The 236,334-nt window shown below is 41.6% G+C and overlaps 2 protein-coding genes across 10 annotated transcripts; both read left to right on the forward strand.

Annotated features, from left to right (window-relative positions):
- Positions 1-264: 264 nt before the first annotated feature.
- Positions 265-107,076, forward strand: MBNL2 (muscleblind like splicing regulator 2). Of its 9 annotated transcripts, none has more exons than XM_054272222.1 (10): positions 265-275; positions 37,145-37,974; positions 72,769-72,933; positions 75,933-76,133; positions 77,284-77,547; positions 83,174-83,227; positions 83,921-84,074; positions 87,277-87,312; positions 88,727-88,821; positions 104,127-104,228. In XM_054272222.1, the coding sequence occupies exons 2-10, from the start codon at positions 37,801-37,803 to the stop codon at positions 104,139-104,141; spliced, it is 1,158 nt and encodes a 385-aa protein (XP_054128197.1). In that variant the 5' UTR covers positions 265-275; positions 37,145-37,800; the 3' UTR covers positions 104,142-104,228. The 9 variants fall into 9 exon arrangements, with proteins under 9 accessions (XP_054128197.1, XP_054128196.1, XP_054128195.1 ...); XM_054272221.1 differs by lacking the exon at positions 265-275 and adding an exon at positions 12,198-12,520; XM_054272220.1 differs by lacking the exon at positions 265-275 and adding an exon at positions 16,544-16,764.
- A 17,992-nt stretch (positions 107,077-125,068) lies between these two features.
- Positions 125,069-154,548, forward strand: RAP2A (RAP2A, member of RAS oncogene family). Its single transcript, XM_054271453.1, has 2 exons — positions 125,069-125,400; positions 151,983-154,548. The coding sequence occupies exons 1-2, from the start codon at positions 125,087-125,089 to the stop codon at positions 152,218-152,220; spliced, it is 552 nt and encodes a 183-aa protein (XP_054127428.1). The 5' UTR covers positions 125,069-125,086; the 3' UTR covers positions 152,221-154,548.
- The last annotated feature ends 81,786 nt before the right edge of the window (positions 154,549-236,334 follow it).

Consider the following 236,334-nt stretch of genomic DNA (forward strand, 5'->3'; position numbering starts at 1 on the left):
CCCCGCGGGCCGGCCCGCAGCCCCGGGCCCCGCGCTGCCGCTGCCGCTGCCCCTTCCCCGGCCCCGGCGGCGGCCGGACGGCGCGTGCTGCGGCGGGCGGGCCCGGCCCCGGGGCGGTGCGAGCGGCGCTCGGCCCCGGCAGGGAGGGGCCGGACCGCCCCTACGCGAGGAGCCGCCGCCGTCGCGGTCGCGGCGGGAGAGGTGACAAGCCGCCGCTGCGCGGAGCCGCCTCCGCCCGGCTGGGAGAAGCGGCTGTACCCGCGTTCCGCTCCGAGGTAAGGCAGCCGCCCGCACCGCCGCCAGCCCACCCCCGCTGCGGGGCGGCTGCGGGGCCACGGCGCGGGGACAGCCCGTGTCCTCTGGCCGCGGGCCGGGCCGCGCGGGGACGCGGCGGGTGCGCGGCGGCGGCGGGACTTCGGCTCGCCCGCGCCCCGGGCGGGAGTCGTGGCAGCGGTGCCGCCGGCCCCGGGGGAGCCTGGCGGCCGCGGCGGCCCGCGGCGCCTCCCTGCGCGGGGAGCTGCCGCCGCTGCCCGTCCCGCCGCACCTGGAGCCGCCGTTCCCCCGCTGCCGCCGCCGCCAAGGGCGCGGGAAGGCGCCCCGAGCCCCGCTCCCGTTCGGGTGCCCGCTGCCCCCGCCGCCCGCCTCCCCTTTGCTTCCCTGGGGCAGCCGCCGCGGCGTGGGACGGGGCGAGAGGCGGCGGGCGCTGCTGCCGGGCCGTCGCGTCTGGTTCAGCGGTGATTTATGGTTTTGTTAACTCAGCATTTGGCACGGCGTGCGGGCGGGGAGAGCGGCGAGCGGGAGTCATAACTTTGTGTTACTTCTGGAAGGGAAAGGGAAAGGGCCCCGTGGGGCCGTGGCCGCCCCAGCGGCTTCCTCCAAATCCTTCCTCCCCGCTCCATGCCCGCCCGCTCCATCCCTGCACCGGGGGCTCGCTGCAGGCAGCGGGGAATAGGGCTGGGCAGGTTCGTGGGGGGAACACGACGCGGGACTGCCACCCGTGAAGGTGAATCTGACAGAGGGGGAAAAAACTCAGGAATTAAATGTTTTTCTTACTCCTGGTTTTGTGTGGATACCCTATATATTTATTCCTTGTACGCACATATTTGTCTGCATATGCACAGAATATGCACATGTATTTTTTGAACTGTGAGAACGTTGCCTATAGGCTTCTGTTTCCAGATGTTTTGTTTTCTGTTTCTTTTGGGCATATTTACATTTCTGCTGGGAGGGAAACAGACAACAGTAATGTGGCTGAATATGTATTTGAGCAGTAGCAAGGAATAACTTGTGTGCCTTTAATTCAGCTGCAGAGGATATCCATGTGGGATTAATATACTTAAGTGATCGTGTCACACTGACGTATCTTGTTCAGACTTGTAGATTTTTAAAGCAGTGTGGACTTGTAGGTAGTAGCGGAAGTGTAATTAATTTTAAACATGTGACTTGGCCTAGTGCTTATGATTTTAACGTGGTATTCGTACCTCGGTAAATATGCATAGATTTAGCCATCTGTCCTCTATTTTCCCTTCGTGTGTGCACGTACCATGCTGCACAAATGAAAAAGGTACCTGCGGTAAGCTTTAGGGCCAAATACATATTTCATCTCTTCTGGGAAATGCTCTAAAGTTACTCTCAAGGACTAGTGGAAAACGTCTTTCATACAGTTTCTGAGTATATTTAAAGTTAAAAAAATAGTTGCTCCGGCATCAATTATGTCAATTTGTAGCTTGTATTTGGCACGGATACTATTTGCATTCATCGAGTACAGTTGATACTGCTGCTGGAAGGGATGTAGTTTTTCCCACTGTGGACAAGGCCCTTTTGTGCAGTGTAAACCTCATGCTTTTAGAGGATGCATGAACCTCTGGGTAGAGCCAGCCCTGTGGTTTCTCTCTCCAGTGGTAAGGTGATGGTGGGGTGCCAGCTTCAGTGGGGCTCGTTGCAGATCATAGCAACAGAACTTCTGCCACGGGCTGGAGCTCCCAGTCAGGGCATGCCAGTCCGGCACTTGCTATAGTTGCAGGCATGTGCTATGGCTTATCTGCATGGCAGTGAAATTTGGAATAGCAGTGGGCCACCCTGTGATTTGTACAGGGTGGGGGTCTGTCTGTCTGTCCATGCAAGGTAACCTGTGGGATGGTGCCTGTTTTCCTGCAGCTGAAGAGATGGCCTGTTCTGTTGTGGAATCCCTGCTGTCACCACAGGAGTGGTACCTATCTGCATTGTGCATGTAGGTGGGTGGATGATATAACACGGGTCACTTCAACATACCTTCTCCTCTGGAACTTATCTCCTCTATTATTTATGGCCCTCTCTCTGAAGAAATGGCCTGGGTTTAGTCAACAACAACTCTGCCAAGATCTCTAATCTTTGGAATTGGCATGTTTGGGATTGTGATGCTGAAATCTTCATCTGAGCATCATTTTCTTAAATTTGGCTTTTATAGAATAACAGTTGTCATAAGAAGATTAAAAATAAAGTCTACTTGCTGCTAACACTTGGTGGGTGAAATTTTCATCTCTTATACTCCAGATGCTCTGCAGTTTCTCTGCTGGTACAGTCTGTAGAATTGTACTGTGCAGTACTGAATGCTTTTTCTCCTAACCTAGGGGTTCTTAAACTGTGGTGATAACTACCATAGAAAAGTGGTACATGAATGCTGCCACCAATGCTGTGTGACTGTTTGGGGAACCTTCTCAGTCTTGCTTTTCCTTGGGTTATAAGCTTGGCTACAAGGCACTGGAAAAAGTTCTGTTAACTTTTTGTCCTGATTTATGGCAGGAAGAAAGAAAAAATGTATTAAATTGGTATTCCCATTGCTGCCTTATGGTGTTAGATTTTTTGCATCCTCTGGGTAGCTCTTGGAATCTCAGCAACACTACATGATTATTTTACTCCTTATGCTGCCAAGTAGAATTATATAGCCTAATTTATTTAGATTTGGCATGTTCTCACTGAAAGTCATTCCATGCTACGTGAATGAACGGTTTTCTTGTTTATATTGCCTTCACTCCTCACTCCCCTTTTAATAGGCCCTCACAGGTCTTACTATAGCTCTACTTGAGGGTTTCTGAATTTTGTTGAATCTGGCAATAAAAATAGAAATAAAGAACTATGAATCACATTAAACTTGTTATCAAAGAAGGTATTTTCATGCTGTCAGTTACCAGGGTAGAAATCTCACTCCTCATGGCTCCAGCCAGTCCTACAATCACATTTACTGCTCTTCTATAAATTTTTTTCTGACAGTTTATTGTTAGCTCTCTGTGGCTGAAGTACTCAGGACAGATGTGAACACACTGCCTTCATCTTTGAAGAATTACAAAGTCTCCTAATTGGCTTCCAGATCACACTGTATCTTTCTTCATAGCCCTCTATCATAATTCAGACTCTTCCATTCTACTTATTATTCCTTTCCAGATGTCTTTTAACAGTCGAATCTTTGCTGGATCACTTTTCCCCTGATGAATTTTATTTATTTTCTCAGAGGCACCTAAGAAATAAAATGACTGATGGATTATTCTTTTCCCCTCCCATTACCTTTCTTCAATATTCTCCCACGTTCATTTGCAAGTAGAGCTACTTAGAAAGTGTTCATTAAAATGTCATTGAAATGAAAGTCAAGGCAGAATGTTAATCAAAAATGCTTTTCAGTTTCAAGTCACTCATTTCTCGTGAATAAACCTTCAAAAACAAAAACAATCTCTTTCTTTTCTACTGCTGATACTTTCTTTCCCTGTGCATTTTGCTGTCTTGATCATTGTGGTTGGATTATTTGTGGTAACTGAGTTTGACACAATCGATTGGCTTAGGGCTTTAGAGAAACACAGTATCAAAACACTCAGCTGGCTTTGGAATAAAAATATATTGCTAAATCAACTACAGGTATGAGGAAAGAGTAGATCTCAAAAATCTTGAAGTGCTGAAGAACTCAGCAGTTTATCTTGCCGTGCAGCTGCATGGCACCGTGTTGGGCTCGCGCTGGGTGACTGTCAGGGCTGTTCCTCTGCAGAGCCAAGGCAGCCCTGCTGCTGCTGCCCAGGGCTGGGGCCTCAGGGAGCTGTAGGATACTGGGTAGATGTGTGAGCTCTGGGAGGATGCAGCCTGGAACATGGGGGGATGATGGTATCACGCCGTGTTCCTAGGGAAGGACACAACACACTCCGGAGTAATCGGATTTCCTAGATTGGAAGGCTTCATGGGCTGCCCATGGGGACACAGATGACTCTTTGCCCAGATAGAGCTGAGACAGCAGTGCTGTTATTGAGTAGTGTTTCAGTATGAAAGTATAATGTCAGTGTAAAGTCCAGAAATACTTCTGACCTATGACCAGCTGGGATCATGTATCTTAAAGCAACAAACCTAGGGTCTGTCTGTGGCTGCAAACTCTTGACAGGGCTTTCCTCTGTTCTCTGCTGAATTCCAGGTTTCAGTTTAACTTCAGCTATTCCTCCTTGCTTGGATGGTGCTGCAGTTGTTTGTGCTGAATGTTAAATAGGTCTGTTGTGTTTTCACACTGGCAGAATTTGAGACTGTTGCTGGCTAATTCACCTGGTGGTTTGACACTGATGTTAAAAAGTAGTGTATAGGGAATTGAGCTTAGTTGGTCTCTACAGGGGAAGGAAGAGGTGATGTGGAAGCACCTTTCTACTCCTGCCTGTTCTCCATTGCCCCTAGTTTATCTAGGAAGGACCTAAACTATATTTTTGTGGGCCCTTTTGAGGTATCCCCCCCCGGAGAGGGACAAATATTTCATGCCTGATGGTATCAAAAAGGAGGTCTGTGAGGCTGAGTTTATATCGTCCCATACCTCCTCTGAAAAGAGATAATTTGAAGTATGGGAAGGTCCATGTCCTTTCTCTAGTTTGATGTCCTTGGTCTGTTCCATTGAGCTTACTGAAGTGAGCCAATAGTTGGTTTTGTTGCTTATCTTTTTCAGGAATGGGAGATTTGGCACTAACCAGTGGTTGCTCAGGACAGTGTCTCCACCATGAGTTTCCTCAGCAGTGGTAGGACTGTTATGTTTTCAAGGAGGAAGAAGACTTCCAAGTATTTTGTAAATGATTTCAGACTGGAAGGAGCATGGTTGAATTCTCAGGTCTCAGAGAAAAAAAGACACCCTGTTTTAAGATTGGGTGATGTCTAAATGTGGTTGCCTTGAGCTGTGTAAGCTGGCTGTTGGTGGATATGGGTGAGGCACGATTTTGTTTCCTGAGAGGGCTTTCCAAGTGTGCACAAGGTTTCACAAAGGGGAGTATTTCCTTGCTGTGCAGTATGACTGTATGGATGTCGCAAGCCTTGAGCATGGAAACCCTTAGCATAGGCTTTGATTATTGAGCATTTATTGGCCATTTCTTCATTTGAGAGTTTCTGTCCTATGCCTGTGGTGAGATACTGACAGATAACATCAAGGTGATTGTTGGGTATGTCACTGGAGCAGTGTTCATGAGGAGTTGACTGTGGTTTTGATCATTGCTGATGTGTGGGCCTGAGCCCTCAGGCCCTTTCCCTGCTGCTGTTGATGAGATCTGCAAGATTTTGGAGTTTCTCAGTCCTTACTCTGCTTAGGCTTTCTCTGGTTCCTGGGAAGCTGGCCATGCTTTCACTTCCCTGAATGAGGCAATGCTCTTTGCATAACTGCAGTGGTGTTGTGATATCCATAATGTTCAACTTCTCTGTCAAGTGTCAACAATATGATCAGCTTTGCAGGTTGTTCCAGGTGTGGTCTGTGAAGGTGCCAAGAGGACTGTGAGGAATTGGCTTTTCTGAAAAAACACCAGGTGATAAGGTTTGGGAATTTCATCATGTTCAACCTTGTATCAAAGTATCTGCTGAAATTCTCAAGCTTTGTAATTCTGGGACATTCTGCTACCTTCCATTGCAAGATATTAATGCTAGCCTTCCTAAAGCTGTTTCTTTATTGTAATCTTTGAGTGAATAAATTTTAGCTTTGGATTTTCAGGTTAATGAAATCTAATAAAGATGCTTTAATATAAGCACCTTAGATTTCACATCTGCAGAACAGGTGAACAAAGCGCTTCTTGGTGTCTGCTTGTCTTGGACACTGTATTGTGAGGAGCAGGAAAAAAAGACATGGGATTTATATCTCATCTGGAGAGAGCTTTGGGTGATGCAATGTATATCATGTATTTCACTCTCAGGATTGTGTGTTGCCTGTTGGCAGTTGGAGGTAGGTCTTGCATTACTCAATTCATTCACTTAATTTCATAATGCTTTGTGCTCTTTGCTTCCTGTTCGTAGTGGAGTGCATTTCTTCTGCTACTTGCAGCTACCAGAAAGTATCTGATTTCTCTGGTTCTATCCCTCTAATTCCTTGGAAAACCCAATCCAGTTTATACCATGGCAGATGAAGTGTGCCATATCATTTGGATTGCTGGGTCTCACAAGAGAGGCATGTGATTTGTCTTGGAGGCACAAGCTGTTGAATCCTAGCAATGGTTAGACCTGGATATTATGCCTCCTATGGGAGCTGTGTTGAGTGTGGACTCAACACAGGGAAGGATGAGGGCAGGGTAATTTTCAGATTAAGGCACATTCCATCAGACGATGGTGTTGGTGGTTTCAGGCAGTAATTTTTTATTTTAAAATAACCTGTCCTCGCTGTTGTGAGTTAGAGGAAGGGAGGGAGAAGAAAAATCTGTCTGCTTCCTGAGCTGTAAAGGAGGACTTTACATTGACTAATGGTGTGGCAATAACTAAGGCCAGAGCTGGGTGGATCTCAATACTCCTCCCTCACAAAGCAGCAGAAGAGTTTGGTCATCTGAATTGTGGTGATGGCCCTGGGGCTGACAGGAGGATTACTACAGCACTGTACTTGCTTTCTGGAAAGCTTACACCATACTTCTTTACAAATTTCAAAGATGACTGAAGTGTTTTTCCTTACGTGGTACGAGCAGTTCCTAATCTGCTAGAGCTGGTCCCCACTGCTACTGAGTCCCTGTCTGCTGCTGGAAATGTACTGGGGTGGGGGAAAATGTCATTAGTGCAGAACTGTGCAGAAGGCTTTTAGGATTGAGATAATGAATTTTCTAAACAGGAAGAATAATTGAAACTGCTGTAGTTCCATTTTGCTTACTCCAGCAAGATTTTGTCAGCACATTCTTAGTTATTTGTTGATTTCTGCATAATAGACTGAAAAAGGAGCAGAATGAATGGATATCCATAAAGGTTAGATTTTTTGATTTGACTCTCCCCGCCCCCCCTTTTTTTTTTTAGCTGCCAGTATTCTTGAAGTTACATTGTCTCAAAAAGAAGTCTTCAGAGATGGCCATAATTGGAAACATCTGGATAAAATTTGGGGGTTTTTAAAGGACCCATAAAGAACTCCTATAGAAAATAAGCACTAGTAATTTCATTTTTATTGTTAGGTGGCTTGATTTTAGATACCTTTGTAAAATAGAAGTGCATTCAATATGCAGAATATCTGAGAGTACTGAAATAGAAAGGTCTGAAATTTTGTGGACATTTCTGAACAAAATGCATGGCTTTTAACATATCCCTTCTGTCAGCAATACAAAGAGGAATCAAAAGAAACAAATGCAAAACATCTGAGTAGTAGTCCCTTGTATGTGCAGCCAGTAGTAAAGGGAAAAGCAGAAGTGTTTCTAGTTCATCCAGTGTTAATTGAGCACATGGTCACAGCTTTTGTCAAGGCAGTGCTTCTAGCTCAGATGAAGTTCCATTGCCATGTCTAGGTCCAGTGAAAAGTTACTTTTATGAGTAGTTGTCTAGGTTGAGGGAGCTGGGCTCATTTGTTTGGATGAAAAAGGACACAATAGTAGCTATTACAGCTATTGGAGGATGATTATGAAAATAGTAGGACCAAACTGTGCCTTGTAGTGCCAGGTGACACCAAGGGAGAATGGCAATCAGTTGTTTCTTTGGAGATTCAGGTTGGATGTTGGAAAAATCTTGTTACTAGTACAGCAGTGCAGCACACCAGCAGAGTGTCCAGAGGAGCAAGTTCCTGCCCTCTGAGCTTCTCAGGACTCATCAAGGCAAAGCCATGCTGACCCAGTCTGCTCTTGATGATAGTTTTCTTTTGAGGCAGAAGCTGGACTAGGTAAGAAAGCCCCTTAGGTTTCTTACAATCCAGATTTCTAGGAGAATTCCCCCCACACCTTCCTTCTCAAATAAAGAATGTTTTAGACAACTTTGGACTGAGCCGACCAGCTACTGTGGGATGCTTGGTGGTAAACTTACTTTCATGTGGTACATCCAGTAATGTTTCAGTCTACTATACTTAGATCAGTATTGTTCATCTAAGCATTTATGACCTGAGAATCAGTAGAATATTTTTGTCAACAGGTTTCTTTTGTTCTTACCTGTACCTGAAGGAAGGGACAGCACTATTTGATGGTTAATGCAATCCTGCCCTAACAGGCAAACCTCTCCTTGTGGGTCTGCTGAAGATAGCTTTGGGGCGTGAGGTGGCATTACAGTTGCCAAAAGGGCAGGTGATCTGCAGTGAAATTTAGTTTCAAATCTTAAGTTTATAAGACTATACACCCCACAGCAAGATACCTGTACTTTCCCCCTGCTTTCCCCTTTCCTTAGTAGTACTACCTTTAGGTAATCCAAAGGTAGCGGACTGGATATGTTCTAGTTGTATAGTGGCTCTACTAATATGTGTTAGTGGTTTTATTTATCCTTATTAGAGCCGATATGAGGGGGAACAGCCAAATGAATGGTTTTGTCAATTTATAACACTTTTTTCTTTTGAGAGAGAGAGGGGGGAAGGGGAGAGTTGGAGAAAAACACAGAATGGATGAAGTAGCTATGTTAGAAAGCTGGATGCTATCCCTTTATAGGCATTTCCCTACAAATAAACTCTCCTTTCCATCTCTGGGTCTCTGGTGAATGAAGTCCTGTATGCATTTTGAAATTTGAAGAATTTTTTTCTGTAATTTGTTTCATTTTTCTGGTGGTGGGATTAAATATTGACATGTGCTACTTGAAACATGCTGTTTTCAGAGGTCATGCTGTTGGATGCCATTTTATCCCACACAGTACTTCTGCTAGAGGACCTTGTTTCTTGCCCTGCATTACTCATACTTGTTTGCTTATTTTTTTCTATGTGAAAACAATTCTTGTTTCTCTTTGTGTTTACAGCTACTTATTTCTTCGTTTCTGTTACATGACATTTGGGAAAACTGAAGGTTCATGTTCATGTATATAGTATTTTGTGGCAGAGTAATTAGGCAAAGATCCACATGTAATGTTTAAAAGCATTATGCAACAAAGTGTTCCTGACACTTCACAGTCATCAGAAAACAAGCTGAAACAAAGCAACCTCTTTTGAGGTGCAAATGGAAATTTGGTGCAAAACTCATGACTGAATGCATCTAAGTCTAATGTTTAAAGAAAAGCTTGTCTAAGTGAGCACAAACTCATAGACTTCACAAAACAGAGCTGCCTGTTAACCAAAAGACTAGTTGCTTGCCAACAGTTCACTTGGCATAGCTTTCTCCTACCTGTCATCCATACTTCACAGAAAGAAATAAAACCCTGCACTTACGGATTCCAGGCCCTCTCTTCTTGCCAAGGTAATGCTTTTTTAGTTATATAGAGTCCTCTGCGCTTACATGTGTGGGTTATTAATTGCTGCAAAGGGATGAAGGATTGAAAGCTGCTCTTACTGATTTTGAAAAACAAAAATTATCCAATTGGCTTTCATTTTCTGTGTAGTTTCCTGCAGCCTATTTTCTCTGCTTACAGTGGAGATTGCTTGCTGATTTTGCTGCATGCCCCTGAGCATCTACCCTACAGACTCAGGCAGTTAGGAGGCAGCTTGTAGAAAATGGGAGGCAGCATCACCTCCTAAATTAGGTTGTTTTACACCTGTATTGCAGTAGTGTGCAAAAACAATAGCGTAATTTTAATGAATTAGAAAGAGCAAGTTGAATTATTTTTGTGCTAATTGAAGATGGGAAAATTCAAAATGTAGCTTAGTTTCAGCAGCATTTTTTCCCTTTGGGTTCAAAATGGATTAATAAAATAGAACTTTTGATTTAAAGGATAATTAGAGAGTTCTCATTGCATCACTCATTTAAAGATGCATTATTTGGAGCCATTGCTTGAGTTATATGTATGATTTCAAATATATTTGAGGCTGATAACTGAATCTTCATAGATTTAAAAAATACTCTGTTTGCATGTAGAAAACTTATTTGGAATACATCTCTCATATAGTTACATGAAGTGCTAATTTTAGTAATTTACGAGCTTCTTGGAAGAAAACTCTTGCTCCAATATGTTGGAAATCCCCAAGATAAGGAGCAGAAGTTTAGGATATGCATTCTCCACTACATTCCTTGAAACACGAGGGTTTTCCTGTGCCCACGTGACTTTGTGGCTGAGGTTAGTAGGTTTTATGAAAAGGTGATTTATCAAATGGTTTCCTCCTGTTGTGGCTTTGAATAGGAACTACTCCAAATCTGAGGCCAGAACAATGGGTATGGAGGAAATTAGTCATGGAGGGGTCTGAGGAGGAAGGAGCACGTTTTTATCAGCGATGGAAGAACTTCCCAGTACATGGGGGTCTCACTAAAGATGATTTATGCATCAGTGGGTAGGGCTGGATTACACTTTTGCATTGTTTCCAGCTGAGTATTAAAAACCTAAAGGTACAACACTTGCTTTCTTCTTCATTTGACACATTTGGGAAGTATTCTTTCTAACCACGTGGGTTTGCAATACATTTTTATGAAGGCTTAAGCATTTGGTGTTTATTTCAGCTGAAGTCAAGGAGGCTTCCATCAGGTAAGTCCCTGGCCCTGGCATGTGTTGTACAAATGAGGGGGACATGAAGTCAGTTAGCAGAGAGGGATTTATCTTGAATTTATGATACATGTTTCTGGCTTAAATGGTGCTTGTACTTTTACACTGTGATTCCTTGTGATTCATAAAACATATTCTGGACAGGGTTCAGCAGCTGATGATAAAGGGTTTCTGTTTTGTATATAACCTTTTTACATTCTGCTGGAAGATTTGGGAAGATCTGTTCTGATAGGAATATTTCTGAGGAAATGGTTGCATTTTTGGATGGGTACAGGTATCTAAATATATGGCATCTAAAATGGCACTAGACAATTTTATATCTGGGACATCTGTGTGAGGATGGCAAATATAAGACATACCAGTAACCCAGTCCTTCCAGTGATGGCCACTGAAGGCCAACAGAAATTCCCTAGGCCGTCTAGGAGAAACTAGATGTCTGGGTTTGGATTATTAAAATTTCAGTTTTAATACTTCTATGATTTGGTGTTTCAGATGAGCAAACTGAAAACTGCTTTATATTCAGCTGTCATGAAGAAAAACAGAATCACTTTCCTGAAAAAACTTTTGCATAAGTCAGTGTTCTAAGAGTAAGGCAGTGTAGGTGGTTTGCCAATTTATTTTTCTGAGCTTATTATTTTGCCAGTTTATAGTATCTGCCTTATAGAGTCAGCAAGATAATGGTTATTTTACCAACCTTCCCTCTCCCCAAAAATGTCCTCTCCAAAACAAAAAAGGAAATCAAGAGGAGAATCCCGGTTCGACTCCTCTTAGGTTGATTTGGTGTCCATCAGTTGTTCAGAGGAGGAAAGCGTGAGTGAGTGCAAAGATTGCTGTTCAGTCAGGGGAAAAAAAAACCCTGGAACATGTTCAGCATAGCTTAGAGAACCAGCTTATGTAGCTTATATAGCAACATAGCTGGAACATGCTTATGGCAAGCTGAGGATTTACACCAAAGCTGTAACTGTGCATTGTCAAAATACAGGCGTCCTTTAGCTCTATGCTAATGTCTTTAGTTATTTGAACTGATCTTGAAAATCTAGAGTGCTGTCCAGTGTATGTAACTGAAATATCTAAACATTTATGTTCCTAATAAGGCTTCTTCTGTAGTAAGATTTCATCTCCTACATGTTTAATGAAGGACATGCTAGAAGAAGCCTAAGGGTGACCATCTCAGGTAACCAATACAGAAACACAGATGCTTTTAGGGTATGATGGAATCTCTTAGAATAGCTACTTTGGGATAGGATGAATCACAGCCCACAAATGCCTATTTCTCTTCAGTGACTATAAAGAGAGAGGGGGAGTAGAGTGACTCAGTGAAATGTGGTTGTTTATATTTGGTCAAATGTATTTCTAGCTAAGTGCATAAGGCTACAATCCTGAGGCAGCTCAGCTCTCCATGGCACCTGGTGTATGTGTCTCAAACACACAGCTACAAAAGCCTGAGTGGACTGGATGTGAACTGCAGTTCCTCTCTGGCTGGTGGCTTCATCACCCTTCCCAGCTGGAACCACCCTCTAAAGGAATTGTGCACATGTACTTAGTTTTCATCCTGATGGGGAATTGGTGTCATCCTAAAATAAAGTCAGGATGCAGACTGGATGTGTGCCTGAACCCATGTGTTTGGATCTCACAATTTAGACATGGCTTAAACTCCTTGTGCAAGCAGCGGAAGGAGAAGGGAGCATTTGGAAAGCCTCCAGGAGCCACCTTAATTTTGGTAAGATTGATTCCTAACATGTAACTTGAATATGTGCTTGCTTCTGTGGAGTGTTTCCATTTTATATTTCTCTCAGCATATATATGATAAAAATTGTTTTCCTTTCTGTGCACAATCTCCAGTTTTCCTAGGTTAGGGAGATGTTGGGATGTCTGGGAGGTAGGAAATTAAAACAGTTGAAAAGCCAGACTTAAAGTTCTTGTGATTAAGCCTATTTTTAAAACAAAAATTAGACCCATTCTTTCAGAACCTGTTCCCAGTTAGTAACTTGAAATTTTGATATTACTGTCTAAATTTTTATCTTATAATGATTTCCACCATCCCTTCAGCCCCAATATAGATATTGAGGTGTTTTGCGAAAGCTGGCAACAGTGGTATTATGCATGAGTGCCTAGTTTTAAAATCTTGGCAGCTGCTTTGACTTTTCTTTATGCTGTCATTCAGACCATAGCTACCAAAGCTGAATTTTGCTTGTAGTAACAGTTGTGGGAAGTTACTAAGGGAAGAGTCTATTACTGACACAGGAAATGGCTTTACAGTTCTTTTTGTCTTTACCAAACTTACCAAAACGTCACTGTTGCCATAGGTCATCTAGACACAGCTCAAAATCATCAACCTGCTGCAACTGAGTATCACATAAATTGCTTGGTGACTTCGGTGCTAGTGTTACATATGTTCCATCCTTCTTGCAAAACTCCCTTTAAATTGACAAGTTTTGTTGCTTCTGGAATTAGACCTAATTGCTGTGATTCAAGAGTAAGGAAGGAAAAATAACTGTGTGGGTTCTGCATTTTTCAGTTCTCCTCCTCTTTATTACTTCCAAAATAGTTCACTTTTCTCCAAAAGTTGTATCAAGACCATTCAGAAAATTGTGTGTAATAGTCACTGATAGAAGCATTTTTCTCTTGATTCATTAATTACAGGAGCATATCAGGCAGAGCAGATGGCATTTTTTGAGTTGGGAATTTACCTTTGTTATTCTTTGTTGAGTTTGACATGTGAATTTCTCAGCTTCTCTAAGATGATATTGTTTTGCAATTAAATACGTAATATGGTTGTATAAATCAGACTGAAAATTGAATTTCTGGCCTTTTTCTTTGTAACTGATGTGAAAAATGAATGGGTACATGGGCACATCTCCATTTGAGAACTACTCACTCCTCAACGTACAGAGCAATTATTTTTAATTTATATTTTTTTTGCATGAATGAAGTCATGCCTTACTCTGGTACTACTCAAGTGCCAGTTCTGAGAAAGAACAGAAATTTTCTCTTGAGTTTTTTGATGGGTCTTAGCTAAAGGGTTCACAAATGGGATATGATGTATTTTCAGCATGCCCCATTGGATTGAGGGTCTTCTGATCCTCTGTCATGGGAGAATCTATAATACAATAACCAACATGAGGATCTGGGTGGGTGTGTGGCTTTAGCTTTGTGTTTGTGATGCAGGAGTCCTAGGAATGCTGTCTGGAAGCCCCCCAGCCCCATCTGACTGCAGTTAGAGCTCTGCAGTGGCTGAAGGCAGCGTGTGCACTGTGAAGCACAGAAATTGGGTTGTGCAGGCAGTGCTGAGCCCGTGCCTTTTTAGGAGTTGTGTTAGTAGTGACTTGCCTTGGGTTTGTGGCAGGGAAGGGTTGAGGGAGCTTGCAAGTTGGAGCGAACCAATGGGCCACAGAAGCTCTCAGTGGGGGCTGTGGTATGGATGTGCCTGGGTCTGTGGAGAGGGCAGCCAGCTCCTGCTGACGGGGGCTGCTTGTGCTGCTCACTCGGCCTCGTCTGGCAGGGGCACCACCTTCCTCTGTGCTCGACTAGACCAGCCAGACTCTGGCTCCTGCAGCTATTGCTCCCTTTCCCTCTCATCACTCTCTCCCTCTTCTGCCCAGCCTCGCGGTGTGTTTTGGCCCACCTGCCCTTTCTGACGGTCTTCTCGCACACGTCCGTGGGGCACCAGCCGAAGGGTCACGGGAGCAACAGGCGAGGTTGTCTTCCTGCTGTCAGCTCCAATGTCTGGTCTCTGGCAGATGGGAGCAGCAGTTACAGGGGAAATCCTGCTAATCTCCTGTAACTTGAGCCCATTACATGCTCAGTCGCACTGTGGGGCTGGTGCCTTTCCAGCCACATATGGACGGATGGCTGAAGGAATCAGACGCGCACTGCAGAACACTTTCCGAGATTTGCACTGTGGGGATCAGAAACAAAAATTAAAAAGATGCTGTGAGTCAGCTGAACATTAGCAGGTTTTAAAGCTTTGTTAAATAGGAAAATATTTTCATATGCATAGCAAAACATATAAAAACCCCTCCATAAAAAAAAAAAACCACCCTGAAAAACAACATCAAAAAAGCACTTTGTTAAATTTCAAGGCTGCCCCAACATGGGCAGAGGAGCCAGAGTTCCCCGGTGAGTTACAAGGATGGCAGAGCAACATGTTTTTGTCTAGGTTATCTCAGAAATAGGCAAACTGTGTTTTGGCAGAAAAGTCAATAAATCCTGCAGCAGATGTCCAGCATGGAAAATTTTTAACAAGGGCAGCTCAAGTTTGGCAGAGTCAAAAGAATGTGGAAAATCCTGATGAGATGCACCAAGGGCCATCTTAATAATGGGTGGAGTTACCACCCTTGTCCCCAGGGTCTCTTGAACCCACGAAAATCAACTATTTGATTTTTTCAGGAGGATTGCTTTGGGTTTTTTTTTAATATAGGGCAGAATAGAGAGGAATGGAGGGGGTGATTGAACAGAAATTAAGGGCTGGCTGGCAGGAACCTTCTTGGCAGGAACACGTTTCAGCCATGCCTGGAAGGGGAGGCTTTTCACAAATTGTGTGGGAGATGGTGGAACCCAAAGGAGAGTTGCTGCTTGCTGGATAGAGGAATAATGGATTTTTGGGAAGCTGTGTTTATAATATGCAAAATAGTCCACAGGAAACAATGGGGCCTTGGGACAGAGCTGCCAGTGAATGAGAGCTTTGTTTTCCTCTTGTCTATTCATATTTCTAAACTTTTAGTGGCATTTTAAACACATTTTACACATTTTTTGTGTAATGTCTTGAATTGCCTAAACTGCTGCCTAAAGTACGGTTACCCTGCAATCTTTATCCCTTTTTGGATAAAGATTGACTTTCAGCTTAAGCTCCTTTTTGTATTTTTCTTACTTGCAACTCTCATTTAATAATCCTTGGCTGCTTTGTTCTCATGTTTTAAAACTTTAGAAAAATTTATAGGAAAACTGGTTGACAGCAGACCTTGTGTACCAAGCGTGTCGAGCTGCCCACAGCTTGACTTGAAAATGGCAACTGGTATCGTAGTCCTTATGCCAGAACCTCGACACAAATGAGCACCAGTTGCAAGCTAATTGCAAGGACTTCAGTTTAGATGCTGCTGGTGGGATTTGCCTGCCATGGATATGAATTAAAACACCATCACACAGATTGTGTTTTCGTTGAGAAGCATCCCATACCTGCAGCCCCTAACAACCGGTCTGAAATAATCGAAAAGATGTTATGGTTGTATTGCTGTTAAATGCAGACACAGATTATGCAGTATTAAAATGAGAATATTGCTGCCTCAATCAGAGCGTGTTTTGGCTGCATGTTAAAATAAAAGACAGATGGTTTGATTTATTATGTTGCATGTCTCACCTTTGCAAACAAGACAGCACCACTGCAGTTTTGCAGTTTCAGAAATGTTGTTTGTGCACGCGTTTACGATTAGCAAAAGCTTTGAAAATCCTTGTGCAAGAAATGCTGAAGCTGCTGTTGCAGTGGAGGGAAAGGGAGTTGTTTGCTTTTGCTGTGTGTGTTATTTCACAGAGCTATCGTTTTGCCTCCCCAGTAAAACTCCTTCCCTGTGCGAGGGAAATTCCTGGTTCATTGGTATGGATGCATTGTTTTTACACATTAGAAGTGCTGTGTTGCTGTGTCAATCATCCCGTTAGGATCAGTTTAAGAGCAGTAGGGCTGACGAAGCTGGGTGTGATTGGCTGCCATATGCTGGGAGGGCTCTGTGAGAAGGAAGGGCTGCAGTCTTTCAGCAACAGAGTTTAGGCTGTGTCTGCTTCATCATCTGAGGAAAAATCCCCCGATAAGTCACAAGGCTTTCTGAGAAAAAAACCCAAAACATTACAGGCTGCTCATCATTTCGTGTGAGAATTAGTTACCATGATGCGATGGGGAAGATGTGGCTGTTTGTTTGTATCAGATGTTCCTGTTCACGTTGGAAATGTGTCGAATAGACAGGGCTAAACAAGGTAGGAGGATCGTTTTCTTTTATCCAATGTTTCAAGAGTTTGCTGCAGTGTACTGCATACTGTATGTGTTGCTTGGGGGAGTCAGGGAAACACTGTTTCTCCTGTGAATGGATTCTGTTTGGGTGAAATAGGTGGATTTTATGGTAACTTGTTTTCAAAGGGTATTAATTTCCAGTGTAAATAGCTCTCTTCAGAAATAGAGCATGAGTATATGCATATTAAAACAAGTAAAAAAAGAAATAGGTCAGTGTGTTTCAGAAGTGCTGCTACCCTAATTGGATTTTTAGCTGGGTTGTTGTCTGGAAGTGCAGCCTAGCTTTAAGAAGGAGAAGGAGTCAACCTGGAAATCTGTGAAGTTTATAGCAGCTATGTTTGAAGATTTAGGTGAATTAGACTGGCTGATCTAAATAATTCTCTATCGGAAGCTTTAACTGAAGCCAAGACTGCCTGGTTTAGATTTGTAGGAGTATACAACAAGATTACAGTATTTTACCCTGTTATAAAACTATAGGGGTTTTCTGACTGTGCTGTGATCCCTTGTGCTCTTCAATGAAAGCCAGGGGAATTTTTCATAACATAGTTTAGCTTATTGTAGTTTATTGTAGAAAACTGCCCTTTCCAGGTCTTTGTCTAGGCAGCAAAACAGAACCTGTACATGAAAACAAGGAAAACAAGGTTAATAATATGTGCTGCAATTATCTGATCTTTATACATTTTTAATGAGAGAACACACAGCTAGCAGAATAATTTAATGAGCAGGCTGGCTTTTAGAGCAATGATTTCACTGTGCTAAGGCACATCAACTTTCTTCCAGAGGAGGAGCCTCAGTAAGGAATGGAGAAGATTTATGTTAAATGCTCTAGAGAGAGCAGAAGTCTGTAAAATTCTGGAAGAATAGAGTAGTTTTCAATTGTTACTATTATTTTTCAGATAGAAGGCAAACTTTACCATCATGTTGCAGGAGGGCTCTGAGAACATTTCCTCATCCTTTTATATGCTGAAGCCTTTTCAACTTTCTCACACTGCCATATGCATTGATGGTACTCAGTACCTTTTCAGGATGTCACCCAGTTAGTGACCCAAATTAACATGCTGACTTCAGTTGTGTTATAGCAGCATCCTTTATATGTACTGTACATATTATAGTTGGGTTTTAATTTTTTTTCCTGCAAATATTACCTATTGGTGAGACAAAAAAATGTTGTATTCTTATTTATTTTGTAATAGCCATGTACATTGCATACTTGTATTCAGCTAAGATGTTGATAGAAAAAATAAGTATATGTACTCAAGAAGACTAAAGATCAATTTCTTAAAGAGAAAGCAGGTAGACCCTTTTGCTGCCTAAAAGAAACTTTCGGTGATGTAATTTTGGGGGGAAAGTTTCAAGATTTCCTTTATCCTGGGAATAAGTTACATAAGTTTTAACAGTGTTGTGGCAAGTAGGCCCTTCTAGCCCAACAGTCCATAGACCCCACTGTCCATTGCCCCTCCCATTCTTCAAGGAGAAGTACAGGACATGCACTCAGGACTCCTGATGTCCCTTCCCAACTCCTCACAGCTGACCCTGCTCAGGGAAGGTTGATGTGACTTCCCTGCTCCCCGGCCAAGGACTTGCTGGAGACCTGTGGTGGGTTGTTGACACATAGTTCATGAACCAGTGACTTTTGAAGGCTACAGTCTTCTGAGTCAAAACAGCCTTGTGTCTTTTGAGAATTTCAAGATCTGCTAACAAATGAAACAAATGTCAGGATGTAGAGCATTATTATTACAAATCCATAGGGTATGGATATATATGTTTAACTCTCTATCGCTATTGATGCTTAAATGTGTTGTTTGTGTGCAGACTGTGTTAAGCATGCAAGGCAAAGACTGATAATTAGAAGCAAGTAAAATAATCTTTTTCAAGAGATTTCTCTGTAAAATATGAGACAAATATGTAGCTATTGCAAATAAAACTGCTTTCATGCAGAGCTCTCAGAGAAAACTTTTCAGTTTCCTGTTTTGAGACAATCTCTTACTTTCAGAAAAATTCAGTGTCGGGTTTCTGTGCCTTGTAGATCTCAATATCTGGAGTTATCTTGTTATGGCTGACTACCAAAGTGAAAATTTGCATTCATCACTTAGTCAAGTAGTTTGTATCAAACTACTGACAGACATTCAAATGACAAAAGGATTTATAAAAATTATTTCCTGGTCAAAGTGCATAAATATTCTACTACTTTATATGATTAGGTAAATGAACCTTCAGCTTACAGAGTAGAGGTGGTAGTAAATATTCTGTATTTACATTTATTTGGTATTAAAAGTATTTCAGACCAGATTCTGGTGTCTATTTAATTTAGTAATATCTTTTCTCCTTAATTGCTCTGTGTATTTCATCAGAGCTATTAGTGTGGTAACCTTCCAATGTGCAGTCTGTCTGTTTTCAAGGAATAATGACTTTGTTTAGAATTACTCTATTTTCCTAAGATAGAATTTTCTATTGAGTTAGAGGTCCTGAAGTATAGTACTTGGCAATAGAGCAATTATAAAGGCAAATCAACTTCTTAGTGTGTAAATGTACATTTTACAGAAATGTGAGATAATTATGTGCTACCATTTTAAATTTTTTCTTTCTGAGCAAGAAAAATGGCTCTTAATGTTGCGTGGGATTTCCGGCACTCAGGTATCACCTCAGCTGTGAATGAATTATCTTCTCTGTTGCTCAGAAATGTATCAGAAATAGTCTGTACTGTGTTTATTTGTAAAAGCTCTGTAAAATGTTCCATTTTTATAATACTGAGAAATGAGAAATAGAGTGTTTAATTGAAATAGATTATTTTGCACACATTTTTAACACATTGCTAATATTTAAATTTCATGTGATAGCTTTTAGTGATACTGTGCTAGAAATTTCTGACTTTGAGGATTGTTTTTTCTCTTCCAGGGAAGAAACACTTTTTTAAAAGTCAAATTATTTTTTCCCTTTTTTATGAATATGGCTGTTGCAAAATTGTAGCAAAAGATAGCTAAATCACTTCTTAAAAAATTTGTTAGTATGTATTTTCTTTTTAAAACCTGTGATTGTGAAGCTAATTTGACGTGTTTAATACAATGTATTATGGTTAACTAATGTGCACCAGTGCTATGTAACTGGTTGTAAACAGGCTGAAATTACAGCCTGAGGAAAATAAAACTCATTTCAAGAGAGTGTCAGTGCTGAAAACTAGTTCAAATAATAGCAGTATTAACTGTTTGACTAATTAAACTAATCTCCTTATACATTATTAGCAAATGCAGCGACAGTTGTTGGTTATTGATATATAGCGTCTTCTTTTTTAAAAGTCTTTTAAAACCAAACTTTTTTGGCTCTATTTGGAGTAGAGAGTGCATGAGGAGAAACAAGTTATGCATCCCCTTTCTGGGATCTGCCAACTCCTTAATCGCCACAATTTTTTATTATTCCTTTGTAACCGGGCCGTTAAAACACCGAGCTCTCTCTCCGATAGTGCTGGCAACGTCAAGTTCTTCATTCCCTTTTTCAGGAGTGCTAAAAAAGGAAAAGTCTGGGGCTCTGAAGATTGAAGAGCATACCTAACAGGGGATTTTATGCACAGTCCTTATAACTAACACAAAGAAATACTAATTATGTAGGGGACTCTTTGTGCTACTGATGATTACTAAAGCTGTTGAGAATTGCCAGTTTGCTGCTGCTGCTGCAGAAGACTTGTAGGATTCCTGGAGTCGTCAGTCTGGCAAAAGACCTGGTGGGCTTGTGATGCCTGAAACTTTGCCAGCCAGAAGAGCTCAGCTGTAAACAAATTGATAAACACAGAGGTTCATGCTCTTTTTATTATTTATTTTCTTTTTTTTCCTTTTGTTTTTCCTTTTCTTTTCTCCCTTCTTTTTCATACCTAGATATATGCCCACGAATACTTACACACATACATAATATACATGCACTCATAAAAAATAATTTTTCACCTTCATGATTTTTGTTATACAAAAACAATAGCTAATAAAGACAGTGGGAGGGATTAAGTGATACAGTTATTGCATAAAGAAGTGGATCAAGAAATAGGAACAGATGGTTCATATCAGAGTCTATTAATTTTTTCTACTTTAGATCAATGATTTTTTTCATCAGTTTCTGAGTGGATGATAAACATTTTGGGAGGCGTTTTTGGGAAGATCTGGGTATCATACATTGCTGAACTCATAAATAGAGACAAGGTCAGTCTGGAGGTTCATGAGCTGTAAAATCTTCTCTCCTGCAGGGAATACAGCACCTCTGATAGTAGACAGAATTAGAGAGTACAAGTAAGGAAAAATGCAGGAAGGTGTACCTGTGGTAGTTCTATGGAAGGAGAAAGCTAAGATTTGGCTAGAAATGCCTTTTCCTTTTTTTTTTTTTGTGGGAATTCTGAAGGCAGCTTTTCAGTATGTTTTTTTTTTTTTGTGTATGATCGCTTTTAAGAGGCCCGGCAAATAAATTTTTGGTTTTTTAACCCTCTAGTGTTCACTCTTATCCAGACTGAATACTTTTAAATTTGAGTTTCTGAGGAATTTTATGTTGTTGTTTTGGTTTTTTCCCCCTACTGCTCTGTTATATATACTTCAGGTATGTTAAATGGCACAGTCCCCCAGTCCCTAGTTTTCTGAATCTGTCATGATTTATGTACTTTACAGGTGTCATAGGCAGTGGTTTGAACTTAGTCTAAAACTAACCTACAATTTCCAAGTGACAAGTTTTCCATTCTTTTCCGTTGTTCAGAAGGATGATGTTTCAATGCTGGGTTTCAGCAGATCAGGTTTGTGCCTTCCCAGTCTTCTTTGGCAGCTCTCTGTGGGACCCTGCTGTAATGTCTAGGTGGGTAAAGTGGCTGCCTCGTAGGACTGGCAAAGCCCTATTTTAGTCCATTTAAATATTTTTTTGGGTATTCCCTTCCACTTTTCACTATCTGCAGTGCTGTTACCAGCAGCTGTATGCCTATTTCAAGCCTAGAGCTGCCTTGGTTTGTCAGCAGACCCCTCTGGCTGTGCCCCTGGCAGGACAGGCAGGCTCACTGCTGGCAGGAGCATACCTCCACACCCAGTTAATGATTCAGGACTTCAGCACTGCCTCACTCTTATTTACTTAAAAGGCTGTGATAACACGTGTAGGATTTCTGTGATGGCTGTGTTCACCTGTGGCTGTGAGGAGACCAATGCCAGCTTTCTCACCTGCATCTCCTCACCCCGTAGCCAAAATGTGCTGTGGCCTGGGGCACCTCCTGCAGCTGGCATGAGGCTTGTGCGGAGGAGGACGCCGGTGCGTGGGCTGCTGGTGCTGGGGATTGCGGTGCTGCAGTCCTTATTGGCATGCTGAACATGCTCTGGCAGCACGGCGCGCCGCTGTCCTGGAGTCTAGTGCTTGTCTTTAAAAACTTTTTTGCTTTGTGTGTGGTTTTTTTTTGACAATTCCCTCGTGTATTTTAGTTCCCCGCTGCTAATGCTGGGAAACACTCTGGGGATGGATTACTTTATTGCCATAATTTTAAGGAAGTTGGGGTGGTGGCTAAAAACTCGAAGATTTTCTCTGTCACATTGTAGATGGCATGAAAGGCTTTGAAAGTAGCCCCACTGATGTGTTTATAAAGCCAGTGCACTTTCCACTTTCCCCTCCCTTCCTTTTTTTTAAAGACCTCATTTAATGCTCAGGACTGTGCAGTGAGGCCACTTTCAAAGGCTTTAGTATCCACAGTAGCAGCTCTTTGAAGTGTAAACACCAGCGGGGAACAAACCTTCAGCTTAATCCTTGGTGTAAAAGGTCCTAAGTGGTAAGAAGCCACAACATCCCTCTCAGTGGGAGGAGCTGGAGAGTGATACCTGCAACTGAATCTGTATCCAGGACCTCATCTGTGGGGCTAGAACTGGTTGGACATTTCTGCAGGGCAGGAGGGATGCAGTCCCTCTCATCTCTCTGGCTTTTCACTCTGGCTCTGTCCCAGCTTCTTTCCCCAGTTTCTTGAGGAGGAGGACACAACTGAAAGGCGAGAGAGTAAGGCCTGAGAGCAAATGTGTTTTGTGCTTGGGTTTATTTGCTCCCTCAGGTTGGTAAATCTTTCCTCTGGAGTGCAGAGCCAGTGCCACAATCCATCTGCTGGGCATTTGTCTGTCCCGTTAGGTCGGTGGCTTCCTGGTGCTTGTCTCCCAGGTGCTTGCCTCCCCTTTGGCACAAGGAGGGCGAAGGAGACGGTGCTTTTTGGTCACCAATGACTCGTTTAAGTGCTCTAAGCTAGGTGGGATGAGTCTGTCATCTCTGAAATACTTTTGTTTGTTAGGGGATGTAAATGTTGAGTTTCTTGCACTGGGGCTTGAGGATCAGTGTGTCCCTATGGATTTGTGGCCAGTCTTGGTTGCAGAGCTGGGCCACTTGTAAGGAGCTGCCTTCCAAAAATGAGGAAGGCAGAAGATGGCAGTGCCTTGACTGGCATGGGGCTTGAGCTACCAGGGGTGAGAAGCTTTTTGAGGAGGGTTTTTCTTCTCAAACATAGTAGCCATTGTTGATTCTGATGACTATTTAAATAATCTGATTTTTAATTGAATAGCTGTTTTTTAACTTGTTGGTATTTTTGACTTTCAACACATCATCTGCCATTTAACTTCACCCTTGTGCTGTTTACTGTGTGCAAAAACAGCTGTCTCTTCTGTGGCTTCCCCACAGGTAAATGACTGAACACTCCTTGCCTCCTAGTCAGAATCTGGTGATCCTCATCATCAGCCTGTATGAATTTCATATTCTTTCTGTTGTCAAAAACCTCACTGCTGCCTCTTTGTACATGTAAGCCTTTCTGCAGTGCTGATGGTGCTGTTACTGTTCTCTCACTCTTTTATCATTCCAGAGTTACATACTTCATGTCTATACACACCAGTGTAATTCTTTTTTGTTTTCCTTTGATAGTGCCAAATGTTCTGCTTGTTTTATACTCCCATCAGCTGCTGAATATTTTCCAGAAGTCTTCATTGAATTGCCTCTAATGTCCACATGATCTTTCCTCTGTAGCAGTGTCCTGTTGGAACCTAGTATTGTGTGTTTGCTATTCATTATTTGTCTTTTTTTCCCCTCATCTGCATTATTGTGCCTATCTTTATGTTAACACTGATGTCATTTTATCACCTAGCAAACTCATTATCATGAGATCCTTTTGTAACTCCTCACAGTTGGCTTCAGTTATGACTTCGCAAAAATTTTATGCTAACTGCAAACTGTCTTATTGGTTATGGCTGTTGTTGCAAAGCAGAGAAGGAAACTCTCTTGGCAAACCTAATTATGAAAATTACAGTATATTATTAGAAGTAAAACATGATATTTAATCTTGGGAGTTTGTTGTGAACTTCTGCTCTGACTTTAGTCTTCATACTGTCTGCAGTGCTTAGCGCTTTTTGCTGCTCTTTTAAATTAAATTTCTTTAACATCCATAAGGCCTAAGTCATCACAATAATGGGGTTCCACAAAAATGATCAAATTACAAAGATGAGATGATTAATTTGCTTTCATTTTACTTAATTTTGAGCATTTGGGATCTGTATTTCCTAGCTCTTCCCTACCATTGTCGCAATTGTACTTCTTAATAAAAACTGGCAGTTGCTTGTAAACATACTTGTAGGTGATAAGGTTGTATGAAATGCACTTGATGTTTTCAGATTTCCAGTGAAATGGGCAAGAGATAGCTGTGCTGCAGTGGCTTCTCTTCTTAAACTTGGAGATTCTTGTAATAGGAATTAAAACATACTTAGTAGTAATATTCTGCTTTAATGAGGATAACCAGCTGTATCTCATCCATCTGGGTCTCCAGTCACCAAAACATCAGCATACTTTTCACTTAGGGGAAAGGTATATGTGATGATTATAATCTTTGGAGTGCTTCACTGCAAGGTAAAAATTATTTTCTTGAAACAGGACATTAAAATTTGTGGTCAGGTTTCGAATCTTCTGATTTCAATTTTTTTTTTTTTTTTTTTTTTTAGTTTGTGTGGCTATTTTGACTCCTGTTTTGCAGTTAGGAAATTTCTGGTACGTCATGCAGGATTATTCTTTAATTGTTTTCCTGATGGATTTTGTTCATGTGGTGAACAAATATGGGACCTTAAATTGTGGATTCCCATTCAAATTTACAGAATCATAGTAATTAAATTGACCACTCTCCCAATATGTAAATTGAGTGAACTTTTGCTGTAAGAAAGCATAGAGCTAGAATACCACTGCATCTTTGTTGTTCCTCTCTTTTCTGTCTTTTCAGAGTATATTTTTTGGGGGGATTAAGGGATTTTTGGTGGTTTTTTTGGCAGGGGCTGGTGGATTTGGGGGGATTTGGTTTGGTTTGTTGTTTGTTCTTTTTTTTGTGGAGCCTTTTTGTTTGTGGATATTTTTGCTTTTGGATTTTTTGTTGTTTATTTTTTTGTTTGGTTGTTTTGTTGTTTGTTTTTTTTGTTGGGACTTTTTGTATTTTAGTGGGGGTTTTTTGTTTGTTTTTTTTATAGCAGACAGTCCTATTCAGTTGCTATAAAGTGGTACCATGGTTTCTGGTCTTTCAGGTCATGGGCAGAAGGATAAATGTGGAGAAGAGCCATTCAAGCAGGTTTTCAAGTAGGATTTCTAGAACCTATGCATTGTTATAAAGTGGTTATCTCTGTGAAAGCCAAATATTGATAGTGTAAACTTTGCATCCCATAAAGTTGTAGAGGATTACTAGAGGGCATAACTCTGACCGAGAGTGAGGTTGTTCTTTTTTTTTGCCTTTTCTTTTTTTTGTTTGGGTTTTTTTTTTCTGGTCTGGTTTGATTTTATGTCTCACCTGTTTTATCCTGGAAATGCTGTATGAAATGGAAGAAATTCTCACCAGGTATCTGGGATCAGAGCATGTACAGGCTGAAGGTTAGAAGTTATAAAGTCTCTTATTTACAAGCTAAGGAAATATTGCACTAAAATAAGGCACATTCAAAACACATTTAAGTAATTTTTAAAAACTTGTTTCTGGATTAGAAATGTGTGTAAGCATAGCAGAAACAGTTCACTTCTTATGTTTCTATAAGTTTTTTTTAATCCCTGAGTGGTGTTGATGATGTTATTTATTTGACCAATTCAAATTTTTTTTTTTTTTGCTATTTTTTCACTTTGTGACACAGAAATTTTGACATTGTCTTTCAAAAATGCCAGGCTGTGCTTACCTGTTCTGCCATTGCCAGCAGGACAGAGAAATCTCTGTAGTTACCAGAAAGCAGAGATAGTAGAAAAAGGTCTGGATGTGGGCTCTGTCAAACCATTTATAGGAAATGTGTTCATTTTTCACTGCAAAACATTGCAATTCATTGTGTCAAAGCATGAAAGCACTTGATTTTTCAACTTTTTTTTCCCTACTGCTCTCTTCACAATAAATAGCTGAGTTAAAATAGAAGTTGTAATTTGAATATTGAGAAAATGTTTGGTTTAAGGTGGGGACATGCCTGGCTCTGAGACATAGGCTAACACTGCCTAACCTGCATGGCTGCCTAAATCCATTCCCTTTCCAACTTTTAAGCACAGAGAAATTAAAACCAAGACTCTATATATTAAAGTTGCTTTTGAAAGATGCTGGCTGGAGTTTTTTGTTGTGGTTTGGGATTCTTTTCCCTGACATAAACCTAAATGTAGTTTATCTCCTCCACTGTTACAAACAAATTAATGATATCCATGGTAGAAAAATGAGTATGAACTCATCCAATGTCCTTACTGTAGGCCAACAAACTTCTGAGTTGATTTCTGTGTAGCCTTTCTATGTTTAAGTACTTTATCTCCTGTTAGTTGTAAATTAAAAAAAAAAAAAAAAAAAAAGAAAAGAAGTTACTCTCTAAAATGAAACTGAGTTGAAAAGTAACTTTCTTGAAGTGGCAACGGGTGGTGAGCTTTTTGGACTGAGGCAGACATGTTACACAAATCAAAACAACAGATCGATGTGACCCATTTGTATTGGGTCAGTGCTTCTTAATTGGTGCTCAAGCAAAAGGGAAGGTCAGTAGCAGTACTGCACACCAAACCCAAAATTCGTCATCCTGGGGCTCAGGGGAAAAAATGTTTACTTGGTAGGCAATGTCTGCAGATGGTTACTGTGCACTCCTTCCAGTTGTAACTCCGTTATTTGTCTCAGGACTAAATAGAAGTATTCAAGACTTCCAGGAAAACAGACATTCACCAGAAGTTGCAAGTCATATGAGAAAAGCACGTCTCTTCTGCTCTGCCACTAGTTGCAAAAACAGTTTTAGGGGGAAAGAATTCTCCTTCTGAACTTGTCATAGCTATTTGACAGCTGAATAGTGGTTCACTAAATGCAAATTTATTTTATTCCAGAAAGAAAAAGCTTGCAGAATTTAGCAGAATTATGTATTATCAAATACAACACAGGTAGCCTTTGAAGTTTTGCATGTTAGTTTTGTTTAGGGTTTTCTGTTATTTGTTTTTTCTTGTGGACAAATGCATGAATTTTGAAAATGAAGTTTCTTACTGTCATCTTCACATGGAACATGATTAAATATTTTCTTTATTCACCTTGGATGACCAAAGATAATCAGGCAGGAAGCCATCTCTGCTTACAACACAAAAAGGCAATCTACCTTCAGAAGAGACCAATAGAGACCAACCTGTTAAATACTACCTTTTATTTCTTCAAGGCCATGCTAAACTCCCCATTTCTGTTTTTTTCTTACCTGGGAAAGATCTTTGAAAAAATGGCTTTTAATGGGAGATTTCAGCTGCTGTCTGATTGTTAGTATAAAAACACTATTTAAAAATATTTTTTAAAAAATCATCTTTGAAGATTATTAATTTAACTATCTACTATTCTATAGGTGACTTTAAGGTTAGGTTGCTGTTCCATCTTTAACTGCTGTAAGATATGAAGTATTCTGGCATAGGCACCTAATCAGGCTTTGCAGTATGTCCTGTGAGATATTTAAGCAGTAAAGCACTTGAATATGTTCTGCTTCATGAGGATTTCTTTAGTTTTGGAAGTAAATAAAACTGGTGTTGTGTATTATGTGCACGCTACTAATGGAGCAAAAGGGGAATTGAATCCTTGTGATAAAATGGACTCTGGTGAAGGCTTGCTTGGCAAGCCTCTGAGTACTAAAGATGCTACTGAGGTTTTTCTTTTCCCTGCCAGAAGCACTTTGCCATTGTGATAAGTTTGTCCTTCCAAAATATGTTTGAGATGCTTGTGAAATGCTTTGGGTCTGGTAGGATGCAGGAGTGCCTTGCTTAGGCTCCTTTAGACAGGCTCTCAGGTTTCCTTCCTTCTCCTTTGGGTTGCTGAGAAAGATCCCTTCTTCTGGGAGTGTTCCTAGGTGATGCAGCTTGGGGTGCAGAGGTAGGGGTCTTGGTGTTTCTTCCTCTTGTGGTAGGTTTTCAATCTTTTTCTCCAAGCTCCACTTCTCCTGGAGCTTGTAGTTTAACACATTCAGGAGCACAGGTGAAACAACACAGATTCTCTTGAAGTCTTTTGTAATCTTACTCTCCAGCTCCAAATGTGGTTTTCAAATTTTTGTGAATCTCCAAAGTCCTGAAGTGTTTCCTTTCATATCCATGCTCCTCTCCTGAGAGTCTGTGCTTTTGTCAATAATTGTGAGAGCAGTCAGGCTTCTTCTTGGTATCCTGCTTTTCATGCACATTATAAAGGACATTTCTGACAGCAGCATTTGTAAAAGGGATTGAGGAAATCCGTGGAAGTAAAATTCAGTGAGACCTATTAAATGCAAAGACATCAGTTACAGGTTGTTGGGAGAAAATTCATGGAAATATCATGCCCTGCCTGCCCTGGTTCTGCACTCTTCTGAAGACATCTAGTATAAGTCATAGTCACAAGCTGCATTTTGGGCAAGATGGACTCTTTGGCTCATCTGCTAGGGTCATCCTTTTGTGTATTGTTATTCTGTACTCAGGTAAAAGGTGGAGGAAATGGCACAGGAATGCAGGTGTTTTTTCTCAGAATGGTGATGCTGCTTGAATATAGTGTGATATGTTCAGCAGGATGGGTTAAGCACTTAAGAGGCAGTTTGGAGTTAATAGCATTAGGTAGTGTTCTTGCTGCCCTCACCTTAGGAGCTTGGTTTGGATGTGCCATGCAACTTCCCAGAGCTGGGTAATTTGTGGAGTATATTATTAATAATGCTGTTGGCTATCTTAAAACATGTGCAGCTTGTGAATTCAACATGTCATTAATTTACATACAGTCTTTGGTTTATTCAGACTTATCCTTGTCTTTCAATGCAAAGGGGTGCTGTTTGTCACATAAATACCTCAGCAAGAGTTCTGCCTTCTTGGCTTAGAGCAAAACTGGACTAGAGAAAATAGAAAAAACAGCCTGAGCTCCTTTAGACTGTGCTCCTGTGTAACAGCATGTTATCAGTCCTTTGGCAGGTGACAACAGTCATTTGATCACACGTTCCTTCCATGCCAGTCTGTAAAAATTTCATAGTACATAAGCACACTTTTCTATAAATATTTTACAGTCCTAAAAAACATAAATACAATGCATGTCTGCTGCTGGGTGTGAGTGGAAGCTCCTAATGCACTGGGGTACCCTTTCCTGGGGAATTGGGTTTGATTAATAGCTATTACATGTTTCACTCTGCCAAAAGCAAAACATTTGTGTCCACAAGAGGCCAAGTGGTAACGTCATTGCTGCCGGGGATGATTAACTCTTCTTGCCGAGGCACAGAAACAGAAATTGCTTTTGCCCTCTTGTCAAGGTGGGAACAGAATTTTGTGTATGAAATTCATGCACATAGAGGAAAAAATCAGGTTAATTTGGACTTAGAAAGTGTTTAAGTTAAAAACTGTGAGAAGGTCCAAGCCAAGAGAGGACGACTAGAATAAGAACAAAATTAGTTTGCTAGAAGAAGAAACTGCAATCGCACTTTAACTGAAGCATAATAAGCATTAGTTTTTCCAGCATGACTTCGAAGCAGTTTGATTTTTGAAAATACTCTTGTGGTCTGTAGTCATCCACTGACCTAAAGTTCAGCAGAAATATTTCACGGTCCATTAGCAAAGTAGTACAGTGGGTTGCTGAAAAGGTCCCAGGCTGTGTGGGTTGTTTCACAGTCAGTGGTACACCTTCCTCCTCACCTACTTCCCCAGGGACAAAGGACATTAGTGTTAGTATATTGTAAAGCCAGCTTCAAAGGGAAGCGGCAGGTTTTAACAAGAAGCTCATTGCCATGCTGTAAATAGGGAGGGACATGTTAAAAAGCCTGAACCTGGCACATTAGTGATCGTGACAAGGAAAATATGGCTCATTTAGCAAAACTGATTTGAAGGTCATGCTCAGTTTAAATAAAGCAGACTGATGTTTTCTAGTCTGTCCCTGGCCTGAACTTCAGTCAGCTTAACTAAAATAGTTAGGATTGTCTCTATGCTCTGTAAAGTGTTCATCTGAATTACAGTTCACAAGTGTTCATTGCTGGTTGTGTAACAGGCAAAGGGATGTTGCAATAGTTGATCTCCAAGTCAAGCAAATAAAATAAATAATGTCTTTTTTGTAAGTCCTGGCACTTCTGACTTGAGCTGCTTCATGTTGAATTAATACAAGACCCAGGATTAGAATTTTAGTATTTTTGGCTACCAGCCACCTGATCAAACAAGTGGGCTGCTTCCTAGATATGGCAGTTCTGGCTTCTTCCCTTCTTCCTCATTTGAGCAATACTGGTTTCCTCAGTGTGACATGGGATCTGCTTAACATCTTAAAGTGGAATGTAGTTGAATGGCTCTTCTTAAAAATGTTATGGTGAGAGAAAGATTTCCCATTTGTATTTGCCATCAAAGAATGGATGATGTTTCATGGAAACCTGTCCTGTTTTCTCTTGTTTCTTGAATTTAGGGATTATAATTTTTTGTGACTCCACAATAGTTCGGAGGAGAGCCAAAAGCCTGATTCTGGTTTTAATGCTGTCTTTTTACGTAACGATGCCGACACTCCTAAACTCTACTGTGCATTGTCCAGTCTTAGTAGATATCTAGAATAAGTGTGCATATAAAAAATATTAATATGAGACATTGCTTTAAAGAGAAGAACACAAAGCTGGCACAGTACTCACTGATGAATGATACCTCTGTACTGAGGCATCACTTCTGGTCCTGTTTCCCTAGTTTGGAAAGCTGATGGGATGAGAAAAGCCTATCCACCACAGGAGAATCTCTTGCATGTTCTTTCTTTAAGATGTAGTTTATTCAAATGTGATTAACAAGCATGCTGACTGTCACATTATTTGCCTGTAAAATTATTTTATTTTTTATTTCATTCATGTTGGCATATTTTGGTGTAGGATCCTGTTTGTATTGGCTAGTGAGGAATAGGCTTAAATTAGCACGTGGTGCCTGAGAGCCAGCCTTGCTTTCCAGGGACAGGGAGGATATCCTGTGGGATACAGCACTGCAGCTAAAGGTGCTTGCAGAGAGGAGCCAGACCTGCTGCAGGTGGGGTGCCTGTCCTGTCTGCTCTGCTCCCTGCTCCCTTGGAGTGGGATGTGAGCCAGTGGCCATGTCTCTGTTGAGTTGGCACGTGCGAGGCAGGGGGCATTGTGCTGCTGTGCCGCTCTACACCTGATGAGGCAGATCAGAATGGATCCAGCCTGGGATTCAGCTGCAGTCTTGCTTTCCTCAGCAGGGAGTTTGGGGGAGCTCAAGAGAGAACTTCACAGGCGAGTCGAGGAAATGGCAAGTAGCTGGCATTTAAAGTGACAGTGGAGTGAGCCTGTGGGGTTGTGGCTGTCCTTTAGTGGGCAGCTTATCTTCTGTTTGGAGGCCTTGAATGCTATTTAAAGTGCAATCAATGGGGGGGAAAGGACATTTAAGAGCATAAGGATGAGGTTTAATTGAAAAACGGCAGCAAATTTCCACCATTTTTTGGACTAAAGCACCTGCCAGTGTCTTCTAAACATATGTCTGTGTCCTGAATGATTTGAAAGTGGAGTCCACTATGCAGCTGCAAACAAGAGGTATGACTTAGTGAGATTTGAATGCCTTTTCTTGGAATAAGGATAAGAGTTCAGTATCTGTCAGTCTTCGAATATCTGTATTTCCATTGTTTATGTTCAGGATACGTAACTTGATCTGGTTACAGAAGCGTTCCTATGAGTTACACTTATGCAGAGAATCCTTCCACTGGTTTTGTCTGTAAACATAGTGAAATGCAAAACTAGTTTCCTTTGCAAATATATCAACTGCTGAAGAAGCAGCAGCTTTTTGAAGGAACACAATTCTTGTCAGTAGTCTGAGGATGCATCTGTGTAGTGGGGCACATTGGTTAATCTGTGTTTTCAGATGTCCTGAGGCATCTGGAGATGGTTGTGTTTTGTTCCACATCATCTGACCCAGGTAAAATCATTGATTCAAAACTAGTAAGTCCAGGTTGAAAGAAATCGCTAAACTATTTTTTTTCTTATAGATCAGTTTATTTCCTGAACAAAAAGAAACATCATGAGAATCTGAGTCAAAGTAGTATGTGGTCAAGACACTGTTGAACTTGTGCTGTGGGATGTGAAGTTAGTGATGCTTATGGTTAACCCTGTCTAAGGGCAGAGCCTGTTTTTCTTTTTCTTCCAGCTTCCAGCCAGACCTTAAAATTTTGACATTTAACTCTTTGGGCCTGGTGTCTCCTGCAGGGTCATTGTTATTGTTTCTTTGTTAAAAAGTTTCTGGAATTTAAGACATGATTTTCTGTGAGAAAGCAACATGAGATTTTGTTTATGTGTAAATGGATAAAAGTTGTAGAAGCAACCTGCTTTGGGCCAACGGCTTAAAATTGTTTCCCTGGGGTTAGAGAGTTGACCTTGGTTTTCCTGAAAAAGAGCTCACATTTGGATGAGAAAGCAGCTTGTCCCTGAAGAGTGGCAGTATATGTGTGCTGGGTTTGAAAAGGGAGTTTTCAATGCATTGTGTTGGCATTGGAGTATCCAGCAGGTCATTTGTGGTGGCTGTAGATAGGTCCTGAAGGTTTTTCCCACCTGAGGTCATGTGTTTAACTGAATTTGGGCAGTAGTCTGTAAGTCAGCATGTTTCTCCTTGCTAGTGACCTAGAGAAGGTTCACCTTGCTTTCACAGCTTAGTGAGTCTCTGGGGTTTGAGGAGTGTTTTTGTTTTGTTTTTTTGGGTCCTTGTCTTTAAAACAGAGCATTGTTTACAAGTTATCAAACTTGTATAATAATAGGAATTATCAAACTTGTACTTGGCTAAGTATATTTAGTACATCTCTTCTGTCTGGGAAAGAAGAGCTTATATGCTTCAAACTGCACAGTCCCCTTTAAGTACAACTGGGGGTTTTCTAACTTTTTAATTCTTACGTTTCTGGTATATTTATAGAAGAAATATATGGATCATGTTGATAAATTTTGACAGTAGGAGCAACAAATTGAGCCCCAGTGTTGACATCTCTTACTGAAGATTTTAATGTGATGAATAATACAGAGTGTTTAAACCTCAAAAAGTGTAAAACTGTTTTAACACCTTCTGGGTGGACTTAGTGGTTCCTCTAGATATCTGTGGTGAGACTGTGTAAAAGACTGTGCTCCTTTACTGGATGTCATCACCTGCAGAGATGACTTTTGGAGATGGGGTTGCTCATTACTACGTGTTACCTACTGGAGCATGAGTATGTCATGTCCAGGAAGTCTCAGCTTCACCATTAGACAGATACTGCATAATCCATTGCCACATAATCTGGCTGATAAGTAAAACTGTACCAAAGCAACTCATATTTTGTAGATAGTAAGAGCTCCTATTTTCCAGCTGAAAGATCCAGCTGGTTCATAATAGGGCAGGGCTTTGTTTTTGCTTGCAGTTCTCAAATATGAGGCTGCCCTGTATTTCTCTGAGAACTTTTTCTCTGGGCTTCTAGTGTCTGTGTGCTTTGTCTTGTCTACTAATTAAAAGGATTTTTTTTTCCTTAACCATGACAAAGGCCTTCTAGTCCTATGCCTTGCTAGCTTTCTGTGAAAGGGAATTGATGCTTATCTTAAAAGGGATCCAAAGCTAAATAACTTTTACAAATACATGTCCATGAATTTCATTTCACTTAACCTACAAAAAACTGCATTTGTACGTGTGAATTTTTGATCAATTCCATTGATTCAACTGTGTGAGAGACTGAAAATAAACAATAATAGTTGTAAAAAGACAAAAATAATTTGCTCTTATGTTAAGTACTTCCTTCATCTTCAGTAAGAATATTTTGCAGCTCAGTTGTTTGTTTGTAAGTTTTGATAGTTTGTTTAGCTACAGTGGTGGGTGTTGTCTTGAGTTGGAATCATTAATGGTAATAACAACAAAGCAACTAAACAAAACCATAAGGCAAACAAAATCTTCTGCCAGGATAAGGGACACTCCGTGCTGAGGGCTTTATGCCAGTGAGGTACCATTGGTCTTGTCAGGACAGCTAACTTCAGCTGATATGTTGGGACACAATTAGAAATAGTGGGAAGAGGAGCAAAGTTTGCATTTGCAAAATCCACTGGTTTTCTCCAGATGGGTGGGTTTTGCAACACGCAAGGTCAGGGTTAACCATGATGTTAACAATGGCGTGTGACCTTGCAGGCATTTTATTGAGGATTATTGTTGTTATTGTTGTTTTAATTTCTTATATAAATTCCATTCATTTCCCTTATTTACTTCCCTGTTTACTCAAACTGCTGGAGTTTTTTCCCTGTAACCACAGTCTCTTCTGCTTTCCTTCTAAAATTTCCTCTTGTGCCTCTCTCTTCCAATGTTCACAGCCTTTCTCCACCTTTCTCCATTTGCTATGAAGTCTCTCCCTTCTTTTCAGTTTCACAACCAACCATTTCCTTTTCCTACCTTCCTCTCCCATTTTCTTCCTTCTCTTGAGCACTTTCCTCATGTGTTGAATTCTACTTTTCTTGACTTCTCCAAGAAGAATAATTTTATTCTCTGCTTTGTCTTTTCTCTCCCTCCTCCTCGTTTTGTGTCCCTCATGTTGAGGTTTTCAAGGTGGCATCTCTTCCTTCATCCTCCTGGTGCAGGTGATGGGCAGAGGAGGTATGACAGCTGCCTAGCATGTGGTTGTGAACGCATAGGTCATGTAAGTGGTAGAGATAAAGCACTCCAAATTGTTCTATCTTCACCATGTTTGAACTTGCCTCCTGCTGAAGGCATGGCCTCCTTCAGAAAGGAGACAGGACTCAGTTCTGTCTCCTGAGTTTTTACCAGTAGGAAGTCCTGAGGCATTTGATGACTCTTGAGAAATCACGTTGCATTGTTATGTTGGACAAGACATGGATTTTAGAGACAAACTTTTCATGCTTTCCTTTCTTTAGAAAATCTTCATGTAGTATGAGGGTAAGAAATAGGATGATACTGTGTTTCACTCTTCTACCCTGCACCCCCAAATGCTTTTTGGTGGGAATTCTTGCTGTAGTCTCACAAATCTTGTATGTGATTCTGCTGTGCACTTCTTTTTTAAAAACCATGGTTACTGCCATTTCTATACTGTGTGCTGTTTGCTTTGCTGCCACGTGCTGTGTCTGGTTTTTTTCAGTCTTAACACCTACTACTTGAGAAACAACTTTGTCAATTTTATGGTGTGCAGCCCTGCAGAGTATTACTGCTTGTGACTTTCAGCAGTGTGCAGTATAACATTTACCCTTTTCCCAAAATTTCCGTCTGTCTCCTACATCTATTACTGAAAACCGCTACTGACATTTCTGAATTGGAATGTGTGGCTCTAGGGAGAGTATTTCCTCTTTTACATTTAGCCAGCTAAATCATCAGCCCAACAAGCTATCAGCTCAACAAGCCCTTGTGGAGAGGCTCTTCTTGCATTTCCTCCTCTCTTTCCTTTTCATCACTTATGAGTATTTTCTCACCTCTTTGTATGCTTTTAGCTTAATCTCATTCTTCATTGATGCTGTCAGACAACATTGATGGAATATTTAATTTGAGGAGTTTGTAATTTATGTGCTCTACTATAATTGCATATAATTATTTCAAAATGTACTGATTCTCTTGCACCTTGTTGTTCTTCATGACCAAGTAAAGCTAAGTGTCGTCCAGACCCATCTTACTGCACTTTGGACTTGAAATTGAATTTTGAGCAATTAGCATTGCGTTGCCTTTATTCATGCTAGCAGTAGGAACTTTTGGTGGAAGTATTGGTCACATAGTAAAACACCTTTTGGTAGCATTGCTAAGTAGTAGAAAAGCTTTTTGATGCGAAGACCTAGAAGTCAGAACTGGGATCTGATCCTGAACTGGGTGTAAGTAATTTTTCCTTAACAAACAATACTGACTTCAGTTAAGGCCAGTGAATGCAAGCACAGAATGGTAATTGTTCTGACATGGAAAATCTGACAGTGATTTTAGAACTATTTTTATTGACGTATTTTAAAATCTCAGTTATTCCAGTCCTTCCCCTTTTCTTTTTTCATGCACAAAAATAATCCATCAACTGTTTCTGGCTGGTATTTGCAAAGTAAAAGTTGTGTTCCTTTGAAGCTAAATCGAAGAAAACATCGTATTCATGATTTCACTATCTATGTATAAAATTTAGTTAGTGGTTAAATATTTTTATAATATCTAACCCTTTGATTTTCAAATCTGTTTTTCTGTAAAATATCCTAGGTATTTTATAGTCCCCAAACAGTTTAAGTGCCATATTGGAATCTGATGTTTTGATTCTGAAGGATGTATTTGCAGAGGTACACAAAGGCTAATTAAATCAAAAGAATATTTAGATAAAGACTGCTTCATATTAGAAAGGACTCATTGGTGCACGGTGACTTGGTGGTTAAGCCCTTTCATGAAGCCCTTAGGGAACATCATCTGGGTTAATGGGAAAACTCACTATATTGTCTGCATTTGGAGGGGTTTTATTTCCTATAATTTTGGAATTATATTTTTTGGTTTCTTTTTTGTTGAGAAATAGAGGGAGACACAAAAAATCTGAGCAGAATACTACCATCCTGGTTTCTAAGGAAGAGCAAGTAATGAGTAACAATTTATAATGTAGTAACACAGTCTAAAGGGCCAAGTGATAAATTAATGGAAACGGGTTCTTGTATACAGTTTTGGAGACTAAGCACATTTGATTGAATTGTTTCACAACTAGTGTGCCTAATTATTGTGTCTGCCACATTCATCTATTTAAATCATTCCCAACTTTTGGATTGCTGCCTGGAATATTACTGCAGTACGTGTTTCCACTGGTTATTCCCCTATCACGTGTAACTTCACAAAGGAGGGTGATATTTTAAAATTTTTTTTTAAAGAGTGAACTTTGGCTGTATGTTTATAATATCTGATAAAAAGGGACTGTAGGTTTCATAATGTTGATTTGAATGAGTTGCACGTGAACTGATGCTGTATTTGTTTTGTCAGGTCAGTGACTTAAAAAGTGCCTTTGCCAAGTCACTTTTCCGAGCGAGGACTGCTACGCCCGTGTTCTCAAAATCCCGTCTTTGCCAGCCAGACATTGCCTTCACCTTACATCTGGCAGAAGATACCTCAGCTGTCTCCATTTGCCAATTAGTTGATGGGAAACTGAAAGCAGAAAAAGGATTATTATTATTATTATTATTCCTGGGACATGAACAAATGACTGCGTTGCTTTTCTCGTGTAATCAATACCGGCAAGCAACCATCAGAGGACTGCTGTTCTATCAAGGAGTGCCATTGCATTGATGGACCTTGGCTTTAAACCAGTGCATCCGTGATTACAATCAACAAACCCACGTGTTTTACAGACAGAAATGCGACTGAGCATGTGTTTTCCCAGCCTAAAGTCTACGAGCGGGACTTAATGATTGATGAGTGACTGCTTGCTGATAAACTTTCTCTGCTTGTTCTGCTTTGTGTGCGTTGGACGTCGTTAATCGTCCCCCACTGTTTGTTTTTTTTAACTTCATTTTCCATTAGAATTGAAGTTATTTTTTACTGACTTCCTTCCCCCCTCCTTCCTTTGTCATTAGTTTTGGAAATTTCTTCAGCATAATTCACCTGACAGCAACTTACAAGTTCAAAATCAGCTTCTCATCATGGCTTTGAATGTTGCTCCCGTAAGAGACACAAAATGGCTGACATTAGAAGTGTGCAGGCAGTTTCAGAGGGGAACTTGTTCACGCTCTGATGAAGAATGCAAATTTGCACACCCCCCTAAAAGTTGCCAGGTTGAAAATGGAAGAGTTATTGCCTGCTTTGATTCCTTAAAGGTAAGAAAAAGAAACCGCATGTGTAGTGAAAATGCTACTACATCGTAGTGAAAGTAAAATAGGAAAGGATGAGTGATTCGTTCCTGGTCAGATGTATATTGAAACAAATGTTGTTTATCATAATCTTTGTTTACTGAAGCTTTTAAGATTTCTTTCTAAGGTTTTCTTTTTTCAAATGTCACTATATTATTTACAAAAATTGCATGTGACTGTGGGATGCAGAATTGGTTGCAGCTGGTAGGACAATTGTATTCTCCCAAGTACATTTTATGAATTATAATTGTTTCCTGGTAAATGAAAATACACAGTGGCACAATACTCTGCCATTCCCAGAGTCCTAAAGAAACGAATCATATGGAAAGAGTGCAGATTTTTTCATTTAGATCAACATAAGTGAGAAAAGCCTATCCATTAGTTCAGATTTGACACAAGGGTTATTTACTCTTGGTATTGGGGACTCAGATAAATTAATATCATTGGTAGTTACATGTATGGATAGTGCAGATATGAGCATAAGTTTAGAAGGAGCAAAGGGATTTTCTTCTTTGGAGGATATTTAGCAATTATATTGTTAGGGCATCAGCTTCTTCGACTTCCCAATGACATCAGGCATGCTTTAGAAAACTATTTTTAAAAGTTCTGTGAAAACAGTTCATGTACTGCATAAAAGAAGATTAATGACCCCCTGGGAATTGAGGAGTACACAGTGTTTTCCATGATGATATATTTGTGTTCTCATGTCAACAGAAGGAGAAAGCTTATTTCATATAAATAATTAAAGGATAGAATTGAGAATTTCAAATTTTAATTTGAAGGTTTTACTTCTGGCTTTATCTTCTGGGCATGGGAGAATGTGTTGGTTTGCTGGTTTAGCTCTGAGGATCAAAAATTCAGTTAACAACAACTCTTTTACTGTGAAAACATCAGTCTGAAAGATAAGAAAACTCAGGGTGGTTTATTTCCATTATAACTTTTTTTTTTATGCAATGCAAGATATTGTGTTAGGCATCTGCCTTCTGTTTTTTCTCATTTTTTCTTTTCTTTTGAAGATTTAGACGACAGTATCTCAGGGGAGATATTTATGAGGGGGTTGTGTTCTGTAGATCTGTCCTGTAAGGCAGAAGAGCACCTTTGGAGTCATGGCAGTATGTCATAGAGGGCTATTAATGACCTTAATCCATGGATTACTGCACGATAAACTCTAACAGCTCCTTTGTAGATGTTCTTGTATATTGGTTGTCTGCCAATGGGATTTTTTTTTTTTAAATAAGCAGACTGCAGCAAGTGGGCAATACTCTGATTTTACAAAAAATAAGCAGTTCAGTGGAAGGGGGTTTTATGTACTATTTTTATGTGCTGCAAATCTCGGGTCTGTGGCTGGGAGGCTGGAGATAAGCAGCAGGACTCGGTCACCCCTGGGCTGGCAGGACAGTGGCTCTGCAGTGAGGGAGGTGCTGCTGCTGCATCATGCTGGCCAGAGCAGTGATGCACCTGTCCTTGATGCCTGAGGACAGCATCGCTCTCCCTGGCGCTACCAGCCACTCACAGTGGACTTGCCAGCTACTCAAGCTGGAGACTTTTGTTCGGGGATGGTTATTGTCTGCAAATAAAAACAGGAGTCACAGACTAAGCTAATAATACCATGAAGAGAAATCCTGAGGGATCACAGTGGATAATTTACTGACAAGCAGCATCATTGCTCAGTGGAGAGAAATCCAAAACCCTGTAAAAGAATGTAGTTAAAGCAAGTAGCTGTGTTTTCACCTAGTGTGGGAGGACATCTATCCTGAAGGGTCAGCCCGCTCCAGCCCAGCTCTGGTGGCTGAAGTGGTGCTGCTCTGTCCCACTGCCCATCATCACCCTCTCTCATGCACCTGTGCCTTCCATCTTGCATCTTCTAGTTGAGTCTGACGGGTTAAATTGCTAATTGGCAAAGATGGGATTATAGCAAGAATTGAGATTGTGGCCTGAAGCAGCACAGGTTTCTTCCTACCAACTCTGCTACAGATTGAGGGAAATCCAATAGTGGGATGACAATGCCTTCAACTGCAGCTCCTTGGGTCTGAGCATGAGTTGGAGTTGTGCATTCCCAAGTGTTACCTGATCCTGCTGTGCACAGGAAACTGTTTGGGACCTCTGTGGGTGCAGGGCCCTGGGCTGTGATGTCTGGTGTCCTCACAGTCATAATCTCAGTTATTCAGAAGACTGCCTGTAAATTGACATTTCCACAGCAAGAATGTGTGTGCCTGGTTAGGTCAGTTTGCTTATATTGCCAGCTGAGGGACTTGAGGTTAGTCACATAAACCCATTTGGTATGTAGCTTTTGGAAGTACTGGTGTTAATCATACAGTTTCAGAATAAGGCTTTGGCACTTAACAAGTGGGATGACTTTTCATGTAAATGAACAAGCAAAATAGTCTAGAATTATAGATAAAATCAGAATTTAATTTAAGAAAAACAAGAGCTATTTTCCTTGCTGAACATTGAACCACAGTTTAAATGCAGGCAATTATTTAGCATTTATTTACATAGCATCTAGAGCTCTGGAAACTTAGCCTTTTAACTGTCATGGTTTGGTATACCTGCTGTAAAAATAAATTATGCTGAGTCTCTGGATAAACATCTTTCTACTCAGAAAAGCCAATTTTATTTTTTTTTAGTCTGTTAGGTTACATTTAGGTGGTGCCTGGTAGTTACAGCTGCTCCCTTAGAAGTCAGTCAAACACAAGATACAGGACTCTGAGACAGACTTTCCTTTACCCACTGACTGATCAAAAGAGTCCCTGTTCTGGATAGGGACATATGCTCCCCTGCATGCCATCTTCTCTCCAGAGTTCCAGGGCAGACAAGGGAGCATGCTATCAGTGTCTGCCAGCTGGATCAGACTACCAGAGCACCAGCAGGAAGCTGCAGGAGAGAGTCCAGTGGAAGGTGACAAAGATGATGGAGAGACTGAAGCATCCCTGTCATAATAAAGTCTCAGAGAGCTGGCACTGTTCAGCCTGGAGAAGGCTCAGGGGATCCCCTCAAGGTATAAACACCTGCGGGGAGGGTGCAAAGAGGACAGAGCCAGGCTCAGCTCAGGGATGCCCAGTGACAGGGCTGGACACAGTCTGAAACACAAGAGCTGCCTCTCAACGTCAGGGAACACTTTTTCACTGTAAGCACTGGCCCAGGTTGCCCAGAGAGGTTGTGGTGTCTCCATCCTTGAAGATCCTCAAAAACTGTCTAAGATATAGTCCTTGGGCAGTTGTCTCTTGGTGACCCTGCTAGAGCAGGGGGTTAGACCAGGTGACAGCCCAAGAGGACCTCTTCAACTTCAACTATCCTGTGACTGTGGGACCAGAAGCACCTTCACACAGACTTTCCTGTAGTTTTAGGATTTTTCTCAGCTAGCAAAAGCTGCCTTTGGGACCAAAGGATGTAATCCCAGCCAGGGACACTTGCCTCTAAGCCCTACCATGCCTTCCTTTGTGCTCCCACTGCTGTCTTTGTGATTGTGCAGTGTACCAGACTGGAAACCGAAGTTGTTGCTGTAGTTGCTGCAGAAGAGAAAAGGGCTATGTGGCACCAGCAGAGCACTGGGTCCCTTCTGCCAGTGACAGTGCTGTGGCCTTAGGCTGCCCTTCTGGAGTAACATAATTGCATCATAATCCAAATTTTCCTGTATTAAAGAAGTATCTTTGTAGTTCCGGTGGTACCAAGTAAAAGGTCAACAAAATTTAATGGACCTTGTTTACTTTTAATTGAGAAGGCATTTTTGGCTCCCAATACCAATCCTTGCAATACTTGACTTTAATCCCAGCAAAAGTTGCAACAGCAACCCATTGGACTGATTACAGATTTGAGGAGCCAAAATGCTCACTGTGGAAGACTGTCTGGGCTCTGAATATCCTTCATCTGTGAGATGCTCCAGGCTAGACAGAAATAGCTAAAGACTAATGAGCCTGGGTCAGATTCAGGCCAGAAACCTGCTGGTTTCAAGCCAGCTTCTGCTGTATGGGCTTCTGAGAGGCAGCTCAGCATTTGTTTCTCCCTCTTTGGTGAAGGACAGAGTCTGCTGTGTTCTGAACAGGCCATTTGTGGGTTTTTAGGAGAATGCAGGTGTATCATCCCTCTGTGGTGGATGTAGCAGTTGGACAGATGTGTGCCCATTAGGTGGCCACAGCGTTGCTGTCAGCAATGAGGCTCCAGCCAGGAGAGGCCCCACATGACTGGGTCACCAGACAAACACACCCGAAACTGTATTGGGCAAGTGACCTTGGTGAGCTTAATGTGAGGATGAAAGTGTCTCTGGGCTAATCCGGGTCACTGTGCTTGAGGTGAACGAAGGGGACCTTTCCTGGCGGGGCCTGAGCCCTGGTGGTGGATGGGAGGATAAAGGGGCTGAGGAGGCACTGCCAGAGCCTTGTCTGCTGCCATAACCATCCTGAAACCTTTTTGGGGCCCGTACAGGCTCCCCTTTGGATGCCCTTGGAAGGCTCTGTGAAGTGACCTGTCTAACACAAAAGCTTGAATTTCAGAAACTGCTTCATTTATGATTTTGTACTTCTCCCTGGGTTGAAGTAGCTTAATTTAAAATTGAATAACATGCATGCATAACATTTAATATATCACATTTAGATCCCTCCAAGTTGGACACTATAAGCAAGTCTGTTTTCAAGGCTTTCTTGTCCTGGTAGTAGTAAAGAACAAAATCCTTTCAAAGGAATACTAGCATGTAATATAATGCATGAGGACAAGAACATACAACACTTTGCTGTATTTGATTTGGAATAATTAAAAAAAAACACATTAAAACAAATGGAGATGTTTAGGAGGGGGAAAAGGGGAAAGTTTGACAGATAAAAAAATAAAATCATGTGCATTTTGCTTAGAGTTAACTCTTCCGTTTGCAGGCATGTCTGAATTTTCAGTGCTGCTGTCATTTCTTGACCCAGATTTGTACCCTTTCTGCAGGTCAGCTGCCAGAAGGATATGTTGTCTAAGTTAACACAGGTAACAGAGATGGTATCTTGAAGATACTGTTGTTGCAAGTTTTATGGTGGTAACAAGGAAGCAAAGCTTCTTTAGGAGCTCCTGATAACTTTTTAGGTTTTTCATTAGTTCCTAAGCCCTTCAAACTCTTCTATTTATTGAGCCATCAGACTGTTGTGAACTGGTCATCTGCATTTTCATGAAAGCCTTTTAAGAATACATCTATCTGGTCTAATTTGGCACCACTGAATAAAAAGTAACTGAAAGCTGTGCACTTGCTTACCAAATTAAAAGGTTGCTGGAGGAAAAAAAAAAAAAAAGAAATTTTAGGAACATCCACTATGTTGAAAAATTTGGAACTGAAAACAATCTTCTTAAGATGGCCCCAGCTTTATTCAGAAAAGGGGGAAAAAAGGCTTTGTAAAGTGGGCAGTGTGTTTGTACGAGAATGAGCTCAGAGTTGGGAGGCAGTAGGTACGTCATTTGTCTTCCTGTAATTCTTTTGTGGGTCTCTGAATGTTTTACAAATGTCAGGGACTCAGGATCATTTCACAATTTGAAATAAGTGGTACCTGCTCACATTTGGCAGGTGGAGCACTCTGAACAGACTATAGATGAGTATGGAAAGGGGATTAGCTAGTTTTGTCTATACTAGAAAGCATTTAAATGAGTGTTTATAGTGTCCTAGCTGGCTGAATTTTTGTCCATCACTTGGTTATGTGGTGTGACAGAGTTCAAAGACAAGGTGAGTTCAAGGACTGTGCCCACAGCTGGTGGGAAAAAAATGACTGAAATGGGCAAAGTAATTTCTCTTGGGCAACAGAGTGGCTTATACCTCCTGGGCCCATGAATTCTGCCTGCTTTGCTTCACAGTGACCCAGTTTCAGCAGGATGTTAGGGAATAGGCTGCCCTTTTCAGTAGTTGTGGGCTCTGGGGATGTGGAACTTGCAGGGTGTAACTTTTCAGATGGAGGATACAGAATCCAGGTCTCATTTTTCCTGCAGAACAGCTTCCTTTTTCACCCACCTCTGTTTTTTCTTGTAAAACGTCCAATAATCTCTAGGTAGTCTGAGAACACTACCTGGCAGAAGCTTTCATGTGTCTGAGTTACTGCAAAGTGTGGGCTTGAAGAGAAAGTGCCAGTCAAGGCCAGTTTTAGATAACTATTAACTCTGTGGAATTAATTGTGACTGAATTAACGCTGTGGGCTCCCTCTGTGTTCAGAATATCAGTGGCCACCCTCGGCCCAACCAAGCCCCATTTAGCCCCGTGACCCAGTCATGGCCAGTAGTGGGTGTCTTGGAGGTGGTGTGTAAACATGCAGTGGCTTCCTGGAGTGCTCTGCTGGCTCCTAGAGATGTGATTCCCAGGGACGTTGAGAGCCAGACATGTATGCTTGTACCTAATAGCTCTCAGTCACCATCTTTCCATTGGATTTGTCCTGTTCTTTAACTATGTTCACATTCAGCATGCACAGCAACCTCCTCCACAACTTTGTTATGTACAGCGTGGAAGACAGCTTCTGTTCTTTTCAAACCTCCCCATCCCATGGATGCCCCCAGTTCTTGTACTGCAAAACAGAAGAGATTCTCCTCTGAATTGTCCTAAGGGTGAAACTGGGTGGGTTTTTTTCCACTGACTTCACTCTGGAAGGGGCATGTTTCTCCCTGGTGACTTCAAAGGAAGCCTTATGAGAGAAGGTTTTAAATCTGCTTTGTGAAAATGCTGTTCTCAGGACAGGTACAATTCCCAAAGGCCTTGCTTTTTCAGGCTATGGCAATTTTTGCACTCAGAATAAAGTGCTGCATGGAATTATGCCATTCTATTTCCTGAGACTGTATTTCATCTTCTACCAAATCCATGCAACTGTGAACAGCTGCTAAAAAGAGGTGGTTACATCCAGGCCTATCACAGCTAGCTCCCCATTTTTATCTCTGTTCAGGTGGTCCTGCAGCCATGCAACTGGAGTTGATCCAAAGGAAAGGGAAAAACTACATTAAATATAAGTTGAAACTACACATTTGGGCAGCACCATCTTGCATAAACTAAGGTAAAAGGGATTTAAAAATGGATAAGCTTTTTTTGAAGACCTCTCCTTTATCTCTGAGCTTAGGGACTCTTAGTATTCCTTGTTTGTTTAATCACCTGTTCTTGTTTGTTTTCTGATAAAAACTCTCCATGTTCCCCTGTAGTCCTCAGCAGGCACAAGTTCCTTTAATACTTCCTTTTTCCTGTTTGTCTCCCTCATATCTCTTCATGCAGCTGTTTCCATGCCAGCTCTTCTGGCTTCAAAGGGTTAAAAGGAAGGTAAAATTAAAAACCAAGTAGCTGAACTGCTGGGCTGACGTACTTAAAAATTCATGAGCTTGACTTAAATTGGTAAAGAGAGAAACTGCAATAAGCCTTTAGCTGTTGTATTACATGGTGTTTAGCTTTTTAATTTTTTTTTAATCTTATTTTTTTAAAGGCTGTTGATCTCTGCAGAGGGCACCATGTTCTTTGCTAGGGTTTGTCTCTTTGCTGAGAGGAACATTTTTGATTTATCTCAGAAGAAAGTCTGGAGGCACAGCTCATCCCAACCACCTGTGGTGCTTAACCTGCAGGAGCCCTGGTGAGCTGCTGGAGCTAAGCCAAGGGCTGGCCTCTGTGGTAGAGGGCCACTAGCCATCAAGGCAGCTCGGTGGAGCAAGTCTTAAGGCAGAGACAGGGTTAGCAGGTTCAGACCAAGGCTGTGAAGAGCAGAGAAGTTGAAACAGTTGAAGTTCATTACACAGCCTGCTACAAAAGCTGTGTCTCCTTCAAGGCCCTGTTTTGTTTCTTCTTTTGTCTTTCTCAGCAGCAGCACCAAGAGCACAAAGCCATCCTGGCTGTCACTGCTATCACCTGTCACCACCTGAGCTGCCAGATTTGAAAACTGCACACCTTGTTGTAACTTAAGTTCCATTTTCAAAGAAGAATGCACTTGGATACTGAGTTACCCAGGCCTTCCTTCTCTCTGAAGTCACAGACAAAGTGGCTTCCCAGTGGTGCGGTTCAGCAGCAAAGCTCTCTGTGGTCAGAGCAGGCGCTTTTCACCAGCAGATGTGTCACTACTGCCTGTCATCCTCTGGCCTGTCAGGGCCACCTGATGAGAGCACGGGGGTGTTACCAGTGCAGTTTCCAGATGTGGGCTAGGGAGTGTTACCAGTGCTGTTTCCACTGCTGGTTTCAGTGTGTTAGAGCTGCCTGAGCAGGTCACCTGGCCTGGGGATGAGGATGAGCACAAGAAGCAGAAATGGTTGAAAAAAAACCCAGTTAAAGAACAGTCACTGAGGGAGGTAGTACAAATCTGTCATCCTGTTCACTGAAGTGTGTTATCCTGAAGGACCAAAGGAGTATGTAGCAGTTCCTGGGCAGTGGTCTTGCTGGGTTGAGCTAACTCTTGCAGCTTCCTGCTTCCAGAAGAGACTTGCAAAGAACGTTTCCAGGTGCTGTGCCATACCCCTTCACATCAGATGCAGCTGCGACTCGGTTATCAGTCTAAATCTTATTAGGTGAAGAAGAGCAGCAAGGCAGATTAGTTATGGCCACAGGAAACCTTGGATGAAAGGGCATGGTGTTTGCCAGATATTCTTCAGATTTTCAGGCACTCCGGGGTGTTTCATATACCCATCAATTCACTCTGTAGATTTTGTTGCTGCACAGATCCATGCTCCCCTAAGCCTTATAATAACCAGTTTGTGGGTGTAGTGAAGGCAAAATTCAATCAGAGTCTCTGACTCATCCCATCACTAGGATTTTGAACACAAGAGCAATTGCTCACTGCCCACTCCTCCCCCACGCTCCCTATTAACTCAGGTCACTCACTGTTCCCACAGGCTTGCTCTCTCCAGGTCTCCCCACCTACTCCTTTATTTTTCTGGCAGGTGGCTCCTCTTTCATTCCAGGTGCTTTTTATTTTTTTTCCCTTGGCCTTGTGTACGTAGCTTTCGCTCAGCTCGGGCGTCAGCTGTTCTTCCCAAGCTGTTATACTTCGACTGCATCATAAAATACAAAAGACAGGGTTGTGCTTGTCTGATGGAAAAGCCTAGCAGAAACAAGACCTGTATTCCTATTAGTCCAATTCATCCCCAGCACTGGAAAGATATTTAAAAATCTAAAAAATCAATACAAGAGGAATTGGGGAGTTTATCTGCAAGTCTGTTTGACAACTGTGCCCTCTCCCAACTTACCTCCTCATATGAGGACTGGCACCTTTTTTAGAGGAGATCAACTTAATTGGAAACCTATTGCAATAAAAGGAAAACTGTTGTGGTTTTAGAGATTTTGGAACATCACTGAAAGCCCCTGGTGAAGTATGAGTCCCACAACTGAAATGCAAAAGGCAATTAGAAGTATCCCTTTTCTATGACCTTGATGTTTGTCTTGTGGCTGTGGGCATGGTGTGCCACCCACTATTAGATTCCTGCAAGGTCTTGACCACAATAAAGAAGAAATTAATAATGGTGAAAATAAACTGTCTTCTCCTCTGCTTTGTTAATGAATTGTGTTACAGGGGGATGTGAGCAGTGCCTCCAGAGTCAGAAGGCTCTAATGCTTGGAAAGATCAAATCATCAAGCAGTAAAGACAAAGAAGTGGGGAATCAGTGGAATACTGCATATGAGAAGCATATGAGGGCTGTAGCAGCTGTGGTGCAAACCCTGGTGGCTCAGTGGCCCCAGGGAGGTGTCCTGCTCCCTGTGTGCTGCTGTCACCCTGCAGGCTCACACACTGCTCCACAGCCCGGCACTGGTGCCATGCTCCTGACTGACCTGGTGCAGTCACTGCACTGTAGATCTTCCCTTTCTCTTGAGGTGTTACAAGTTCTCAGCCCTTGGTTCCTTGCAGGACTTCTTGGCTTGAACGAGAGGAGATCTGCAGTGTGCAGTGTCATGGCAGCCGCAGGGATGGCCTGGCCTAGCAGCCCACCAGGTGTGCTGCTGCCACCTCACCTGCATGTCCAGTAGGCCAGACAACTTTTAAACTTTGTAAAAACCCAGTTTATTTACTCTAGTTTGAAATTCAGTTTGGGCCCTGAACATTCCACAGTGAAGCTGTGCCTCTGACTGAATGGGTTTGTTTGCCATCTTAGATGTTGTCAGGAGAGGAGCTTACCCAGTGCACGCTGGTGGCGCCTGTACAGATACACTGTGGCCATAAGAAATGCCCAGCTGTGATTCAAAGCCAGCTGAGCTGCTGGGACCTTCTCTGTTGGTTCTCAGTGAGCCAAAAAAATAAAATTCAGCATGTCAGACATTGAACCAAGCCCCACTGGCTGTTATCAAACAGGCCCCTGGCCTTCAGCCCCAGCTGGGTAAAATGCACAATGTAAGCCAACTTTTTAAGCTAGATATAGCATGTGAAGATCAGGAGATGTATCATGATTGTTTGAGGGTTATTTCAAGGATCATTTTCTAGATTAGGCCATCACTTTAAAATTAATATATATTTATTTGCTGGGGATAGGATGTGAGTCTTTGGGCTTGATTGAGCTGCCCGATCAGAGGCATCTGATTCTGTTTGAGATGCCCTGGATACTCCTGATGGCTTTTCAGTTGTTTGTCAGAGAAGTGTCTCACCTGTCTTGGCACCATGCAACATTCCAGGATATCCCAGGATGCTCCAAGTGGTCCTGCTGACTTCTCTGTGGTAACAGACTGAAGCCCTTCTTGAGAGGCAGTGTTAGCTCTTTTACGAACTGGAAACTTGATGTGAACTCTTTGGGTAAAAAGGTGGACCGTGCATTTGCCATAGTGATGACCTGGCTAAGAAAAAAGCTGGGATATAGGCCAGACTCAGGAAAACCTGTCTTCTGTAGCAGAAGAATGCCCTTGTGGAGACCAGGAAGGGGATGAACTAATGAGTAATTTAGAATTCACCCTTAGTAACATGAACAGCAAATGTAATTTCATTGGTTTGAAATGGCTGTGACCCATGTAACTGGGCTCATTTTTGCTACCTATGAGAATGGTAAATCTATGAAAAAGAAAACCTCTCTAGGAATGTTATGGCAGTGAACTCAGCCTGTTAAAAATAAAAAGATGGACAACATTTTGCAAATTTAAATTAAATACCAACCATTACTACTGCTTTATGAAGATTTTAAAGCTAGAAATCAACCAGAATATGCATTTGAAAAAACATGAAATTTACAACGAGGAAGTCTTGTTCCTCTGAAGTATAATTCTCCCTTACTTCATTTGCGGATGTGAACATATGAACATCTGTCAAGTGCAATCAAATATGCATGTAGTTTGTTGATTTCAGATACAAAAGAGAGAAGAATATTTCCTTTTCCAACAGTATCTTAATGGTAATTTTCCTAAACTAGTGGATAATAATGGATGCCATGAAAATGCAGGCTATTCCCTGCATGCGTTTGGCCTCACATTGTTCTTCAAAGCACTGGTCATACCATATGTGTCAGCATCACTAAAAATGCAGGCATGGGATTTGCATGTGCAGAGTTGGAGGTGTGTGGATATTGCAGTGGAGATACTGTAAGCATCTTATCATGTGAGTAAATTAGTGTTGGTATGAAGGAATATGAGGGTGATTGTGTGCTTCATGCTGAACATGTTCATGCTGTTGAAATTCCAGCCTGCCACAGTTCTTGGTTTAAATCAATATAAATATTAATTTGCTGCAAAACTCTCATTCCTTCAGTGAGAGCTGTGTTAACTGATTAGTATGCATGAACCAGTTTGTGTTTGAAGTGCAGCAAATGTCTATGAGTCTCCTTCTTTAATTGAACCTTCTGGCTATAATTGTTTTTAGCCTGGATTCTTAGCCTGGAGGAAATGAGGCTTACACAGTCAGTCTGCTTCTCTTTCCCTCCTCCCCTGCTAACTTGTAAACCCACTGGCCAGTTTCAGTCAAATTTGACAGAAAGCATAGTCTCAAGGACAGTGAGGTTCATACAAGTTTTTGAAATACAGGTAGCCTAATTCTAGAGTGGAGAAGGAGAGAGATTCATAAGCCCTCCCACCTGGAAGAGGTTCTAAGAGCATGCAGACAAGGGGAAATCCTTGAAATTCAGTTAGCCACAAAGAAGCTGGGGTTTGGAATCTGCAATCAAACCTGTAAAGCCCTGCCTTCATTCAAGCTGATGTTTGCAGCACAACCCACTTAATGATAGTAATGATGTTGGGCAGACATGTGGCAAAGGACTGCCTACAGCCATTCCCCCTTACCTTTAGCCTCTGCTTGCTTCTTGAGCCTAGTTTTCATGATATTTTCCATATTCAGTCTTTTCAAATAGCAGATTTATCTTACTGAGTCATTGGTATTCTTACCATGACTTTTTTTTCTTCAGGGAAAAAGGAAATTTCCACTAGGAATGCAGATTTTGGTCTTGTAGGTGTGCAAGGCAGTGAAAGGCTGCTGGATGATAGGTGGGGAAGGTGACATCCCTCACTGACACTGGCTGTTGTGTAGACAGCACCACAGAAATTCTGCAGGCAGTAAGAGAGAGCAGGAGAAGATGTAACACTAGAGTCTGTGGGGAGTGCTCATCTGGAAGGAGGAGGTTTGCAGGTATCATCCCTGCTGCTAGGCTTCTGGAGGCATTTTTTCTTTAGACAGTCACTTGAAGGAAAAGAAATGGAATCCTGTCCTGGAAATAAAGGTGACTGTTTTATGTAAGAACCATATGCTGTTTTGTCCTAAGCTCATAGCGTCTCATTTTGGTTTTGGGGCAGCAGCCCTCTAGGGTTGCTCCTGTATCCTGCAGGAGTAAGCTGGTCTTCTGCATCACTCAGGGCTGGTGTAAGAGATGGTTACTCTTACTTTCTTCACCTAGCCTTGATATTGTTGCAGTATAGTTGAAATCCTCTACTGTTGGACCTGTAGACAGTGTTTTAAATGAGTACTGTTATTAAAAATCCCATTTATCCAGCTTTCCTAAAGTACCAACAGTACTATAAGCAGGTTTTCCCTTATCAGATACTTCAGTATGCCAGCTGTTACAATATATGTAATGTGTTTAACGAGCAAGGGAGTTTATTATTAGGTAATTAAATAAGGCTGTTCTTTCTAATTAGTTATTTGCCTTTCAGTCCTGGATGTTGCAAAAAGATCCACTGTGATTTGTGTCAGCTGTATCTTGGTGTGCTTTGATTTGCTATAAGGCAGCTGTGCATCTCAGCAATGCATGTGAGAATCAGGGGTGTGAAAGTAGCCAGCGAGTTTTTAATGTAAAATGAGAAATGTTATCACTGGCTAATTAAGTAGCAACTGAAGGTTAATTAATTCATAATATATCTGTATACGTGGCCAAATTCTATTTAGTGGATCAACTTACTAATACAGATGTGGAAATATCAAATGAAAAAGTAGTGCAATAAGTTAATAAATGTGTAGCGTCTTTAGAAGCCATAAAGAAATGGTAGCAAATTGATTTTTAGTTCAGTTCAACAGAAGTTAATTAACTGCTTATACCTAACAGGTTGTGTTGTTTCCAGCATCCTTGGGATCCCAAGCGGATTTATGGCTTGAAATGAGATGTGGTTAGAGCGGTTCAAAGGAAGAGAGGTTGACACTGGTGAGGTAGCAGGGCCTAGCAGTAGACTCTGGAGCTCTGTGCATACCAGCAGAAGGCCACAGAGAGGACAGCACAGTTTGGAAAACTGTGTTGGTTTTTCAGTGAAATTCCACAGAACACAGCAGGCACAGAGAAGGGGGAGAGCTGCAGACAGATGCGCTGCTGTTGCGTGTGACACAAGGCAACCTTCTCTCTAAACTCATTGTTTCCTGGCATGATGAAAAACCCACCAGGTACAGAGAGCATGGGAATACTGGGGTTGTTATGAGGATGTTTAGATGGTAGTGCATGTTCTCAGGTTTGGCTGTTTTGTTCAGTCTGGCTTGGAGAGCAGCATTACCATATGGAAAAAAATTACTGTGCAACTATAGGCAAAGAAAATGAAAAAAAAGCCCTCAAGTGATCCGAACGGAAGGCTGAAACTTTCTGATATGTTATCTGCAGGATCATTATTAAAATTCAGTTTGATTTTTTTTTTTAATTTTGCATTTCTTATGTGCACACTGTGTCTAATTAAAAACCTAGTTTAAATAGATAACCATAATTTATCAGTATAAATACAGCAACTTTAGCATGCTTTCCCTTCCTCAAAGAATGTGGAGAGGATGTGCTTCAATTTGATGTGATTACAATTTCCTAAAGGTGATACTTTTTTCTGTTCTATGTTTAAGGTTCCATTTGTCTGATGATGAAGCGCAAACCTCTTGAAAATCTGTGCAACCTTTACAGTATTTGTAAATCTTAGTTATAATTGGCAATGACTGGCTTTCTCTCATATTAATCTTAAAATTTATGAGTAGTAAATGAGAAGATATCCATCTTATATTTCAACACACCTCTCTTGCAAAACACCTGAATCTGCCTGTTTTGAGCTGAAATAGTCAGTCTTCAGTCTACAAGTCATAATAAGCACTTGCGTCATGGATAACCTTGGGTATTAGAAGATGTTTTTTAAGTGATGGTTTTTGACATTATGTTCTCTGTTATTTGAAGCAAATTGTTTAACAACACTGCCCTGTTGTTTTCTCCTTTGTGAAAAGGATGCAGCTTAGGGGGGGGTTGGTTTGTTTTTTATCTTTTGCTTACCCTCTCTTTTTCTTTCAGAAGTAGGCAAAATTACTAAGCTGTTCAAGGTTAGTAAGGAGAGTCAAACCTTTCTATTAAGCGTGCTAACATAACTGGGGAAAAAACAGACCAACTTTTGTATTTACATGTCTTTCTTTGGGTAATATTTATAGATCATCTTGGAAACAGAGAGCGTGCCTGTCAGTACTCACTTGTTAAAAAAATGAGAGTATTTTAAAATATCCGGAAAAAGCTGCATCTCTGACACAAATTATTATGCACCTAGGAGTCCATGAATGCATAGCTCAAATATATACATACAGATACACAGATGAAATGTTTAGTGCATGCCTCTCCTCAGCCTGTGTTTAACTCAGTCAAAAAACCCCTCCACACTCTGTTTCTGTGTTTGTAAGACAGGCTTTCCTTTCCCTGAGTCACCTGGCCCATGCCTGCTTCAGGTCTAACCCAGATGATTCCTGCTTTTCTAAGTATTAGGAAATGAAAGTGCTGGTATACCTGCATGTTCACTTTATCATAGTGACCCTTAGTGTTCAGGCACATTTCCAGTAAGCCTTAGGTAAGGAGGTAGGCCCGCATAGCAAATTGGTGCGCTGGTATGTCAGAGGCACAGGGCTAGTGTGAGTGCCAGGAAATTTTTTCTTAGTAGGTGCATTAATTGGTCGTATCGGAATCGTGGGTAGGAAGCATGGATTCATAGGACTCCTGCTGATAGGAGCAGGACTTTTGTGGCTAGGATGACCGGGCATAGCTCTTGAGGGGGGTTGAGAAAGCTTGGGTTAAAGAACAGAATCATGGTTAGCGTGTTCATGAGTATGATATTGGCATACTTGGCCAGAAAAAAGAGTGCAAAAGGGCCTGCTGCGTATTCTACGTTGAATCCGGATACTAGTTCAGATTCTCCTTCTGTTAGATCGAAAGAGGCGTGGTTAGTCTCAGTGAGTGCAGAGACATATCATATCATAGCAAGGGGTCAGCAAGAGAAGATGAGGTACAGGGGTTCTTGGGCGACTGCGAGAGTGTTAAGGGTGTAGTTACCACTGAGGAGGACGATGGAGAGGAGGATAATAGCCAGGGTGACCTCATGATTTGGACATTGGTGACCAGAGCCATGTGTGGCACTGCGAGTAGAGTTGCCACAGGACAGGAAGAAGCCTTGCTGCCCTTCCCCAGCAGTCATGGTTTGATGCATCCCTGGGGCTGTGATTGCCTTTTCCATGGTGTGTCACTCCTGTGTCTCTATTGTCAGGCAGCAGCTGATCAAAGCATCCATGATGTTCTCTTCTGCCATGGCCAGCTCCCTCTCCAGGTTATAGCTGCACGCCTTCCAGTCTGTGTCTGCACTTAAGGGTGGGGCTCATTTCACATCCTAGAAATGCTCTCCTCTTTCATGCTGATTCTTGCTCTCTGGATTTCAAGTTCATCATCTTCTGTCATACACTGATGCTTCTGTCTTCCCATTCCCAAATAAGCAAGAGTCATCACCACATTTCATTAGCTTAGCTGAAGCTTCTGAGAAACACAGATCTAAAAAACATGGATCTGGTGTCCTGGAGATATGAAGCTTGACAGTGTAATCAAAGTAGTTGGTTCCTGCATCTCTGATTTCATAGCTCCTCCAGCCTGTGTCCCCATGGATGACTTCTGCAACTGATCCCATATTCAACTAAGCCAACTGTAAACCTCCAGTTGATTTCATGGGGCACTTCACTGTCCCCACACTTTGTGTACTTTTTTAAGTGCAGCCTGGTTTGCATATTTCTTGTTTAGTGCCTCAATGGTTCTTGTCTGACCCAGGGAATTAAGTGGAGCAGGCTTTCCCTCTGACTGAGGTATATACTTTTTGAAGCTATATTTATAAATCCATTAATTTTAATTGTTTGGAAGCTCTTGTCTGGGATTTCATGATGTGAATCCCTACCAGTAGATTTCCATGAGGGCCCTTTCACAAGAGAAAAACCATTGACACTGATAGTCAAGGGTTCTTCAAAATTAGCTGGCCAGTGATGTGCATCAGTATGTACTTACACTGGTTTTTTTTGAATAGCAAGTAAGTTGCTGGTTTTTTTTCTTGCTCCTGAGGGCTTCTTTAAAAAAGAAAAAAGAAGGAAATCTGTAAGATTTATCTTCCTCTCGGTTCTCTTTTTATTTTAAAAGGAATGTTTCATACTTTTGCAAAGGGTGTGTGTGTTGGACTCCTTGTTTTCTTTTGCTTTTTTCCCCTCTTCTGTCAAAATTCCATCTCTGTTTTCCATCAAGAATATGTGAAAAATATTTTCAATATATATCATTAAATAGTTTCCTTGTTCTTATACTACTCCCTAGGCATCTGCTGCTGACTGCTTTTGGAAACAGGATACTGGGCTTGATGGACCTTGGTCTAACACAGTACAGCTGTTTTATTTTCTTAAACGCTGAAGCATTTGTCAAAAAAAAAAGATTTCTATTTATTTACTTGTACGCAGCTGCAGTGGCTCTTGAGAAGCAGAGTCTGCGGTTTGCTCTCGAGAGTATGAAGACAAATTCAGAGGTGTACAACAGCTCATCTAAGTAATTACAGAAGTGTTCCTAATTGTAACCTTCTGTTGAGTGCAGAGGCAACGAGCCTGTGTTGTAACAAAGTGAGTGACTCAGAAAAAATCTGGATGTCTGAGAAGAGCTGGAGACCGCAACAGCAGAGAAAGAGGGCAGCTACCCCAGTTTGCACTCTGAGGAAAATACAGGGAGCCAGAGGGGAACAAAATCTACCTCAGTCTTGGTAGCTGTTGTTGCCACTGCTCAGGAAAAGGAACAGGAGAAAACTGGGTGACAGGAGGTGTCCAAATTCCCTAATACCATATCAAAAGTGTCGGTGGTAAACATTTTATTAAATAGTCAGCTTAGCAAAACTATAAGGGCCCATAGCTAGAACCTTTCACACTTCTTTTTGGAACTTCTGTTTTAACATTAATTTTGGTACTTACATGTAATAAGAAGTTAGTGGTTATGTTGTTGCCGTTGTTGTTTGGTTGGGTTTTTTTAAGAAGCAGACAGAAACGTGAACTCAATCGCCTTATGATATTCATTTTTTTGCTATTCCAAATTTATGTACCACTGAACTCATCAATGCATTTGTTCTCATATCTCATCAATCATATGTTCATATGATGCAGTGAACCCACACGTGGTTGTTGTTAATGACACTGGACTAAGGAAAATGATCGTACAATGAGAGCTTGAGAGACAAATCTGAAAGGATTCCTGGGCATTAATTTTACCTGCTTATTTGGCCATATGTAAATATGAAAGTTTTATTAAGATTAGGATTTGTGTTTCCAGAATTTTCAAGCAATTTCTACATTTAGACACCAAAGTAAGACTTCTACTTTACTATCACTCTACTTTTACCCATTTTATCATCATTAATGGATTTTGTAATGAAGTACATCATCATCATCTGATTTAATTATTTTCAAGATAGTTAGTGTTTTTTCCTTAACTGAAATTTTATTGCATGATGCATTCACCTTCTACCTTTATGTTCTTTTTTGTATTTTTGAAAGGAGCTAGAGATTTTGCAAGCCTTGACCCTTTCTTTATGTTATTGTCAGAGCATTTACAGATACTGGGCTTTGTTGACTTGTTGCTCTGGAGTTAGTTAAAGTTGGCTGAATAGCTGTCCTAAATACTTCCTGGCTGTAGTACTTGGAATAGCAATTTTCACTTCTCTGGTGGTGGTGCAGTAGCCAACAGGCAATATATTTTTATCTGACTCCACTGTCCTTGAAGCACTTTCATTTTAAGGAACGCCTACATGTCTTTTTATTTTAGGTTTAAACAAAGAAAAAAATTAAACTTCTGAATTAGGAATTTATTTTTTTCCTCATTATACGGCAGCTAAAGAGATGTAGGGATATCAGTGTTAGTCCCTGATCTGTTAATGAACATGTTCAAAAGACAAGACTGGATGCAGTTTGTTTTGTATATAAATTACCTTCCCGAATGTAAGATGATGTTTATCTGAAGTCCATTAAATAGGTGCTTATGTAGCTAATTATTTGAATACACAAGTCCAGGCTGGCTCACCTCATGTTTTGTGGGAACTGCCACTTCTAAGGTAAGGGAGGTTGGGTTAGGTTGGGTTAGGTTGGGTTGGGTTGCTCGCTTTTCTGCTGGCTCCTCAGAGATAGGCATTGGTTTGTAGCCAGCACCAGTAATCCCACACCTCTCAGCGTGGCTACTCAGGGCCATCCTGGATAATCCTGCTGTCTTGTGGGAAGAGGCAGTGAGAGCTGGGGATGTTGAGCCTTTGTGTGGTGTCAGAGAGCTGAGGGACTTCACCAGCTTGCTACTTGTATCCACGAGCCATGGTGCCTGCTTGGGCCGTGCATGGGCATGGAGAAATGTTGCAAAGTGAGTCTCTCGCTTCCAGACTGACAAATCTCAATTATCTGTACTCTTCTACAGCCTTAGGGGGTTTGTGGGGGTTTTAAGGGTGTTGGAGAGCAGTGGCAACCACCACGTTTCCATCTTAGCAGGGTTGTCATCATCCTCTTAGCTGCAGTCAGAGATCAGAAAAATGTGTCATCATCTAGGGTCTAGTGTGTATGGGTGACTTTGTTTTTAACAACACACATAAAAGGTAGATTTAAAGTGTTGGAATCATGGTTTTGAGATGTTTACGGGTTATCATCTCTTGTGTCTGCAAAAAGTAGATGATAAATTGGCAGACAGCTATTTGATGATATATGAATTGTTGTCTGGTACTCAAGTAGCTTAACATTTTCCGACTGTGATCAGATGTGTCTGAAATTGTTCAGCTTTATGCCAGGAGAGCTGCAGTTCCTCATTAATTCTAGCACTCCATGAGTAGTTAACCAAGTCTGTGTAAGGCTTTGCATTTCCAAAGAGCCATGTTTAATTGCCTAGCAATTGGCCTTTATGTTGGTGTTTTTTTATTAAATGCTGAGAAAATTTCTTTGTATCAGACTCGCTGTGGTTTTGCATTGTTTCCCTGCAGTCTCCAAACTGGTAATTCCACTTGTTAAACTGGGTTGGCTTTTACAATCTCCTTTGTTGTGGGATTCTCCCTTGCTTCCCCCAGTACATTCCAGAAATTGTTTGCTTGCAGGCAACTCTATTTATAAGCTTGTTTCATTTCTGTTTGATGTTTGAAAAGGTTTTTCATAGCTCTTACCTTTTCTTTGGTTTCTATGATATGCTAATCATATGTTCTTTAACTAGTTAAAACTGAACACTTAATTTGTTAAATATAGCCAGCCAAGGGAGTCCTTCAGGCATGCATCTCCATTCTTTACTGTCTCTCTTTCATTGTTCTCAGGATTATAGCATGGGAAAACGAATAAGGCATGGTCTGCAGTATGATGGGTGGCTGTAGATATGATGAACCTTCTACTGAGGCCTTCACGCCTTTAAAATTCACTATGTTTCTTCTTCTTAAAGCACAGCTGACTTTTAAAACTGATTTGATATTTTCTATCCAGTAAAACTTTAAAACTGAAACTACCATTGGTGGGAAGAATTCAGATACATACTCTGACGAAACACTGGGTTTTCAGTGTGGGATGGTAAAGTAAAATAAATTTAAAATCCTGTTGATAAGTACTGAAGGAGACAATTTCCTTAAAAAAGTGTTAACAGCACTTCTGTAATCTTAGTGTTGATTTTAAATTAATTGAAATACTTTTCCCCCATTGGCAGTTTATTCCTTTGTTGTGAAATTGTCAAGGAAGACTGACATTATTTACTATATTCCACATTATGTTTTGTAGGAAGGCAAGATACGTGTAATCAGTCTGCTTTAAAGGTATCTAAAAATCTAAAACCAGAGGAAACTCTATAATTGTAAAGCTAATAACGACATGCTTGGGGTGCCTTCATGTTTAACTCATTTCCAAAGCAATCTCTGTGTCAGAAGCCATATTTTTAGAGAAGTAGAGGTACTCTTTATAAAGCTGTTTGTATGTGATTGTCTGCCTACATATATCATCCATGAATTCTGTAGCATTTGGCTTGCCTACCAATGAAGGGAAATGATTGCAGTCATCCCAAACTCCTCCATCTTTTACCTCTGTGCTCACAATCGATGCAGCAGTGCCTTGGGTCGGAGCTTTGACCTCATAGGAAGATGCTCCATCTGTCTCACAGGTTGTCTAGAGGATCCCTAATGAGTTCCCATATTTTGTTTTTTGATGCCCTCTTACCCTACAGAGCAGCCTATGTGCCCCCAAGACTGGCCTGAAGATGTGAAAACACATCTGACAACTTTCTTTGGCTTTTATTGTTTTATTTATTTGCTAAGTAGTGTAGAGTAAGGATTTAATAGCCTGAAGACTAGTATTTTATAAGCTACCCTGTGAATGAGTGGTGGGAGATAAATGATAGCTTGTATCAGGAACTGTATCTTTTGGCATGATTTTAGATTGCACTTGACAAAGAAGATCTAACTCTAGTCTTTGTCTTGCTAACATGCCAAAATAGCTTTTATTGCTACATACGCCAACTTTCATGCAGTCACTGTTGATTGAGAGAGTCCCTCTCTCTGCTCTGCTGGAAATAGGCTACTACAGCCTGGTTTAAATGGTTATAATGTTTAAAATTTGTTTAATATGTTACTATTAAATTGAAGAATCGTCTAAACTCCCTCCCAACCTCCCTCCATCCCAGACACTGAATCCCCAGTGATTAAACAAGGGAGTTGACTAAACCCTGTCTAGTCGCTGGTTAGTGATCTCATATTTTGACTATTTCTCCTGATGAATGGTACTCATCCATCACAATTTTTCTTTGCTGAAAAGCAGCAGGATGGGAAAAAACACTGAATTGGCCATTTAAATATTTCTTTTCCAGACTATCTGCAATTACAAAGGCTTTTTGAAAAATCTGAATCAAGATGGTTTCAATTATGAGTAACACTTCTAACCATACTGCATTCTAACCTGTATGTCCTTTAGGTTGAATCTGACATGCCACAATTATTGTAATCACTTTATGATGTGCACATCAGATGAATAGAATATAGAAACAAATACTGAAGGGTTTCTGGCTGTGAAAGAGCCACACTTGTGGAAAGCATACGGTCATTATACATTTTTTTTTCTTTCATAAAACTTTGTTTTCGTTTGTAGAGTTTTAGTTTAATGTATTCTTCAGCCTTGTGACATTTATAAAGAATATTTATTCTAAATATTCTCTAGAGTAGCTATGATGAATGAGTTTCCTGGGAGCAATGAAACATGGTTCAGCCACACTACCAGGCCAGTATGATGAGCCAAGTATGTTCTCAAAGTCTGCATGCAGTTTTGAGGTCTTGGTGGTTGTGGTCTTTTCCTTCCTGCTCCAGAGAGGAAAGTTCTCAGCACTTCTTGTCTCTCTATTCCTGCTTGGGAGCAGAGAGGGAGAGGGTGATAAAATCTTCACTTAGAGCTTCTCACTTGGTTGTTGTTGTCACTTTGGCATAAAAAGCAGTGACGGAAGCCTTGGCTGTGCTGTTGGCTCCTGACCGCATCCTGCCTCTTCCCTCCCAGCGCCCGAACAAAAGGAAACATTTGACAAAAAGAGGTTTGATGGGAATCTCTGTCTTGTGACTCCCGCTCAGATAAGATGCGGGCAGTGAAAACACTTTACCCACAAAGGAAAGTCATAAATTATGTCGTACTTCGGTTCCTGTTTGCAGAACAGTATTTCAGGCCCTGGGTTTCTCCTGAGAAACAGAGGAGCGTGGTGCCAGATCTGTGAAGCCTTCCAGGAGATAGAACACTGAAAGTTGTCAGTTGGCCACTGTTGCAGTGGAGTCTGCTTGTCTCCCGTAGAAACTTTAGGAGAAAGGAAGAGCAAGTAAACAAAAGTGGTTCCTTTCGCCAAGTGAGTTTGCACATGTCATACTAGATGTTGTGAGAGCCTGTTAATACTTTATGAACATCTTTTCCCTGCTAAGAGTTAAAGGTGGGAAGGTATCATCTTCAAAATGCTGAAAAAAACAAAGTAGACCTTGTTCAAGTCAAATGGGTCAATTCAAGTCATGACTCTTTTTCTTTCTGTATAGATCACTGTGACTTTGCTGTGACACTGGAAAGTCTTGGTACACTGGTACATGATTCCTTTCAATGCAATTTAAAGTAGAACAAAGTGCTTGCCTTGAAATTATGTTCATGTGCTTATAGCATTATATTCTCCAAAATGCTGTTTGGTAGCTCTTTATTCTGTCAGTGGAGTGCATCAGCTTTGAACATAGAACAACTGCTTGTATTCAAGTATTTCTGGATGAATGGTCCAACAGGTTTAATTTTTAACATGAATGTTTTGCTCACTGCCATTGTGCTTAAATATTTTTATTGCTCCATAAATGCTTGGGGTTGCTGTGATCATTAGCTATTGGTCAGGCATGTTGATGAGGCACACATGTGTTTTATTACCAACAAACAGTGTGCCGTCATCATCACCTGGATTTAATCTTCCCCACCACTTTCCAAATAATATCCTCCTTTTCTGTGGTATCTAAGTCTCTCAAAATGCAATTATCTGGGCTGAAACATTTCAATTACTGACTCAGAGTGTTTATTTAAAGTTTTGGTGAAACACTTCAACCATCTTTGAAAAACAGTTGAGATGTAAACACCTTGGTTTTCCTTCCACTTTTTTAAAACTGGCTCAATAATAAACTTGATTTCTCATTGTTTATAGCTGAATCTTGAGATCCAGCACCACAACTGTTGCTCTGATATCAATAATTCACCTTCTGCTATTTTTGAGACATTTCACCCAAACTTGGTCATTTTGCAAGTGTGAAACCTCACCATCCATGCACGCCTGGCAGAGGCTGTGCGCAGGCAGTCAGGTCCCACATACACTCAGCTGTTTTCAGACGAGTGACACAGCTCTGTGTGGTGTCAGGTGCTGGTGCCAGGAGCAGGGAAGAGGCTGAAGATGAGGAAATGGAGAGAGAGAGGGGCAAGGTCGGGGTTTGGCCAGGTGAACTGGGTAGGAGCCAAGAGTTGAGGAAAATGAGATGTGCTGTCCAGGCAACATTAGTGCATGCTCTCTTCCAGCCCTGTATTTCCCTGTGCCTCAGTGTGAGATGACACGTGGAGGGGTCAGGTCTCTGGCCAAATGATGCTGGTGCAACAAGAGAGGCAGGCAGTGGCAGGGTTGGCAGGAGATGGGCTCTTGGTCAGGTGTTTACCTCTTCCTCTGGGAACCAGTGAGTGGGTCCCTGAAACTGGCATCATAGCTGTTAGCCATGAGGTGGGTGGACTCCCAAATCCCAAGGGCAGTAGGTGTCTAGTGAGGCATTTGCATGTGCCACATGGATGCAACGGCAAAGTGAAAGGAGGACAGACACCTGCAGCCAAAATCTGCAGGCATTTCTCAATATGTTTAACCATATTTGGTCTCAGTTTATTCTGCACAGAGTGGGAGTAATGCTGTCTAGTATCACAAGACGACTGAGAAATCCATTAATAATTTTAACGGAGCCATTGCTAATGTGATCCTCTAGAGCCACCCCTATGCATGGGCCCAAAAGGGAGTGAGTAGCTTGCATTCAGGGCAGGAGGTAAGTGAACACGTGTTGGAGTATTGACCACTGACTGTCAGGGTTAAAAGAAATGCCATTTGACTGCCTATTTGCTGTGTGGAAAAGGCTGTGCAAAATAGTAGATGTAGTTATGTGTTTGAGGTTGGTATCACTGCTTTTACTGATGAAGACAGGTACCATGGAGATTATCACAGTATTCCAAAGTCATTGCTATATAATAAATCCTAGGGAGTCTAGCGTGTGTGTTCCTCCCAAAGTCATGGATATATGCATTGGAAAACCTAGAGGCATTATTTTAATTTGAAATTAACCTAGAATTTTATTTAGTCAGTGCTGAATCTGTCTTAAGGAAGAGAATAATTATCTGCTCCTTCAACACAGTATTGAGAAGGTATAAGCACTCTTGAGACCACAATCCCATATTCTAGTACTGGAATGAATATAGTATTCAGGAAAGTAATAAGACATCCTAATGTGTCTTATCTTTTCTCATAACCATGATTTAGCTGCCTAATTCCATAAGCTACCATTTCAGATAAATGTAACTGCATTATATTTCTTGCTATTTTTGCTAGATCTTCTGGAAGCTTCCTAATACCTGGTGGAAGAGGCTAGATAGCCTTTCAGCAAAAAGAAAAGGGGGTAGAGGGGAGGTTTAGCTTACTGGAATGCCAGGGCTTCATTCTTTCCTCTTGCTTGAGTTTATGGATCTTTTACCATTGTTCTTTCCCCCCCCCCCCCTTTTTTTTTTAAGCTGATTTAGTTTGTTGATTCTCTGGGTATTTCTCACTGCTAACTCTTATGTCCTGCTGCTTCAGAGCAGGGGTCTCACTGCCCCTCTTGCTAGTAGTGCTGTTTTCCCCATTCCCTGAGGAGGGAAATTCAAGGTGTGTCAGACTGCAAGAAAAGACGGAAACTATAATGTTTCACTGATGTTAAGAAACCAGTTCCCAGAAGAGGAGGAGCATGAAATGAGTATTGAAAAGGTGAGGAAAGATACCCTATTTCCCCTTGGCTTTTCAGGTCTGGTATACTTGATCCTCTCTGTAGGCAGCCCCCAGAGATACGGTGTCTTTTAATGTCAATAATTTGTTTGCTGCTTCTCAGAAGTTAGAAAAATTAAGGAGGATTTTATGTCTGATTCTTCCTTGAAAGTGCATATATATATATATTCATTTTTAGGTGTTTGTTTCTTTAATTTCTGTTTGTTCACAGGAACTTTCCAATTGGTTGAGAAAGTCAGACTCCAGTCCTTGCTGGCTGGTCCTAGGAGCAAGGCTGATGATTTATTAATAACGCAGCTGCGGTGCCAGCGCTGCCACTGGAGTGGGTAAACACTCCTTCTCTGCAGAGGGACAAGACTCTGTACTTTTCACCTCTGCAGTTATGTAAGGTGTCCTTGGCCATCTGTGTATTTAACTTGGCCCTTGCTTTTTCCATTTGTTTACAAAATGATTGGCTGTGAAACAGGGAAGAGTCCCAGGAAGCCCCAGCTGGACTGGTAGCCTGAGCAAATAGAGGGGTGCAGGGTGGCCTGGCTGGAGTGAAAGCATATTCCCAAGGAGCAGCACAAGGGCTCACCAGTGACATACCAGCTCACCTGGTGGCAGTTCCATGCTGCTGGAAATCCTGCTTGAGAGCTGGGGGCGGTGGCATGCTGGTGTCCAAGGCAGTCACTTGCTTCTGCTGTTCATTAAGTCTGCCCTTCTCTGTAGCACACCAGTGGATCCTTTAGTATGGGGACTTGGTACACCATACTGATGACCTTTTCCATTTGGTGACACTATTCCAAGTAATGGGCCTTTTGCAAGTCACATTTCACTCGCTGCAACTTGCAAATGAAGCACCTTCTCAAGACTTCCTTGGCCTGGTGAATTGCTGTAGGAAGCCAATGGAGTCACTTTTATAGCACTCTACTCCCATTTTCTTTCTGATCCAGTTAACCAGGCTCCTCAATGCCAAGGCATATCTTCTCTTCATTCTTGATGCCACATGGATTTTATGGCTTTTTCTGAGGTACATTAAGATTCCTGGTGTATTGCTGAGGGAACCATTGCCAGCATACCAGCCCATTGCCTGGTCCTGGCTGGGGTGTTCATCCTATGGGCTTATAGGCATCCCATCAGCAAAGACCTCTCCCCATTACTCACTATTTCTTTTCTAACCTGGATATGGTGGAGGGTATGTGCTATGGACATTGGAGGGTCTGTGTGCTGACCCACAGTGCCTTTCCTTTACAGGCCACTGAGAGAGAAATAAGGTGTCTCGGGGCTTGACTGTCAGTTCTGCAGTTACCCTTGCCTACCTTATCACTGCAAAGTGGTGTTTCCAAAGCAAGGGAGTTTAATCTCAGTCCTGTTCATATGAGCAAGCTTGCATTAAAGTCAGCACATGTCTACTTGAAGGTTTTTATGGAAACTGGAGAGGAGGTGGGGAAAGGGATATGTCAGGAAGTGGTGCTGTGCCATACCCATCTTCTTGTTCGGTGTTTTGCTGCTCTGCTACACCACTGTTACTTTTTCTCTTGCCATCTGCCCTGCAGCCAAGCAACTTGCCTCTCTTTGTGTTATTAATTCTGAAATGGCTACTTTTGAGATACTGAAATACTGAGATACTCTTGAGATACTGAGAAAATTTGAAGAAAAATTGCCTCTTATCAAGCTCTTATCTTCTTTAACTGTTCAGTCAAGTTAAATTTAATGATGTAGTATGTTGTTTACCAGCAAAATTCTGTGTCACCTTGACTTACTGTGTGGTCCAGCCTGCAATTTACACATCTCTCCTCTGTCTTCCACAAAAACACTCAATCCTTGAGATGAGCAGATGTGTGAGAGCTGCCCAGCTATCAGTTTACTATGTGTAATGCTCTATTCTGAGACTCTGTAAAGGTTTTAGACATTTTTTTCTATAATGCATTTTCTTCTATAATGCAGGAATCAGTGCATATGTTGACTTCTCTGGCTGGGCAGAGTTGGAGGGCTTAAATCACTGCTCTGCTTTTGAAACCCAAATTGAGTCCCATGGCAGGCTGCATCCAGTCCTCCCACAGGGGAGCTGCGTTGGAGACCTGCACAAGGGAGCTTCACACCGTGTGAAGACTCTCACCTCCCATATAATAGAATTCTGACATCTGAGGAATTTTATCTAAATAAGGTTATGCTTCCCTCCACTGTCGTTATGTTCATTCTGTTGGGTTTTTCCCTTTTACCTGTTTGCTGCCTCTCATTCCCTGGAAGTTGTCTATGTGAATTAGAGCGAAGATTTATTTCAAGGATTGTCCACAGTTGCTTGTGATGTACTGCTGATAGATGCTGGTAGCCAAACGATGCTGAGATAAAAATTACTGGTTGATTTTGAGTGCTAGTGAAGGGGGAGGAATGGGAAAAGAAAAACAAAATGAGCTAGATAATTTGTAAAGAAATAATCTCTATTGCCCTATTATTCTCAAATTATTTTCAAGGCAGTAAACACAGAAATAAAATAAATTGATATTAAACTGTTGTCTCTTTGTCTGAGTGTTCTTCTTATTTGTTAGAATAATCTTGAGGATGTTGTCAAACAACTTAGAATTTTGTAAGTGTTTTTTTTTTTGAGTCTGCCATATCTGCTTGACTTCTTTGTCTTCTGAGCAATTTAATATTGAGTACGCTTCCCTTGATATTGCAAGGGAAATTATTAACCATTCTCTATAGCTATGCTCAACATTTGCTTGAAAGAGCATCTTGAGAGACTCAGAGCTCTTTGTGCATTGCAAATGTGCTCTTCAGTAGAACATTTTGTCTTTTTCTATTTAAATAAATACCTCATATTAAGTCTTTAGTGGCAAGACTCTTACATCATTTAGACATTCCATCTTTTTGTAAGGCTTCCATTTTTGTTCAATATTTTTCTATTTTTTCTGTCAGTTACAGGCAGTTCTTGTTCTCTACTTTTATGAATAAATTGATCATTTTTATTTTACCAGCTTACAAAAAATTGAAGTCATTAAAAGAGTAGCTAATGGGTTTTCTTAGCTAGTTGGAAACTGAATAAAACTGAAGTCACCTGAGAATTTTTTTTCCTCCTTTCTTTTCTACCTTAAGGTAGGAAAGTGAATTTGCCTTCTACTTTTTCTTGGAACGGAAGTGTGTAGGTGCGTATAAATATGTATGCACACTCACTAACTTTGGTGGGTGGACTTGCAAGGTGGCTTTATAAATACAGAACTAAGTTCTCAGCAATGTTTCAAAGTTGGTTTTGACTTGTTTTTGTGGGTAGCTTTTGTCTATTTTTTTTTCCTAGGAAAACAGATCCAAGAACTGAACCATTTCAAGTGTAATGTAAGAGATGCTTGTGTTGTTTTGAAATATACTTTTTGCTTTAGGTTTTTGTGTTTATAAGATGTATGGCAAACTGTAAAGTCTGAGGTATTTGAACTCACCATCAAAAGCTTAATATTTCTATTAGTAGTGCAGTTTGGGTCCTTTTGAATTATTTTTCAATTTCACAAATAGTTCACGTGTGCCCCATTTTCAAGATATATTATTCTGATCTCCATTTATTTCTATGAAATTATGTAAAATTCTGCTTAGGCTAAAAAAAAGTGTTTTCATAAGCATACATGTTTGTAAGGCAATGTACTCTAGATGTGAAATTATGCAAAATGAATTTTTTTTTTTTTTATGCCTTAAGGAAGAAATAAAATGCTGCATTACATTTTTTAAAATCTCTGACTAGTCATTCTTAAGGCTTAACTAAATCCCCTAAGTCCTTGGACATATGCATAGCTCTATGAGCATGTGTAGTCCTACAGATTGTGTGAGGTGGTGCATATTCACAGCAAGTGCAAAGGGAATACTTTAGTGGAGCTGTGGTGTCTGGTTTTTTACTTCCTGAGTGAAGTTAGGAAGCAGATTGACCTGCATAGGAAAACTGAATTCATGGATCGTGATGTTAGATGGAAATGCTTTTTAATTCAGTCCAAACTGGAGTCTGAGGGTTTTCGATGACTGTTGAAAGTGCCATTGGTGGTTGAACTCTCACGTACTAAAATATGTAGGAAATGCATGCATTCAAATCCTGTAGAGCAAGAGCAATCATCCCTCTCTGTGTATGAACACAGTGTTCTCTTTATTGTTTTGGGTTTTTTTTTTTCCTTTTTGATATTTCTGCATTTGAAAAATAACTTCTGAACTGGAAGCTTTGGTCTGGTAGAGTTAATGTGACTGTCTATGCATAGGAGCAGAAGCTTAAGTATCTCAAAATACCTGCCCTCCTATTGACTGGGTCTATTTTTAGCCTCAGGGAGCACAGGATTATCACTATTGAAAAGTTCCTGGTTTATGTAATACGGAAATTTTTTAATTGATTGGGTGAGGCCAAACATGTTCCCAAACAGAATTTGCTGAGAGGCTGCTGAGGAGGAATCCCAAAGGAGAAAAAACAGTTTTTGCTGTTGACAGAAACTCTTCCAAAGAAGTGTTTATGCCTTAGGTACCACCCCAGCTGCTGACACTGCTGTCTTTGTGGCTATTCTTGCCATGTGCTGCCACCACCCTGGACAGTGGCCTGTGCTAGCTCCCACCCTGCTGGGGCTTTGACAGTGTGTAATACTTTCAGTAGGCAATGTTTAGCTAAGCAGCATGCCCACAGCTGCAAAGGCATTACTGTTTTAAAATGTGTTCTGATCTTTACAGGCATGTGCAAGGCGTGCAGAAAATTGCAGAAGTTTTTTTTGAGTGGGAGGGATAGTTGTGGCATTAGGTGTTTAGTACTTTTTAAAAATTTGTGTATGTCTTTTCTAACTCCAGCAAATGTTTAGGTCGCGTAGTGTCTATCTGGAAACCAGAAAATCTTCTTTTCCCTTGTAGAACGAGTTGCTCAGATGCCTTCTAAAACCATTTATGTCTTGGAAGTCATATACTTTTCTTATTTTCTCATTAGACTGCAATTCAATCTTGAGAGTTCATACAATTTCATCTGCATTTTAGGTTTAGCTTGTTTTCTTAAGGAAACAGGTTTTGCATAAATGCACTGTCCGTATTTTTGCCAGCGTCATCCTCTCACCTTAATAACTTCTGAACAATGTAGCCAATTTCAAGCAAAGCTGCTAGAAGCAGACATCTCAAAGACATATCTCAAAGTTCTTACTGGTTATGCAAAAATCAGTGTCTGGGTAGAAGCAGATGCAAAGTTTTACCCAATTAAGGAAAAGGCAGGAGCGGGCGCTAGGCCTCTCCCGAGCGCGGTGTGCCAGCAGCGTGCGCGCCTTGGCCACTCCTCGGGACACGCACGGCTCCAGCCTGTTGTAATTATCCTGAGTGGTTTCCTGGGTGTAGGTAGGGGAGGTGGGAGGAGAAGGGGGAGAAGGAAGGAGGGATCTGGGGTACAGTAGGAAGAGAGTTGAGTAGGGGGAGCTGGAAGCACCCTGAGGAGCGACGTTTGGAACAAGGGACAGACGCCTGCGAGGCAGCAGGCCTCCTACTTTCTGCTTCTCATTGGGAAACCTGGTTTTTAACAGTGTGCTGTGAGTAGGGGGAGTCATGCTCTGTTATTTCCCACTAATAGCATCAATAAATTAATTGCCTGAAATTCTGTACCTGAGCAAAATAGTTCTAGAAGCTTTAATTGATTCTTGCCTTAAGAGATAGAGGAAACATTGTTTTGCCTTTTTTTTTCTGTTTAATCATCTTACTTTTATGAAAGATAATTTTAATAAGTAAAACTAACTCATTATTACACATAAGCAATTCTCAAACCTGAATTACTTATTATTGTTACTATCAGAGCAACTGTAAAACACTGAGAGAAGTTGTGAATGTATGAAATATTAAAAGACAGGAAATGGATCCCTATGTGGATCCTTTGCATGTGTTAGCATGCAAAGTTATGGGGTGTTACTTCTACATTCACCTAATTTTGCTTATTTTAAATGTAAAATTCTAAGCACATATCTAGCTTTTTCATATACTCTAGTCTGTGGGCTGTCTTGTGGCATTGATCTTAGACAAACTACCTGTTGTTCTTAATGGGAAAATCTATTGATTTAAAAAAAAAAAAAAGCCAATGGTGTGACATGGCTTGTTAAGGGATGTGTTTATGAAATTAAGCTGGTCAGGCAGCAGCTCCCCAGACCATTGCCCCTGTAGAACTGGAATCTCTCTTTCCTGTGCTCTGGTGTTGGGCACTGAAATCCTTTGAGTTCCCAGCTCCTCGATGCACCCTTTCCCTCTCTCACTGCTTTGCTAGAATGAAACCTGTGGGACAGCCTGATACAAGCCACAGCATGTTCTAGTCCAGATAATTAGCAGTAGAAAAGTAGTTTTCTGTTCAAACTTTCTTCTGCCTGCCTGAAATGCGGTGTTGGGCAGTAGGCTGGACAGCTGGAGAGGACAAAGACAAAGAAATAAAAGGTCAGAGTTACTATCCTTCCACTATGAGGGGAGTAACAGACTGCTGGGAATGTGATCTGATGTCTGTTCATTGTTTCTAGCCATTGCAGATAAGGAGACAGCTCATTGACAGTGATTTTTTTGCATGAATTCCCATGGGAAGTGCACAACCACTTATGATGTGCTTGTTGATAACCTTCATTTCCTGGGTGACAGGAGTTTCTAGGGACCCAGTTTCAAACCAACCTGTCTATGCCCTTGGTTTCAGGACTCTGACTCATATCTGGGAACAGGTTAAAAGTTGTAAGAAGCAATTATTTTTCCCTGCCTGAGTTTGTACTGTCCTGTGCCAGAGGGACTGAATGTCTGTGGAACAGCTCCTAAACTGCTGTGGTTTTAAGATGTCGCAAGCCTTGCTCCAGAAGCTTGATATTGATGCACCTGAAAGTTAAAGTACCTCTTTTTGTCTCTGCATTTGTGATGATGTGGCCTTCTAGCATATTATTTTTTTACAAAGTGGACTCATTGGTGGTGACCCAGCCAAACATTGAATACCCCTGCATGTTGTATATAGTTGTCTGTTTGGTTTTTGGTTGATATGTGCTATCATGTGAATTGAACTTTGCATTTGACTTTTTAATAAACAAAAAAATTCAGGGTCAATATAATTTCATTTGACTGAAATGATATTACAGGTTTGAATTTTTGTTTGTGCAGTGATTAGTAGCTGGGAAATGGAGCATATGGGAAAAAAGGAATGAAAAATTCCTCTAGATGTTTTCCTACTGCCATTGTAGGTTCAAAAAGTAAAAAAGCCAGTCTCAGAATTTATTTAATTTTGGTAGTGAGGGCGGATTAATTTACTCACTATTTTCAGTGCTCATTCCACTGCAGTTTATTTTGGGTCATTTAATTTCAACAAGGCTTGATCTGTTCAGAGGGCTTTCTATAGCAGCGTGGTGGGACCACACAGCTCTTTTATAGAACGTACGTTCATTGCTAACCAGGAGCTCAAAGAACTGGTAAACGATGCACAGACATGAATAACTTCAGAGAGGACAGTACATTTCTGTATGGTTGGATTATTTTGAAAGTTTTCAGAAATAACCAATCTTTTGTGCACTGTGGGTTGCTTTGCTGTGCTGGAAGTGATGGTATACAGTATCTGTGTGCTTTTAGAGGTCAGACTGGGGGTCTGGCTAAAGGCACTCTTCAGGTTTAAGGTGCTTCAGAAGCCACTGTGCAAGAGAGTTGCTTTCAGTCTTTGTTTAAGAAAAAGTTTTTTCCATAGGTTGATATTTCCATCAGATTCAGTAGTTTGATATGATTTTGGTTTTTTAATTTTTAGATTTGCTGTAGGAGCCATTCATATGTCTATTTTACCTTAGCCCACAATATAGGCTAAGGTAAAATAGATATCAGTTAAAAATGTCTAAATCAGTTGGCCTCATCAGCCAACAAAAAAGCATATGCTCATTGTCTGTGCTGGATCTGCTCCAGTTTAGCATGATGGTGGTAAAGGCCACATTCCCCCCAAATGAAGGAGCCAGCTTTCTTTCTTGTCCATCAAATCACAGCTATTTCTGGTTCTGCTCATGCTAGCTGACAGAGTAATGTTCCTTTTGTGTAATTCATTAAATCAGGCAGCATTCGTGATTCTCTCAACAGAAGGAAGGCCTAATGTCCTGAAAGTGGTTGCAACTGTACCAGGAGATCAAAACAGCACTGAGACCATTGTTCCTGAGTGTTGAGACCGTTGTTTGTTCTTAAATTTTTAGCTTTCTTGCATTTTCTGGCTTCTGCTATTTAGCATACTCCCAGCAGCAGCCAGGGGCAGCTCAGGAAAGGGCTGTTCTCAATAGTTTCATAGTGTGGAAAGGGCTGTTTGCATTCCCATCAGCCTCGACACAGGAGAAGCTTCCTGACCATGTTTAACTCACCCCTAACAGTTAGTTATGATGTCCTTGTAGCAAATTAGAGGCAGAATCCACTCTGTTTTGGTGTCTAAGTCAAAAGTATGACAGTAACACTGGTTTTGGGACATTTGAAGCCCATTGAAAGTTTTGTAGCAGTGTATGTGTGTGCATACACAGAGTCAGTGTATGTCTGTACTGTGTGATATTCCTGCATAGGGATCTGGATGCTTTCTTGACTATAGAAGGATATTCCTGCTTGTCTGCAAATAGTAAAGCCCTAATACCAGTGAATGAGAAGTTTAAAAAACACTTCTTAAAAACATCTCAATTTGGAAACAACTTACACAGGTTGAGTGTATCCAATGCGCTTTGACTAATGCTTTAGGCCCTCTAGTCAAAGCTCTTAAAACTCTGTGGTTGTTTGTGAGCCGTGTCATCAAGGAGCCTCTGATCTCAGCAGGTCCTGCCCTGCAGCTGCACAACCTCCTGGGGCACCCTACAATTTCCCTTTCTGGGGGAAAATATATCAGTGCATCTTACGCTGCTCTACCTGTGTTTGTGGTCAGCTTGTACGTTCATCTCCTCTAACCCAAGCCACCTCAAGATGACAGCCCACCTATATTTTTAGTCTCTTATTGACTTGTAACTGTCTAAAATCACCTCCTTTCATGTTGATTGGAGCTGTCCTTTTGCTGTGTACCTTCAGATTTAGGACCATGCACTGCTTCTAAATTTAGGCTGTAAAAGTACCACCTTTACTTCTTTTATACTTGAATGGAAATAGTTCAAAGTTGTGCTGATGTAATAAAAACAGGAGGCTAGAAGGCAGTGAACTGGAATAAGGGTGAATGTATGAGAGAACACAAGCAGTGAGTGGCAATTTTAGATCCTCCCTGCCATGATCACACAATTATTTTTAATAAGGCTGCATTTCTCTTAAAGAAGGTTTCAATTTGTTATTCATCATGTGATGTCATTTAATAAAAAACTTTTATGTTACAGTAACACCAGATACTCTAGCCAGGATGTCATGAGAGCAGTTCAGGCAGTCTGGGCAGTTCTGAGATCATTAATTGTATGGCAGTGATCTGTGCTTAACAATGAAAATGCTGATTCACAGCCTTTCTCCTTTTTTTTTTTTCCATGGCTAATAGCCTTAATGATCAATCAGAGGTGGTGGGCTGAGGCAGAGCTCAAGGCCATCAGCTCCTTTCAGCCCTCTGCATAGTGCCCAGGAAACACCCTGTGTTTCATTAGTTCTTGCTTAGTTTATGATGTAATATTTTGCCCGAAGGCATTGAGCTATCATCAAAAGCAGCCGACTGATTACTGTGACTTCTTTTTCCAGGGTCGTTGTACAAGGGAGAACTGCAAGTACCTTCATCCACCAACACATTTAAAAACTCAACTGGAAATCAATGGCAGGAACAACTTAATCCAGCAAAAAACTGCAGCAGCAATGCTTGCCCAGCAAATGCAGTTCATGTTTCCAGGGACACCACTACAGCCAGTGGTAAGTATGTTTCTCTGGTGGTCTTAATGGTAAGTAAAGTTGAAGACTCTATTGACCTGCAAAAGTTCTCTAAATAGTATCAATAAAAATAGTCCCTGTCTGTTTATTTAAGGAATGATCAAGATGCTGGAGGTATGCTCATTTATATTTGCATTTCAAGATGCAATGGAGTGTTGCTGTAGACTTGTTTTATTTTTCTTTAATTCCATAATGATTTGCATTTTTTTCCTCTTTTTTTTGCCCTTCAATGCATTTCATGTCATGTTTGCAAGATTTTTACCTATTAATCCTTCTGGAGGTGAAAATTTGTATAATAACAATAATTTGCTAGTAAGTAATTTGAGTAGGAACACAGAGTTTCTCAGGAGTCTATGGGTCTGAATGGCTTTAAATATTATTTAATCCCAGTACCAGGAACAAAGGTTAATGATTAGCATTTTCTTACTCTGTTGAAGTCTGAAGTGTCTGAGGATAAGCCAGAGAATTGGTGGTGCATGCACTTCACAAACTCAGTGCTTTGTCTCAAGGTGATTCATACGGTGCCTGAGACACTTCATATCCAGGAGGTGATATAGAACTAGAGTCTGGCATACATGAGCAGCATCTTTGGGTATGCACTAAAGTGAGCAGTTACTCTGGGCAGTCCTTGCAGTTGGGCTTCTCAGTGTAGCAGACTTCTAAAGCATGGTTTGGCAAGTAATCTGAATTAAACTTTTCACACCTGGCTGCTAATGATTTTTCAATCTAAATTCCTAGTGTAAGGCATCCCACTAGAGTGGGATTTTTTCTCTAACTTGAGGCATCTGGAGTGTTGGCATCAACTTCTGCAGCGAGTTTCCAACGTCCATTTATAGTTTATCAAAAGACATTGGCACTCCTAATTACTATTTGCTTGGCTTGTTCCAGACATCAGCATTTGGATTAGATGATTAAGTTTTCAAAGTGCCTTTTTCTTTCCATGGGCTACCACAGAAGTCAAGTGTAGGTGTCTCAGAAGAAGACATCTGTATTTGGTCACAGGAAGCTCAGCCCAGATGCCTTTTTCAGTAATGCCTTTTTATACTCAAAACATCCACTGTCAGGTGGGATTGGGCATTGAGTGTCAGGATTCCCTGAATTTCTGGTACATGTCCATCAAATTGTATCTGGTGATGTTGGCCTCCTAATGTGTCTTGATATTTCCTGGGGATTTACTGCTTGAGTTTTCACCAGAAAAAGTTTTGATGAAGTAATAGATTCTACCACTTAATATTGTGAGAAAAATTGAAGTGGCAAAATTACACTTTTTTCTTCTCATCCATTTCATCATTTGAACTTTAAAATTTCATTGACATCATGTCTTCTGTACTGATTGCTGTGATAAAAATGCCAGATCTGTCTCACACAAATTGCCAGATTAAGATGACTCAGCCTTGACCAAATGGATAAAAAGTGAAAGAAAATTTCATAGAAGTCATTTAACAAGTGGATTTTTTCATAAAATTATATCTGACACAAAGCTCTTGTTTTTTATTTCACATAACACGTATTGCTTTCAACATAGTCAAACCATTTTTTCATATAAATGTTCATTATTATGCTCTTCAGAATTTAGCTCATATTTGACATATGAACTGAGTTGCTTGATATCAAGCAGATTTGATCACTGATTAGAACACAGCATAATATATTTTTAACTCTTAAGGGCATTTAGATGCCATTTCTGTATGGCATCTGTATGGCAGTTGGTTATCCTGGTTAATCTGTAAACTCAGAGGATCTTACTGCTACTAAGTCACATCCATTTATAATTTAGTAATTGGTTCCAAAGACAAAAAAAATCCCAAGAAAACTAAATACAAACAAAAAAGAAAACAACTTCTAGCTGCTGCATTTTCTCTCACATATTTTCTACATACTTTATGTCATGCAAGCCACTTTAACAAGAAAGACACTTCTCCTTTGTTAAAGTGTTTTGAAGCCTTAGTGTTGTGCTGTTGCGTTTCTAGCTGCTGGCTTATTTGTGAACCTAATTTCTGACAAAGCTGATCAGAGATGTGTCCTGTTTTTCCACAAAGTTTTTCCTCACTTATAATTATAGCTTCACTCTCTGGGGTACTCAGCTCTGCAGAACTAAAGCACTCTGCAGGTCTGAGCATGAGCTGACCGTGGTGATGTCCTGCATCCACCCCCTGGGGAGCTGGTGGTAACAAACCCACTATTCTGCCTCATCACGGCTGTCGTAGCATCACACAAATGCTCTTTCTTCTGGTCATGACTTCACTGACTCACTGTAGGAAGAAACAAAACAAGATTTTTTTAGACCCGTATCATTCCCTCCAATCAAAGTTTTTCGTATGATAAACTAATATAAGCTTGAATAATCCCTTTCTAAATATTGTGTCCAGCTGAGATTATAATATTTATTCTGCTTGCCACTGGTGACAGCTGAGCACACAAACGTTTGTGAAGTTGTGTTTTTTCAGTGTATAAGACACAGTAACATATAATTGCAGGAGGTGGCAAAATACAGTATGCAAACATACTGGAAGTTACATGCCAAAGAGCTCATTATATGTACTCTTATTAGAAATATGGCTTTAATATAGTTAATAATGCTTCAGCTATGAAATCTGAATACTTTGAAAAACAGCCTGTTTTTCCAAGGAAAACAGGTATTGAGAAAAAGCAATAAAGTCTATGTTATTTCTACATTTAGGTGTGTAAATAAGCCTGCAATGTAAGCTGGACCTCCACACTGATTCAGGTTCAAAGTAGGACTTCCTTTGCATCTGCAGACTCTTTTCCAATAATAGAGTTACAAAGGTGGTTCTTCATGTACTGCTGGAATGTGTTACGTGATTAAAAGAAGAGAGGATGCTGTGTATTTTGCCAGCTGTTTAAAGTTTTTTCAGCGAGAAAATGAACCAGTGCCAGAAAGAACAGCAAGCAAAGAACAACTAGTAAGCTATTGATTAAGAAGTTTTTATTTCACCTTGGTGTGTGTTTTCCTTTTCCAGCCCACATTTCCAGTGGGTCCCACAATAGGAACGAACACAGCTATTAGCTTTGCTCCTTACCTAACGCCAGTAACACCAGGAGTTGGCTTAGTCCCGACTGAGATCCTGCCCACGCCGCCTGTCATTGTTCCTGGAAGTCCACCGGTTTCAGTCCCCAGTTCAACTGCTACCCAGAAACTCCTCAGGACTGATAAACTGGAGGTACTGTAGACACCACTGTGACTAGAAGCACAATCTGTGTTAGACTGTGCAGGAGATCTTGGAGGGGATGACTGTTGTTTTAGAAGCCAAGCTTAAATTTAGTTGCTACAGATAAAAAACTTGTAACCAGGCAGGATTTCTCCACTTGCAGCCAGTGGTAATTAAACACTGTTATTTTTAAGATAGTTTTTGCTTGTATTTAATACACAGACATCAACATGAGTTTTCATTTTTTGTAAAGTTCATCATCTCAAAAAACCTGAGGTATGCGCATAAAGACATCCCTTGATGAACTATCTAACAAGCACATTTTTTATTTCAGTAATAATTGTCTCGGTTTTTCTGCACTGATAATAAGGGAGTTTTATAGCTTTATGGATTGGTATTAGGGGAATGGTGTAGCCCTTCAACCCTGAGCTGCCAATGGAGATGTGGAATATTACCAACCCTGCGGCAGTCTGAAGGGACAATCCCCCAGCTATGTGCAGAGCCTCCCAGCAGTTGCTGGATCACTGCATGGCTGGACTCAGTGGAATCTGTGATCCGAGTACACAAGGAGGCCAAATGGCTCTTGCAGAAATGAATGTCCTTTCCCAAAAGCCTAAGCACCAGTGTCTTGAGCACATTTCTTCTTAGGAAAATAAGTGTGTTCATTCTGCCCATTTTTGAAAATTATTTTTAAGTAGGCTCTCAGTTTTGTTTGTAGACTCCATAAAAAATGCGGTGCATCTGATGTGTATTTTCCCTGGGTTTCAGCAAGAGGAACTCCTTCCCTACCAGCCCACCTGCAAGAATACAAAGTGTAGTCAGAAAGAGACAAAATATTTTGTGATTCCCAGCTAGTTTTGCAGGAGCAGTTACGTAAGTATCCTTCCCAGCTGCTTTTCAAACAGGAAAAAAAAAAAGGCATTTGAGAATGCTTCTGTTATTTAACCACAGTACCAGAGAGCTACCTAAGGACGCAATAACATAAAGATAGGTGCATTCCCCTCACCCACCAAAATATGCAGGGTTTATTAAACTGAAGTTGCTGTAAAACTTGAACTAGCAGGGGAAGGGGGCAGGCCTGTCTTTTGGGGGCGTGGGAGCCTCCCTGCCCTTGCAGGCTGCAGCCAGCTGTGCCCTGCAACCTGTGTTGTTTTGCGCGTAGGTGTGCAGGGAGTTCCAGCGGGGGAACTGTGCGCGTGGAGAGACTGATTGCCGCTTTGCGCATCCGGCAGACAGCACAATGATTGACACAAATGACAACACCGTAACCGTGTGTATGGATTACATAAAAGGTCGTTGCATGAGGGAGAAATGCAAGTATTTTCACCCTCCTGCACATTTGCAGGCCAAAATCAAAGCGGCGCAACACCAAGCCAACCAGGCTGCAGTGGCAGCCCAGGCAGCTGCGGCAGCTGCGACTGTGATGGTAAGTGCTGGCATGTATGGCTGCCTTTTTTTGATGCCTATTTTGCTGCAATTTAATGCTGTTTGCTTATACTTTCTTTTCTCTTTTGCCTCTTTTTTTTTTTTTTTTTTGGTGAAAGATAAGAATTTATAAAATTATTACTATTGCTTGATGGGAGGAAGCACTTTCTTTTCTTTATGCCCTTGTTTTAATGCTGTATTTCTATTCAAGACAGTGAAGCAAATGACACTCTATACCACTTCTGTTCTCTGCCTTAATTATATGTAAATTTGCCCCTAGTATTTCCAAACAGAAACAAAACTGATAAGCTTCAGTGTTCCCAGGAAAACAGGGACACATATGCTGTTTTAGCTCTTTGATGGCAGATATACATGTGGAAATTTGGAAGAAAAGCAAAGAGGGAGTGTTTGCTTCAGAGATCAGTAGTAGAACAGAAACCTGTATTGAGATCAGCACAGTCTGCCTTAGAAACGAGACAACCAGCCAGCCACCTTGGTCTCACTGTGCTGGCAGTGTAGAAAAACCAGGACACTCATCTGATGTACCATTAGTGCCTGCCTGAGGATGAGAAAGAACTGCCCTCTGTGGATCTACAGCTATCCCCAATGACTAAAAAGTGTTGCCTGTATATTTTTGAACTTTGGTTAGACACATTTCATGCCTAGAGACCTCTTGCCTCTCCTGCTATTATGGGCCAGTTACTTGAATCATGAGGTTTTAAAGTAGTAAACTGTAATGGGAATCATTAGGAAAGAAACATTGTGGCGACAGTCAGAAGAAAAGAGAGTGATCATAAATCTGATTTATTTTCAGATATTTTAACCTCTTACTTAAAACTCTTCAGACAAGACAGCCCACCTCTTCACCAGGATTGGATTCCTCTTACAGTTGCTACCAGGAAAGTTGATGAGTTTGCAGCAGTATTAATAAAGTTAAATAAATGGAACATCCAGGATCTGACTTGAGAGACAAAGCTGCTGGCAGCAAATCAAAGAGTCATTGTCCTCATTGCTGTCAGTGGACGAATAATTAAGCAGATGTGGTTTGTGGACTTGTGGGCAGTGCATACAATAGTTATAGACAATACAGTTATTCTCTGGTTTAAAGGCCTACAAGAAACACAGTACAGTACAGTACATAACTACCCCAAGCTATTGTATTTAACACATTAGAAAAGACCAGACTTTTTTGAGGGACAAAGGGTAAGTTATGCAAGAAAGTAAACTGTCATACAGAAGAATATTTCTTAAGTTTCAATATTCTTTCTCTAATAGCATCACAGCCTTTGTTTCAAATTGGATGATTTTTAGTTAAAGTTTCCTGTGCTTGCAGAAATTGAATACCATCTGGAAATTAAAGCAGAGAAGATTGGGTTTTTATTCTGATTAGCTTCTGTTGTGCAATATTTATTGTTCATTTAGAGAATGTAATATTTCTAGGCACTATACTAAATAAGAAAGGAGAGAGATGAGTGGATTAATTTTTTTTGCGCTTTGGTAATGGTTGCAGATATATATCCTGGGGTTTTAAATAAGGCTTAATTAGAGTTGCATTAGCCTCAAAGCAAGATGAAACACAGAATTGAAATGTTATCAGTCTAATATCACAGGAGAAAGCAACAGGGACCTGTAATTCAGGATAACATTTTGCAGAGAAATATGTACAAAATATTCCAGCCTGTTTCCCTTGCTTAAGCAGGGGAGCTAGAGGAGATTGCCCAGGATGTGCCTGTTTGGTTTACTAATGTCTTTAAGGATGGAAACTCCATAACTTGAAAGCCTGTTCCATACTTCCAGTAAAAAGAAATGGTGTTGTTTTTTGGGGGGTTTTTTTGGTTTTGTTTTTTTTTTTGATCTTACATTTAAATGGAATTTCTTTTATTTAAATTAGTTTCCATTGCCTCTTCTCCTGTCCCTGGGCACCACTGGCTCCATCTTTACCCTGGAATCAGGTATTTGTGTACACTGATGAGATTCCCCTGTATCTTCTCCAGGCTGAATCCAGTCCCCTTCATCATGTTTCAGGTCCTTTATGGGAGTGTTTCCTAGCACACCTGTATCTTTCTTGTACTGGGGTGCCCAGACCTGGACAGAGGGCTCCATGTGTGGCCTCACCAGGGGAGGTAGAAGAATCACCTCCCTCCACCTGTTGGTGATACTCTTCCCAATGTAGCCCAGCATTCCATTGGCTGCCTTTGCTTTTGAGGACACATTGCTGGCTTGGTGTCCACCAGGACCTTGAGGGTCTTTTCTGCCAAGTCTTTGTGGCCTCCAGCAAGTACTGGTGCCTCGTGATGTTCCTCTCCAGGTACAGGTCTTGATATTTGTCTTTGTTGGACTTTGTGAAGTTCCTCTGTGCCCATTTCTCCAGACTTCCTAGGCCCTCTGAGCAGCAGCAAGTCTATCTTGTGTATCAACCACTCCTCCAAGTTTCAAACCACTGGTTACTGGCCTCCAGCTGGGCTCTGTGTTGCTGGTCACATCCCTTTGAACCTGGCATGTGAGACAATTGTCAGTCCCCCTCCCTGTTTACCATTTAGCCCATGATAAATAAATCTGTCTGTGAGGATGAAATGGTGTTGAAATCCTTTCTGAAATCAAGAGAAACAACATCCCTTGCTCTCCCTTCACCACCCTGCCAGTCTCATCATAGAAGGATGTCAGGCTGGTTAAGCACAATTTCCCTGTCATAAATCTATGGTGACTACTTCCCATCATTGTCTTGGTTTTCAAGTGTTTGCAAATGGTTTTCAGGAGGATTTGCTCAATTGCTTTCCCAGGGACTGAGGTGAGGCTGGCCAACCTGCCAGTCCTCAGACCTCCCTTCCTACCCTTTTTGAAGATAGGAGTGTCATTTACTTTCTTGCAGTCTTTTGGAATTTCCCTCAGTCACAGGAACTTTTCAAAGATAAGTGAGAGTAACCTTGCAGTGACATTGGCCACCTCCCTCAGCACCCAGGGTGCATTCTGTTAGTTCCTATGGCTCTGTGTGCATACAGCTTGTTTAAATGTTCCCTAACCTGATCCTCCTCCCCCAAGGGAAAATCTTTTTCACTTCAGACTTTCCCACTGGTCTCCCACAGGCCTGAAAGCCAGTCATGCCAGTAAAGACTGAGATGGTAAGGACTTTCCTAACCTCAGCCTTCTCCATGTCCTGTCACCAGGTTGCCTGCCCCACTGAGCAGTGGAAACACATTTTCTCTAGTCTTCCTTTTGTTGCTCAGAAGCCCTTCTGGTTGTCTGTCACATCTCTTGCCAGATTCAGCTCCAGGTGATCTTTGACTCTCCTAACATATCCCTGCATGTTCAGACTGTGTCCCTGTTCCTCCTGAGCCATCTGTCCCTGCTCCCACCTCTTGTGGGCTTTCCTTCTTTCATTTGAGTTCAATCAGGAGTTCCTGGCCTCATGGAGGCCACTGCTGTGTGGATCTTGTTTGTATTCCAGGAGACATTATAGCATACCAATGTGCTGTATGGCAGGCAAATACTATGCCTTGGATGTTTGATCATTTTTAATATTATCTTTATTTCCTTTTTGTATCCTCTTCCTTTCCATCCTGTAGCTATTGATTAGTTGGTTGTTAGTTATGTAGATCAAATGTTGAGAAGGAGATAATCTGATGGAACAAAAAGAGACAAAGGAGGTGTTACTATCAGGATGAAATAAAAGAAAATATTAATGTAGGAGAGCAAAATGAGCAGTTTGAAAGCTTGAAAAGAATGGCAGACTACATGGAAGCAAGGTTGATGAGTATGTTTAGAACAGACCAAGCCTTTGGGTTGGGAAGACTAAGACTGAACTTGCTGGGGAATATGAGGGAAAAGCCAGAAGAAGGCTTCAAAGTAGGGAGGTGATGTTAAGAAGAGCATGGAAAAAAATTCGAGAAAGGCAATAGTAAACAGAGAGATCATAAGTTAACAAGTGAGATTAGATAATGGATAAGAAAGGTAATTAACTGAAACACTTTACTCTTGGTGAAGCTGATTTGAACTGTGCACTTCATCATCACATAGAGCTGAGTTCAGTTGCACTGCGTCACCTCCGTGTGGATTTCCCTCTGTGGTGGAGGCAGAGCAGCTCTGAGGCTGTGCCCAGGCAGTGCAGTGATGTCCTCTGCAGTGGTACCTGCTCAGTGTCCGGTTTAGACAAAGTCTGTGCAGATCCCCACTTCAGACTAGGAGTTTCTTGGTGTTTCTTGTTGTGTCTGGGTCCTGGGCCCAGAGAGATGAGCAAATCCCGTAGATCAGGGTATGTAATCCAGAAGAGTGCTAAAGAAGAGATGAGGAGGGCATTGACAAGATTCATGCTACATAGACAGGTACAAGGAATAAGTAAAATTTTGAGGACTGCCCTGCAGAATACCCTGTTGGCAGCTGATAAACTTATGACCACAAGGTGTTTGCAGGCATTTTGTGCCTTGTCCTCTTCCTCCACCTCAACTTTTGTTCCCTGTTTCCACATACTGATTTCAAGGTAGACAAAATCTGCATATTCTGAAAAGAGCTAAATATCAGCCTGTGCTTAAGAATCAAAAGTAAAAATTTCAATTTCTAAGTAAATTTCTCTTTCCTTTCTAAAGGTTTGTAAGAAGTATTTACACTATAAAACTTGAAAGTAATTTTTATATGAGGAATTTTTTTACAGAATGCTGTCATATCAGCCATAATTTTGAATTTACTATAAAAGAATACTTTACTATACAATACTATACATAAATGTATATGCCTGTGTACTATGCCTAAATACTTTCTTTTGAAAAATTAATAATGCTGGACTAGTATCATAACTCATATGTTAATGTTAGCTTATGAACTGGGAGCCTAATTTTAATCCATGCTCCTGAAGCTAGTACTGAAGGTTGTAGCAAAATTTAGAAAGTATGTTTTCAATTCTGAAAGACTTTTTTCCCTCTGAATGTAATGTGGTAAGTTACAAGATTAAAAAAATCTACAAAAATGACCCAGCTGTAGGAGCAAAGAAAAGGAATTAATGATAAGTTAGTGTAACTGGACATCCTCTGCACTGTGTTTTGTATTGGTGAATAAGAACCACTCTCATTTTGACCATTGAATGTTTCTCTTCTCTAAATTAAAAGACAATCAATCACCTTGATATTAATAGTATTTGTAATGCACTATAACTTTCACTAGTGTTTTGTATTTGAAAATGTAACCTCCAAAATCAATTTTCCCACTTCAAAATGTGACCGAACTGACTTATCAGGAATTCCAATAGGTGTATCCTTAAAACTTTCTGCATCTCTGTGAAGTGTTTATATGATGCTTAATAGTGTCTGCAAGCTGCTGTTTTACTCAACTTTCCTGAATTTCAAACATCTATATTTTACTCTCTTATATGCTTTTAACTAAGGTATAGTAGATGCATTTTTGCTTCGGTACTAATTCAAAATGTAATATTCATTTCTTTAGAAGACATTTTTGTTGTTGTGCATGCCTAGTGTTTTGTATGTTGTATATTGCATTCAGAATATTTTTTTCCTTCTCACCTATCCACAAATGCAATGCCGTTCCCATGACGCACCTCTGCTTGCTGTTTACCTGTATGTTAATTCGCTTGACTCCCATTGGCCCACTGCCATCATGTGCTCGCTGCCTGTTATTAAAAGACTCAGTCGACTGCCAAAGCAATGAAGCGACCTCTCGAAGCAACTGTAGACCTGGTACTTTGACCTTTCACCTTTTGCTTTGCATGTAGCTTTTTTTAATTTTATTTCGGTTTATTATAATTTTTTTTTTGGTTTTTTTTTCCTTCAGAGAAGCAACTAATGAAATTTGTATCGCTTTACTTTTCAAACATCAACCGGAAATGATTTCACATACTCATTAATTTACCGGAAGCTCTATTTATCCATCTCATTCTCATACGTAATAGACCGCAGACGATTTAGTTTGGTTCCTAACACAGTTTCATCTTTTTTAAATCTCTCATGAAAAGTCAAATTGAGATAAAACTGCTTTTGTAATTGAAAATGCATTACGTAATCCATTAATCTGTATAATAATAGGAAACGATATTTAAATTTAAAAATAAAAGAAAATACTTGGCAATGAAACACAAGTGGTTTTTTCTCCCTGTACTATTTGAAAACCTACTTAAAGGCAATGCCATTTTCGTTGCTTTAAAGCAAACATTTCTTTTCAGTAGTTGTGCTGCTGCAGTTCTAGGTGAATAGTACCATGCTTTTGCTACCAATAACAAAATTTCACTCATTTTACATTGCTGTGCTTTGAGTTAATATGCATGGCGAGGCATCCTTAGCCGCTTTAAAAATTACTAAGTTTTTATATTTATGTATATGTTACGGACAAGGTCTTAAAAATGGAGCCATTTTAACTAACTTTCTTATTTACAGGCCTTTCCTCCTGGTGTTCTTCACCCTTTACCAAAGAGACAAGCACTTGAAAAAAGCAATGGTGCCAGTGCCGTTTTCAATCCCAGTGTCTTGCACTATCAACAGGCTCTTGCCAATGCTCAGTTGCAGCAACATGCAGCGTTTATCCCGACAGGTATGTTGTATCCACATTGAAGCAGTTTAGTGTCCCTGAGGTAGCCTCTGTGTCAGGCACTTGCACTTAACAGAAGGTTTTGTTATGCTCCCTTCTCCACTTGAGGTGAAGCCTGCACAGATGATTGCACATTATTTTAATTCCTCTTGCAAAGGACAAGAATTCAAGCAGAAATTTCAACATGCTGTTAAGATGCTTTTTTGCTCATTCATAGCCTTGCTCATCGTTCTCCGGAGTTTGCCCCTTTTTGCCTACTGTAAATTGGCTGGATTTTGACTCGTATCTGTTCCCACTAACAAAACTGCTGGGAAAAGCATCATGCTTCAGAGATGCCACAGCATCCTCCTGCTCCCTCAGCTGCTGTCTCGCAGCCATGGGGATTTCCCCAGCCCCACACGAGCCTGAGAATGGGAACACCAGCCATAAACTTCCAGTCAATACCTGCGTGGAAGCACTGGCAAACAACATCACTCCCCACAGCTGCACTTAAGGGTTTTCAGGCATCAGATGCATTTTCGTGGTTTTGGAGCGCCACCAGAACTTTTCCTAGCATTTGTGGCTCGTAGCTGGGGTTATAATTCTTGAAAGAGATGATCTGAAGATGAGTGAATGTAATTTGCATTTCAGTGCTCGGAGCTCTGTGAAAATCAGAGCATTCAGAGATGGCTTGACCTGCACCCTGTCTGGTAGCAGGGCAAGAGAAGGGGTGTGCTGGGTGCTCGTGTAAGCAGTTACAACACAACCCTCTAAATTGTGTCAGTCACCCCCACTCCAACTTCCCAAAGGAGATTTTGCCTCCTAAGGAATTCTGTGATTTCATTCGTAATTAACAAATTACATATTTTAGTGTCAGGGTGTTCTCGAGTGTGAACTTCAGAATAGTTTAAAACTATGTGTTTACAAATGTGCTTGACTTTTCAGCAATGTTATTTTAGTTTATAGAAATAATGTCGGTTAAACAAGGAATGAGAGGCAGCACATGATGATTTCCCAATCTATCAGCATTCCCATATGTTTTTAAAGATAAAAAACAAACACAGATGGCTTTGACTTCATGGAATTTTTCTATAAGGCCTCAGTAACAACCTTGGAGCCTGCCCCCATATTTGTAATAGTAAGTAAAAGCATAGCCTTATTTTTAGCACATTGGTGCACCAGAATATGTGTGGCAGAAAACACACTGACATTTATGGGAGTGTTTGAAAAAAAATAAATAAATGGTGAGACTGCCTATTTGGACATGAATGAAAGACTGCCCTGTGCTTGAAGAACATACAGAAATGTCCACAAATTTATTTTACATTGAAACTATGAGAATTTGTAGCACGATAGGTATTTTTTCTTCCTAATCACTCCCCTTCCAGGCTTATTGCTCTTATTTGCAATTGACAAGGACTTCAAATTAACTAGAATATATAGAAAATACAGTAGTTTAAACCATTTTCAGTGAGAAACCATATGGATATTTTCCAGACTTTTGGAATGTTCATGCTTCCTTAAGTAGCTCATTTTTTGTACTTTTTATTGTCCATCCCTCTTTCCAGCTAACTGTTGTAATTCTAGTTTTAGCTGACCAGTTTGTGGTGGTAGGAAGGGTAGATCTTGAAACCAACCATAAGGACCAGGTTGTTGTCAATTCCCAGCAAAGTGCATGAAAAGAAAGAAGAAACAGTGTATAAAATACCAGATGGAGACCAAGCCACAGAGTAGAAAACCTTTCTTAAAGTGATGACAATCCTGCTCTTTTCAAACACCATCAGCTCCAAGGAAGGATATTAAAGAGTGGAGTGGGGTATGGGAGGAGTTCAGGAAAGAGAACACCCTCTATAAGAATGGATGTCATGAGCTTTCCATTAAAGATGATACATCTGATATTCCCACATTTCCTGGGAAGGTTGGATTTGGTGGGTGTAAGGACTGTCATGCAACCCACATCTGAGGAGCAATGCATGACATTATCTGTTGGATTTTAAATGATTATGTGATATTTTCTAAACTGGTATAATTTTCAAATGTGTTCCTTGTGTGTGTGTGCGTGTGTGTTAAATTTTAAAGACAAGTTTTGCTGCTGGAATATATATAAAACTTAATTGTTTTATATAACTTCTCTGCTTTATTAACCACTGGCTCCCCTAATAAAAAGTGTGGGGCTTGACTTAGCATGGCTTACCTCCGAAGTTCTGCACTTTGTTTGTTTTACATCAGTTTGATTGCTTTGTCACCTTCTCCTTATTGTTCGGTGAATGATCTTAAAAACAGCAGATCTTTTCTCTCTTCCCATTGCTGTTTGTTAGTGTTTCTATAGCCTCTAGAGGAGGAACTTTGTGTATTCTCTGGGGACTGTTCTTGGGTAAGGTCATTCATAGTCACACGAGTCCATACGGGGCTGCAGTAGTAATTCAGCAGGAATACAGGAAGCATATTCGACTCTGTGTCAAATATGCACTGCCTTGCACCAGTCTCCTTACCTGCTTGCCTTCACCAGCTTGCTGTATGCACTGTGCTGGAAATAGGCTGATCTCTTTCTTTCATTTGGCCTTTCCAGAAAGGTTAAAGGTGGACTAGGTACCAAAAGTAAACTGCATGGCAGGTGAGCAGTCATCCCACAGCATCTCTGAGGTGCACCAGGAGCCTTCTGCTGGAATGTTCCACGCTTTGAGGTGTTTAGCTTGGGACTTGTCAAAGTACTGTTTTCTTTGTGTTAAGAATGGGTAGGGTAACATCAAACACAAATTTGGCAAAACCCCTGCAGTAGAATATTGTCTTAATTCCACTTTCTTTTCCTGCCACATGTCAAAAAATTGGTGAATGTTGATTGCACAACATTGAGCTGTCTGAATTATGCAATGAGCTCTAAAAGTCCCAAATACTGTGGTCTTGAACCACTGATGTGTTCATAAACAAAAACCTGTTGCTGCAAAAGCACTAAGTGAAAGGATAACATCAATAACTAAAAAAGTTTATGAAGTATCTTGAATATGTACAGAAACTTGCCAAAACCCACATAGTATATGCAGGAGTTTAGTAAGAACACAATCACCTCTTTGTGTTTAAGCAAAACTGTGAATGACCTTACAGTTTCATTTAACTAACTTACTTCTCTGTGGTTATGCTTGAATCTCACTTTGAATGTTAACTCTAAACAGCTAACCTGTTTCTTCCCTTTATCCACTTTTTTCACCTATCATTGCATGACACGCAGGGTCAGTTTTGTGCATGACACCCGCTACCAGTATTGGTAGGTTCCAAATTTCTTTATTGATCTCTTTTTTTTATACCGTATATGATGTATATTAACTTGTTTCAAAAATTCTAGGCGAGATTTAGCCACTGACTAGAATTAAAGGTTTGCTTGTCCTTCTGGTTGACTTTGCAGAGTGTTTAGATTTGTAGATGAAAGCTGCAGTTTAGACATGATATCACCTGCTATAACAACTACACTGCAAAAGCATAATACCATGAATTCCAGTCGGCTTTTCAGTTTTCAAAGTTTTATTTCTCTTTATATTTTATATTGTCTAGTACTATAAAATCATAAAATACTGGAAAAAGCCAGCAAATTTCATCAGTGTTTTAAAGTTTCATAGTGGTGTGCCTATTTCTCCTTTGCTGTGTGTTAGAAAGTTTTATCAGCGTTTCCCAGAAATGCCTACTTTGATGCACAGAGGTTCTGTTGAAACTTGTGATCTGAATCTCACTCCTTCTTTAAATATAATTGCAACCTGAAATTAACATTTTGGGCATGCAAAGTGGAAGTCCAATGCCACAGCCTCTGGGACAGAAAAGTAATCTTTCTTCTATTGCCCTATCCAGCAATTTTATTTCTGGGTTTTGGGCCTACTCACATAAACAGTTAAAATATCAAGTCTTTAAAGCATCAAATTAATAATTCTCCTGTGAAGATGCTGATTAAAATTCATTCTTAAAATGAGCAAAAGCAGTGTCTTTCACAAAATCGATCTTGCTTTTTTAGATCAAACAAAGTAGTATATGTATCAGGCTAATTATTATCATCCCTCTCCTGATTTTTGCCTCAAGCAGATGGTAATTTAACTCTGATAAAGTCAAACAGTTATGCAGTGCTAGTAGGAAAAAAACACATAAATTGGATTATAAAGAAAGACGGCGAGTATCTAGCTTACTTCAAAATGAAGATACATGAAAATAATTCATTTTTAATTGTGTTTAAAAATGAAAATGAACATTTAACAGTTTTCTTCCCAGTATAAACCACTGGGTATTTTTTAGTAGGATTTTATTTTGAGTGCATTATAGCTGTACTGAGGGAAAACAAATTACACATGTAACAATCCACAGGTAATGGGCTATTTTGGTAAAGGCCTCATTTGCACAAGTAATCTTCTTCTTAGAGACAGCACTTGCATTTTCAGTGGTCCTCACTCTTTTTTTTCTGGGAATCGCCGATTGTGTTGACAACCTTCCTTTAATTGTACTTGTAATAAGCTATTTTCCCTTTTTTTTTATTTCTCCGCCACGCTTTCTCGCTTTGCACTGTGATTGCATGCCATCTGCCGGTTTAACCCATGACGATGGCTTGCCGCTCTTGATATTCACCATGCCAAAAATACCACTTCTCTTACCATAATGCTGCACCCTCCTGTTCATTGCTTCCATGGTTCCCCTCCTGAAAGTACCCATGATGCACAACGCTACGGCCGCCACTGTCTCTGCAGCAACAACTCCTGCAACAAGTGTTCCCTTCGCCGCAACAGCCACAGCAAATCAGGTTTGCTCCTTTTAAAGCTTTCTTTCACAAGATCCTGAACTCTAAATGAGTGCTGAGATTTTTATTTTATTTTTTTTAAACAAAAAAAATTCTCACAGAGAATTTTTTTTTTTATTTCTGTGTTTACCCCATCAAATTTTACTTTTATTTTTAAATCGTTTATAGCAAGTGTTTGTGGGACAGGTTGCACTTATTTAGAGTTAACATTTGTTGCAAATAATGATGTAGCTGTGTTTTGTGTTGCGATGTTTGTACCTAATTATTGTGTAATTAACCCAGCTGGAGTTAGAATCACCGTAGCACTGGACTACTTACAAAAGTCTATTATTAACTCCTAAGTTCAAAGGGAAGATCATCACAGGTTTCAAACATTCAGGTGTGTTAATGTAGCTATCTCCATGATGTGTGGAAGTGACTAATTTGTAAGCATGGAAGCTGTCAAAAAATCACAAGCAGGACAAGGCAGCTGGAAAAAAATGTGAATGTTTTGTGTAAATACTAGTGATCAAAACAGCAATGAGCATATTTATGACTATGCCTGCTTTATATTTGAAAGTGTATCTTTAACCTGGGAATTACATTTCCCTAAGGAAGAACGCTGATAAAAAGAATCCCAAGGATTATTGTCTGAGGTAGGCTGGGAAAGACGATACTTTCTCCTCTTCTTCTGCAGTTTACTTTAATGGCAGTTTTCATTTTGGCTGGGTTCTGTAGGACCTAACTCCCAGGGAAGACATATCTATTGCAGCCCTGGGTGTGTAGCTTTGACTCCTCTGTTGGAGTGGTTCCCACCCTGATGTGCCAAGAGAGGAGTTTGCGCAGCTGTTGGATCACTCTGGCTTTTCTCTCACTCTGGAACCATGCTCAGGCACTTCCACCTGAGATGTGTTCCCCTCAGGTTCTGAGAGGTCAGATGGAAAAGCAAACAAGCAGATTTGCTCAGAAGAAACCAAAGGGCTATGTCCCCATCATCTTTCCTTGTGTTGCTCCTGGACATTGACAAGCTGTCGCAGACCCAGTAGAAATGCTGTCCTGTTGGTTCCTTCCCCTCCACTTACCAAGGACTCAGAAAGAAATATGTGAAAATGTTTTGCTTAATAATGATATACTAACAGGTTTATTTTTTTTTTACTGGCATTTCCAAAACTGTTGAGGTATCTCATGGAAAAATAGAACTTGCTGCAAGAGTTTATTTTTAATAATTTAGGAAAAATATACTACCTCTGAAATACATCCTACTTTCTTAAAGAAATACAAACCAGTCCATTTTCTTTGGGTTTTTTTAAGGTTCGTTTGCCAACATTGTGATATTTTTGCTTCTAGCATTTTCATCAAAAGAGGATTGTTGTTTTGTGCTTACTTTTCTGAGAGCTAGCTTGTGAAAAATGCTGGGGTTAGGGATGAAAGTGCAGCAGGCAAAATGTGCATTACACAGTTCTTCCCAGAAGGGTGTCTACAGTAGAAAATTGTTTGGTGGTATCCAGTGTAGTTTTATGATCTCAAAGTGGTGACAGAGGGACTTGAAGATGCAAAGGGGCTAAGAGAAAATGGGATGGTTTGGGGAGAGGTTGAGCCAGGGACCCTCTCCAGCCCAGGAGTGCAGCTGGGGCAGCTCCACCACCTGCACCCCTGAGTGCAGAGGGGCTGACTGGGGCTGAAGGCAGAATAAGAACATGGATGCCTACAAAAGGACCAGTAGGCAGGTGGGTTTTTTTAAGTTAATGGGAGCACTTTCATGCAAGTAACTAGTGCCCCTGAGAAGACAAAGGTGTGCCTTAATGCTCTTCCTCATCCATCAGGATGGCAGGCAGAGTCCCTTCTTTCCCACTGCAGATTTTGTTTGCATTGGAGGATTATAGCATTTTAAATTTAACAGTAATTGTAGAAAGTGTCTGTATTTATCTAGTTGCATATGTGTGTGTGTGTATACATACAATTCCATGCTGAAATTAATGCATGGTTTAACAGGAGGATGGGTTTTCACTTGTTTAAATTTCAGCCATTTGTAAGTTTGGCATCTAGATCATCTGCTTTTCTGGAAGTCTATGTTAGGACAGGGAAAGTTGTCCTGGAGAGTCTTGTCTCTGTCCCTTGCCTGTAGAATGAGTGTAGGTGTGCTACCAAAGCTCTGCACCACTCCACATGGAGGAGATTAGTCCCACCTCAGGAGCTTATTGGTTTCTGTAGCTTGTGCAATCACAGTCTTCTTTTTTCTCTCTCCTCTCTTTGTTTTAGTCATTTTAAGTCTTTAAAAGCTACTGTTAAAAAACCATGTATTTCAAAGTAGAGAAAGCAGTAGGATTTAATTCTTCTTTATAAGAGACAAAACTCCAAGTTTTCTGTTTATTTATAACATCCTAAGATTGGAGACAAAGCTACAATGCTGGGAAAGCCCCACGGTAACTCTGTGGCTCAAATTCTCAGTATTTCTTTAGCCCAAGAAACATAGAAGGAGCAGGTTATTAACTTGGTAATTAGCATGACTTTGTTCATGGTCATAGCATTCTTTGTGTCCTGTTGTATGGGTTTAAACTCTCCTGAGTATTTCAGAAAAGGACTTTTTTATTCCCAACCAGATAAAATTTCCTTTTCTAGTCTGTACCACGCTGCTTTACATATCTGTGAGGTACAGTTTCCTCTTTCCAGTGTCTCTACCATAGGTTTTTTTACAACCTGCAGCCTTCAGCTTGTTCCATTTCATCTCCCACAGCTTCTTCTCAATTCTGGGCATGAAAAGAAAGTTTCAGCAGGGCTTAATAATTTATCTTAATATCATTTGGTTTAGTATTCTGACCTGGGGAAAGATTGCGGGTCTTCCTGGGACTGAGTGTGATCATCCTAGTGTCTTTGAAGCACAAGTGGAAGGGAAAAGTCAACATCCCAAAAGTTATGGAGTCTCAACTGATGGCTAATAAAACACGGTAACTCTGTTGGGTCCAGTAAATTATTTAGTATGTGCTGTCAGTGTCTGTTTAGAAAAAATAAGTCACTGTGTCTCATGTCTTCTGTATATCCTTTCTTTCAGAAAATGACATGAGTAAGAGCTCAAAATACACCTGCACTGGCACACACTGTCAGTGATGCCTGGCCAGCAGCTCTGGGCATTGTGTGTTCAATGTGTAGCACGATGCACGTGAGAAGATTGTGTAGACTTAAAGGCTGGATGTACTGTGTACATCTGTGCAGGGTGACACCAGTTAAGAACATATGGAAAATTTGGCATCCCTTGCTTTTTCTGACTTACAAAAGCTAGGTTTTAAAAATAATTTTCTTGCAGTGTAGTTCAGAGGGGAAGAGAATTGCTTTGGTGCAATGCAATGCAAACAGGATGCTGCAAAATGCCCCACTTACTGCAGCTGCCAGGCTGTGGTGAGAGGGGATGGATGGGAGGGGACTTCAGCTTTCCAGTGAAAGCTAGCTGGAAAGGTACATGTCCAAGAGCATGACTGGTCAGAGGTAAAAGGCCCTTCCCCTTTTCTTTTTTCTGCTCTTCACAATTGCTCCAGCCATTCCTGCCAGGATGTGGCTTGAAGCCTCAGCTGCTTAACCCCAGTTCAGCAGCAGATGCTTGATGAACTTTCAGTTCAGTTGTTTGGAGATGCTGACAGCGTTTTCTTGGAGCAAAGTTTGAAACTGAGTGAAATGATGGCGAGAAGCAGCGTTAGGATGTGAATACAGAGGTTTGGTCCTGGCTCCCTCTAGTGCATGCATGTGGACAGAGATACAGAGTATGTCCTGCTTAAAATATTAATACAGTCTTTGTGTGTAAATATGTACTTCAGAGATCTTTAACAAAGCTTTTGTTACTCCTTCAGCTAGTGGGCTAGCAATACTCAAGCAAGCAAGGAAACTGTTACCTGCTGAGCTTCACTCACAGGTAGAGTCACAGAATCATTTAGCTTGGAAAAAACCTCTAAGATCATTGAGTTCAGCTGTTAACCCAGGATTGCCAAGTTCACCACTAAACCATGCCCCTAAGTGCAGCAGTCTTTTAAAAACCTCCAGGGATGGTGACTGCTTTGGGCACAGTTTCAGTGCTTGACAACCCCTTCCATGAAGAAATGTTGCCTAATATCCAATCTAAACATCCCCTGGTACAGCTTGAGGTGGTTTTCTCTCATCCTATCATTTGTTACTTGGGAGAAAAGACCAATCCTCACCTTGGTACCACCTCCTTTCAGGAGGTTGTAGAGGTGAAGAGCAATATTTACTGACTGTTTTTTAGGCTTAGAATGTACAGTGCTGCAATTTCAGGATGATATAAAAGTCATAGATCTTAAAGAAAATTATTTTGGAAGTTTTTTTTCTCTTCTTGTTTGCTGTTTACTTTAGGAGAAAATACAGGATTAGAAACTTGGGGAAAGATTAGATAGAGCCTATTTGGAGATAAGGATGTTTCTATTAAGGGAAATGTAGTCAAATGTGACTTCCTCCACCCTGCACACCAAAGGTAATTTAACAGAGGATGGTTTATCCTGACATTATTTGAGAGAGATGTTATTCTGACTTTTGGGGCTGAAGTTCAGTTTTAAGTAATGGCAAACAACTCCTTGTGGGGGCTTTAAATTTCTAAATTAGAAAGCCTCACTGCTGTTCCATTTATATCTATTTATCTTGGTGAGTCCTACAAGGATTAGAAGGTTAGAACTCAGCCCAAAATTAAGACACTTAAGTGTTGGTGTCTAAGTATGGGTGTCTACATGCAAGATACAAGTTTAAGGACCCATTTTAGACTGTGAAGTTTATCAGCCCAGTCAGATGAAATCTGGAGAGTAGCCTGGTTTGTCCTTCAAAAGTCTCACAAGGCTTGGTTCAGTTGCCTAAACACGTCTCTGGTGATGTTTGAGATTGTCCCAAGATAACCTTGGAAGTCTGCGTTGCCCAAGACATTTTCACAAGCTTGGCAGATGCAACACAGGACCTACAGACAAATTTGCACACCTACTTCTGAACTGAACTGCAGTGGGATGACAGGTAGGAGACATTAGCCCTTAGCCCAAGTGGTATCAATCCCTGGTGAGCACATGAAGGGATCTCCAGGCTGTGCTGGTTTACTGACTGGGTTGTGTCACCTCAGTGAGGGTGGCAGGGGGGTTAAGACACCAGCATTTATGTGTCCTAATCTGTGTCCTCAGGTTCAGTGAGTGTTTCCATAGCTCCTGGTTATTAGAGGACAAATACCAAATTCCAAGCAATGTGAGTCTTGCTCACATCACATCAGTTCAGAACAATTCATGGCTTTATTTTTTGTACCAATGAAAATGGGCAGAGACTGATAGTATAAAAATAGCATAATAGAGAATGCTGCTCAAAGATGTTATTTCGTGACATTATTCTACTGGTTATATGACCTTTTATCAAGAAGGAAATAGTAAAAAGCATATCCAAAAGAAAAATGAAATACTTAGAGCCTGTGTCTAAAAGGAAATAAAAGATCAACAGGCTGTCTCATGCTAAGGCTTGTGATTATCTGGCACAGCTGCTTTAAATTATGCATCAGCATTTGCACTGAATTAGGTGGCAATTATGCAGATATTAATTATGAAATCATTCAGTAGCCCTCAGTTCTGTCAAAATCTGTTAGAATACAATGAAGCAAAAATAAAAATAGTTATGTTTTGAGTGTCGCAAACAAAAGGACAATGAAAATATTTGCCCCAGTATTCAAAACCTAGTTAACATAGTGTAAAATATAAACATGCCAAGTTTTTGGGATTTGGGATACTATGTGTGGTGGCTTTGTCAGGAGGTAGCAGAGCTGGGACATGCAGCAACAGAGCACCTGTCCTTGCCAAGGTGCCTGCAAAGGCAGCAGCACTCCAAGGGAGGCAGGTTCTTCTCAGACCAGAATGTCTGAGGGGGCACTGACTCGAGGTGATCTCCCCTTCTGCACAAAGCAGACATGCCAGATGCTCCCTTGTGCAAATATTCCTTGGTGTCCCCCAGCAGGGCTTCCTCTCCATTGCTCTGTAACCCAGGAGGCTGTCTGGCAGGGCAGAGAGCTGCCCATAGCACTGCTGACAAGGCTTTTACTGCCTCACGTTCCCTTTCTTCCTCATGGAAACCTGAAAAGTAGCAATATGCTGAGAAAATGAATTGAAAAATCTGGTAAATAGTAGGAAATGGACTATTTTTGTTGTTTAAAAGCAAGCTTTTGAGAAAGAAGGTGGGAAGCTGAAACAAATGTTATTTACATCCTTAGTGCCAGCATACAAGTACATTATAAATAAGACCCTATGCAAAATTCATAGAAAACCTTTAATTGCAGTTTCTGAGGGAATGAGGGAACAGGTAGGAAAGCACTTCTTCTGGGAATAATGAGTATCTAAATCATTTTAGTTTTGTTTTAGTTTTTTTTCTGACTGAAAGTTTTGGTTTAAAAATTCCACAAAGTTCCAAGTTAAATGCTCCAATAGAAAATTCCATTCCAACAACAGAAAGAGTGATTTGAATCTGACTTGGAAAAGTCCAGAAAAGGAGACAGAGGAACAAGTTCCATCCTCAGACACATTATCAGAGGGAATACTTTCAGGGAGCCAGCTCAGAGGAGAACAGTGCTGGGCATCTAGCGAGCCCACCTAAGGATTGACCATCTTGCTTTGTACCTGCACCAGGCTGGAAAAACAAACCTAAGTGACCCTTGAATCATTTCCCTCGAGAAGATATTTAAATAGCAATAGCTTATCACAGTAGGAAGGGCAAACTTAAACTGCTTGCTGCTTCTTCCGTGCTAGACACACAAGAATCACAAACCTCATCTCACTCAAGTTCTTTCGTCTGACACAGGTAAGTAGCTGGGTCTCACAGACTCAAGAAGTGAGAGTTTCCAATATTAAAGCCCACAGCAAAACTTGAACAGTGTCAAGAAAGCATCTTTTGAACTGCCTTGAAGCAACTGATGGTACAAAATAAGTGGCAAAACTATTTTCTAAGGCAGGAGAGAAGCAAAACTAAAATATTACCCTGGAAAACGTAATGGAACTCTATTTTAGTTTCATGCAAACTTTACTGAGTCTTTGTTTTAATAATTTATTTTGGCCTCTTAACATAGCATGTTGTTTCTTTGTAGATTATAAAAAGTTCCAGCAGGCTTGTATATGGAACTTTAGATTGCATGTCCATATACAAGAAGCCAGTGGGGAAGGAATGGAAAAATCTCAGCTCTGTTTTGGGTTTTTTTTAGAAATTCTCCCATCATACCCCTCTCCCCTGTATAGGACTAAAACCTGACTTCCTCTGGTATCCTGCTAGATGGCAGTGTCACACAACATCAGCAGTAAGCAAAGGCTTCATTCTTTTATATAACAAAAACCAAAACAGATTTCCCTTCCCTGTTACAGAAATGTAAAGAAAAAATGTTGATGTTTGATATGATAATCTCTTTTTATGTTCTTGCATTCAATTATTCAACAACTGGTATTTTGACAAGTGGAGTAAAAGCCTTTTGGGGCATATATTTATTATTTAAACATAGAAAATTATTTCTGAGGTCCACCGATTTTGTAGGCATTTGGGGGGAAATTAGTTTGTTTCGTGGTTTATACACACAGCTCCATGTGAGTCTGGGTTTTTCCATCATAAAATTTTAACAACACAAAGCAGTGTGGAGCTCCAGATGTACTTGTCTGGGATCCTGCCCTTTAAAATAATTGCATCTGGACATCTCTAGGTGCTCCAAGTACTTTCCCTTGAATTAAGCAAAGATCATATTTTTATCTTGGGGTATGATTTATTGCCTACTAGAAATGCCAGTCTTTGGCTTTGAGTGTGCAGGAGGCTGCACTGGAAACATCTATATATCTGGTTTTGTTGATTGTATCTGTTGTGACTTTCAGCTGGATACAAAACTTTGCTGAGTTGCCTGACTTCATTTTTGGTGCAATATTACCTGCCATGGCACACACTGGTATGCATGGCTGTTTATGTGAGAGTAATCAGATAAGAAGAAAATTAAGGAAGTGGTAAGTAGTCAAAAGTCAGGAAGTTAAGGCTTCCTCAGAGAAGTTATGAGTATAGTGAGTTTTGTAAAACCGATTCAAGGTCTTATGAGTAACCTTGATCAACATAAATTTGGCCCTTTTCTGTGTTCAAGTTTAGTTCTGGATGTTGTCTCTTGCTCTCAGAAGGGAGTCTGAACTGGAGTGCCAGGTTTTGGGAGAGGAGGGGTTTCAGAGTGGTGATAACTGCAGACATGCCAGCTGTGCTCTGTTTGCAGTGGTGCCTTTGCCTGAAAAGGATGCTGTATGTGTATTGGCAGCCTCATGTTGCATAGTGTGGGCATGCTTGGTGTCTAAAAGGAAAGTGCAAAGCGGGTTTTGTTAAAAAAAAGGCTAAGTGAGGATGTTGGGGTGGAGAAGTAACACCCCTGCAAGAGAAATATGGGCACTTCCACAGATAATGCACAACTTGTGCTTGGCTTTCACTCATTTGTGCTCTCAGTTTCTCTGGGCAAGCCTATTCTGGTAGTTTCTAAAATTCAAGAAGAGGAGGAAAATTACCTAAAAGTAGGAAATGAAAAATACAGATTATTGCAGTAGCTTGGACCTGCTGGGAGGTAAAATTGAGTGGCTATCCAAAACAGTCACTGCATGGGTGCTCCTAAAATACTACAGCAGTGGTTTTCTCACTTCTATATAGTCTGTCTGCTGCCTCTGCAATGAGTTAAAAATAGATTTTGGTAGAATATATTAGCGAATGTTATGATCAATTTTTAGCACTGCATTATTTATTACTTTAAAGAAGAATAAATAAAGCCAGATTGCTTTCATTTCTAAACCAAGTAATCCTCTGTTTCTCCAGAGTGAGTAAATACTTATTAAGTTGAACTTAAATATTGTACATTATTACTTGAGTAAATACCTATTGAAGCTCATAAGCAAGCTAAGGAGTTGGCAGCACAAGTGGCTTTGGTCTCTTCTCTCAGGACCTTGTGACAATTAAAAGAGAAAAATGGTGCTGGCTGAGACCTTGAACCCTTTGGGATTCCATAATTGCCTTGAAATTTTTTTTTTAGTTCATCATGAAGAGCCGGATTCAGACAAGGTCTTTGTCAGCTTTATGACACTCTGATGGCCAACAGCTTGTGCCTGATGGAATGAAAATGTGCAAGCAGATGTGTCCACTTCAGCATGGACATCTGACCCTCAGCCATTTCCAGAGGCATGTCATTAACATATGGGACAGGCAAAACTGGGCACACTCAAATTTAGGAAAGAGAAGTGAGGATGGCACAGGGCACCAGAATTACCATGTGAGGGAATGGGCTATGAGAAAGCCAAGGAAATAGGACCTCCATCCCTCAGGAAACACCTGATGCCCCCATATTAGACCCTGTATGGGCACGCAGCCATCTGTGGCCCAGACATCTCACTGGCTGTGTACAAATCAGAGGTCATCTTATTGATGAGCAAAGTAGACAAATATATTGGGGCTGAACTGGATTAATGGAAAAGCAGTAAGAGAAAATCCTCCTTCAGCCCTGGATTGAAGAGAGGACCATGGTTAGCGAATAAAACAAAGCACATATCCATTAAATGATAATATGCTGGAAATGAGAACAAGGCTTCAGGGGAGAAGGAGTAGCAAAGGAAAAGTCCAGGCTGCATTTAATGCAAGCAAGAGTTGGAGCTGGCTCAGCTGTCAGTGGTTGAGACAGGGACAAAACCTATTCCATGGGACAGTGTTGGTGTGACCCCTGGTGTGGGCAAATAAAATGTTTGGGATGGTGCTCCATGGAGGTGCTGCTGCAGAATTTCTGGGGAAAAGGAGGGGGAAAAGTCCATCTGTAAGGCTATGTAAAAATTAAATAAGACCAGGCATAACTGATACAATAGGGATCACTTTCAGTAAGTGTCTGAGCATTTACTCATCTTTCTCCACTACTAATTAAAAAAAAAAAAGAAAAGAAAAAAAATAAAAGTTGTGTATTTTGAAGAAAAGGAACAAGACAAATACCACAAGAGAACATTCTAAGAGAAAATGAAAAATTAAGACATGGAGGCATTTCCCAAAGGCATGGGGAAATAGAAATAGTCTTGGGTTCCTTGTCATAAGGAAGAAATACTTGGTGTTGCTTTTATTTTTAGAAAGAGGGAAAAGTTATGAGACAGCCTGATATGAGCCGGCTGTCTGAAAATATCTGTCATTTTTAATGTATACCCCAGCTATATCTGACCAGTCTGCTACTCGTGTGAAAAACATGCAAACAGAAAATGTCACTGTGGAAGGGTTCATCTATCCTGACCCAGGTGTTCAGAAGTTAAATACCTTGGTGCGAACTGTTCACCACAGACTCATTTGGTGGAGGGCAAAAAAGCATCATGAGTTGATAATCTGTCTCATGCTAAAATAAGTTGCCTGAGGTAGCCTAGGAAGATGTAAAATGGGTGACTGGCTGAGGCATTCGTGTCTGAAATGCTCTGAGATAAATCCTGTTTACAAGAAGCTCCTGTTACTACACTGCTTTCAAAATGGAAGGCTGGGCAGACCAGAATGTTTGCTATGTCTGAGTTAATTTTTGGAGGGGTAAGTGCTTTGTAGTGTAAAGATCAAATACAGTCTTAACATCTTCTTAAAATATATTAGGGCTTATAAAGCACAGTGTATTTTGGAGTAATAAGTTCAAAACTTCTGAAAAAGAAACATGTCAGTGGTAGATGCAAAGTCATGTTTTCCAGCTGATCCACTGTGACAGGTCTTTAGTTGAACAAGAGTTCATGTATACTGAATTCATGCAGAATGGTAAATTTTCTGTATTCATCATTGTATAATAAATCTGGAACTGGAAAATGCATTTAAGTCAGAGACTATAAAGAGGCTTTGTGAATTGTAGCTTCAAAACAGAAAATCTCAAGGCAAACAGTGTTCTTGTAATTCCTAGAACCTAGTCACAATTCTCTGTAATTTGGTCAATTCTATGAACTGTATCAAGTAAAGCAGTAACCTGGGTGTCAGAAAAGAGTTCACAAAAATGGAATTTCTACTTTAATTTAAAAAGACTTTCAATATTACTTTTTGAGTCTTGAGACAATGACTGATCACAGCCACCTTTGCCAGGTCTGGGGAACTCCAAAATCGATTTATCTGCACTGGTAGTTGGTGAGAAGCTGAAACCATTGGCAGTAATATCTCTCTTGGTTGTCATTCCCCTGGATGACACTGCAGAACTGTACCACCCTTATGAGCAGCCCTGAATTTTGGGATGTTCTGTGTTGCACAAGGGGCTTAATGACCACTATGATCACTCAGAAGTCCTGAAGGTAAAGGTCTAAGAGAGGCATGCACTGGTAGGAGAGAAAGTCTTGACATTTAGGAGCTGAAAATGTCACATCTAAAGAGCTGGAAAATTTTGAGTAGTGAGTTTAGAAAGTAGTTTGCAGAAATTTAGTTTCACTTGTGTTACTAGTTTCAGTGAGGTCTGTTAACTGTCATTGGCACAGTGTGAATGATTTTAATCTAAAGGGTAGACAGCTTTCTGCCACCTCAAACATGTGCCAAGAAAGAAGATGATGGAGAGGGTACCTTTGTCTGTGATTACCTCAAAAAAATGCTCTTTTCTGTTATTAAATCTTCTGTGAAGTACTATGCAAGGCTCTAAGTGCCCAGCCATTTTGCTTATGCTGGAATTAGTCTTCTTTTTAGATCTTTTACTGCAGCAGCAGAAGGTGTGTTTTCTGGCATGTCTGTATCCACACCTGTGGTTCTTAACCATTCAGAGCAGGAGAAAATGCATTCCCATGCTTGACCTGTCTTTTTATAGTCTTGTTTTTCAGAGTTTTTTCTTATATATACTATAGTAAAAGTGTCATGACATTGCATCCTGTTGCTGTGAAGTATAATGTTATAATAGCACCAGAGCAAATATGACAAGTCATATATATGTGCATTTGAGATGTAATTCTTCAAAGAGTAGTGAACATGAAGGTGGCTGGACTGATTTACAAGTAACAAGGGAGTGCAGACTCTGTAGAAAGTGTTTGCAGGGATGTTCCTTCTCCAGTACAGCTTCTCCTTTTTCAGCATGCAAGGGATGGAGCAATTAGCAGCGATGCAGACTTAGATAACCTCTGCCTTCCATCACAGTTTATTACTTCATTTGTAGATTAAACAGGACAGGTTCACAGTGTGTTTTCCATGTAAAGTAGTTTAGCATTTCATGTTTCTCTGTCAGACACAGCGAAAAAAAAACCAGTGGCAGAAGCTGATGCCTGTGTATGTAGCTGTGGCAGAGTTGTGATATCTTTTGAGAAATAGGGTGTGAACATGCAATTAAAGACTACGGGAGACGTTTTACACTTTGTGGCTAAGGTTAAAAAAGAAATGTAGCTCCTCAGTTCTGTGATGCTGCACTGGAGAAGCTTGTTCTGAAGGAGACACTTGAGGGTTTTTTCCTAGGAAGACTCCTACGTGTACTAGAAATAGCTGGGTGCAGCATGCCCTAGTTACGGCCCTTGTACAAGGGACGGCACATCGAGGATGATGCGGTGGGAGCAAGCCAGCTCCACAGCCACTGGCAGCAGGGGAGGCATGGCAGTGACAGCTCCAGCTGCTCCTCTGGCACCTGCAACCCATAAACAGGACATGCTTGCCTAGAAAAGAAAGTGCTCACATTGTCTTCGCTGTTTTCCTGAGGTGTGACAGGAGGAGAGAAAAGGCAGGAATAGGGACACAGCAGTGGAGTCCTTACCTTGGGCTTTGCCACTCGCCAGGGCAGGAAAGAGAAGGGGTCTCTGCTCTTCCACATCGCCCAGGACCCCTCTGTCCTGCCTGGACGGTCCACAGCAGGATGAGAGGCACTTGGGTTAATCACAGTTCCAGGAATAGTCCTACCATTTTCCTGAGAAGCAGCCTGAGATTAGGCCCTCTGCCTTCTCTGTCACACATTTTGGGGGAACTGTGAACACCGGTCTTGTGGGACTGTTTGACCAAAGTAATCTTGGCAGAAGGAGGTTACCTGTCTCCCTGTACTCAAGAAAAAAAGCTATAGGAAATTCAAGTTTATCCCCTCAAGAGTTGGCAGATGATGTAGTCAGCTGCAGTGCTGAAATTCTGAGATTTTACTGAGTAAGAAACTTACTGAGTAAGTTTCAGGTTATGTCCTATTAAATGAGACCTTAGGATCTTTTAAATACACTTGTGTGATTATGGCTAACCCAGTGTAGCTAAAGCTGCTTTATTAATTACATTAATGTTGGGTTGTAACATGCTAAAAATACTAGTGCTGAAAATCTTGGTCATTTCTTATTTTCAGCATGGCTGTGTTCTTTATATGTATTGTCAAATCACTGTGCTGGAGCTGGACCAAGGTTATCACAGATAGGGCTTTATTATTTGAGCAAAGGTATTTCTTTGTTATTTCAAAAGGAAACAGAAGATAGGCGATAAGCTAACAAACTCACAATGGGTGGAAGTTCATTAAAAATATATGTCCTTGTTGTGTGCATGATGTATTTAGATGTTAAGTCCTTTGGAGCAGCAGGTGTTTGTACAGTGTCATTACAATGGGGCCTCACGTGTCACCAGATTTCCAGAGCTGATGGCAATCAAAGATGGCTTTTTGGCTTGCTGGCAAGGTCACTGGGGGCAGGGTGATGGTGCTTGTGTACAGGGAGAGAGGCAGTGCAGCTGTGAGGAGCAGTGGGGTGCTGGGCAGGGGACTGGGACGAGCGCCTGCCACGCAGAGCCAAGTGTGTTTCTTTTCAGTGGTGTGTATGTCAGAGGTAGTATGTTGCTTAAGTTACTTTCCAAACACCTTTTCCCCCACTTTTAATATAAATATTACATTAAGCAGTGGTCTAGCTTCATAATACACAAGTAGGTCCAAGTGCTGTCATGACTACCTTGCATGCCACCTGCAGATACAGCTAAAAATATGCCACATGCCAAATGAAGCAGGAAGAGCAGGCAATACACTCTTAATTCTTTGACTTGTGCCTAAGTCTGGAGCACAGGATAGCAATGACGTGATAAAATATCAAACTTCTGCCTTTTGATATCACTTTCGTGATAGCAATATCAGGCAGGTGATGGAAATCTGAATCATTTTCCAATACTGTGAGCAGGTGGAGTTGGTTGCTGAGCACACTGTGCATTTAACCTTTGCAATATTGGAAGCACAAGTAAAATACACCTGTAAAATGATTTTTCACCCTCCATTTGAGACACCATGAAGGTAAAGCAGCAAGGTTAGTGACTAGTTAGGTGCACAGAGGTACCACTATAGTATTCCCCCTGGAATCCTTGCCATAAGGAAGCGTGATAAAACCTCTCAAGTTCAAGATCTGCAGTTAAATTTTTTAGAGAATAAGCATGCTAGCAATGCTAGAAGTGCATTGAAAAGACACTTTTGCTTCATGAAAACACCCAGGCCAGTACATCTTTTTGCTTGTTAGTGGCAAGGAGCCCTGCCTCCACTGTTTCCCCTGGTCATTCCTGACTTTCTGGGAGCACAGTGGAGCTGAGAATGGCCCCAGGTGCAGATGCACTTTGAGCTCCTCTGGGAGGTGCAGGGCTTCCACCTCCACTGATAGGCAGGGCACTGAGAGTGCACACCCACCTACGGCCAGGCCCTGGATGCAGCACTGTCCTCCAGGATTCTGACACATGAAGTTCCCCCTCTGCGTGTTCTCACACGTGTGCAGGGGATGACACCGGGTGTGTGAGACACAAACGCCTCACAGGCAGCCTGAGGACACAGGACACTGTCCCACAGGGGACCTTTTCCCACATGGGACGCTGTCCCACAGGGGACATTGTCCCACATGGGGCACTGTCCCACATTGGGTACTGTCCCACATAGGATGCTGTCCCACAGGGGACATTTTCCCACACAGGACGCTGTCCTACACAGGGCACTGTCCCACACGGGACGCTGTCCCCCAGGGGACGTTTTCCCACACAGGGCGCTGTCCCACACGGAACGCTGTCCCACAGGGGACGTTTTCCCACACAGAGCACTGTCCCACACGGGACGCTGTCCCACAGGGGACGTTTTCCCACACAGGGCACTGTCCCACACAGGGCACTGTCCCACAGGGGACGTTTTCCCACACAGGGCACTGTCCCACACAGGGCACTGTCCCACACGGAACACTGTCCCACAGGGGACGTTTTCCCACACAGGGCACTGCCCCACACAGGGCACTGTCCCAGAGGGGACGTTTTCCTGCACGGAACACTGTCCCACAAGGGATGCTGTACTGTGTGAGCTGTGCCTGAGCCCAGTTAGGCCAGTACAGGCCGGCTGGGTGCACTGCTGTCCCCAAGTCACCTAAAAGCGCGATCACGCTTTCCCTTTCTCTCCACAGATAATCCTGAAATAGCCGGCAGGAGCGGGACGGAGTGTCACGAAGCCTCCCTGCGGACGGCCAAGCACGGCTACTGTACATACTACCCCGTCTCCTCCTCTCTAGAGTTGCCACAAACTGCATGCTAAGTCAAGAATTTGTTCTTATGGACAAATCAAAAACTCAAAAAAGCTAGTGCTGCTATGTCATATATGAATATTAAATATGGTATGCTTACTATACTCCAACCTAAAATAGTTAACTACCTGATACCAGCTGTGATGTTTCAAGACATAAAGGATAACATTTAGTTTTAAAGGTTTTCTAAGCATAGTTTAATTATTGCAAATATTGTCGTTTCTCCATAACTACACCTAACGAAAATGGTCCAGATCAGTTCGTCTCGTGAGATTCCACATTTATGAATCTTTCGAGCTCAGCAATAATTGAATTGCATTGACTAAAAACTTTCCCCAGTTGCAGGTTTAATTTTCACCCAAACTATGATTCGGGGTTTTCTTCTCAGTTAAAAAAAAAATCTTGGTTTTGCTCCCTTGGTGAGTTGATTCCAAGACAGAAGAGATGAAACGCAGCCCGGTGTCCTGCACATCATCCTGCCAATCTGATATTTTTAGCCAGAAGTCCAAAGTAAAGCACAAAGTCTTTAGATGCACATGGTTGGTGTTTGACTTGTATGGAGAAGTTGCATTTGAATCATAGCAGAATAGCAGAAGAAAATTTTAAAAATTTTGCACAGTATGAACTTCATACCCCTTTCAATCCCCAAAAGAACAAAGTCTTGAGAATATTATTTTACGAGTATATTTATAATGTTTTTAAAATAGACTTTGCAGAAGTGCCTAAATTTTGTCACATCAGACTTGATGAAAGTGAGCCTGATGCCAACAGTCAAATCTCATCGGATGTGAATAATCTTTGAAACTCATAGTCAGGTTACCAAAAAGATCCAAGCTGTTAAGAAGTAATTTCTAGAAGTGTAAAATCAAACAAAACAAAAAAAAAAAAACAAGACCAAACTAACAAAAAAAAAGGCAAAAAAAAGGCTGTAGATTAAGAGATTGTATGATACTCTAATTTAATTAAAATTCAGTTGAGTCACTGAGACTTCATAGGTGACTTTAATCTAGGCTATTGACTGAACACTAAGAATGTAGAATGAGATTCAGTTTAATAAATCATTACTGTATTTGCATTTTTTTAATTGGATTATAAGATTGTAACCAGATTAGAGTGGAGAAAAAATAGTTCTTTTAATTGTTTTCCTTTAAAAACATATTTTATGTCACAAAAGTATGAAGATATCTTTAATACAATTATATACATGTTATATATACATACATACATATATATGGATGAAGCAGATTTTAATGTTGTTTACTTTTTTAAATACTTTGTTGATTTACAAGGTAATTATATATGTATAATTAAAATTTCATTTGTTTGATTTGAGATTTGTTTCAAGCACTATTGTACCAAATATTTCATATTTCACATTTTATATGTTGCACATGTATCACATAAATGACATAGTTTTTAAATTATTGTTTAAAAAAACAAGACAGCTGTTATAAGTGGATATTATGTATAATTGTTTGCAGCATAAGTTTTCTATGTGGACATTACTAGTGATTGCAGTATTTTAACTTAACCTCTTCAGATTGATTGTAAACTATTTTAAACTTTGGCAGCACTGCCTCTTCTGAACGACTGAAGGCACTAACCATATTATTATTTGTCTAGGGAATTATTTTCCAGGCTAAATCTTGTTTGTCCGATGTCTAATTACTATCTATTTATATATAAAGCTGGAGATTTGATCATCCGAAAGAAAAACAAATAATCACAATTTGGTTGTAAAATTAACATAGTGCTTGTAACGTTGCGTTAGTTTAATTTGTGGAAAAATAATGTATCTTAACTTGTTATTTAGCAGTTAAGGTATCACCATTATATACTATTAAAACACTAATATTTGTAGACTTTCTCAGTCATTATAACTAGGTAGTTGACACTGCAACTTGCCTATATCTGTCAAAGTTGTTTTTATTTTTTTATAATAGTTAATTTAGGCATTTGGGTAGCTTATTGTATAATACTAAATGGTAAATTATCCATGTTTAAATATTTTATGTAGATAACTCTTCAAGACATCATTTTGTGTGAACTTTTTATGTTTCAAAATTACTATTATTCTATGTTTTTTACAATTAATCCAATATTACTATTTTTTGCCCATGGATGACGAAGCTTCAGATACATCAGGTCTTTCATCCAGATAAACTGACAGACAAAAAGAGAAAATGTATTTTTAATAAGAGATCCACTTTCCGACTTTATGACTTTGTAATATTCCTGAAAACTGTACAAGTACAAACCTATGTTAACAGTAAGGAGGCAATTACAGAGATGTGCAAATACGTGTACAACAGATTCTGCATTTTATTTATTTATAAAGTAATTTTATAGACTATTTCAAAATTTGGGAAGATCTAAAACTATTTTTCTGTATAAATATTATTTGCCAAAACTTTGTTTATATTTTAAAAAAAGTCTAATGAAAATGATTAAATTTTAAATGCTTTGTTTAATTAAAAAAATACAACAAGAAATATAACCCCCTAAAAGAACCATGAGATGGGCCAACACGGAGACAGTAAATACTGTAGCTGGGACATGGTTTCAAGTGACTTGAGATGTCTCAGTGCTTATTTTCTTCAAAGGATACAGCACCTCACCAAAATACCTTTTTGTTTGCCTCTCTCATCCAGCATAATTGACGACACGTACAATGAATATTTCAGTAACAGTTAAAAGAAACCCCTCCATTCACTCTTTTCCAGCATATATAATTACTAGTGGTCTGTTAAATAGCCATTCTATTTCTGTTGTGACGTTAAATTCATTCACCCAATGTACAACCACTGAAATAAAAAGAAGCATTTTAAAATGAGAGCGGAGTCGGGGCGATCCTTTCTTGTGGCGCGCTCTGGGAAGAGGGGCCTGGGGTAACAAAAAATAGGAATCTTTAAAAGGTATGTATTACTTTAATTTTATTTTTTCCTTAATTGCTTGTTCAGGTAACAAACCCTTAAGTTCAATCCCCAGGTGCAGGACATGCAGATGCTGTGTGAGGAAGCCCATGCCCTTCTCCTGCACCACACGCCTCCAACAGCCATCCCAAGCCCTTCCCGCCCACCCATGCATGCCGGGGTGCAGACCAGCCACTGGTTATCAGGGGCTGGCTCACAATTGCCTGACCATTGTGGCATATTTTTGGTGGCACCTCTTTTGCATTTTCTTTTCTTTCCTACATCTTGAAGAGTGTTACAGCCACAGATAATCCCTGTTATCTGCTAGTTCCTCTGGAGAGAGCAGTGTCACAGAGGAGTTGTGTGCCCACAGGCAGGGACTGCATGGCAGACTAGTGACAGAGGAGGGATTAAATTAAACACTCTGGCTGGCAGCTCTGTGGTTACTTCACACTGCCTTCTCTGATTTATTTTTTTTAATGCTTTTAAAGAAAGGAAATACAATCCTGCAGAATCAAGAAGAGTTTGTGTCAAAAAGTTGTCTACGCTTCATCAGCACAGGGCTGCTTTGAAAGGAGCCCAAAGTCACAAGTGATGAGGAAAACCACCAGGTCAACCAGTCCATTTGGATGTATCACAGGCATACTGAGCCAGAAGCCTGCTGAGAATGAGTATGTGGGATGGAGAGGAGAAATAGGATGACTTGCAGGGACAGGGAAGGACTGGAGCATTAGAGAGCTGCAAGGGCATTGTAGAGCAGAAGCAGCAAATGATTAAAATTCAACTCCTAATGACTCAGGAGCAGGAAGCCTGTCTGTTGACACTTTCTTATGTTAAACCCCACCCTGGACAGTTGTCCGCTGCCAAGAAGGGTCACTTTTCTTGTCTAAATGCTGCTTTGTTTCTTGTCAACTTTGACACTTTCTTGGCATTGGACAAGTGCTCATGGACACCGTGAGCCTTCAGGGGCCACAGCAAACCCACAGTGTCTGTATGTGTCCATGTGAAGAGCGACCCCCCTTCAGGTAACATCAGAGTTTCCAAAATAGAGCATGCTACTTTTAGAGAAGAGCCTTTAGAAACCTTTGTTTTTTCCCCCTTGCGCAACGCCATGCCCCTCCTCTGACCCCATGTGGGGTACCCATGGCCATAAGACTTATTCTGTATGTTTTACTCGGTTGTCAGTTCAAAAGTCTGAAGTAATCTGAGCACTGAGATGTTCTCGCAATCCACTGGAATTAAAAGCATGAAACAAAAGGGGATGTGACATTTGAGGGATCAGAGACTGCTGGGATAGTTTTGCATGTTTGTATCCAGCAAAGGATACAAAGCCAAAACTGGTTGAACCTTGTTCACTGGGTTTTCTTTCCAAATGAGTTGTTTCACTCCAGAAGAGAGCTCAGGCAGGAGCAGCCCAACATTTTTTGTACCCTAGGTGACAATAGATAAAAGGACTGGTGAGCAAGGCTGCTCAACAGTGCAGGCATTGAATCTCCTGCTACTGACATTTTTTGCTTGAATTCATGGGACCAAAAAAAATACCTCGCCTGGAATTGCTGAGCACCTTCCTTGGCATCTGATCGTATGGTCATCTGAGCATACCATGCTCTTTATGCCTGCAATCAGTTCTCTAGCCAAGCCTTTTGTCCTGTAGTCTGCCTTTTTAATGTCATATAATTGACAGTTCTGGAGGCTTTTTTACATGGGTCAAGGTGATGTTTATTGCTGGAGTGGGTGTGTGTGAGAGCAAAATCACCTCAGCTGTTGCATTATTGCTGGTATGTAATGTATTCGAGCATAAGGGTATGCAATAGATAGTTTGATTATCTGTGAATGGATAAATTATGGAAATGCATTTTCAAGTGTTAGTCTTTTAATTCTGGAATTATAAAAACCATAGAAATTGTCAAAAATAAATTACATGTTTAATTACACGAAAATACCTTCTGCTGTAACAGGGGGAAAAGTGCAATACTAAGAAATGTGAAAGGAAGGTATTGATGTGAGCTGCTTACTCAATGCTGGGTTGCAGTTGCATTATTTCCATTAAGGCTTCTTGCAATGTGAGGAAGACACTCGGCTTTATGATTTAGGAAAATGACTTCAGGAAAGACGCCCTGCTCCTCTCATCTTCAAAGGACTGGATTTGGAAACTACTGTTAAGGAAAACAAATTCTGGTGACTGTCTTCCTTAGCCTTAATTGTCACAAAACAGTCAAGGTGTGGCCTGTGTGGTTCCTCAGAGGGCCACCAGACCAAAGACATGCCAGGATGTGGAGGTGGCGAGGGTGACCACAGTGGTGTGAGATTCACCTTGTAGGAACAGCCCCCAGGGATGGCCACGCAGGTGCTGCCCGTGCTGAAGCTGAGCTGTGTTTGCATTTGCCACGGCTGCCTCTCCTTTTCACACAGGGCTAGAAGGAGGAAGTGCTTTTACTTCCTTGGGTTATGGTTGTAGCCACTGCACTGCATGCCAGTGGAACACATCCAGAGATGCTGAAGTTGGTAGCTTACAGCACAGCTCAGGACTGTGAGTGGGCAAGTTTTTCACACTTGAAAAACTGCTAGAGTGGGATCCAGATTTCTGTCTGTAGCTGTGGAGTCTCAGATGGGACGCTGCAGAGTACCCACTTGGCCTAAAGCTGCTGCTATGGAGCAGCACAGGTCTGGATAAGTATGTTAACTTAAGTCTGCCAGCCCCATGCAGGTGTCTCAGATACTCTACAACACCTTTGATGAGTTTAGTCAATGAATCCCACCTGTGTTCACAAAGGACAGTAGTTTTGATGGCTTTTAAAACACCCATCATGCACAAGAAATCACAAAATCATGAGACTGACTGAAATTGTCTGATAGTTAAAAATCCTGATCTTCTCTGTAGGTATTTGGAGGCTGTTCAGCTTGCATATTTAAGCCTTTTCTCTCCTACTATGGTACCTAGAAATTTTTTTCATGTCACCTAACATGTTCCTGTGCTCACAGATGTAAAGCTAGAGAGTTCACAAAATTCTTGAGAAACTCATGAAAATTTACAACAGGAATTCAAGCAGTTCTTATGTCTTACCACGTTGCAGGGAGGAGTGACAAAATACTCTAACCCTTTAGGATGTGATATGATTTCTTCAGGCTTAACTTCCACATGGACATTATTCAGTTATTGTGCCAATGTAGGCGTGATGTTATCAGCACAACATAGGCTGAGTGCAGTTGCAATGGGATGGGCTGTCCCTGCAGGCAAATAAATTGCTCTGTTTAACATGTGAAATGACTGTACCCTACTCTAACCAAATAAGTTATGTTGCTTTAATTTCTCTAAGTCTTGATAACAAGCTGGTTTTTGGACAGACATTGGTAATGCCTGCACGTTCATTTCTAGGTTTAAGATAAATGATTATGAAAGGCAAGGGTCCCGTTTTGTGTCCTTCCTCAAGCCAGATGGGCTCAAAAGAAAAGCTACATAAGCAACTTCAAGTGAAAGAGAACTCACATGGAAAAAAGTGGTCAGCCTTAAGCAGATTTCAGTGGACTTTCTAACTACAGAATTGGATATAAAGTTTTCCTTTTCTATTGACCTTAAAAGTGGCTACTTTATACCCATTCCAGAGGAAATAAATGAGGTTGAACTATTCTAATAGAAAATCAATGCAGTCCTCAATGAGTGTGAACTTTGCAGGAGCAATCACTGGAGGAAGTCCCTGGGCTGATGGTACTGCCCATTCTTCTGCTGTTATCTCAGAATTCATGGTAAGTGCTTCTGGGCAGCAGTAGAAGCATGCTGGCAATTCCTGCTGTGGCATGAGACTTCTCATTTTATTTCCTTTTAATTAGATCATGGGAGAGGCTGAACTTCTTCAAGTCCAGTTTTGTCTGGAGTTGCAGGTATGTGTGGGAGCTTTTGTTTGGTGTTTTTCTCACCAACTTGTTAGGTTGATTGCTCTGGGGTCCCCAACATAAGGAGGATGTGGACCTGTTGGAGACAGTCCAGGGAAGAGTCACAAAGATGATCAGAGGGCTGGGGCACCTCTCCTGAAGGTAGGCTGAAAGGTTTGAGATGATTAATTGAAGAGAAGGCTCCAGGGAGGCCTTAGAGCACCTTCCAGTACCTAAGGGAGGCCCATAAGAAAGATGGGGACAGACTTTTTAGTAGGGCCTGTTGTGATAGGGCAAGGGATAATGGTTTTAAACTAAAAGAGGGTAAATTTAGATTAGATATAAGACAGAATTCTGGTTTTTACAAGGAGGGTGATGAAAAACTCAAACAGGTTGCCCGGAGAAGTTGTGGATGCCCTATCCCTGGAAACATTCAAGGCCAGGTTGGATGGCACTCTGAGGAACCTGGCAGAGTTGATAACAAGCTGCCCATAGTAGGGGGTTGGACTAGATGACACTGAAAGGTCTCTCCCAGCCCAAATCATTCTGTAACTCTATACAGAGAGCCTATAAAGCAAATGAAACCAAATTAAATCAGATTATCAGCTAGCTCGGCGCTTTCTTACTTGCAGCCACTCTATTTGCCAGATGTAGCGCAGTATGGATTGCCTGAACAGTGGCAACAGTTTCTTCCTGAGCAACCTTCTCTGTGTGCAGGTAGAACAGAAACATGCTTTTACCACACTAAGTGCAGGCCTTTTGCATTCAGCCCCAGGGTTCTTGTATACGCAAAAGAAGAGTGATTGGGGCTTTGCCAGAGGGTAACAACATTGATCTTGTAGGCAGAACTGCTTCTTCTGAAGCCTTCCCAGCCCTGCTGCCTACAGAGGTGCCCAGTGTGACCCCTCCTCCATCAAGCTGGGGCTCACAGCAGGGTGCTGTGCATTCCCAATCCTGCCTGCAGCTCCTTCTTGCTCTGGCTTTTACCCGAGCTTGTCTCTAAGCACATATGCACCATGGGAACCCCATGCCTCCTGCTGGCTTCCGTGCCTTTATTTTTATCTGAGGGTGGTTGTTTTTTCAAACCATCTTGTTCCCCTTTTTTTCCTTTGACTCTGGAGATGATGTGGGCTTTTACAGCACCATGTGGCTGGGGAGCACACTGTGGTCCTTGCACCACTGCAGGACTGCAATGGGTACAAGGAACTGATTCATCTTGGCCCCACAGATTGAGAACGCTGCCTGAAAGATGAGATGATTTAAGTGATGTGTTCTACAGTAATCAAACACCTCTCCCCACCACGACACATACATATTAATGTGAACCCTTTACTGTTTAGAGAGACTTTAGGGGGGAAATGTCCTTTTGCTACTTAAGGGGGAGCATTAGCCAATCCTTTCTTAATTCGTGCACAGAGGCTTTATCTTCACCCACCTGATTCTGCTGGCCTTCCTTGGGAGATCCATGGGTCCAAATTAAGGGCCATGCTGTTCTTGACCATACAGAAAAGTTCCTTGCAAGGTTATGAAAGCCTTTGTGAGTCAGTTCCCATGGAATTGACCAAATGAACTTCATAACTAAAGAGGGAAACCACAACAGTCTGAGCATTTAAAGCATCATTTACAGATTTGTTTTGCATGGAAGGTAAAGTGGTGCAATCCTTCCTAGAGAGGACCATGAAGGCAATGTCTCATCTGCTCTGTCCAACATTTTGTGTCTTCTTTTGTGGAAGAAGACAAATGAAGCAGGCTGACTGCAAACGAGTCTCCACCTCAGCAGCAGAAGCAACTGTCCGCTTTGGCCAGAGAAGTCTTCCAGTCTTTCCCAGTGAATGCTGTCCACAGGAAAGGTTTTGATGAGAGCTTCTTGGATATGATGGAAACCCCAGGAAAAGCAGAGGGTGCAAAGCAGTGAAGGGACATCACATGGTGAGAAGCCAGTTGGTGGAAGCCAAGTGCAGCATAATTATTCTCTTATTTGCTTTTTACCTCCATCTACATCAGATGTTCACTCTAAAAGGCATTCCAACTTCCATCTTGATGAAAAGGACTTCCTTTTAGACCTGGCATTTGGGAGTTTTACATCCTTTCCCATTTGTTTCCTCTCCCTTTGTTTTAATTTTAGCCATAATGCAGATGATCCAATGTGATATGAGATCAGCCTTTGGGCTTTGGTGAATGCAGCAGAAAATTACTCCTGAAGAGGAATATATCAGGGGAACTGCTTTCAAATCCAAGTTTCCTGTGCAATATAATTACTCCTATTTAAATAAAGGACTTCAGCACTTCTACTCAGCAGCACCTCTCTATACAAAGTGAGGGTTGTTCCCTCTTGACACGGTTTTTTTGCACTTCTCAGAAAATGATTCCATTAAAACCAAACATTAGTCTATCAAAGTGCCTAAAATCAATGACCATTTTATATTCAATGGAATCCTTACTTTCTAAAAAATATCACAATGAAACTGCTCTATTTTCCTTCCCCTTATTGTTACTATTATTACCTCATGAATGCTCCAGAGAGAAACAGCTGCATCTCCTTTAATTTTCAGCTTCTTAGACTTAGCTGGATGTGGCTTCATGCTCTAGGGGTCAATAGACTCAAGCCAATTTGCAGTAAAACTAATAAAGAAAATGGCCCTGATAAGATGTGGCATTTGTAGAACTTGGACTTAGTTTGCTCAGCAATGTAAACATTTCCCAAGGTGAGTTTTACCTAGAAATGCAGGCTGCAGCATCATGGTGTCAGAAGCTCCCATTCACAGGGGCTGATACCAATTGAAACAGCCAGAGTTTGTGGTAGGGTCCCTCAGAGGCAAGACCTGAAGCAGCAGTTGGGCTTTACTGGGACTAAACACTTATTACTGGAGCTGGATGCACAGCTGAAAGGAATGGACTCAGGCTGGGTTACTTGAGCAGGGTGTTAGAAGAAGCTACTGTGTGGATTTATGGACACTGCCCATGTGACGGGGTCTCTGTGGTTGAGATGACCTTAAGGTGTTAGAAAGTCTCTTTTTCCCAGTTTTGAGACCAAAGAAGAAGATAGAATTCTTTGGCTCTCATTCTTAAAGTTGTTTATTTTCTGTTATTTATAACATTCTTTTTCTGACCCAACGAGGTTTGTTCAGCAGGTTGAGGCACACTGACTGCCTTGGGGCGGTGTTGCCTTTTTATACTAAAAACTATGTGTACATTATTTACAATAATTTTCTAATATCTATCACCTATGTTAGACAGTTTGTCTCTACTCTAAACCAATCCAAAAGTGTTACCATTACAGCAGAAGATGGAGGCTAAGAAGAAGAAGAAGGAGAAAGACTGGACATGCCCAGATTCCTCCATCTTGCCCCCTGAACCCCCATTTTAAAACCCCAAAATTCTACATTTTCACCCTGTGATAAATTCACTATCATTCTATTCAAACTCTTGTGGCATGTACTTCTGCATACAAAGTTGGTCTTTTTTTCCATGGGTTAAGATTGAAAGCACAGGTGTTTTTGACTCTGTGCCAAGGTCTCTTAGCTCCCTGCCAGGGTCTCAAGTCCTCCAGGGCAGTCAGCGGAATGTCCTGGGTTCCAACACCCATGCTCTGCAGGAGCTGTGGGTAGCTGCTCACCAGTGAAAAGTACCATTTCACAGAACTGAAGTACCTCATCTTTTTAAAAACTGTTTTTCTTTCAGGATCCCAAAATGTGTGTCTGTCTGAGGCAATCACTACAGGGATAATTAGATTGGCTGTCAACAAGCCACAGAAGGTCTCCTCAGATGCCTGGTGCTTTGTCCAGCAGATTACTAGATTTACCACAGGACCACCCTACAGCCTTCTGGTAGAGCTGAAGGCAATGGAAAGGCCCAAAGGAGAGGATTCAGAGGCACAGCCTGGGTGTGGAATTAAGAATGTGTCTTAATTCCTTCAACACATCCTGTGCCAGAATCCAAACAGCCTCACCAGCTATCCTGCTCCTACATGTGAAAAATGGCATCACTGAAAATAAATAAAACCCAAAGTCCCCTAGCCTATGGCATCAGAAGTAGCAGGACCTCTCTGAGAAGTTAGTAAGTGTGAAGAAGGAAAGTCTGTTCCCTTCTCCTTGTTGGGATTTCTTCTCCCAAACCTCTGTTGTAGGCGAGCACTGGCATCCCCTGTAGCCATCCCCTTGTGCCAAGTTTCCTTCTGTCAAAACATGGAGGAATTGGAGCACGTGCAAAGACAGAAATGTAAAAATGTCTTTTTCTACCACACTTGGAAGAAACCATCCCTGTGGAGGACCTGAGGGAGCAGGTGAGTTTTACAGGGCCTGTTCAGCCAGCTGGGTTACAAGGGAGTCTCCTCAGCTGCAGCCCCTTAGGGAGCCTGAGGCTATTTTTAAATCAGTAAAATTAAGAAGGCTGGGGGTTTGGGAGGCTGATTAGCTCCACAGGGCACCTGCAGATCTCAGAGGCAGCTGAGGTGAGACAAAGCCTGCCTGCAACACACCTGCCTGTTTCTGCCCTTGAGCATCCCTTGGCCACTGGTGGTCCCTGCTCAGCCAAGGGACTGCCACAGTTCCCTCTCCTTCACAAGGGAGACCTGGCTGGATCTGTGTGCTTTAGGCTCTTAACCCCATCCCATTAATTTAATGCTGGTGACACAGGCTCACATGCAGCTCTTCTCTCAGCTTCAAGCCAGCCTCCCAGCAACTGCTCCTCAGCCTTTCCTGGTGTCTCTCCATACACCTTTACCCACACGGGCACAGGACACAGGGCTTAGCTCACTGCATCTTTGCCATGTCAGAAAAAGCCCAAGACTCTTTTGGAGCATTTTATATCTGTTTAGAGGCCAAATTTGCATTTGTTTTGATGAAATGAAAATAGCTGGAGGTTTATGATGCTAGCAGCCTGCAGCTATGCCTGCTAGTGCAGCAAGCCTGCTGCAGGGAAGAATGGCTCTGTGCTCTGCTACTCCTGCCAGGAGCATCCCTGGCACCTCCCAGACTGCTGCAGTTTTCCTCTGGATAAAGCTTGGATTGGCAAAAAGTGCCAACGTTTATAATCACTGCCTTTTCTATCTCAGGGGAAAAAGAAAACAATTTTAAACAGAACAATTTTCTTCAGGCATTTACATCCATTACAATTTAGCCTGCCCAGCTCCACCCCTGAGTGTCCATCCACCCACCCCTGCAGAGGGGCACGTTGCACAGGCAGAGCTGGTGGGGACCATTTAATTTGTTTTGTCCTGACACAAAGAAAGCATCTGTGTGGGCACAGGGGCACAGCTGCAGCACTGCAGGAGCATTTCTCCACCTGCTTCTGTGTCACTCCATAGGCAAGTGAGGGGCTTGGAGGAATAAAGCTTTCTTGTCATGTCAGATGTTCCTCAGAAGGGTTTGCCCCTCACTTAGCTCTGGAAAGCTCTGCCACTGCTTCTTTTGTCCACAAAGTACATTTTTAATGCCACAGTAAGGACACAGCTTCTCTCTTCATCAGTTTCCATCTGCAAGATGAAAATGGCAACAGCCTGGTGAGGGTTTTGCTGGGGACAGGTGCAGAGCTGCTGAAGGCTCCCTTAGCCCTGCTCTGCTTCACATGACGTTGCTTAAATCAAAGAGTAAAATGTAAGCATGGAGCCAGGACTGTACCAAAGGCATTATTTATTTTGGCCCTGGCAGGTTGAAGGCTCTGGTACTTACACAGTGGTCCCACAAATCCCAGAGGTCACCTCATTGGGTCACATAAACTAACACAGCTTTAAGCTATTGGAGTTTATGCCAATTTATAGGAACTGAGACACTGGCTGAAGGTTTTTAAGTCCATGGAAAACACTGCAGCAAAGACTTTTTTTTTTATCTCCTTTCTGTCTTAACTACATACACACACACAGAGATACTTAGACAACAAATGCAAATTGAATTATCACTTTTTAAAACGCTACACCAATTTTTCCAGCATCCTCCTAATAATTTTAAAACTTTGCTTATAAGAGTATTTTATGAAAAGCTAGTCCTTAACTAGACAGGTGGTGGCTGATTTCTATGGTTTAAGAGAACATTAGAGGGCTGCAGTACCACTAATTTGGTTAATGTCTCCCTCTGCATAGAGAAAGCCATCATATTACCTGATAAAAATACATCACCTAATTGATGATTTCTTTTTCCAGAGGCATGACTGGACACTAACCACCTTGAGAAGATTGTCACGGAGTAGTTCTAGCATTTTCCTCAGTCATCTAATATGCCCAGTGTGTTCATCCCAAACCCACAAGGAAATATTGTTGGAATCTGTCCCAGAAAAGCTATCCTGATAAAGTTAATCTCTGTGCAGTGGGGCCAGATCTATATGAAAGTCCCAAAATAATTCTGGAAAAATTTAACACTATGGATTTGTTTGGTGTGTTGTGGGTTGCTCCCAAATTATTTTGCAAGCATCTACCTGTAATTGTATTAGCTCTCACTGAAGGCCCAAGAGAAAATGCCAAGAGGGGCAGGAGCTAATTCTTTGTATTATTTTCCTCAAGCAAATGCGCTGGGGTTCCTAGAGTAGGATATGCAGATCTCCTGCTTGCACAGACCTCCCACTATAACACACCTCTGAAAGGCTGCTTGAAAACTGTAGTCACAGTGTTACATTCACATACAGCACTGAAGACCTAAACAAAAGTATGAGAGCTTTGTACACCTCACAAACTCAGCTCCTTTTGCATTTTCCTTGCATGAATCTTTTCTTTAGCCTCAGAATGATTTTATCATAAATTTATGATATTGGGTTGTCTTAAAGCATCAGCTACTGGCATCAAAAACATGAGATTCCTGATTTCTGTTTAAAAATCCAAACAATCTATCACAAAGCAGCAAAAAGCAACAATAACTGAAGAGCAAACGGCAAACTCAATAGTCAATGTCGGCAGGCAATTATTTTCAGGCCCTTAATGTTTATCTCTGAAGGCCAGCAGTCAGTAGCTCCTATGTTGATAAAGATCATATATAAACCACATGATCCTGAAGCATCAAGTTAAAACTTCCACTAATTAAGAGGTTGGGCTCCACAAGCTCCTGCAAGTAGAAACTCCAGACCTCCATGTAGAAAGAGACAAGTTACAAAACATTTGTCCCCCTCCTTGAGTACACAGACAGGGTCAGCACTTGCTGGTAAAGTGGCAGCTGGGTCTTGTTACCCCCCCCCAGGCAGTGAGCAGCCCCCTTTAACCTACCTCTCCCTGTCTGCCCCTTAAACCTGCCTCTCCTCAGGGACCCTCCCCAGCCCCTTCCCACTGTGACTGCCTTGCTCAGCACAGCAACCAACTCCACCAGGACACATGATATAAATCCAAACACTCAGAACAAACCCAGCCCTTTGGATATGCACCAAAATCACCTACTCGGTTTTAGTTCATGTACTAAATTGAATTCATCCAAGTTATGATTGGATTATGTGAAATCAAGATTAAATGCTTCCCCTTTTTCTGTGAAAAGCATATTGGAAATCTTATTTTAATTTACAGTATAACTCAGAGCAATTAAGAGACCTTACTATTTCAGTTCTGAATATTTTGCAAAAAACAACCACATAACAAGCAAATATTATTGTAACTGTAATATTTATTGGTGTCTACAAGTATAATGTCCCTGATGCTTATACCATTACTATACTATAAAGAAGGACTTGTTATTACTATTATTCTATTACTATAAAGAAGGACTTATTTTAAGTCTCACTCAGAAAAAAAGGCTGACTTATGACAGATATTGCAAAACTTTTGTTGTATCTTAATAAAAACAGACTATCATTGTCTTAACTTTCCCTTAAGTCTGATTGAATTATTTTTAAACATCATAAGAAGAAAGAGTGACAGAGTCAAATAGAATAATAAATTACCCGGTTTTGGTTTATTTTGCTGTGTTTTTTATACCTTGAAATTGACTCCCCCTGTTTTTACATCTGAACAACAGCTATTTAACGTAACTTTATTAGTGATGAGTATTTCTTACAAAACTTAAATATGCAGTGGAAGTTTTAATTAAAATTAATTGCACCATCAAGGTTTCTCATTTGCTTTATGGGAAGCAAGGAAAACTTTGTTGTGAAATGCCATAATACATCAGCAAAAGTCCACCAAAACCACTGAAAACAAAAATAAAATAAATAAAAATCAGGTCACAAGCTAATTCATACTATTTTCACTTTGATTTCCAGGCACTTTGGGGAATGGTTTATCAAATTTTTACTCTTAGTAAAAAGAGGGGCCAGGAGCAATTACTCTTTTTTAATTTAACCACCATCTTCAATTAAACACAATGACCTTAAAACACGACAGGGATGGGCAACAGACTGCATAAACCAGTTAGAAACTCATCATTCCTACCCCTGAACAAGTGATCCCCTTCCTTTAACAGTTAACCTGCAGTGTTAGGAAAGATCAATAATGAGAAAGCTGTGGGGATGTGCAGACCCATTGAGTTTTGAAATAAACCCTTGGGAACTGAAGCTACCTTAATGCTCCTTTCTGGTTGGAAAATTAAATTATGACTGAGAGAAGACTTTGGTATGTCTAGTCCTATTGTCTCCATCTCTTTCAAACTGTAAAAAACCGGAAGAAGCCAAACCCTGGGGACTGGATCACACAATTGAAAGTGGCAGGTACAGCAATTTAATGAGTATCTATTGGTGGAGCCACAGTAATTGTGTTCACACTGGTTGTCCTCTCTAGTTGTAAGGGAAAACACATTAATTGAATCTCGTTCTGCTGGAATGTAATCTCATTTGTTTTCCCTCACAACACAAAACAGTCTCTTGGGAATCAATAGGCGGGGGTTAAACTGTTTTAAGTTGAAGATGTTAACGCTGTGAGAGTTAACAGAGTTAACTCTGTTCTTCTTTCATGACTGAGCCCCTAGCAGCTAGGAATTATAAAACTATTTGTATTCATAGTCTGGGTTCACTTTCTACAAATTCAGTGACCTGAAATGGCCCAGCACAGGTGTCAGAGGGAGAAAGGCAGTGTGGGGTTGGCAGAGCTGGGGAGGTAACAGAGCCAGCTTCCAGGGTTTGCCTTCACCCCTATGGATCACAGCAAGTACAAGAGACCACTTCAGATTTTGGCTCTCTGACTCTAAATGTGCTTAAGTGAAGGCTATAAGCAATTAAAACTGAGCAGAAAAGAGTTGCCCAAAGAACATTCCAATCATCTGGTTTAAAATCTCCTCACTCAGCATACTTGGCTGCTGGGAATCCAACTGCTAAAGTCCCAGTTTTGCTAAGAATTTCCTAGAGCTTACCTCAGCTTTGTGAATTCTCTTCCCAAAATCAGGTACCAGAACTAAAGCATAGCAACACTGATGACCATCACACTTGCTACCCTGGAAGATCAGCCTAATTTACCAGCTTAGGGTGCTGAGCCAAGGATGGCACAGGGGAGTGAATCCCTGCATACAGGGAACTGCTAGCTCCAGCCAATGCAGACAAGTAATGATGACTGCAATTCATCACTGCAGATTTTGACTTTTCCTTACAGTGAGCTCTGTGGAGAGCTGCTATCTCATCTTGGCACCCCTGGCTTCAGTGAGGCTAGACACAGAGACAAAAGTCATTCACTCAGAGCTCACACAAGGCTTCACCACTACAAAACGAATGCACACTCACCGTACCTTCCAAAACAAGGGCTTAGATTTGCTTAAGAACAAAACAAAAAGCCCCAAGCAGACAGGTTAATGAAACCTTGCTTCTGTAACATGTTCTTCCAGTGTGGTAAGTTGAATCCCAAATCCTAGTCCCTCCAGCAGGCTGGAGATGGTGCTGGCTGTCACTGATGGGCTCTTGGGTGACCTGAGCTGCCACCCAACTGCTGCCAGACATGACAGAGGAGGTCCAGCCTCCTTCACCTTTACAGGTACACCCAGATAGTTCCAGCTCTCACCTGGAAAGCAAACAAAGGTATCAAACATTTATAATTTTGCACTTGGTTAAGGAATGGGACAACTTTACTGCCGGTGTGAAAGGGAAATTACCAGCCTGACCATCTGGTAAGGTGCTAAAATGCTAGCACCTTAGGACAGGGTTAGCCAAGTCAGTCACCTTGCACTGCAGCTAGCTGCATCCTCAATTTGACAACAACTTTATGGGCAGTATTAACAAGACTATTTATCTAGCAAGAAATATTAAGGACTAAACAAAATCTTAATTCTTAACACTTCCTAAATACTGCAATGACAAACAGTGAGGAGAAATTGACAGCCTGAATGTAAAGACATGATGGTAAGCAAGGACAGGAAATCATGATCTTCTACTAATAAGCACTTAAAAGAACACTTGACCATGGAAAACGGATGGACACCAGAACAGTTTGTAGCACAGACAGCTTTATCTCACACATTTTCTTGCACTTCAGAGTCAGAAGACCATCATCAGTTCTCAGAGGAAGGGAACTACGGATTCTCCCATCTTTCATGCTGCTACATTTTGTGACTGATATTGTTAATAGTGAAGAATTGGAAAACCCTGGCTCTAGAATCGAAATTTTCCTCTTTTAAATACATACCCTAATGCACAGTCACAGGCTACAATAGCTAGCAAAAAAATTACAAACCAGTGTGCTGGTTGCTGCGCAAGATAAAAATTCAATATTTACTGAGAAACTCCAGGCTACCATAAAAGAGTGCGGTAAGCCGCAGGCCACTGAAGCTTGAAATAAGACAGCTCGATACAAGACATAAAAGGACTTGAGAAGTGAGCAATAAAACTGAAGTTTCTAAATCCTAGGAAGCCGGCAAAAGCCCAGCTGTACAGCACGGGGGGACTAGATGACTCTGGAGTCTCCTGTGAGAAGCTACGAAGGAAGTCACGCTGGGAAAGCATGCTGTGGGCTGAGATATTTGCCTGGCAAGCCTTGCCCAATTCAATCTTTTATGGCAGGAAGTTTCTCTTTCCCTGCAATTTATTAGCTCGTTTTTTTTCTCCCGTTCTTCAGTAAGGAAGAACAGAAGTATAAGCAACATGCAATAAAAACAGACTGGCAGGACCTAAATGACCCCATGTTCTCCACCTCACTATAAATAACTCCACATAACTGACACTGTATTTGTTTTTAGGGCTAAGCCTCCAGCATTTATTAGGTGAATTTTCAGTGCTGTTGTTCTTGTCAGATGAGTTACAATCAAAAATGAAGTTCAGAAAAACAGCACTGGGCAATGACAAGATGTTCAGCCTCAAAACAGATATGGCAAGATCCTCAGGAACACTCACAGCATCCAGCACCTCCTCCTGTTGACCATCCTACATTTTCTTTTACATCCTCCATACTCTATATACACTATCCTTCTGTATTTCCAGTTTCTACATTTCTTAGGTCCCTGCATACACTATTAAGTAAAATAACATTTTGCTGCCCATCCAATCTAAGAGACTGAACACTTGGTGAAAATCTCCTTAGTGGGAGCATTCCTGGTACCTCTTTCTGAACTATGGCCCTTCCCACCCTCCCCATCATGAACCAGCAGTTGACAGCCTTTTTTCTGCTGAACATCAGGAGGTTGCTCTGGTCTCAAGATGAGTCGGGGAGGCTCAAAACTCCTCCCTCCAACATTGATCACTTAAATCTGTTTTGTGTAATTACATATAATCTTCCTATTCTGATGCACAACACATTTTAAAGCCTGTTAGATAAGTCCATTTTCACGGTTCTTCATGGAAGAAGAAACCCTCAGTGCACTGAGACAGGGCTTAGTTTTCTATCTAGTTATTATCAGTTTAGATCTGTGCTCTCCCATCAGCGTTGCTCATTAGGTTAAATGCCTACTCACTTGAGCCTGACTCCACCCTGCCTTACTGGTTACTCATAACCCTTCCCTGCATTTGCTTTTCCTAGGTTAATCAAACAAATATTCCCAGAGCCTCTTGTAGATAAGCTTTGTTCTCATCTCCAGTAACCCTCCCAGAAGTACTTGTGCACAAACTGCTCTTTCCTGGACATGATTTATCAGAACTGGACACAGCAATGTCTCACCAGTCACCCACAAGCCTGGCTGTGCGCACACCACTGTCACACTCAGCTTTTTCACAACCACGTTAAACTGGCAGCCTGCTTTCATTGTTGACTAATAAATCCAGGTATTTTCCCATTACTCTGCTGGAGGGTTCCTGGATTCACACTACAAATAGTTATTAATCTGTACATTAGTTACAGTTAATTAATCTCTTACTGTTAATTAATTAGTTACAGTTATTTAATCTGTACAACAGTTATTAATCTGTACAGTATCTTGTATTTTGTGATACTACACATTCTTGTAGGCTCTTTTCTAATACTTGAAGGCCTCAAGTCCCCAATAGAAATTAGGTCATTCGTTGAAACTATTACTCAGTTCAGACCAGGCTCTGCAATATTTACAAATGAATTCTGACAGTCCTGTAAAAAAATTGTCTACCTCTTTGGTATTGATATATTTAAATCACTCAAATATGTGTGGTTTCCAGTTTACTTCAGCAGCTTTGGACATGGGAATTGCAAGAAGCTGGCAGATAATCTTCTTTCTCCTAGATGCACCAAAGCTATCGCCATCCTACTAAGAAAAAATTGTTTTGAAGCTTTGCAATTAAAAAAAAAGAATCAAAAACACACAGAAGAAAAGCCAAACAGAATACCCAAGCAAAACACTGCAAAGCCTAAAATACTGTACTTGGCAAGCATTTAACTGGAAGACTTGGACAGGGACAAATGTGCTCCAAAAAGCCCTTAATACGTCTGCTACTGTTAGGTTAGGAAACATGAAAACAAGCCAAAAAGGAAGAGAAAAAGGAGAAAAAGAAAAAAAAAGACAAAAAAGAAAAAGAGAAAAGAACCAGACTTGCTTGGAAAGTAGGCTGACACCTCAGGCCTTGCTTCAGATGCAGTGGGAAGAACAGCACAACAAGAAAAACACAGCACCAGGTTTGGGCTCATTTCTGACAGCCAGAAAGCTTTCTCAGAAAGCATCCGAACAGCAGAATAAGGGCTCTGGCTGACCTTCAACCCTCTAATGGAAACAAAGTTTTTACTCCCTGTATCAAATAATTCTAGCCAGTTATGATTGAGGAAAAAAACGAAGGTAAAAAAGAAAAAAAGAAGCGTTAAGGAGACTGTCTTATAGCAGACAGGCAAGCATACAAGTGTGAGCATCTTTCCGGAGTGATATCAGTTCCTGGGAGGAACTGTGAATTCTTTCCCATCAATCATCTTCATTTCCTATCTGTTTTGATGCAGCACTTTTCCCAAACTGTACCACCACTTTTTCTGGCCCTTTCTCTCTATCAGAAGGGGGCGAGAAGGCTGGCAGGCACACAGTGCCAACAAACACCTCCGGCCGCCCCCCTGCAGGCACAGCCCAGACCGCAGGGATCCAACGCGCGCCGGATCACCGCCTCGGGTTCGATGAATCCCACTGACTTTTACACCCAGCAGCGGGATCCACAGGGCCAGGAAGCCGCCAGGTCCGGAGCGGCCCGAACTTACCGCGCCGGGGCCGCCTCCCGCCGCCCGGGAAGTGGAACCGCGGCCGCCCGGCCCGCGCTCCCATTGGCCCGGCCCGCCCCCGCCCGCCGGCCCTCCCCGCTCGGAGCCGGCCCGGAGCGCGGCCGGGGGACGCCGTGTGCCCGGGGCGACGGCACCGGAGGGGACAAGGGAAGGGGAAGGGACGCGGGCGACAGCGGCGCCACCGCCCGCCGGCATCACGTGCGGCCGCCGCGCCCGGAGGCAGGAAGGGGGGCGCGCCACGTGACGGGGCGGTGCCCGCCCTCCTCCTCCTCTTCTTCCTCCTCCTCCTCCTCCCCGCTCTTTCTTCCCCCGTCCCGCCCCGTTGGCTGTTGCCGTGGCGACACGGGAAGGAGGAGGCGGGGCCGCCGCCCCACCCCGGCCGCGCCGCAGCCCGTGAGCGCGGCCCCGCCGCCGGCAGCGCCGCCCAGGAGCCGCCGCGGCGGCCCGGAGCATCCGCCGGGCGGGGAGCGGAGCGGAGGCGGCTGCGGCGGCGGGCACAGGGCGGGGCGGCCGATGGCGGGGGGGTGAGGAGGGGCCGTCGGCAGGTGCGGGTCGGGCGGGCGGTCCGCGCTGGCGGGAGGATGCGCGAGTACAAGGTGGTGGTGCTGGGCTCGGGCGGGGTGGGGAAGTCGGCGCTCACGGTGCAGTTCGTGACCGGCACCTTCATCGAGAAGTACGACCCCACCATCGAGGACTTCTACCGCAAGGAGATCGAGGTGGACGCCTCCCCCTCCGTCCTGGAGATCCTGGACACGGCGGGCACTGAGCAGTTCGCCTCCATGCGGGACCTCTACATCAAGAACGGGCAGGGCTTCATCCTCGTCTACAGCCTGGTGAACCAGCAGAGCTTCCAGGACATCCGACCCATGCGCGACCAGATCATCCGCGTCAAGAGGTGACTTGCCCGGCGGCCGCTCCTCCGGCGGCCGCGCCCGACGCCCACCTGCGGCCCGGCCCGCCCCGCCGGGGCCTGCGGGCCTCCCGCCCCCCCCTCCGTGCCCTCCTCCCCCGCCCCGGTGCCCGGATCTCCGGCCCGGGGGCTGCCCACGCCCGCTCAGGTGCCTGCCCCGCGGCTCCCTTCCCTCGCCCGCCTCCCTCCGCCCTCCCCCGGGCTGCGGGGCATTGCCTCCGGCCCGCCGCCCCCTCCGCAGCCGCGCCCGCAGCCCCGGGCTCCCCGTGGGCGGGCGCCGGCCGGGGGCGGCGGAGCGGGGGCAGGGGCCGGGGGCTCCCGTGGTTTCCGCCGCTCGCTCTCCTCCCAGCTGCGTGTGCGGGGAGTTTGGGGTGCTCCCGTATGGAATACGGTGGAGAATCTGGCCAGAGGCTGGAAGCGTGGGGGGGGAAAAGCAGTTCCCCAGCGGTGTGTCGGGTCAGCCAGCCCTCGAGTGCACTTTCTTGGTGGACGTGCTGTGGCTGATGTGCAGGGGAAGTACCTGGATGCTTTCGTGCGGCGGGCGAGAGGTCTGCCTGCTCAGATACCTGCATAGGCATTTCCATGAACTTCCCACTCTTAAAAGTGCAGGGCGCCAGCCTCCTTCCCGGTGGCAGTGGCAGTGTGAGTGTTAGGCCTCATGTGTGCTGGTGTTGCTCTTAAATTTCCCACGGTCTCGTTGCCAGCCGCTCTGTTAGGAGCGAGCCCACGGTGGAGAAACACCGGTGCCTACTGCCTGTTTGTTTTTATAATCGCTGCGTTGTTTAGATGTGCATCAATCAGTCAGATGTCGGCAGCTGAAATGCAGCCAGTCGCGCTAAAATAAGGGTAGATGCACCATTTGAAATCATAGCAACCGTTTGAACCGGAGCGGAGATGAGAAAATGCCGCTGGCCACATCGCCGCAGACAGAGGTCTGTTAGTGCCCGTGGAGAGAGGCTGTAATTATATCGCAGAACTGGTTGGAGCTTTGGCTTGGACATCTGAAAGGGAAACCCTTGTAAATAACTTAGTTGGACCACATCTGTTGGATTTGCATCTTAGTGTAGAGTAGAGTATAAAAGGTGATAATAATAATGGCTAATCATATGGTCGGGTATGGTCTGTTCACAGAAACTGCCATTCCAGACCAAGGCCTGGGGAAGATGTATTTTGAAATTGGGGAGGAGGGTGAGTAGGGGAAAGGGGAGGGAGGAGGCAGAGCACTGCTATTTTTAAAGACTTGCAACTTCTTCATAGTGGGTGTTTCTTAATGTGTGTCCTGACTCTTTCAGTGGAGATTTCTAAAGACCTATGTAATGGAGTTACTTTGCATTTATTATGGAAAGTGCATTTTCAGTATCCTTCCGTTCTTATCATTCGCACATACCTTACAGAGGAAGGTTTTTTCTTTAAGTAGTTCAGGTAGACTTTATTCATTAATAAATGCTTTTGGTTTTCTTGTATTTAATCATCACTGTAAATTCATTTAGCTTCTGAATTTATATTTGTGGCTTTTGCAGCTTGCTTTGTACCTTGTGCTGGAGCATCTGCATTCAGACCCCAGCTGACCAGCTGTAGATAGGTGAAGCAGAATAGAAAGCAACTTGTACTTCCATAGTTACATTGACTCAGCACTGCTGAGAGTGGGTCTGAATGCTGCTCTCATTTTTCATCTGCCAGCTCTTTTACTGCAAGACTCCAGCGTTTGGTTAGATATTTTGTGAGACATATGAGCAACATTGTAATCCTAAATTTCATTTATGCAAAGTAATCTAAATGCAGCTGAAATCCTGAAAATTTTAGCAAGCCCAGATAATTTTAATTGAGTTGTAGTTGAAAGGAATATGATGCATTAAAAGAATGTAGCTTCAGCAAGGGTACCAGATTTTTACTTGGTAACTTGCCTGATTTGCATATGTGGGTTGTGGTGGGGGTGTTATGTTTTGGAACTCAGGTTCGCAGGCAGTGTAAGACCTAATGTGCTGTAGACTAAAGCTTGCATCCTTCTTACCAGTTGAACCTGAAAAATGCATATTTACAGATACAATATGCATCTGTACAAGGACTTCTAAATTATAATTTAGTCACAGAAAGGCATTTAATCCATGCTGAGGAACAAATAATTGTACGATTTTCTTGGGGGTTTTGGATGACAACTATGTGCTTATATTGATACAAAACCGTGTTCTGAAAGGTCTCTGAGCTTTAGTTGTACTGAAAACCAATTGGCCAGGTCTCTAAGTGGAAGGTATCTGTGCATTTTACATATTGTCCTTGCTATTTTATTTTCGGATTAAAGAATCCCTGTGTTATAACATAATTAGAGAGTAATTTTAATTACACTCTCTAAAGTAGAAAAGCCAGTTGAAATTCCCTCTTTGGGTTAAGAGATGCGCACTTGAGTCTTCTGCTTCCCTGGTCTAACCAGCCCTTACCAGGCCAGCCAAGCTCAGCGAGTCCTTTGCCCCACCTGATGAATCTGAGTGATCCTAGAGGAATGAATGACATGTTCATGAATGAAAGAGAGGAAACAAGTGGACCTTCACTGAACTCTGAAGCTTAGTGGTTAGAAGAGATTGAGATCATTCTTCCCACTGTAGTTTCTGTTCTCTTTAAATGGCTATTTAATATTAGCACATAAATAGGCTTAGTCTGAAATCCAGCTCTGCCAGCTTGCAGAGAACTCCCCTAATGGCAAAACTGTGAAGTTGAGCTTCCTTGTGTAGTGTCTGTAGGCCTTGCATCCCTTTCAGTCAAGGTGCACAGCTTTATCCAGAGTGGAGGATGTCTCCATGCCTTTTGAACAGGTATTTAAAAGTCTTTTTCAGAAAATGTTTTAAATGTAAACAGTATTCCTCTTCTCAAATTAAAAAAATGAGTTTTGTTTAGATCTTTCTAAGAGACAGTCCAGGTGCTTTACCTTGAGAAGGGAATCCTGCCAGTTCTGGGTGGACAGGTGCACCCCCAGCAGCTCTGCCTAGACAGAGGATGAGGAGGAGGAAGAGGTTTCAGAGGTGCTCGCTGTACTCTGGGCCAGAGTTTCCTGCAGTACAGAGTGCTGCCAGCGCTGGATGAAGGATCATGGTGGTACGAAATCACAGCTGCTGTTCTTCCTCCAGATGCTTCATCGGAAACACCCTGATCCAATCCCAGTTTGGGCACCTGGAACTGGTTTCTGAACCCTGCTTTTGCCAAATAGGTCCTTTAAACCTCGTTCCTTGATTCTTGAATATGCTGAAGGTTTGTACTGTTAGGAAGGTACATAAGGTAGTTTTGGTAGCTTTGAACACTACTTATTTTCTGTATTCAAGAAGGATAAAGAGGATCAGCTGCTGCTTTACTGCCTCCTGGTGAGGTAATACACAAGGTATGCCACCTGTGCATTGGTGGGTGCTGCAGCTCTGGGGCCTTCTTCCTTAGATTTAGGCTTGGCAGCAAAGAGTTGTTTATGCTGCAGACTGAACTCACCGTAGTTTCAGAATGAGCTGTTTTCTGGAGGAACCTTCTATTTGTGAGAGCAGGGCAAAATTGGATGAGTGGGCCCATGCCAACAAAGGTCTGCAGTGAAGGAAGAACAGAAGCTGTCAGAAGAACAGATTGGAAGTGATACACCCCAGTTAGATGTCGAGATTTAGAAGTAATTAGTGAGTATGAAGATTAGGTAGTGCAAATTTCAATTTTATTTTTGTGGGAAAAGGAGTTGGGTATCTTCTAACACTTTTGTGTTTGTTGTGTGATTAGGAAGCTCTGTAAAGAAAATCTGCTGGTATTTGCCAAATACTGAATTTTAATTTTTAATGTGACAGCCAATGTTTTTCCATTATGGAGGTATGTTTAAAACTCACTAGGTATCAATTCTAGGTGCTTGCTTAGCCTTCAATAGTGTAATTTCTCAATCTGTTCCACAGGCATTTTTATAGTGTTTTTGTCAGTTGAACCCCAAGAAAGAGGAAAGTATTATTTCTATTCAAGCAGAAAACTAGTGCCTAGAAGTAAAAGCAAACTCATAGTTCTGAGTTCTTCACTTGTAGTAATTTCTCTAGGTGTCTGACCTGTGCTTTAAATACAGGACCGTTGCATTCACATTTTAGAGACTAACAGAGCCTACTTAAGTATTTATACTTAAGTATTTCTCAAAAGGGCTATTTTACTCCAAGTAGTGAGAAGAACCTTCCTTTTCATTAATCTAATGCTTCTTCTCTAGAAGAAAAAGACCAGAAAATTTATTTTATTTAGATTGGCTGGAGATGTAAGCTAAATTATAGAAGTATGGTGCTATGAAATATCACAGAAATGTGTCTTTGAGTTGACAATGTTCTTTGTAGCTGTGGTTTATGATCAGGATGAAAATCTGCCTCTCAGTCTAGGGATTCTGTGTAATATTAAAGCATACAAGAGATGTAATTATTGAAATTTATTAATTGTGAAATCAGCATCTTCAGTCAATGATAGTTGATGTATTTAGTGACTTAATGGTGATTAAGTCTGGAAAACTGTATTTGAAATTACAAATTGCTCAAAAGTTTAGTTGAAAATATTGCTTTCCAAATACTTTGAAATCGAAGTTTTGTTTTTATTCAAAGAACATAAGACCTCCTTAAACAAGGTCAAATTTTTCAGTTTTTGAAGTTCTATGTGTGTTGCAGCCTTATTTTCAGAAAGTATTTTTTCTACGTTTGAGCAGTAGTTAAAGGATTTTTTATGAACCCTGGTATAACACCTTCAACCCCAAACATGGCTTCAACCTTTCAGGAAGAAACACTGAAGTGTTTGGTAGAAGTGAAATATGGAAAATCCTGTTTCTTCTGAAGTGTACTTGACAAATGTCTGGGGATTTTAATACGTTCTAGCTGTGTAGAGATGGCAGAAATAAGCACACACTGAAATCCTTAAGTCTTTTTTAGGAAGAGTTCTTTTTCTTGCAGTCATCTTAATGTAATGGATTGTTTTGAGTACTCATCTTTGGGTAAAGAAAGGCAGTTTTGGTAAAAAATATGGCCCCCATTCTGCCCTTGGCCAAGCTGCCAGCCACTCTTGTGCACCCATGAGATGAAATTTAGGAGTTCATTGGAAGAACAGATTAACAGATTCTAAATCTCAGCAAACGTTTGCACATATTCAAGTACAATAGAAGAACTCTACTGGTCTCCCTTTTCCTTCTTTCTTAGTTAAGGGACGCCTATGGATAGCTGCTTCTCAGGTGGGAACCTCGCTGATTTATAAGAACAAAATATAAACTCTTCAGGCATCTGTAAAGATATGGAGGAGGGGTAGGCAGAAGTAGTCAGTCATACCTAATTGACCCTGTGTATAATATCAGAACTTTCAGCTGTCTGGCCATCCCTTGTGTTTTATTGGGGAACTGATACACAGACTGTCCTCTAGAAAGTGTCTGTGATAGAAAAAGCATAACTCAGATTTGTACTCTCAGGTTTTTTAAACTTTAGAGACAAAAGAAGCATTGTATAGAGCTTAGATTAATTTTTTGTGTGTGTGAATCTACCTTTGTTTTAATTTGAAATTAATTAACTAATTCTGTCAGATAAAATTATAGGTTCCTACGAGTCTTATATAGACAATCCTCTAAAAAATGTCTGACAATGTGCAATTTTAAGCTATAGAAGACTATTTTAAAGTTGTTTGGCTTAGTCTTAAAATCAGATATTTCAAGGTGCTCGTGCATCTTCAGAACATGTAACCTTTAATATTTTCCTGTAGTAACTTTTGAATTTAATTACATATTTGCAGAGTTCTCTTGACTCTTCCCCCTCATACTTTCCCACTCTCATGGTCTTGATAATCTGAAATATACATATTACTTTGAATTTCTTTCAGTGGAAAATGTGAAAATTGAAGACAATGCTTATAACCAAAGTGTTCTAACGTGTTGGGGTTTTTTTGGCTGCTTCCCTGCTCCCTACCATCCCCACAGCCTAGTCCAGATAATTTGATAGGTATTCCTTCCTTCCCAAGTTTTATTTATTTTTCTCTGTAAGGTAAAATGACATGATAGTTTTCGTATCCGAACACTGAATATGAATATTTTTTATCCCCTCCTGCTTTTTAGGTGTTCTTTGGACTTTTATTGAAAAAGCCAGGTAGGCAAGCTCCTTTTGTATGCGTGTTTAGTTTAGATTGTGCTAGTTTAGAGTATAGTGCTTTTTTTTTTTTTTTTTTCAAATGATGCCTGTATTCCTTAGCATCATCTTCTGGGTTTGGGTCTTAATTGCTGCTGTAGCTTATGTTGTTGTAGACACGTGTGGATAATTTTTGGATAGCTACAGTTATCAAATAATAGAACAGTATGTGGCAAGACTTTTTAAATTTGTTTTTGGTTGTGCAATATTGCTTGATTGTGTCTGTGTTGTAAAAATGTCATTTAATGTGTTAAAGACCAAATATTTTCATGACTTTAATTGCTTTCATAACTTAGTTCAGTAATATAGCATTAATGCTTGGGGTTGAATGTTTTCCATCTTGCTCTTCATTAGGCTGTTTTGACAAAGATTTTTGAATATTTGGAGAATTTTCTTTAAAAAAAATTACTGCTCATTAGAATTTCTAGTTTTGTCTTTGAATTTCTTATTTTGCTGGGAGGACAGTAATTCTTTAAATACTGATTTTTTTATAGCCAACACAGCTGTCAGTAAGTTTAATATTTTCTTTCAAAGTATTTCTTCAGTTAGATAGTGTGTGGATAGAAATAAGTTTAATTCTTTGGTCAAACGTGAAGCAATCTGGGTGACATTATGTTTAGTTCAAGCTCCTATGTTATCAGGCATACTTCTTAGACCAGAATTTCAAAAATAGACATTCTTTGGCTGTTGGAAGTTTTTAAATTAAAATGTGAAATGTCTGAGTGGGTGGATCTCCCAAAAAATTATCAAATCCTTCCATTAAATTTTATTTCTAGTTTTCTTCTTAATAATTGAATGTCAGATTTTTATTTCTTGTACCTAAGAAAAAACCTGGGGTTACTGGTTATTTAATTTATGGAGCATTACAAGTGTTGCTCAAACAATTTTTTTTCCTCTTTGTAAATGGTGTAGGTGGTGTGTGATGATAACGTTTTGAGAGAGAATAGGGAAGCAATCAGGACTGCAGTGCTAAATTATCCTGGCACGTTGTGACTTGTATAAAGATTTCTGCAGAAAGATTTTAAGGTAACAAGAACTGTAGCTATCTGCTTCTATGGGCTCTCTTATTCATTAGCTTGCTTCTGCTCTTTTTGGGGGGTTTGGGTTTGTTTTGTTCTAGTCTGGGTTTGTTTTCCAGAGGTTTCCAATCTGTTCTTCAGTTTTTGCTGCACTAAGGCAAACACTACAGTCTAGGTGCAGTTTACAATGATGAGTGCAACTTGAACACTTTCTGTATCAATGGGTTGGGTGCATTTTGGCAGCTGTGTTGTCTTAAATCCTAGTCTAGACAAGAGAATTAAAGGTGTGTTGTGGGCATGTTATCCTTTATCAACATTAATGTCATGGGGCTCGCTCAGTACGTTTGGGCGCTGTACTCTTTAAAAATGCAATGGTGACAATATTTTAGTTATTGTCTTGGTTAGCCCTAGACTGGGTGAAAGATCAGGTGAAGGACAAACAGGAGGAATGTGAAAGATCAGGTGAAGGACAAACAGGAGGAATGTTTTTAGGATTGATTAGTTTGTTTTGAAATATCACTTGTGTCTTGTAGATGGAGCTTTAACAATTTTTAAAATATTGTCTTCTGCAGAAGTCATGGTGATGAGGAAGACATTAAAGCATTTGTAAAATATTAGAAAGTAATAGGGTAGTGGTCCATGGTAAAATAAAATACAGTTCTTACTTTAAAGAATGGTTTGGGGACTTCCATTATTGTTCTTGTTAACAGGTAGCCACCTTAACTAAAAGATTAATAGTGTTTGAGATTCCCATGTGAGTTTCAACTCAACTACAATTTAATTTGAACTGGAAATGAATTGGATAAGGCACTGAACTTAAGTGCTCTGAATGTTGTGAAGAAGAGCTTTGATCCTGGATTTCTGATTAATTGCAAGAAAGGATGCTTTCAAGAAACAGCCAAATAGGTCACCACAAGCCTATAAGCATGTCTGCTGAATTATGAGCAAGTTTTCAGAGGAGAATGTTTGAATTGTTTGCCCTCTTACCCCTAATATATTTTACAGTAAAGAGTGTAAGCCAGGACTGATCAACCTACTTTATCTCATTAGATCTGGGTGCAGTTTCCAGCACTGCTGTAGCATCTTTTAAATTGCTGTACAAAATCTTACTTGAAACATTTTATAAAATAATTGAATGCTTTTGTCTTTTCAAAAAGCTATGAACTTTATAAGACCAATATAGAAATGCATAAATTCTCTTCTCAATAATTTTTTTTCTTTTGAAATGTCCTTACTATGTTTTTAATTTAATGTATGAATTTTAGAAACTCCTTGGTTTTGTTAGAACTAAACAATGAATATAAAGTGTTGGGGACTTATACCATTTTCCCCCAGAATTTATAAATGAGTGGGAAAAAAAGTCTTGTGGGGTTTTTTTTCACCCATCTCTGTATTTAATGATGCAAAATCCTGAACAAGTGTATTTTTTTTGAACTATGACATCAGTCCTAATTTGTATACTGCTGCTTGTAAATACATGTTTTTAGGAAGGTATGTTTTCAGTCTGTGGATTACTTTCCAGTGCCAAAAGAACTTGATATATTAATAGCATTTCCTAGTAGTTGTCTTCTATCTCCAGGTTCTGAATTTGCCCCTCTTCTGCTGAAGTAATTCTGCTGAAGGCCTGTCACACAGTGGTGTTTTTTGATTTATTTTTGGGGGCTTTTTTTAGCTTCAGGAATTCAGGTTGGGTTTTTTTTAATAATTTGGAGGGCAGAAGATGGTCATGTTGAACTATTTCTTCTGGAGGATTTTATCAGATGCCCTCTGTACCCCTCTAACCCCGCAAAGCAAAAAAACTAAACTGGTCTGAGTGTTTTTTAGTCTCCAGTTAAATTCAGGCTCTCCATCTCAGTGCTTAAAGAAGGCATCTGCTCTGTTATAACAGTCTCAGATACAGTTAGATTCTTGGTAGCTGACATGCATGTCACTCCCTACAATGCCTGGAAGAGAGAAGAATGAGTCACCTTCTGCTGGGTTGAGGCTGCTGCAGTCCACTGTCAAAGCCCAAGTGAAAATGTGGACTGAGTTCTCCCATTGCTTTCCTTTGGGTGTAGTTTTAGGTTTGGAGGGAGGAGAGTGGTGGTTGTCAGTGTGGTACCACTTAAATCTGTTCAATCTGCTTGGATTCTTTAGCAGATGAGCTCCTCAGGATGCATGGAGGCTTTGGAAGTAGGAGAGGTTGGTTTTGTTATTGCACCAAATGTGCAGGATGCAAGCAGGCACTCCTGGCACCAGTCTTGTGAACATGCAGTGCTCTGGAACAGATGCCTTTTTAAAAATATTTTTCCCTGATGCCAACCTTCTCTTTTTAAGCATTTCATTTAGAAATAAGTGAGACCTGGCCCTTACAGGAAAAAAAACACTAAGCTATTTTGGGTCATTTCCTTAGGAATCTGCTTTGTTCTAAGGTGTATAATACTGTTGCAGCAAACCACTCAAACTACCAAGTCATATATGCAGAATCTTTTCTCTTGAGAAACAGGCTTGGCCACGGGTCAAAACACTTAAAAAGAATGGGAGAGAAATGGAAGTCAGTATGTCATCATGAAGCAGCAGCTGACCTTTCTTGAAATATTACGGTCACCCTGACTAGGGGAGTCTTCTGGTGATCATTAACTATATGGGATATCAATTTTGCATTTTTGCAGTGACTTCCCTAAAGAGAATAAGCAGTCCTGAGAAATCACTGGATACCAATCCTGCTACCTTTCTTTATCTTGTATATCCGATCTTTTTCTGTTGTTCCCTTGGGATTTGTGAATTTGCCTTCTTTTGTTTGTACTTACCTTCATAGTGGTATGTCTTCAACAAAAACATTGAAGAATATTTTCTGAACCTCTCTTGCAGTTGAGTGGTTAGAAAAGTCTTCTGGGAAAAGCAGATGTGAAACTCCTGTGTCTAAAGGAGGTGTGTAGTACAGGTCTGTCACCTCATTGATCAGGGTTGTAATCGCTGTACTATGTTAAATGTGAGAAACACCATTGACACCACTTGCTTTTATTCCCAGGGCTTTCTGTGGAAGTGATAGCTGTTGTGGATTTGTTGCATATCTTACTATTGTTGTGTTAGTAACCTCAGTAAGCAATGTTTAGTGAATTAGGCCTCTTGAGGGGCTTGGCTGCTTGCATGAGTCTGCAGAGACCTTAGGTGTGTGACCCTGTTTTGGTTCCAGTATGTGGCTCAGCTGGGCTTGCACAGCTCTAGGCCTTCAGACAAATACCTTGTTTTGACAAAAATTTTGAATGGGTGCAGCTTTTCAAGAAATTTATTGGGGAGTCTCCTGGTCATGGGCCTCTAAACTCTTCTGGAGTCCCAGTATATTTATCTACATCAGTTTTGCTTTCAGACCCAGAAATATTTGCCATCAGAATGAGTAAATCTCTCTACCTCCTTTTTCACATCAGTTTCGTTCTGTATGTTTTGAGCAGTGAGTTTCTGAATGCCTTTGTATGACTTTTTTAGTATAGAATATGGAGTAGGCCACAGCCTCAATGATGAAATCATCCACAGCATAGGATAAACAAGTCTTGTGCTTCAGATCTCTTCCTTCTCTAGAAGGAGTTCTATGCACACCTTGTTGCTGATTATAAAATTTTATTTGGAGTAGAATCTGCTTAGAAGTCTATCCTTATACAAATAGTTGTCTGAGAGATGATAGACTCCTTCCTAGAAAGAAACTGGAGAAGATTATATCAGGATAGCCTGTCAAGAGTCCATAGAGTTTTAATGTTAAGTATCAAACAGGAAGAAACTTGATTTGTTTGCTTTCATTGGGTATCTCTTCTGTCTGTCTGGGTACCAGTCCTGGTACCTTTCTTTATCTTGTACATCCAATCTTTTTCTGTTATTCCCTTGGGATTTGTGAATTTGCCTTCTTGTGTTTGTACTTACCTTCATAGTGGTACATCTTCATATGTTTGGGTGTCTGCAGCCTCACTTAACATCAGAAGCTGCAGATGCTCAGCAGTCTCCTTTCATGCCATCTGTTTCTCCAGTAGTTGGTATGGGTTAGCCATGTGAGAGAATCAATAGCCTTGTGCTCCGTGATGTTCTGGAAAATTTAGGCATGACAACACATTGTAGGATTGCACTCAATCCAAATATTCCCAAAATTCATTAAAACTGGGGAGAAGCCAAGCTGCCTGCTTTGTGTGGCTATGTTTTGATGGGAGTGGGGTTCAAGAATCCTCTGCTGCCTTTAAAGATAACATAATGGATAAGCTGGTAATTTTGCCTGGACTGAATGAATGGGTATTTATCTAATGGTCTCACCTTTAGTCTGGTACCATACACGATGTATTTGTCCCATCTGGGATTTTGTAAGCTCTGTTACTTAACAAAGTATCACTGTCTTATTATATTGTTGTTGCAGATTTCTAAGTCTGTTTTACTATCTAGCAGTTTGTAGACAAACTTCTTGTAACTCTTATTTCTCATGCTCTCTTCTAACCAGATCTCTTAGCAACCAAAATCAGATACTTGCTACCTGTCAGATGAGTCTGTTAACAACGGTTGGCAAGGAATGCTGTTCCTATTACCACTCTTGAGTTCCAGTTTTTACATTGTGGAATGGTCCTGCTGCCACCAGGCCTTTTGCCTCAGATTCTGCACTGACCATGTAATTGGAAGGCTTGCTCCTCACCTGTGTGAAGGTGGTTTTCAGGAGCCACAGTGAGCAAATGCAGTCCTTGGACTGTCTCCTGATGGACTGGAGCTACTGTTCCTTTCATCTTTTTGATTCACACTGTTTGTTACACTTGTAATTGCCAAGAGCTCAACTACTGGGCTGCAGCGATGGTTTGTAGACAGGACATGTGAACATTTAATGGGAAACAGGGCCCTTTCTCAAGGGAAGGACGTGACAGACACGTGCAGATGATGTGAACCTTCCATCACAAGACTAGACTGTAGGAGGTGTGCTCAAAGGGCCTGTATCTCTAAAAATTACATGACAAGAAGCTGAAGATAAACATAATGGTAACTTGATGGTGGAAAGGTGGTTTATCCAGACTGCTTCGTCTTAGGTACTTTAGTAACTCTTTGAACAAATCCATGCAATTCAGGTTTTACCTACCTTTCCCTTGTGGAAAGGAAAACAACATATACTGAAAGCTACCATTGGAGTACTTGAACTTAAAATGGCCAAATTGCTCTGGAACTTAAGGAAGAGAGAAGGCAGGTGCTATGAATTGCAAGACTTACTGATATGTCCCTAGGCTTGACAGGGACACATTGGAGAAAAAGAAACAACCCTGTGTTTACAAAGTTTTCACCTCTGGAAAGATTTGCTGCATTGTAGGCTCTACAGAGGGAAGAAGTATGACTTTTGAAAAAAGAAAATATTTTATTTCCATGGCTTCTCAAGAATTTAGTCACTCAATATAACTGCTACAATTTATTGCAGGATATTGCCTTTTCTAATTTTTTCTCACGAACTATATTTGGTAAAAAATAAAGAGAAAAGCATCATTTTTTATATTAGTCTATTCAAAAAAGAAAACAAATAACCTAAAGGTGTGAAATCACGTAACTGGGGGAATGTTGAATTCTCCTCCAGATGGTTTTTAGTCAGAAATAGTGACTGCCATCATGGTAGCCTCATCTGCCAGAGAGGGACAATGGTGAGCTCAGCCTTGGATGAAAGCTGAGAAGGCACACCTTGAAAGTCCATCATTACTCTAAAATTAAGCAATTGTATTGCCTTCCTAGCTGGGATAATTAGTCTGGTAATTGAAGTTTACATTCTCCTCCAAGAAATGATCAAAACGCTTGCTTTGAAAGACTTTGTCTGCCAGCAAGAAATGTGGTTAGATTAAAAGGACTGGGAACAGTCTAGGCTTCACACCTCTGCACACACCTTCAGATTAATTGGAATGGCCTTTCTGAATAGGACAACGTAATGTGGAAAAAATAATTAATGAACCATTTTCAGGAAATTCTAGTTACCAATTAGTGACTCAGTGAAGAAGGTGTAATGGACACAGAGGTGTGTGTACAATACCTTTAAACATAATCTCTTTCTTAAAAGAAACTCTTCTTTTTCAAATATTTCAGTATTTTTCTAATATTTTCTTACTGTTACTTTAGAGGGTTAAGTATACAAATTGCCATCCTTTTGGTACATAAAATGTGACAAATAGACATGTAAATATTGGGGTAATATTTTGTTTCTTAGAATAAAATGAAGTACATGGACTTGTTTTAAATTAAGTTTGCTCAGAAAGAGACAGTTAAAATGTATGTAAAACATACACGCAAATATGTGCATATATGTACACAAGAGGTTTTCAGTCTTTTAGCCATCTGGGGTCAGGACTCAGGATAAAAGGAAAAAAAATGAATGGATTCTACTGGGTTCTGCAGTCATCTTCTGTTTAAAAAAATTAAAATAGGCTTTGTCTACATGTGAAAATTATTTCACCAAATTGCTTCTGAACAAATTTGTTTAAACCAGTGTAAAGCCACGCTGTTTGTCTCATACCTAATTTGAGCAATATGAAAATTGGTATCCATGCGGGAATTCGCAGCATTTTAAAGAAATTTCTTAGGTTTGCCTGGCTTGTTTGTGTTTCCCTCTGAAAAAAAAAATTGTGTCAGTAAGAAACATATGCACTGATTTTGTTCTGCTTCCCTGTGTCACGCACTTGTGCATGGGTTACCCTTTCTGCCCTCCCCGTCTCTGGGTGACAGCGGATGGCCGGCACACGGCCGCGGCAGAGCGCCAGCGCGGAGCTGCTCTGCTGCCCAAGGGATGCTGGCAGCCAGAGCCCTGGGCTGTGACCCCGGTGCTGCTGACACAGCCTGGGCACAGCCGAGGTGCCCACGTCCCCAGAGGTGCCAGCGTGGTGGTGGTGCAGCCCCAGGGGCCAGCCTTGCTGGTGGGGTTAACAGGTACGAGATAAAACAGTCTGCAGGCTTGACTGGCTGCCACAGAGCGTCTTCATGGACAATGAAATGGCTGTCAGACAGGTTAGTAAAACTCTTCTGGGAAAGAGGAGCTTTTTATAACCTAGAGTAGACCCAAGTAAATTAACATTTATACAGTAGTTAAAATATAAATAGCTTGACATCTGAGATGATGACTATATCTGAGTTCCTCATTCTAGATGGCTTCATTTGATAGTTAATCAAATATTAGATTTGAGATATTCATGCACACATCTGTGTATGTGAGAAAAAGTAAAATGTTTAGATTTCACTGTTTTACCAGGTACCCTATATTTAATGTCATCTTACAAACAAGTTCTTACTAAGAAGTGTCTGGATATTCAAATGGATTATATTCACAACACTGATTCAGAATTAAGTAGTCTGTTGTTTTTCTTTAATTGGTACCCATCCTATAGTAGAAAGAATGAAAAAATCTATAAGAAAATTATTTCTGAAGTTTATGCTCAAGATAGTAGGGAAGTTATCAAGAAATTGTTCTCTATATTTATCTTTATTCCATTTAAAGGTAGTATGTTGGGAGGCAGTATTTAGTGTTTGAAGATGAACCAAGATTTATTTTAATAAGAACAAACAATCAAAAAATCCCGGCACTTCTGAAGCTCTTATTTTGGTCTGTTCATCTTTAGATATGGAAACAGTTTCATTTAACAAGATTGTATACATTTTTTGAATACAATTTCTGGAGATAGAAAGTTGAGGTGTTGAAGATGGAGCTAACTTCTTTATACTGTGGAGAATAAAACCTTCTTCATGCTCTGTTTAGTCTAACATTCCAATTATTTATAGTAGGCATTTGGTAATTAGATAAATTGTTCTGTAGGTAAGGGCCACCAACTTTCTGAAGTCATGGCAGAATGGTTTTGCTTACCAAGTAGAAAATAAAATGTTCTAGTAGAAACTTGGCAGTAGTGAAGAGGCTTTCAGAGCACCTGCTCATCATACTCATCAAGGCCTTGGATATTTACTTTGTTGGTAGAGGAGGGTTTGACTTTGGTCAAAAGGAACTGAAATATGAATAGTATTTCTGCAGTAAAAGAGAAAATGCATTTTATACTGTTTTGTCCTGAATTTTTTCAGTATATCAGTGTGGTCACTTGCTTAGAGTTTCTGTAAAGTATCCAGAGTTCCACCCTAATTTTACCATTGTGAGGAAGATCTGTCTCAACAGAGCATTTTTTGCTAAGGTTTTTTTATGTGCATTGTAGGATATTTTTATTAGCCTGAAGGACATTAAGCTGTATTCTTCTTTAGTTTCTAGGGCAACGAAAGTCTCTGCTTTGAACTAGACACTCAAATTCTTTTCAGGCTATGCAGTATCATAAAAACTCCAGTATCTACCTGCCTTAGCTTCTACTTAGGGACTGATGAAAGAGCAGAAGTTCAGGCCAGGTTGTTTGCCAATTAGTCCTGTTATTTTTGTTTTACTTTCTGAGTTTTAGTGACCTGCAGCTAGGTTCATTGCAAACAGTCAAATTCTTTAAAAAGCAAATAAATAAAAGCCTCTGTGGATCTGCAGTTTGTATCAGTATGTAATGCTTGATTCTGCAGACTAGACTGTGGCAGTCAAATTATCAGAGGTCAGTTTTGTGAGCAAGGCTTGCATTTCAGGGGCCAGATCTGGGTAATGCCAAAAGTCAGGAGCACAGACTTTTTGGAGTAAAAGGTTCTTACCTCAAAATGGAAGAGAAACTGTTTCTTTGCCTGTGGTTCTGACTGGACAGGACAACATGATTGTTGCTGAACTCTAATCCTTTGGAAGTGGGTGATGCTACTAAGAAGGTTTTGAATTAATTGTTAGGTCTATTCTTGAAGACTGTAAAAGTGTAATTTCAATGAGCTAGAGAAAATCTCATTAGATTAGTTTAAACAAGTTTTGCAGTGAAATTTTTATCAGTGATTATAAATTGGTTAAAGTAATATAAGAGTATGTTGGCTTTGAAGAGTGAGCTAATACTTTAGAGCACTATAGTCTTCTGGCCCTTTTAAAATGCATATGAATTTCACTATTTTTTGCTGTTTTTACTTTATGTATCCACTAAAAAGTTTCAATTTTATAGTTTAAATAAACAAGGATAAAGAGTTTGAAGTTATCATTAACTTATGCTTGAGCTTTAGTTAATTCTGCAAAATCTGGTTAGTTCATTTTGCTTTCAAAATTCTAAGATGTACATCTATCTCGAGGCCTGTAAGTATGATTATCACTTCCTCTACATAAATGAATAGCTATAAATATTTATGTAACTTTGGCATTTGTTTCTCAGCCCATTTTCTATGTAAACAATCATTATGCAACTCAGTTGTCCACTTGTCTCATCTTCCTCTATTACCTGCCAGTAAGTTTTGAGTTCTGCAGCACAGTTAAACTAAATTAAACATTAGGACAAATTCCCAGAGAGATCATGGAAAGCCTGTCCTTGGAAGTTTTCGGGACTGAGCTGTGCATGGCCCTGAGGAAGCTGGTTGAGATTTCCTGGCTGACCTTGGTCTGAGCAGGGGGTTGGACTGGAGACTTCCCAAGGTCCCTTCCTGCCCAGATCAACATCTGGAATAAATTAGAAATCTAAATAATGATTAAGTTCTGTCAGAATTGTTGGTGGGAAAGACACACTGTCGCTGCTATATGGAAGAAACTGGCACATGCTTAATGCTATTTGTGGACTGGAAAATGGTGAGGGGAAAAGTTGTAGGCAGAAGGAAAAACTAGAGCTTTAGATAGCAGCATTGATAGACTCTGTAAGAAACTAGACCTACCATTGTGTTCATAAATTGCTTTACACACTCTGCACTTTATACAAAGCCTGGATGCTGTTTCAGCTTTTTCAGGAGGATTGTTAACAGTATTTTTTTGCAAAGATTTTATGGTTTTTTTAGCTGAGCTCCTGGCATAAACTTTGATATATCTGAATTGGTACAAATCTCTTTGGTGCCTTTCTTTCTCCTCCCTCACCTTTGTCAGTGTTTGCTTGTACAGGAAGTTTACAGTATATATTAAAATATTACAGTAGTTTATCTAAACATTTGCACATCAAGATATGCTTCTGAGAAAAATTTCTTGTGACAAAATATGTATTGATAGATAAATAGTAATGCGTTTTAGGATCACTGTTTTTTGAACACAGCAATGTAATAACTGAACTGTAGAACAATTGGAATCCATAGATTTGTATGATGTGCAAGAGGCTCACATTGCTTTTAACAAATATCTGCATTTTTCACTGCCTTTGTAAAGGCACCTATTCAGTCCCACATCACCAGAACAGGCAGGTTTTGTGACCTGGTAGAGTTTTGTACGGAGGAGCAAGGAGGAGGAGAAATCCCTCAATGTCAGCGTATGTTTAAAGGTATTGTGAGCTTTTGCAGTTTCTGCTCAAGTTGGTGGTGTTGAAGTGGGATAATAACCTTGACTTTGACCCCAAAGCTGGTGTTCTTGCTTCAAGGCACACCTAATCCACCAGCTTTATTATTGCTGCTGACAGGTTTGATGTTGGCACAGAATCTGCCCTAACATTCCTAATACTTGTAAAGAAGTCTTGAAATTTTGTTTTGTTCCATAGCTCACTGCTGAGAATAGCTGGGATGCAGGGTGCTTTTTCAGTTGAAGAGCAAGCAAAACTGCTACTGCATGCTTCAAGATGTTCAGATTGCTTCCATCACTAAGGATGGAAGACCTCAGAAGTGTTTATGTGCCATAGGCAACAGAGGTTAAAGCTGACAACTCTTTTCTTCAGATGGAGAGCAGAGGTACAGAGTTCAAGGGACTTGCTAGAAATTGCACAGGTGGTCTGTAACAGGGTGTGAAACTGAACCCACATCTCTGAAATCACATGTCAGCATTCCTCTTGCTTGATACTTAATGCTTTTGCTCTAAGACATTGAGGATTAAATTTAATTATAAGTGGTTATGTCTGAAAAAAGTTGTCATTTAAAAGAAATGTATTTTTTTGAGACTTCAGTAAACAAATAAAAGATAGATTGTAGGCTCTTTAATTTTAGAATCTTCTATATGTTGCACATTTGGTAGATACTTGACCTATCCAGTCATGCTCATGGTGTTGGAATAAACATTAGTATATTAGCATGGATATGGCTTAAAATATTCAAGGTAAGAAAATAATATGATTATTAAGAATAATTTTCAATTATGGATGCAAAGCTTAAATATTGAAATGTGAGGCCTAATTTTCAGGCTGTTGGGCTATTCCTACAGCTAGTAGCAGTAATTTTAAAAAAAATTAGGTGCTCAGCTTTAATGTCTGGAAATTTTTTGAGCAATAACTTTTTTGTATTTAAGCAACTATAACATGCCTCATAATCTGTAAATAGTTTGCTTGACAATTAGACTTCTTTCCGTATGAACTGAGTAGGGAAACAGGAGCTAGATGAAATTGGTGCAGCTGTGAGAATCTCAGATTTGTAGGACATTCTGATTTTCTTGTTGCTTTTAGAAACAAGAGCATTAGTCACATTGGAAACAGCCAGGTACAACATTTGCTTTGTATTTACTTGTGGTTATTGCTTCTTAAGGTAAACCAAGGAACAGAAAATTCCCATTTGAAAATTCCAGTGTTTCTGAGTTGCTAAATGTGCCAAGCATTTCAGGATTTCAGCAAGATGATGTTGATGCTTAGTTGTGAAGATGAGGATTTTGATTGGCATAGAGAGGGAACTCGAGGATTAAAATCTTGTTTGGATATGCTCCCAGCAAACCTGCTGCTAAGAAGGTAGATTTTATATATCCCTTAGAGTCTTTTCAGTCTTGATAATAGACTTCAGTGTTAGCTATGAATTTTAATGATAGATACTAGGGAGAAGTGTCCTTTTTAAGGTGAAAATTACCTCTTGTTTGTGAAGACTTTAGAGCATCTGAAATGGCAGTAGATGAGAACTGAAGCTGCTTGTGTCATTGGCTCCTTGTCATCCCCAACACTCAGAAAGCTGATTTTCTTCACCAGTGCCACAGCCTTAGAGGGTAGCAAATAGTGTCATGGGACATAGTTTAAACATTCATGGAGTTCTGCAAACTTAATGAGAAAATGTCTCCCTAACATCTTAATGATCATGGATATTTTTTGGGGACTTACTTTAGTGAAGCCTTAAGACATGGTGATAGACCTTTGAAATTTCAGATGCTCTTGACATTTTATCTTAAAAAGCTGGAGGGACAGCTAAAAGTAGGCTCTATCTATAGTGACTTGCAGAAGCAGGCTGAAAACATGGAAGGAGTTTATTGTTATTCTAGTTCTCCTACGGAATCTTAGTTGGAGAAAATCCTCTGTAGATAAGAATTTTTCTCTGAAGTGAATGGAAATGACCTGTAAAGATCTTTGGTGTCCTTCATACAGAGGTGATGTGCATCATCCTGTTACATCTGTTGCAGCAGGGAATGCAGGTTTACTGCATGGCCTTTGAGTGTGTGTTGGGTTGTGCAATCCATGGTTCCAGTCCCTTGGAAGGTCTCAGCTGTAAGCTGCCTAGCAATAATGTGTGCAAGTGCTTTGCTTGAAAAGTGCTCATTGTGAGAGTTGGGAAGCAGATATTTATAGTGCTTCTGCATGCTGTGGTTGGTTGTTGTTTCTTGGGCTTTTGCTTGGAACTATTTCCTCTTAATTTCTTACAAGCACAGCACCAATGGTGAGCCAAATTGGCAAGTGAAGCCAGCTCTAACACCCACAGAACTGAATTGGCTTTAAAGTATTTTATTTAAACTGAGGGCATTATTTCCAGAAAGTTTCATGTACAAGAACAAAGTTTCTGAAGCTTTTTCAAAAGTGATATGGTGTGGTGTTATTTATTATTCTAATATTATCCTCCCAAGTTGTTTTGCAATTATTATTTAATTTGCTGTCCTATGAGTAAGTACAATTATCATGACTTTATATACCTCAATCTATCCATCTGAAGAGGTTTTTTTTTTTCCCAAAGGCTATGTAAGGAGTTCATGTCAAAGCCTAGAATAAAATGTTAGATCCCAGTCCTGCAATTAGGCCATACACTGTTCTTTATAGCAAACTGATTCATGACTAAGCCACCTAATTGCAGTGGGACTTCCAATAAACTCTTTAACATCTACTCATTTATAAAAATTATTTTAAGACTATTTTTTTAGTTGGGAGTTATTGCTTAAGAAATGAAATCACTACACAATATAGCTTACAAAACTGAATATTAAATGCAATTAATTAGTAAACTGGAATGACTTGTTTGCAGCAGAATCGTGGGAGTTTTACAGCTGTTCTGTGTGGTTTTGCCTGAGAAGCTGTAATAATTTCCATTAGAGGGAAAAGTGCTCCAACTTTGCAGAAACCTACCTTTGTTTAGATTTGAGTATCTCTCTGACACATTTATGCATGTATACAGGAATTGCCATGTCTTTATTGGTGTCTGTTTGCAGGAGTCTATGGAAACATAATTCTGCACAGTGATCCCCTAATAGCTGCAGTTTTTAAAGCTACCAAAATACAAAGAATAGGGGTTTGGCAAAAGTGAGATGTCTCCTCTGTCTTGAGTGTCTTAAGGTAGTAATAGCTTCAGAAGTGTGTGTGTATATATATAAAATTTTTTTTTCCTGCTGCTTTAGTTCAAGAATTGGTCACTTCAGGAAAGGTTTCAGATGGCTTTCTCCTTGAAAATTCTGTGGTATTGCTTCTTCTCATCCTGGTGTTTGAGAGGCTCAGAATCAGGCTGGGGAGCACTCGGCGCCTTTTCTTATCCTCCATAACTGATGTGAATTTTAACTATAGGATTCTGCATTAAATATCCAAGTAATTACGTGAAAGGGATTAGAACAATTCTTGATAGTTACACTTGGAATATGTTCTTCCTCTAGATGAGGAAACTGCTTGTTCAAGTTATGACAGATTATACTGAAGGCAATCAAAGTTTGCAAGTTACATTACAAAAGGATATTGAGTTATATTTAGGGTGAGTTTGTAAATAACCTAATAGATTTAACTATCATTTCTGGTACTTTATTTCATATTGCCCATAATTATTTTGCTGTGTATTTTGGCAGGATTTATACCACAAATTTTTTGTAAGTTTAAATTGAAGAACAGTTATTTTTTATTGATTTTTTATATTATTTGCATCATTTTCAATGCTAATATCTTTATCCCTTAAATTAATTTCCTTTTTAAATACTATCAAAACTGACAGAAATGCATTTAAAAAAAAAAGAGAAAGATGCCCTGTGTGTAGAAGGTAATAAAGGAGAGTTAGTACTGGAGGTAGAAGGTAATAAAGGAGATTTAGTAGTGGAGACTCCTTTTGATTATTAGTAATCGTTATCCTGAAATACCTTTTGTATTTCAGTGGTCCCTGGTTTTATCATATAAAGCTGTAATCATGCATCTTTCCAAAAACTTCAACAGGACTTAAACTTGTTATAAAAAAAGTCTTTTGGAATACATGGTATTATCTTGGTTTGTTTTTATTACACAGAATGATTTGGTTAAAAATATTTGGGTCTGATATGAAACTCAGGAAAAAAATCTTAGAAAAGAGACACCACTTCCAGAATGTGAAATTAGAAAACAGGAACCCATTTGTACTTTTTTCTCTACTGACTACTACAACTCACGCACAGAGTGTAGGGGAGCTGGGCAATCTCTACCACTGTTTAAAGGAATCAGATCAGTTTATTAGCCTTGGCATGTTTGGGGATTTTGTTTTTAAATTCTTGCTGTTTCAGTCTTCATTTTTATTATATTTTCAGTGCACATCATCTTTGTTTTTTATCTTTATCCAATGACAGTTCTAACCAGAAATCTGAGAAGTGCCTTGTAAAAGAAGTTAGGTACTGCCCATGTTTTTTTGGGTGGGATTGAAGGTGGAAAAGCTGTGAGGAAAAAGTCTCTGAAGAGCATTCTCATACCAATCACCTTGACACTTTCTAAATGTTCTAAGCTTTTATTCAAAGTGTACGTAGTAATCTAAACAGAAATATAGATGATGTGTATGCCATGTGAGGTAAGATAACATATAGAAATATTTATTGCTGTGTGACATATAAGGCTGTGTGGTCAGTAGTGTATAACTGGGCCACATAAAACATTTGATGTTTGTGTATTTATTGATTTCATGTGGCTGTGGTGTCCATCCTCAGGAAAACTGAGGGATTTACTGTGGGCTATTGGTCCCAGGTGTTCATTAAAAATGGGTAACAGGGTGGGTTTTAGCACTGAATTTATCTAGAACTGGCAAGCACATTCTGATTGTCTTTTATGGGGCAATGACTGTACCTTGCCAGTAGTGGAAACCCTAGATATGATGGCATTTGACTCTGTACTTGTGCCTTTCATAGGGCTGTAAATGGCTGCAGTCCTGCTACCTCTTCGAGAGTCACTGCTGCTCAGTATCTGTCATATTGGAGCTAAAGATAATGAGATCATTTAAACAGGGTGAAGTGCCTTGTTCTTTAATCGTGTTCTGCAAACACATGTAATTGGTCTTGCAAAAATTTGTTCCTGAAGAGGTCTTAAAAAGTCAAGCCTTCCCCTGCTACATTTTTGAGAGTGTTTCTTACAGGCTCTGCTATATTTGCTCCAGAATACATACTGTGCTCTTTGATACTGACAAAAGTAGCAGTAGTTCTTATTTTCAGGTGGCCCTCACGCTTTTCATTAGGAATGATCAGTGCTGCTCAAAGGTTTTGAGCCATACTGAGAAAATTGGATTTTCCTGCTCCAGAAATGAGCAGAACTGTGCCACTTTTCCATTGCTAAGGGAACAGGCAGGGGCAGGTGGGCTGCAGCAAAAGGCAAAACTTCTGCCCAGCTCCCACTGTGAGCTGAGCTGCTCTCTCACAGATCCTGTGATGGGAGCAGCAGCCTGGATTCAGGACTTCAGTATGGGTGGTGGGGTTTCAGCCTCCTTTGCTCTGCTACAGGTATTTGATTAAGTTAGATCCTGCTGGAGGAAGGATTTGTGAATTCCCGTGTTTAATTTTTGTGGTTGTATGGAAGGTTCTGCATTGCTGCTTGGACATTGCAAGGTTGCTCTCTTTTTTTGTTTATTTGTTTTTTCCTTTCTCTTGGGCCACTGAAATTCAACAGGGTGAAGAAGAGATTATCTTCTTCCCTTCAGATTTCATTAGAATCATATAGTTCCCCCACATCTGAGAAACTGCCCTTCCCTTGGTGGGCCTGGTGTGCTGCACAGCACCTGAGTGAGGGTGTCCAACATCTGGCTGCTCAAAGCTCTGAGTATCAGGTGGAGTCTCCAGATGCAGGCAGAAATTGCTTCCAGTGAGATCAGCAGCTGCAGTAGGGAAAGTATTGAGCCATGGATCTCCCCTGTTCTTTTCATCAGAAAAGAAATTGCCCAGGATACTGAGGCAGGAAATTCTGAGAGTGTTGAGAGGTAAAGGGTGCAGAGCTAGCTTCAACTTCAGAGCTTGTAGAGTTTGATTTAGGCAAGAGCTAGATTTTCCATGAAGTGTTACCAGAACTCAAAGCTGGAAAATGTGAAGGCCCTTAGGACTCTGAATGAAGACACACAGTTCATCATCCTCTTGGTACTTGGGGAATCTGATACATAGAAGTCTGGTCTGAATCCCTCTACTCAGCTTGGGTCTGGCAGGACTGATACTGAGCTGGAGCACTTAGGTCCAGCTCATACCAGAGCCAGTCTTCTGCTCAGTATCCATGGACTGTTTTTCCATTATTTGCTGTATTCTAGGTAGTAGACACTGACTCTTCTATGTAAAAAGATAAATTACATTTATAATATACAAGCATAAGTATATATAAAAATCTAAAATATGTGTCACACAGATTATGTATATATATACAATGTTTTTTTTTCTGTAAAATTAACTACTCAAAATCTAGGTAGTACAGGGATGTATTCTGCAAGGGCAACTTTATTTTTGCTAAGGAGACATAATGAGAGCTTTGCAGAAACACTTTCTAACACATTTCAGTCTCGTAAAGTTATTGGTTATTGGGTGAATCTGAATTCTAAGGTGAATAAGGCTATTGACTGTAGGATCTCATTTTAGGTGGTGAAGGTTGGTAGTGAATTGAGTAAATGCAACAGGAAAAGCAATGCAGAAAATTGCTTCTATCAGTTCCACCTAATAGTTCCTAGATGGTCCTCTGCAAATAAATTAAATTAGGCTTTTCACATCTTTTCTGTCAGCTCATCAGTTCTTTCTGTTCTTCAGTACAAAACATCAGGGTTTCCACTGCTCCATTTCCCAGGTGCTGAGTACTCATAGCACACAGACACTCAGATATTTAGTTGCCCAGCTTTTCTAGCATTCCTAAACCTTTTAAGCACTTGAATTTTTCAGGGGAACTGACTATAAGTCTGCAACCAGTGTGTATGTGTTTCCTTATATGTTTCTCAACAATTGAAGTGATGTCACAAAACTCAGGGAAGTGATCATGTGTTTTAATTCTGGCTCGTCTGTTTCTTCACTGGGCATTTCTCAAGCACCTGCTTTGAATTTCTCAGTTTTACCAGAGGGCAAGCCAGTGGAGAGTGAGAGGAAGTTCAGGGCCTTCAGAAATCAAGTAATGCAGTGAAGGGGGTACCTGATTCCATTTCCACGGAAGGATTTTTTTAATGCTGTATAGCAAATACAATAGGACACATGCATCTGAACAATAAAGATAAGACAGCAATTCAGTGTTTCTTTTTATCTGTTGAATGCCATCCATCTTATGTAATTAAAGATTGTGCTATCTTGTGTTTAAATGCAGGAGGACAGATTTCAAGATGCTTGTGTGTATTTTGGTACTTTATTAATGGCAGCTTAGCTCTTGCAAGTGTTCCAAAGATATCACTGTGCTAAACACTTATCCACGGAGTGAGAAATGGATTGTGTCTCTTCAGATGGTAAATGAAGGCAGGATAAATGGTAAAACTGAGGGGAATTCTCTGCAATTATTGATGACAGCCCTGGACTGTGGATTAAATTACATTCTCTTAGTAAGCAAAGAGGCATAACAAAGTTTAGAATTTCAGCTATATCTTATGACATAGTTGGACACATTTTTGATACTAGTCTGGTGATGTAAGAGTTGCTGATGTGATTTGAGACATTGGCCTTTTATCCTTTTCGACTCTGGAGGAGCCCACTGTCCCTGCAGCAGGAGCACACAGGGGACCTGTTCAGTGCACAGTGGGGACAGACAGGGAAACAGGCTGTTCCCCTCAAACAGATGAGGCAGAGGCACCAGCACTGCTCTGCTGGCAGGCAGGGAGGATGGGTGGGAGGGATGAAGAAGGTGGCTTAAGGAGGGTGTCATCTTCAGCAGCTGCAGGTGTCAACTGCGTCTTTTGTCTGTCCACAGTTCAGTCTTACTCCAGCAATTTGACTCAAAGCAATACTACTAAGAAAATATGAAGGAGAAATTCGGGTTTAAGTTAAGAAGGTACCATCTTGCTTCTCTTAGGTCTGATTTGAGTGCTGAAAAGTCATGAGTGGTTTTGCTCTCAGTCCTAGTTGTTTTTGTGAGAAAACCTGTGTAAGAGGATTTTGGAAATAGGCCCAGTGTTTCCTTCTCTCTTTTCTTTTCTGTGGCAAATATGTAAATTTGAAACCTGATGGAACTCTTAGTTTCATGTCTGAAGAAAGGTTTATGAATGTGAGGGTGGAAAAAAAAGAATGGCAGGCATTTCAATTTTGTAAAAAGATTTGGCAAGGATCCTTTCACAAGGAGGTGCAAAGTAAAGAATTCCTTCATAGCAACATGATCTGTTGTGCTGTCCAAGTTGATTATGAAGCAGAACTGTGATAGTATTGCCTGGAACTTAATTGTGATTTTTTTTGTCTCTTCAACTGGTTTAATTGGTATAATGATGTGAATGCTGCAAGGGAGAGATACACATTCTCTATTATCTAATACATATTTTTATGTAACAGTACTTATGTGTGCATGCGGTACTTGAAGTGGACTTCATGTCCTGAAATTTGGAATTAATTTACTGGCCCTTTGGTTGTGTCTCATTTACTGCTATTCAGAGAGTTCTGTGTGTATTGACCAAAGGTAAATGTACTCTTGAAAGGGAGAGTGTTGCATCGTTATTCCAAGCAGGAGATACAAAATACCTCTTCAGGGAGAAGGAGGGTGTGATGTTGAAGGGAGAATTTGATGTCCATCCAGTTCTTACACATGGAGATTGCAAACAGAGAAAATAGTATTATATTCCTCATTTTTTTAGTGTGGAAGTATTCCTGGCATGTTTCTTGGAAGGAAGGAAAATTCAGGGGAGGATAATTTTTGAACTCTGAAAACTCTGAGGGGAACAAGATGTGCAATAAATTGCTAGAATGTGAAATACACATTTTTTCAAATGTAAAATTTTAAGGTCATTCAAATGTCTCTTTCCATTTGGGCCTGTATTGTTTGCAAATAGATTTTTTTTTCTTCTTTTTTTTTTTTGCTTGAAGAATGTTGCCAGTTTTAAAAATTTAATTATTGTTGTTGTTTTTGTTTTTAAACTGTAGGTATGAGAAGGTGCCAGTAATTCTCGTTGGTAATAAAGTGGACCTGGAAAGTGAGAGAGAAGTATCATTGAGTGAAGGCAGAGCCTTAGCTGAAGAATGGGGCTGCCCATTTATGGAGACCTCTGCTAAGAGTAAAACAATGGTGGATGAGCTCTTTGCGGAAATTGTTAGACAAATGAACTATGCAGCACAGCCAGACAAAGATGATCCATGCTGTTCTGCATGTAATATACAATAGCATTAAAAATGACCTAACCTGGACTTAATTTGCAGAAATTTTGTAAGGTGGTAAAACTGTCTACTTCACTTCCTGGCTTGTGGGTCACTTGAAATACATCTGTAGTGAAGTAGCAACATTAACTCAGAGCTGAGCATTGAAAGTCAATCACTGACTCTGAATATAATTGGGTTAAATGACCACATCTCACCCGTTGTTCCCTTTGAGCACCTGCAATTTTATGGCACAGTCAGTTGATCTACAGGGTCGTTCCAGTCGAACGTACGTGTGTTGTCACATCAGACAGCAACAACAGCAACTATTTCCGAAGAGGACAGAATCCTTTTGGAAACGGAGACGAAAGCAGTGGAGAGGATGTCTCTGAAGACCTTTCATGACAAGGATGAGCATGAAAAGGAGAGCCAAGTCTTTTGGTGTCTGATTACCACGCTTCAGAATGGACACTATCACATGTGGCTGAGTTTGTTCAGTCAGTTATGTTGATTTCACCAGAACTTCTGACAGTGTTGGAGGAAAAGGCTACCAGAGACCCATATAGTTTGGATTCTTTTCAAAATCAGTGCTATTATTTCTACACTTTATCCCACATCTTGAAATAGAAAACATTGTATCAGTGTGTGAAATGAGAGGCAACATCTGGAAACAAGTGACGGGTGAAGAAACAGTCTGGCATTGGAATGTTTTAAATCTTTCATTTTGCTGCTCAAAAATGGAGGATCGCTTCAGGTTTTGGTCTACAAAAAGCCAAACAAACCCTCTGTTTACAAAGCAGGAAGCATCTTTATTTTCACTTTACTGAACCAGGAGGAAGCAACTGTGATGAAAAAAAAATTGCTGAGCCTTACTAACAAGGAACACTTTAATAGATTAACTAGTACCATCTTGTAAGGAAAATTAAGCCATGTTTCATCCATATGTTCCCTTCTGCAGAAACCTCGTGGGACAGTATAAACATCCTGCATTTTTAAGTTTGTTAAAGACAACAGTTTTTCTTGCCTTTAAGGGCTACATTCTCTGGTGTGATCCCAAACTAACATTTGAAAATCCAGTTTGCTATTTGATAGCTTTAATGTTGAAAACTTAAATTGAATAACCACGTGAAATCATTTGGTTCAGAGGTGAAATAGTTACAGTTGTAATTCCTTAGGTGAGTGTGGAAATGGCTCTTTAAATGCCTGACACACTATTCAAAGGTTGCCCCAATTATTGGAGTGTTTAATGGTGGGAGCAAATATTTTATTTGGAAAGGATGCTCGAGCTCTGACTTGCTAGTTTCATAGCAGTGAAGTATTTATCATTTGCATGACTAATGGCACAGAAATACCTATTTCAAAGTCTTACAATCAAAGTATAGAAAAGTTTTCAATCGCAATGTTTAGATTTTAAATGCTGGAGAGATTGTCTTGAGCTGGATCTTTTATAGGTAAAATTGGCCATAAAATACAGTCACTGAGCCTGTGGTCTGAATAACACCATGCGTTTATTAGTTTTTAAATCTTGTGCAGTAACAGTGTAGTTCCTTGTGTTTAAATGAGTGAAAATAGGGGTGCTGGGCTGTGTGTGTGTGTGTTGAGTGTGTATGTGTGTGTGTATATGGCCCTTAGAAATGCTGTAATTGGAGTTAGGTTCGAGAGTTTTGCCTCCATCTGCAGAACTTCCTAAAAGCGCTCTCATCTGCCACAAAGGACACTGGAGTAGAAAACACTTTGCAGATTTCCATACATAAATATCCTTAACATTTGAATTATAGTTCACTGGATGATAACTAAAGAAAATCATTTTCACGGAAGAGAACTGGCCAACTCTGCCCTTAATCTCTCAAGACCTTTCCACAACCAGTGTGACAAAGGGCATTAGATGTCACAGTGCATTAAGCCTTACAACGTAAATGTAGCCCATTTCCCACCTACTTTGCAGAGCTTTTGTTACTGTACTTTGTTCTCTTAGGGAGATAGGCACACCGTTTATTTCTGGCATCTGAATGCCCATTTTGGGTGCTCTGAATCGCCCTCCTAGAGGCACCTACCTCTTTCCATTGACTGTATAGCAAACTTAGGCTTTTAACTTTAGTCCTCCAAGTCACAGAACTCACATGCCTAAACTAGATGGTATGAATGTTCTCTTACCACTCCCTGTCTGCCCATTGTGTCAGCTGCCATGCTTAAACAAAATGTGAGATGTTGGATCAATGATATTTCAGGGTTTCAGATATCTAGATTTCAGATATCTTGGGAAATGGTTAATCAAGCAGCACAATCCATCCATAAAACAGCTGGTCAGTGTGAGATCCACTGCATAAGCACTCGAAAAAGAAAAACCACAAAAAACCAAACCAAAGCCAAATTTCAAACTGAGTTGGAAGTGCATGTTATGCAAGGTTATTTACAGAGATGTTAAAAATCTTACCTGACAGATTGTTCATCAACCGAGAAAATGGCACAAAGTAGAGGATGAACAGCCTATCGTGAAGTTCATGATATAAAGCAGATGGGCTTTAAATATAGGAAAAATTGCACAGTAAATTTGTAACAGAAATATTAAAGAAAATATCTCCCAGTTTTGTTGCTTCATTACACTCTTACATTTTCAAAAGCATAGGCCATATGTAAGCTACCATGCAACTTGGCTGGGGGAGCAAAGTGTAAGTGTTGTTTTTTATTGTATAGTTCTGAGGAAGTAGTTATGCACTATTTGTATTTCCACTAATGTGAAGATAGTGGAGCTTGAATCAATGACAGTTGCACTCAACAGATTTTTCAAGTTATAAGGGTAGCAGGAGGGGAGGTAGGTGAGCCACACAGAGGCTGCATGGCCACCCTGCAGGAATCACTGGTCTTGGGTCACTGTTTCATTTGTACCCTGATAGGATTACCAATTATAGTATTTGAAAGTTTCTTATAACATGCCTTAAAATATTATGATTTGTTCCAAAGACCCACTTTTCCTTTGGCTGTTCTTGTAGAGCTTTGTACTTTTCTACAAAGACAGCATTTTTTCCAGTTTTGTTGGTTTTTTAAAAAAAAAAAAAAAGTTGCAACTTTTATTCTTTTAAGCTATGATAGAGCAACTGTTTCCTCTTTCCCTTAAAAATACACACAAAAATTATTCAAAGCAAACAAACCAGAATCAGATCAAGAGTATATAACTTGCATTGGATTTTGTTTGAGTTTTTTCTGTTGTGCCCATCCCCCTGTCCACCTCTTCAGAGCATCAAGAAAAGAAATTTGGTGACATTTTCTGTTCTGATTCTAGCCTCTCCCTAACCCCAGTGCTACAGTTGCCATTACTTTTCTGTGGGAAAACTACTGGTATTTGCTTTCCTGTATAGAATGTTACCTAAAGATGTCAGCCATTTGGTTGGGGGGTTTTGTGCATGTTTGTTTTTAATTTTTTTATTTTTTTTTACCAGTGTGCCATCAAAGCACTGGTTAGGCTTTAATTGTGAAACTCCGCAACAAAAGCAAATGTTTGACAACTGCAGGAGGCTTTTATCTGCATTGTTGTGCATCTGTTAATTCTTGATCAGGGTTTGAAGAAAGACTGAAGTGGGTTCTGGAGTCAGACTTAACGCTGTTGATTTGGAGTTTCCTTGGGTGAATTAATGTATTTCACAGTTAATTGTTGAGCTCTAATACAACTGGCAACTTAAAATGGGGCAACAGTTTGTTTTGTAACAATGTCAGTTGTTTAAACCTTGATGTTTCAAATAAAACAAGAATTGTACATAGAACTCAATGCAAACTCAGCAGTTGTATTTGGAGTTAAATTATTTTAACAAATAAATTTATTTAATGAAATCTTCCTTGCATTTTCTCTGCTGTGCATTTTGATTTGATTAAAAACTTCGTCCAAAGCTGATGACGGGGCCCATCAGCTATTGGAATACAATGTTGTTGTAATTGGAAACAACATTGTCAACTATATTCAGATCAGGAAAGTATTTCCTGCTAAAATGGTCTTCTGGTACAAATTAGGTAGCAATAAGTAAAAATTAAATCAAATTTATTTTGGATGGATGGATGTTTTGATCTAAGTTATGAACTTGATAAAAAACAATAGCAATGGAGGGCAGTTTTCACTTTTTTTAGTGGGATACACACTGACGACAATCAGTAATACTCAGTATTTGATAGGATCCAGCTCTTGCTATGGCAATATATATAAATATGTATATATTTACATATATATATGTAAATATATAATAAAATGTTCCATATATAAAAAATGACCACGTAAAAACTTGCTCAACATATGATATAGTTAATATATATCTATATATATTAGTAGAACTATATATATATTAGTATATATATATCTATATATATTAGTAGCAGAACTACTTTTATAGCACTGAGACTACAAAGGGTTAAAGGAGGATTGTTTGTTATATCAGCTGTTCGATTGATGAGTGTTTTGAAGGCTTTCATCACCACACAAAAGGAGTTAGTGTTAAAAGAACTTCAAATACAATTAGTGTTGCAGAGATTTATAAATGAACAGTTGAGCTAATGCTAACAGGATTATTCTAGCTAATTGGCACTGATCAGCAGTTACATTTTAGTCATGCCAGTATCACTAAAAAACCCTATTTTCAGTAATGATGGGTGCTTGGTAGTCTCTTGTTTTCATGTCATGCATGCCTTAAGGAGCAAGAAGCCTGAGGCTGGCACATCTTAAATGCTTTTAGTTCTATGGATCATATGGAAGGCTGACACATGCTGCTAATTGCGTGTTTTTGATTTGCCCATTCATTCTGTAAATCAGTTCCAAGGGAACTTTTGCTGATGGGTTCTTCCTGTCCCATTAGCTTAGTAATATCCTTTTGCTTTGCCCAAGAAGATACCTATAGAGAGACAACATGAATTCATTGGGCTGTTCTGAACAGTTAAAAAAATGCCAGTGTGTGACATGCTCTTTTCAAATAACTGAACAGCTAGAAAACGTTGAACTTTTCACTCCTAGCAAATGTTTTCTCTGTCTCTCTGCACCCTTCTCCCCTTTTTCTTTTTTTTTTTTTTTTTCTAGCTACTGCAGGAAGATTTTTACTCTGTAAAATATTTTGGTTGGACATAATATCTTGTTATCAGTCTTCCACAGGTATCAGTCTAACTGGTTCACCAACCTTTGGTCAATATTTTTGTTGCTTGACCATGGAATCACTGGACTCCCTCTCCTATCAAAGTTGCCTCCAGTAGTATTGTGTTCTTGCTGGTTACCTTGTGCTTTATTCTCCATCAAATGACATCTGTTTTTCTGAGTGCAGGAAGAATTATTTTGAAATTGATGGAAACTGTGCTTGTTGCGCTGTCTTGCCCATAGCAGTGTAGTCATCTCTTCCTTTGGCAGGCACCATCTTGGTCATTCTCATTTAAGAAAGAAATTTCCAGCTTCCAATGACTGTTTGAATGCACTAGTGTCCTACTCAGTTGTCTTGAACATAATTCCTGTTTTGCCATAAAACCTGTACAAAGAACTTTCCTTGTGGTATTTTTTTGCTAATTGCAGTAAGACATTCAGAACTGCAGATTTCTTCATAGGGAGGCCAATTAATATGTCTGGATTTTGACTCCAGTTGTTTAGGGTTTCAGTTGTCTGATGGCCAACACATTTTTCTTCTCACATTGGAAATAAAAAGTAATGAGTTAAGAGTCATAGGCTCATAGAATGATTCAGATAGAAAGGGATGTTTAAAGTTCATCTAGCTCCAATCCCTGTGCCGTGGGCAGGGATGCCTTCCACTAGACCAGATTGCTCAAAGCCTGGCCTTGAACACTTCCAGAGATAGGACATCCTGTGCAGCCTGTTCCAGTGCCTCACCACTCTCACAGTGAAAAAATTCCTTCCTTGCAATCTAAACCTGCCCTCTTTCAGTTTGAAGCCATTCCCCCTTGTCCTGTCACTACAGGCTCTTGTCAAAGGTCCCTCTCCAGCTCTCTTGCAAGCCCCTTTTAGGTACTGGAAGACAGCCAGATGGCTCCCTGGAGCCTTCTTTTCTCCAGGCTGTGGGTTGCATTTACAGGGTGGCTTGCAAGTGGGTGGAAGAAACGCTGTGTTGATGTGAGCCAGGCACTGTGCGATACTGGAACTGCTAACGGCACATCTTCATTCCACTCTGCTGGAACAGTTTTTCTGTGTACTTTCAAGCACATGCTTTGTGGTCTGACTGGAATATGAAATAGTCTGTGGGGCACTGAGAATTTATTTCAAGTTCTTCACGGTGCAGTGACCACGTAGGTAGACAACCAGACAGCCGCGTAGGAGTCTCACTGAAGAATCGAACAGTGAGAGGGTTAGCTGGCAGAAGTGGAGGAGCGTGGGGGTAGATCTGGGTTAAAGAGGTAAGTTTATAAACCTGAAAGACTGCTGAAGAAAAATAGGTAGGTAGACTGAGTGTTATGTTGAGTGGTAGAAATAAGAGTATTAAGATTAAGGACATTCTTGCACAGACGTGCTTATTAGGTAGATCAGAGAACTGGATCTGAAGTGTAGTCTTCTTCAGGACATTTCACTGAAATAAGTATAAAGCTGCTTCTTGAGATGTTCTATGGAAAGATTCTGAATTTTTCTTGCTTTACAATCCTTGTACAATTTAATAACCAAAAGACATTAACTTAAAACGTCATCCCCAAATACTTGAGACATGGCACCTTAGCTTTCTAGTTGTACAACACAGCTTAGGAAAACAAAACATGCTTTCATCCTACAGCCAAGAATATACTCTGGATCACAGCTCTTTTGGTTATTACATAGGCTTCTTTTTGCTATTCACCCTTTGTTCTTGCAGATGGAATAATTAAACTGAATAGAGGTTGCCCGGCACTTTCCAGTGTGACACAAGGTGATCTTTTTTTTTTTTTTTTTTTTTGCTGCTTTCCAAACTAATTAGGAGAGCTCCAGTTTTTTCAGGATGATCTCTCTGTCCCAGATTTGGGGGTTGTTGTTTGTTCTCTATTTTTTTAATGGTTCAGCTGTTTCTAAGGATAAAACAATGGAAGATGCACCATTCTGAATGTGCTAAATTCTTGAAAATATTCTCTCAAAACCTGGCACCATTCTGGTTTGAATGACTGGGAAATAGCCCAAAACACCACAATATTGGTACATGGGTCTAAACTTAGCCAAATTATAAGCCTCTGAAAAAATGGTTTGCCTAATATAAGGAGGGATAAATGTCTGCATCCAGACTCTTCAGCTGGATTGGATATGCTTTTTGCTCTTTGTATTTCATATATAGTAACTGCTGGGTGCAAGGCACAGCCCTTGTCTGTACACACTGGCTTAGAGCTGAGAAATAGAGTGGGAAAGAGTAGGATGAGACTTCAGCAGGGAGGATTTCCAACTGTAGATCTTAATGTTTCTTGTTTAAGGAACAGAAATCAGCTTTGCTGGCAGTGAAGTCACCTAGGAGCAGATTCAGAGGCAGACTTGATTAACACCAGTAGTGGAGGGCTGTTCTGAACACAGGAACCTCATACCTTGCCTGGTGGCATGTCACCAACACAGAGACACAGGAAAAACTTTCCAAAAGTGCTAGTGGGATTTTGCCTAGAAGTCCTTGCCTCAGTAAGGCAAGAATAAGTTAACCTTTATAATATTCGCTGTTTGGAATTTTAAATACAGGAACACAAATAATTGATTAAAGCGAAGAAGATAAGATTCCACACACCAAAATTAATGATACATAAGTGTCCTATTGATAGAGAGTAAATGGATGAGGACACTCAATTCTATGTGAATTAAGGTGCTTATTAAATTCTCCATGAAGCCTCAAGACTTGTAACAGATGCTGCTAAAACTGGGCTGGATTCTTTCTAGGCCTTTGTATTTCTCTAACTGGTTTTTAGGTTAAGTTTATGTTTTCCTGTGTGGTTCTACTGAAAAAAAATCTGGGGGCGAAGACAACATTTAAGTGCAGTATTGATATAACATTTATCCTTGTGTTTTAAGATGGAAGGAGAACACCAAAGACTCTTCTGGTTCTGCCTGATTTTTCAGGAAAAGATACCCTGTGAAGATTCAAGGATTCAAAAGAGTTGGCACCTCTTTATTAGGGGAACTCAATCAACCTTGATGAAGGTGCTATTTGTGGTTATTTCTAGGAACATGCTTATTCAAGCATGAAGAGTGGGTGGGCACTTACAGCATGTTGTCTACTTGTTCCCCTTTGCAACCAGGGAATGCTGTGCTTGGCATGCATGATAGTTTACTGAGATAATTCCTAATCTCTGCATTTAAAGTTAACCCATCAGGTGGATATCCTTCATCCAGCAAGACAACATCCACCTGCAAATAAGCTCTCTATGATGCCTGTGGGGAAGGGACTCTCATCTCTGCATCAGATCTAAAGTAAAATGCTCATTTTCCTTGGCATTTTTAACGACTGGAGGAAATCTGAAGAGCCATAAACATTGCTTTCTTCCCATTAGGTGAGGTATCCCCAGTTTCACAACTCTGATTCGTCCAGAAGCATACACTGGTAAAAAACTTCCTATTTGTCAGTATGGAGGAAGGATAGTGACAGGGAAGATACAGTGCTCATAAAGGCTCTTCACTCCAGGGAAGTCACCTCTGCCATTGGGTGAACATCATGTTGTCATGTTCATGTTTTTTCTATGTGGAAAACAATTTGCTTCATGTAAGACAAGAGAGATTCTTCTTCGTTTATTCCCTTTTTTGTCTGTTTTGGTTTTTTTTCTTCTTATCTTGTATAGGTTTTGCACAAAGCAACCACTGTGTGCCCTTGAATCAATAGTTCATGGCAGAAGCTGCGTCTCCCCTGCTCTCTGGAGACATTCTGACTCAGAAATGTACACAGCCTATGCATCACTGAAGCTATAAACCCAGTTTGCTTGTTTATAAGTGCTACAGTTTTCTGATAAATTATGAAAACCACACTTTCAAAAAGTTCACAATGCTGCTCCTTGTTAAACTTTTTTCATTTGTTCCAGATTTTGGCATGTTTGTCAAAAGTTTTAAAACACACCAATGAACAAAAAACACCAAACAGTAAAAACCAAGCAAACAAGATAACCAAACAGTACAAACCAAATTCAGGTTTCCTCATCTTGATATCTCCAACAAAAAAAGTTTTAGCTACTATTTGTCACCTTTATGTGTCCAGAAACCTATAAATGCAAATCAAAAGGAGGGAAAAGGGAAGACTTGGGGAGGGGAAGAGGTCTTACAGCTCACTGAGCTTGGATGGTAATATCAAAATAATCCATGAAGTTCCCTGATCAAGTATAAAAAGGAGATGGTGGCAGCAGGTGCTCACTTGGGACTCAATGGCAGCAATGCTAAGAAAAGTTCTAGAAAAAAGAGAGTTCCCTGTTCTCTGCCCATACAAGTGTCCCTGTAAGGCAGTGCTTGAATGAACAGTGTCTGCCACACCGTGTGGGCACTGGGTGATGAGCAGCCTGCTCCTGCACTGTGCTGTGAGTGCTGAGAAAGCTGGATTAGCACTGCAGCAGCTGCTACATTCACCTTCTTTAGCAAAGCTTCCCTGCAGACCACAGCTGGCACTTAGTGTGTTTAGAGACATGCAGCTTCTTTAACTGGTCCTGTAATTGCTCCTGAACCTGCATTTTCCTTGAAAAACCACCTTCAGGTGTTTTCCAGCACAGAGGAAAGATGTCCATCACATCTTTCTCTCCCATGTGTTAGTCAGGAACTGCAGGACCAGGTCATGCTGAACACTTGTTCTGCCTTGCAGAGCCACCACGGAGGGTGTTTCCAGTTAAGCTGAGCTAATCAGGCCAGCAGGATTTCAGAGGCTGCTGCTCTGGCACCCTGTGAGAGGGGCATGGCCTGTGCTTCCCCCTGACCAGCTGTGTGTCAGTATGGCCCCAGCCACCTCTGCTACTGCATTTCTGCATCAAAAGTCTTAACCGGTTTCCTGCCACATCACCCAATATGGGCAGTAATTGACTGACCCAAAGATCATTTGGTAGCCCTTTCAGCTCTGTGTGAGAAATAATCTTTGAGATCAGCCCTCTTAGACTAATTAAGCAGAGATCCCCTCTAATCCCCTTAGAGCAGGCCTCCCATTGCCTTGGCTTTGCGTGGACAGACTCCAGGAAAGCTCTGGCTGCTGCCTGCTTGCTGAGGCAAACCTAGGCTGTCTGAGACAAACATTCTGCCAAAGGTGTATTGGTGGGGGGGCCATTCAGCATCCTTGCTATCAGCAGGTTTGGATGCATGAACTTCTCTGAGTGGCACCAAGAGCAAAGCAGCTCAATGCCCCAGGTGCTTGTGTGGGTTTCCAGCAATGTGGAATGCCCACTGTGCTGCACTGTGGGTGCATTGGCACCCCATTTCCTCCAGGATGTGCTTCCTGCACATCCCCCAACAGCATCCTTAACAAACCCCATGTGCTGCTGCAGACACACCACGCTGAGGGTGGCTGGCCCTGGTCCTTGGTGGGCCTGCCCTGCCTCTGAGCCACAGCTGAAGTGCTTGGGGCTGCAAACATTATGTCACAGCCCCAGGGGACCCCACCCAGAGGGACTCCTCACCAAGTGGGATGCAGAACTCAGTTCTCTACTTTTCAGGGTGCGCAGAGAGGATCTGGGCACCTGCACGTCACTGAAGGTGCAGGAGGTGAGAGGAGTCCTTGTGTCAGGGCACGAGGATGTTTTCCCTTTCACTGCCAACACACTTGAGGTCTTTCAAAGGATGGGGTATTTCTTACCTGCCCATTTACCTGTCCAATTCTCAGTAAGCACAACCTACTGTCACTGGCAAAACACTCAATAATAGCTCTTCATACTAATACTGACCAAAGCAACAATCTGTGAGCACAGGAGTTTTTCCTGTAGTTAACTAAATAGCCATGGAAACTGAAAAGTTGGAGGCTCCTACAGAAAAGCTGAATTAAAATCAAATTAAACTTAGCAAGGCTTCTCATATAGGGATTAGAGTACAAGAGCATTTAAAATGTTCTGCCAGAACTAGTCCAACAGTGATGGTAAAGCTGATTTTTGAAGGCCTATCTTATAAGTCAGTAAAAACTAAAATACCCTGGAATGTCTGTTGAATGCTTTGCAGGAGGTAACCATTGATATTGAATTAAAGGAAAGTTTCCAGCTAAGACTTATTTTTCCAGCTTCTGTTTTCTGCACAACTATTTAAAAATACTTTGGAAAAGATGAGCAGTTGCACTTTCCTCAGCTGAGTGGCTCAAGGATGAGTTAGACTCAGGAACCTAGAGTCAGAGGATCTCAAATGACCTGTCCTTCCCAGCTTTTTCCTATTGAAGCAAGGAGACACCTTTGCACATGTGCCATGTTAAAGTCTGGGAATAAGGAATCCTTTCCTCTGCTTGTACTTAACAGACCCTTTACCAGTAATTTGTCCAAATGTGCTCATAAGCTTTATCAGCAGTCTCTTGTTTTAATGGCCTAACAATCTCTTGCAGTGGAATAACAGATTTTTAGCCTTCTCTTTGTAGAGTTTATTGTCTATATTTATATCATGCTCTCAGGCAATGAGCTTTAAGCTCTTGAGTGAAATGTGTGCATTATATCCTCTTTTCATTTCATGCTTGTGGAAAGCTGTGGAAATAGATATTCATCCAAAGGAATGTTCCATGGCTCAACAGATACTCCCCTCACAGAGAGTTATTCTGCTAGTAAAAATAACTGACAAAAAAAATTAAACCCTGAAACTAAATAAACTTGAAAGACCATTGGTTTTGAAACCACCCTGCTTCGAAGTGCATCAGCATATACTGAATGTAAAGCAACAAGGGAGGAAATGAAGTTGGCACTGTTTCTGTTTGTTAAAAAAACTTGGAGCTTCAATCTTTCCTCTTCCTGTGTTTAAAAATCCTGATGCAGTCAGAAGTGGCTCTGTAGATCTTGATGTACTTATAAAAGTAGTCTGGGTAAACACAAACTCTACTCTAGTGCTTTCAGTGCCAGAGAGTATGTGGCCAGAGAGACAAAAAGCATTTCAAGCGCTCGAATGGGGAATCTCCTGGAAAGGGACAGCCTGAATAGAGCCGGCCTTTGTGGTGCCGGGGAAACATGAGGTCAGGCTTAGTAAATTGGCAGGAATTATTTAAAAGAGCTGTTACAAATGTAGAAGGGTACATTTTTGTGCATTAGCATGTTTCTGCTCACAATTTAAAGGGTCAGAGGGAATAAAAGGTGCTTTTTAGGGGTTCTCTGTGCATTTTGGTTGGGTGGATGGAAAAGAGGGAAGCGAGGATGGAACTACTCTGTTGCACACATCTTGGTTGTAGATGCTGAATTCTGTTCCTGATCTTTAAGTTTTGGGGGAGAAGGAAAAACCAGAGCAATGCTCTATGAACCTGATGTCACAGACTGCCTGAGTAGAAGCAAGCTCACCAGCCTGTTTGGCAGTGTGTGGTGAATAATGAGCCTTCTGGGGACTCTCCAGCCCCTACCAAGGGAGGCAGATCTTCCCACAGCCACTATTTAGGCAACCACTGTGGTGCATTCACTCCAGCTTATGAGTGCATGGGATACCCTGAATGGACTGAGGAAAGAGTGACTCCACAGACAGACTCCTGTTTCTCCCAGGAGAAATCAGGAGAGAACTTTGTACTAACAGTAACTGCTTTTACTGATAGAGAAATTTGCATGGGGAGAGGGAGCAATATAAAAACAGCTACAGGAGACAAGTCAGTATGTGAAAGTCCCCCACATAAACAATGCCAATCCAATGACATCCACAAAAAAAGAAAGCTAAGTAGCCATTCTTTTCTAAAGAGGAAAGCAGAAGTGATAGCAGAAATGTCTGTTCTCACTATCAAAACTGCCTGTGTCTGAGAGCTGCTCTGAAGGGCCCTTGTGAGGTGATTTGAACTGGCAGTCTCTGCTGGCATGTACCTACTGGGAAATGCTTTCTTAGAGCTGCTAAAAACAGTTTTTAAAGCCTCTCCATATTTTCAGGCCGGCTGATATCCCCCAGTAAATTAATTTACCTAAAATGGCCTCCAAGGGAGGAAAACAAAAGGAAATTCAATCTTGTTTCAGTCTCACACACCTTAGAGTTGGGCAAGGAGGAGGAATACAGACACCAAAGTGTCTTTCCACATGAATCTGTCAGAGAGCTCAGCTCTGCCGAGTCAGGGCTGGTGTTGATGCCTCAGGTTTTAGCTTTTATATTTTTCAGACTCTCTGCTGCTTTAGTGTGTGGGTCTGGGCTTTGTATTAGGGGATAGTAAGCTCTCTTCACAGAGTAGGTAGACAAAACAATTCCTCTCTACCTTGGGACAAAGGACAGCCAATCCAGATCTCAGACCCAAGAGCATAAACAACAGTGGACTGAGGAGAGAAAAACAAGAATGATGGGGCTTCATAAGCTAAAGCTGTAATTGGACAATAACTCCATTATGCTTGGGATGAGAGCCTCGGCTGCCAAGGGCACTTCTGTTTGTACCCTCTCAAATGAGGGCTGTGGTCAGGGAGGGTCTGGTATCTGCAACACAAGGCGCACGCTCATTTTGCAAGGCGTGCCTGTGTGTCCTTGCCTTCTTCATCTTCATCTTCATCCTCATCACTGAAGAGACATCTTTGCTCTTTGAGGGAGAAGATGGGTACAAGCTCCTCTGAGGCCACATGCAAAACCTACGCTCACTGCCTGTCATGCAGACAATAATTATTATTAACTGCAAACAGCAAAGCATGGCCCCCCTGCCTGACCTCCCTCAAATGCAATCAGTGAGGGCAGCCTTATGTGGGTGACAGTAGCTGGGCTTTATACTCCACTGTGCTCTTCTCCTCATATTTTTGGGCTAAGAGCAGTTTTAGTCAAAGCCCTCACAGCCTCTGTCACTATCCCTTTAGTAGACAGGTGATAAGTTTTAGTGGCAACGTGCTCTCCTTTCTCCACCCAGTAAGTTTTGAATGAGCTCTAGCAGCCCAGGAGATGGGTGTTTCATGTTTGCTGTGAGCATTGCCGGCGCTAATTGAGATTCTCAGCACCGAGGCCGTGCTGATGGGATGCAAGGTCACAGGGTGTATCTATTCCCTGATTGAGCATGGCTTTTGGAAGAAACTTCCTCTTGCTAGCGCTTGACATGAATTGGAAATTCACTTCCAGTGCCTGTTCTGCAGGCATTTGAAATTCACTGTTTTGCAAACTCTCCTGCAAAGGTTGGTTTCTGGGTAGCAAATGTGATTAAAGCCTTTGCAGGGTGTCCTCCTTTCTGAGAGCCTCTTCTATTGCTACGGGAAGGGTAGTTATCGAGCCTCTGCCTCCTGGAGCTACCCTGGACATTCTTGAACTCAGATCAAATGATTGCCACATCCTCAAGGCTGGCTGTTGACTGTTTGCCCAGCCACAATCATAGGAAATAATACTGCTGGAGACAAAAGGGGGGTATACTCAAGTGCTTCCACAAAATTTCACCCTACTCACACCACAGGAAGCTGCTAAGTTTATCTTCCCACAACTCCCTTCTCTGCTCAGAGCTGGGTGCTGTGTCCTGTTGAGATCCTCTTCAGTCTGAACCATTCTGTGACTTGGTCAGCAAAAATCATGAGGCAGAAGAGCTCGCTGGCACTGTCAAACCTGTCATTCCTACTCACTGAGTAAAGGCCCTGAAATGGCAAGAGTGGGCAAAAGATGCTTCTGAATATTAACTGAAATAGGCAGGAGACAAAGGAGGAAGGAGAAAGTATTCATATTAATGCAACAAGAGGTGAGGAATTGGGTATGCTCTCCTTCCAAACTGGCAGCAATGATTAATGGAGTTTTTAATGACCTGGAACAGCAGAGCGGGTGCAGAACTGGCTGGTAGCAAAATATACAGCTACTTTCATAAATACCGGGGAAGACTGGGAGGTTATGGTCCTAACTGGGAAAGCTAGATGCATAGCAGAGCAGTGAGTGGAAATCTTTCCAAGCTGCTTGTGGAAAGGGATGATTTGAAAGTTTTCATTACATACAGACTGTATGTCCTAGAGAAATTGCAGTCACCTTGATCCAGGCATTATTGCACTTCATTGTGTTCAATAACCTGGACTCAAAATAGGCACCAACTCTGAAAACTGACAAAAATGTGGAGCTTCTTTATAAAATTATTGTACTCCCACTTGAAAGATTGTAGAGCGTTATTAACCTGCCATTTCACATCATACGTCAGCAGCAGCAAAGTGAGCCAGAGACAAGAATGAAAAGGATTAGTGATACACAAAACTTCTGCAGTCAGCAGTGGGAAAAAGAGAACTGCTCAAGACAGACATGAGTCTAATATGATGGGACTGAGATGTGAAGGTGTGACAACTGGTGAACAGCACAGTGCATGTAGATCCAGCAGAGTCCGTCCACCACTTGTCTCATACAACTCCACAAGGAAAAACATCTGAAGACTGCACAAATAAAAGGCAGTGGAGTTTGTTGCATGAGATAACCACAGTCAAGGAATTGATAGTGCTGAAACTGATACAACACTTAAATGCATAGTGATGGGAGGGAATAAAAGCACAGCAGCAGCCTTGATGCTCCAGAGCTACCCAAACCAAAATCTTGAATTTTCAGTAGCCGCTGCTGGACACAGGGGAAAACACAAAGTGCCTCAAATGTGCTGCAATCCCTTGGGAGGGATGGTCCAGTGGAGTCAGTGAAATGTTCTTTATATCTTTGTGTCAGGAGTAGCATCTGCTCTTTCTGGTGACCTCCTCCCTCAGTGGCACTGACAGTGCAGGTTTGGTACAAACCTGATGAACACAGCGCCTAAAGGAGAGCAAAGGCCTTTCCAGGAGCACCATCCATGCTGGACCTGGATCTTTTCAGAAAAAGCAAAAGGCAGTAAAGCTGAAAGCCCTGGCTCATTCTGGGAATGCTGTCGATACTTTGCATTTAATCCTGCCATTATTAATGACTGAAATACTCTGGCAGCTGGTGGGTATCTGGCAACCTGCATGTCTGAGTCAGATCTCCATGGAGCACCTGCTCCAAGCCAGCTCCAGCACCGAAGCACTCTCCTTGTTGGAAACCTCCATGGAAGAGCCAGCCAGAGGACAGACTGCAGGTCTGCTGGCTAAGAGAGAAGTTTCTTGCAAGCAAGTTGGCCCAGTGCTGGCCATGTGTGCTGTGCCTGTCCTCACACAGCCCCCACCGCCCAGCTGCACCCTCAGCAATGCTCAGGTGGGCATCCACAGGCAGTGGCAGCTGAGACAGAGGGTAGAGGTTTCCTGGGGCCCTGACACAAATGCCTCAGTCATGTGGAAGTCCTGTATGATGGTGCATTGTGGAGTGCCTGGGATGCTTATGCTGAGATCCAGCAGCTTCCTCACTGTCTGAGTGTCTCTCCTGCCATGTTTCCCTGGCTTCAGAGTCAGAGAAGGGGCAGCAAAGAACCCACCTATGAAAAATAAGGCACAGAAAAACAATGTCAGACCCTTCAATTACAGAGATCTTCCGAGTCTGAGGATCTATGGGTCTGGCTTGTTCAACAAAAGGCATATTTTACAGTATAAGAAACCACCTTCATAACCACCAGCTTCATAACATTAACTTCGTAAGGGTAGAAGGGAGGGAGAATGGGATGTTCAGCATCATGAAAATCAGGATTTTTTGGAGTGCATACCCTGCATCTTGTCCTGTTAAAGCTGATGGAATGTTGGTGACCATCTCCTATGTGCAGCAACAAGTCTTAGAGCAATAAAAATAATTATAACATATTCTTCAAACTCATCCAGAAGTATTCAAGTATTTGCACATGTGAACCTTCAAATCTCCCTGCCAGCCAATTCTGTAAGCTGATCTCTGACAAGAGCAACAAAATACATTTAATTTTGAAATGCAGCTTCTTGGTTAAGAGATGCTGTGTGGGGCTGGGACTTATCTTAATACATGCCATACGCAAAGGCAACGCTGACCTTGCGTGCCAAAAGAGGCTCATTTGAGCCTCGCATTACAGTGCTGTGCTTACAGGCAAATAAAGATAATTTCTCTGGATTGTTACTATTTGCTTTACCAGCTGTCTCTCAAAGCACTGGAGCAGATAATCTGAATGGCCTGGCAGCCACTCTGCTGCACAATCATTGCTGCCCATTTGGCAGCGATTAGCAGCAGCGAGCAAAGATCAGCCCTGCTGGAGGAAGGTGAGCTGACCACCGCCCCAAACAGCCCCCAGCACGGCTGTCTGTGGCTGCACAAGGGAGCAGGGCCTTCTGCTGGCAATGCAAACTGATGCAAGGAGCACGTGTCCCCCTGCAGGGAAAGGGCTTGGCCCCAGTGGTTCCACCAGTGCCCAATGGTGGGCAAACACAGGCACAAACAAACTCTGCAGGCTGGGGGCTCTGTGGTGAATTCCTGGGATGAGTAATTTAGGCACTACCACCCCAAGCAGTGCTGCAGGAGGACCCTGGCTGGGATGGCAGCTGATGCCAGCTGTCTGCTCAGGGCAAGAACGCCCCAGAGAAGCCCTTCAGCCCAAATGGTGACCCAGAGGCTGACGCTGTATCAGTTCTCCCTGTGTGGCTGAGTCCTCCAGAGTGTTGTGCTGGCAGAGGATGAGCAGGTGGCCAAGGAAGGCACCCTGACCTAGCTTCAGCACAGCCCTGAGAGAGCTGTGAATGTGCTGCCTGTGAGCTGTGCTTCCCTGCAGCTCTTGGTGGCATTTGGAGCTCTGGGGAGAGGACTGGACATACCCAGCACCATATGGCCTCAGAGCACACAGAATGGAGGGCAGCCTGGTGGTGCCTTCGTGAAGCAGCAGCACTTCTTTAACCTGAGATCCCGCCATGCTCCACTCAGGGCTGTATGAGCTGGTGCATTAAAAATAGCACCATGTACAGAACCAGGCAGAACAGCAGGGTTAGCCACACGCACTGCTCGTGCTGCTGTGAGAACAGCACTGTCATGTTCAATGCACTGGTAGAAAAGGTGGGTCTGGCACAGCCACCCAGACCTCCTCCCTTTGGACCTATTCTGTCTCCTTCCATTCCCATCCCCAAAATATTTTAAAAAGATGCTACGTACATTTTCAAAAAGAGACAATTAATACTGAAAGAAAAAAAGCACACTATTGCTTCTGCTGTTCAGGCACAACAGGGTGACCCAACTACTGCTCCAGAAACTTGTGTAGCTAAAGCAAAACCTAATTATTTCCCTCTAACTCTAGCTCCAGCTTCATATCTGAGAGTCAGCATAGGCAAAATGAGCTGTTTGTCAGGAGAGGACTTTGTACCACTGGAGAATATACCTGGCAGTCTCCCCAAAATCCTCATAATTTTTAATACATCTTTCATGTTTGTTTTCACTTTCCCCCTTGTTAAACATTTTAGGGAACTCAAATGAAGCCCTTGCCATCAAACCAGCCTTTTAGCAGTAATGACATAAATTACATTGTTCTCCTGAGCTTGCAGCACCCAGCTATTAAATCTAACCACGGGAGTTTGGCAAATCTTTTCATGCATGAGGCAGCTGTTTCCTTTCTCCCCTGCTTCCACCCTCCACCCCCTTTTTTTGCCTTGCATGAGCACAATGTGCACTCTGAGGGACACACTGTACCCAAAGCCCTTTACCTGAGATGCTCTGCATAGAGCCACAGGGCTCCCTGAAATGCCCCCAAAACAGAGGGACGCAGACCTGCTCTTGGTCACAACCCATCACAGTTCTCCAGGAGCAATCCCAGGTGCCCAGAGTGGTTTCAGGGTGCAGAGCTGGCAGAAGCACCATGACTTAGAAAGTCACCTGCATCACCCAGGGGCAAATCCTGGCTCCTGCTGCTGTTAGAACACTCCAACTCAGTGCAGCACGACTTGGGGATTTGTCATACAGGGCTTGGAATGAGCTGCCAAGAGTCTGTGCTCAGTTAAACACTCCTGACAGCTTCTTTGTTTCCCTTGGGGTTCTTCTGGAAGCATTTTGACTTGTGTTTTCTCAGTGTAGTTATCTGCCCAGGCTGAGCCACCATGGAAGAACCATCACCTCGCAGAAGCTGTAGCTGTGCAGATCCTGCTTCAAGGGAAACTTACTTAAATCTTCAAATTGCCCTGCCATCAATGGGAGTTTTCATGCTGTGCAGAGTTCAATGACAATTCAATGTATATTCAATGACAACGCTCTAATGCAGGCTAAAGGATGGTTAATTTGCAATCAGTGCTGTTTAACATACACATCAAATGGTAGCATGCCAGTCATGTACTGCCCCTTGGGATAGTTGTTTCTCATGAGAATGCGTGGCATGTAACCCTGGTTGGCCCCAGTGCAGCAGGATGAGCTGGCTGCTGCCCAGGCCACTCCTGGTTATTCTTGTCCCCATGTGGTCTCGGGACAACCTGCTGGATGCATCAGTGTGCCTGGGGACACCAACCTGATCCCCATTGCCATCCTTTCCCAGTTCTGCCACTGCATCACTGCCAGGTGGTCAAGAAATGGATGGGAAGCCCTGTGCTCCCAGACAGCATCTCCCAGAGAGCATCAGCTGCAGACTCACTGAAGGAATTGAGGAGCCCTGTGATTGGTTTGGGCCTCTCTGCAAGGGAAAAAATGAAACTCAAGCCCAAGCCTATTTTTCTTCAAGCTCTGGCATGAGCAGAGAGGCTTTTCTCCTGATGAACTTTCTTTTTCTGTGCAACAGCGACCAAAATAAAAAGAGCAGCACTTAAATGGGGTTTGTTAGTAGACAAACAAGGTTAAACAGGTTAAGCAGTGGAAATAAAGGTCTCGGTGTTCCTATCTTGAAGCAAATAGACGCCTGAATGTTCCTGTGAGACTTATTTGCTGCTACTGCAGTGCAGAAAGGCACTGCAACCCTCCTCAACAAGCAAAACATATCTGTGCTGAGAAGGGAGGGAAATGCTTTTCCTCCTGAGTTTCAGAAAGCTGGTTTTGAAACAGAGGTTAGAGGAGTCAGAAATGGCAAAGAGAATGCACCTCCCTTGCGGTTCCACTGGACAAAAGGAGGAACAGCATGGAGCCATTCTGCCCTGGCTGACAGAGGGGGACATGGGGCCACACACTGGCATGGATGGCACCCCCAACCCCACACATGCTCCCCCCCAGACACTGAGCAGCAGGAGCAATAGAAAGGAAGGAGTGAGTGTTTCCCCAGCCCTGTGTCTGCCACCCAGCAGCTGAGCTCACCCACCCCACCTGTGGCACAGCATGTGGGGCAGCCCAGGAGCAGTGCCTGCTCTCCCTCCAGCTCCAGCACAAGAGCCATGAGGTGGGGATTGGAGTAGCCTCTCCAGCCCAAGGATGGAAGGAGAAAGTGTGTGATGGCGGGATATCCATTAGCTTTGGCTGGCTCTGTGTCTGACCTTGCAGAAAAGCCTCCAACTTGTTTGCTAAGTGCCTGGGTTTAGGGCTGTAGGGATTTAGGAAACCTTTGGAGAAGATGAAGGTTTTATCAGTCATCAAACAGAGGATTTAGATTCATTTGGTGGACTCCTAAATTTATTCCTCTCACCTTCCAGTGTATGCCTAAATCTGAGTGTCTGAGTCACTCTTGGGGCTCCATGAACTGCAGTGGCGTGTAGGTATCTGCTTTGCCTTCAGTTTTAGATGTGCACACCTGGGTGAAATCCCACCCAGGTGATCACTATTTGCCCTTGATGGGCAGCCACGCAGGCAGCCCTGTAAGGGATTGTGTGAGTGCTCCAGCTCCCTTTCAGTGCCAGCTGCCCAGGGATTTTGGCAGAATGAAAGGCTGCCACAGTGGCATGGAGAGCCTTCATACAGCTCTGCTGGGGCCCTGCTCTCACAGTGACAGCCCCAGATAGTGGGGGGCACAGTCAGCTACCAGGGGACATGATGGCCATTCAGACAGCTCAGCCTATGTCTGCAAAAGCCTTTTGGCCTGAAGGCTTGTTTTCACATCATCACAGCAATGGGTTTGCTACTGCTCTCCTTGGATCAATTCTTTCCTGCCAGGTTATGTCTGGCCGACCCAGGAGGTGCAACCCTCCATGTGATCCCAACAAAAGCCAGTGCTCTGCTATCTCAACACTTCCAGCCACAGCCAGGGGCCAGGGCAGATGAGTCAAGATGCTTTTTCTTGTATATCTACACCTGCCTTGATAACCTTAACAGATAAAAGCTACAGGCACTTACAGAGGCAGGTAGTCATAAAGGTTTGTTCACAAGATGAAGTAAGCAATCTCCAAGTTCAGCAAATAACTGCTGAAGAAGTAAACTCCAGTAAAAGCTAAATGGAAGTGAATTAATGCAGTTAATCTACTTTTCAGCTTGATTAACTTCCACCAAATAATCAGCAAATTCTTATAAGTTTTTGATAATAATGTTGAAAAGTACTCGTGGGTGCAAGACAAGGAAAACTGATGTGACATCCCTCATGGCAGCACAGCATGAGTACAACATTCATCACACTCTTGCTGCAATAATAGGCATTTCCAGGAATGGGACTTCTTTTGGCAAAGGGACTTCACCTGCATACCTAATCTACCAGTCTGGTGGGATAAATGCTGACAAGCTTAGAAATAGAAGAGTTTAAAAAAAAATTAAGAGGAGGAGGTTATCTGAGACTCAGTAAAGCCATTTGCTTGATTTTATTACAGAGACAGAGAAAAATTTAAAAGTAGAGATATCCATGGACAAAGGAATGAGAAGAGGAAGGACAGAGGGAAAACCCAACTGTTGAAAAAAGCTTTCATATAGCCTGAAGTGCAGAGGGGGAGGAACTGGGCCTGATACAGGTAACCATGTGCACCAGATCAGAAACACACAACTGCAGTGTTTGCACACTTGTTGGGGAGCTGGTCAGAGTGAGTGAAGAAAACGTGGATGTTGGAACAAAAGCAATGACCATGACCGATAGATAGAAGGTAATAGATGGATAGATAGACAGACAAACAGAGAGGCAGAAGGAACAGAGACCAATCTCTGAGCTGTTAAGGAAACAGAGAAACCAATGCAAACAGAAACAAGGGATGTTATCAGCTAATTTTGGAAGAGATGATTGGGGAACTAGGGACTGTGAAACAGACTCAGTCACACACTCCGAGCAGCAGCTTTTGAGGTGGGAGAATGCTTTGCAGTTTCAGCAGAAACAGACACTCTTGAGAATTGTATCATTGAAAAGACCTGAAGTTCAGAGCTGCTATCTGGAAAATAGTTCTGCTAATAGTCACAAGCCCCAGGTATTCTCGGATGCAGCAGTTCACTTGTCATTGAACCAAGCAAGAGTGATATTACCTCAACCTAACGTCATCCATTGGACTGGTTATAGAAAATCTCATTGCAGAAGATGACCTTGGACCAAAAGGGCATGAGCAGATTTGGTTGAAGTTAACAGATAAAAGTAAATTATAACGATATGCTAATGAGAAAAATTTCTCAAAGATGAACAAAATGTTGTGTGCTTGGGACAGGAGGCATTGCAGCTGGCTGCTGCCAGGGCAGGGGGGCCACAGTGACAGGAGCCCCAGCTCTGTGGGAAGCCCTGCCTGGTCCTGGCTGCTCCAGCACATTCCATATGGGCTTGGGACAGGCAGCTGGGAACCCATGAGAGCGTTTTGTTCTGGTCTTTGCACCTCTTTGCAAGCAAACCAACAAAACTTCTTCAGAGCCACTCAATTCCTTCTGTTGATTTACCTTCCCAAATGAAATTATCTGTGAGATCCTGACATTCAGCTTCCTGCTCAGGTTAAAAGGAGTAACAATTTATTCAGGTCTCAAAACATAAGAGACTAGCTTGGTGCTGCAATTCAATAAGAATAATTATCTAGACTGCAGGGTCAGAGCCAGGATGACTAATGGAAATGTTCAGAGAAATGGAAATTACCCTGCTACAGATGGAAGCTAAACTCTGAGTTTAATATATTCCAGCTAAAAAGACCAGATAATCTCCATCCCCAGAGCTGAGGGAACTGGCCCATGAAATTGGCAGTCTGATAGTAAGGATTTCTGATCTATCAAATCAGAGACAGATAACATAACACAGGATTCCAGTTAGTGTGAGAAATGGGAAGGAGGGTATGATCCAAGCTGTTTACACACTCATTAATCCAACCTCATTGGTTTACAACCCCGTAAAACAAATTTTGAGCGAACAAATAATTGAAGACATGGCAGAAGGTGCAGCTAAAATGTAGCATAGGCCAACCAAAGGTCAGTGGGATGGCAAGCTCACTGGCTCAGGATGCACAGACCTGAGGGATGGCTGCAGCTTGCTTGCTGGAAATCCAGGAGAGATCCTGTTGCTCGTTCCTGGGCTCCTAAGCCTGGATGGCAAGGCAGGAGGGTGGTGGCAGTGCACACCCTGCTGCAGGGAGGCAGCCTGGCATGTCTGGACACTGGGAACTGAGTAACTGAGGCTGCTTTGGGCACCTTTACTGTATTGCAGGTCACATTGTCAAAACAAGCAGTGCTCTTATACCAGTAACTCTGGAAAAAGCAGTACCAAAAACACCCCAAAAAAAAAAAACAAAACCAAAAACACAAAGCAATTTCATCAGAAAGCCCATAGATATCTTGAGCTAGTGGGTGAATGCCCAGTCATTGCTTCAAACTCTGTAAAAAACACCCATCTGAAAGGTAATTTCTGTTTCCAAAGAGCAAATGCACTTGGAACCTGGACCTGCATTTGCAGCAAGCAGGCAACTGTAGAGTCTCAAGCTCTCAGAGGAAGGGCTGGGCCCTGCTCTACAGTCAGGGACCTTTCTTTATTTGTGGTGCTCAGCAACTCAATTTCTAACAGCTTTGTTGATATACCCAGTCCTCATGTTTGCCAGCATGAAAATGCGATGGATTTTGTATGCAAGCCCAGCATAAATTTTAGCAACTCTTTCCTTCTTTTCACTTTAAAGAGTGATTTCTCCTTTTTCTTTTAGAGGCTGCTGGCAGACAGCCTATAAGACAGTTTTTAACATGGAAATTTTGCTTAACTTAGATTTGTAGCTGTGGTGGGTTGACCTTGGCTGGATGCCAGGTCCCCACCAAGCAGCCCTATCACTCCTTTTCCCAGCTGGACAGGGGAAAGAAAATAAGATGGAAAATGACTCACAGGTTGCCTTGACTTTACTAAAGCAAAAGAGAAAGTTTGCATGCACACAAGAAAAGAAAAAAACACCATGGCTTTACTCTCTACTTGCCATCAGTGAGCAGTGCCCAGCCACTTCCTGGGAAGCAGGGCTGCAGCACCCTCAGCATTGGCTCTGGAAAGCAAACATTGCAAATAATGAATGCCTCCCTTCCTCCTCCTCTCCTGAGCTTTTATATCTGGCTTGACATCACGTGGTGTGGTGTCGGAACCCAGGACATTCCTCTGACTGCCCTGGAGGACTCCAGACACTGGCAGGGGCTGAGAGACCTTGGCATGGAGTCAAAAACACCTGTGCCTTCGATTTTAGTCCATGGAAACAATTACCAACTTGGTGTGAAGAGTTACAAGCCACAAGAGTTTGAGTAGAATGTTAGTGAATTTATCACTGGGTGAAAATGTAGAATTTTGGGGTTTATAGAATGGGAGTTCAAGAAGCAAGATGGAGGAATCTGGGTGTGTCCTCTCCTTCCTCCTCCTCCTTCTTAGCTTCCTTCTGCTGTGATGGTGGCACTTTTTGATTGGTTTAGAGTAGAGACAGACTGTCTAACATAGGTGATAGGTAATGGAAAATTATTGTAAATAAAGTACACGTAGTTTTTTGTATAAAAATTAAGGGCAGGGGCTATGCCACAACCTGACCTGCTGGACAGATCTCAGCAGGTCAGAGAAAGAATGTAATAGACAAGAAAAAATAAACAATGTTGAAAAGCAGAACTGACAAATTTTGACTTCTTCTTCTGTCTTGGGGCTGGGAAAAAAGAGACTTTGTAATACCTTGGGGTCATCTCGACACCAGAGACCTCAACAGTGTGGAATAACCCTTTGGTTAATTTGGGTCAGTTGTGTCCCCTCCAAGGATCCACCCCCAGCCTATCGATGGCATTAGCACCGTCACTGGTGGGCTCGGCCTCAGCCAGCACTGGGTCCATCCTGGAGCTGGACACTGGCTCTGCTGGTCATGGGGGAAGCTTCTGGCAGCCTCTCACAGGAGACACCTCTATAGCCCCCCTGCTACCCAGACCTAGCTATGCAAACCCAATACAGGAGTTTTATAGATGCTTTTCCCATGGGACCAGTCACTGCAAGGCCGTACAGATGTGGATGCTGGGACATGGCAGACAGCAGGGACGGGATGGAGACAGGAGGTGAAACACTGACAAACTGCTCTGTCCCTGCAATGTGTCCACTGCCCAGACTCTCAGACCCACATCCCACCAACGCCTCACAGAGTGACAGGAGGCATTTTCAGGGTATTTTCTTGCCATTGCCCAAGTGAGTCCCAATCTGAACAAAAGATTTACCAAGTCTTTTAACTATTCACAAGAAAACCTTGGCTGAAAATGGTATTTACAGACTGACGTAGTTGTACAGAGAATATAGGTATGTGCCAGCACTGCTGTGGGGCTGATCTGCCCGAGTGTCCCACATCAAATGGCACATTAGTGCTGGAACTTTGGCCCCTGTTCAACAAAGTGCAGATCAAAATGAGCTGTGCTGTCTTCTGCTGCTATGTTGGCCAATTATCCCTGAGCTCCATGACTCAGTCCTGGCCCTGCCATAATGCCCCCATGGACAGCAGTACTGTGGCCAGTTGGTATGCCGAGGATTAAGGGTTTAGTCCTGCATTAATTCTACTAATCAAGACAAGTCAGAATAAGATTAAGGAAAAAGAAGTAGGAAAAAGCTAGAAAATATTGCTGTGGTTGTTTTACTTATCCCCCTTTGTTCTGCACTGACCCACAAACTCAGAACTCAGGAAAAAACCAACACAATGCAGACATTTGCAGGTCCATAAACAGAAGATCTGGACAGCCCTACTCAGAAGGACGCTCTCAGAGGAATTGCTCTCCTGTATCTCCTCACTTCCTTCCCTTGCTCTAGACACAGCTTTTCTCAGACTTGCTGCCCCAATTCTTCAACGCTTTTTTGTGGTTTTGTTACTTTAATTTAACAGCAGGGCCCCTGTTACACTGAAACCCAAAGAGCTTGAAGGAGTGCACAGGAGCTTTCCTGAATTGCTTGTCAAAGCTGATTGCCAAGGTGCCTGTGTTCTATAAGAACAGTTCTATTAACTTCTGACCTGTAAAAATTGACTCCCAGCTCCATGCCTGGGCAGCTCCAGCATCCCAGAGAGCAGCAAGGCCAGCATTTACTTCCCTTGCAGCTACAAGAGCAGCTGTGGCTTGAGCTGGGGCTGGGATGCTCCACAGCTGCCTGCTGTGCCTGGAGCTGCAGGAGCAGGCAGCTCTGGCTGCCAAGGAATGACCAGGGTGTCCCATGGGAGAAAGGAGCAAGCTCCTAGGGAGGACTCAAGGAACCAAAACCAAGTGCATGTTATTCTGGTTGGGCATCTTATGCCCAGAAGCATTTTGACAAATCCATAATATCCTCTCAAACCCTAAGAGGGGGGAGTTGTTTGGGTTGTTTGTTTGTTTTTAAATGTGGGAAGAAAAGAAAAATGTAAACATTTGGAGCAGGTTGGGATCTTTCCTCCTAACATATTTTCTTTGGCTATAGGGATGCGTATAGAAACAGGAATTTCCTGATATGTGGTTCTAAATAAATGTTCCAAAATATTTTTCTGATGAAAAATATCTCAGTTCTAAATTAAAATTAATTTTTTTCTGACCCAGAAGTGATTTTTTTTTTCCACTATGAACATGGTCCATAGGGAAACTTCAATCTGGAACACAAAAGATGTAAAAAATCTTGAATCTGTTGCAATCTGGAAGTTTGTAAACCCACCAGAGGAGTCTGGAGACCTATTCCTTGTTAACAGGCCGGGAAAGGAGGGCTGCTCTGCCTCACAGCAGATTGCCACAGTGAATGAGATGGAAAACCAGACCCCAGAATAAGTTTTGGTGTCTGATTATAGAAACACCTCCCTGTTTGAGGAGTTGAGGAGTGTTGGAGATGTGTGCCACCACCACCTCCTCATCAGGACCCAGGGCATCATATTTCCTCTGGCATAATAATCAGAAATTAGCCATAGCTAAGGGCATTCCCTAACATGCTGGATGCCCTCACTAAGATTTCTGAATTGATTGAGGAGTGAGTGTGGCTGAGACAGGTGCTCCCAGTACTGGGCCTCCTGTGCAAGCTCATTAGAGCAGCCTCCGTGATGCATTTTCTACTTGTACTTTCACACAGGGAAATCAGTAATTTTCCTAATTCAGGAGATTTGTGCACACAGAAAAAGACCTAACCAACAGTTAACCTACTCACAGCACCAGCAGAGAGTGACTGTACATTTGAAGGTGAGTTATTATCCATTTGGCTCTAGTGCTATCAAAATCTAACTACATATGTATTTCTTTTAGCTTCATATGTAGTTTTCACATAAATACAGTTTTAAAGACTTTTTATATGAATGTATACACACGCACATGCAACATATATTTATCTGTACATGGGTAGAAGATATGGTACCTGTAGTTTTAAGCAAAGTTCATACCCTTAGAAAGGGCTCTACCTGGAATGGTCAGGGTGAGTCACAGACATCTAAGCATGTGAATACACTGGTGTTCTACCTGACCTCATTAGATACCTATTCTGGATATGATTTTATAAAGCATGGTGATGAGTTAAAGACAACATCTCCCTTGCAGTGTTAAACAGAAATGCAGGCAGAATGAAACCAGGGTGAGGAGAAGAGTGTGGGAAACCAGATGAAATTAAATGGGTGTTACAGGCCACTGAAAAATAACCCAAAATTTGACATTTCACATAGGTATGGTGTCTGACTTCCCTAGAGTGATGACCAGCCCCCTCCAAACAGTGTCCTCAACACTCAGCTAACCAAGGGGGCAATCATCCCTTGTCATGCAGTCATCCCTTGAATGTGCAGTCCTGATGGAAACCACCTCTGAACCACCTTCACCTTCCCCTCACTGGCTAACACTCCTCCCTCAGGTGATAGTTTAGCAGCAGTGCTACGTAGTGAGCCAACTCACAGGTGTGGCTCTGTGATTCCCACAGGCAGGTGCCCAAAGGCACAGCTGGGCAGATGTTTGATGTGCCCAGGCGTGGGCCAGGCTGTCAGCCTCTATGGGAATGTTAAAATACTTGTCTGTCCTCTGAAAGTGCCTCTCCTGCTGTGAAGGGGCAGCAGCACATGCTGTGCATTCTGAGACCAGCCCACAGCTTTTGGGCACTTTTCTTCCATTCCTGGATGACATCTGAGCAGCAGGAAAACAATTTAGTGACGAGGCAAGAGGCTCACAGGAGGAGGAGGAGGTCATTAAAACCCTGTGATTTTTTAAAGCCCTTATGAGTCTGATGCAAGATTCTCCCACGGATTTGCCACCTCTCTGACCTTAAAGCAGTGTGTTTATCATGTCTTTAGTGCTGGAAGCACCGAGAGTGCACCAGTGTATGGCATCTTTTTGTACAGTGCAGCGTTTCCTGAAGAAGCCTCCAGGATGGGTTTTTCAGATAAATTCAAAGCAAAATATTTCTTGGCTTTTAACCCCTTATTGTCTTTGCATTTGCTGAACAGCTCAGGGAGCTCTTTTGGCCATAAGCATGCCATGTTTTGAGGCACCCTTGCTGTTTTAGGTCCGCCAGACAGATGACAGCCAAAAATGCCAAGCAGTCTGGAGTGAGGCAGCATGGGGCTATTTTAGGTTGCATGATCCTGTTTCAGACCAGTGGCAGTTTGTTTCACCCTCCACAGGGATTCCATCAGTGGGGTGGAAGTCTAGATCCATAAATTATCATTAGTTTTCAGATATTGTCATTTCATTTCTGTTCTCAAGCCTGCAAACACACACAATCACATTTAGCTGAGTGCAGAGAAATCCCTCTGGCTTCAGTGAAATAATGACAATGCCAGCTAGTTGACAGTCATGTTAGGCAGTGCATCAGAGTGGGTTTAGCCTCTCTTTGTGAGGAAAGGTGGAAAGAAACAATATAAATAAAGCCCAAACAATGACAACGCTGATAATCAACAGAGGGATTTTTGTTCTCAGAAACTCAAGTTTGGGTCTCTATGAAGAGAAATGATCTCATCTGTTAAAAGCAAAGCTGGAAAACAGTTGGTTTCCAAGATGATGAACTAGTAATAAAATAATTTCAGGAGGGCAGGGTCTTCTGTAGCTGGTTGGAGACACACATTCCAGAAGAAAATATGGATATAATGAGCAAAGAGAGGAGAAGAGTAAAACACAGGGAAGATGCTCTGGGAAAACCATTAGATACTGCAAAAGGGATTTTAAAGCCCTTTAAAATTGTCAGCTGACCTCATGCAGCAGAAAGGAAAAAATGTGAGCTCTACAGGAAAACAGAAATTCAAATGGAGAGACAGAGTAGTGTTTCTCTTTGTTGTAAACCCAACAAAGGCAGCTTTGCTGAGTTTGGCCAGAAAATGGATCTGCTTTTCGAGCAATTTCAAGATTGAGCAGCCCTTCCAGAAATTTCTGTGCACAGTCAGGCTCCAAAGTCTTCGCTGCAGCTTCCCCATCATCCTCACTCAGCTGGTGAGTCCCTCCACTGTGAGCTCAGCAGCATGGCTCATGTGGAATCTGCCCCCCTGCTCCTCCAAACCTGTGCTGGTAAGACATGAGAGGAGGAGGCTGGACAGTGTAACTATGGAAAAACCATGTTCAAAAAGCTCATCAGCAGTGTTAATGAGATTGGTTTCTTTACTGTGATGTTTCACTACTGAGAAGAGGAGGTGGGATGAGCCTTGTCTGTTCATCAAAGCTTGAGGGCCAGGGAAGGAGGACACATCAAGTGTGGTTTTGGAGAGCCTCTCCAGGCCTGCAGGTTCTCAGGTCACACCTGGGGATGCTGGCCCAGCCACAGTGTCTTGTGCCTGAGACCTTAATCCTTCCACCTACAAAGCACAGCTTTGTTCTCTTGCCTAAACAGAAGGTCCAGACCTGAGGGCCCTGTTTTGTGAAGAAAAGTAGGAGAGGGATGTCCTGGTTTGTGGGGATATAGGTACAAATTTGGGATAGGATCTCAGGCCAGCTCTATTCAGGTAGTGTTTTACTCTTCTCCCAGGTGAGGGTGGTTTTTTTTACCAAAATGCTGGCATTAGCAACAGGTAAAACAAGGAGTTCAGCTGGTGGCCCTGCTGGGTTGGTCAGCCTTTGTGCTAGCATTCACACCATTGCTGAGCCCCAGGGCGTCTCCCAGACTGAAAGAGCTGCCAATTACAGAAACTCCCATGTTCCATCTGTTTTTTGTTGGAGGGGCACTGGGCATTGCAAGCACATTGAAAGCGAATCCCTCTGCTGCAGGCTGGGGAACACTCACTGGGCTCCCCAGCCTTGGCACACAGGTCTTGGAGCACAGGGCTTTCCTTGCCACAAACCTGCCAGGCTTTAACCATGGAGCCATCAATATCACCCTGCTGGCTGTCTCTGCAGCAGCTGAGGAAACAGGTTCTCAAGGAAGCACTCTCAAAGCCACCAACCTTTCTGGTCTTAGCAGCTACCAGAGGACAGCAACATTATAGGTATATTTTATACAAATATATTTATGCATATTCTTCTCAGCAGGGTGCTGATGACATCAAGGATGGGGAGTTTTTCTGCATGGACAGGAGCCAGGCAGTCCTTGGGGACAGGAGTTGTTCCTCTCCTTCCTTTATCTACTGTGTTCAGAGACAGAGAATGATCAGTCTCACAGGCTAAAAGAGGAGCACGAGGACCAGCAGGTGCAAGGACCTGGCAAATATGGATGGTTTGGGAAAGAGCTGGTCATCTTCCACAAAATCACAGTAATATGGATGGTTTGGGAAAGAGCTGGTCGTCTTCCACAAAATCACAGAGGGCACTCTTTTCTTCGCTTCAGTCTTTTTTCTCTAAGTGAACTTCAGAAGCACTCAGGTTACCACTTTGCCCCTTGTTCACCGTGGCTGGCCAGCAGCTGTTTTGGTAGCGAGGAGCAGAACAAGCTGCGTGTTCTCCTCCACGCCCTTGTTCAGGCGTGCTGGGATCTGCGTGGCTGAGGCATTTCCTTCCAGGGCTCAGGGGGAGCTTACCCAGGATTTGGGCTGAGAGGCACGAGGGCAGGGCAGGACAGACCTGGCCAGACTTGCCCTCTTCCTTTTGCTCTGTGCTCACAGAGGGCTGTAAGAGAAAGGAAGAGGTTTTTGTAATCAAAACTAAAAGAAAGCACCTCCCTGAACCTTCCAATATTATTTTTTTATGATCTCCAGTGTTGCTGTAGCCTTCTGTGCCTCTAAATTAACACTTGCAAATCATGTGAAGATGCTCACAGGTGACTTGTTTGATTTTTGGTTTCCAGTAATTTAATTTTATTGTTAAATATGTGGCATACCACTTCATTTTTGACCAAAACATATAGCTGCAAAGGAGAGAATTTTTTACCAGAAGGGATGAAGTGCCTTGTACCAGGCTGCAGTAGAACTTCACCCATCCCCTACCACCCTGCCAAGGTCACAGGTGGGTGAGCAGGCATGGGGTCAGGGCTGCCTCCACACTAGGGAAGCAGCACCTCATGCCCCAGCTTTGTCTTCCATCAGCCTCTTTGGCAAGGAGGGGATTTTTCCTTTGCTTGGATTCATGCCAAAGAAAGAAAGAAAAGATTTCTCCCAACAGAGCCCAGGAGCTACAGAGGCTTTGAGGACAGGCAGTTCTGCCTCGCTGAGGACCAGCAGTCTCTGTTACAGCACTTGATTTTATGCTGTTTTTAAAATGCTTCCAACTTTTACACCTTTGTCTGTCTTTCCTTAACCAGAATAAAGAAGTGTGTAAATAGGGAAGGAGAGGCAGAGAGAGTCCATCAAAGACCTTGTAGAACTGATGCCAAAGGAGCAGCTCTGTGGGGTAATGTGAATTGGTGTATGGGGAGGTGCTTTGCTTTCATCATGGTTTGGTTTTTTGGTGGTTTTGGTTTTTTGTTGGTTTTTTTTTTGGAGGGGGGTTTTGTTGGTTTTGGTTGGGTTTTTTTTTAATGGCTAATACATTTGTTGCTGAAGGTTTATTTTTAGCTAGAAGAGAAATCATTGTTATGCCATGGCAACCAGAACTGGGAGGTAAGCTAGAGCAAAGTGGCCTGACTAAAATATATCTGAAAGCCTCCAAATTGATTAAATATCCTAAAAATAAAGATGATAGCTGTTAAGATAACACAATGCTGATGTTTGTGATTTAGAAACACAAACAATTTCTGTTCTGGCGTAGTTTTTTTTCTCCTAGTTACTGACAGCGAAGAGAGGCCTGGAGAATCATTACTTATAGTCATAAATGACTAATACTGCCAAAGGATTTGCAAAACGGGTGGGATGTTCTGCTGGAGATGTGAGGAAATAAGTCTTTCTCTTTTGAGATGCAGTAAAACTCTCCTGCAACCCCTGCTTGAGGATCCAGCTGCAGCACTGAGCTGATCAGCTGGTGGGAGGCAAAGGACCTTGTGGGTGGGGTTTTCCCCTTCCTCACAGGCGCTTGTTTCATGTGTGCTGAGCCAAATCCTGGATGCAGAGGTCCTGGTGCTTATGGGGATGTTGGGGGTCATCCCCCACATGTAGCAGGTGAGTATGGTGGGTATGATGCCCATCTTGCCTCGTGGCTTTCCAGCAGTGTCAAAGAGAAGAGCAGCTGCACAGAGCCTAACCAGAGCCCCACACAGCCCCATCCCTGGCAGCCACCTTGGGATGTTGAGAAGATGGGAGCAGGCAGTGGTCCCCAAATATCCTCCTGGTGACTGGCTATTTTAGCCAGTCCTCTGGACCATGGATGTGCCATTCATTGAGTTCACATGCCAGCATGTGAAGACATTGTCTTTTTGAGCTGAGAAAGATGGAGGGCCTTGAAGGCCTGGGCATTACAGGGGATCCCCAGCTGGTGTCTGCTGTGTGGGCCTCTCCATGCCAATAGATCTTAGGGGGGACCCCAGCAGTGCAGGTGCTGGACCATGAAAACAAACCAAAATGGAGCAAAGTCAGAAGCAGAATGAGGGGCCCTGAGCACAGAGACTGAGATCTCCATCCAAGGGAGGTGGCTTCTGGAAAGAGGAAGATACCCACAGAGCCTTGTCAGCCTCTCCTCTGCTTTTGTCTCTCTCTTGGAGGCTCTTCCCCATCACGAGTGGGAGGGAAATGGTTTCCATGAGTATCCCTTTAGGTTATGGGTCTGACCTAAATGGGTAAGGCCCATTTTAGGCAGGGGAAGAGAAGCAATGGAGCACACAGGTCCTACAGATGGTTAGTTCATGCTCCTGTTGCCATGCACAGATCTTGCCTTGGTGAGGGGTGATGTTCCCTTGCCCTGAGCTCTGGGTTGTTCTGAGGCAGTCAGATTTGGTGAACTCCAAACAGGCACTGTCAGGTGTTTGGGACTGGAGGATTTGCTGCGAAGCCACTTCACCTTATGCTGTGGCAGACCCATTCACTCTGAAGTGCCAAGTCACTCACACAGGAAGGGACATCAGATCTCAGATCCAACTTATGGCTCAGAACTAGGTAAGCACTGGCTTCAGACCGTGTTTGTCCTATTGGATGCTGGAAGCCTCCATTTACAGACGCTGCACAACTTGTCAGGGCAACCTGCCCCACTGTTCAATCATTCTTGCATTTTGTTTTTGTTTCCTACACCTAGTCAGTCCCAGCTCCAGGTTCTTTCATCCAAAACATTCTCCAATGGCAAATGCATTTAAACTCCCTCTCCTTATACCCTCTTTCAATCTGTTAATTGAGCTCCAAAAGTCCTCCTTTCTTACTGGCCATGATCCTAGAAGAAGAATTCTACTAAAATTACAGTAGAGGCCCTGAGATTGAGACTTCTTTCCCAGCACCTCATAATTTAGTACTGCATAATTTTTGCCATTCAGATGCTGCTTGGTTAAAGCAAAAACACTTGGGGAAAATTTACATGGTCCAGAAAACACTTTAGACCATACTGGTTTTCTTCTACTTGTGGTGAACTGTCAAGTATGAAATTTTGACAAACAATGTCAATATTTGTGAATAATTTACTATTTTAAAAGAGCATCTGATGTGCTTTAGTATGTTTTATATTATATGCACAAGAGAATTATAATATTAAGATTTGTGAAAATAATTTATTCTTGGTTCTCGTTAACACAGAATCAGGTCTGTGAGTTTTTTAATTTTGAAATATATACCCAAAATTACACATGAATCTTTTTCAAAAGATGCTCCGTAATTAGACTCCTGTTGACCTGTTTTTACAGATATTTTTTTTTCCCTTTTATGCACAGTGGTTGGATTGACCCTCTGTTCTGGTATCTATTTAGAGTTGTTTGACACCATGGGAAATACTCTTAATGAATACATTAGTAATTATGCACACACTTAGAAAATCAAGCCTGAGCACAAAGGTGAGCACCAAGTCTGAGCCAAAAAGTTTTCATATAAATGTTTCAGAGGGCTGGAATAATTTCCTCCTTTTGCAAAGGCTGCAAGAACATGAAGTGTTTTAGAAAAAGAGACCATCTTTGGTCTACAAGAGGCTACAAAGAAAGGCCTTGATCTTGCAAGTGGCTTTGAGCAGATTTCTGAACCAGTGTGCATCCAATCATGGCAGCATGAACAAAGGGCCCAATCTCAGCTCTGTGCCTCAAAATTTTCCCTTTCTGAGGGCTGCAAATCTAGATGTGAATCTCCACATATGTTCCAGGGGAGTCATGCTCTTCCTTGTTCCAGGTGGGTGTCCTTTCCCCTCTGATCCCCCTGGACACTCTGGCATCCACACATTGCTCACTACAGCCCATGAAATACTGGCAGCCACTGCAAGAGACACTGGTCGTTCTCCCTGGCCCAGGCTTAGTCATGTCCCTGTCCCATTCCCCAGCCAGCAGAAAGGGAGTTTTCTGCCTGTTTAGCTCCTTGAAGGGGTACAAAGGCATCAGTAGGAGGTGGAGGGAAGAGTGGGAATGGCTTTTTTTGGGTGGTACTCATTAGCTGGGAGTTGATGTGTGTTACCCCACACTCTGTCACACCCAGGATAGGAACCACAGCAGGCACTGGACCCAGGCTGGATGTCTGTGCACTGAGTGCACAGGTGTGACTTCAAAAGATAAGTATGGACTCAGATAAAAATGGCCTGAGGTTATGATGAGCCATTATCTTCAGGGTTTTGCTGCCTGAAGTCTCTAAGGTGTTTTCCCCGGGACTGTGAAAAACCACAGTGTTTTTTCAGAGTGGCAGAACCAGGAAGGGAAGCATCTGTGGGGTCTCCTTCCTCCAGAGCTCTTGCCAGACAGGGCCAGGTCAGCACTCACAACAGGGCAGACATCAAAACCCAAGGACTTCAGCATCCCCATCCTACCAAGGTGTCCACCTTGTATTTCCTTCTGCTTTACACCCCTTCCTTTCCTTGGGGCAAGGGTCTGGTATGATCATGGGGGCACAACCCCTCCCTCACCCAGGGCCTGTTGATGTGGCTGGTTTTGCTCCCTGTTTGGAAAGCTTTCTCCAACACCTGAACTCTCAGGCATCGTGGTAATGAAAATAAGATGAAATAGCACTTGGTTCATTTGGTGAAACTAAAATTGATTTTTAATTTTTAATAGGTTGACTCACCACTCGTGGGCATTGCAGACAGTAGTTAAAAACTACTTTGCACTGGAGTCAGAAAGTCAGAACTAATTAAAGAATATGTCCAGAAAAGCACAGCTAATAGACTGAAGGAAAGACCTTAATTAGAAATTTGGGAGGTACTAACCCTCGTGTTACTAATGCTTAAATGACATTTGGGAGCCATGCAAAATAAGTAAACAGCTTCTCCCTGCATAACTGCAGCTGAAGACAGGAGACCAGAAGAACAATGTAAATAGGGTCTGGATGCTGCCACTCCAGAGCTGCAACAACCTCCTCCTCAAAGCAGTCTTCAGGCTCATTCTCTTCCTAGTAACAAACAGCACTGCAGCGCTTAAAAAAGTCTGTAGAGTACGGCAGCAAGGTGACTCCAAGGACTGCAAGGCATGAGCAATAGTTTGCAGAAGCTAGAACACCTCAGCCTACACACTCTGACTTACCTCAGCTCCCACAGCAGAGCTCCAGGCACACCCTCAGTTATCTGGCAGGCACAGCCAGCAAGGGCTCGGGAGAAATGGAACTGAAGCAAGATAAGTATTTCAGGCATGTCAGCGGTGATGCAGGGATTTGGTAATGACCCATGCTGAAAAAATAACCAGGCTAGGAGAATAAAATGTTTTACAACATTGCATTTCTATTCAGAAGAAAAATGAAATAAGAATCTGATTGTAATGTGCCTCTCAACACAAGCCTGAAGCTCTCTATATTAGCAAAGCTGGACAGTACTGTAAATCACAAGGCATGCTGTCATTTAACCTGCTGGGACAGACCCCAGTGTAATCTGCTCTGGCCAACCATCCCAAACTCCATCCCTCCCCCTTCTCCAGGCAGCTCCTGCAGCAGCAGCAGCAGCAGCAGCACTGTGGCTGGCACAGCTGGGGGAGCCACAGGGATCCACGGGTGTCCTGGCTGCCACAGCACCCTCAGCTCCATCAGCACCTCCTCCCTGCACCTGGGACCAGGCTAGGCAGCGTGGGTGCTGAGCATGCTGCAGGAATTGTCTTTCGACGAGAGCTGTCTCAGAGCTGAGATATTAAAAATAACAATCGACGTGTTCAGGCACGACAGCCCTCATACAAAAGAAGTTCCGTGAATTTCACCATACCTTCTGTGTTGTGGCTGCCAGTGCAGAAATCTACTTAAATTATCACATTGTTTGGGGGGAAAAAATCACACAGATTTAAAGTGTGATAAAATAATGCAAATGAAAGGTTTCCACTCATTTTTAGCACATGACTGGAGGACCAAGAGCTATCCCATTTCTCTACTAATCTATGAAACAGGAGTAGTCTGAAGTTTGAGGTGTTTCATGATCTCTGGATGTTGTGAGCTACATAAGCCAAAAATACCAAAATGTTGAGTTATCTGTTTGTTGATGCCTGGCAGTTTCATAGCACCCTTTCCTAGGCACTCCTTGCAAAAAAAGCATAAATATACTGTACCAGAAATATTTTAAAACTGAAAATTTTATCAAGGTCACAGTTCTCGCATGTTTCTGATTTTCATTAGCGAGCCAATTTTATTTAAATTTTGGGGAACTTTCAACTAGTCATTTAAAAAGACTAAATGTGGGTGATTACATGGAGAACACATTAACAGCAGGCTTATCAGAAGTCTCAGCCAGGAGCATCCTTCGGTGCTCTGCATGTTCAGCAACTATTTCTTCCACCCCCACAAAGCAGTCACCATTGCAGGGGAAAGATGAGAGTCTAGTTACAGTCTGGGAGCTGCATCTGAAGCATTTAGAGGCGTTCAACCTCTCATTTCCAGTCCTTATTTGTGGAGTCTTGTCTTGGGGGCTGACAGGAGTCTGGGTTGTATTCAAGTCATTTTTCTCATGAATCCCTTTGTTACACAATTTGATGTCCCTATCTTAAAGTTAAAAAAAAGTAACTATTAGCACAAGCTATTACTGGCCTTGAACAGCCATCAAAAATCTGAAAAAAAAATAAAAACAAACAACTTTTTATCATCTTCCACCTTCTTTTTGTAGTGCAGGGCCTGTTGTCATCTTACATCTTCCTACAGCTTTTAAAGAATGGGAAACCTCACAGCAGAGCAGTATCTGCTCATCCCTGCTCTTGAAGAGTGAATGGTCAATATTTTGCCTAAATCATAGGTAGGAGAGACCATTTTGATCTGTTGCTTGATACAATTATTTTCAATCTGCCTTGTTGTTAAATAAAAGGTTGTTAATTTCTGTTAGAACAAGGTTGTTGTGCCCAAACTTCCCACAGCAAAAATGTAACAGGCATCAACAGGGGAGCTGGCATCTCAGCACCAGGAAAAGCTGGGGATAATCAGTGTGTGTGCCCTCGCTTTGCTTCACAAAGGCCTTCAGGAGAAGAAATGAAAGGCAACGTAGCAGGCTGGTATTAATCAGCCTCAGCCATTCAGATACTTAGCTGAATTATCAACTTTGTCTGAAAAGAATTCAAACCAGACCATTGATGGTAATTATCAACTGCACTTTGTGGGCTTTCAGTCTAATGAATACACAAATGAAAAATCAATGGAGGAGGCTTCCAAAAATGAACATGGCAACAATCTTGATCTTAGAATTGGCTCAAAGACAGCTCCTCCCAAACCAGCTCTAAGGCTGTGTTCTTACTGTACATTTCTGTTATTTCAGTGCAGGACCTTCCCTTTGAGGAAGTCATTAGTCCTTTTATTCATAAAATAGATGCAAGTTTAATTTTCAAATTAAAAAAGCATTAAAATAATTACATCTCCAAGTCCCCAGTTAAAAATGATAAGAGATCAAATCTGTCAAAGTCTGTAAATGATTCCCCATCTTCTGAGGGTCAGTTGAAAAATTTGCTCAGAATGAAGCAGCCACACTGAATAAAACTTTAAATAAAGAGGATTAAACTCTGCAAACCACCAAACTCAGCTGAACTTGCAATCCAACATTATAAACTGCCAGCTTCATCTCTTTTTAGCTGGAGAAATACAATATACATTTGTCTTTGTTACAAAGAGGTTCTGCAGCTCAGAGACGAATACACCATGGGACTAACAATGGCTAATCATGTCCAAAGGCTGGGGGAAGGCACGAATCCTGTCCCTCTGGGGGCATTTTGCAGGCTCTATTACCTCTGTATAGCACAGTCAGGCAGACTTCTGCTACATACCTGGTATCAAGTCTGAATTTTGTCTTGCCTGGAAAAAGACAATGGCAGGGAAAAAATTCTGTTTCAGCCAGACTTAATTATCTGTGAATTCTGAGGAATACTCGCTGCTTGAGAGAAAACTTGAGAAAATTTGTGCAACCACCAGTCAGAAATCCACTCAGCATGGAGAGGCACTTCCAGCAGTCAGGACAAGATTCTGAGGTGTGACGTGACTTAGTTTTCCTTCTTTCATTTATCTTTTGCCCCAGGTCAGAACCTTGGTCTATCTGCATCCTCCTCCTATTTCCACCACACTGCTGACAGAACATTCCAACCCCTTGCCCAGATGAAAAGAAAGCATTCAAAAAACAATTGGGGGTTGAATATAATATTTAAGTTGATTGAGGAAATCCTTTATGTTTGTCCAGAATTCAGAAATAGTTTGATTTGGGATGGATCCAAAATGAAATGCTGTATTTGGTGTAATTACAAAATTGTAAAAGCAGTGATTCCTTCCTCCTCCTCCTGACAGCAATTGAAGCTGATCTCACATGGCACATTTTGTGCTGCTGCTGCCTCCATTGATTAAATTTTTCTTCAACCAAGTAGTTGCATCCATATGCAAGTAGGAGAAAAACTTGGAGTGATCTTTTAAGGAACTTTGGGTCAAATCATAATTTGGCTGCCAATAGCTCAGAGGCAAACACATCTGCTATTATCCACCTAGCAGCAGTTTGTCTGTATCAGCTTTCCAGCCATAGGAAAAAAATTGGTAATTAGGAGGCCTTGGGACAGAGAGAAGTGGTTGGATAGAGACTCAGTCAAGCATTCCTAAAAATACTTGCTCTGAATTCCCAGTATCTAATACTTGCTCTTCACCACACTCAAAAGTGAGTGGAGAGCAGAAGCAGCAAACTTATTGCAATGCCCCCACAGGTGCAGAGCAGCTCTGTTTGAACAATTACAGTTTCTTCCTCATAATTTTAAGCCTGTCTCAAGATTTTGTGTAACGTTATCTCCACAGGAACATCTTGTATGGTTGGTTAATCACTGCAGCCAACAGAGGACTTCTTACACATTTCCTCATGCTCTGTCACTTCTGGTGCTCGCTCGGTTTGTTTCTCGAACCGTGGTGTGATCAGCACTGAGACATGCTGAGGAAGCCAAGCTCACTATTTCCCTGGCTGCAGACCACTAGAGCTTGGGGATGCTTCACCCACATGGGGTATGATGTCCAGATGACTGTGGTAAGACCACAGGGACTCGTTGTCTGCCACTCTGCCCGTCGGGTGATAATTGGCACTGCTGACTTTCATCTCTGAGGGCTGGACCACTTTTTCAAGAGGTCATTGAAAACTGGAAAATCTAGGCACAAGGAAGAGCAAAGGCAAAGCTATGTTTCTACAGTGCCTATTTCATCTTGACTTCAGTGCTCTGAGCAGTTTGTATGTTTGAAGAGGCAAGCCTGCTGAAAGAGATGCACCCTCTCCATGTGGGAAGTAGCTTGTTGGATGCTTGCATTAGTCTTGGCTGTCACCTGGGAGCAGGTAGCTCAGACCAGCCAAATGAGAAGCACATGAAAGCTGGTGAGCCCACATTGGTGCCTCTCCAGCTGGGAAAGCTTCTCAATTCCCAGTTCTATGAAGTGGAGCAGTTAAGTATAGCTTATCCAGATAAAAGGACTTTCCTTCTGAGAGCATGAATTAAAAAGCAAGTTATAACTGGTGCCTGATGTTAAGCCTATGTCTCTAGCATATCATTAGCTGGGTTTCTCCTTCTTTTGGGTTTTTAAAGCCGTGAAACCCACCACCCTGGTGAGATCTATGTGCCAATCCCAGCTGGAAAGTGTTGTGCCCCCACAGCACCCACCTGTGTCCCAGCATTCAAGCCTCTTTTCAAGCAAAATGTAGAAACAAAACCCACAGAAATGCAACCCTCATCTGTGGGAAAAGATGGGTGGAGAGATATTACAAAAAAATATAAAAGTTCAACATTATAATGAGCCCTTGCTCTCGGAGACACGTATAAAAGAAGTTTGTTTCATGGCTTCTTGCTCTGAGAAGTGGAGTTGCAGTAGTTGAAGCTTGTTAGACTTGGGAAGTTTCAGAGCAGTTGAAGGATGAGATCATTGTTCTTTGAACAGCCATCTTGGGGCACGGTAAGGTAGGAAGGTGCAACTATTTCCAGCCTTTGTTCAGCTGCCCCAGAGCCCACTGGCCCCTCCATGCTGGTGCATGCACTGGAGCCAGAGCAGCCTGGTTTTTCACTGTTGGCACTGATGGAAATGTGTTTTTCTCTGTAACCAGCTGCATGTAAAGGGTAGTAAAAAGTCTTGGAGACAAATTGTAGTTAAGATAATTTCAGACCTAATATTCCTCCAGCAGTTATGCAGCCCACTTTGAAACTGAGCTTGATCCTTGCATCTGTCACAAAGATGCAGAGTAGCTCCAGAGGTGCAGAACTCTACTGCACAGGCCTTTCTCTGCCTCCCATATATCACTGCCAAGAATGCACAGTGTAAAAGTAAAGAGCAAAAATCTCTGGATGAAAGAAAAATACCAGTCAAAGGGACCTCTTAGAGGGTCACCAGAGGGGAATTTTTTCTTCTCATGGCAGGTCACCTGAGCAAGATGAGGTCATCACACTCTCAGGTGTCTCAGGAGGAGCCAACAGAACGAACTTTGAGAAGAAGACAACTAAGTCCAGAGGTAACATGAACATGCAATGGGAGTGACATGGCAAAGTCCATTCTAAAGCCTAGAGCTGATCCCAGGTGTTCCCAGACTGCCTTTAGTGCAGGAATTATTGTGGAATCAATACAGATGAATGAGGTCTTAGATATGCTTTATTTGAAATTATATCTGAGTATCTTAAAGCAGAGTGGTGCACAGGTTATTGCAGCAGCATTAGTATGTAATGACTTTGAATTGACCTATTCAACTGTATAGAAATTTCATTTGGAGGAATTCACTCCTTGGGAGATTGGTTTCTGAGAAAATGTAGCTGTGGCATGGGCGTTTATGGTTTCTGTCTACATCTCCAAAACTAAGCTGATAAATTAACATCTCGCCCCAAATTCTGTGTGGCTGAACGATGGCCTGGGAAGGTTGTGCTGAACACCAAGGTGGGCAGTGCTGAGTGTCCAGATCAGCCCCAGCCAAGCTGAGCAGCAGGAAGGGTTGCAGCCATCTGCCACACAGTTGGTTGACCCACCTGGGATTAATCTGCTCTCGAGAGGACATACAAGGAAAAGGTGTCAGTGTCCTCCAGCCTACCACCACTAATTACCTGGCATCGTTGCTGATGTTAATTGATACTCTTGCTGCTGCAGGAGAGAAGCCAGAAATCAAGCAGGGATGTCTGTCTCCTCTTTCTGAAAGCGAGCTTCTTGCAACATGGGCTGAGATGTGTTATCCAAAAGGTCAGAAGAAGCTGTGCCCAGCCACTGCCCAGATGGCAGCTGCTGTATGGCAGCATGGAGCTGCCAGTCCCACAGCGATGTCAGTCTCATGGAGGACGTGAGTCACACACAGCAGGTTTGGGAAAGCCTTGCCCTCTGGCCACCAAAGCAAGGTAACCCTGCCACAGCACCACAGCAGGTGTAAAACAGATGCATGGAAGAGTCAGAATGTTGGTACCTTTTGCAGACAGCAGCTGTTATTTCAAAGCCATGTAAAATTGAGACATTTGATCCACCTGACTTTCCAGCCACTGTTAAGCATCGCTGATGTAGCTCCCTGTCCATCCAAGTACCCCATTTTGTACAAAGCAGAGATTGGCTTTGGGACATGTTTGCTCTGGTCCAACTTGACCAATTTTCAAGAACATCTGAGTAAAAAGAATAATTGTCTTATCACTTATTAACTCCAAAAGTGATGATGATACTAAAGGAAGCCTGGGACAAAAACCAGGACACTGCTCCTCTTGGGACACCGTGATGGCTGATGCAACATTCCCCAAAACAATCAAGCAACTTTCTATGTGAGAAGATATTAGAGAATGGTGACGTTGACCAATGTTTGTCCTGTATATGTGAGCACCTTTTCTACTCCTGCCTCTTCCTTGGCTTAGGTGAGCTGGGTTGGTGCAACCAGCTGGAGCCAGGCAAACACAGCTCTCCTGAAGTCCCTGAGGATGTGCTTGTGCCACCCTCTTTGCCAACAGGAGTGTGAGGGGGAGGTGGTCACTTCCCTTGGAGAAGTCATGACATTTAGCTGGAGTTTTCCATCAGCTGATCAGTTTGCAAAGCCAATGCCTGGCTACAAGCAAGTCACACAGATGGGGAAATGACAGACAGAGCTTGGTGGGGCGAGCCTTGCCCGTTGTGCTGCCTTCCTGGAGCCTGCCCTCCTGCAGATATGCTTTCCCCCAGCCTCCTCCTGTTCCCTGGCTCCAAGAGCCCTCAGAAGTCCAGCCTACATTCGCCACATGCCATGGAAAAATGAGTCAGTCATTAAGGCTTTTAACAATGACGCAAGCACAACTGACACACGTGTGTCTAGTGCGTGGGATAGGAGCAGCAGAAAAACCTTGTACGAGTGACTGATGTGCCAAATTCCATTTCACTTGCTGCAAAGAGAAATTGTGTCCATTATCAGTGAGCAGTAGGCAGTTTTTAATAGCTTTTTTTTGTTAGCTGCAATTTTATAGTAATCTGTTCCACAAATGAACCAGTCTGCCTTCTTACAGGAGAAAAAAAATATTTTTTTAGAAAGACCAAGATAAATGAGGCATGTTTAGCTATTCTGGTTCATGGATTTGATTTCTCTGTCTTTCCTGAAAGATGGACATTTGATAGGAAACTTCTGTCATTTTTTCCCTCACATTTGTAGGGGATGAATTTGCCTCTCATGTAATTATTCCTGTGTGCCAAAGTTAGTGGCTGCTGGACTTACAATTATAGAATGGAGATACATGATCTTAAGCGTGATTTGAGTGAGGAAGGAAAGGCCTGCTCATCTTTCAACCAACTAGATCTAGGTGCTGAATTTTGCATGCTATGGGGTTTGCCTGTATTTTGTTTGCTTATTTTCAAAAAGTTTACAGTGACTCTGTATCCTTCATTCTCAGTGAAGATCTAGGGCTTTTCTGGTATGTAAACATCCATAGATTATTATGCTTCAAGGTATGATTTATTCTCATAAATGATAACTAGGCTATCTCAGCCTAAAGGAGACATCTTCTTCCACTCAGGTTGGAGTCGCTCTGTTAAGTGCAGGAGCCTCAGGCTGGATTTGCAGCCCTACCTGCTGTTTCCACCTGTTTATGTCATCTCCCACCAGAAAAAATTGCTCATTTTAGCAGATGAAGACCCAGACACAATATATATGGGCTGAAAAGTGTGAGAGGGATTTTTTCCATGCCACTTTCCCCTTGTCCCTGGCTGTGGTTGTGGCTAACCCAGTGATGCATTGATGAATCTCAACTGACAACACTAAAAGCAACAATTATAGAGCTGCTTTCTTATGTGCTGAGAAAGGAAGACCTGAGGGCTACCCAAGCATCAATCACCTGCTGCCCTGGCCAGAGCCCTGCCCAGAAACTTCTTCCCTTGCTCTTTCCTTAATGCCGATTTTCATAGGAGGGAGCACTGTGAGCTCCCCATGCGTTACCTCAGACCCAAGGGAAGCTTTAGGAGGAATACAGCATATCATTCCCTGTAATAGCTCTCTGCCATCCAGGAAAGGATGGCTTCTGGAGTGCATCCTGGTTGCTTACAGAGAGTGGAGAATTTGTAGCTGGAATTGCTCAGGGCGTACAAAGGCTCTGGCCGACTGAAAGAAAAACCTCTCCGCAGAAAACATTTGGTGCCTCTTCCCCCCAGAAGCCCATGTACCAGTGCAAAAATGGGGCTGTGCAAATATCCCCAGCATATTTACCAGGAGCAGTCTATAGCTGTTTGTATCACATCTAACTAAGGCATTTTTTGTCATTCTTCTGTCTTGTATCACAGGAAAGCACATAAAGAGTTAAGATATAATAATAGATTCCACACACCTTTTTTTTTTTTCTTTTTTTCCCTTCTTTTCCCCCCTTTTTTCTCTTTTTGTTTTCTTTTTTTGCAAAGGCTAATTCATATATTTAGATTTATAACACCGAGCTGGGAATATTTTATGGGACCTCTGACTTAAAACATTGGCAACACATCACTGTAGAGGTCTGCCTTTCCTTTCAAAAAACCATGGAACTATCAAGCTGGAACAGCCTGAGATGGTCAGCCATCTGTCTGCTCTTTGAATCCCATGAAAACTCAAATACAGCTGCAGGTTCAACTTTGTTCTGGTCAAATATGGCAGTCCTGGAACGTGCTCCTTTACACTGGGGCATGAATAGTGTCAAAATTAATGCTATTCTCTTAGCAGTATGGATTAAAAGCTGTTTGAAAGCTCCCTAAAGGCCTGTGTGAATGGAGAATTATTCAGGAGTAGATTTCTCTCTAAGGAGGTCCCACAAAGATCAATTACTGTCTCCTTTTTTTTCTACTGAATATTTAATCAGTGATTTGGGGAGAAAAACAAAAAAATAAATAAATCACGAATAAGAAACTTGCAGGTGGCAAAAAAAAAATCATGCACTACTTTGAACAGAAGAAACCCAAGGGCATTTTAACACAGCCAAATATGAAATTGAAAACCTGTAACTGCAGAATATAGGTTGCATTTACAGAACTCTATCTTGCAGGTATATTGAGATATCCTGGAAAAGACCTAAGCATCTAAAATATGCCCACTGCTATTCAATAGCCCATGCTGCACCAGCAGGTCTGAACAAGCCTTGATCAGAGGCTGCAGAACCAGGACAGGCTCCAGGAGGAGGAGCAGAAGGAGGAGGATGCATTTATCATATCTGCATCAAATATGATTATTGCCACAGTGGACTATTCATTACCCATGCCCTGGTCAAGCAGGACATTGAGAATATGAGGAGTGCTCAGGAAAAAAGGCCAAAAGACAAGGATGTGATTGCAAAAATATGCTAAATAATTAAATAATCCAGAAAGTCCATCAGTTTTACTTAAGCAGAAGAAAGAAATATGATCACAGTCTACAACTACTAATGTAAGGAACAGAAGTTTGAAGATTCTTTATTCTGCAACGAAAAGTGTAGCAGCAGACAGTGCCCAGGTGTTGAAAACAGAAAACTTCAGATGAGAAACATGGCACAAATCATTAAGTATGTGAGTTCTCTGAGTCTGCTTAGCTTTTTGATTTCTACAGTACTGACAATTTTTAAATTAATTGAATGTCTTCTGGAACAGATGCTCTTGCTCCAGTTAATTTGAAGAAAGCTTACCATCTGCCATGTGCAGACAGTTAGAGAGATGGTCACTCACAGTTCCCCCTGGACTTCTAATTTCTGAGAATAAACCCCAAATTACTACAAATGCTTGATACTTACTTGATGCACCTATATATGAGAGCTGATAGAACCATGCCCTGGTGCAAGAAGGGCTGGCTTGCTTGTTTGCTTGAGCTGAGACACAGAAATTCTGCTTAGGGAGTGACATGGGCAGCATCCTCAGCGAGGGGGCTCAGGCCCCTTGTGCTCCCACTCTGGGAGCTGGAGCAGGGCAGGCTGGCTGTGGCTGCTGTGTCTGCTTGCCAGGGACCAGGGGGACATCCCACGCTTCATGTGATCCTACCAGGATTTGCACATAATAAAGACTCACTTTGCAGAGAATGGCCTAGATGTTCTCCCAAATGCGGGAATTAATTCGAGCACCATCCATGCGGCTCTTAGCAAAGAGAACAAAAGGTCTTGGAAAAGCTCCTGAGCTAGTTCAGTGCTCAAAACAACACATTAAGGTACAAGAAAGGATGAGGCAGGAAGATTTTTGTGGTTAAATCAGTTGGTAACATTGACATCCTGCAAGAACAGCATTACTGGGGGATTTTTTGGTGCTCTCTTTCTTTTTTGGGAGTCCTGTGTCCTTGGTCGGAAGGAAATGTCATCCTGGGGTGAGAATACTGGAAGCAGAAAATGGGTTTTATTCATACTGAGAATCCCAAACCACACCAGTGTTAACAAACTGGAAAAAAAAAAAGAAATGAGGAAGCTGGTATATGTGTAAGGCACGCTGTGAATGACACACTGCTAATAAAACTAATTCCCTCTCTGAACAACAGCGAATCTCACAAAAGCCTCTCGCCTTTGAACAGGAAAGCCTGAATGAACTAAGAAATTGTGCCTCTCATATAACCTTTGTGTGTGAATGAATCATAGTTCTGGTACAGAAAGTTAAAAAGAGGTCTTTTAAAAAAGACTTACAGTGAGTTAACCATAAAATTTCCACGTGAACATGCAATAAGTTCTTTTTATTAATCTTTATCTTGCAAATTGATCAGTACTATTCCCTCCTGTTTTGGTCACATTTTATTTCTTGTGTCAAGCCAAAAAGCTGCAATTTGGGGGCTTCTTTAATGTATGCTGTGAGTGTGTTAATATTTGCATAACAGTAACTTTCAGGGAGGCTCTTGTTTTCCACAAACTGCACAGCTTCCTCACACGGTATGAAAATCTTGATTGGATTTATGACCCATTAAAAAGTCTGTCCCTTAGGCACACAACCCTGCAGATAGCTCAGCAAACCTTCATTTTCATTAGCAGCCCCACTGAGGTAAGCACAGCATCCCAAGGGTGTAGGGTGTAAGCACACACAAACCTGGGCTCCCATGTGTGATTATCCATTCATAGCTCAGACAGGCAAAGGATAGAACAAGGGGGATGCCCCATCACAGCTCTCTGCCACAGCTCTCAGCTGTGAACCTAGGGTCTGTTTGAGAAATGACCCTGTGAATTGTCCAGCAATGCTCAAAATAATCTCTACTGTCACATTTGACCTGCACAGCATGCAAAACTTGGGTACATTCATTGTGGACAAAAGGGGTTTTGCCCAAACATTAATATTCAACACTAGTTCATTTTGACAGTAAGTGATAACTAATAGATAGTGCTAATCTATTACTGAGAAACTCTTCTGCATTTCATGTTGATTAAATTATAGGACTTTCAGAAATAACTAATATATAAGTTATTAACAAATCCAACTGATAAAAATCATTAAATCATCATGACACTCTTATCACAGGTCCAAAATACAGACTTCACTGAAATCTAAAGAGAAATTATTATCTACATAGGGAAAATTACCAATGAAGTTCAAGCACGGTTCATTGCTTCTGTTAACTGAAGAGTTTAAGGCAGATAATTTACTTCACAACTGGCATATTAGGTTGTTCAAGCTAAGCCATTGCTCAGTGTTACACCGTTTTTGTCCACAGACATCTGTAGAAGAAATGTTTAATCTCCTGGAGTTAACAGCAAAACTCTCACTGAAACACTTTCAAAAGAGGTGTGGACCTTCCAAACCTGTTTGTGTTTTGGAACTGTGAAATCATCGTTTGCATCAAACCCTCTCCCAGCGCAGAGGCACCAACAGCAGCACTCCAGGGTCACTTCCCACTTTTCCATAACAAGATAACTTGCTTTTGTCCCACCAGCAGCTTGTGACAATCATCACCATCATCCTCTCAAGCGTGGTGAGTCAAGGCCCATTTCCTTTGCCCACAGCACAGATCAGGTGTGCTGGCCATGCTCTGCAGAAGCCACAGGTGCCAACTCTCTGGGAAGAAGGACACCCTGTCACCCTGCCAGCTCCAGCGTGCCTCTCCGTGACGCACTGAGTACCACACGCCCTTTGAAGCCTGCCTGCATGCCGACTTTGGCCACCTTCCCTCAGTCTTTGGGTTTATAATATACAGTGCACAATCTTGAATCTTCTCCTCTGCCCGTTCCTCATTAGGGCAAACCACATATTATCATAGCAAGCAACCCTCCCAGCCATTATTATTCCAGCCATTAGATCTTTTTCAGCCTTCATTACTCAGTCACACAGATTTGCCTTATGACTACGTTTGTTACTCTTATTTTGACACATAAAGACATGCCGTATGTGATGATGACTCAGTCGTCATTATCCCCAAAATGATTGTCTTTAAACACATGGAGTCTTTCAGCATCCATATACAGTCCTCACTCTGCAATTCACTTCCTGCAATAATTTTTGCATGCTTGTCTTTCCATTTCACATATATAAATTTCTTGTATTAAATCTGAGCAAAGTTAATAACCCTGAAAATGTTCAAAATCAAAAGGCATTATAGTTTTAAAGCAGTAAAAATGTTAAATAACCCTTTTGAAAGTGTGTATTAATCTCTATTTGCATAGCCTCTGAACTTCAACACTTTCCTTTATTTTCATTAGAGCAAAATTGGCTCCTGACCATAAACCCAACAATAAGTTGAATATATAATGTACCTAAAGACTACTGGCATTTAAATGAGTTGGCTATCATAGTTTTTTTCTCACAATTTTTGCAGGACTGCTTCTATGCCCGTGCCCATCTCATCTCACATTAATGCAGCAGCACCCAGAGGGAAGAAGATGGGACTGAAATGCAGGTGCCTGTCACGTCCACGCCCTGCTCAAACACAGAATCCAGGGAGACCTGCCCCAACACTTTTCAGGCCAAAAGGGCAGGAGAAGCAGAGTGAAGGAGCAGAGGCTCCTCTGACAAGCTGCGCAGCCCAGTGGTGTGGCCAGGTTTAAGACACCTTGTTCCCTTCTACTCCAGTGCAAACCAGGCTTGATTTCACTAAGATTCATTCTATGAAACTCCTAGTTCAGAGCAGAATGGAAATTATTGTGTCTTTGGCTTAGACTGCTGGGGGTTTCGCTTCTTCATGGTCTTGGCATTCTTGCTCTTCTTTTTCTGTTCTAGTGAGAGTGAGTGTTCTCACCTTTCCTTTCTCCTTGTTTGTGTGCATTTCTTTCCGTCTTATTTAACACTACAAAAAAAGAGGACATGAAGCCTTTCCTATTTAAAGTGCAAGAAAGGATTCTGAGCAATTATTTGTACAAGAAAATCAGTTCTCCTTTTAATCTTCCTGTGGGTTTCACCATGTTCCTGGACACCCGATGATGTCTTTTATTTCATGGTGTTCATTGGCATCCCACATGAGGCAACCTGCTGCTGTTCTGACCACATCCTTGAGCTGTGCCTGCCCTTGCAATCATGAGCTTCTTCTATCAGGTCTGTTGTCATCCCGTGCTGTCCCAGGACTCAGAAATACTTTTCATCCTTTTTTTAGCTGCTCTGACTTCAGTGAGCTCCAGTTGGAAAAGCATGGCCTGGTGCCCGGGAGCAGTGTAACAGAGCATTTAAGCAGGAGCTTAGCAAAGGTCCTACTGAGTGAGGTTACTCTCGTGTTCTGTCTCAGATAGATGGAGAGCAGAATGCTGAACATTTCCTGGGCTCTTGCCTTCCTGCCTACTCTCCTTACTTAGGGCAGAGCTGCTACCAGGAGCCTCTCAGTTTTCCAAAACCTTTTCCCTCTGCCTCTGTGTGTCCACCTTTCAGAAGTCTGCAGTCTGCTTTTAAGAATCACAAAACTAATGTTTAAATTTGTGTTAGTGATGTTTCTTATTATGCTTCCAGTGTTAATCCTTCATACCTTACCCTCCTTACCACCTTCATTACCCACTGTCCCATTCTGATTTTTAGGAGAGCAAACTTTTTAAGTATGTGGAGCACTTTGTCTTTCCTTTATGACATTGCAAAATGCCACAGTCACAGATATTTAGATATGAAAAGACTTAATTTATGTTAAGCAAATGACACTACTGGGCTGTCCTTGCTTTTAGTTTACTAATTTTAGTTTAAAGAATCTTCCAATACAGTACAAAAACACCTCTGTGAAATAAAAGGGTTCCACTTGGTGACTGGCACTTAGGGGAGGAAAGAGAAAAATGACAGCAAACCTTGTCCTTCAGACAGCTTTAAAAGCTGCCACTATTATTTCCATGTCTTTGTGCTCCTGAAAATGACTACTTTAAACTAAAACTTAGCAGTTTGAAGAGAGAAATGAAGTGCTTGCCTTGGAGTCTGTTCTGAAATGGAGAAGAGGCATTGCAGATCTGTTTCTCAGCCCACAGTGCAATAGCACAGCCCAAGGAATGGGAGTCAGTTTTGCCCAGAGAAGGCTATTCCCCAATGGAAGTGCCCTTTTATATGTGTACAGCTCATCAGGATGGTGTGCTGGCCAGCTGGCACAGGCACTTTCAATGCTGGCACTTCCAAAACCACTTCTCGTGAAGGAATGGACTCCTTAGGTACCTGTATTGCCACCACTGCTGCAATCTTCTTTAATGATGGATCTAAACAGACATCCAGAGCACAATCCAATCTATGCATTTGATTTAGCCAATGCTCTTTCTCTATGACTTTGTGTGCTTAAAGGAAAATGCTGTTGTAAAAAAAAAAAAATCTGTAATACTTCAAGAAACTCACAGCCCTTAAAATTAGATTTGCCTGAACAGGCAGCAGTGAGAAAAAAACCTCCCTTGCCTCCTCTTTTGTCCTTGCATGGCCTCTTCCATCTTCTCTGCTCTTTTTGTCTGGGCCCTTCCTGAAGCTTTTCTGAATCATGTGTTATTGCATTTGACATTTTTGGTCTTGGGCTGCGTCACTGATCACACTGAGAGGAATCCAACAGCCTGGCTTGCAGGCTAGGCTGCAGTTACCTGAGGTGACTGCTGTACCCTGAATCAAGCACTTCTCTATTTTTTTCCTGTGTTTGAACTACAATCCCAAACAAGAACCTTGAACACATCATTTATCATCATACAACCAGCAATTCAGCATCTCATCTGAATTTGTATTTTGGCTCCATAGTTCACTTGTAGGTGCTTTCAAGAGGCGCTTGCATATTTCTGTAGAGTGCAGGAGTGTTTGAAGATTTATGGTTTCTCAGTGGCATTTTCATAAAATGATTGCTAAAAATTAGGTGTTGGCATTTCTACTGCAATAAAAACTTGGGTGAGTTTTTCTTGCGTATGGAATGATTTATTTTCCTTTTTTTTGAATCCTGATTTACAGCTGAACTGGGGATCTCATCAGAAGTTGCTTAGCCAGAAGCAAACGTCATGTAGGTTATTTTTTTCCTTATTTCTAGCTCTGTTGCAACCACTATTGTCTTTATAAACAAGCTGGGTACAGACAGCTTTAATATTCTGACAGCTCAGTGTATATCTCAAGCAGCAAGGAAAATGCCATTTGTGGTTTTGGTTTTAATATTTATTTGGGGGTATATCGATTAGAAAATCTATGGTTAAAGTCTGTAGGGATTTCCTGTGGTTTGACATTGGAATGTCACTTTAGATTTCCTGAGAAATCTATAGTATTTATTTAGTGGCTTGGTGTTATTTATCCTGCAAAGAATTTAGTAGAAAGTGGCCTAAGAGGAAAGACAATTTTCATTCTATTTGGCTTCAGGTTTGCAGTGTTACAGTCTGGGAATCAAATATTTTCTATAATTTTCTTGAGAGTCTTTTGAACTCAGCATGGATATTTTTTTCTGACATAAAATCTTAAAACTGAGCTTTCAAAGAATGCATCAGTTTAATGCTATTCTTCAACATATAATGAGTGCTGCAAGGAACATGGACATCAGAAAAATTGCTGCACTCATTTCAACATGCTAACAGTTGGGATTTTGCTAGCTACCAAAATTAGACCTTTGTTAGTGTTGTGCATCTACAGGTGCAAAGGATTTACAAAGAAGGGAGAATTGTCAGACCACTGAATCAATCTGAGTCATTCAGAAGAACAATCTTTCAGTGTCACCAACAAATTCAGCTGCTCACTCCATGAAGCTGAAATCCATGACATAGTTCATTTTTCAGCTGTTGAGCACATTCACATAATGCAGCTCATTCACTGCCTGTTGCCTACTTCACGTATGAATGTGCATTCACTTGAAAAGCCCATGAATGCCCTTAGGTTCACAACACAGATATTGTAGTGTGGTACATTCAGCTTATCTGCATAGCTCTGGGACTCGTGTGGCAGCATGAATTAATCTGAAATGGAATGGTTTCCAACTTGAAAAGATACCAAAATGCTATTAAGAAGATTTAGTCAGTTTTAGTCACATAAAAAGAAAAAAAATGGAATCAGAATTATTGTATGGGATCTCAGTAGCATATTTCCTCCGAACCATTCTGGAGAAAAACCTTTTTTTTTCCCATCTAGAAAATAAACAACAAAAATCCTAAAAAACTACATAAACGAATGTATCACTATATTAGCAATGTTCTTGTAGCAGCAATTGTCTGACAATATGGGTAATGCAAGGCTGGCAGGTAGAATGGATAGTTATTAAGTATTACTTATTAAGTACGCTCTGGTATAAAGTATGCCATCTACCTGCAAAAGGTTACCTTGATGTTCTTTTCTGCTTTTCTTCATCACCAACTTTAACCCATACTTACCTCTAGAGTGAAAAGGTGCATGTAATCTGAAAGGAAATCTTGCCATTTTCTGGTTGAAATGCAAGAACACTGTAATACTATCCCTATTTTGCAACTAGATAGGTCTACTGTATTTCCTCAGGTCTGTCTTCATGCCAAAATAATCCTTAATCAACATATAAAGTGCTGTGAGGGCAGAGCTAGCACTTGGCTGTCTTCACAGTCGGTAGAGAGAAGAAGCCCTTGCACTTCCAGTTACTGAATCCTGTGCATTTACAGCAGTGGTCCAGAACAGATTAGTTTCAGATACAGATAAATCACTCTGGTCTGGCCTCTGGCCAGCTCAAGGCCTGTTCTAAGGCCAAAAAACCCAAAAACACTCTGTATGGCACTATAGATCTATAGACTTTACTATTTTCTCCACATCCCACTATTTCTTCTGTAGTCACAAAATCCCTCCTGACTGACTCTTCTGCCTGCAGCCCCAAAAGAGAAGGGCCAATGCAAATACATATCAACACCCCTGCCAGCAGGCTGAAAGAGACCCTGCTTTCCTTGTGAAGGGAGTAGGATGTGCTATCACAGCTTAACACAAGAGCTCTGGTAGAGCAGATCCTCACTCTTTGGACCAGAATACATATATACATATTTATCAAATTTTGACAGCTTTTTGGTCAGCAGTGTATCGTTTTACTTCTGCAAACCGTGAGACTGTTCTGATGTGGCCAAAAGGAACATGCACAGATCTCTGTAGAAATCCAAGACAATACCAAATTGCAAAAACAAAGGCAACAACAAAACAAACACATTAATTTTAAAATGTGGATGATGAGGAGGCACAGTTAGATGCTAGTTAGGTACATTTCAGGACTCCTATTTTGTCCTTCCCTTATGCTGTGTGGGTGGGAGATGAAGTGTGTATGAGTCTGAGCATTCCAGTGGTAAAACACCCAGGGGTCTGGACAGTTGCTTCCCAGTAAGGGAGCACATAAACCTATTGCAACATAACTGTGTGGAAGCATTACAATCCATCCATACTCCCTGCAACATCCTGAAAGATCCTGAGGGATCTATTAAACAAAGGAATAGTCACTTCAGGGCTTACAAAAAACCACCCACATTATCTGAAAAACAAAGGTAAAAATTCATTTTACTTGTTGGTAGAAAAATATTTTGCAAATTCTAATATTTGGATACCTATGCCCTATCTGAACAGAGGTATGGGAGCTTCTGAGCAGAGGTATAAACTTGGGGAAAACAAAGCTTATCTGAAAAGAGATGAAGCCCATTAAGAATCCTGCCTAGGGCAATCTGACTGACTCTGTGGAGAAATTTGGCTCTTTATCTGTGGGCTGGGATATTTCTATCAGAACAACAAACACATCTGACTCAGTGTAAGGTTATCAAGATATCCAAAGTATGGACAAACAGGAGTTAGTGACCTCTCCAGGAAAGTGATGTGGAGGCCCAGGAACCCAAGTCCCACAAAGGGAATGGACTGGGGGGATTCTGATGATATCTGTCCAGCTGCAGTGAGAGACAATGAGCCTGAGTCAGTGACATTGCTGTCACCGTGCACAAACTCAGTGACCCTTCTTAATGTACCTGCAGTAGGAAGGTCAATAAAAAAACAGGATGTAGAGGAGCACTACCAATTAAAGTGAGTGTTGCAACAACGACAAGGAAAGCCAAATTCAGCGTTCAGGTCAAAAAGGACAGAGCATCTGGGTTAGAGCCCATTATCCATAAAGAATATGCATGTACAACTGCAGTAGCAAGGATCTTCAGCACTTTTTCCCATCTCAGAGATGGTTTTATTACAATAGAGAGTAACAAGGGGGCCTTTCATGAAGTATTTTCCAAGAAAATGGGAAGGTAGTCTGTGCTATGGGGGATCATCATTCTGGTCTCATTAACTCTGGTGGATAACTAACCTGATGTCTGACAGATAAGGGCTTTAGAATAAACTGTAAAGGTAAGAAATATCAAAAATATGAAAAAGAATGAAAAAGACAATTAAAAACCCCACAGCTTTATCAAAGGTGTATTATATGTGGTACCTTTTTCTTTTTGATGGGATTGATTTTTCAGACAAAGGAGATATATGTAAAGATTCTATAAAGCTTATGGTACTTTGTTGCATTGAAAACCATTAGTACAAGCTAGCACTGGGATGGGAAATGCAAGGGAGAAGAGAGCAGATGAACAGAGGACCAGGCTAGTGGAAAGAGAGCTGTTGCCTGGAGGGAGGTTATAAGCAGAGTTTTTCAAGGTTTCATCTTGGGGCTGATCTTATTTAATGTTTGCACCAATAAATTTGATACAAAGTGAGTGTGCTATTGAAATGTGCTAAAAACATTTAGCTACAAGGGTTTGAATATCTTGAGTGAAAAAATTAATGATTTTGCAGACTCACATAATTGAAATGAAATTGCATGCAAAATCTTGGAAGGTAGGAATAATGTACATCCAGACAATTCACAAGAGTTTCTGCAATAAACCAGGGAGACCATGCAAAAGGACAAAGGAAGAAGAGTATTAGTTATCATCTTGATTATAATAGGTTACCAGTCTGATGAGACTGGGGAAAGTGCAAATGCAATCCTTAAACATTAGTTTGTCTAGCAGAAATGGAGAAATATTAATACCACTGTATTAGGCAGCAATGAGATATCATCTGTACTGCTGTGTACAGTAGGAGTTACAAGTTCAAGAAAAATAAATGTGAGCTGAAAGACTGAAAGGCTATTGGGAATGTTATGTCTAAAGAATATATTAAGAATATAAAAAAGTGGAGTAAGAATAAGAACATACATAAGAATATACATAAGAATATACATAAGTGGAGTAGTTAGCACCATGTTTTTCTCTGTCTAAAGAAGACAAAGCTGAGGAATATAATATAATATAATATAATATAATATAATATAATATAATATAATATAATACTGTCTGTGCATTAGTAAAGAATTGGGTCAGAAAGAGCAGAAAAGTAATGTTGCTGCAATAACAACAATAAATAAAACAGCAATAAATGGCCACAATAAAGTGGCAAGGAAAAGCATGTGACCTAGGATGACTTTAGAATTCCCTTTGACCTGTGCACTGCAGGTTGTATTGACTAGTCTAGTATGCCATGAATTGCCTACGTTCTCTGCTGTTGTGCTGCTTCTTCTGGTTCATAACCAATCAAATCTGTTCTTTCACAGTAGAAAAAGAAAAAAAAGTAGACATCACAAAACCAAGGAAGAACAGCATTGGGGAATTTAGTTCACTAAAATGTCAATTCTAAGAGATATGTGGACAAATGGATGTGACTGCTCTCTGCTGAGGAGCCGAACAAGTGATGCCTGTAGGTGAGATTGGGGGAGCTGACACGAGGTACCAGATCAAGATATCCAGAGCAGATCTCAGGGGATGTTGAGTTTTGATATCACCAGTGATCCAGTACAGCAATAAGCAGATCTCCCCCCTTAAAGAGCTGTGGAGAACAAATTACACTGGCTGATGTCACCACAGAGCTTATGACTGGTCTCTGCTGACAGATGAAAGGCCGGGACAGGCACGGCAAAGCAGGACAAGGCAGGAAAATCCAGCTCTCTCATGTTCTCTCATCCATGACAGATGATGCTTTCTGTATATGTGTTGTCTACAGTCTGATAAGTTTAATGCTAAGAATATATATATGGTTCTTACTTTAAAGCATCAGAAAAAATACTCTTTTATCTTAGCACATCTGTTGGCCAATCATTATCATCAGATATGAGTAACACTATTCCTGTTAATATGTTAATAACTAGATACAGGAAGGACTATTTGAATGAATCAAACAAAAGTGGAGGCTGCAGAGGTTTTGTGCAATCACCCTGAAAAGGAAGCTGCCTGTCAGCCCTCCTCGTTCCTCATACCAGCATTTCCCTGCATGCCCTCATGAGTACTTTGACATATTGCTTTTTTCCTTCATCCTGTATGTGTAAAGCAGATTCCAAAAACTTCCCAGAGGTTTTAGCTTCCAGGGCTAAAGAGGGCTGAGAGATATCCAAACTCACTTGGGATCTCACCGGCACTGACAGCTGCCAGGGAAGGAAACCAAAACTCTGTGACTCATGGGATCACAGTTTGTTCTGCATCCAAGGCTGTTCTTGAATACCATTCCTCTTTGGGTCATAGCCCAGGTGTGTTTGCATCCTCCTTTCATTTTTACATACTACACACAGAATTGGTGCCTGGAGAGGAATCTTTGTGAGCTCTCTAACAGAATAACACCATGCTGCTTCCTCCACTTGGGAGAGGGAAGGTGTGAGTTTGCAGTACAAAGGCGGAGAATCAAAAATGGTGGGGAAATTTCTGGATATTTGTAGTGTTTGCCCATGACTAAACTGTTGGAGAAATGGAGAGTAATAAGTTACATGCAGCAGGTGACCTGGGACAAAAGGCAGGCTACAATTTTCACATTTTAGGAAACACACAAAAGGAAAAAAATGAAAAGAAGTCAGAACTACAGCAGAAGGAATGACTCCCTGTTATTTGATAGATTGCTTTTGTCAGCTCTTCCCAACACTGGCCTGATTGTGTACTTTCAGAATTGTTGGGAAAACTCCTGCTGACTTCACAAAGCCCAGAGTTTGTGTGGTGCTGAGTACAGCTGAACACTCCCACTCTGATTGCTCATCCCATTTCCATACACTGCAGCTTCCCAGCAGATGATGTTGCATTTCCCCAGGCTCAATGGGCAGCTTTTGGTGTGCCGAAAACAGCTAATCTGGCAAGTAAGCAAAACACTGAATCCCTGAACATAAACTATGAGAATCAATCAGCTGGGGAGAGTCAAGCTGAGTGGGAGGAAAGGGCAGGAAAAAGCATCTGGAGTGTATTAAAAATTTGAGACACTTTAATGTATATAATCATGGCATGTAACACACATGGGAAAAATCTTGTGGTGATCTTTGAGGGGATGTTCCCACTTCCATCACATGCCCTGGGCCTGTAAGTCATGGAGGCTGCTGCCTTCTCAGAGTTCCCAGGTTTTATATTTCAATTCTATATATACATGTATATGTAGGATGATACTTCCCAGGGGAGAGCATCTAGAGGTGGTGGGAAAGTTTATGTATTTCAGTGGCCTCAAGAGTTATGCCAGAGTGGGGCTGACTCTTGACAGGGTCAACTAGGGAGCTAAACTACAGAAAGACAGGAAAGCAGGCCCTCCTTGAAACCAGCTCATGAGTAGAGAGAGCAGAGAACTCATTCACTGAGCAAGACTCTGGCAATTGTAAGGAAAGAACTTCTGTTATAATTAAAAACTCAGAAAAAGAGATAATATGTCACTCTTGTCGATAATGAACATTAGCACCTTCACCAAACCTGGACTATATCCCACTTTTCTCTCCACCTATACTGCACAATGAAGGCTCTGGGACATCTCATGGCTTCTTTTTTCTTTCCTTCTGGCAATGCCCAATTTTTTTCTATATACACTGGATTTGAAACCTACACACACACATCCATGTACATTGGCTTTAATTTTGTGTCAATTCTTCAGTTAATTACAACCAGAGACATACTGTTATTTTATCCACTGTTTCATAGCTCTGGGTTTGTAACTTTTCTGTTTTCAAGCTTTCTGCAGCGTGAGCATGTACAAAAATACGGAAGATGGATGGATGTATGTGGGAAGCCACTAGGAAAGCTTGATTGATGTCCCTTGAGGATTTTCATATTCAAAAGTGAACAGATGAGTGCATCCTGCCGTCATGTCGGAGTCATTCAGGATGAATTTGCACCCTAAATTAAACTGCAAAGTGTTAAGACAAGAAAGCAATTTTGGGGTAAAAAGTGTTCTCACTGTATTTTAGAATTCACTTCATGTTTTCTGTATACCTTGACTGTATAAATACACAAACATATGCACAAAAGAATATATTTAAAATATGTGTGTATATATACGCATGTGTGTAAATATGTATATATGCATATATACAGTGTGAGGTCATGAGCAGCCCAGTGGCAGAGGGGGTTATCAGACATTCTTTGAACCCTCAGGGCCCACTGTGAAGCCCCTCAGTTTGGCACCCGAGGCCAGGGACATGCTGCTGCATGAGTGACTGCCCAGCATGTGCCTCTGAGAGCAGCGGGTGGGAAGGCAGTAAAATAAATTGTGTGGGAGGTTTCCTGGGAGTCTTGCTGGGCAGCTCCGGGGACAAGCCCTGACAAAAAGAGCAAAATTGAAAAGTCAGCTGGTGGGGAGGAAAGCTCCCCAGTGTTTTGTACATTTCTGTGGAAGGGTGAGGATGTTGAGACCCAGGAAATCAGGAACAAAAGGTGGGCAGGCTGCCAGGCTGAGCCTTTGAAAGGGCTGAGCACATGAGTCACACAGACAATTCCAGCCAAGTGCTGGGTCTGCCATGCCCCACATGGGATGTCCCTCAGGAAGGGCCTCAGGAGCAGGAGATGCCTTCCTCACATTGTTACCCTGTCAGCCCAGGGAAACTGGCACCCAGGGCAGCTCCTGCAGCCAGTAACAGCCACATCCTTTTGGATCCCGGTCCAAGCCTCTGCTCTCTTCCACTCACAGAAGCAATTGGATACAAATGTGTGTAAATGAAGCATCTATGGATTTGTTTTGGGGATGTGCCAACCTGCTAGGGATTCAGATGCTGGGACTGTGATTGTATCTCTCACAGATATCCTCTGGCGGGATGTGGCAGTAGGGATGTGGGACAGATTGTCCCAGTAGGGTCTGCAGGATGTGGCTCCCTGTCATCATGTCCCTATCAGTATAAATTATTGTCATATCCTCAGGACAATGTGACAAATCCTTTACACTGGCTGAGTCATCCTGAAGCTCTCCAAGGATTCCAGGTTCATTTTCAGTCTTCAGTATACAATCCATATTGTAGCACTATTGTTTAAAAAACTGTACGGAAGAATTCTGCATCTTTGTGTAATTAATGACCCATGGGAATTCAACCTTTGAGGGTGCATAATTTTAATATCATTGTGTTTCTGCATTTAGTGAGGTGGCTGTCACACTGAAGACAATTAAACTGAAGTGTGTGTTCACTCAAGACTGGTAGTTAGACAGCTGGACAGATAATCTCCTGATGCTCTACACTTTCAGGGGAAATCCTTTAGTGCAAAGGGTCTGGCTGCAAAGCCCAGCACTCTCAAAATACTTGTGCAACCTCAGCTACTTCAATCAGTCTGGCCCCATTAAAGTATATTTCTACTGCCCAGGCTAATTTAGCTCTCTGTGCACTTCACAATCATCTCCCATTCCAAGGTCTAAATCAAGCTTGGGAAATTTGGCCTTGTAGCGACATGGAAGAAAATTTTGAATCTGAATTTTACACATGGGAAAATAAAGGTCATCTGTATCAAAAGTCAAGATTGCTGCAGAGTCTCCTTGTCAAATCACAGGCTATAATTTCTTCTCTGCTTTTAAAAACAGAGATGAAATCCTATAGGCACATGAAATATGAGGGGGGACAGTTTAGACAGAGGATAAGTAGATATATTTCAGAAGGCAGACTTCTAGGTAAATAGTATGAGATTGCTACTGCCACAATACCAAGAGAAAAGAGATGGAAAAACCAGCTTGCCAAATTTTGAGTACCAAAGCAAACCAAAAGCAAATTTCTTACTAAAAAGCACAAGATACAATAGTACTTCAGACTAAGACATGCAATGCTTAATGTTGGGCACGTGACCACATGTTGATGTGTTTGTATATGTAAAGGTACATGTGGTGTCCTCTCCATCCATAAAACATGAGCCATCTGCTTTATGTCTTGGAAAATAAGAGCAGATTCTCCTCCTCCAATGTTGTGTAGCTGATGGAAGTGGCTTGGGAGGTCTTTTGAATAACAAATAATGTTTATTTTGAACTTGCTGGTTCTAGAGTGTGTCAAACACAGGCAATGACAAGCTCTGTGATTTCCTGTATGATTTTGCTTGCTTAGCTTCTGCACTCCCTCCATTGTGTGTGATTGTACCACAGTACAAAGCAAGCTCCTGTGGCATACAATAAATGTAGAAAGATGGCATCCACTAACAGTCCCCACTCAGACAATGAGATAAAGAAAGAATTGAACCCTGTTTGCAAAAAGAAAGGCACTATTAATAGATATAGGGTGCATATCAGGACTTGTTTACTTGATGGCTGATAATTTGTGGGGCTCTTGAGTGCGGCAAGCCCCTGCTGGGGCCAAGCAAGCATTCCCAAGCCTGAGCACAGTGGTGTGCTACCTTCAAAAACATGCCATGGGTTAAAGTCAGTTCTCCATTCCTACCAAGCCTAAATTGCCAATCAACCTTCTCTTCCAAGCAAGTTTGGGGCTTCACCCTGCTCCTCACACAGACTCCATGGAGAATTCCCTACTTCCTCATAGTGCTGTGGCATCATATCCTGAAGGAAGACTGGTGCAAGCCTGTTTCCCATTTGAGTAATCCTGTTGTTCAAGCAGGAAGGATGATTCCCTTCTGCCATCCCTAAAGGCTCTCTGCTGGTGACAAACCTAGAGTTTTATAGTATTTGTTACAATGATAAATTTTCAAGCAGAGACCATCAAGTAATGTAAATCAATATGGCTTGCTGGCTTCAGAAGAGCAATTCTGATTTACTTCAACCAGTGATGCATCTGTGTCTGTCTGCCACAAGAGAACACTTCTCTCAGAAACAAATTAAATATAGTAGGATTTCAGATGGTTGGGTGGCTCCTTGGACTCCACCTTTTATTTCTGTTCCTGTTATTTTTGTCATTATCCTTGCATTCCCCATAAGGTTTTCTGCCTGACAATGCAGTTATGATTTAGACTCGGTGAAAACTGTTGTAGCTTTGACACATAACACATACCATATCTTTGACTTCTGCACTTCTATTAGTCAGGCAGAAATATTAGCTGTGGAGCTGGATTTTTCCAACTGCCTATCTCTGAGGAGTCTGGAGATAAGACTTCCTCTCCAGTTCCACCCACTGGGAAGTCATTAGCACAGCTCCCTTGCAGACATGAAGTCCCTATAACATGCTGTTCCCGGGCACACCTTCTCTCTCTCTCTCTCTGGCTTGCCTTAGTATCATGGAAATGCGATTTATTTTTTTTTTCCATTGGTACTTCATTCTCAACAAGCTTATAGTTTGCTGGGGTATGCTAGAATAACACATCCTAGTCCTGAACATAATTGGATCCATATCAAGCCTATGATTTTTTAAGGCTTTCTCAACATTTTACACCATACAGTGCCATCACTTCTTCCATCTGGTGACATGACTCTGAGAAATATCAAAGAGCTGAGAGACCTATTTGTCCTTAAGCTGCTGTTTCCTTTTTTAAACACTGGCAAAAAAAGTCCAGTCAAGTGCCAGGGCTAGTCTATTGTTAATTTTCAATTCAATTAAGCACAGAAGAAAAAGGATTTGTGCTTGGCAGCTGTTGCCTGAAGGTCCTGGTTAAAACAACCACCCACAGGAGCCATTCAGGTAAGCAAAGGGCAGAAATTTGGCTGTCTAAAACTTCCCTTGTTCACCCTCCTCCTCTCTGCCTGCTCTGTCCCCTGGCTTCTTCTGGTAAACACATTCCCACAATTCCCATCCTTGGTGGGGGTTTCAGCAGCACCTCCCAGGAAAGTCATCCTCACCCTCTCTGCTCTCCTCACTGCAGGGGCCAGCTCAGTCTGAATATTTCATCTTGGGTGAACTATTCAAAAAGGAGCTGGACAGAAAAGCTCATCAAGCCTTTGTAAGAGCCTGAGTTGTGTTAACAGCCAGGGTGCAGGCAGTGACTGCTCCCTGCCCCTGAAGGAGCAGTGGGGATGAAGATTTTGGGGGGTTCCAGGTCTGTGTAGACCAGCTTAAAATTAGAGTCCATCCAAATCTCAGTGCTTAAATATGTTATTCACACATACCTACAGCTCTAAATGGATTAATAATTAATTGACATTAGATAGGCAGTGCCAAACCACGGAAAGTTTTGCAGAGATATTTGTCCTAAAAAAAAAAAAAAAAGGTTTTCTTCATCCCATAGAAGTTCTCCAGCCTGTAGAAGCAGTTACAAAGGGACTGTCTTTAAGAATGGTGAAGGTCAAGAAAGACCATGGGGCACTGGAGGAGTGATTCCCACAGGCAGCCTATACATCTCCTGCAATATCTGACATGCACAATTGCCAGCTCCAACCTGGGTCTGCAGTTTTAGGGTTCCTGCTGCATAGCTCATGCTGGAACTCATGCAAGGCACTCTCCCAGTCTCTTCTCTGCAGCAGGAAAGGAATCACTGTGTGCTCTGGGCAAACTCCACTTTTGTGGCAGTTCTGCAGGAATCTCACATCACCATGTGGGGATCCAAGAGGAAAATTTTACCTTGGTAACACTTAAACAGCAAAAAATAACCCTCAAAACAAGCAAACAAGCACACCCACAAAAAAAAGCAAGAGATCGAGAACAAGAAGGACAAAGGGACTTTTACAAGGAATAAACAATTAATATAACTCTTGATTTAGAAAAAGAGGTAGAAATTATTTGGAGGCCTCTTGTCTCTTCCCTCTGCTACCAGATGTAAGGCTCACTCAAGTATCTTTGTTTCTAACAAGACTTCCCTATCTGGCATGCAGCTGTGGAAACACAGACAATGAATTTACATGAGGAGAGCTCCTAGCAGCAGCTTCCACGCTTCTCTGGCAGATCTGTACAAACTGGATGACATTACCAGCAGCCAGCCACATCCTGCTCCAATAAACACTGTTATTTATTATTGAAGTAAAGGGGACCAGCTCAGCAAGGGGTAGGGGACTGAGCACTGCTGGCTAGTGTGTGAAGTAAAATGTGCAGGTTTTACCCAGATCTGGGCAGAAACAGTAATAAATTTAATGTAGAAAAAGACACAAAAAAAGAGTTCCACCTTCACTGCAGAAAGCTGCCATTTGGGAAATCCATCTCAAAAGCACAGCAACTCTCATCATCCATCTTACACTTGAACTAACCCTACAGTTTACTTATGCTCTACGAGCTCTTCCATATTATTCCTCACAGAGAAACCACCATGCCTATGCCTGATGTGGAAGTTCAGACAATGGAGATGGCTGGGAGAAAGGTTTCTCTCATGAGGAAACTGTCTCAAGTTGTGACAAAGGAGGTTGAGATTGGGTATTAAGAAAAACCTTTTAATGGACAGGGTTATAAAGCACTGGAACTGACTGCCCATGCAAGTGGTGGAGTCACTAATCCTGGAAGTGTTCAAAAACACTTGTGTGTTTGCCATGGCATTTGAAGGCATGGTTTAATGGTGAACATGGTGGTGGTGTGAGGTTGATGGTCAGACATGATGAACTTAAGGGTCTTTTCCAACCTGAACGATTCTATGACTGCCTGGAACCTGCTAAAGCAGGACAGGCCCCACGTCTTTGCCAACTGGAGTCTGGTGTGAATTTCCTGGAGCAGCCTTTGTCTAGCTGTATGTAATTCACAAGGTTCTTCTTTTTGCTAGGGAAGGCTTTGAAAATATGCAGTAGCACCATTATTTCCAGTCCTTTCCTTCCCTTAGAAATATCATAATCCCTTCCACATTCTCACTCTTGGCTCTACTAGGCCATGTGATGTAAGACATTTTTGACTCCATCCCTATGAAATCTCAAGACTGTTGTCTAAAGATTTAGTTCACATCTGCTTTTCTGTGAAGTGGATAGTGATGTGCCTGACAGGCAGTGGTTACATCACACAAGCAAGCTCTCTATAAATATTATATTCAACAGTGGCAGGAGAGAGCATTCAGAGAGGAAGATATTGGCAAAGAGGTAAGCTGTGACACGTGGCTCTAACCCTTGCTCTGAATTTCAGTTTTCCATGAATATTGGAAATATTGGAATTGAATATTTCCATGAATATTCAATTCTGAGGCAGGAAAGCAAGTTGAAAATGTAGCTGGCAAAGGGGGATTGAGCAACTCACGTGAACCACAGGGCTCCTCAGACCATGTTTTTATCTGGGACTCCACTCTCATTGCATTCATGCCCCACAGAGCCATTCCAATAAACTTATTCAACAGAAGCCTTTCCTTCTGACATATCTTTTTTTTGCCTACTAGCAATATTGCCTAATTATCTCCTGCTCTTTTCCCAAGAAAAAGTCCAACTGACTTAGCATATATATATGCAGGAACATATATATAAATACATGCAGCCTGAAATGTTCATTTGGAAATGGAAAGAAAGTCTGCAAAGGGAAGGAGGTTCTGAGGTAGTGATGTTTGTGTAGGGGAGGAAGTTCAGATGTCCACAAATACTCATTGTCACAGCAAACCACTTGTATCTGTTCTTAAAGCAATGCATTTTTGTACATCTCTTTGCTACATTTTTTTCCCAGAACTGAGTTTTCTAGCTTCCATATGAGGATGTCAAATGTAATAGTTCCACCAAAGTCAAGAAATGACAGGTACAGATTCTCTCCTATCAGCCAAACCTGTCAGAAGACATTAAATTGTTTTCACATCAATTGTTCGTGACAATTTTGGCTTCATTGTAACTTCCAGGTGTCCAACAACAGCTTTAGTAACTCCTCCAGCCAATTTTAGGAATTGAGGCTAAGCTGACTGGTTCCATCTTTTTCTTTTGAAAATTAAGTACAAAATTTTCCCATTCCTGATTTTCTAGGGCCTCAGTGTTTTTGGAGGAGCTCTTAACTATGCCACCAACAACTCCTGAACTACTGGTGGTCTGTAAATACAATATGATGAATTTTATCAGATACCAGGAAATTGAAACCGTCTATCTTATGTGCACATTCTCTGTCCCCTTGCTGTTATCCCACCTATCTTCAAAAAGGGCAAAAGGAGAACCCAGGCCAATGGATCTCATCTCAGTCCCTAGTGAGCTGATGGAACAAGTCATGATGGAAATCACTTCTAGGCACATGAAGGACAAGGAGGAAATCAGGAGTAGTTAGCATGAATTCATAAACACACTTGGCAACTAGACAAACATCTCTGATGAAAAGGCCATCTTGTAGGTGAGGGGAGAACAGAGAATATTTTCTTCAGTAAGGCTCCTGGAACTGTGTCTGATAACCTCCTCACAGACAAGCTGTTGAAGTCTGGGCTGGGCAATCAACTCTAGGGGGCCTTGCCTGAGCAGCAGCATTGGACCAGATGACCTCAGCTGTACTGTGACTATCTTAAAATGTTTTTATTTTAATTCATGGCAAAGAGCTCAAGATTTAACAATGAGCACTTTGGACTTGGGCTCCTGACAAACAGCACACTTCACAGCACACTCAGCTGGGTCATCAGATCCTCAAAGTGAGGACACCCAACCATTTTCACAGTTCATATTCTCCTAAGAGTGCTTGTGGTGCTTGATTGCAAGGGAACAGAACACCCTGCATTGGATGTAGTGGAGCTCATCAGGCAGGTGGCTCTTGTAGGGGAGAGGTTTCTCCTCTACTGCTGATGGTGCTGCAGCCCCTACTAGTTGTTGTCTTTATTTGTCCTTGGATATCTCTACTAACAAAATCTGATTAACGTGAAAGTTTCTCAGCCTAATCTACAACCAGAGGGATGCATCCAGTGCATTCTCTTGCACTTTTTTCCACTAATTCCATGAGCTCAGAAAGGGAAACTAGCAGTAGTTATATGCCACTAGCTTTACAGTCCTCTTTGCTGCCCTTCCCAATAGTTTTTTCCCAAAGTATTTCCTGCAAAGAATCTGATAAACCATTTATTGCTCATCTCCCAGGAGACTCTCTTAAAATACTCCATCAGTGTTAAGCAGAGTGTCAGATTCTGTTATTGTAACAGTTGTCTCATGACTTGAAAACATTTGCATTATTTAGGAAAGAATCCAGAAATATCAACAAACAAAGCTCATACAGCATCTTTTAAAAGCGCGTTAATTGCACAGGCATAAAGCATTCCATTGGACTTGGAAGGTTAAAGGCTTAGAGGGTTCCTGGGACTTCTTTCATGCATGCATCAGGACAAGGGTGGGGCATGAATCTGAGGCCAGGCATAAAAATAACCATAACCTACTTCAACTCTGAAAACCCTGGAAATTTAATGTTTAAGCGCAGAAATGCAGGGAGACAGTAATAGTCCAGTCCCGTCCAGTTTGTCTCTTTTAGCTTCAGGGGCACCCAGCAGGCGGAACTGGTGGGTGCAGCTCCAGGCTGTGGAGATGCACAGTCTCCTGCTCTCAGTTACTCTCATTTGCAGCTGCACACAGCAGAAACATGGAAATGTCCAGCTGTATGCAAAAAGGGACCATGATGCAAATACTCACAGAAGAGTTTAAGACAGACATCTAATTTTAATGATGCTTGCTTGGCAATATGGCCCTCTTCAAATGAAGGCAAGCAGAGGATCATGACTGGAAGCAGTGCTCAAATGCCCAGCACCAGCCTGTCTCCTCCATTGGTTTTATTTCAGTAGCCGGGACTATAACCAGGAGCTCCAACAGACAGGGGATCACCAAGCCTTCGCTGAGACATGTATTGAAAAGTGATTCTCCAAAAATATGAGGGTGAGAAACATTAAGTGGAGCAGGAGATTCTTGTAAAATTGCAGTCAGCCCCTACCCCTCTAGAAGCATTAGAAATTTGTGAGTGCCCTAGTCAGATATTTACTGCAAGAGCTTTTCTCTCTTACTTCTCCTTTCCTGCCTAAATATCCTCAGGCTCTTGAGTGATTGAAACCCACTAAGAAAGACAGATGGCCTTTTGATAATATCTAATGGAATGTGTAATCTGGAATTCCCTCCCATGCTGAACTCTGTGACCCAGAATGAATATGTGCAAATTTCAGAATTCTCGTTGAATAATTAAATGGAAATATAATACAGTAATTGAGCTGTTCCATTGCAAACTTACACAGAAGGAGACTAGTATTGGAGTAAAATTGAGGATTTTACATGGGCAATCAGCTCAGTACAGAATCATATGCAGAGTACATGAGAAATATATTCTAATTTTTAAGACAAAACTACATGTGGGGTAGTCTTCCAAAATAGTTAACTAATTGCATAGATTAGCAGGGTCATTGCTATACTCAAATGCATTAGGGTCTATTCTTTCAAATGCAATTAGGAGCATTCAATTTAAGGACCAGTCTAAATGGGCTCATTTTACTCCATTATTTCAATCTAGCTAAGAGTAAATCAGTGAATAAATCAACATTTCACCATTATCTGATTGTTATGGGATTAACAAGAAGCTGATATTACCAAGCAGTTCTTTATAGACTGGCATTCCACTGTAATAAGCTGTGTTCTGATTAAGCTCCTAGAGTGCGTCTGCACTATTTTATATTTCTGCATCTTGTTACGTGCTCCTAAAAAGTGACAGTGACTGAAGAGGTTATTGTACATAGCCCAGATAAAGTCTATAATTCTTTGGCTGCTCCACAGAGCATATTTGTTGTTTTCTTCAAGCTCCTCATCACAGTGTTTCTCCTCGGCATGACAAATCAGGCTTACTGTCTGTGTTTGCAAGCCTCAAAAGCCTTTCAGTCCTCAAAATATGACTAGGAGGAACTAATGACAAGAAAAGCTTATAGCCCCAAACACTGGCTTCCTGAACTAGAAAAATGGTTGGTGTGTCTGCTAGGAATAAAAATGCTTTTCCCTTTAGGTAGATCAGCCTGTGGAGGGAGACACGAAACAATTACCAGCATGTTCCACAGGTGTGAGCATCTGACAGTGTGCTGCAGGCAGGCTCCAACCTGTCACGTACAGTACTGCAAGGATTCAAGTACATTCACCAGAATTTTTATGGAGGTCTTAATACCTACTCAGTAATGTCAAAGTGTTTGTCATTTCAGCAAAGAGGCTTCTTGTACAGGAGTGAATGAAGCTAACAATAATTAGAGGAGCAGAGACCATTATCTGGGTGTCTGTAGAACATTTTGCCCCAACTTCCTCACAAAAGTTACTGCCCCCCATATAAGGTGTTTCCATCAGAATGATACCAGGTTATATAAAAAGGCAAAGGGAAATTTCTAGTGAAACTAGAAATGGGGTGCCTAAAATTATTATTGGGCTGCCTAAAATTATTATTATGAGCTGCCTAAAATATTGACAAGACATAATGAACAGGTTACTAGCTGTTATCATGTGCCTGAAGTTTCAGTCAGAGATGGCCAAAAATAGACCAGGAGACAGCTGAAATTTTTTTACAAGATTATTCTGCATCTGCAATATTAGCAAGGCAAAGGACAAGTGGACTTAAATTTTCTGGATGGAGCAATATCAGGTGGGTGCAGTAAACGCAAGCCCCTCCAATGTGATGTCAGAAACACCAGTAAACAAAGGTCTTTTCATATGTGCATCTCAGAGCAAAAACCTTTGTCACCTAATGTCCCTGAGAACCATGTCAGTGAAAACAACCAACCCCTGCAACCCACATTGAATTCACATGCAGAAGAACAGTGCTATCTAGTTGCCAATAGCACTGCTTCACAAAACAGTCTTCCCATCTTCTATCCCTCCATCTTTACTGGTAAGGACTACCTTCAAAACCATATCAAAAATCAGCTCCAGAAACTACAATTTCGGACTGAATATTAAAAGTCATAAATTCAAGTAGAATACTTGTTTTGCAAGTATTGATCTGTAAGGATCTGGATGATCCTTCCACAGAAGTTTGCTCACAGGATTATTCCTAATTTCCACTGAAGTCTTGTTGGACGCAGATGGACATCACAGCACGGCTCCTGATCCAAACAGAGACTAGCCACCTGAACTGCAGTTTCTACAGACCCGGATTCCAGAGTGAGCAATTGGGCTGGGACCAGGAGACATCTGTGGATTGACAAGGAAAGCTGAATTATGGATCTCTTTCTGGTTCAGGAGTGAGACAGGTATCAAGCAGATGAGCTCTTTCTAATGGTGGGCAGATACAGACACAGAGGCAAGATTAGGAGGCCTTGGGAAGTTCAAAAGAAAAAAACCCCAAAGTTCTCATGGGGTTTAGGCATCTTCCAGGCTTACTGATGTCCAGGTCCAAGAGTAAAGGCCAAGACACACCCACACCCAAGGCATGGAAACAGTTATTGCAGACACAATGTGAAAGCTGATCACTACAGTATCACAAAAGATCTAACAAATAATGTAGACACATCCTAGAGGAATCTGTCTGTGGTATTTTCAGGGTCCTCCATGGCAGGAAGGAAATTATTAATCTGACTCCATATTCTTAGAAGGCTAATTTATTATTTTATGATATCATATTTTATAAAAGAATACTATGCTAAAACTATACTAAAGAATAGAGAAAGGATAGTTACAGAAGGTTTAACAAGATACTAATGAAAAACTGGTGACTCTCTAGAGTCCCGACACAACCTGACCATGATTGGTCATTAAGTAAAAACAATTCACACGAAACAATCAAAGAATTACCAGTTGGTAAACAATGTCCAAACCACATTCCAAAGCAGCAAAACACAGGAGATGCAATCAGATAATTATTGTTTTCATTTTTCTCTGAGGCTCTCAGCTTCCTGGGCGAAGAAATCCTGGTGAAGGGATTTTTCCAGAAAATACGGCAGTGACAGAGGAAGATCTTATCCACATGGGGTGGTCCAAGCTTCAGACAATGTCTCAAAATCCTTCACCTCTGTCTTCCTCAGAAAGGTGACTACTTCATGTCATTCTTTGCCTTCTGCATTACACTGTGTTGTATCACTTTAGGATGCAAGGACACTGAATTTTCAGTTCTTTATCCAAGTTTCTGTGTTGTACAATGGGGAGAAAATGGAGAGGGCTCTTTCAGCAACAAAGTGTTCTAAAACCGGATACTTTCAGAATAGAAACTATTTTGAGGAAAAATTTGCAAATTCTAGTTTAGAATATTTGTGTTGACAGTAGAAAGATCAATAAAGAGCACAGTAATATAAAATAGAAATTAAATAATAAAAAATAGCATAAAATACTGAAATAATAGAAATGAGAGTACGCTGATAGGTAAGTATTGCTTTTACAGAGTAGAGTACGAGTTCTCCCAGATCATAACCTAATTCTTGCCTTCTTGAAACAATATAAAGAAATAAATCATAACAGCCTAGAAATAGCTGCTGTCTTTAAAATAGGACAATACTAATTCAGAGGTGAAACTTTGCCTATGTTAACAAAAATCAGCCAAAGCAAATGATGCTGTGACTGAAGCATACTGAAGGGGAGATTTGTTGGAGCCACACTGACCAAGTACACTGCCTTTCCTGCTCTGTTCTGCATAATTAACCATCTTATTAACTAGACAATTGATTCACTGCTTTATTGATTGATTGTTGCATTCATTCTCTCTTTCTGCTTTTTGTTTTGCTGCCAACTTTATCAGTTTAATTGCACAACTTTCTCCCTAAGTGATTCATTCCCTAAACAACTCTCTCATTCACTGCTGAGCCTGTTTCTCACCCAGCTCCTTGTTCAGCTGAATCCCAAGCCTTCACCTGCCTGATCTTCTTGATATTTGTGACAAGTTGTGGAGCCCCTCAGGGTTCAGATGATGGGTTGTGTTTGATGCTTTGGACATTGGGAGATTTGATATTTACTCTCCATGTGCCCGAAGAAAACTGCCTTGTACATCGACAGTGATCAGTTTTTGGTGTTGTGATAGAGAGCTGGAGCTATGAAAAGTCAGGGTAAAGTCTTTGTAAAAAGCCAGGGTTTCTTTGTTTACATGGATGCCTCTTTCAGACAGCACACTTGTCTGCATGACAGCTGACTGCTATCATACTGCCCGAGGTAAAACTGCTTTTCAAATCTCAATTACAGAAGACAAGCAAATCTGCTTATTGCAGGTGTCAGGGAGGATTTGCAACTTTGACCTCCTGACTAGCCTGGCCAGGTGAAAAGGGCAGCAAAAGCCACTTAAAAGTTAAATCAGGTTCCTTAGGACCTTGTCTCTTTCAAGTATTTAATACCTCCATGGAGAGAGAATCCACCACTGCTCGGTGCATCCTGTTTCCATGCTCAACTATCCTTTTTGGAAGACTTTTTCCTCTGTCTCCAGCCATTTCCTCTGGTGCAGCTCATTACTGTTTCCTGTTCATGTTTTGCTGGGAAGGTGGGTTCCATCTTCTCCATAGTCCCCCTTCCAGCAGCAGATTGCAGCATTTATATCCCACTCCTGTACACCACAGGCTCCAGCAATATGACACCATGGCAGAAAAATGAGAAACTGCCAGCTGCTAAAAGCAATGGAAGGGGAAAAAAAGGTTGGACAACTCCAGCTGGGGCTAAACTAACAAAGCAAGGTACTGACAGATATCACACATGGGGAAAGGGATGTACTGGGAACTCTTCTTGGATGGATGGATGGATGGATGGATGGATGGATGGATGTCAGAGGACGGTGGGAATAGAGAAGATTCCCAGACTTACCAAGGTTACTGATGAAGACCAGAATTACTAAAATCACCAAACCCAGGGATGGTGGGGAAAGAGCAAACAAGAGTGGGTTGTTTATTTTGGAGGGGGAGAAGGGGAAGGGTAAACAAATGTTGTGACTGGGAAGCTCATAGGCATCCATCAAAGCAGCCTTGCCCAGAGGATGACAACCACTCTGTTTCTGTGCCTATATCACATTCACAACTTGCCTCTGTGTTCAGGGACACCTTGAAGGTTTCTTTGGATTTCAAGGAAAAGAAGACCCAGAGGGAAAGGAAGATTGACCAAGCCTCTCCAGCACACTCCTCTCAAGGTGCAGGATTTTCCTTTCCCCTTTACGATTTGTTACCACCAACACTGAATCCTTTCAGCTGCCTTAATCCCTTCCACCATCTCTTCAGTCCTTCCATTTCACTGCAGTACCTCAATTTTCCACCTATCACCCCATACTTCCCCTCCTCTTTCTAGGTAAATGCAATGACAGCACAAGCTATAATATGTCACCCTTTTCCATCCTCTTGTCTACTGCAGTTAATACTCCCTCTTAGCTTCCTTTTTTAAGAAAGTGAGTTTTAGACAGTCACATTATATGTCTGCCAGTTTTCCCTAACACTTCTTGAACCAATTTGGCTTTTCAACTGAATGTGCAGCAGCTGAGGACAACAGAGTTCCTACAGGTTCTGGGAATGCTCACGGCCAGGCAACAAAGGAACCTAACTTAGTGTTCCCACTGGCAGAAAAGCAGACCAAATTCACACATTATTTATCACCTGGCAGCAGCTGGAAACCCAAACTACAGGAACAGCACTCCTGGCTGGTGACAGTGTTTGTTTATGCTTACCAAGCAGAAGCACCATAGGAGACATGAGGGACACCTGGAATATTGCAGAGGGATAGCTTAAACAAAATGGGACACAAATCCATAGGAAGTTCTTATCAGGGTGATACATGGCTTTCAAATCCTTGAGAAGCTGCCCAAAATAAAAATCACATGAAAGATTTCCACTCAGGGTTTGACAAATGACCAATTGGAACCATTTATTTAAAATCAGATTTATGATTAAAATGAAATTTAAGTTGTTTCAAATTTGTAATAGAGTTTTTAAATTGAAAATTAAATCTAAAATAATTTAAACCAGCACTATTGTTAATTAGGTTTTTTGTCTTAATATGAGAAAATAGCTTCAAGCAGTAGCACATTTTGTAAAATATGCATCCCTTTACCTGGAAAACATGGCCTCTGAGTTTAATGAAACTGCATTTGGAATTAAACATGTGAATTTATTTATAAAACAGAAACTGTTTTATTTTGGAACAACTTTCAGTGGCAAAAACTCAGCAAGAATACAGCTTCATTGTAAAGTGCCAAGAAATAAAACCTGCTTTCACTGATTTCAATGTACCTAATGGATGCAGATCATTTTATTTCTAAAAGGAGCCAAGATCCAAACGAAGCTGGTGTTCTCCACTCACATCTGAGCATCCTAAGGGAGGGATTTCAAAGGCACCTCAGTGATTTCAGCCCCAGCCACAGGTACTTGAGTAGCCCCAGCAGCGCTGGCCTTAATTCCTTGGCTTTCTGAAGAGAAGGAGATGCAGCACACTTCTGACTCACCCTTCTTGCAAGCACTTGCCTTGCAGCATTTTGCACAAATGTGTGGCTTTCTAAGGGCAAAAATGTCAGTGAAACCCTGACAGGAGCCAATGCTGTTTCTTTCCTCAGCACAAGTAAACGTTGCAAATGGGAGATTTCTGACAGAAGAGTTACTTCTCTGAGAAATGTGAAATTTTAGGAGGTGCTAGGAAATAAACTGAAAAGGCAGCCACAGGTCTAACACATTCGAAGTTTAAGATGATACAGTGTGAACATTTATAAACATTTCAACTTACAGATGGCTTAATCAGCAGATCAAATTTAAACCTTTTACATATCTTTCTTCAGCTGTTGCACTAGATTCACACCTTAACCTCCCAGGCTCTTCTGAGTTCTGTGCCACCATGTCCCTGCCTACCCTCAGTAAAACACTCCACACCATCTCCCTCAGGCTTTCTCTGAGCATGCTGCTTTGTCTTTAGCAACCCCAATTTTGGAAATTCAGTAAAATAAATCTTTTGGGAAAAAAACATAGAAGAGCACATATCTGTAACAGCATCTGTGCAGTGTCTGTGACACTTGCTGTTCACCATCACCTCCTCTGTACACAGGTTTGCCTCTGGATATGTGTTGTGTCCAACAATATTAACAAAAATATAATTTTCACAAATTGCAAGACTCAGGAAGTTCAGCATTAAAATCAGTCAGCAAACACCATGAAACCCATGATCAAAGCCTGAGATACAACACAACTGATCTTGTCTTCTGCACAGTAATGACTAAGTCTGTCTTCCTTTTAGTAGTGGTTACTGTTATATGAGGAACATTTTCAGATGCTAGAGAAGGAACTAAGGTCCAGCCACCTTTGCGTGATTTCCTCCCAGTGGGGATTTGTCAAAATTCCCCCTGTGCAGGAGAAGAACATCCTCCCACAGACCTGGCACAGGAGGATGTTCCCAGCCTAGCAAGTCCCAGCCCTCATGCATCCGTGGCCCTCAGCCTGGGCAGTACATAGAAAATAAAAGTGGCTCCCAAATTTTGGTTGTTAGTAGAAAAATAAGTAAGTAGCCAGTCATTTTAAAGACCTTTCTCTCTTGCTTCTCTATGCCTTTTGTGAAAAACAGATCACCCACTGGACCAGATATTTACAAGCAACCCTTGCTCAGTCTGTGCAACTTTTATAGAAAAACTGAACAAATACATATGTAACTAATTCTTTGTCTTCTATGGGATTTGCTGATTACTGAAACAAGTTGGGGGTGGGAAGAAAATATAATTTCAGGGCCAAGTAGTTTTATTTGGTACATGTTGTTTTCCAAACAGAGAAAGTATTGTTTCTCTAAAATTAAGGACAGATTGAATGTTGTGTGAGGTCTAAACCAGGATGCATGTTCAATCATTTGAGGTTAGGGAAAAAGAGCAACGGGCTGTCTCTGATTAAGGTGCACCAGGCTTTTTCTTATTTTCTTTCATTTTTTTTAATCTCCAGCTCTTCACAAAGCACACTTGTGTTCAAAACGAGATGTTTTCATAAGCAAGCTTTTGTGTACAGCAGAGCTTCAGCTGTATTTCAGAAATTAAGAGTCATCCATCTGAGATTCACTTTAATGACTAATTTCCCTACCATAGAGTTTAAAGTATAAAGAACAGCCACTGACTGGCAGAGCCAAGCTTTCAGTTGCCATGCAACACCCCTGTCGCAGGTTTCCCTTCATCTTCCAGTGCTTTTACTCCGGCTCTGTTCCTCATGGATGAAAGTTACGCAATGCTTTCTAGATACTTAACAGCAGATGTATTAAATTTCTAATCTGATAGAAACCAGACTGCAATTTTCTACTGAAAAAGTCACATCAATGAATTTAATAATATTTAAATTATAGTCTTCGATAGCAGAGTATCTAGTTTTCAAATTTACATTATGTGGATTTTCCTACCATGTGAATCAGTGACAACTCCCTTTCGTCTGTGTCTTCTTTTAAGTGCCTGTGGGATTTGGACAATATTTTGTGGGGAGAAAGAACCCATCCAAAGCTTTGCAAACCCACCTGTCCACACACTAGCTGGTGACAAACACAGAGCACTTGGGGAGGCAGAGATGGATGCTATGGCTCCTGTGATGATAACTAGCTGCTAGTCACCCCATCCCCTTTGTGCTGACCAGAGTGGAGACACGGGCTGAAAACTCTGCATCTGTGTTTCCATTGTAATCAGGGTCAAGGGGTTTTGCCATCAACTTCAATCAGGTTTGAAGCAAAGTTGACATAAATGACTAGATATTTTCTAATGAGACTCTGAGTCAGAGTTGTCTATGCTGCTGCCTGTTCAAAGAATATCTTGCTATTTTGCAAAGAGCAATTTAGTATTATCAGTGGACTGTAACCAAAATTTAGAGCAATCTAGACATATTAATGGAACTATGCATGCATGCAGGGCTCCAGAGTAGCTCTGAATTGGCATAGGCAACCATTTCTAAGCACAACAAGCACCAGCCACCCAGAAAACAGTGCTGTCACATACATAAAGATGATTTTCCTTTCTCTTTCCTGCATGGATGAATGCACAAGTTCTCTTGTGGTGTTTCTGAAATCTGTTTTGAAAACGTAAGCATTTAATTCTATAAATTAGTGGAACAGTTACATAGGCTAAAACCAGGTGTAAATTTTGTCTTTTTGCCATGTTGATGAATATTTATAACTTTTGTTCTGCTGTTTGAGTAATAGAATTATATACTAGTGGGTTTTACAGTAAAATGCACTTTTGAAAATAGACTACTTACACTATCTAAATTATGTTCAAAAATAGTCTAGAAAGATGCCGCCTGTCTACTTATTTTCTTCTGGTTTTGACCTGATATTTATAAAAAGTATTACCATGTGATGCATTTGTATGGATTCAATGATTTTTTCAATACAAATGTTAGGCTTTGTAAGGCATAAAAAGCTTAATAGGTGAAAGCCTTTTCTAAAGGCAATAGTGCTTTAAAACGGTTGTCATTTTATAAATTGGGTTTTGCTTTTTCTCACTGAAAGCTTCACTCTGCTGCAGAGGAAAGTGCAGATGAGTCAAGAAAACAGGATAATTTTCATTGCATTCAGAGTTTTTGAGTGAACAATAATGTGTACCCTGGTTCTGAGAAACCTGATGTAAATCTTCTCCTGTGTAGACTTTCATATGAGCTGTTCTGGTTTTTAAGAAGCAGCTTCTCCTCCTTCCCCCTGATGTTTGCTGGCCCAGGCTGGATCAGTCCCAGAGGTTTTGATGGGAGATTCTTATGCCCATCAGTCTCACATATTTTCCCTGCTTGGCCTTAGGTTCCAGTGGAGAAGAAATGCCTGGGGGTCAGAAAAGGGCCCTGTTCATCCCTCACATGGCTGTACATCCAGCCCTGAGTTCAGACATGGCCTTTGCTGATTGAAAGATAAGGGGACTACTTTCAAAGCAATCCAAATCAAGGTGAATTTCTTAGCATTTTTGGTCCTCTTTTTTTCTTTCCCTCACAGTTATTACTGGGTTTTTTGGTGTCCTTCTTGTCATAGTAAGGATTCTTATCATAAAAGATAGTGCTCTTTATCCAGGATGCAGGAGAGTTTTTATCTTTGTGGATATGCCATTGATGTCCTACCTGATTGTTCACCAACTCCATGAATTATATAACCTTTATGTAAGTTTAGGGAATCCTAAAATCAGTGAATGGCTTGGTTTGGAAGGCACCTTAGAGATCACCTAATTCCAAACCTCCTGCCATGGACAGAGACACCATTCACTAGACCAGGTTGCCCAAAACCCCATCCAGCCTGGCCTTGAACACTTCCATCAATGGAGCATCCACAATTTCTCTGGGCAATCAGTTCCAGAGCCTCAACACCCTCCCAGTAAAGAATTTCTTCTTAATACCTAATTTAAACCTACCCTCATTCAGTTGAAAGCCAGTCCCTCTTGTTCTGTCACATGCCTTTGTAAAAAGTCCCTCTCCAGCCTTCTTTCAGGTCTCCTTTAGTTATTGAAAGGCTGCTTTAAAGTCTTCATGTAGCTTTCTCTTCTTCAGGCTGAAACACCCCAGCTCCCTCAGTCTGTCTGCATAGGAGACGCACCCCAGATCCCTGATAGTCTTTGTGACCCTCCTCTTCACCCATTGCCACAGGTCCATTTCTTTCCTGTGTTGGAGATCCCAGTGCTGGATGCAGGTGGGGTCTCATGAGAGAGGAGAAGAGGGGCAGAATTGCACTCTCCAGCCTGCTGGTCCCACACTGCTTTTCATGCAGCCCAGGAGATGTTTGGCTTCCTGGGCTGCAAGCTCTCAATGCCAAGACATTGAACTTCTCATCAACCACAAGTCCCAACTCTCTCACTTCAGGGCTGCTCTTGGTGTGGACTCCCCAGCCTGTGTTTGTGCTGGGGATTGTCCAACCCAGGTGCAGGACCTTGCACTTAGCCTTGTGGAACTCCATGAAATTCCCACAGACCCACCTCCCAGGCCTGTAAAGGTCCCTCTGGATGGCATTCCTTACTCCACTGTGGCAACTGCCCCACACAGCTTAGTGATGTCGACAAACCTGCACTTGTACAATCAATGTTCAGCAGATAGAGTCAGTAAGTCTGAACATAAAATTTTCAGAAACCCTGCCTCCAGTTTGGGCTGACAAAACTGAACAGTTAAGTGCATTTGATAAGACAGGCTGATTATTTGACACAGGAGACAGTGTAATACATAGGCTTTTCCTAAGGCTCATTTAATTTGACAAGGATCACTTATCTGCAGATTTTTTTCTTGTTCTGAATAAAACCACTACTTAAATCTTTGCTTTATATAGTTTCCCAAACTTAGGATTCACTTTTACAACAGCCAGCCTGCTAGGTAGCTCTTATGGCTCTCCATTGCTCTGAGGGTCATACTGGGGTTGCTAATCCAACACCTCACAAAACAGAGCTCCTCACTTCTGCCATTTTCACCACTTGGTTAGCCTGTGGCCTCCCAGACTTGGGAAACAGAGGGATACCTGTGCACAAGGCAATCTGCATCCCTCCTGCACAAGAACAATCAGGGCAGATGTGTCCATCACAGCACTGACCCTATCACAGACCTGGTGGATGATCCCCTTCAGGAGCAGAGAGGGGATGCACACATTGCCCTCATGTCCTGTTGCAGATGGGCCCCAGTCTGCCTTGTTCAGGAGTGTCAGCAGAGCCTGAGAGCATTCTGCCAGCCTTGCACAGAGCTACTGGGTTCAGAAGCACGCAGCTGCCAATGTTTGCTGTTTCCAGGATGCTAATCTTGACTTGAGAGCTGGCTGCATTCCAGCAATGCACAACATCTTTCCTTTCTATGTAACAACAGGATGAACCCTTCAGCTTTACTGTGTAAAATGTGCCACTGCACATTGTTATGTCTGAGGGGGTTGCCCCACAACACCATGTCCCCCACAAACATGGCAGCAAAACAAAGCAAACCACAGAAGGTGGATATGACAAAAATAGGTGCACCAACCTGGCAGTCACAGGGTGCTTCCCATTTGTTTGTGATGCAGCAGGCTGTGTGAGTGAGATTTGGGCATCAGCATCTATGTGCATGCAAACATCCACCTGTATACATGCTTGTGTGCTCAAGGACAAATGATTTTGGTGGGCACTGTTGCTCACAGTCTTACAACTCCTTCCTCCGTCATACAAATAATGCACCATTTTAAAATCCTGTGGTTTAGCCTTCTTTATGCCCCTTCTTTTTCAGGGAACCTTAGCAAGAAATCAAACTTCTTGCCCTCTGCTCAACCTCTGCCTAAGACTGGTAAGCAATTATTAAAGTTTATACTGAAAATGCTGAAAAGGAGAATCCCCTAAGTGTCATTTGAAATAATTATGTCAATTTAAACAATTGTAGTTAGAAATCAGTTCACAGATGTCTCTTACAATGGTGAAACAAACATTTAACATTGGTTAATCTCCTATCAATCAGGTGAGAATTGATTCTGAATGGACAAGGAAGTCCATATTTACTGTGAATGAGAAACCAATTACATGAGGAGAATTAAATATGTAGCTTGTGAGACACCAGTGTATATGATGAAGGACAAAACAGGAGAGATATGAGGGTATAATGAAGAAGAATATCCAATACTTGACAGTATAGAGACATATGCACATTACATGACTTTGTAAAAGAAGATGCGTAAACTGGGAAGTTATTTTCTTAGTTTGCAGTTATGAGAGCACATGCGTAGGCAAAAATATTATGGATAACTGGTTGGAACACTATAAAAAGTACCCTCAACCCATAGGAGGTTGAAAAATGTATTTCCTTGAAATGTTGTTCAAAGCATCAGTTTTTAATTTTGCTCCAGTTAATAGCAAAAATTGAGAAGAAACTAAGACTGAAGTGGCTAGAATTCTATTTTTCTAAATATAGAGCAGCATGATTTAATTTTCTACCTTGGGCACCAAGTTAACACTTCAGTTAAGCTGTGGTAATGATGGTAATCCTTTTACACAGACTTTTTAAATTTTTGCAGGTGATGCTTTTATACGGACTACCTTAATGGTGACACTGTAACTGAGACACAATAAATATTTTAGTAATATATTTAATACAGGCAGTAATAAGGGACAGAATAAATTTTTACTGTTCTAGAATGGCTAATGGTACAAGAAACCCAGGTCTAAACAGATATTGCTTTTATTTTAGGATAAGCACTTCTCTTTCTCAGTGACTGCCCTTCACTTGTAAACATCAAGTTCCAAAACACCTTACATGTCAGTCAAACTATTGTTTCCATAATTTGCATAAATAAATGTAGCAATTTGGTTTTGAAATTATACTTACATATTTTGCTTAGCATGAGGGTAACATTTAGAATGATGGCAGCAACCTAACCCAGAGCAAAGACAGAAGAGAAACTGGGCATGGGGCTGTGGAGCTGCAGCAGAAGGGGCTGGTTTGCATATGCAGTGACATGTCCCTTTTTGCAGAGATGCTACTGTCCACCCTCCCAGCAATGCTGCACTGCACTGTGGAAAACACGGTACCAGGAGTTTCCTGACAAACTGCAGAAATCTCATAAATCCACAAATATGATTGGGATTTTTTTTTCTCCCTAGCATGTGTTTTCTTCTACAGATAAGACATTAAAAACTATCTACATGGAGTATTGCCTCTTAATATTGGGCTAAACTTTCAAAACTTGCGGTACAAGAGATCTTGGCAGGAGATCTTTTGTAGAGAGAGTTTTTGTAGGAGATCTTTTGTAGGGGAGCTTTTACCTTGCTAAGTCTAGTCCCTGAAGGTCCTGGTTGCCAGAGACACCTTTAGTAGTGATTTGCCTGTCAAGTTGACTTTATTGCTGTGGGTCCAAATATGAATTGCGCATTGGTGGCCAGACTTTCTCTCTTTATGAATGTTATTTTGAAGAAGAAAGTCACAAAACCTATTTATTATAATTGATTTTTTATTTAAAATGTATCAAAAACAAAGTCTTGGCTATCTCCTGTTTAAATTGAAAAGTCTTTTCCAAAAATAGGATCAGATCCTTCACTGCATTAATCACAGTGACAGCCAGGCTGTCCTGGTTTGGGTTGTAGATACAGTGTTGGCTTTTTTGACTTGTCTGGTGTCAGAACTGAAAAATTAAAATGCTGCCTGGGGTGTTCAAAATGATGAAGCAGCAAGTGTCTCCTCAGCATCAGCAAGGTCCATTAAAGATTTGCACTGTGAACTTAATGTGAGAAAATGTGCATAGAATCTGAGAATTTTTTTGGTTGAAAAAGATTATAAGACCTTAAACCATAAACCCAGCACTGCCAAGTCCACCAATAAGCCATGTCCCTATGTGACACATCTGCGTGCCATTTAAATACCTTTGGGAACTGGGTCTCTACCACTAACTTCCCTGGGCAGCCTACCCCAGTGCTTAACCACCCTTTCCATGAAGGAATTTTTCCCAATAGCCAATCCAAAGCTCCCCTGGCACAACTGGAAGCCATTTCTTCTCATCCTATCACTTGTTGCTGGTGGGAAGAGGCTGACCTCACCTCAGCAGAAACTCCTGCCAGGCAGTTGTGTGGAGGTCTGGGACCCTGCAGGAGCAGCTGCTTGTGGCACTCTTTTCCCATAAATGCACAGAGCCCTGCTGCAGGCCCAGCAGTGGAGACAGCCTTTGGAGGGGCTGAGGCACAGCAAAAAAGCAAAAGCACTGCATTGGCACCCTCTGACATAGCAACTGACTCTGCTTATCAGCACAGTGTGAGCCTGACTGCTTCTGCCACAGGAGCAGCCAAGGACCCTGATTTCCTGGGTATCAAGGCTGGTTTCAGACAAAGACAACTTGAGCCCAGCCATTCATCCTGGGACAGTAATGTGTTCTCCATAGGGGTTGTATTCATGCTGACTGCTCCACAAGTGTAACAAAAAGCCAGTGTCTCCTCAATAAATGGCACAGTGGGCAGAAACCACATCAGCCTGTTGCTAATGCTGTGTGGTCTAAATGCCAGTAAATTCCTGGATTGTTTTATAGGTGTCAGTCACCTGCAAAAGAGAATTACTCTAAGAGTTTTTAAATGTACTCAACTTTCTGAAACACCATTTGCAAAAAAAGGAAACCCAAACTGGGTCTCCTAAGGAAGTCAGCTGGTCTAGCCCTCTGCACAGAGATTACTCAGGGGCTTTGCCATCATGTTTTGCTAACCTTGGTATCCCCCTGGCCCTTGGTGCATTTGGATCTCCTGGAATTTCTGAGAATTACATTTGTTTTTATTTAAAAGCATTTCATGAGGGTAGGGTGGACATTGGCTTCATAAGAACTGCTGGTTGGATAATTCTGTGTGCTTATGTCACATCTGCACCAGTATTTATCTCTGAATAGAGGACATGAGAAATTGGAGTGACGGAATTGTTGGAGTTGTGAGGCCACCTGGACTATTCAAGGACATGATGGGCAGGGACTTAGAAGTGTGGGTGGTATTTTGCTTGGTAAATAGCTTTTAGGACCGTAGAAAGCAGCCGTGAATAAAACATTTTTCAAGATTCCCCCCTGTCCTCCAAGTCCTAGTATATTTAAAAACCCATGTCCCCACTTGCTTAGGGGCTCACAATGGAAAAATCTTTGAGAATTGCCAGCCCAAACCTGGGGCCAAGAATGCCCCTCTTTACCACTTTGTTTTTTCAGAGGTGTTTTTCCTGTCTGACCGAAAGCAAATTTTTTTCACCCTACTTATAGCCTAAAAATAGCAGACTAAGACATTTAAAAGAAGATGCTCTGATTAGCACTCAGTGGCATGGTCTGATGATAAGCAGCCTCAAGGGTTTTTTTGCAGTGCAATCCAGACTTATCCTTGCTCCCCAAATATGTGTGAAGAATGATAAATTTCCAGCAGCTGCAGGTCTTGTCCACCATGGCCTTACCAGCATGCAAGGAGCAACCAGCCCAGGGCTGCAGCTTCTTTGTGGCCTCCCCGTGAGTCCCCCTGAGCAGTTCCTGCATGGCCTCCACTGGCTTTGAGTCGATGCTGTAGGAGGGCAGTCACAAGGTTTTTGGGCTGCAGCTGTGCTCCAAAACCGTCCAGCAGTGATTTTAATCTAGTCTTCCAGATGGTTTTGCTGACATCAAATGGGCCAAAATGCCCTCATCTGCAAGCCCACAACTTCAGAAAAATATGGGGGTAAAGGAAGAGAAGAAGAAACAAATGAGTGCACACTCTTCCAGAACGTCAATCCTCCTTGTCTACACTGCATCCCTGCTAGTCCAGCTGAGTTCAGGAATGCATTTGTCAGGTTTCCAGATGTTTAAGCATGTCTGCTCAGACAAGTTGCTTGATGACAGTGCAAAAACTGTCCCAGTTATCCTATGTCTCCTCTCTGGAAGCAGTTACCCTTGGGCTTTCAGCTTTTGTCACCAGTTGATTGCTCTGGGAAAGATGTAGGCATTCACTGACAGAACATTGGCAACAGCCCAAGGGGGGCAAGGGCTGAGGTGTTGGCGGGATTTATTAGCACCAGTAGCTGGGTGGGGTCTCACAGGCATTGAAATCAGAACATTAGCTGTTGCTGATCCATTCTTGGACTTTGCTCCCCCAAGTCAGAGGCATCTGATGTGCTGATGCACAGCTACTGAGCTGCCATAAATTTCAGTCCACAGATAAGTTTAGTTGCTTTGTTTTTTTCTGATCATCTCTCCAGAGTAGTGGTGCTCCCCTACTGGAATTTTCCTTCTTCCTCATACTTCATAATTG

The sequence above is a fragment of the Melozone crissalis genome, unplaced genomic scaffold, assembly GCF_028551555.1.
Source record: "Melozone crissalis strain CALT ecotype California unplaced genomic scaffold, PUWL_Pcris_2 ptg000013l_1, whole genome shotgun sequence".
Lineage (NCBI taxonomy): Eukaryota > Metazoa > Chordata > Aves > Passeriformes > Passerellidae > Melozone > Melozone crissalis.

Coding starts and splice junctions, on each gene's coding strand:
- MBNL2 (XM_054272222.1), top strand. CDS start 37,801: ATGGCTTTGAATGTTGCTCCCGTAAGAGACACAAAATGGCTGACATTA. Junction 76,134..77,283: donor TCAGGACTGATAAACTGGAG/GTACTGTAGACA, acceptor TTTTGCGCGTAG/GTGTGCAGGGAGTTCCAGCG. Junction 83,228..83,920: donor TCGAAGCAACTGTAGACCTG/GTACTTTGACCT, acceptor TCTTATTTACAG/GCCTTTCCTCCTGGTGTTCT.
- RAP2A (XM_054271453.1), top strand. CDS start 125,087: ATGCGCGAGTACAAGGTGGTGGTGCTGGGCTCGGGCGGGGTGGGGAAG. Junction 125,401..151,982: donor CAGATCATCCGCGTCAAGAG/GTGACTTGCCCG, acceptor TTTAAACTGTAG/GTATGAGAAGGTGCCAGTAA.